The sequence below is a fragment of the Nilaparvata lugens genome, chromosome 7 (genome assembly GCF_014356525.2).
Source record: "Nilaparvata lugens isolate BPH chromosome 7, ASM1435652v1, whole genome shotgun sequence".
NCBI classification, from domain to species: Eukaryota; Metazoa; Arthropoda; class Insecta; order Hemiptera; family Delphacidae; genus Nilaparvata; species Nilaparvata lugens.
In genome coordinates, this window is record NC_052510.1 from 35,002,777 (window position 1) to 35,249,063 (window position 246,287).

A 246,287-nucleotide genomic window follows, 5' to 3' on the forward strand; every position below is an offset into this window, starting at 1 on the left:
TCAATTTATCCAATGAACCAGAGCTACATTATATTATTACAAATCGTATTATAAAATCAATGATTGGGTGAATGTTAGTATTACAAGCTTAGAACTTAATATTCTTTTAATTGGTGTACTTTTGATATATAAATTGACTCATTCTTATTCAATAAAGTATTTCTTATACCCTATTAAGACTTGTGCAAGTTTTTGTATTAATTTCTCAATATTTAAAACCTTTCCGACGAGCTAGCTTTTATTTTTATTTCACTCAAAGCACTGAGGGCGCCCTAATTTTATTTCGACTATTTTTTCACTCACGTGCTGAATTTTTATAAGTTGCTGGCGGCGATCTGAAATTCCTGGCAGTCCTGGATTGTTGGTGGCCGAAGTCGTTTACTCCAAGGGATTAAATAAATATTTGGATGACTTTTGCTTTAATACAGCATCACAAAGTCTTATAGAAAATTAATAATTAGATTAAAACTAATAATTAGATTAAATAATTAGATTAAAGGGTATTGTGCTCTACAAATTTTGGTGACATTCCATGGTAGTGTCTGGCAGGCAAGTGGGCAAGTTCTACTTTTCTTTTCACAATTTTCATTTCCGATTTGCAAATTTACATAAATTTGAATAATTTGCTACTATGCCATTTAAAGGTTCAAATAGTTCGTGCCAATCTATTAAATTATTGCTTATATCATATATCATATATCTGATATTTTATATTTTCTCAGGCCATATCCAATACATAAACTGAACAGTAAAGATTTACAAAACTTATCATTTTTAGAGATATATATAAATACATTTGAATCGGCTCACTATTGCCACCCATCGATTACTACCATTTGATTGGTTCATGCAAATTTATTACAGTATTAATAATTATTAATAATTTAATACATTATTCATTAATTTATTTTTATTTTGGGTTCTAAGTACATTTATTACATGCAATATATTTTTGTAATGTTTATAGGTTGTTTCTCACTTTATAACAATTAGCCATGTGCTTTCTCAGTTCCTCTAGTTGCATACCATTTAGTTACAATAAATTTCTGCCAAGGTGTCTGGCTAGATTTTACATTATGCGACTCAATCGATCATTATGTCACCGATCAATAGATATTTTATGCCTAACCTTGCCGTGCTACCAATTTATCCTAAATAGGTTGGATAGCATTTCTCACCTATTAACCTAAAGAAAGTTATCGGCTCCAAAATAGAAGATTCTTGATAAATTATGAATGGATCTATTGCTTATGAATAAAAAATCCAGTTTTCAGAGCAAATCAACTTATAATCTTCATAAGAATTTTGACAATATACAACACAAATCCACAAAACAATACCTTACACACTTAAACATCTAGCATCATTACAAGCTAAAATACTCATCCATTTATATAGTTGAAAAACAATGGCTCTAGGCTTGTAGACACACAAATCAAACTATACAAACTTAGAACACCATAAAACTGTTCAAAACTCAAATTAAAACATTATAAATTTCAATCAAACAGAAAAATATTCAGAGAGCACAAAACACTTTTCCATAGCCAGCCACCATTTTTTAGAGAGAGGCTAACAAGTACAGAGCAAAGCCACACCTCAAACCAGTGATGACATCATGAACACGTCATTGAAATTAAATTCCAAAAAAATTATAAATTACAAGTTTAGAATTTACATTTTACATTTGTTCTCAATAAAACTTTATTTCAAAACTGTTATTTTAAATTTATATATCCTCTATATTTATAATGATCTGTTAATTCTGTTAACTCTGTTTCGGTGATACCATGGAATGTGCAACACAATTATTTACAATAAATTCTCAGTTAAAAGTTGTCCGCATATCGATTACTCTGATATTTACTATCAAGTTTTATAGATCTCGAATTGAAGATTTGATTTTAATCGAGAAAAAATGTAATATTACAAATACCCCCCTCTTGACATAAAAAAATTTTACTGTTTGAGAGTTCAAAGAAAAAAAATCAAATTGAAACAAATGGAAATTGTTGAAATTAAATTCGAGAACAGTAACAATTTTTTCTATAAAAACATTACATGTCAACTATAAGTGAAAATTATCATAAAAATTCATCAATAGCATTTGTTATATATTTCTAAACAATATTTCAAAATATAGAATATCAAAATTACTTTTGATTTAGCTTTTTAATTTAAGGAAAATATCTCAACAGTTCAATATATATAAAGAATAGTTTTTGAAATTGCACATAAATTTAATAGATAGAAAAATTCAATTTTTTATTGCATGAAAATCTAGTATGATGAACAAGAAAAAATTTTTTTGAATGAATTGATGAATTGTTACATTTAATTTTCACATAAAATTTCAATAAATCAAAAAATGTTCATTTCTTTCACTATTGACGCGGTTGATTCTATCAATGCAAATTTTGGAAAACAGTCTGTTAAGGCACTCAGTATGAATTTCAGTTAAGTGTGACTCCAGTGTGATGACATCAGTGTTGGGCTGATCTGAATACTCGTAGTGTTGGGCTGATCTGGATGCACGTAGTGTTGGGGTGATCTGGATGCACGTAGTGTTGGGCTGATACTTGTAGTCGACTGATGCATACCAAACTCGATACAGGTGACATCTCAGTTAGCATTGCTTCATGCTTGTAGTAGACGGCTGCATACGAAACTCGATACAGGTGACATCTCAGTTAGCATTGCCTCATGCTTGTAGTAGACGGCTGCATACCAAACTTGATACAGTCACATAAATTTTGTATCATATAATTATACAATGTACATTTCAGGCTTGAAATGACAATGTAATTTGTTTTTTGGAGAAGAGATAGATGCTGCATACAGGATTAACATAGGTGAGGATTAATTTAGGTAAGGTTTGGTTTTTTGATATTTTCAGCTTTCAAGGTTTAGAGTTCTGCATACAGGAATAGTTTAGAAGAGGATTTTTTGAATCAATTTCTTTCATGATACTGTGACTGTTATTCTGAATTCAAAGTTGCGAACGTGAACATGGATGGCAATTACCTCCAAGTAATGTGGTAGTGTTGAAGTTTGAGTTACATGATCAGCAATAGGCGTTGGCATTGTCATTGACATATGCATTGGCGCAGGCTTTGTCATCGGCATTGTCATAGGCATTGGCTTCGACATCAACGTAGATCTTGGCGTTGGCATTGGTGTAGACATCAGTGTAGATATTGGTGTAGATATTGGCGTAGATATTGGCATTGGCATCGGCATCAACATTGGCGCAGGCATTGGCATTGGCATTGTTGTAGGCATTGGCTTCGACATTGGCGCAGACATTGGTGTAGACATCAGTGTAGTTATTGGTGTAGATATTGGCGTAGATATTGGTGTAGTTATTGGTGTAGATATTGGCATTGGTGTAGGCATCAGCATAGATATTGGCATAGATATTCAATTAATGAGTCACACTAGTTCGAAAATCACCCAAATGTTCTTAACACTCTTCATGGCATTCACTTGTTGTTGATTTCGAGATTCACGTGATAATTATTTTGATGTTAATGTCCATGCTGTACTTGTTATTTTAAAATGCTTATAAACTAAAAAGAAAATTTTGATTAGGCTACCAATACAAACTAATACACATGAAAACTATTTCTAAGTATATAATCAATATAAAAATGAAATTTGTTAACATCTTATTATACAGTCAGCAATACATAAATTGTGAAATTTCCTCAAACTCTATAGAGATATCAATTACAAAATTTCAATAAAAATAATTTCATTTCCATTTATTCACTGTTCAAATATTTTATAAAAAGCAAATTATTCAATATTATTAATCATTGTTTGTTGGATACTATAGTTTACTTCGACTTTTCAATGTTCTAAACACAAACTACATTTCATGACAAAACTTTACTATCAATCATTAAACAAGAAATCATTCAAAACATCAATAATATTTTGCTTCAAAGGCAATCAATATTCATAAGTAATCATCTGCATCTATGGCAATCAACATAAGTAATCAACACAAAAAATATTATCTCATTACTGCCTATCTAAGTCATAACCTCTGTTATTCCTTCTTTAGGCAATAATGGGTTTCCATATCAAAAAACAATCACATACCAGCAAAATTCTAATCAACAAACCCCACTAAAAATTCTACATACACTCCAGCATCCATTTTAAACGATAATCAATCATATCAAAATTTATAGAACAAACAGTTTTTTAAAATTTATAAAAAGACATCAATTACAAAAAATTTAGAGAAATTTTAACCTTCAACTCATTTCAATTAATAATATGACAAGATGCTTTTATTTAATGAAAACATTATTATTCAAGTTAACTTTCATTTATATTGAACATCTCATTATATGGCGACACAATTCATTAATACTTTCAAATTTTGAAGTTTTATTATTATAACAAAAGAATTTATACATAAGATTAAATTTCAGCATGTTTTAAATTGAACCATTTATTTTTTAAATAATTTCAGAATTTGAAGACTGTATAATAAGTACAAACCATTTCAAGATTACAATACAAAGACGATCAAGATGGATAATGGGTAAATAAGTTCCCTAAAAAAATACAAATAAGAGAAAAAGAAAATTGGGTAAATAAATTTCCTAAATAATACAAGGAAGAGAAAGATTAATTAGATTCTATCCTACATGTCAGTACTAAACTTTCATGAGGAAGTATATTTAATAAAAATATACTACAAATAAAAAAATTGCAAATGGGTTAAAAGCCCAGAAGAAAACTATAACCTAATTACATATTGCTTATGGCACAATATGCAATGAAAGATGAGAAAATGGGACATAATTTACTCTGAAAAACCTAGCTACCTAATATATTATGATACCTGACAAAAAATAGACATAATTAAAATATGTAATACATGATGAAAAAATATACCGCAAGCACACAATTTTATTTACACTACAATAGAAAGATTTTAGAAAAGTTAAGTTTTATCAACAATTTAAAGATTAGGAAAATAAGCTACTATTTTAACTTCCAAAATTATTTCAGAAAAAATACAAATTTAAATGACTATGGACAAGATTGGTTAAGATATGTATCATAGAAGAAATTTACTGAACATTACACAAAGACAGGAAAGAATCGAAATTTGAAACGATTAAGGGCCAAGAAAAATAGGCTACAGGAAAGAAAAAAGACACAATTATGGATTCTTACCATACACTGCCTAGCGATTATGCTATTCTGAATCGCAGCATAACACAGGATTCCTAATCATAACATAGTGCTGGAGAATACCCTTTCATCATGTGATTCACTTTCATCATATCAGTAAACAACTTGAAACAACCTTTGAATACTAACACATCAATGGTGACTTTGTACTTTGTTTTCTTCAAGAACATAATTTTATTCATGGGTTCATTTGTTTCAACAAAGCCATTTTGCTTACAAAAGTCAGTCATGTTCACTAGATAATGCTTTGCATACACCTTTCCAATTTTTAGTTGAAAGTTGAATTCATCAACTTGATACAAGGCAAGATTCATTTTGTTTACATTGTTCCTAACCTCTACAGAAACCTGTCTCATGTAAACATTCACTTTATTTACTGTTTTCCTAACTTTCAATTTGGCAATACCACTTTCTTTACTGTTGACTTTCAATAAAGACAACTCCCTACCTACTACATTACTCAATTCTACTATCTCACTATGATTTACTTTTTCAATAACAGTAACTAGGCCTACATTATCTGAAACTTGAAATAATTGATCTTGTATCTCAACACTACTATCATCCTGCTTCAATTTGCTTTCATCTTCATGATTATCAATCAATGTTTCATGTGTATCTTGTAATATTACATTTTTTTTTCTCACATTGGAATCGAATCTTCAATTCGAGATCTATGAAACTTTATAGTAAATATCAGAGTCATCAATAGACGGACAAACTTTTCGACGGAGAATTTTTTTATCGTAAATGATTGTTGCATTGTTCCATGGTGTCACCAAGGCTTGGTTAGCAGAATTAATAGATAAATAGTTTATTTAAATAGAGAATATATATGAAAGTTTAAAATAACAGTTTCAAAATAAAGTTTTATTGAGAACAGATGTACAATGTGAATTCTAAACTTGTAAGTTATAATTTTTTGGTGACGTGTCTGTAAAATCGACACCGAACCAGGCTTTGTTCTGACTTGTAGTTTTTTCCGGTGGCTTCTTTCTTCTCTAGAAAAATGGCTGGCTACGTGTGTTGTTGTAAAATTTTGCTCTGAATCATTTTCGTTTATTAATGTTTTAAATTGAGTTTTAAACAATTTATAGTGTTCTATTTTGTTCGTATATTGCTATTTGTGTATTCAAGCCAATAGCCACTGTTTTTCAACTGTAAACTAGATAAGTATTTTAGTTCGTAGTAACTCTAATTAATTAGGCTTATAAGATATAGTTCTTTGTGTATTTGTATAAATTAATCTGAAGATTATAAGTTCATTTGCTCTGAAAACTGGATTTCTCATTCATAGGCGATAGATCCATTCATAATTTATCAAGAATCTATTACATTGGAGCCGACAACTATCCTTAGGTTAATAGGTGTTAAATGCTATTCCAACCGATTTAAGGAAAAATTGGTAGCACGGCAATCTTTTAATAGAAGGTTTATACTAACCTGCTCTAGTCTTATGCTAGCAGATTCTTGCTTCATATCATCAAACCTAGCACTTTGATCTTGTTTCAAATTATCAATCTTAGCATTTTGCTCATCAAACTTAGCATTTTGCTCATCAAATCTAGCATTTTGCTCATCAAATCTAGCATTTTGCTCATCAAATCTAGCATTTAGCTCATCAAACTTTTGTGTTAGGAACGCTATAAGATTCAGATCATTTTCAATGTTTGCCATTTTGTAATATGCACTGATATCTATTCATTAAAACTTGATCACTCCAGAACTGACCTCCCATTCAGCAGCATACCATTCATAACCTATCAAGACATCAGCCTACTAATAATTTTTATAACCAGGGATATATTCTGTAGTTTGAGTCCCACACCAGGGCATACCATTTGCCGTGCTACGAATTTATCCTAAATAGGTTGGATAGCATTTCTCTGATATTTACTATCAAGTTTTATAGATCTCAAATTGAAGATTCGATTTTAATCGAGAAAAAATGTAATATTACAACCTCCAATTTTCAATACTTTATATAATATTATATAAGTAGCAAATAACTTTCTATTTCTATTCGGCTGTTCTAATTTTAGCCATGATACCTGATATTATCTAATCTTCTAAAATGTTATCACATTTGGTGATACTAGACTACTATTCCACTTCAGACCCATAGAATTCTTTCAAATAGGGATTTTGTTTACCCATCAGATTTTGATATGTTACAAGGTCTATTTGCTATGAGTACGTAGTTGGAGGGGATTTTAAAAACATCGGAAGTTCCTTGGAATTTTCTTAAATTTGATTCATCAATTAGGCCACTAGTTAACACGGGGAAGAATATTTAACACACCTTCTAACTGTTCTCAACAAAGCTGCAAAGTAAAAAATTGTGTTTAAAACATTCCCTCCAAATCCCATTTTCAATTGGTCTATTGTTGCAAAACTGGAGATTCTACACTCAATATTAAAGGTACTGCAATACTTGTAGGGAAATGCATTAACTTGTGAAATTATGCAATCAAATTGAAGAAACTATATTTAATGAACTCTAAACTCATAATTAGCATGAATATTTTCTATAAATTTTAAAAAGTTTTAAGAACAAAATAACAATAAATTGGAAACTAACCATTTTTTTTCAACATTGACACCTTCAAGAGCGAATATCTCAAAAAGCTATAGAAGATAATGGAAAAAGTTGGGTGATTAATTATTTTGTATGGAATTATGTAGGCTAAGCTTTAATTTTGTACCTATGGAATAGTCAAGTCTGTAAGATACATAGTTTTTGAGTTATATGCGAGAAACCAAAAAATTGTACGTTTGAACCACCCCCTTAGAACAGGAGGTAGGGGTGGAGACTTAAATGATTACTACTCTAACCACACACTACTACCCTCCTTACTAACCTAAACAGAAGTGCGAGGTCAAACATTTTCTTCCAAACTTTTCCCCTCTTTAACCCTTCGTTGACTGGACTTAATTGTGATTTGTAACTTTATTATTTTACTAGATTTTGATGGGGAACCTGCATTCAAATAACCCCAATCTTACATTACGCTGGTTACACACTGGGCGGTTTCTGCCGCAACGGCGAAACTGCCGTCCCTGCCTTGAAAAAAGTCAAGCTTACACATTCAGCGGCAAAAATACCGCCAAACATCGAGCGGCAAAATTACCGCCACGTATGATCAGTAGCCTTAATATTTCTTGTTGTTCTTCTTCGCAAATGTTTTGTGACTTCTCTGTTTCATGAATGTTCAGTTGATTGTATTTTGTACATTTTTTGAAGTATATATTATTAAGTGTTTAATTCAAAATGGAAAGGCAACAACTTTTAGCACTTTTGTTTTACCATCGAAGGAAAAGAATACAGCAGAGAAATGTTTGGATTCGCCTTGTTTGGATTCATCTCATAAACCTGAGAAAAAAAGAAGTTGGAGCATTTTGTACGTTGTTTGAAGACTTGAGAAATGACAGAGGGCAAAATTCTTTAATAATTATTTTCGTATGTCTGTTTCTTCATTTGATGAGTTACATGGCTACATTGAAGACAAAATCCAAAGGAAAAATTCACAACTGAGGAATTGTGTGCAACCTGTAGAAATGCTTGCTAAAGGTGAGTTATAACAGGGTGAGCATAAATTATTGAACACATTTCATAGGTGAATAAAAAAATAACAAATGAGTGTACTTACATGAATATTGATTTATTGAAAAGCCAATTTCAAATAGTTTTATTTAGAACACATGAAAAGTTCAACAAATTTCTACATGAGCACCTTTTGTTGCACATAAAATATCTAGACGATATTCAATTTCACGCCATACATTGTCGATTATTTCTGGAGTGATGTCCTGAATTACGGCTACAATTCTTTGTTTTAATTTGTCAATACTACGTAGCTTTGTTGCATACACCTTATTTTTGACAAATCCCCAAAGGAAGAAATCAAGTGGTGTAATATCAGGGGATTGAGGAGGCCAGGAAATTGGTCCATCGTGGCCAATCCAATGTTCAGGAAATTGTTCATCCAGGTAATTTCGAACATGTAGACCCCAATGTGGAGGTGCCCCATCTTGTTGGTAGTAAACATTTGGCTGTCGATATTCGATTTGTGGTACTGCATACTCTTGTAGCATGTCAAGATACGAAGCACTAGTCATGGTAGGCTCGGCGAAAAAGAATGGGCCGATAACGCCATATGCAGCCAACGCACACCAAACATTAACCTTGGGGCTATCACGTTCAACCTCTTGAACAACATGAGGGTTTTTGCTACCCCAAATCCGACAATTATGACGGTTAACAACACCATTGACATGGAAGGTAGCTTTGTCAAAGAAGATAACCTTTCTTAAAAAATCATTATCTTCTTCAACTTTGTTCAGAATTTTGACAGCAAAATTGTACTGGCGTGGTTTATCGTCTTCTTTAATGTTATGCAACAATTGAATTTTGTATGCATGCAATTTTAGGCGTTTGTGTAGCACTTCCACAATTGTCGACTGCAGTATGCCAAGTTCTAAACTCGCATGACGAGTCGATTTACTTGGGCTTCTCAGAAATGCTTCCCTCACTCGATATGGGCTTCTCATTTCCTCGGATACAGTAGGCCTGCCAGCACCTTTCATGTGCAAAACATTTCCTGTGTCTTTAAATTGTTGATACCAACGTTTAATGGAGTTGTTAGAAGGAGGATCATGGCCATACTCTAAACAAAAACGTCTTTGAACAGTAATAACCAATTTGCTTTCGTGAAACCACAGAACGCACATAGCTTTCTCCTGCACGGTAGCCATTGCTCAACTGAGGCTCTGTCACCCCCACCATTGAGCCAACTGTGTTTCGATGAAGGTCATCACAAATAATTATAGCAGGTACACCAACGTTTGCCACTAAAATAGGCGTACTACTATTATTTGATATTTTTTTATTCACCTATGAAATGTGTTCAATAATTTATGCTCACCCGGTATTTTATGTATTTTAGCAGGGAAAGAAGTTGCATCCTTGTTGCATCTCGATCCTCAAATATGTCGAGGGTTTTGTCCCACAAAACTGGCCTCTGTTCTACAAAATGATATTTACTCATTGTCTATTAACTCACTCATTTTCTCATACTCGTCAACCACAAACACTTGAAACGATAAATACATGTTATAAACAACTCACAAACTTTACAACAAGACACAAATTAAAAGGCTGATTTTCAAATACGGTACCTCTGCGACTTGGAGCAACTGGGAAAGACGGGTCCGTATCACAGAGACAAGTTCTCACAGAGACAAGTAGTGTTTTTGAACGATATTAGTGTCACAGAGACAAGTTTCATAGGAACAAGTATTTTTATAAATGGCAGTCTCACAGGAACAAGTTCCCACAGAGACAAGGTGAGTCTCACAGAGACAAGGTGAGTCTCACAGAGACAAGGTGAGTCTCACATAGACAAGGTCTGTCTCACTGGAACAAGTAGTGTCACTGGAACAAGAAGAGGGGAGGAGTCCCATTCGAACAAGTGGAGTGTCACAGAGACAAGGTCAGTCTCACAGGAACAAGGTTGGTGTGGTGTGTTGCCTACACATGAAGATGAAGACATTCCATTTGCTCTAATAAATTGGATGACATCTGTTTTTTAATATATATATATATATATATTATGGTGACATGAATAGAATAGAATGACTGCCTTTATTTTTCTTAGAGAGCGAAGTTAGGGCGCAGTCGACCCTCTCTTACACTCAACTCTCTATCAAGTATTATAACAATGTAAAAAAATAATACAAATAATATTATTAAAAACAAACAATAGTTAAGTTATCTACTTATTTAAAATAATAACAAATTTTGAATTATTGAAAAGAAAGAGAAAAAATGACATTGAAAATAATACATAACAATGCTGAATAATAGTATTTTCTGATACTTCATCACTTTAGTAAAAAATAAGACACTACAGAGTACAATACAGTAGGCCTACATAGCAACTGAAGTGTTTGCTATATATTTCATTTCCTACTTATTATCACTATGTAAATCTCGAAGTGGATAAGTAAATTACATTATGATTTATTTAAATAGTAAAATGGAATCTTCCTTCAATCAACAAACAACGTGACAAACAACGCTCCTTCAATCCACGTGACATTCATATATAAATATATAATTTACATATGTAAATAATGTGGTGACATCATTTGATGCCAGCTTTAAACGTTTCTCCTGTGAAGAAAAAATGATGAATTTAGTGGACTGTTTAGTGTATCCTAGACATTTAGATTCAAATCTACATAGCAATTGATTCCCCTTTTCATCCAGGATATTTGTGGTATCTTAAAATTTAAATTTGTTGACCGAGCGAAGTGAGTTACTAAGATTCAAGTCGACGGCTTTGCATTTCTCTTTATGTTTATATGTTCCGCAATTATGGCGAAACGCAGCAATAGATTACCATGAAATTTGACAGGAATATTTCTTTTTAAATTGTGCCTCGACGTATATACTAGGTTTTTTGGAAATTTTGCATTTTAAGGTTAATAGAATGGGTAGTCTCCTTCGAACGCCAATATTACAGTAAAAATCAGAATAGAATCATCCATAATAATTCAGCTGTTGAGTGGATTTTTAATTGCATGCAATTAATATATCAATGTAACTTAGTAAAAAATCAGCTGTCGTGTTGACTATTCATTGCATGCAATGACGCATGCAATTAATAACGGGAAGAAAACATAGTATTTTCTCTCGACCTTTATCTGCTTTCAACTCGGGCTGACCTGTTGCCAGTGTGTTGAAGGAGATTAGCTTTTGATGTTAGCATATTTTTGATACACTAACCCCAACAGCCATTAGCCGTTTTCACACCGACATCTTGCCGACACAACATACAAACAGGATTTACTCTTATGGACAGTATGAGACGAGGCTGTGTTTTATAACTGCGCGAGGTCTACTGTTCATAGAACTACTAGTCCAGGATTAAAATGTCGTTTTACAAAAATCATCAAATATTTAATAATTCAATACAATGATACATGTACAAATGTAAAGCTGACTAGCACCGAGGTAGAATCAATTTATTCTTAAATGATTTGAAATATATTTCAAGTTGTTGGGCTTCATTTATTCATTGAACACCTATTCCATCATTATGGGTTATCAGAACCTATTAGAATTATGTAGATCGCCTTTAATGAATAAATTGATTTCCATGTAAATGTATTTCTACCAAACTCCAAAATAGCTATTTAAATGTGACTTTCAATTGTTCAGGTTAAGGCCAAATTTTGATACTGCAGTAACTTATACATAAGTGATATCAATGTAAGAAAGAAAAGATCATATACTTCTAGATGGATGGAACAATATTGGAAAGATGTTATCCAACGGTATTTGAGTACACACCCGTGACTGCTACTGTATGGGAGTACCACCAGTAATTTATAAATTTTCAATTCAAGAAAAGAGTGGTTATAGATAAAATAGTGTACTCAATGGTTATAATCTTCTCCTATCTATATTTTTTCTTATTATTATTTCTCATCTTCTTCCTCTTCTTCCTTCTTCTTCTTCTTTTGTCTCCTTTTTCTATTATCTTCTTCTTCTCGCTTGTTCTTCTTCTCCTCCTGTCGTCGTCGTCTTCTTCTTCCTCTTCTTCTTCTTCTTCTTCTTCTTCTTCTTCTCTTCTTCTTCTCTTCTTCTTCTTCTTCTTCTTCTCTCTTCTTCTTCTTCTTCTTCTTCTTCTTCTTCTTCTTCTTCTTCTTCTTCTTCTTCTTCTTCTTCTTCTTCTTCTCTTCTTCTTCTTCTTCTTCTTCTTCTTCTTCTTCTTCTTCTTCTTCTTCTTCTTCTTCTTCTTCTTTCTCTAGCTTTGTCCGGCAAGGACTGATTTGTTTTTGTATTATGGAGTCCCTTTTGTATAAGGTACCAAGAACAATAACAGGGATATCTCCAGGGCTCTAGAGAATAATAATACTAATTCCCTATGTCGTTTTGCTAAGTTGAAACGTGTAGCAACGTGAGTTGAAATGTATAAGTTGACCTAAATTTTTGAAGGCTGATCTTCGAATTGATAAAATGACGACTTTATAGAAACCTGATCACAAGCAAATCCCTAAGAACATAATGGAGACTATTCCTTTTAACAGAATAGTGTTCCATCATCATTATCATTATCCTCAAATGATACGAGTCGATCTATTCGGCGTATTCACGCCGATCCATTTCATCTAGGAATACCATCATCTAAATATTATGGTAACAATGAAGTGTGCGCAGAAAATCCCACTGGAACTGACTGTACAGCTATGAGATTAAGTCAAGACTAGACAAGGTCTAAGATTCAAGTCAACGGTTTTGCATTTCTCTTTATGTTTAAATATTTTTATGTTCCGCATGTACGGCGAAACGCGGCAATAGATTTCAATGAAATTTAACAGGTGTATGTTACTCTTTAAATTGTGCGACAACGTATCTATTCTAAGTCAAGGACTCTAGGACTCTCTGTTGTGAGGCCGGGTGACATATTCTCGAGTGATGTTTTCATGTGAAAATTTAGATTTTTCTCCCCTCACAGGTTTTCACCTTGGGCTTTATTGGTTTAAAGAAATTGTGTATCATTTTGTTTTTATATGAATGTAAATAATGTGAGTGTATGTTGAACAATAAAACAATTGAATAATCAAGATTAATATCCAGTTCTTCAAACTGAAAATAGATGCAGACGTGGATAACAAAAAATTAGACATACAGTACTCCTCATATGCCACAGTTTCACAATTCTGTAGACAAGGTTAGAATAAATCAATAGAACTGTTAATTTCAAACTGCCATGTACTATGAAAAAAAAAATCAAAATGTACCTCAGTAGAACAAGTAGAATAGCATAGGACTTTCAAAAGAACTCAGATATCCAAAGTTTCATTGACCGAGCGAAGTGAAGTCTAAGATTCAAGTCAACGGTTTTGCATTTAACTTTATGTTTAAATATTTTTATGTTCCGCATTTACAGCGAAACGCGGCGATAGATTTCAATGAAATTTAACAGGTATGTTACTCATTAAATTGCGCGTCAACGTATATATACAAGGTTTTTTTTGAAATTTTGCATTTCAAGGATAAAACAAAAGGAGAAAGAGTCTCTTTCAAACGCCAGTATTATCGTAAAAATCAGACTATAGAATTATTTATCATAAATCACCTGTCGAGTGGATTATTCATTGCATGAAATGACGCATGCAATTAATATCCCAATGTAATTTGGTAAAAAATCAGCTGTCGTGTGAACTGTTGCAAGCGATGAGGCATGCAATATTGATAACTCAAAGTAGGTAGCTTATTATTTTCTCCCGACTTTTCTCTGCTTTCAACTTGGTAAGTAGGTACTTCAACTCGGTATGATTGTAGCTGTTTACAACAAATTATTAGCATTCTAATGATAATAATTTTACTTAATATCAGTAATTATTGACGATACATTTCAAACAGTCATTAGTGGCTTACACACCGATATTTCGCCGACACGTCATAACAGCACATAATTCACCCTGATGGAGGCTGTGGTTTTTAACTGCGCGAGGTCTACTGTTCACAGAACTACTAGTTATTTTTCCAACTGAATAGGTCAACAAATTCTATTGGGAGACATCAAAGGAAAATGCAAGGTGCTGCATTGTGATAAAGTCACGTTCGGCAGACGCCAGTATGTTTTTTCGATTAAAATAGAAAAAGATGCATCAGAAGCTCTGGCATCCAATTATTTAATATTTTACCTGATTTCATGAAGAGTATGATTGAACGCAACTTTAGATCTCAATTAAAGAAGATTTCTCTAAGAGTGCTCTTTACTCAAAGGAAGAGTACATTCAACATTACTCCATATGAATGGTATTATGCTTTCTTTCCCTGTGTCTTGTGTATTTGTTACTGTGGGCTGTGTGTTTTTTGTTCGACCATTTAGATTTTTTTACAAGTTCCAAATCCCCCTGATTTAGGTGGGCAGTCAATGCTATTTAATCTGGTTTATAAATATAATTTATCTGTAACTGGTTCATAAATATGAAACATGAAACACCATTATGTTTGTAATGCACTTACCAAATGCAGTCCCAAAATAAGCACTACCAAATGCACACCCAACTGGACAGTTGGGTTAAGCAAGCTTGAAGCTAGTTGATGACACTCCCCTACACTTATGGAGGCTTATAACATTAATCCATTGTACCTTGTTGTTCAATATTGTTTTTCCTCTCAGTAATTAAACAAAAATAAATAATTTTCTCTCCACAGATGCAAATACAAGAAAAAAGTGGAACAAAACGATCTATGAACTTGAATACAAAAAGAAATCGTTTATACTATATTTATATACCAACACTTTAATAGTGTATACTTCTACAGAAATACTATCTCAAACCAGAACCAGTGGCGGTTCTAGGCCTAGGCTGGGTAGGCGGCCGCCTACCCAGTTTTTATGAGATTTTTTTAAATTTTTCATGTAAACCTAAAAATGTTAAATAAAAAAATAAATTTTGGAAGTATATTTAAATGTTTATAGTCATGAGTTATATTTTAGACGATTCAACAGAAAATTGTTTTTATTCTATTCTATTACCTACTATGCCACATTTGCAGTGCATGAACGCAGGGCTTTCTATGCTTAGAATGGGGAATTTTTGTGGTGTACTCTCTGAGTGACCAGGTCGGCAATACTGCCGAGCCACTCGCCGACTCGCCTAGTAGGCGATGCGTTCCAAACACCTGTATCAGTGTCTTCTGTCACTTGTCAGTATGATCAAACTATTCTGTTCTCAGTGTTCTGTGTGATACACTATCATTATACGTTTCATTTCATTGCTGGCTACATGTTTTTCATTTTATTGTTTTCGTAGTTCATTGTTTTTTTGAGAATCGTGTAGAGATTGACATTAGTCTACTCTCTAATGTTAATGTGACCTGTAACTCTACCAGTGTAATAAATTTAACATGGTTTGTGTTGTGGAATGACATACATTTGACTTTTCAATATGGCCAAACAACTACAACTTTAAAGTTTTTTTAATAGAAAAAATAAGGCTAACGTGAAAGATGTCCCAGACACAGACGAACCTGAACCATCAGCCAAGGTAAATAAAGTGGATATTGGTAAAGATGACCCTAAATTCGGATCTGCTAATGCAACATCAAGCTCAAATGTGAATAGTGATGCTCAATCAAGTGCCTGTATATTAGATAGGCCTATGCCTCTTAAGAATCTTGCACTAAGTACTTCAGCATCTGACGGGCCTACCCAGCCTAATATCAATATCGTATTTAAAAAGACATTATTTGGAAACACTCCTAGATCTTTTAGTACTACATGGTATCAAAAATTTAATTGGATTGAGTACTGTCAAGAGAATGATTCGGTGTTTTGTTTTCCTTGCCAGCATTTTACAAGTTCATCTGGAAACCGGGAGGACACGTTTGTCAAGTTTGGCTGTCATGATTGGAAAAATATAAGTCAAAAATGCCAAAAACATGAACAATCTAATGCTCATAAAGATTCAATTACGAAATATAGTAGCCATTTATCATCACAAAAAAAAGGGACAGTTGTGGCCCAATTAAGCGAACAATCTCAGAAAAGCATTTCTAATAATAGAAAAGCAGTATCTACCTTAAGCCAAGTAGCTCTGTTTTGTGCACGCCAAGAAATTGGTTTGCGAGGTCATAGGGAGTCAGGGAAAGAGGAATTTGATACAAAAAAATAAAGGGAATTTTCTTGAACTTGTAGAGTTACTCAAAGGAGCTTCTAACGATATTAAATTTGTTTTCGACAACCTACCAAAGAATGCTACATACATGTCCAAGGACTCACAGAATGAGTTTTTGAGCATTTCAGCTACACTAGTTCTAAAAGGGATTATTGATGAGATCAATGAAGAAAACAACGGTTTCTTTTCATTAATTGTTGATGAAGCAAGAGATGTTTCAACAAAAGAGCAAATGTCTGTTTGTGTCAGATACACAAACAAAACTAAACTGTTGGAACGATTTTTGGGCTTTGTTGAGTTAACCGAGTTGTCAGCAAAGTCTCTCTTTTTGGAGATATCACAATTTTTGGAAAACAGTGGTTTGAATATTAAAAAGTGCGTCGGCCAGGCTTACAACGGTGCTTCAGTTATGAGTGGCCATTTGAATGGAGTGAATGTTTTGGTGATAGAAGTAGCCGAAAATCCGTGTGTTTATGTTCATTGTTAGGCACATAGGTTAAATTTGATTTTGGTAGACACGGCTAAAAATGTGAAGTTAGTTGATGATACGTTAGGATTACTAGAAGCAATTTATGCTTTCCAGTCAGCTTCTACTCTGAGACACCAGAAATTCAGGGATGCTCAAGAAAGGGAAGATCCAAAGAAACGAATTTTTGAAATGCCACAGCAAAGTGACACTCGGTGGGTGAGCAAGTACAAGGGAGTCATGTACTTCAAAAATAATTTCTTGTCTGTTTTATCAGTTTTAGATAGTTTTACCACCTCTTCTAATAAAATGGAAGTTGCCTCTGCTAAAGGGTTTCTGATGCAACTGAAAGAATTTGACGTTATTTTCGCCCTTCATTTTCTAGGTGAGATTCTCCACTTTTCTAACACAGTGTCAACAACTTTGCAAAAGGAAGATTTGCTGATGGGATCAGCTGTGAAAATAATCGATGGTTTGAAAAAAACACTAGAAAATAAGAGAACAGAATCATTTTTCAATGAATTTTGGGAAAAGTCCAGTTCTTTGGCAAACAAAATGGGAATCACAGTACCATGTAATGAAGAAGCTACGAGTTCTAAACGGTTGCAAAAAATCTCATCAAAGTTCAGTGGCAGCTTAGTAATGTCACCCACAGGCCAGAGAGACCATTTGCAAAAGGCATCTTTCAAGAAGATTATGTTTGAAATGATTGACCATATGAAGTCAGAACTTGAACGACGGTTCATCGACAATTCATGTATGTTTGATGCCTTTGAATGTCTGAACCCCACAAGCACAGAATTTATGTCTTGGGAGTCAATACACACTTTTACCGAGCTATACAGTAAGTTTGTTGACGAAGGGACAGCTATTAAGTACGAGATGGAGTTAGCAAAACAAGTATTTTGTAACTTCAAAGGCAATTTGAAGGAGTTTTGTTTCAAATTGTTTGAACAACGGTCCTTATACCCTAATCTTAAAACAATTGTTCAGATTTTATTCACGCTTCCTGTAACTAGCACTGCCGCCGAGAGAAGTTTTTCCACTATGAAGAGGGTGAAAACATACCTCAGGTCTACAATGACAACACAACGTCTAACTAATCTTTCAATTTTATCTATTGAACGAGAGGAAAGTGAAAGGCTGATTAAGAACCCTGAAAAAATCTTAGAGGCGTTCAGCAATGTTGGGCAAAGAAGACTACAGTTGTAAATATAAAATGTATTACTCTATGTTCTAAATAATGTTAAAGTGTAATAAACCGTTGATTTCATGAATACTAAAATGTGTATTTATTTCAGAAATTTCCTTCGATATTCCAAATAAATAGCCTATCAAATTGAAATATTATTTCAAATAATGATTGAAACAGCAAAATTATGGTTAGGCCTATTTGCAAAATAGTGTCGAATTGAACAATTAAATATGAGTATTAACAATTTTTATATTTATTAATACATCTTCATTTAATACCTATATGCTTTGACGTCTTTTTTACATGAATTACTTAAGTAGCCCTACCCTAGGTCTATGAATAGACCTACAGTATGATAAGTTTTGCCTACCCAGTTTTTTATGTCTAGAACCGCCACTGACCAGAACCACATCTGCAAAGAAAATTAGTTGTAAATAGGCTACGATAGGATATGGTTGACGGGATCAATTCTACTTACTTATTATAATATTTACTATTCACTCTATAGTATTTACTGATTTTCCAAATTTGAATTGAATAAAAAGCTTTTCAAAAATACAGAATATAGGTTTCAAAGTTTCGATCAGTGAATTACTTGTCAAGTGGTCAAATTGACTATATAGATTGTTTTTCATAGAGGGATAAACTGAGATATAATAAATACAAGTTTTATAAAAATTGTTCTGTATTGAAAATTTGCCTGAAAACAATTTTCGGAATTCAGAATTCGGAATTCAGTTCCTCTGGTGAAATACACCAATGCTGAATTGTTTGGGGACTAGTTTCTGAAAAACTTATCCTGGATTCATATGGAAAAATATCTGAAAAATTGAAAAAAACTAGTCTGGAAGCTGTAGTGTGAGTAGTTTTTGAGAAAAAAGTTGAAATATGCAAAAAATCTAAGTTGAAAAACACAGACTTCTACGTTTGATGCCCAATAAATTTCTTCAATGACCAGTAAACAAATAATTTTTTGCAATAAAAATTGTAGAGAATTTAATTCTGAAAAGAATTATGTAAGCTGTGTAAACTAAATTTAAATAAAAGTTGGATAAAATGTATTCTTATGTAGTACATTACACCACAAAAATTTGCTGTTTTATGAGGAGAGAACTAATAACTCAAATTGTAGCTGATTGCAAATAAAATATTCGGTTTTTTATGAAACGTTTTTTTTTATATGAAAGTAGCATATCTAAATTACATTTAACTTATACCAAAAGTAGATTATGCCATTAAGCCTGGGAGGAAGCTCGAACAGAAGTAGATGATCTCCTATGATTCCTGCCAAATGTTGACTGAAAACTGATGTTGTGGAAGATTAGGATTGATGGCATGAGGATTCTCAGCTGCCCGAATATGTTAGTTGTGGACGTTAACGATAGCTGTTCTTGTAAAGTGTGCCTTGTCGGTAAATAAAACGGTTGTTAAAAAGTTTGGGTAAACAAGTTTTACTAAAAACCATCGGCAAATACCAGCACAGGGAATACAGTCTCGTGGCAATAGAGTATGAACTTTCTGGAGGTGGTATGGATGTAATTGTTGCTCTTTTAGTATCCTCCAAATAATAGATTGATTGACATTAAACTGCACTGACAATTCTCTTGTGTTCTTCTCGGGATGTTCAAAAATTTCATTAAGAACTTGTTCTTCTAACTCAACAGTCTTAGTAGATTGGGGTCTGCCTGCATAAATGTGCTCTTTGGATATCAAAGAATCTGTTTCAGACAGACGTTGATGAATAGTGGCAAAAAGCCTTGAACTTGGACATACTCGGTTAGGAAAGTTCTCTTGATAAAAACGTCTTGCTTCAGTAATATTACAGTAGTGTCCCATTCCATACATTAAATGCATGTCAGCTAATTCGGAGTATGAATAATGTCTAAAATTACCTGTCATTTTTAAAAAAGTTAACACTTAACACAACAGCAAAGTGAAATGGTTACAAATAACTGGTTAATAGATTAAACAAAAACACAGCGTGGCTACAGTAGGCCTAACTTACAGTTTGTTTTTTTGTTCAACAGTGAGCTAAAATATTTCTGAAAATAATTTTCAGCTGATAATTTCTTTAAAATATTCTTTTATTTAAAACAAAATAAATCAGCTGTTTTGGAACAGCTGTTATTAAAATCAATGTTCTATTTCCAATCAGCTACAACCTATGAGTTATTAGTTCTCTCCTCATAAAACAGCAAATTTTTGTGGTGTAATGTACTACATAAGAATACATTTTATCCAACTTTTATTTAAATTTAGTTTACACAGCTTACATAATTCTTTTCAGAATTAAATTCTCTACAATTTTTATTACAAAAAATTATTTGTTTACTGGTCATTGAAGAAATTTATTGGGCATCAAACGTAGAAGTCTGTGTTTTTCAACTTGGATTTTTTGCATATTTCAAATTTTTTCTCAAAAACTACTCACACTACAGCTTCCAGACTAGTTTTTTTCAATTTTTCAGATATTTTTCCATATGAATCCAGCATAAGTTTTTCAAAAACTAGTCCCCAAACAATTCAGCACTGGTGTATTTCACCAGAGGAACTGAATTCCGGGCGAAATCTTTCACTCTGTATAGCTCCCTAATGAAGCGTTTATAGATATATGTTTATAGGAACTTTTTTTCTTATTTTTATCTCTACTATCACGTATTAAATTATTTTACCATAATTATGAATCACCCTGTATATTGACCGATAAATACAAACAATTTGGATGTAGATTAGGCGATTAGGCCATGTCTAAAGAATTCAGCTTATAGTCTGTTATACAATAAATTAGCAATTCAATATTCATAACATCTTAGTAGTCATCTTATGAATAGTGTAGTCATTCATCAAATCAGTCTTATCAAGTCATAATTATCATTACTCAGTACAATTGAATAAATTAAGTCATACATTGAAAAAGAAAACTATTTATAAACTCACAGCACTGAATATCACATTTTCAACAATTTGAAAATTAATTTACGGAATAATAAGCATTATCATTCAGAATTAGATTTAGTGCGTTTTTTAATTAATTCAGAGGCCAGTTTCTTCTAATATAAGATAGGGGCAGATTATTGAACATGGAGTACACTAAATAGGGATAAATTTCAAGCTCTTACTCAATCTGACATTAGGAGTTACAATACTCTAGTAGTCCAGATAACAGTAGACCTCACTGAACATCCTTTGCAATGTGGTAACGAGAATATTCAGCCATCTACTAGAAATGCTATCTACTAGGAATAAAGTCATTGTTATAATATCAGGTATTTTTTAAAATGTTTGCCAATTGCCCCACTAAGAAATCTGATCAGGCTGGTTGGAGACTTCCAATCAACCATACGATCACATTTCATTACATTACATTACCAGGGCTACCAGACATTGTTTTGCAGTAGTCTTCAATATACTATATCATATAATGGAAAAAGTAGAACTTTGATATGAAAGTAATGAACTCACTTCGTTACAAATAAAATCTATTGGTGTGCTTATCTAAATGTTGCACTACTTCAATCCTGTAAAAATGAATACCGATATAATACTTATCCTGAATTGATGGAATCCCAAGTCCCATTGCGCTTATGATAATTTTAAATATTAACTCAGTAAGTTCAGAAAGTTATTGCTCAGTTGAATCAGAGCTACGATTAAAAAGATGATTTGGGAATTATCAAGTGGCACTTTTTGTTTTTCACTGGTATTTTCATTTTGTAACATGTAGAGACGCTTGTCGAACAACAATCTGTTGAAATTTCTATGGGAAAGATTTCATGAGGAAAATGAAGTTTTTCATTGACATTATCATCCATAACTCGGAACGCCATGATAAATCTTGGCATCTAAAGCTGCGTTTACACCAAAGTTATTAACAAAATGTTAATAACTTAATCCTCACAGATTATTATAGATTGAACGGCACTTGAAAAACACATATGTTCATCATGTGTATGATAAGTTATGTTCAATCTAATAGAATCTATGGAATCTATTGGTGTTAACGCAGCTTTACTCTGTGACTGTCTGAAGTTAGTCTCTCTCTATACTTATAAAAGGCTAAGCCCCGACAGACAAAATTTTGTACTTTTTAACCGCTCATTGCACAGCAAAGTCATGAGGAACTTTTTTGTTCAGCTACGAAAAAAAATTAGATCAATGCAGATAAATTTCGATCAGGAGCACAGGGGGGTCCAGGAGAGGGCATTTTTCGAAAATTTTGATGTAAAATCACACTACAGCTCAAACTAATTGTTCTACAGACTTGAAACTTTGCACAAATATTCTTCAAACATGCTAGACGCGCACTAAGAACGGATTTTGAGATATTTTGCTTCTAAGGTTTTCAAAGGATGAAAAAGGATCCTATTAAGTAAGGTTATGAACATGGTAAGGTGAGTGCCATATGGAAATGAGATAATTTATTTATTGACATGTGATATTCTAACAATGTTGTAATCATTGGAAATAACAATATAATATGATAGAAATTCAAAAAAGAACATCTGTTCTACTATTGCTTTCTACCTGATTCCACTCAACCTCAATAATATTGTTCTGATAATTGATAGATATGTTTAATAATATTATAATTGCCGTGCTACCAATTTCTCCTAAATAGGTTGGATAGCATTTCACACCTATTAACCTACAGGAAGTTATCGGCTCCAAAATGGTAGATTCTTGATAAACTATGAATGGATCTATCGCCTATGAATGAGAAATCCAGTTTTCAGAGCAAACCAACTCATAATCTTCAGAAGAATTTTGGCAATATACAACACAAATCCACAAAAATAATACCTTACACACTTAAGCATCTAACATCATTACAGGCTAAATACTTATCCATTTATATAGTTGAAAAACAATGGCTATAGGCTTGTAAACACACAAAACAATTTTAGACAAAATTAGAACACCATAAAACTGTTCAAAACTCAATTTAAAACATTAAAAATTCACTTAAACAGAAAAATATTCAGAGAACACAAAACCAGAACACATAGCCAGCCACCATTTTTTTAGAGAGAGGCAGGCCTAACAAGTACAGAGCAAAGCCCCACCTCAAAACCAGTGTCGACGTCATGAACACGTCACCGATATTAAATTCCAAAAAATTATAAATTACAAGTTTAGAATTTACATTTTACATTTGTTCTCAATAAAACTTTCTTTCGAAACTGTTATTTTAAATTTATATATCCTCTATATTTATAATGATCTATTTATCTGTTAATTCTGTTACTCAGTTTCGGTGATACCATGGAATGTGCAACACAATTATTTACGATAAATTCTCAGTTAAAAAGTTGTCCGCATATCGATTACTCTGATATTTACTATCAAGTTTTATAGATCTCGAATTGAAGATTCGATTTTAATCGAGAAAAAATGTAAAATTACAAATACCCCCCTCTTGTAATAAAAAACTTTACTGTTTGAAAATTTAAAGAAAAAAATTACATTGAAACAAATGGAAATTGTTGAAGTTAAATTTGAGAACAGTAACAATTTTTTCTATAAAAACATTAGATGTCATCCTATAATATTGAAAATTATTATAAAAATTCATCAATAGCATTTGTTATACATTTCCAAACAATATTTCAAAGTATAGAATATCAAAATTACTTTTGATTCAGCTTTATAATTTAAAAGAAAATATCTAAACCGAAAGTTTAATATATATAAAGAATAGTTTTTGAAATTGCACATAAATTTAATAGATAGAAAAATTCAATTTCTTATTGCATGAAAATTTAGTATGTTGAACAAAAAAATTTTTTTTCAAATGAATTGATGAATTGTTACATTTAATTTTCACATAAATTTTCAATTAATCCAAAAATGTTCATTTCTTTCTCTATTGACGTGGTTGATTTTATCGATGCAAATTTTGGAAAACAGTCTGTTAAGGCACTCAGTATGAATTTCAGTTTAGTGTGACTCCAGTGTGATGACATCAGTGTTGGGCTGATCCGAATACTCGTAGTGTTGGGCTGATAATTGTAGTCGACTGATGCATACCAAACTCGATACAGGTGACATCTCAGTTAGCATTGCTTCATGCTTGTAGTAGACGGCTGCATACCTAACTCGATACAGGTGACATCTCAGTTAGCATTGCCTCATGCTTGTAGTAGACGGCTGCATACCAAACTCGATACAGAGTCATGTAAATTTTGTATCATATAAATATACAATGTACATTTGAGGCTTCAAATGACAATGTAATTTGTTTTTTGGAAAATAGATAGATGCTGCATACAGGATTAACTTAGGTGAGGATTAATTTAGGTAAGGTTTGTTTTTTTTTTATATTTTCAGCTTTCAAGGTTTAGAGTTCTGCATACAGGAATAATTTAGGAGAGGATTTTTTGAATCAATTCTTTCATGATACTGTGACTGTTATTCTGAATTCAAAGTTGTGAATGTGAACATGGATGGCAATTACCTCCAGGTAATGTGGTAGTGTTGAAGTTTGAGTTACATGGTCAGCAATAGGCGTTGGCATTGTCATTGGCGTATGCATTGGTGTCGGCATTGGCGTTGGCATTGTCATAGGCATTGGCATCAACATTGGTGCAGGCATTGGCATCGGCACAGGCATTGGCATAGACATCAATGTAGATATTGGCATAGATATTGGCATTGGCATTGGCATCGACATTGGCGCAGGCATTGGCGTAGATATTGGTGTAGATATTGGCGTAGTTGTTGGTGTAGATATTGGCATTGATAGTCAATTAATGAGTCACACTAGTTCGAAAATAACCCAAATGTTCTTAACACTCTTCATGGCGTTCACTTGTTGCTGATTTCGAGATTCACGTAATAATTATTTCGATGTTAATCTTAAAATGCTCATAAACTAAAAAGAAAATTTTGATTAGGCTACCAATACAATCTAATACACATGAAAATTATTTACAAGTATATAATCAATATAAAAATGAAATTTGTTAACATCTTATGATACAGTCAGCAATACATAAATTGTGAAATTTGGAGACATCAATTACAAAATTTTAATAAAAAGAATAATTTCATTTCCATTTATTCACTGTTCAAATATTTTATGAAAAACAAATTATTCAATATTATTAATCATCGTTTGTTGGATACTATAGTTTATTTCGACTTTCAAATGTTCTAAACACAAACTACATTTCATGACAAAACTTTACTATCAATCATTAACAAGAAATCATTCAAAACATCAATAATATTTTGCTTCAAAGGCAATCAATATTCATAAGTAATCATCTGCATCTATGGCAATCAACATTATTAATCATTATTTTGCACCTATGGCAATCAACATAAGTAAGCAACACAAAAAATATTATCTCATTACTGCCTCTCTAAGTCATAACCACTGTTATTCCTTCTTTAGGCAATAATGGGTTTCCATCTCAAAAAACAATCACATACCAGCAAAATTCTAATCAACAAACCCCACTAAAAATTCTACATACACTCCAGCATCCATTTTAAACGATAATCAATAATATCAAAATTTATAGAACAAACAGTTTCTCAAAAACTTTAGAGAAATTTTAACCTTTAACTCATTTCAATTAACAATATGACAAGACGTTTTTATTTAATGAAAACATTATTATTCAAGTTAACTTTCATTTATATTGAACATCTCATATATATGGTGACACAATTCATTAATACTTTCAAATTTTGAAGTTTTATTATTATAACAAAAGAATTTATACATAAGATTAAATTTCAGCATGTTCTAAATTGAACCATTTATTTTTTGAATAATTTCAGAATTTGAAGACTGTATAATAAGTACAAACCATTTCAAGATTACAATACAAAGACGATCAAGATGGATAATGGGTAAATAAGTTCCCTAAAAAATACAAATAAGAGAAAAAGAAAATTGGGTAAATAAATTTCCTAAATAATACAGGAAAGAGAAAGATTAATTATAGCCTATCCTACATGTCAGTACTAAACTTTCATAAGGAAGTATATTTAATAAAAATATACTGAAAATGAGAAAATGGGACATAATTTGCTCTGAAAAACTTAATTACCTAATATGATACCTGACAAAAAATAGACATAATTAAAATATGTAATATATGATGGAAAAATATACCGCAAGCAAACAATTATTTACACTACAATAGATAGATTTTAGAAAAGTTAAGTTTCATCAACAATTTAAAGATTAGGAAAATAAGCTACTATTTTAACTTCCAAAATTATTTCAGAAAAAATACAAATTTAAATGACTATGGACAAGATTGGTTAAGATATGCATCATAGAAGAAATTTACTGAACATTACACAAAGACAGGAAAGAATCGAAATTTGAAACGATTAAGGGCCAAGAAAAATAGGCTACAGGAAAGAAAAAAGACACAATTATGGACTCTTACCATACACTGCATAGCGATTATGCTATTCTGAATCCCAGCATAACACAGGATTCCTAATCATAACATAGTTCCAGGGAATACCCTTTCATCATGTGATCCACAGTCATCATCTTGTAAGTAAGCAACTTGAAACAACCTTTGAATACTAACACATCAATGGTGACTTTGTGCTTTGTTTTCTTCAAGAACATAATTTTATTCATGGGTTTATTTGTTTCAACAAAGCCATTTTGCTGGCTAAATACTTATCCATTTTTATAGTTGAAAAACAATGGCTATAGGCTTGTAAACACACAAAACAATTTTAGACAAAATTAGAACACCATAGAACTGTTCAAAACTCAATTTAAAACATTAAAAATTCACTTAAACAGAAAAATATTCAGAGAACACAAAACCAGAACACATAGCCAGCCACCATTTTTTTAGAGAGAGCCAGGCCTAACAAGTACAGAGCAAAGCCCCACCTCAAAACCAGTGTCGACGTCGTGAACAGGTCACCGATATTAAATTCCAAAAAATTATAAATTACAAGTTTAGAATTTACATTTTACATTTGTTCTCAATAAAACTTTCTTTCGAAACTGTTATTTTAAATTTATATATCCTCTATATTTATAATGATCTATTTATCTGTTAATTCTGTTACTCAGTTTTGGTGATACCATGGAATGTGCAACACAATTATTTACGATAAATTCTCAGTTAAAAAGTTGTCCGCATATCGATTACTCTGATATTTACTATCAAGTTTTATAGATCTCAAATTGAAGATTCGATTTTAATCGAGAAAAAATGTAATATTACATTATTATTGATATAATAAAAGTATTGTATCAATAATTAACTATTATCATTAATATAATATTGTATTGTTTTGGTAAACAATAAATATCTTTATTTTCACAAACTCTGTATAATTATAATGGTGAATGTGAAACAGCTGCATCAAAGAAATTATCTCAAAAACATATGTTTAGGAAAACCATAGTTTTGAACTTCGTTTTACTGATGCAATTTATGAGCCTACACGTGGCATGTATTATTAATTTTTCAGCTAGAACAGTTTTTTGAGACTGCTAAAAATAAACGTCGACAGTTTTATCAATGCTGTATTGGCAATATGAGAAAGCATGCAGTTAATATGTCTTTAAATAAAGGTGTTGATATCTACATGATAATTATTCTCTACCATTTTCATTTAATTAACATTTCAAAATTATTCAAGCCTTAATAGAATGATTGACTCACTGTACAGTCAGTCGAAAATTTTAATATTGAAATGAGGGGTATTTTGGCAAAGTGAACAAAAAAGTAAGGTCCTATGCACCTTTTTGATATTATTTCTTCAAATGAAAAATGAGTTTTGTGGGTTGTCAAAACTCCCCCTGAAAGAGAACTATTCATTTTATCCTATCTATTAGTAAAATAACAATGATTTCTGCATTGAATAACATCTATCTTGCCAACAAGAATCAAACTCTTTGTGAATTTAGATATGACCTACACTTTAGATTTATATAATTCTATTAATAAATTCATGGGAATTGAAGTACTTTTTTCAGTTAGTTAATGAAATTGATTATCATTAGAGAAAATGATTATAATTATATCAATACAGAATTAGTTGAATGAATGATTGTCGATGTACTGAGTTCTTGGTCAACAATAATTCAATATTGGTATTTATACAATCATTATTTTTTCAGAAGTTATTTCATTTGAATTAGAAAATATTTATAAGCTCCTATCAATTTATCATTCGTAACAATGAATTCTTCAAAACATGAATTTAATCAAATAAAAAATTGCCCATACTTCTGTATTCATGTTCGCATGTTTTCCACTTGTGATGGATAGCCAAAATATTGTGGAGCGAGCTGCACGGCGAATTGTAATCGAGGGCTCTGATTGGCTAAAAAGTTCAGCGTTCGGAGTGAGGTGAGGCGAGCAGTTAGAATAGAGGCAAGCGGCACGGCGAATGGTTCGGAGTGCGGTACGGCGAATGATTAAAAGCTGATTTTTAACATTATGAAACATTTGCTCATGTTCGTTGAAAGGCAAGATGTTCGGAGGAATGCACGGTTCGAGGCTCGGTTCGGCATGTGTGGACGCACCTTTAGTTGTTACAGGACATTTATACAGATCACAGGCCAAAGCAACATAATAATCTATCTTCTTCTTCTTCTTCTTCTTCTTCTTCTTCTTCTCTTCTCTTCTTCTCTTCTTCTTCTTCTTCTTCTTCTTCTTCTACCTATATCTAAAAGGCTAAGCCTAAAAACTCGAAATTTCGCACAACTGTTTATTGTAGCCTCAAAACATTCACTACAAAAGGATTTTCAGAAATCTGCCCCCCCCCCTGAGGGAGCTGGGCCCCCCAAGATTTTTACTTTTTAACCGTTCATTGCACAGCAAAGAGCAAAGTCATGAACTTTTTCGTTCAGGTACGAAAAAAATCAGATCTATGCAGAAAAATCCCAATCAGGAGCACAGGGGGGCTCAGGAGAGGGCACTTTTCGAAAATGATGATGTAAAATCACACCACAGCTCAGAACTAATTGGTCTACAGACTTAAAACTTTGCACAAATATTCTTCAAACATGCTAGATGCGCACTAAGAACGGATTTTGAGATATTTTGCCTCTAAGGATTTCAAAGGATGAAAAAGGATACTATTAAGTAATCTCGGTAAGGTGAACTCCATATGGAACTGAGTTAATTGACACATGATATTCTAACATATGTTGTAATCACTGGAAAGCTTAAAACAATTTCATCAATTAGCTGATCGAATTGATTTTGCGTTGATTGAGAGCGTGAGCTTACCACGTGTTTGTTCCATCGTTGTATGCTTGGCCAGTTCGGTTTGCGCCTTCTATCAGCTGTATATGGAGTCTCATACACTCCGATTAGAACAGAGCACGAAGGTTTTCTTTGATTAGGAGTTTGTTGATAATTCTTTTTTCAAATTCAAATTCTATTGCAATCAAAAATCACATTGGAAACTTTCTTAATAGACAACAAGATTACAGAAACAAAATGTCAAACATATACCTACATTTATTTGTAGCACGGCCAGAAAAAGACAAACTTGAGTACTAGCCGTGAGTTTATTAAATATAAATTGATATATATTTTTTGTCAATATTTTGTGGATAAAAATTACGAGTTGATGATAGATGCGAGTAATTCCTTATATTTGATCCGAATGGTTATTCATAATACAGTAGTTGGGGTCACTGCAATCAAACATTTTTTATTCTGTACGGTAGCTAATAAATTTCATACTTATTAATTGTCTATAATGTATCCAGTGAATGAATGAATGAATGAATGAATAATGTATCCAGTGTCCATAATGGAAGTAATTGAACTACTCAAAATTAATGGCTTACTGGTCCCCCATAGATTTATAGTATTCCTGGTGATTGAGCCTGTCTTTTTCAGCGTTGTCTATTAATAATAAAACTTAATTTATAACTAGCTTACCCAGCGAACTTCGTACCGCCAATGTATCTCATGTATCACTTGAATTTATTTGGTGAATCATGAAATTTATCTAACAATCAACATGTTCATTTACATCTCAATACGGACTTCCTATGTGCTTAGTCATGCAGCATTCATTATTCCGAAAAGATATTATTCTTCTCAATCAATTGGTAATATCTATCAGTAAATTTTTTAATTAAAAAAAAGGCTATTTCAGTGTTTCATAGAAAAATATTCAATGTTTTCATAGCTGTAGATTGTCGATATATGGTCCAGGAAATATGCGATGTATGATGAATCACACAGAATTCCATACTCTTTCCATTTTAGGATGAATATAAGCTAAGCTAAATTCAAAAAATTGTAAATTATTCTTTCATTCTTCAGTAATTAATGAATGCAATATGAATAGTATACAATAAATATATACTCTCTTTCATTACCGTAGGTGAATAATTTTTTTCAACATTTTCCAGTTTCTCAATGATAGGGGAGGGATAATTATTATTTGTATAGGTCTTCTAAGGAACCATAATCAACAGCTGGTACCAATCAACTACACTTCAACTCCAAACTACCGTTTTAATACCAGTACACAATAATTTATCACAGGGTGATATGTTTATTACAGCTGGTAACTTTAGATGCTAAATCATATTATCACATTATGATATTGAATCATGATCATCTTTTCGTTCTTCAGTAGCCGCTCGGCCGAAAATTTCGAAAACATATGTCTGTAAAATGGATTAATAAATAGTTATTATTAGCCCCCCTATTAAAATTTCTGTTCAGAAACCATCCCCAATATTCACACAACATATTCCCAAAGTTTCATGCCATTATGTCAAGTAGTTTTCAAGTCTACAGGGAACAAACAATAAACATCATACACAAACAGACATTCATTTTTTTTATTTTATAAATAGATTTCCATTCGGCTCAAACAAAAGCCTCTCTAAATGAAGGTAGAATGATAAGGATTCAGTTCTGTTGTTTTAACATTTTTTCAAATCACTTTCAAAAAGTTTATGTAGTACCTACTATTGTGTTTGAGACACTTCTGGCGCTATCATAGTTTCACCACTATTCTGTTCCACAGTCCTATCTCTCTAGTCGTTAACTATATCTATAATAATTATATAAAGTAAAGAGCTGGCTTATGCATGTACGGGATAGGAAAATTATGTTTGACGCATCATCACCTCTGAACTACTGGACTAATTAACTTGAAATTTTGCTTATAGATTCTTAATTAACCAAGGATGGTTATAGGCCTATTCTCAATTCTTCAAAATTTCATAACGTCAAGTTTTCATTTTGTCAAGTTTTAAAATAGATCCTTGCGAAGCACGGGTTCTTGCTTACTTACTTACTTACTCCGTGGCCATACAACCCATTGAGGGTCTTGGCCTTCCGCAATATGCCTCTCCATTCGTCTCGGTCTTGCACCTTTCTCCTCCAACCTCTGATACCCATTTCTTTCAGGTCATTCTCTACGTCATCAATCCAGCGCATTCTCGGTCTTCCCTTTAATCTTCTTCCACCTGGATTCATTCTGTGGACTTTTTTCGCACTCCTGGAGTCACTCATTCGTTCAAGGTGTCCCAGCCAGCTAAGACGCCTAACTTTTATCTCACTCACAATGTCTGGGTTTCCGAAAAGCTCTCGTAACTCCTGATTAGTACGTATCCTCCATTCTCCATTACTGAAGATAGGTCCATATATTTTCCGGAGGATTTTTCTTTCCCAGACATTAAGTAGCGCTTCGTCTTTTTGAGTTAGGACCCAAGTTTCTGCACCATAAAGCACTACTGGTCTAATAACGGTGATATATACTTGTATTTTCACTTTCCTAGTGATGAGCCGGGAATTCAAAAAATGTTTCATGGCATAATAGCATCGATTACCTGCTGACAGCTTTGCTTTGATATCTACCTGCACTTCATTTCTATGTGTTATCATAGCACCTAAGTACTTGAATTCGTCAACTCTTTCAAAGATACTATTGCCCATCACTAGTTGCCTTTCGTTTTCTTGACCATCTATCTGCTGTTGAACATGTATTTTGTCTTGTTTGCATTTATGGTGAGTCCTGTATTCTGAGAGCCAATTTCCAGTTGGTTGAAACCTTCTTCCAGAGCTCTTTTGTTCCTAGCAATCAAAACCACATCATCCGCATATGCCATATATTGCAATGTTCTATCCATGATTGTTCCATTTGGATTGACAGTCAAGTTTCGCATTACTTTCTCCAAACTTATGTTGAACAGCATTGCTGATAAAACATCTCCTTGTCTCAGACCTTTGCTTGCCATGAAACTGCTAGATAGTCTCCCTTGCACCTTTATTTTATATTTAGTCTCTTTGAGTGTCATTCTGACCAATCTCACCAGCTTACAAGGTATAGACCTACCAAATTCTATCATAGCTTTAATGAGACTATCTCTTTTTATGCTATCAAATGCTTGTTTATAGTCTATGTAAAGTTGATGTAGACTTATATTGTACTCATAGCATTTCTCTAAAATTGTGCGTATTGTGAATATATGATCTGTACATGATCTGTTCGGCCTAAATCCACATTGATAGTCTCCTATTATCTCATCCATATATGGTATCAATCTCTTGGCAATTATTTTGGTCAATATCTTATAAGCAACACTTAACAAGGCTATTCCTCTGTAGTTTGTGCAGTCGATTTTGCTTCCTTTTTTGTGGATAGGACATATTAACGCCGTGTGCCAGTCTTCAGGCATTTCTTCTTCTCTCCAGATTTGCACTATCAAACTATGTAATGTGCTGAGGAGCGCAGGGCCACCAGTTTTGATCATTTCTGCCGTGATTGCATCTTCTCCAGGCGCTTTGTTGTTCTTCATCGAACCAATGGCTTCTTCCATTTCATGTAGTTGGGGGTCGTGGCTGAATGGTTCTGGACCTATACGGGTGATTCCTTCCATTCCACCATCCTCTTCTGCAATCTCTCCAAGTAAATCACTGAAATATTCTTTCCATCGTTCAATGACTTCTTCTTCGCCACCAATGAGGTTGCCTTCCTTATCTGTGCAGAAATTTGTTCGTGGTTGGAAACCAGCTTTTCCTTCACGTATCCTCAGGTACATCTTTCTTGCATCCTTTGTTTCAGCATATGCCATGATTTCTTCCAGCTTCCTCTTTTCAAAATCTCTTTTCTTTCTACGGCAGACTTGTCTGGCAGACGATCTCTTCTCTTGGAACAGGTTCATTGTTGCCCTTGTTCTCCTATTCAACATACTTATTCTTGCCTTATTTCTCTCTTCAAGGGCTTGTATGCATTCTTCATCTATCCATGTATTTCTGACTTCCTTTCTCTTGTATCCGATTGTCTCCTGAGCACTCATCACAATACTATGTCTCAGATTTTTCCATTTCTGTTCTGCTGTTGTGTCCCCCGCATGCTGGTATTCTTCTAGCTTATCTTGTAATCTTTGTTGGTAGGCTTCTTTCAGACTTTGGTTTTTGAGTAGCTTTTCACAGTCGAACTTTAGTTGTTTCTTGCCTTTGGAGAACCCAGTGTTATTTATTCTTTGCCTGTATTTCAATCTTATCATGAAGTGATCTGTGTCACAATCAGCTCCACGAAGACTTCTCACATCAAGGATATCTGAGCCGTGACGTCTGTCAATCATAACATGATCAATTTGATTTTTTGTCCGTCCATCTGGGGATAACCACGTCATTTTGTGAACGTCCTTGTGTTTAAAAAGGTACTACTAATGGTCATGTTGTTTCCTCCTGCAAAATCAATCATTCTCAGGCCATTCTCATTGCTTTCATTGTGTAGGCTGTAGGGTCCAATAGTTGGCCTGTAACACTGTTCTCGTCCAAGTTTAGCATTGAAGTCACCAAGGATTATTTTAACATCATACTCAGGGGTATCTTTATAGACATTTTCCAGTTTCTCATAGAATTGATCTTTATTATTTCCATCTGCTTCATTGGTGGGTGCATGAACACATATCAAACTTATATTAAAGAATTTTTCTTTTATTCTCAGCAAACAAATCCTTTCATTTATTGCTTTGAATCCTATAACTTTGTCCTTAAAATTCTTGTGTACAAGAAATCCTGTTCCAAATGTGTTATGGTCGTGTCCACTGTAGAATATGGTATGATTACCTAGGTCCATTATTCCATTCCCTTTCCATCTTATTTCCTGTAGAGCTACAATTCCAATTCTATACTTTTCTAGTTCTTGTCTCAGTCTCATTGTGCTACCGGCTCTATTTAAACTTGTGACATTCCAAGAAGCAATCAACATATCTCTTCTTCTCCTCTTTCGTTTTTCCATCCGTTTCCTAATCAAGTCATTGTCTGTTTCCAAATCAATCCTGTAATTCCTGTCCTGTTCCGAGGCATATTTAGTGGTTTTCGTAACGTAGTTCTTTTTACGGGGTAGGATTGTTAGCCCTACCCCAACCCCCAACCTGGAGGACCAGTCCAGTTTTTCTTTCACGGTGGCTATTTTATTTCACCACTACCCCCCGACGCTGCTGGCTGCAGGGCCGGTGAGCATTCCCCGATTCCAACGGGGACGCGCCCGATGGAGGTAACTGGCAAGTCCCCACACGGGACGGGTTCTTGCTAGTACCTATTATATTAGTTTGAATTTACAATTCGAGACCGCAGCTTGGAAAAAGAAGAGATGATTAGCTCATAATATCGGGGACCGAGCTTCGCTCAGGAGTACAAAAGCATAAACAATTTATTACGAAAGAAGGAATTATAATGAAAAACCATTTTGGCCATGTGGTTTTTAAGAAGCGGTGATGAATAGGTCAGTGGTAGGCTATTTGGCTTTTTTATATTCCATTTCATATTCATATTGATTATTCTTTCGGGTTGAAGGTTTAATATATACTTATTAGATATATTGGAATAGTTATCTTGGCACTATCTTACTCAATCTGACATTAGGAGTTACAATACTCTAGTAGTCCAGATAACAGTAGACCTCACTGAACATCCTTTGCAATGTGGTAACGAGAATATTCATTTTTATTCTTTGTTGTTGTTTTATATTGATAATATATTGATATTGATAATTATATTGATAATGTTTTATATTGATATGTTTTATAATGATAATGTTGTTTTATATTGATATATGATAATTGATAACCACCTATTGAATTAGATATAAAAATTCACAACCATTACTCTCATATCGTCTCTAGACCCAATAATTGTATTTGTGGAACAATCGAAAAAGTCAATTTTCTAAAATATCTTGGAATAATAGTTGACAGTCACTTGAAATGGAACTTTCATGTACAACACACAATATCTAAATTAGAATACCTAATATACATTTTCTATAAAATTAATACTCTAAAGGATATCAAAATCATAAGAACCATATATCATGCATACGCTCACTCCTTGTTCCAATATGGAATAGAATTATGGGGGGGTACCTTTGACACGCACTTTAATAGAATATTTACCCTGCAAAAGCATTTAATTAGAGCCGCTCTAAAACGGCCTAGACTGTATCCAAGCAGGAATTTGTTTGTTGAATTTGGGGTTCCAACGCTACGACAGGTCTTTGTAGGGAAAATCATTACACATGCCAATAGAAATAAGCAGCATCTTACTTTGAATACACATTTACACAACCTTCGTCCGTCTGTACTCAATCCTTATACGGTACTCGAAACTTTACAAGATTAACTATAAATAAACATCAATTCACATACTTCATGGAATACTTTGCTAATATAGTCCCATATCACTTTATAAACAATAGAATAACAAAAAAAACTAAGTAGTGAAATAGAAGAGTGAGTAAAATCTAGAGTTTATTTTAAGATAAGTGTATGAAATGATAATTTTGTAATAACTGTAAGATCATAGTGTATAATACGTCTGTTATAGTACGTTTTTATTGATTCTCTACTATGGATATTATAGTATATATCCACTTTTAGTCTTGATTAATGTTATAATATTTGTAATTTTCAATCGCACTCACTGCTGGCGAACAAGTTCCACTTATGCCGGTAGTGCCTTTTATATAAATTTACTTATTTATAATATTACTTATAGTATCTATCATATTTTTAATATTTGTAATTTTCAATTGCACTCACTGCTGGCGAACAAGTTCCACTTATGCCGGTAGTGCCTTTTATATAAATTTACTTATTTATAATATTACTTATAGTATCTATCATATTTTTAATGTAAGTACTGATTGTAAAATGTTATGGCAAATAAAAATTTCAAATTTCAGTACATAAGATTATTACTTTGTATGTAGAGTGCATTTTTTTGAAATAAATATCTTTTGTCTGTCTGTCTGTCAGTTTGGTAGAAATATATTACATTTACATACAACTCAATTTATTTATTTAAGTTATCTTCATAATTCTATCTATCTTCTATCTGATTCTAATAGGTTACCAACCCATCCCTATCTTATATGATAAACCTTCAATTATAATCATACCTGCATGATTAAAAAACAGCAGACATTCAATTTACTAGAACAAATAATGGAGTGCCTTCAAGTTCAGATGTAGGCAACACGCCTAGCTTCTTCCTACATTCGCTACCTTGTCACTACGACACTGACCTTGCTTCTGTGAAACACCTTGTTTCAGTGAGAACTTGCTTCTGTGAGACTGCCATTTATAGCGCTACTACTTTGGACGGAGACCTTGTCTCTATGAAACTGCTTGTCTCTGTGGGAACTTGTTCCTGTGAGACTGCCATTTATAGAAATACTTGCTCCTGTGAAACTTGTCTCTGTGACACTAATATCGTTCAAAAACACTACTTGTCTCTGTGAAACATCCCCGGAAAGACAACTGTTCAGCGGCGACGGTGGACAACCGCCAAATGTGTAAACGTACGCATTTGGTCACGTACGCCACTGCGTAGATAAGAGCGGCAAAAACACTGCCAGCCGCAGTGGCAGTGGACGGCTGCACAACTGCCGCCAACGGCAATATGACTGCGCGGCGTTTCTGCCGCCCAGTGTGTAAGCTTCCTGATAAATATGCGCCTGATATCTATCAAAATAACTTTTCTGGTAGCAAAATTAATAGAGGACCAGGTAGGCTGAGTCCTGAATACAACTCGTCCTACCAAAACAATAGGTAATGCGAATAATTGCAAAATCAAGTAGTGAATAATTGTTATTTTTATTGTTGAATTAATTGTGATGTAAGTTTCAAAATACATAAGTTGAATGTGATGCCAATTGTAAAGACTTTCAAATTGTGAAGAAACAAATTCAAAAAATAAAATGATTTTGTATTCAAAATTTTGAATATTATTCAATGTCCTGAAATGACAAACTCTTTGATTGCCTTTGTAGGCACAGCTCATAAGTAAGATAAATCTATATAAGTAAATGAACAATAGCAGTATGAATGATAATGAATGAATGAAAATAGACAGATGAATGAATAAGAATGGATGATATTACAAATTTATGATGAATATACAATTACTCAACCTGAGTATCTTGAGGATGTCGAAAGCTGTCGAAGATTGTAGGCATTTGTAAGAAATGCTCAGGCAATGGAAATCATCATCACCATACCGGCCAGAGAGTGGGAGGGTATATGTAACCCCAAAGTGGAATGCTAAATTGCACAGTTGACCAAGTGAGTGGGAGGGTATATGGAACCCCAAAGTGGATGCAATTTCGACTGTCAATAGAGACTGCAGACCTTTATTGGTAGATTCGATCATAGGTAGAATTGTAGAACAGATTCGGTAGCAGATTGATTCGAGAGATGTAGAGAGAGATTGATTGAGTTTCCCAAAATCCAAACTGTGGACAGAGGAAAAGAAAATACCCTACGGTAAGAAAATATGTTGACTGTAGCAACAGCGCTCTGAACTACACAGAGCTCAGAGTACAAAGAGTTTGAAAACAAGAATATGAAATAAAGATTTGTAGAAACATCAAGCAATCTTGATGATCTTGGAATTTTGCAGAAATGCAATGGAATCAAAATGCTAAATTGACATTTTTTAAAAAATATTGAAATAGATGAACAATGTAAAATTGGAAAGAGCTTTAAACTAAATTCTAAAAATTGAGTTCAGAAAAGCGTGTTCAAATGGAAAGTGAGGTTACACCTACCAGAAGTTTGAGATTCAAACACAATCCGTGAAGACATACAAGTTGTTTGATTGAATTAGGCCAATATTTATCGCAAATATGCCAATGAAACATGAAAGTATTGAATATTCAGCTGGAATAAATTCAAATTCGAAAATTGAAAACAAGAGCTGGCCAATTCCCACATTCCGGAATCGAGTTGAAACAAAGAAGCAGCACACCAGCGCCACACAAGCCGAGTGGAGCAAAACCTACCTACAACGATTTCCGCAAGTGAGAAATGCAAGAATAAAAATACAAAACACAAATATTATTCAAAAGCAAGTGAAAAAGGACAAATTTGAAATTAATCAAATAATACTAGACAACAAATTGAAATTATTACAAAGATACAAATATTGAAAACAATGCAGACTAAATCTGCCAAACGTTGGCTATACTGGCAACGCGCTAAGTTCAAAAATCAAGGATGATGCAAATTGAGTTTTAACATAGACTGGGCCCCGTTTTGCAATTGGAAGAATTGTAAAACAAAGAAGAAAGAAAAAATATGTTAAAGAGATTTGCATCATTCGCTATCATCTAATGGCAAAGGTGCAACACTAGCAATAGAACGTTTGAAAACACCAGAATCAGTTAGAACCTGGATGACTCTAACCTTGTCATCGGAGCCAGGGAAAACCTCTGTAATACGTCCAAGCTTCCAGAGTGTTGGTGGTGTCCCAGGATCCTTCAATAGCACAAGAGTGCCAACTTGAAGATTGGGTGATGAAGAAGACCATTTATGTCTTTTCTGAAGAGTAACTAAATATTCTTCAGACCATTGTTGCCAAAATTCCTTTGTGACTTCAGCAAGTCTATTCCAACGTGCAAGAAAATTCACATGTTTGAATTTCTGCTTATGAGAAGGCAAAGCATTGAGTGGGCGCGCAATGAGAAAATGCCCAGGTGACAAAAATTGAAGATCAAGAGGGTCCTCAGACAATGGAACAATAGGTGAAGAATTCAAAATAGCTTCAACTTGTGCAGAAAGAGTACACATTTCTTCAAAATTCCAAATATGTTTGAAAGCAATAATTTTATATACACTCTTGAAATTTCTTATTCCTCTCTCCCACAGACCACCATGATGAGGAGCTCTTGGGGAATGAAATTCCATTGAATGTGCAAAGATGCAGCTGAATTTTGAAGTATTTGTTGATTGCTAGGCAAGTTGAGGAAGTCACCTAACTCTTTGAGATCATTATTTGCACCCACAAAAGTGGTAGCATTGTCTGAATATATATTCCTTGGAATACCTCGTCTTGAGATGAAACGGGTGAGAGCAGCCAGAAAGACTGAAGTGGACAGCTCTGATACTACTTCTATATGTACAGCACGAGTTATCATGCAAATGAAAAATGTAAAATAGGCTTTACCAAATGTCCGTGTCTTTGGACCACCAATACGCAGACTAAAAGGTCCAGCATAGTCTAGACCAACATTCATGAATGGAAAATCAATATTTACATGCACAGAGGGCAATTGACCCATCAATTGTGCAGCTTGAGTATGAGTGAAACGAAAACACTTGATACACTTTTGCAGAACATTCTTAACAGTACGCCTTGTTGATGGTATCCAGAACCGTTGTCTGATTGCAGCCATGGTTGCTTGCACACCAGCATGACACAATTTGTTATGATGATAAAAAATCAGTGCCTTGGTGAATTTGTGATTGGCAGGAAGCAATATCTGATGCTTGAAATCAAAATCAATATTAGCATTAGCTAAACGTCCTCCTACTCTTATGAGGCCATCAGAGTGAATGAACAAAGACAAAGAATGAAACTTACTGGAGGCATTCAACTCATCATTTGCACATAAAATTTCCAACTCCTTGTGGAATGCTTCAGCTTGAATGGCCTTCAATAGATGAATTCCAGCATCTTCAATTTCATCAACTGAAAGGGCGTCAGTATGGCGATCAGCAACTTTCTGACGAATGTTATGTAAAAAACGCAGAACATAAGCAGTGACACGAATAATTTTAAAACTATTGGAAACACGTTCAGAAATAATGGATAAAGGTGAAACAACTGCAGTATTTACAAGAACTGTATTGGGAGCTAGAATAGCTACATGAGAAGAGAATGACCTCCAACTATCAGTTGGATCAGCCAACCATGGGGGACCATGCCACCAGAGTTTGTTGTTTGCTAATTCACTAGGAATCATGCCATGAGAAATTAAATCAGCTGGATTGTGAGATGATTTCACATAGTTCCAGACATACTGTGAGGTAGATTCTTGGATTTCACCTACTCTCAATGAAACAAAAATTTACTTTCTGTCAGGAGGAGACTGCAACCACTTGCAGACAATTTGAGAATCTGACCAGAGAAAAACACCTGGAATAGTCAAATCAAGAGAATTCAAAGCACTTACAACTTTGTTAATGAGTCGTGATAATACTAAGGCACCACAAAGTTCCAAATTTGGAATGGAGACAGGCTTGAGAGGTGCAACACGTGATTTTCCACAAAGAAGATGAGTTTGAACAACATTATTTTGGATGGTGCGTACATACACACAAGCGCCATAAGCAGTAGCGCTAGAATCAGAAAAACCATGAAGTTCAACTATGGAACATTGATCTTTTGATACTACACAATGTAGTATTGAGATGCTTGAAATTTTGGATAGTTCTTGTATGATCTGCAACCACTTCAGTAGCATGTCATTGGGCAGACTATCATCCCAATCAATTTTTGCAAGCCATAAATTTTGAAATAAGATTTTTGGAAGGATTATGATGGAACTAATGATTCCAAGTAGATCAAAAGTTGAAGCAATAACTGACAGAAACTCACGCTTTGTGAATGAAGTCTTTTCAGAAATTTTATCAATGTTAGAACAGATGGATAGACTATCAGAATTGGAATTCCACAGTAAAACTAGAGCTTTGGTTATTCCATTATCAGGATCTGAAATTGGTTTAACAATGGAAGTTTCTAGCAAATTGGATGGTAGTGAATTCAGTAACTCAGGGGAATTGGACATCCACTTCCTTAATTCAAAACATCCTTTATTCAAAGTGGTGAGCAATTGATGTGACAATTCCATGGCTTGTTCCAATGTAGATGCACCAGAGATTAGGTCATCAACATAAAATTCTTGATGAATTGAATGATACAATGGAGAATCAGGTGTTCATTCAAGTTCAGCAAGTAAATTCAAGGTTCTAGTGCTGAGATAAGATGCACAAGCTGTCCCATAAGTAAATGTGGCCAATTGGTATTCTTGAAGAGGTTTTGAAGTATCATCTCTCCAAAAAATACGATGCAAATTACGATCAGAAGGATCTAGAAGAATTTGGCGGTACATTTTAGTTATGTCCGCGATGAAAGCAAATGGTCGCATACAAAATCGTAGGACAATGTCAAAAAGGTCTGACTGAACAACAGGACCCTTGAAGATAACATCATTGAGAGAAATTCCGGTTGATGTTTTGGCGCTAGCATCAAACACAACTCTTGTTTTGGTTGTAGTGGAGTCAGGCTTGAAGACAGCGTGATGTGGAATATAATAGACTTGTTCCTCAGGGGCTGGTGGCGGTACAGGGTGCATGTGACCTAAATCTTCATATTCCTGCATAAATTCAACATATTGAGGTTTGAGCTCAGGTTCTTTAAGAAATCTTTTTTCCAATGAATGGAAACGTTTCATAGCTTGAGTCCTTGAATGACCAAGGGTGGCAAATGAATCCTTGCGAGGTAAGGACACTTGGAAACGACCATCTTCATGCCTGATGGTATTTTCTTTGTAGTGTGCTTCAACCCTAGCACACTCAGGAGAGACAGGAATAACTGAAGAGACTTCTTCCAGCTTCCAGAAGGTTTCCAACTGATTGGAGACTTCAGCTGTGGAGACAAAATTGGTAACAAATTGATTAGATGATTTTTTGAGTGACACTGATTTGGGTAATTGACAAGAGCCAAAAACAATCCAGCCAAGTTTTGTATTTTGTAGGATTGGAACATCAGGTGACACAATAATTTGATTGCCAGTCATGATTGCGGCATAAACGTCAATACCCAATAGGATATCAATTTTCTTAGATTTATGAAAATTTGGATCTGCAAGTCGAATATTGCTTGGAATCTTGTAATAGTTAAGATCAATTGTGACATGAGGAATACATGAGGCAAATTTGTCAACAACAATACATTCTTGTTGCGTTGACCAAGTATGATCAGATGATTTTATTAATACTGAGTGAACAACTGTAGATTTGGCTTGCATACTGGACACTCCATTAATCAGATTAGTTACATGACGAGAAGGAAGAGCTAATCTATCAGCCAACTCTTGAGTGATGAGTGAACAATCACTTCCTGTGTCCATTAAAGCATTACATGCAATTAATTCACCATTTGAACTAACAACCAGAACCTCTGCGGTAGGTAATACTTGAACTGATGACTTATTATTAGAAATGATGGATGAAGCAGCATGTGAAACAACTGTTGTTTCTGAATTATCAGATTGTGAACTAACTGAATTTGATGCTGAAGATGAATGGGCACTAGAAACGGTGCACTCATTCTGAGACTGAATCACATTAGAAACAACATTCTTACCTCCTGAATTGCTAGTAAAGGAATCATGTAGAACAGTGTGATGTCGCTTATCACATTTTTGGTATCTCTTTGAAGAGCAGTTGTGATTGTCAGTGTAAGGATTAAGGCAATTGAAACACAACCCTTTCCTTTTGATTGCATCATAACGTTGATTGATGGGAATCTTTGAAAAATTGACACATTTGAAAATCCCATGAGATCAATCATTGCAAAATTGACAGGATACTGATGGCTGAAAATTATTCAGAGTATCATTTTGAGCAAAGGGACGAGTATTTTGCCTAACATTGGGTGCATTTGAAGTAGCTTGAGTAAAAACCTTTTGATTAGTTGGTGGATTTGAGGGGCTATGATATGAAATAGCATCCATTACCTTACATTGATTTTCAAGAAATTCCCACAGTTTATCCATAGTAGGGATTTCATTTATTTCAATGCGTTTTTCCCATTCGTGCAAGATATTAGAGTCAAGTTGAGATGTGATTTTTTGCATGTAAAGTAAATCTTTAATTTGAACATCCAATTTGAGTGCTTCTAAAGCATTAATGTGACATTTACAGTGATCAATGAAAGCTCTAAGAGATTTGGAACAATTTTTCTTGAGTGCTGGGGGTGATTCAATACCTTGAATGTGGGTACTTGCAATTAATCTGGGGTTATTGTACCTCTGTGTAAGCAGATTCCATGCAAGCTCAAAGTTTCCATTCCCTGGAGGAATATTCTGAATGTGTGCAAGGGCTTCACCACTGAGAGCTTTGCGCAAATAATACAGCTTTGTAGCTGGAGCCAAAGTTTGGTTTTCAATAACCATATTGGAAAAGGTATCACAGAATTCAAGCCATGAATCAAAGGAACCTGAAAATTCTGGTAACGGTACCATTGGTAATTGTAGACCTTGATAAATAGGCATAGTGGGTTGCAAAGGCAGAGAATTGACATTATTAGCAGTCACTGAAGCAGATGGCGATTGATTTGTGTTGATTACACTATTATGATCTACAGTCCCCGGTGATTTGGGAACTGGAGAGGAGTTTGGTGACTGATGTTCCATTGCCGGTGCTTGAAATGTAGCAACTTGCTGCTGTGAATCATAATTTTTCAAAATTGTATTTACATTAGCAATTAACATTAAAAATTTTTCTGTGACAATTTGATGTTCATTGTCATCAATGTCATCTGAATCAAATTCCAGGCTTATCTCTTCATAACGTTGCTCAAAGTTGAGCAATTTAGTTTTGACTGCTAGTAGTTTTTGAAAATCATTTTCATCATTGATTTTAAAATTGAAATATTCAGTATAAAGCCAAGATAGATTTTTAATGATGCCACTTCTCACAGTGAGAAGGCTATTTCGTTTGCCTTTAGGAGGCATATTGAAAATTGGAACGATACCTCAATTGAAAATGTTTGACCTCCTCTTACACTGGATGGCTACTGGTGTTGTATCCAATTGTTGGGAACAATGACATAAGTGCTTGGTTGAATGTATCAGTATGAGCAACTCCATACAAATATTACCCTTGAACATACAGAAATAAACACTATGAATAAAAGTATAAGACAATAATCATTACACAATTGATGTAAAATAATGAATAAGAATAAATGTATTTTCTAAGCATATGTCAATATGAAGTATCTGGACCGGAGATGGCCAAACTTATAATGATAAATATGCGCCTGATATCTATCAAAATAACTTTTCTGGTAGCAAAATTAATAGAGGACCAGGTAGGCTGAGTCCTGAATACAACTCATCCTACCAAAACAAAAGGTAATGCGAATAATTGCAAAATCAAGTAGTGAATAATTGTTATTTTTATTGTTGAATTAATTGTGATGTAAGTTTCAAAATACATAAGTTGAATGTGATGCCAATTGTAAAGACTTTCAAATTGTGAAGAAATAAATTCAAAAAATAAAATGATTTTGTATTCAAAATTTTGAATATTATTCAATGTCCTGAAATGACAAACTCTTTGATTGCCTTTGTAGGCACAGCTCATAAGTAAGATAAATCTATATAAGTAAATGAACAATAGCAGTATGAATGATAATGAATGAATGAAAATAGACAGATGAATGAATAAGAATGGATGATATTACAAATTTATGATGAATATACAATTACTCAACCTGAGTATCTTGAGGATGTCAAAAGCTGTCGAAGATTGTAGGCATTTGTAAGAAATGCTCCGGCAATGGAAATCATCATCACCATACCGGCCAGAGAGTGGGAGGGTATATGTAACCCCAAAGTGGAATGCTAAATTGCACAGTCGACCAAGTGAGTGGGAGGGTATATGGAACCCCAAAGTGGATGCAATTTTGACTGTCAATAGAGACTGCAGACCTTTATCGGTAGATTCGATCGTAGGTAGAATTGTAGAACAGATTTGGTAGCAGATTGATTCGAGAGATGTAGAGAGAGATTGATTGAGTTTCCCAAAATCCAAACTGTGGACAGAGGAAAAGAAAATACCCTACGGTAAGAAAATATGTTGACTGTAGCAACAGCGCTCTGAACTACACAGAGCTCAGAGTACAAAGAGTTTGAAAACAAGAATATGAAATAAAGATTTGTAGAAACATCAAGCAATCTTGATGATCTTGGAATTTTGCAGAAATGCAATGGAATCAAAATGCTAAATTGACATTTTTTAAAAAATATTGAAATAGATGAACAATGTAAAATTGGAAAGAGCTTCAAACTAAATTCTAAAAATTGAGTTCAGAAAAGCGTGTTCAAATGGAAAGTGAGGTTACACCTACCAGAAGTTTGAGATTCAAACACAATCCGTGAAGACATACAAGTTGTTTGATTGAATTAGGCCAATATTTATCGCAAATATGCCAATGAAACATGAAAGTATTGAATATTCAGCTGGAATAAATTCAAATTCGAAAATTGAAAACAAGAGCTGGCCAATTCCCACATTCCGGAATCGAGTTGAAACAAAGAAGCAGCACACCAGTGCCACACAAGCCGAGTGGAGCAAAACCTACCTACAACGATTTCCGCAAGTGAGAAATGCAAGAATAAAAATACAAAACACAAATATTATTCAAAAGCAAGTGAAAAAGGACAAATTTGAAATTAATCAAATAATACTAGACAACAAATTGAAATTATTACAAAGATACAAATATTGAAAACAATGCAGACTAAATCTGCCAAACGTTGGCTATACTGGCAACGCGCTAAGTTCAAAAATCAAGGATGATGCAAATTGAGTTTTAACACTTCCATTCAAGTCTATAGACTACTGCTCGAACGGCGGCGACGGCGAAATTACCGCCGCGACAGAAACCGCCCAATGTGTAACCGGCATTACGATACACAATATAGCCTACATCAATATTACACATATTGTAGGTTCACAATACTCAACAGTGAATTAGGACAGTGAGTGGCGAATCTAGCCATAAAATTACGTCCTACAGGGAGTAACTTGTAAGGTTTTGATTTTATATTTTCTTCTAGAACATTTTTCCGCGAGGTGGAACAAAGTCACTAAATCAATTCAATAGAAACATGCTGTCCTGTCATTTCCAGTGACTTTATAACGTCTCACTAAAAAGTATCTTATCTGCCTTTTCAAAATATTTTACAGCCAAGCTTTTAATCCTGGATTGAGTTGTAGTCTCAGCCAAACCTTCTTTTTCCCATCCTCATATTTTCTACATCTATTGTTTTTTCTTCTACCAACTGCTGCTTTATAAAAACATCAATTTCCACTCGTGCGGCAATCAAAAATTCAGATTTGATTGCGCCACTGCACATTTTCCTGACTCACTCACACTTTGGGTATTTCTATTCTTGACTTGGCCATTTTTGAAAATATTTCTGATTTTGTTGACTAAAAACAAAAATTATAACTTTTAAATGTTATTGTATGTGGTAACCCTGAATATGAAAATAAGAGGGAAAAAATAAACTGCCGAAAAAATCTTTAATAATTTTATTACATCAACTGGTACTATTTTATTTTTTATATAAAAATACACATCACAAAAATAACAAAGACTGTTGAAGATTATTTTACAATTTAGTTAAATTACATTAAAATAATGAACCACTTTTATACTCTTACAAATGAACTTTCATCCCCACAATTTTTTAGTGACTTAATCTTTATTTTTCACAATTATTTTTTTCAATTCAACAATACAGATTGTAGACATAATCAAGTTTCAACAGTTTCATTACATTTTGACAGCGATACAATTATTAAAAGTTATGTAGACTATTCTATTAGTTATACTTTCTTGTTTTTATAACATTTCAACTAATTCAGTAACAATGATTAGATTTATTAATAAGTTAAGAGCCATAAATGTGAAAACCTGGAAATAAATAACGAGTTTTGTCAAAACGTAACCAACTTAAATTGAATCAAAATATTTTGAAATTATATAAACAGTATTAGGTAAAATATTACTTATTAAGTAACTCCTCGCACTACATCTCATAGAAATAACAATTACATATAAAAAGTAATAACATAATCTGTGAACCAAACATGTTTCATACGAATTTAAAACATAACAGTAGATTGTGGCAAACATTTGTCTTTAGAAATAGTATAATAATATCTAATCGTAAATTCTAAATAAACCTAAAATATTAATAGTTCGACCCTTATCAATAGTTCTTGACTATTATAAATAGCCTAAAAGCTTACTAATTTCCATTGGAATATCATTTGTAATTTTCTGTACAAGAGACATTTTGAAGTTAAAAAAACTAGGTGATTATTCTATTCCAAAATTAAGTTTGCATCCAAAATTTGAACAGACTGGATAGATCAGTAAATACAGAGAATGATTATAATGCAATTCACGTTGAGATTAACACGGCGTAGAAAAGATTGCATAGCAATTTACCAAAGAGGAGTAGTGTATACCAATATTATTGTAATTATTATAGATCTCAAGAAGGCTAACTGCCTGTGTAAACTGACTGCTTTTTAGAATGAGATAAAAAGATGCATGGGTTCTTTACATTACCATAAACCATCAAACGTGCTGATTAGTATGTAATATATTTTCATTGAATCTCACGAAAATCTTGATCACTCGGCACACATTTTACAAAATATAATAAATTGGAGAAACAAACAATGCATTTTACAATAATATGTATACCTATTATTAAGTAATATCAGCTAAGGCGGAAAGTCTAGGAATATTTGAAAACTTATTCTACTACAATTTCACACTGTGATAAATTTCATTTTTTAAATTGGAAGATAAGTTCAAGTTTGATACACTATATTCAAGCAATGATATAAGATGAGACGATAACGTGAACAAAATTGTATTATTCTACAATAATTATAATAAAATTGAGAAATAACCAAAATTAAAAGAAAGAACTCAAGAAATAAATATTGTGTTAATTAAATAGGATAACAGAATAATTAAATAAATAATAACAGTATGGAAGAATGTTCAGTCGGTCATCAGTCATCAGTGTTTCCTTGATAATCGCCTTTTCTTTATTTGATATTTCGTTTATTATCGCGTTGCTTGTATGAGATTTTCACAAGAACGTATTTTGATATTAGATTTTATCAATATATTTATTGTGAGTTCAATAATATATTTTAACATATTTTGGAGTACCGGTTATTGAAATTCGGTTCTTTTTATATCGTTCTCGTTCATTAATAATGAGCAACTGTCAATAAGGATCCATATAAGTTGAAAATTAGTTGAGAATTGATTGTCATCATGTTCAAAAAATTATTTATTCAATTTATCTATTTACTTAATAGTAACATATAAGAGTTTATTCTATTAAGCTTGAGAATGATATTAATATATTATTAGTTAAATATATTACCGACATTTCAAAAAGGAAATCTGTTAAAAGAAACTACAATGAAAAAATTATGAATACGAAAATACCAACATTAAAAGAATCTATGTTATAATGAAAGATCTGATAATGTTGTCGAGGCCTCAATTACACCTCACAATTGAATGGAACACAATTATAATAACTATACTAGCAGGGTACCCGTGCTTCGCTACGGGAATTGGTAGATAAGAATATTTTTGTGAAACATTTATAATCTAAATTCTAACAAAATTGTTATAATCGTTTTTGAGATTAGGCCACAACTTGACATGAAAATTATTGAGTCAAATCATTTGAATGATTAATTGATGTGTTGGAACTGCTCTGTAGAATAGTAGTCCAATTGCAGAGAGTTTTGTAGAATATTGGGCGGGGCTTGAGAGTCGACCTCGAATTTAGTCATTGGCAATTTATATTTCTCGTTGACAGTTATCAAATTAGCAGTGATCATGTTATTTTTGCTTTTGCTTGATGCAATTGAAGATTAAATTCCAAATTTAGTTGATTCGGAAGTTGATCTAGTATCCATGGATCTTTTGCTTATTCTGAAATTTTTGGCATAGCATGACGCTTAATTTTCGTTTCACTTATTTAAAAGTGTGGAAGCAGCCAATCTACTGATTCTTTCTTTCATGGAAGTCCATTCATACAAAAGAGTCTATTCATAATAGTTAGTATAAAATTTATTGTGGCTGATTCCTCATGTCCTAAACTTTACTATCATTAAAGTGGGATGAATTTGCATAAATCTGAATAGAGTTTATTTAATCACTTTGATTATTGACTACCATTATATGATTTCTTTCTTTGATCTCAGCTTGAAACCAAAAGCTTAGGGATGAAAATTTGGATGTAAACTAACAAATGACTCAATTTAATTTCTATCTAAAATATCGGGGCACCGAGCTTCGCTTGTTATTTATTGATAAACAGAACACAATTATTCAAAAAGATTGGGGAAGGACTAACAGGCACAGCCCAAAACTGTTTCTTCCCCGAATTTTGATTTATACACTATGAATAGTCCAAAAAGTAGGTTATGTTCCATACACTTGAATTCAGATCCAATTTTAATCCAAACATTTGAAAACAGAAAAGTTCTGATTTAGATTGTTTACAGACCAAATTGAATTTCTGTTATCGACAGACGACGAAATTATCATCTGTTTTTCCAAGAATGAAAAATTATTATCCTTTTCATGTCCTTCAGCGAGTTTCCCAGAGATGAGACCTAGCGCAATCAATTTTTTATATCATAAACCTACTATGTTCCAAATTTCGTGAAAATAGTTAGAGCTGTTTTCCAGATCCGTTGGACATACATAACCATATACAGAAATTGCTCTCTTAATACCGGGTGATTACAAATGAAATAGACAACTTCAATAGCCTGTACAAAATTAAACTGGTGTATTTCAACATAGTAAGTGATATAGGTTTGTAGGGAATTTCTTAAAGCTTATGTTAGTAGAACTGTTGCTGGCTATTGTTGGCTGCTCCGTGTTACAACAGCCAGTTTAGTTTAGCAATATGGCCGCTACTCAAGTGGAGAAAGCTTATTGTGTTCTTGAATTAGCCAAAACAAACTCTGTTACTGTTGTGCAGCGTCATTTCAGAACAAAATACGGTAAACCACCACCAACAAGGCAATCAATTTATGACTGGTATGAACGTTTTGAAAGCAGTGGATGTGTGTGTAAGAAGAAGAGTACTGGAAGACCTTCTGTTACAGAAGAAAAAATTGATAGTGTTCGTGATGTTTTTGTACGAGGTCCAGGAAAATCGACTAGATCAGCGAGTTTAGAATTGCAAATTCCTCAACCTACTGTGTGGAAAATTCTGCGGAAACGTTTGAAAATGACACCTTATAAATTACAGTTAGTACAAAGTTTAAATGACAATGATAAACTTGTACGTAAAAATTTTTGTCAAGAGATGCAACATTGTCTTGAAAATGACGACACATTGTTTAATCGCCTAATTTTCAGTGATGAATGCACTTTTCACATTAGTGGAAAAGTTAACAGACATAATGTACGAGTATGGGGAACAGAAAACCCAAGAGAGACTGTACAGCATATACGCGATTCTCCTAAAGTGAACGTGTTTTGCGCTTTATCTTGTGAAAAGGTTTACGGGCCTTTCTTCTTCCAAGAACCATCAGTAACCGGAAGAATTTATCTGGACATGTTAACCGAATGGTTAATGCCTCAACTCCATGAAGATAGTTGTAACTTCATTTTTGTACAAGATGGAGCTCCGCCTCACTGGTACTCAGACGTCAGAGGGTATCTGGATGAACATCTTCCTAGACGATGGATCGGCCGTGCAAGTGAGGAAAACGTTGTGTTTCAGCCGTGGCCACCTCGTAGTCCGGACCTAACGCCCTCGGACTTTTTCTTGTGGGGCTATGTAAAAGACAGAGTTTTCGTACCACCGCTTCCTGTTGATATCGATGATCTTAAACAACGAATCACAAATGCTCTTGCTACAGTTAACCGTGAGATGCTTAGTCGTGTGTGGTCAGAATTTGACTACCGTGTTGATATCTGTCGTGTTGCAAATGGTGCACACATTGAAAATCTGTAAATTTTCAATAAAAACTTCAAGAGTTCTTCTATGTAATCATGTAAGTAATGATCTAAACTTTTAAATAATGAATTCTCTACAAGCTATTCAAACTGTCTATTTCATTTGTAATCACCCGGTATAATAGGATTGACATCTTTAGTATTGTGATCTATCAATATCAATAGGTTTGTCTTGTGTCATTTAATGACATCATGAAAGGAAATAGGAGCAGTTGATGGAATATTATGTTTTTTCGATTTAGTTTTCAACTGATATTGAAACATGAAAATATCAGGCCCAGTAGCACAAAAGCCTGTTCAATTTCAATCAGGATTGAATTTCATGAGAATTAAAGCAGGTTTTTTTAAATAGAAGGCTTCTCTCATTGGTTCTTGTGGTATTTAGTCCAGATAATGAATTGACAGACAGTGCAACTGGCCAGAGGAGCCAATACAACAAAAGCTGAATAAATTAGTCGAATTTCAATCACCTCACAATAAACATTACATTCAACTACCATATGTTTGGAAAGATCGATTTTAAATTTGTTTTGCTATAATCCGGTCACTTTCTGAATCTATTCTTCCAGATGTTCCATGAATACTGTAATGTTTTAAATTAATTAGGTCGCCAAATTTGTTGACTCAACTACAGCTATTGTAATCTTTTTCATTTGCACATAATCTCTCACGTTTTCAACAGTTTATAGAAGCTTTTTTCTGATAAGCTGCTACTTGAGGGACCAAAATAATGTTTTTTGTCGCAAACCATAGTGGGTTTCTGATTTAATAAGAATCGTTAGAGCTTTTCGAGATCCATCCGACATACCTACATATCTACAAACACACATATTCAAACAGAAATTGCTTTCTTAGTATAATAATTTATTGACTTCAATGATTATGATTTCATTCAATGAGAGCTTATTTCACATAATAACAGCTGGCATCAAAAGCAAAAATGTCAAACATGATTGAAATTGAAAGAGTAGCGATCATCAACATTATTATCTTCATCTGATCTAAAGTAACCAAATTATAGTAAGATTCACATCAATGTGTCAGCATTGCTTGAATGGGGAGCAATGATGCTATTAATGAGGAATACTGACAGTAAAAGAACTATTATGCATATTATCTAATATTTTTAGAACAAACAATCAATGTTTGGGAATAATTGATTCATGGTAAAAGCGCCTTACTTCTATGGAAGATATTTTTACATTAGGAAAAGCAACAACAGCTATTTGGCCGTTCCAATAAATAACCCCTTTCTTTCGCCCAAGTTATATTTTGGCCGAATTTCCTCATTCTTTGCAAATAGTTTCCACAAAGGACACTTCTGAAGTTTTAAAAATACCCTCCATATATCATACTGAATTATTAAAATTTAATCGAAACTGTTTCAGCAGTTTTCGCGATGTCGGATATATAAACAAAGTTAGTCTTGATACAATAGGATGAATTGATTGAAGCAACTCCAGTCATAAAAGTTTGTTTTATGAAAAATAAAAATTATCTAAACTCCAAGGTATAGCTCCGATTGAAGCAGCAGTGCCCAATCAATATTTGTTCTCGATAAATGCATTTTAATTAGTTCTTCAGATTAGTGCCAACCTAATGAAGTCATCTCAACTTAATGCCAACCTGACAAAATTATTAATTTAGTTGCCAGTAGTCAACAACTGTTTTGAAGAGGTACTCTCTCTAGATTATAGTTCTATAGTAACATATGATAAGGACATTTCAATTATAATTAAGAGATTGGGAAAAGAAGAATATACATGCTAAAAGACGAACTTTACACCCTTAAAAACCACCCTTAGAGTTGAAATATCACCAAAAGATTTCTTAGTGAGCACCTAGGACGTATGAGGAAGCTATATTCCAAGTTTTGTTGCAATCCATCCTGTAGTTTTCCAGAAATCGTGATCAGTGAGATAAGAATTTTATAAGTATAGATTTTAATTTATTATTCGATAATTTTAAGACACAAATAATACAATCAGCCCTGCTATATTACGTTTCTATAAAACATTGAACCCACAAACAAAAGCTAGTTATGTTCAATTGAATAAACAATTATATTGATAATGGTAACAATATAATTTCCAATAAGTATGTAATATTATTCATTAATATTGTTCATCATGATAGTTACCCAACAGATCACACCGAATCCCAGCTGTTGACTGACCTGATAGTTTCAGCACAGAACAGCTTTAAATAATTTAAACAAAATTTATAATATGCAACATTTAAAAAAAATATTAATGGCAGCTCAACTGTCATGCAACACATTTCAAAAGTAATAACTTTCAAAGAATAACAAATAATAATAATGTTTAATTTTATAGAGTGATCTTTCAAGTTTGTTCTATTCGAAAAAACTTGACTGCTCGGAATTTTAATACACGACTTTATTATCAAGTAAATAATATTATTGACTGTTAGATGTATTGAATCTAAATTTTAGATTAAAAAGTTTTATTCAGACTTTATTCTATAATTTTTATAAAAACTTGAAAACTATACGAGGCAATACAACCCAAAATTTACCTTATTACCCGACTTTCACCTTCTATCGACTTTATTACCCGATTTTCATAACAATAAGAATATGATATCAATCAGTTTGTATAAATCAAAAAATAACTTTACAAAAATAAAACAATAACATCAAACGGTTCTATTGTCTCAAAAAGAAGTGATTCTCAATTGGTTCTCGAATGTTCAAGCACTTATGGAACTTGTTAAACTTCGATACTTCCATCACAGAACGTTGTGCATACATGAGAAAAACAAGATGATAAATGTTGTATGCACAAGCACTATAAAGTGGTCTTTTAGATATGGACAGTTCGTATCTACATATATCTATGATGAGTGGAGAGTGATTTGGGATTAGCTAACAAGTCACCTTTTTTGACAATTTACATTAATTTTGTTGTTCTGTCATTAGAAAGTAACACAACATCATGAGGTCTTATTTACAGTTTTCTGCTTGTTGCGGCAATCAGATATGGTTGATCATCAACTAAATAGTCACCTTGACAGCCATTAGAAAGTGACTGAGCATCAACTAACGTGCGTTTTTTTCTTGACGTTGCGACGCCATCAGTCGCCCAGAAAAGCGCGCACCCTGGGCGAGATCTTCCTGAGTCGGCCACGACTGCTGATGCTGATCTGCGGCGACTCTCCATCCGACTCGTGTGACTCGCCCGTGGTGACGTCACCATCATCTACAACCGGCCTGTGCGGACGTTTGCTGCGCCTGAGGCGACCTTTGGACGGCGACGCCACTTCACTGACCCGACGCCCGGCGTGCGGGCGACTGCTCGTACCGCCGCCGTGCCACTGCAGATTACTATCAGAGTCTGACTCTGAGCCGACTTTGCGACGCTTACGGCTAGGAGCATTAGAGTCACTGTTTCTAGTTGATGACTTGGACCGCCTCGCTATTTCGCGCACCTTTTTCGCGTGTTGGGCGCGATTCGGAGTGTAGTAATCGTCGTCATCCTCATCATCTTCACTGCTTTCATCGTCGTCTTCCGACTCTTCCTCATCTCGACTTGCTCTCTTCGACTTGCAGCTCGGTTCCGCTCTAGACACTCTCTGATTCGGCTTTGTCACCTTACGCTTGTCATCATCACTATCATTGTCACCATCGTCATCGTCATCATCATTATCTTCATCGTCGTAGTCTTCGTTATAGACTACTTTCGTTTTGGTCCTTGTTGTTCTGGGATTCTCCACACCGTTTGGAACAGCTGGAAAAGGAAAGAGAACAAGTAAGTAAACTACTTATATGACTATTTTAGTTCTAAGCATCTGTCAAAGTTGCAGGAAATCATAGAGGATATATCATCGAAGCATAGAGGAGAAGGTATACCATTTTAACATTTAAACAAGGGTCACTTTTTGTCCAACATGTGTACGGACCATATTACACATTCGTGTCCCTCGAAGATGTTTACACGTTTAATTTTATAATAGGTGCCCATCCATGCAGCGAACTTAAATTTTACACAGTTTACAAAGTAGATTCTAAAAGAATTCTGGGAAAATTTCAGCTCCCTAACCTTTGTAGAAAAAAAATGGCGGCATAATAAAAAACGTGTTTTTGGTTTTATAAACCAATTAAACGTGTAAACCTCTTCGTGGGACACTGTGTATTTTGATAATGCAAGACAGTGCGTGTCATTAGAGGAGCAATAAGTTTCAAGTCACTGCTGAGTGTATACTATGGATATTTTTCCCATTCATGAAGTATAGTATAATTGACTGGGGGAACTCATCTGCAGCTAAAAAGGTATTCAAAGTCCAAAAGAACCTGATACGAGATTTAACTTGATGCCTTCCACTGATGAAATTTCGAAACATAAGCCTAGTGATCCATGGATTTGATTGCTTGGGTTAGAAACGACATCAAACGGAGGCTTTTTAAATTACGCTGCCAACTTGGATTCTGTGCAAAATGATTTATTCACTGGAAGAAATTACCAGTGTCTAAAGTAATAAAAATGTTTTTGATGGAATTTTCACCAATTGAATGAACAGTATTTCTACAAACTTTGTTATTAAATGTGTAAATTTTCAGTTGATTGTAAAAATTGAGGAAGCCTTCTAAAACTGTGCACACTGCCCGGTTCACAGCAAACCACGTCAACAGTCCACAGCTTTCACAACAATGACTTTATTTCCCATATGCATAGTTATTTCGGGTTATTCAGACTGAATATCGGGATCTGCGTGTATGGAATGACCCCAGAATAAACGGGGTCCGGGGGTCCCCCCAGAAATTTTTTTTTGGAATTTAAAGCCTAGAGACATATTTTTTGGAATTCAAAGCCTAGAAACGTATTTTCATATTTATTTGAGCTCCATAATATGTTCAAGATAATAGTATTATGTTAACTAATAAAATAGTTTTTCATTTCTTTATGGCGGGGGTTTATCTTGATATTTAAGAAGGAGGAGATGTATCCCTGTCATCTCATCCCCCCCTGGGACCGCCACTGTATCTACCATGGGCTGAAAAATCAATAACAATGATTGAAATTTGTGTTAATTGAACAGTATAATGTAACAATATCTTGCCACTAGTATGGTAAAATACTAAATTTACTAGATAGGTATGATCTTTTATGTGCAAACCATAGTTGATGATGATACCACCTCACTGATTTATTTTGCGATCCCTATTAAACTTGCTAGGTGGCTCATAATTTTCCAAAAAATGGTCAATTTCTATATTTTGGCCAATTTTTGTGTATTGGAATATGGGCTTAAGTACACTCAACAATAAATTTTCCATTTTCGACCAAATTTGACTTATGATGCATGATTTTGGACCGCCTTGACGAGCCAAGAAGAATGAAGTATAGTACAATGAAATCTGAGCATTGTGTCAAAAGTTATAAGTGTTTGAAATTTTGATCCTTGAGGTGTCTTTATGCGCGCCTCTCCACTAGGAAATACTGAAATGAAGTGCATCTAACAGGTGATTTTCATATAACATAATCTAATGAACTTATGTCATTGTGTGAAATATCAATGTGAGGACAATGTAGTTGGTGATGATGGTTGAAGCTGAAAATTAGGTGTTTTTCACAATACAAGGAGCATTGTTGTCAGGAGTACCTGGAAATCTATATGAGATAGAGCGCTCTACCTGATCTTAGATTGTAAAAATATGCCCAGAGGGATTTTGAATTATACATCTAAATGCTAACAATCTGAAGATATTGTTGATCAAAAACTAAAATTCATCAGAATTGATTTCTTCTTTAAATTTCACTCATTTTTGAAAAATCATAACTCAGTACTCATTGCAGATAGAGTTCAGAATGATCTCATTTTATTCAGAATTCTACAATAATTTAAAAAAAACAGCACTAGCAAATTTTTGTGTCCGATAACTGGATTTGGCAGAAATAGCTGGGAACTGGAAAATGAACCGGAAATACGAGGTTTTTGGGCCAACCTGTATCTAGCAAAAGGAAATTTTGCATAAAGAAATAATTGGTTCTGGACTTCTCTCATGGATCCAAATAATATATTTAAAATTCAGAACTACAATATAAATTGCAAGCACACCCCCTTTTTTATGTCTATATTGACTGGACTGTATTATTATTAAGGAATTTAAAGTACTTGAGAGGAAATTTAACAAGACAATAATTCAAGAAGACATTGAAAAAAATTTCATCACCAACTAAGATTATAATTTACCTACCGTCTTTAGCGTTTTTGTGATGCTTTGTGTCACCTTCTTCTGTGACTTTTGTTTTTACTACTTCAACAGCAATGATCTCTTCTTCTTCTTCGTCACCACCATTTTCTTCTTCTTTGTCACCACTACTTTCTTCTTCTACTCCATTTTCCTGCTTTACTTCTTGCTCTTGATCATCTTCATTCTCATCGTAATCGAAATCATCAGCTACGCCATCATTTTCACTGGAAGATGCTTCACGATTCTCTTCGTAGTTAATATCCTTTTTCAGTGGTCTCATTTGCATTCGTCCTGTGAACAAATGTTACACAAGTCAACATAATATTCGAAATGAAACATTGTTGTCACAGCTTAAAGAAACCATGATTTTATAACTCATAAATTGAAATACTGCAATTCAAGAGCAATCCCATAGTTTTCACTTTTAAATAGATATTCAGCAATAATTTATTAGTTATATATTGAGTTTTGTGTTGGAGTATGTTCGAGGGATTTTAAAACAACATTAAAAGGAAGACAATCGAGAATTCAACATTGAATTTCCATAAACAACTCCTTAAATTGACATATCATGTCTTTGAGAAACTACCTTGGAATTATTTTCATAGAGATTAACGTATGATTGATTCAGTTATATCATCTATAATTCCCAAATTAGTTCATAGTAAAACTGACCTTGACGGATTTTTTGCGACAGTTTGTGTTCATCATCCAGCTCATCATCTGATGAAATGGTTCCATTTTCCTCCACATAGTTGACTCGTTTTTTCGCTGGACGTGTTTTTATTCTTCGGGATTTACTTTCTAAAAAAACAAAAAACATTCTGATCAGTACCAAGTTTGTTTAATAGCTCTTATAGCCTAGAGTGAATGTTGGGAAGAGTGGATGTATGTTTGCGTCTTATTATCCTCAAATTAGCTTCTGAACCTTGAAGATAGGATCGATGTGCCAGAAATTTGTAGCTCCCCAGGCCATATCTTGCTATGGACTCGACTATTGCATAATAAAAATTTTGTATCATGTTTGTTGATAGTAGCTGCCTGAGTTGGATTAATTTGTAAATTTTCTGATTTTAGCCGTTTGATGTAAAATGTGTTTATCCCAGCGAAGTAATTAATCTATTATGACTCCTAAATATTTTATATTGTTTGTGCGCTCTATTGAAGGAAAATTACAATTCATGCTATCCAATTCGCAATGATGTAGTTTGATTGTCTGCTTAGAAGGTTTCTTGGAATCTGTCAGTGAGAAAGTAATAAATTTTGTTTTTGAGGCATTAATCGTCAGAATGTTATTGAAGAGCCAGGAGGTAACGTTTCCCATTACAAGTTCAGCTGACCTGAAGACGTCATCCCAGCTGGTTCCCCGGAATAATACTGCTGTGTCATCGGCGAAGGCGATAATCTTGCCACCGGCATCCATAGAGCACAGCTCGTTGACAAAGATGAGGTAGAGTATAGGTCCAAGAACGGTTCCTTGCGGTACTCCAAAGCTAACTGGGAGGTCATCTCCTGCACTTAGGTTTCTCCCAATCCTGACTCTCTGCCTACGATTTCCCAGATATGACTTGAACCATTCTGAGACAACAGAACATAACCTCTTACACCCACAGTCTGAAGCTTTCTCAGTAAGATGCCATGACATACTGTATCAAACGCCTTTGCTAGATCCAGAAATACTGCAAGGCATTTCCTACCATTATCCAAATCGTTAATTACGTACCTTGTCAACTCAAATAACATCATCTGTACATCTGTTTTGTCGGAACCCATACTGATTGGGTGACAACAGGTGCTTTGATTCAAGATAATTGACCAATCGCTTTTTTACAAGTTTCTCAATGATCTTTGAAATATTACTGACTAATGCTATTGGACTATAGTTGTTGAGTTCAGATCTATCGCCACCTTTATGTAAGGGTCTTATACAAATCTCATTCATTGAATTTGGAAAGACCCCCCTTGAAAGAATCTTATTGAAAACATCCGCTAGTGGTATTGCAATGTGCTCTTTTACTGATTTGAGAGTTCTGTTGTCAATTTCGTCAAGCCCTGGGGAACTATAATTTCGAAGAGTATTGATAGTGTCCAGTACTTCCTGTTCTGTCACTGGTTGAAAATACATTTAAGATGGCGAATTTATAGTAGGTCTATATTCGTTTTTTATAATGTGGAGTGGATTTTCAAGTGTGATTGCAACATTATTGGCTAGATTCGCTGCAATGTTAGCAAAATGCTCATTAGTCTTCTCAAGAATGATTCCGGGATCATTTTCGATTGACAGGATGTTGTTGTTAATAATGATCTTACTTAATGTATCGTCTTTCCTTTTCACTGCATATGTTGCCTCCCTTATCAGTTGCAAGGTTTTTCTTAAATTGTCCTGTACTCCATTTAGTTTTGTTCTATACTCTTCCTTTGTATTTTTAATTAATGTTGCTAGAGTGTTGCGATATTGTCTATAGTATTGTGCCAATTCGAAGTCGTCAGGACGCATCTTCCTCCTTCTGTTGAGCAGATCCCTTCTCCTTATAGCTGAGACTAGTCCTCTAGTGATACATGGTTTGATAGGTTTGAGACGTTTACGTTGATGGTAATAGTTGGTATTATCTTCTTTGTGTTACTTGAGGATGATGATGAAATTTTAGTAGGAAATGTTGGTGTCTTGAGCGTTGATGACGCCTTCCCAGTTCTATGTAGAAAGTTGCAGTTTCAGTCTAATCAAATCTATGGATTTTCGGAGTGTATTGCTGTCGTTGCTGCTAACATCAGTAGAAGTACTTTTTTTCAATCCCAGGATTATGCTGAAGTGGTCTGTAATGCTGGATTCATAAATTATAGGTAATACTTGCTTCTCGACATTGATCATAATATGGTCTATACAGGAAGCTGTCTTTCCAGTAGTCCTTGTAGCTTTTTTATATACAATGTTCAAGACCATATTCACAACAAAAGTTCAGATAATCCTGTAGTTGTTGATGTGGGTAACGAAGTTGTGTGTTTATATTAATAGCTCCAAAACATATGACTTGATTACGTTGCAGGTTATCCAGAACTTGTCTCATATCACATAAAAAATCTGTTATGTCATGATGAGATCTGTAAATTGCAATGATGTTATACAGTTGTTTCTTGTTTCCAAATTCAAATTCAGTACATTTGCCTGTCTAACTATTAATTCGGAACAAGATATATTGAAGCATTTCTTGATGTAGATGATTCCATAATTTTGGAGTGGATTGTTTGCCGAAGAAATTGTATTGTAATTCTCCATGTGTTGTGGGATATTATCATTTTTTATCCAGCATTCAGTAAGAACAATAACATCGAATTCTACAGACATATCTTGCAGTTGTACCACTAATTGATTAAAGTTTTTTCTTACACTTCTTATATTGAGACAGAAAATCTTCAAGTTGTACTCTTCAAGCAATCTTACCAATTTGTTTGCTTGATTAACAGATACATCATATATCTCCTCGAAAACCTCTAGTTTCTTCTCCCAATGATAGAACATCATTGTTCATTGAAAATTTGTAGTTATTTATATATCAATTAATAATATCCTCGTCCTCGATATCTTGTATTTTCCTCGTAAATGACATCATAAAATCTTCTTCCCCTATTGTTAAGTATCGAAAGACCGGGTATGCCTACTCAGTGCAACAATCACATGTTGGATACTGATATTTAACGGCTTTATACTTTTCCTCACCAATACAACATCTTTGAATGTTAGACCATGAGCTTCATGTATTGTGTGTACCTTAAGTGAACCGACAGGAGCCTTATTATTCACTGCTTCCATCACCATTTGCTTCTCAGCCTGTGTAAATGTAAGGATTAATGTCTCTGGTCCTAGTAGTTGATGATAGCCTCCGTTACTGATTGTTGGCATGATTGAGCGTACAATCTTGTTCCTCGTGCAGATATCCTTGCAGTAATTCGACAGTAGGCAGCTTACGTCCATTGGGCATCTGTTAGAGACTGATTGGTAATGATTTAGGTCCGAAACCACAGAAAAATGTTTCCATATTGCCGATAAATCACTTCTCTCAATGTACGAAATTTGTCTCGAATCATCAAACAGAATTATTTCATCAGCGCCCGTCGACGCGGAGACGAATCCTACGAAGCCTGCGAGCATTAGTTCTGTCTCATCGATAAACACACGATTATATTTCTTTTTGTATTGTCCATTTATCAGAAATGACGACACTGTTCAATATTAAAATTGATTATAGAACTATATTTATTCTCGAATTTTTTTATGGATACTCTTATTTCTCTAACTGCTGCCATTGTTTGAGTTGATATGAGTTCTTTCAATGGCTCATGCTTTTCTATTATTAGTTGTGTTTTTCCACTACCGGGAACACCATCTATCCATTTGACCTTTGGTAATTCACATTTTGCTATATTAAATTTCTTGATAGCACCATCAATCCTCATTCAACATCACTTGAGTATCTCTACTAACAATAATATATTTTTCGTTAGTTTTAACCCGGTGAGAGTGTTTATCAAAAGGTACATAAATTCCGCCTCCTTCAAGACTGAACCCCATTCTGTATTTTGAACTAGTTGGTTTAAAAAGCATTTTCAGTTCGTTTTTATACACATTAATACCCCTCAAATGAATATCTCTGAAAACTGCCGAAGAATCATGTATATTTGTGCTTTGGAGTGTCAGTAAAACTTCTTTGAAAATTGTTCCATTGACTATATCGTATTGCTGTAAAAGATTTCTCAGTTCTATCATACAATTGACAAAGCTATTGGTCCTATCATCTTCTGGTAGATAGCCTTTTGGACATTCGTTCTCGTCCGGTCTTTCTGTTTCGGGAATATCAAGAAAATTCATACTACCAGTGCCTCGATGAAAGAATAATATATTTCAAATGACCAGTTGATAAGATGAAGCTGAGCAACTTAACAGATGATATATCATCAAGCTGACTAAATTCATCTATGCCTACGACAAGTGGGTAATTATTTGATGCCCACTCATTTATCTTTGACTAGCCGTCAGGCTCGCTTCGCTCGCCATATCCGTCTAGCCAGGGGGCTCCGCCCCCTGGACCCCCGACTGGATCGTCCAAGAATAAGATCAGCAGGCTCGCTTCGCTCACCTGCATTTTTTCATTTTTATCATATTATAATAGGACAATCCAGTCGGGGATCTGGCTAAACAGATATGGCGAGCGAAGCGAGCCTGACGGCTAGTAATATAATATTCCCAGGATTGAAGTAGCAGTGCCCAATCAATTTTTCCGCGATAAATTCATTTAAATCTTCAACTTGGTGCCAACCTAACAAAATCAACTCAACTTAATGCCAACCTGACAAAATTATTGATTTAGTTGCCAGTTAACAACTGTTTCGAAGAGGTACTCTATCTAGATTATAGTTCTATAGTAACATATGATATGGAAATTTCAATTCTAATTAAGAGATTGGGAGAAGAAGAATATACATGCTAAAAGACGAACTTTAAACCCTTAAAAACAACCCTTAGAGTTGAAATATTGCCAAAAGATTTCTTAGTGCGCCTCTAAAGGGCCAACTGAACATACCTACCAAATTTGAACATTTTTGGCCCGGTAGATTTTTAGTTATGCCAGTGAGTGAGTGAGTGAGTGAGTGAGTGCCATTTCGCTTTTATATATAGATAATATTTTCTTAGTTTTCTCTAGAACATTTTCATTACTCACTGGTAGCAAGAAGTTACGTACAGTTTGTTTGTCAGGTTTGTTTATAGATTGAAATAAAACAGATGTGACTCTATTTTGGCAATAAATAGAATCAAGGTTATTCCATTCTTCGAGCGTCAGCGATTTCGATTGTAGTAAATGTGACAATCCATCTGACACTCGAACTTTCTTTTTACCTTTTTAACTTTCTTTTTATAAAGATAAATTGATGTCTGAGTATTTTCCATAATTATTTATCAATGATACTATAATTTTTCTGTTTGATTATTTACGTTCAATCTATTTAGATCATTCAATGATTTTCAAAGATGATTGATTCACTTTTCCAATATTCACTTTACTTTGTATTTCATGGTTAAAAATTCTATTTTTCAATTTTTCAAACAATCCCATAATTAGTTCTGTCAATTACTTGTTGCGAAGCCTTTTTGTAACATTGGCATTTGGCATCATTTGCTTCATGATTTGCCGGTCTATTGATTTTCTTACAATTGGAACAAGTGAAGGGAACTAGAAAACATCTGAACATCTTAAATTTCATGATATATCGATCTAGATACATCCACATCCTTTAAAGATGCTTTTTTATTTATTTACTCTACTTTACTTATTCTATTGTTTTTTTATTGTAAATCTTCAACTGTCAGTTGTTATAATGCAGTTCACGGTGCTCATTCCCCACACCCAGACTTGTTGTCTTTGTGGGGGATATTCACTATTTATATAATGTTTCTGCTGCTGTATTACCTTTTTTGTGAATAAAGATAAAGATCATTTGATTTGATATCTATATGAACGATAAATCTGTGATTGACAAATTGACAATAATTTTGGTTCATTGGAAATATATATTCCACATGAAAAGAGGCTAGTACAAAATCACTTAAATATCTAAACTTGACAATTTATAGGTATTTAAAACATATAGGGCCGGTTTCCGATATCGGGATTTAGGCCCGCCGCAAAGTACACCCAAGTAGTCCACGACCCACGCTTATCCATGTTCAAGGTCAAGCGAACCCACACGGGCTGGGTCTGTCAATGCAGAGTGAACCCACGGTAGCGTGGAGCATGGCTACCTCGACAAAAGCCGAGTATAGCCGAAAAACTCGACAAAAGCCGAGTATAGCAGAAAAAAGCCGGCAGAGTATAGTTTGTAGGTATAAAATAATTTAGACATATTGTGAGACAATATAAGAATGTCCTCTTACTATTGATGTCTGGATAATTTTTATCCGACCCATAGTTATTATTTAATTAATGATTATGTTCATTGAACATTTCGAGCAGAAAACATGAAATTTTCGACATGCTAGAAACATGTAGTGTCGCCTATCGGTGTACATATGATTTTTATTAGAGATGTAGTTGACGGCGCATGCGCTTGTTGAAGGCATGGGCAGTACAACGAACGAGTGACCCAAGTTCCACGAAACCTGTGAACGAATCACAAACCGATCCACGCGTGTATATTAATTTAGTGGAATGTTCTCGTCTGGGTGCAGTTGCAGCGCACCATTGCTAGCAATGCTTTTATAAAACTTTCCACGGCGTGGGTTGCAGTGGCGGGTCTATCAGCGCGGGTCTACTTTGCGACGGGCCTTAGTCAAGTTCTAGACTTTAATTAGCTGGAGTCAGAAAATTGGCTTTCCGAAACGGGGCGTAGTCGCAGTTTTTATGATAATATTTATTTTCTTATTTCTATAATTGGAAACGTTTTTCCTTGACGAAATAAAACAATCCTTAATAATTCAAAATAGCTGAAACTATTAAGTTATCTCTTCATTTTATTTTGGGTTCAATTTTATAGTTTTTCGAAATTTAATTTAAACGTGTACTACGACTGCGCCCCGTTTCGGAGAGCCAATATTCTGACTCCAGCTGTTCAAGCTCAAAGTCTAGAACTTGGCTAAATCCCGAGCTCGGAAACCGGCCCATAGTTCATTTTATTGAATTGGTCATTGTAATTTACAGAATGAATTATTTAAATCTATTATGCCACCACGCATGACGAATATCACTCCAATATAAACTGTATTGAGCGAAAAAAGAAGCTAAGTTGATATGAAAAAAATAACTAAAGATGAATAAATAGCTAAGTAGACCTGAGTTATATTGCCCAGGAATTTAGTTAAAATTCTGTACAACGGATTGAATGTGAAAATTGAAAACAAAGAATTATACAATAGCATATCACTTAATTGGTAGGTGACAGAAGATGATGAGATAATTATAAGATTTGAATAGTTGAAAAGATTAAAGCTTATGACGATCTGCAATAAGAGGATAAGCCGCAGAAGAGATTTTGGAAGAGAGATATCCAGTTATTATGCTGGAACATACTGAGAAAGGATGATTCGGGAAACAAAGGATTACCATCAACCCAAATAGTAAATTGAACTGTTTGTTTTCTCAGATAGGTTTTCATGAACCTAATACCCAATACCTAGTGAGACCGTTAACAGACTGCTACTTATCAAAATGGATAACACTTATGCCCGGTTTCTCAGTCGTTCAATAAACAACGCTATAGCTATTGATTCAATGGCCCATATGAATAAAACCAGAGCAAATGCTCATGAGCAAGAGCATGGAGCATAAGGTTTTGCTCATGAGCAAAAGGTAGAAGCAAAAGCATTTGCTCATTTTTATATGAATAAGCTTTACCTTTTACTCTTACCTTATGCTCCTGAACTCTGGAGCAAATGCTCACGTATTTTAGAGATTTTTCATCAGCTGATTCGCTTTTGTAGCCTTAGTTTGTTTTTATAGCTCACGGAAGCGCTAAATATGCAAATAGGGTGCACCGCTTGTGTTTGCGTCGTCTGCTCTTGGTTTTCTATTTATGAATAGAGTTTTAGGTTAGTTTAGAATTTTGAAATAATAGCGTGAAAAATGTCATCTCTATAATAATCTTCAGCATATTCTTATAATATCAATAGCCTTCTTATAATCGTCTACACTTTCATCTTCTTAAATACCTATTTCCTATTTTGTGATGCTATCTTTATAACAGGTAGCTATCATTTGTATTTATTTTTTTGTAGGGATAATGGTGATATGTATAATGGTTGAATCTAAAAAGAGTATTATAGTTCTCAACTATTGGTTGTGATCGTATCTGGTATAGTTTCCTCTTCCTCATATGAATTAGTTGAGCCATTTCACTATGAGCAAAAGGTGATAAGCTGCTCTGGACTAGACTCACCTTTTTTTAAGCATTTGCTTCAAAAGTTGAGCAAATGCTCTAGTTTATTCATACAATTTTGAGCAAAAGCTTTTACTTTTGAGCAAATGCTCAAACTATTTTTTTGATGAGCATGAGCAAAAGGTTTTGCTCACGTTTATTCATAGAAAATGAAGCAAATGCTCCATATTTTAGAAGTATAAGCGCTCAACTTTATTCATATGGCACAATAACTTTATACGTATTTAATACATTTTTATTGGTTTCTTAAACATATTTATATAATCCATAGCTAAGGAACGATTTATCTGTTCAATGAATCTGGCAACATGGCATGATCCCAATCCGGCCACTTTCGTAAAGAAACTTGATGCCGGTTGCACAAAAGCCGGTTAAATTTTTATTGTGATTAATCCCACGAGAGCCAATCAGAGAAGCCGACTTATCAAAAAGGCCTTCTCTGATTGGTTCTTGTAACATTAATCACGGTTATAATCTAACCGGCTTTTGTGCAACCGGGCCTTGATGTTATGGTAACCAACCAAATCTTGGTTGTTTATTCCATGCTGCTTGTTGCGAGGTTAATCCCTACGGTACTGACATCTTTTGGCTGATGTCTCCAAAGCAAGATGGCTGACACCAGATAAGGGCTAGCAATGCTAAATATAGTGCAGCTTTGATTATTTTTTATTTTTAAAATACTGGTGACCTACACTAATTTTAGTTTAATTTTGTAACTTAATTTTTCGATTGCAACCAAAAATTTGATCCATTCCGAACGAAATTTGACACATTTATCCATTCCATAAATATTTATAGGCTGGATTTTGGCACTAAAGTTTATCGAGAGATTTATGGATTTAATAAGTTTATGGAGCGTTACAAAAACGCATTTCTCATGTTTATCGATTCAATAAAGTTATTGAATGGATAAACAGTTTATGGACCGACTGAAAAACCGAGCATTACTTCAATTATTTCAAGTGAATATTAGAAATATAATGGATTGTAGCAGTGACACATACGACTAGTTGATTGAGGGTAGACTACCGCTGACGATCTGGGCAGTGAGGCCGTTCTATTGACATCTTTTTTAGGCGATGGTAAACTCCTCTTCTTGATGCTCTTTCCCCTGCTTTTGAGATCAGTAGAGTGCGTTGAAGAGCCTAGAAAGAATTTCAGATAGGCTAGTACGAAGAAATATTTTTCCTTTTAAAAATTATCATTTCATTGACGATAAATTTGTTCAAAGCAGAAGGTTACTGCTCTTTAGAGAAAGTGGTTATACAAAAGAATCCACATTATACAATGGTTTTAATTCACATCGGGGTTATGATTTCTATCGATAAAGTTCAGATTAAACTTGATAGTAATATCGAAATTGGCTGTAAAAAAGCATGCAGCAAAATTCTTAGCAGTGGAAGTTAGATTATATGAGCTTCGTGATATGGCCTAAAAGGTACAATTCAATATGCAATAGACAATGCAACATAGACAACTAGAAGAAACATCAATTTTAGGATAACTGAAACACAGCATTTAAAATCACCACTTTCAATTCAAAGGAGTGCTACTCATTAAAGAAGCAATCAAATGAGAAAAATCTCTATATTTATAAAAGTGCCATTATTACATTTTGTAGTTCATTTATAAAGAAGAATTATAGTACCATTTGAAAATAATAAATAATAGATTAAGAATACAAATTATAACTTATTATTTTATTAATTTCCAAGTGTACTATAATTCTATTTTATAAATAAAAGAAAGCAGCCCTGAATCCATACATTTTGTAGATTTATAGGGGTTATGATTTCTATCGATAAAGTTCAGATACCTGATAAAACTTGATAGTAATATCGAAATTGGCTGTAAAAAAGCATGCAGCAAAATTATTAGCAATGGACTTTAGATTATATGAGCTTCGTGATGTGACCTAAAAGGTGCAATTCATAATATAACTTCGTGACAAGTTATACGTTTCTTACTTTTACCAATTTTTTGAAGATAATTACGATTTATAAGTTGAACAGTTAATTATGATTATGACTAGAATACTAACGTGGCTTGGGTTTGCCATCATCGGCCGAGTCACTAGCACTCGCCACCATGGCTGCATAATTCTTTCGTTTGACAGAGCGCTGCGGCCGGTGCGACGAGCTTTCGGCAAGGCCATTGTCACTATCCGAATTCGGCTTCGGACGTTTCTTACGTAGCTGAGACTTGTGTTCTCTCTCTCCGGCACTTTTGCGCATGTAATTATGGTCGTTGAACATTCCACTTGTGCCTTCTCCGGCATCATCTGATTCCTCCTCCGCGACACCTTCGTCGGCAAATTTCAGCTGCTTTTTCGTTGACCCACTTCGCTTGGGTCTTTGTTTCGCATAGCCATTCACTTCTGAAATAAATCAATTAAACTGAATTTAGAGAGCAGACAGCACTTATTCGCATTTTTACTACACAAAAATCAAACGATATAACAGTTTGCCTCATGAATAATGATTAGCTCCGTGAACTTGTAGTGCGAAAAAATTTTGACAATAAACTACAAATTTTGTGTTGGCAGAATATCCAAAAATTAAATTTTGTACAAGCACCGTTTTTTTACAGGCATTTGAAGTCGCGGTCAAGGTCATATTCCAAAGCTAATTTCCCTATGCTGGAAGTGTGAACTTGTAGTGCACATGTCAGAGAAAATCCGAAAAAAATTGACAATAAACTACGAATTTTGTGTCGTCTGAATATGCAAAAATTGAATTTTGTACAAGCACCGTTTTTTTAGACGCTTTTGAAGATGGAGTCAAGGTCATACATATAATTGATTATTTCCCTATGCTGGCTACCTGCCAGCTACGCTACCGCTCATGCAGGCAGTATATGCAGGCGTGATAATACGGTTTGTATTACTTCGAATGACTAAAATATTGTATCCAAGTCGAAAACATGATCTATTGAATCATCTTCAACCACAAATAAATTATGTACAAGCACAGTTTTCACGGAAAAATTCCAAAGTTCAATATTAGTGATAGTAGTTCTCTTGAACATCAAGTCACATCGCATTTCTCATGTTATTTCAGACTGAATGCAATGTTTGATACATATCGAATCATTTCTGACCTAGAATGAATTTTTAATAAGCACAGAATTCATGAAATAAAGTTTGAAAGCTCAATACTAGATTTGAAGTCCACTAGGAATTCTTGAATAATCACCCACAAAGGTCAAGTGGATAACATTTCTTCTGTTATTCTGGACTGAATGCAATTTGTGATACATATCGAATCATTTTAGATCAAGAATGAGTTTTGTACAAGCACAGTTTTCACGAAAAAAATCTTCAAAGTTCAATATTAGTACTCTATAGAATTCTTGAATAATCAACCACAAAGGTCAAGTGCATTGCATTCTCATGTTATTTTAGACTGAATGCAATGTTGAACATAAATAGCATCATTCGTGATAACGGTTGAATTTTGCACAAGCACAGTATTCATGAGAAGAAATTTCAAAGTTCAATATTCGTAGTAGTGATACTATGGGGAATTCTTGAATAATCAACCATAAAAGTCTAGTGCATGGCATTTCTTCTGTTATTCTGGACTGAATGCAATGGTGAAAATATATTGAATCATTTCTGATCTTGGATGAAATTTGTACAAGCACAGTTTTCACGAATAAAAATTCCAAAGTTTAATACCAGTTATAGGTATCCTCTTGGGAATTCTTGAATAATCAACTACAAAAGTCAAGTGCATGGCATTTCTTATGTTATTCTGGACTGAATGCAATGTTTAACATATATAGAATCATTCCTGATCACGAATGAATTTTGTACAAGCACAGTTTTCACGAAAAAAATATCAAAGTTCAATATTTGTAGTAGTCATCCTATGGGTAATTCTTCAATAATCAACCACAAAAGTCAAGTGCATGGCATTTCTTCTGTTATTCTGGACTGAAAGCAATGTTGAACATAATATATAGAATCATTTCCGATCTTGAATGAATCTTGTACAAGCACAGTTCTCACAAAAAAAGATTTCAAAGTTCAATACCAGTTATAGATGTGCTCTTGGGAATTCTTGAATAATCAATTCAATTCAATTCTTTATTGCCAGTATTTAACAATGCAACAAATCAAGGTTAATAAATCAACACTTATTACAAGAAAATAAAATAAAATTAACTACCAAGAAAAAAACATTTTCAGGCACCACCAGCAAAAAGAAAAGTCTTTGACCGCTGGTGGGAGTCGCAAAAAGTCCGATTTAAAATAAAAGTTAAAAACAGAATATAATTTACAATAAGAAATCGAGTTGATGGCAAGAAAAAAAATACTTCACTGCAAAAAAACAAAAGAGTGATAACTAATTTTGAGAGAGAGAGAAAAAAAAAGATTTTCCAATAGGGAAAACAAAAATAAAACAGAGATAAAAAAAAAATTACCATTCAGGTCTCAGGAATTACAAAAAATAAAATAGAGATTGCTTTATATAAATATAGGCTATTATCACCATTCAGGTCCCAGGGAAAAGGAATACTTTTCCTTAATCCAATCCTCTATTCCCTTCAAATCTACTCTTTGATGAATATCAAATGGAATTATATTAATAAATCTAGAGCTCATATACATCAACTGTCTTCTCAACATGCTCAACTTAGAATCTTGAACAACATACCTCAGCGAACTGTCTGGTCTTAAGTTGTAAAATGTTTTATCAATTCTACAGAATTTATCATTATTTTTGACTATATATTTGAAGAGTCTCTTGAAATAAAGTTGCCTTACTGTCAAAACTTTGGAATCAAAAAATAGAGATCCACTTGGATGGAGCCTAGGTTTATTTAATATTGTTTTCATTATGCACTTTTGAATTATGAATAAATCACTAATGTGGTTATCATAGGCCCCACCCCAAACGACTATACCATACTGTACAAACGTATGTGTACTATAACGATTGTACAAATGCAAAATATATCATTTTAAGGTACTATAGATTTAAGATTTTATTTATTTTATAGAATTTATAGGAAATGTATTTGAGTTTTTTACAAATAAAGCTTATGTGGGAGTTCCACTTCAAGTATTGGTCAATCATTAAACCCATATATTTTATTTCATCAACTTCTTCAATATAGGGACAGTTGCATGTAAGTGTGTCTCCACAGTTTGTGTGTGACCTTATTCTTGTTCCATCATTGGGCTTTCCAGCTGCACTCGCGGCAAATCTAATAAATTTGGTTTCAGTTATATTTAAACTAAGTGTATTTGATTCCAAACATAGTTTTATCGTATTCATATCCTCTTCAGCAACCCTATACACATTATTCCAGCTATCTTCGGAAAAAATAATAGCCGTGTCATCAGCAAAAGACACTATTTTTCCATGTTTGATAGTTTTAGGAGATCATTAACATATAAAAGGAAAAGAAGAGGGGATGAAACTGTTCCTTGAGGCAATCCAAAGGCAGATAAACTAACTGTACTAGTATTTGAATTATTTAAATTGAAAGAAGAATTGTTTTTCAAAGAATTATTGTTTAAAGAAAGAATTTGGGATCTGTCATTCAAGTAGCTTTTCAGCAAATCAAGTGCAACGCCTCTTATTCCCAATTTTTCCAATTTGTGGAATAGGTTAAAGTGTGGAACTGTATCAAATGCTTTTGATAAATCAAGGAAAATAGCCATTGTCTTTTTATTTTTATTCATATTTCCGATCACTAAATTTATAAAATGACTCAGTGCATCCTCTGTGCTTTTGTTTTTCTGAAAGCCGAATTGATTTGATTCTAATATATTATATTACTTTGTTAAATAATCCAGTAGGTGGTTTTTATAAAAGTTTTTCTGTTATTTTGGCTAAGTTTCTTAATAGACTGATATGCCTATAATTTGACGGATCATTCTTATCACCCTTCTTAAATATTGGTTTGATTCTAGCAATCTTAAAATGTTTTTGGAAATTCAGCAGTCAAGGAAATTGTGTTTATTATAAGTGAAATCTGCAAAGATTTGTACAGCTATTTGTTTTAGAGTAATGTTGCTAATTTCATCAATCCCGGGGTTAGAATTTTTTTTTGGACATTTTATTACGCCCTCAACTTTTAGCGGAGAGACCGGAGCCTTGAATATGATGTTCAATTTACAAAATGATGTTCAGATTTTGAATATTTTAGTTCAACTAGTCTATTAGATTTTAGAATTCCCCTACACAAGCAAAGAAAATGTTCAATGTTTGGGCATCAATATTAATTTTCTCATTTTTTACAAACTTTCCATTGATAATTTCATTTATTCCTTTCCAACGTTATTTTGGGTTTCCTTTGCAATTATTTATTTGGTTTCTATAATATATTTCTTTCGCCTTTTTGATTGATTCGACCAATATTTTCCTATAATCTTTCAGATCCTGCTTGAGTTTTGAGTTAAAAGGTTCACTTTTTAGTTTCTTATACATTTTATCTTTTGTATTTATTGATTTTATCAGTCCTGGTATAATCCATGGATTCAAAGGTCTATTTATGTGGGATATAGAAATATCATAGCTTGACAATTGAATGTGGTTGTTAAGAGTATTAACGAAATGTTCAATCATATTATCTATATTATCAAAGTTATTATTTAAAATCTGGGACCAAGTTTCTATGCTCAGGCTCTCTCTCAGCTTGATATAATCGATTTTTCTAACTTTCCTCGGCACTATCTCTTCTCTGATAATGTTAATCTGATAGCCAATGTGAAGAGAAATCGAAAAGTGATCTGTGATATTAGTCTTCAAAACATTGGCCTTCATATCCACCACCAATCTGACATTAGTTCTTAGAAAAATGTGATCGATACAAGATGCTGTGAACTCCGTGATCCTCGTATTACTATTGATAAGGGACTTCAAACCATTTTTACTTAAAATATAGATATACTCAGCAATAAATTTGTCTAAGTGATTTAAGTTCAAGTTGATGTCACCTGCCAGACAGACATCAGTATTATTTGGAATGCTACTTATGTAGTCATCTAAGCTTGCCAAGAATTCAGAAACCTGACTATTTGGTGAACGATAAACTCCCAACAATCTTAGAAACTTCCCACTCATAGTTTTAACATCGAGACAAACAGAATTACATTCATCGATATCACAATTTACCACATTAAAATTAATATTTTCCTATATTTAACATATTTAATATGTTTCCTATATTTTAATATTTAAAATACAGTATATACATAGGCTATCCCATTTATTCAGTTTAGAGCATTTATTTATCGATTTGTATCCCGGAATATTGGAAGAAAAGAGTGCATCCTCACTAATCCATGTTTCTGTAAGTACAATTATGTCATACATAGTTTTGCTGTCTTGAAGGCAGCATACCAATTCATCAAAATTTTTATTTAGACTACGTATGTTCATAACAAATATATTATAGAAAGTTACATCAGCAATATTGCAAGAGGGTACATAGTTAAGATAGTCATCTATTTCTTCAGTTGAATGGTTATCGGTATCATACAATTCAAAAAGTTCCTCTATTTCCATAATTAGTATGAAACTGATACAATGCATTCTCTCCAAGATCAGAGATCTCTTTAAGAATGACATTTAGCCTTATATGGGCCTTGAAACAATTGTAATTACTATTGTAATTTTTAAAATAGCCACCACAATGATTAATTCGGTGTTTATCGAAATCCAAAATATTATTACAAACGTTATAATAATCAAGGTAGAGATAGTGAAATTGTTCGAAATAGCTGAAAGAGAGAAAGTATTTCTGAAAAAGCATCGACCAACGGTGCTCTTCTTATCTTCCAAGTGATTACACCTATCTATCATAATCGTATTTACAAACAGTCCACTACCGACAGCGTCTGCAGAAAGTTCAGGAATATCAGTGAAAAAAGTAATTGCATGCGCGATAGGAGAAAATCCGTCAAAAACCAGTACATTATTGTCCATATTACCAAATAACAAGTGATAAAATATATCATTGATCCTATTTGGACTGCCTGGCAAGACTTTGAAGCTGAGAAATTCTGTTAATCTTGATTGCTCTAACCTGCTCGTTCTTCCTGATAAGAATTTTATTGTTTGATACCCACACGAACTTGTAATCATGAATTTTACAAAACTGTTTGGCCTCAAACAAAAGTTTTCGGTATGTTGGAGAAAGATTATCCACAATATAAACAGGTCCGTCCGGTAGATTCTAATTGATTCGTTGAGTCCGAAAGCCTCCTTGTGCCTTTGTTTTCGCATGCATCTCTTTGTATTTCTTCATCCATGTCTGCTTTGTAATTCTCGAGTTGAAAGAAACTATAATTGATGGTATTTTCTCTTTTGATGACGGCAAACGGTGAGCGACATTTATCTCAGATATATTGTAATCTATATTCAAAACATTTAAAGTCTGTTTTATCATTTCGTACACATCCTCATTAGCAGTAGATTGTATACCCTGTATTTCGATATTATTAGCTCTTGAATATTGTTGCAGTTCATTCAGCTGAATCTCCAAGTCACTGATATTTGATTTTAAAATCGTATTTTCCTTTTGAAGTGCACTTTTATCCCTCATCTCCTCCACCGTCTTAGAAAAATCTTCAATCTTGGCTGAGAAGAATTCTATGGACTTACGTGGCTCCGATACACTTTCATTGATTTTCTTAAGCTCCGAAGTTATTATCGGCTGGCTGATAGTTTGCCGCACTTCATTTAATAATTCTTTTTTGAAGTCGTTCGAAATTAGAGGAAATTCATTGTCGGGCATTTTTGATTCACTGAATTTACAATTTAGACACTTCCAACGTTTCAAAGACTCCTTGGACAGTTTTTTGAAGTTCACCCACTTCAATTTATCACACGCGAAGTGGTAGACTAGCTCACAAGTTGAACACTTGAGCAAATTCTTAAGATCATAAAATTTATCACATGAACACTCGCATCTTTGCACTCCGAATACAATACTACAGCAATTAACAGTATTTCACAGAAAACTGTGCTTGTACAAAATTCATTAGTAATTATTGGGAATGATTCAATATATGTTGACCATTGCATTCAGTCCATTATTAATTTATTTATTTATTCATATACAAATACAATAGGTATTGTATATAGGTAAAGACAACAGGCATTCGCTCAAAACTGTTCTAAACCTTAATTTGGAATACACAGTCCAAAGGTTAACGGAAGAAATGACATGCTCTTAGCTTTTGTGATTGATTTCTCAAAAATTCCCCATAGTAGCCTATCACTATTACAAATATTGAACTTTGATATTTTTTTCGTGAAAACTGTGCTTGTACAAAATTCATTCGAGATCAATGATGATTGTATATTTGTTTAACATTGCATTCAGTCCAGAATAACAGAAGAAATGCCATGCACTTGACTTTTGTGGTTGATTTTTCAAGAATTCCCCATAGTATCACTATTACAAATATTGAACTTTGATATTATTTTCGGGAAAACTGTGCTTGTACAAAACTCATTCTTGTTCTAAAATGATTCGATATGTATAACAAATTGCATTCAGTCCAGAATAACAGAAGAAATGTCATCCACTTGCCTTTGTGGGAGATTATTCAAGAATTCCGAAGAGGACACCTATAACTGGTATTGAACTTTGAAATCTTTTTTCGTGAAAAGTGTGCTTGTACAAAATTCATTCGTGATCAGGAATGATTCCATATATGTTTATCATTGCATTCAGTCCAGAATAACAGAAGAAATGCCATGCACTTGACCTTTGTGGTTGATTATTCAAGAATGCCCCATAGTATCACTATTACAAATATTTGTTTTTTGAATATATTTGAATTTTGTTTTTTAATTTAATTATATGAAACAAAATATAAGGTATGACTTCAACAAAAGTGATATAAATTGAAGGAATCCACTTCTGTATTACTTAAAGTTCATTTGGACAGGTTTAATACCAAAAGTCCCATGCAGGCAGTGAGTTAGAAATTCCGAAAACAAAAGTGTGGCGATTTCTTCGTAAACGTTTATAATTCAAACCATACCATATTCAATTACTGCAGCTTCTATCTGATGGAGATAAAACACGTAGGCTTCATTTTGGTTTAGAGTTACATCAAAAGGTGCATTTGGATGAAGGTTTTCTAGAGAAGATAATTTTAAGCGATGAAGCAACGATTCATATCAGCGGCAAAGTAAATTGTCATAAAGTGCGAGTTTGGGGAAGTGAAAACCCACATCCTTATGAGGAACACGTTCGGGATTCTCCGAAAGTAAAAAAACATTTTTTGCGCGATCTCTCGTGAGGCAGTGTATGGGCCGTTCTTTTTTGCAGAAACGACAGTAAACGGCATGACGTAACTGGACATGTTGCAATTATGGCTTATGCCTCAGCTATAATTGACTTCATTTTCCAGCAAGACGGGTTTTCTGTCAATTTTCATAACGAGGTTCGTCGGTACCTTAACACTGGATGTACCTTAACAGCGGTCTTGACGCTGGATAGGATGGATAGGACGCGCGTCTGAGGAACACCAACAAATTTTGCTATGGCCACCAAGATTACCAGACCTTACGCCATGTGACTTCTTACTCTGGGGCTATGTGAAAGACAAGGTCTTCACCCTACCAATGCCGAACGATGTCGCTGAGATGGAGGATCGCATAATCAATGAGGTCACCTCTATCGAAAAGGACATGTTAGGGCGTGTTTGGCAAGAGCTAGACTTTCGTTTGACGTATGCCGTGTCACCAAAGGAGCACACATTGAACATTTATAGATGTTGAAAAAACTGATTGAATCCCTGCATCTGCACATACAACTTTCATTTAGGTAAGTGGAATAGCCTTCCTGTAGTGAATTTTCGTAACGCCGAAGAACATTTTGAAACTCCCGTATTTATTAAATACATAATTATATTATACCTGTATCAAGAAATAATTTACTTACTGTGATTCATCTTGTGAGGTGTCTCTTCATTGTTAGTGTCCTCATCTTGGTCACTCGCTGAAGAGGACATTGTGTATTTCACTTCTTTCTTAACAACTCTCGTTTGCATTCCTGTTTGGAAAGTAAACATAAAAAAAATCTATTCACTGGAAAAGGGGACAATTTAATGTCTTATGTGGATTACATAAATTACTGTCATGTCACTAGTAAACATTAAATACATTTTATTCCCGACCTGAATGAATTGTAATGAAACTGCACTCGAATGCACGATGGATATAATTATGCTGCCATAATTTTAATATGTTATTTAGGAGTGATCCGTGGTCTAGTGGATAGAGTGCTTGCCTAGCAGCCTACAAATACCCGGTTCAAACCTGCTCATTACCAACAGTTTTTGAACAGGTCACTCCCGTGTTATCGGATGGGCACGTTAAACTGTCGGTCCCGGTTGAAGTATGACAGTCGTGAAGCTCATTGCCGGCTCAAATGATATATCCAGGCGAGATGGAACTTCCGTTAGCAACTCCCCAACAATAAAAGCCATACGAATATTATTACCGTATTATTGTTATATAATAATTATATTCAATATTGCGTAATAAGAACTGATTTCATGGTGGAATGTACGATTAGTAATGCTGAATAAGATGAAACGATCACAAGTTTGATTAATCCAGTGGTTCCTATGAATACTAGTGGGTTCACTGGGCTCATGAACTATCATTCTAATTTTGAAATCTATAGCTTTTGTAAGCTCTTCTGAAAGATTTGAAAAACCCAGAAACAATGTTTTGAAGAAATTTTGCTACCTACTGGAAAACCTTGCTTTGAACTGAATTCAAACTCCATTATCACTTCATCACATTTTTTACTGTGATGATTGCACGAGATTAGCCTTATCCTATATCTCGCCTCAAAAGACGAAAATTGCCGCCTTCAATCAGCTGTTGTCCATTTATGAGAATATTGGTGGAGTTCAAAGCCACTGATCGGTGAGTGAACGATGAGATCGGTGAGTGAACGTGGCTCTGAACGAACCACTGTTTGGTCGTTGAACGATGCATAGACTCACATGCAGCGCTACTGTACTTGCAATTGAAATCGGCCATTGAGGGGACAACCAGGAAGATTATTACATACTAAAGATCTTGAAGATTTTTGTGATCTATAATATTACAAAAAAATGTTTATTATACATCTCGCGCTAAAATACCTCAATGGAACCTTTAATTTCAAGTAAGAGCTAGCATTGGGATGGCATAGGCATTGTGCGTTTATAGGTACCTCTTCAAGGTCTTTGGTCTAACTGATGAAAAAAAAGCATCATATCCGGTTCGTTCACTGATCAGTTAATCGTACTTTCCACCGATGGAAAAGAACGTAAATAGAGTAGCTGAACGTAAACAGACATGGCTGAATACGTGGTTGTTTACAAATAATGAACTCCATTATAATGTATTTGGGAGCAGAGAAACGCATTCACAAACATAAATTCAATAACATTTAAAATATTGTTCACCACACTGCACAGAAAGCAGCTGTTTTCCAGTCCCTACGTAGATCTGAAAGACATTGTTTGCAGACGACTCTTGTCTGACGTCAGAACAGGTTTCTTTCCGGCCTAGGCCAGAAAGAGTACCCTTTCCAGCCGCTAACATGGAACTAAGAAAGGTGATCAAAAAACTTGCTAGAGCTATCACCTTCCACTCCTGCTTTCGGAAGTGCTTAGTAAACAACCATTCTCATATATATTGTTTATTTTTGTGTGTGGCGAAAAATAGCGTTCGCACCACGGGCAAAAATGTTTTTCCGGCTCTCAATCTTTTCTCAAAAAAAATCTCATTTTCTGCTCTAGGTGCGAAAATACTATTACAAAGCATTTAAAACAACTCCAATCACCTGATGGTTTTCCATTTTAATTGATTACAATAAGATAGGTTAAGTTCTAGTTTTGTTTGAAAAATATGATCAACAGGGGAAACATCTGTCAGTCATGACTCATGAGCAACCGTTCAGCCACAGAATACACACAAAATGGTATCAATCTAACCAAGATTTGAGTGCACCAAGACCACGACACATAACTGCATCATCTTGTTAGAAATTAAAACTACTGCTGTATAAAGTTACGCGCACACAGATCGTCATCGGACGGACGGCACGCATCGGACGGATCGTACTTTTTTGAGGTGCTGCGCACACTAGTCGTCATCGGATCATTGACATTTTAGTTCATTGCGACGTATGTCAAGTCGAGTGTGAATTAGGAATTAAATGAACAAATATTACAGTATATACGTAAAGGATAGCAGGAGCGAAGAAGAAGTTATAATTGTTATTTGCTTGTTAGACGAAGATGAAGAAGAGGTACAGCGACGTAGGAAGAGAAAACGAAAAATGTGGATCCATACAATTAATCAGAAAAGGATAGAATACGGCGAATTTAATCATCTGCTTCCTGATTTAATTGAAGACGAAGTTAAATTTTTTAGATACTTCCGCATGTCGCAAGTAATGTTTTTTGAGGTTTTGAATATCCTCAGACAACATATATAGTTAAACTGAACACCACTTATGCGATTGAGCCTGAACAGAGATTAGCAATCTGCTTAAGGTACGTATTTTAAAACTTTCAAGTTAACCATTTCATTTCTGGTTTTCTATATTTCGATTAAAAACTTCTGAAGACGTATAAATTAGCATTGACATAAGGCAAAATTAGTCCCTCTCTTAAGTGACATTATGCATAATATCGTATGTTCTTTTTTGGTGAGATTATGAAATTCTATTTATTCTAATATTATAATACACTAAATATACATTACAAACCAATTATAGTACATTTATGTAATACAGTATATTAATAGCTGATATTTTACTCTACTGTATTTTGGTACATTGTTATGTTAAGGACATAGTTAGTTTTGATACTGATTTAGGACATATTTTATAATAATTAAAACTCTAGTATATATTTGAATAAAAAATTAAAACCCTATAAAATATTTATTTCTACATTCTACAGAATATACAAGGGAATAAATAAATGCCGGTGAGTCATTCAATCCGATCGGAGCCGTCGGCTTCAATGCTCTTCTCGGAATTCCTGACGGCATTTCCGATCTACGATGCGTACGATGCGGATAGGTATGCGCACTCCAATTGAAAACAATGCATCAAATCTAATCTTCCGATGCGTGCCGTCCGTCCGAAGACGATCTGTGTGCGCCTACCTTTACAATGCTACACTTTCTTTCAAGATGGCTGATTATGACGTCAAGATATTAGCCGACTTTCCATTCTGTGGTTCATCTATGATCACTAATCTGTGATCAGGTTTTTTACTGAACGTAAAAAAACCCGATGGAATTGATCAGTGGCTTTGAACTCAACCATTATTGTAATTTCTTCACTGAGAGAATCCGCATAATAATTTGCAAAAATACCGCCGATATTCTTTCAGCTGTTCTATTGGAATCCCTGGTTGGAATCAATTTACGATATTCCATATGACTTTTGTATGATTTTTTCTCTCAAAATTGTTGAATAATCATCGTATATCTATAGCATATACAATACATAGTTATATTGATGGAATATTCTCATTTCTCGTCTGAAAAAGGACGATGGAGTCGGTAAATTTTGCTGTCCAACGAACTTAATATTTAAAAAGGTTCGAAGAATATATTAAAAATTTGAACTTGATTGATCAAAGCGTTCAAAACTTACTGTGAAACATAAAAATAGACGGAGAACGATATTGGTCTACAGTTAAAAGTAGAAACTCGTTCAATTAAAATCTCAAATCATATATAATAATTGATAATAAGTCTTTCAATGTGAATAATCAAGACAAATTCGCTAGCTTATTGTCAGTACAACTCCATCATAATCACTGTTTTACTATATATTTATATTGGAATTATGTTTGCAGTAAATTATTAAACTAATAATTCAATAGTACTAAAAATTAATTTTTTTCATAAATCGAATAAAATAATATTATTAAAACTTGAAAAAATTTCAATAATTTCTACTAAATAATATAACTTCTACGATTTGATACACTGACTAAGGTTGAATGATAATGATAATCACACAGTTTACTGTGGAAATTGAAGAATTTCTACAAATAATAAGCTATATGAGAGATTTAATTCAAAAGTATGCGTAGCACACATCCTCATATTTTATGATGATGTGGACAAATAATATAGTTGTTACGTTGAGAAATAAAAAAACATAAACGAATTGATATAAATATTAATAATAATAATATTTATTAATGGAGACATATTTATGATTGGAGTCAATAATATGTATTAATTACGGCTAAAATTCAGAAAATAATTGGAAAAGAGTGTTTGAGAGACATATATCAAAGCAAAATGAACTTAGTTGAATAATAATCAACAAAATAATTTTAATAATGATGTGTCATAAGAAGTAAGTTCATGCACCTAGGCTATAATAGATGAGCGGAAATAGAAATTTAAAGCTTAGGATAAGTGAGTTTCAAGCCACCATATTCCAGTTAAAAAAAAGTTATCATAAATATAAGGATTTTTTTGGAACTAATACATCAATCTATTGTTAGCATTAGCGTTAAAGGTTCAAGAATTGATTGAAATCAGTAACAATACACATTTTAATGAATCTGAGTTTCCAAAAGCAATTAAATGGTTATTTAAAGATTCATTTCATGTCAATTATATGATTCTTAAAACCAGATTAATGCCAGAGTAATGTCCAGTGCCTTTAACAAAATTAGTTCAAAAGCAGATAAAATAGAACATTTTGAACCAAAGATACGAGGCTGAGAGAGGATTGCCTTTCACATAAGAATAGAAAATAGTGAATTAGATGAAGGGATTATAGCTAAGTGAATGAGTAAAAAACCTTCAAGCCATTAAAATGAATCAATTGATTTGTTGGTTCTTAGTTGCGAGCTAAGTGCGTTGTCTGCAAGCATGCTTAATTATCGAATGATAATTACCACTCGGCTTATTAAATGAATGTGGCTGATTTTCATTATTGGGCCAGTCTTTGGAAACTTTCTTTTGAACAAATCGCCTTGGTAAACCACCTGATGCATAAATATGTATGTAATAAAGTAACTTCATGTAATAAAAAAACGTTTTATAAAATCGAAGAATAATAATTATTATAAATACAATAAGTTTTCTAGAATGCATTGGATCACAGTTTTATCTGTAAAACATCTAAGAAGATATAACATAAATAATGCATAATAATGATAATGCATGGTTATGAACAAATTTAGATTCATAGAAACGGAACTTACAGTATGAACAATAAAATATTACTTTGAATGTTGGATATTTTCAAGTTACATTTGAATGTTACACTAAAAATGTTGAGATTACTACTTCTACTTGTAAGTGAAGGGGTCAGAACCGAAATTATGTACACTATTTATACGTCTAATAGCAATTATTTTAAATAATCACCAAAATTTACTTCACCAAAATTCAGCACTATTATTTATTTAGTCCAAATGATCAATTTGTGAGTACTCTGACTCTTGTAATTTTTATTTTTTGCTATCGATATGTATGAAATGTTAATAACTATAGCAAAGATGTTCAATAAATAATTTAATTTTATTCTAACCCGATAGGGAGAGAGTCCCAGGAATATTTACTTGCTTGGTAATTATCTGTTGTACTGATTTTGGTATCACAAACTTACTGTATTCCGAAATTTCCAAATTGAAACTTGTTTCTTGTTTGAAAATTGTTTAAAAATTTGAATGAAAGTAGTACTCACGGTCATTTTTGGAAGGTTTAGATGAACTAGTTTTGGGTGATTGAAGCTCCTCATCACTGTCGGATGCCACACCGTTGTCAGTTTGGGCGACCGCCTTCTTCCTTGGCGGCTTTGTTTTCCTCATTTTTCGCCCTCAACAGGAAAACATAATTATTGTCAATTTCTAGATGTTACAAATTACGACTCAACAATAATAGCCAGAATGCTCATTTATAAGACACAATCCTATTATATTGAGCGAGCAATTTCTGTATATTTTTTATATTTGATTATTTATATTTATGGTTATTTATGTCCTACGGATTTCAAAAACGGCTCTAACGATTTTCACGAGATTTGAAACGTAGTAGGTTTATGATAAAAAAATCGATTGGACTAGGTCTTATCCCTGGGAAAACTTGCTGAAGGACGTAAAAATGATAATAATTATTCATCCTTGGAAAAACAGATGATAATTTCGTCGTATGTCGATAACAGAAGATGCGAGTGCCTGTGTGGGAGAGAGACAGAATCATGTTCAGCTGTTAAATCAATCATCTTATTTCACGAGAAATATTATCTAGAAATTTTAATAGACTTGATCAAAATAATCTGATTTGTTGACATGGCATGGTATATCATTCTAAATTAGAGTATATCATAATTTTCAAAGTTAATAATTATTTTACAGTTTTAAGTGGTTAGTGAGTATTATTTTGTTATTCAATTTGGTTTGTAAACAATCTAAATTAGAACTTCTGTTTTCAAATGTTTGGACTGAAAATTGGACCTGAATTCAAGTGTATGGAACATGACCTACTTTTAGGACTATTTATAGTGTATAAATCAAAATTCGGGAAAGAAACAGTTTTGGCTGTGCCTGTTAGTCCTTTCCCAATTATTTTTAAGAATTGTGATCTGTTTATCAATAAATAAATAACGAGCGAAGCTCGGTGTCCCGATATTAAGTAATTATTAGAGAAGTAAGAAATATATAACATGCCAATTTGATGAGCCAGCAGAATAATTATTTTATCAAACCAGATTGATATAATGATGGCCTCATCAACTTTTAATTGTAGAGATACTATTCACTACAGTATTTTACAATTATTCGCATTTGTATTATTCAGCAATTTGTTTGCATTTGATAATTTAAGGATCATTCCTTTTTATCAATGGTATGTAGTATAGAATTGGAAATGAAGGCTCATTGTAGCAGAGGGTCTGCAGCGTTATAATGTCGCCCAGTCGAGAATCAAATGAACTAAGCCATTATATTGCATTTTATTCTCCAAATTGCACATTAAAATTTCAATTGCTATAAAATACTTCTCTGATCATTAGAACACAACACAAATACAACTCTGTCTTGATGCAACACTGGGACTCAGATGTAACCAAATAAATAACAATGATCATCTCATTGTATCACTAATTTATAGTGACCTGAAACATATAAATTAGTTAAAAACAATATCGGAATAGAAAGTTTCCATAAGTTTCTGAATGCAACAATCAACAAATGCAATGAGATATTAATTTGCACAATACAAAATTATGCATACCACAGCAACACATCATTGTTAGATCCCAGGATTCGTGACATTCATTCCATCCTCATCGTTTCCGTTTTTTGTGTTTATTATCCAAATATTACGTACGAATAATACCAACATAATGCAATTCAAAAGAAAAACCTAACCTTCCTAACCTATCCTTTTACTTTTGAAACATAATCAAACTTAACCTTTTAGTGCAAGTTCATCTAACCTTATGGACAGGATGACCTGAAATCCAGAAGAACTGAACCCTTCCCCCCAGGATGTATGTAAAGTATACATTTCCTTACCTCTATTTTGCCTTCTTGAAGACCTCCACTTCTGGAGTAGATCGTCCATTAATTTTTCAGCTAGATTCGCCATTCTAGAGGTCATTCCGTAAATCTGAAATTTAATGCCAACAAAGAGCTTAGTTAATACAGTACGTTAATACAGAGTGCAGATAAATAAACATAGTAAATTAATGATATTGCCAAACTATAATGAGCTGATGAGTTTCAAGACATTCAGTGGAAATAATAATCTTACATTTGACAAAGTTGAACGTGTTTTGCTGGTTGTTATAATGCAAACATAGTATGAAAATATTGAAAATAGAAATACTATTACACTGTTACACAGAATGATTGATTATATGATTATTTCTCCAGTAACTCACCCTAGATCTAGGGTCGGGCGAATACTTTTTAGAGTTGATGAATATGAGCTGTACATCCTTGTAGAATTCTTTGTGGTTTTCGTAGTTGTTGCCTCTCAACTCCTCGCGTACGGTCCACAAATCCATTGGTGTGCTCACGATTTTGTCGTAGTCGGGATGTTCCAGCCGATCAACAGGTTCCCTATAGAACAACAAACAAATAAACCAAACTTGTCGAGTAAAGTCAACAACTCTGTTAATTCTCAAGAAATTAATCACAGATTTGTATAAAAAAAATATTCTGACAACCAGTCTGAAAAAATCAGTAATTCGGCACATATGATGGATTATTTTATAAGAATGATTGATTTGAAGAATATAAAAAAACTATTTCAAGATTGAGTAATGAAAAGTGAACTTGTTTTGGGGCGTATCTTGTCTTCTTCTATAAATTTAGTATTCTGCCTAATTGCTTCATCCAATAGATTTAATTGTCTAAACATTCATCAACCAGAACTTACTGATGAGGTGATTAGGGCCCAATTTCAAAGATATTTATTTATTATAATTGACTTTGAATCTATAGGTTTCATTAGATTTAATTTGTGTCCTAGAAACCGAGCCTACATAATATAATTAGAGAAAAAACATGAATATAAATATATATATATATATAAGTTTGTATTACTAGTTATTCTAATAGTTTCAGTGGAAAAAATATTGGAGTCTTTTCATTTATATATATATATATATATAAATTAAAACAGGAGACACGATATAAATATATTGAAAACACTTGAAAACTTACATTAGAAATGGGGGAAATTTTCGGAGACTGTGTCTCCTTTCTCAACCAAGAAGACTGCAGTTTTCTTGGTTGAGAAAGGAGACACAGTCTCCGAAAATTTCCCCCATTTCTAATGTAAGTTTTTAAGTGTTTTCAATCTATTTATATCGTGTCTCCTGTTTTAATTTATATTACAAACTTTAAAGTGTCTTCTGTTATGTGCTATATATATATATATATATATATATATATATATATATATATATACGTATACAGACGCGCCAATTCTGACCCTTTTCGTATGAAAACACTACAATTCTGGCCTCGACCATACAATTCAGACCCGTCCTTTACAATTCTGACCCTATGCATTTTATACATTGTGTATTATTTAATTTGATGATTTTTGCACCTACACTAACTCATTTTCTCTCTCTCTTGTTGTCCTCTCTCTTTCTCTCTCTTTATCACTCTCCCTCAGTCTCTCTTTCCCTCTCTCTCACTCTCTCTCTCTCTCTCTCTCTCTCTCTCTCTCTCTCTCTCTCTCTCTCTCTCTCTCTCTCTCTCTCTTTGTTTCTTATTCCAACTCTTCCTCGAGTGGATCTTAGCATCCTTATTCTATATCCCTTCCCCTCTCTTTTGAATCATTATTTCCTCTTCATAATTCCCTTATTAGAATTATTATTATTTCTTCATGAACTTTCATAATCATATTATCTTGTTATTTACATTGACTAATCTCTTTTGTACAATAATTTCCCTTTGTTATTAACATTATTTTTGGATTTAAATCTACAAATCTTTTTCCTAATAATTACTTTCACCCCCTCATTATTCCAATTATTATATCTTATCGATTCTCTAATTAATGGGAATTAACTTTTTCTTTATTTTTTCCTTATTACTATTTACTCTTTTCTGTTAATTGATTCAACTCTGAATGATTTATCGTTTCTATGATTTGGTTTTTACTCATTGATATTTTCAGTCTTAATTTTTTTCGCTTAGACATAATATTTCGTTTGAATTTTCGACTTTCTTTTTTTTACGGTTAAGTGATGAAGGGGAGGGTATGCTTGATACCCTCTCCGAGAATGGACTTCTTAAGGTCCAAACTTCACCGTTTCATGTGAAAACATTACAGTAGTACCTTAACTTTTGCATTTTTCATCATTTTTCTTGCTCAATATTATTGTAGATCTCATTAGTTTAATATGATTCACCATGTCATTTTAACGCTAGTGGTATTTATTTTTAACGCTAGAACGTAAGTTGAATTATGTTTTGTTAAACACATGAATAAAGGAATCTGAATCTCTCTCCCCCCCCCTCACTCTCTCTCTCTCACTCAAAGAGACTACTGTTAAGAATATACGAAATTTAATTTTGATGTTTTATTTCTTTTCTTAGTTATCAAGAGAACTGTCAAATTTTCTTAAACTTTCGCTAAGAACACTGACTCTTCTTGAATCTTTCAAGTCTTATCTTATGTTATCTTATCTCTCTCTCTCTCTCTCTCTCTCTCTCTCTCTCTCTCTCTCTCTCTCTCTCTCTCTCTGCTAAAGGCAGCTAATCAATCAATCGATCTATCTGTTGTACAACTTGCTCACCAATGCTGCAATGCAGGTTGTTGAAATGTTATAGTTATCGCGGATTTTTGATATTTCAGTTACAGGTAAATACATTTTTTTTTTTTTTTGAAAAAAAATCCAGATAATCTTGCAAGTGAAGAAGATACAAATCAATTATATGCTATACATTTTTTTGATTAGGGCTATGGTTTTCAAGTAATGTATCTTTTTTTGAAAATTCTCCCTGATGGGGTTTGTTAATTTTGGTATCATGTATCATATTTTGAAAGATCTATGTAATTCATGGAAGGAAACTTTCAGAATGGAAGTTTTTTGAACGAAAGGTTTTGTAGCAGTAAAATACTGCGTGATTATGAAGAAAATTCAAACGGCTGTCAGTCAAGAAACAAAAATATCACTGGAATTCAAAGAATTTCAGTCATGAAAATAAATCTTATGATTTTTGAGTACTTTCTCATGGAATTATATTATTTGGGATGAGTTTGATCAACTTTGTGTAGTGGAATTTTGATAAGGGCAATTGGCGCGCGCTGTCTGGTAATGTTCGTTGGCGATTTCCAGAGTCCTGATGGAAAAACTGTTCCTGTTCCCCGGTTATTTCTAGAGGGTTTCTTTTCTCAAGTTTTTCATTGAGTTTTCAATGCATTTTTCTACATTTCTCAAGAAAATTCATACTTGAGAGGGTTAGATAAATGGATGTTTGTCAAGTTTTTCATTCCTGTTTCACATTTTTAAGAACTATTTGGGTAGACTGGAATACAATAATCCTCATAATATCCCAAACAAGTCTCTAATTAATTGAGAAATAACTGAATATTATTTATTAATTCAATTATCGAGTTGATTCACCATTCCGTTAGCTCTAGCTCCGGCTAACAGCCGTTATGCTGGATAGATTGTGAGATAATTTCAAGACTATTATTATTAATATTAGATCGTTGTACAAATGATTATTTTGCAGTGTTTCCAATAATCATGAATAATTTATTATAGATAATCTTTTATAAATAGGTTTGAAATTCGAGTATTGTGTTTCGAGATCAGATTTTTTTCTACTAATTTCATCAATCAATGCCAATTTCAAGCATTTCTCTCTTTCATGTGATTTACATTACTTTTTTTATTAACTATTTATATAATATGATTGTAAAAATTTTTATAGAATTATTCCATTGACTAGAAATAATTATTACTCCGAACTCAAACTCTATTCTAGAGTTAGGTACTTATATTTGAAATATTACTTTTTAATGGTATGGATGAATTGAGTTTCATTTAAATAATATTTTTATATTAGAATACTTAAATGTATAATTATTATTATATATGTATTGTTATTCAACTTTATATTCATGTATATGAATACAAGAGAAACGTCAATTACTGCGGAATCGTTAAGTATAGTTTCGTATAAAATTAAAACATACTGGTAGCAGGCTATAAAAAATATATAGGTATGAAGAAATTTGTTTACTATAATTCTCAGATTAAAAATGCTAGATTATCAATAAATTATATTTTTGTCATAAATAAGAATGACACTTTGAATAATGAATATTCAATATTCAGGTATGCATATTTTTGCCTTTTGATGGTAAACTGCCATAAAGTTACAAAAATGTGTCGTAAGTTTGCTAAATTTTGGACTGATCTATTTGAAAATCCATAAACTCGTTTATATTATGAAGAGGTGGGTTCATGATTTTTTGTAGAATTTTCACAAGGTTCCTTCTCCCTCCTGATGTGAAAAAACAGATGAGAAGCGAGTGTAAGATTCAAATTTCGCGCGGTTCCTGCCTACCGAGTACTGAAGCACGTCATGAGAATGGAATTTCGCCATTCTATTGGCCGGTTTCGGAAGGGACTCATGTATACAGACTCTATCAAAACTCAATTCATAGTTTCATACAACGCAGCTCCTACACATCAGTTTGAATTCATTATAGCGTTCGGAATCACGGCGCCTGGAATCTATTATTTACTTAACAAATTCCTTTTAGGCTAGACTGGCAGTGATTAACTGGCGGGTTGGCGGGTTCCAATATTTATAGTTGGCTAGTTTGCAGTTAGTACTTGAACTGTAATGTTAGTGCACGGAGCTTTTCCTTTGTTTTCCCTTTCTTTGAATAGTTTTAGTTTTAATCTTTCTTTCGTTCTTTCTTTCTTTCGTTCTTTCTCTCTTACGTTCTAGCTTTATAATACGTTATAGGTACATACATAAAGACCTACATTTTTATTATAAAACTCAATTATAATTATTGCAAGACGAACATCACCAGCATGTTTCAATTTTCAATGCGAGAACTGTGATGCCATAATGGCAGAAGCCACTTTCTTGTCTACATCTCAAAAAATAGAAATTGCACGGGCGTGAAATCTACGTACAGCAGTGATGAGGTGAGTGTATTGAGATAAATTCACTTTTTACATATGGAATAAATTGATTTTTTAGTGCGGATATTCTTAAAATTATAATTTGTAAGATAGGATGAACAAAATGTGATAGATACTGCAATGTAAGTTGCAACCACACATTTGAACATTTTTAATCAAGACTAATAAAGTAGTATGACCATTCCATGAAAATAAAAGTTCATTTGCGAACAAATGGACAATCTTTTTCATATTTATCTCTTCTTATTTTTTTTAAAATTCATACTATTGTCGAATGTAGTCATGCAAACACAATGCAGATTGTTCGCCAAGCCTTTGAAACACCTTTTAATCGAGTAAGTTTTTAATGAATTACTTGATCACATGATGGAGAATTCTAATGTTTTGGTAGAAGTCATATTGACGATTCAAAAGTGAATTGAGTTATCAATAATTTATCATAAATTTGCAGAGCGTTCAATATATCAGTCTAGTAAGAAAGTTCTATTATCTCCACATGTGGCTATCAATCCATCAACTCTCATATAAATTGAATTGTTGATGATACAAGATTAGTCTAGGAAGAATGGCCAATCACTTTCCATAGAAAGGAGCAATGGCGCTTTGTGAGGGGCTGAGGCAAAACATAGGGCTCTAGAAGATCCTTTACCGTATAGGAAAATTCAGGTACAGAAAAGTGCTCCATTCATTTTGCCGTACAGTATGTGCATTGTACCTTGTAATTTCAGGCACAGTGAAGTCAATATTTGTACTGATATATATTTACATTAGCCTATTGGAGATCAAGAGTGAATAAAATAAGAATTCTATAAATGATTTATGCTGTCTTTTGTGTGTTACAGATTCTGGAATTCCATTGTCTGCAATGTCTACTCCTATAATTGAAGAGCAGATGGAAGAAGCTGTAGTTTTGCAAAATTTCATGATCGATGATGATGCTGATGATTATGTGAGTCAAATTGTTTATCAAAATTATTTATGTTTGTAAACTTTTGTTGCTTACAACTTTTTAATGAACTCACTTTCGTTCTTGTCTGTCTGTAACAGAGATATTCAGTAAAAGCAATTTTCGACACTTTCCTGACTAGCCAGAGACTTGAAACTTCCAGGATAGGTCAGAATCCGATAATAATACATTCTTTTATCAACATTACTATTGATATAGAATATTTGCAAGAAGTAAAAACAAATCAGAAAAATGTACCTATTGTGTTAACACACTCAGTCGAATTCAAACGACAAGTTGAGATCGGCTAACTTGTTATTATTATAGGCCTATATTTTACTGAATGTCAACATTGCAGAGGCACCTTCATAGACGAGTTAATAGATGGTTAACACTTTTCAATTGTCATTCATTTTTGCATGGATCATGCATCAGCTTGAATGAGATAAGAATCAGTGAGTATAGAATGTAATATAGGTAATATACATTCTATACTCACTGATAAGAATATCCACTCAAGAGGTGGTATTTTTCATGCAGCACAACCTAATGCTATTTTGTTTGTCTGTCATATTCCACCATGTCCTTCCATCTACTCGTAAGACTCTGACTACTGTTTCTAGATTAGTCACGACCAAATTTAACATTTTTTTCTGTTCTAAGTTTTGATTTTTGGAATCTTCAAATGGATCAAATTTTGTACTTGAATGTCCGCAGCAATATTTTGAATCTTTTTACCATGATGGAATCGTAGCTTAGGAGTTATATTCCCTTTTTGAGCAGGCAATCTCCATGCTTGAGCCGGGCACTAGAGTCGTGCAAACAGAATATTATTGTTTCTAATAGATTAGAACAATCTTTCATGGCTCAAGAGTGAAGAGAGTCTTTTATTAGTATTATTTATTGACAAAAAAATACTATCAAAGTACTATTTATTGACTATATACTGATTTTCTTTCCAGGAGAATTCTCAATTTCAACAACTTCCGGCCACTTCCTCCTTCAACGATAAACTGTCGGTTCCTGCTGCCTAGAACCATAGATGAAGGATAATATTTATATTTCTTGTCTCTGCTAGAACGTAGTGGTCATTTTATAATCACTTCTTCCATTACCAACACACAAGCCAAGGGCTCATGTGGGTATCACACTCCAAAAATAATACTTCGACACTGCAGTATTTCAGCACTTGTTTATAATAAACAATGACGATTTTCTAAGAGAAGAATAGTTTGGAAAAATCCTAGTATAGCAAAAATAACACGAAACTTATTTTTTGCAGGCTTCAAATAGATTGAATTAAGTTATTTTCAATGAGAGCATTTATTCAAAGGAGAGGAGCACAGAGGTGCGTGAAGCTACCTCGTTGTGAAGAACAGACCGTTGGGTGTGTACTTCAGCGACTCGAGTGACAGTTTGTATTGTAGCTCACAGGACTCTAATATTTTGTTATTGACCAAGGAGCTCAGCAAATCTGACAATGAGTGTACTGAGGCTACAGACCGTTAGGTGTGTGTCATAACCCCCCATGGGCAATTCTCCTGTCGAATAATGTTGTAGAAATTCACTTAGACCGCGGGACTATATTTTATTATAGAACTATTGGACTATTGTGAATTTCAACATTTCTACATGAAGATAATCTTTCTTCACTTTGAGCCTACAAATTAAAATGAATTACATATTTAAATTCAAGTGCAATTATATTCTCTTTTCCATAGTTATTGTCTTGTTTAGAATTCACAATAATTTTATTCCACCGAAATATATATATATATATTTATATTAATTCTAAACATAAATAAATTTTAATATTCATATATAATATTACTCATAATAACCAATATGAGAGAAATGTAGATTCAATTATATATTTTCAATTCTAAACATCCAAAATCAAAACGGAGTTTTCATCAGTCAAAAGCTTGTCAGTTTTATTTTTATAATAATAGTTTACAGCATACAATATAATTATGGTAATATTTCAGTCAAAATTCTGAATATTAATGTGAATCTTGTTGCTTCGTTTTTCAATAGAAGAATACTATTAATTATTATTATTTATAATATTAGAATTATGAATAATAATAATCATTTTTGATAAAATCTTAAACATTTTATTGAATAAATTGAAATTAATGGGGTTTATTAAAATTTATTTTCATTGGTGTCAACGTTCTAAAAATAAAGGTGGACCAATAACGGTATTGTCAGTTCCACATAATTTATTTTAGCCAAACTTGAAGTTTCAATGCACTAGGGCATCATCTTCAGTGGTATTTTTCTCAATAATAATAATCATTTTTGATAAAATCTTAAACATTTTATTGAATAAATTGAAATTAATGGGGTTTATTAAAATTTATTTTCATTGGTGTCAACGTTCTAAAAATAAAGGTGGACCAATAACGGTATTGTCAGTTCCACATAATTTATTTTAGCCAAACTTGAAGTTTCAATGCACTAGGGCATCATCTTCAGTGGTATTTTTCTCAAAGAAATATCTAAAAGACCACTCACTGAAGATGATGCCTTGAAACTCAAGTTTGGCTCAAATAAATTATGTGAAACGGACAATATCGTTTTTATTCCACCTCAATATGGAGAAATTCCACAATATCTCTGTTCATAGTGTATAAGAGATTTCTCAATGTTTACATGAGTATAATTAATTGTAGATTTAAGTGAAATTTTTATTATTTTTGGCGATTGTGAAGGAAGATTTTTGTTTTGATTTGTATTTTGAAATTAATTATTCTGATAAATTCAAAATTGTAGTAGATACATTTTTTTGGACTCGAAATAGTGTGTGAATTAAGTTATAATTTTTACAAAACCTCTAGACTATGTATTCCAAATTGAGGTTTAGAGCAGTTTTAGGCGAATGCCTGTTGTTTTTACCTGGATTGTATTTGTATATGAATAGATAAATAAGTTCTAAAAATAGGTTAAGAATTTTATTTTTATAGTTGCATACTGTATTTTTCATACACATTCATGGCATGGCACACTAAATTATTGATTTGTACTTGTGTATTTTACCTAGTCAGAAATATTATATTGACTTCAATCTAATTTGCCAAAGGAAAAATTTATAATGTAATTTTGTCTATTGTCAATCTATTTTGAAAAGATTATTAGACTAGTTGACTACTAAATCAAGTCTTTGTTGCAAAGAGTTTTTCTAAAGTTTGTAAATCATTACTGACGTTACTGAAACTTTCTTTCTAAATTCAGACTGGCAAAATTGTCCAAATATATTTTGAATACAAGCTAACATTAGACGGGAATATGAGCTACCGTACCTAATTTCTTATACCAATAATTGATATGCCTGTCCGTAACTACCACTAGCATACCGGTACTTAAACTCACATGAAGTGTTTTATCTATAAGATAGTTTTCAAATACCGTATCCGTAGCAGTTTGCTACCAATGCCTATATTTTCGAAATTTATAATTCACTGAGATGAGTTGTCATGAGAAATTTTTGTAAAAGGCAAATTTATTGATGTCAAATCAAATGTATTGTTTTTTATTTTATATTTTATTCATCTTTTTTAATTCCAATATTCGATATTTCATTTTAGGCCAGAATCTACCATCATTATTATCTATAGGGCTTCGAATCTGCAATAAAAAATGCGCAATTCTTGAGAGGTAAAAAATCGTATAAGATTGTGCATTTCGAAAAAAATGACTAAGGTTGTTGGATAAACTTTTATCATACAACTTGTTTTTTGGCTGATTCATGTGACTTTCTTAATATTGCCTTTGTTGTTTGATGACAATAAAATCCATCCACTTATTATTTATCACTTATTGATTGATTTCGTTCCAGTGGTAAGACAAAAATGTGCACATTAATACCCTCTATTCCCTAATTTCACTTCTGTTTTGATTTTAACTGTTAGTTTTGCATTTGATTTTCCAACAGTTAGTAACTGGATTCTACATATTATTTTTGTCTTTTTCAAACCCCTGCCATTTGCTTATCATGTTTGAAATCTAGTTGTTTGATTTATCATCGGAGATGTCTATGATTATTTTCTGCATTTATGTGATCCAGTTTTCACTATCTCTCCATTAAGATAAATCACTTTTTTGTATTGATGAATAATATTTTTCTGATTGTTCTATGTATTGAGCTAAGATAGGTTCTCAACCAGAAAAAAGATGTTTCCTTTTTAGCTCTATGTATCTAAGTTAGTATTTTTCAATCTATAATTCATTTCTACTGTTGGATTAGGCATACTCCTGCATGTTTTATATCATTGAAAAAATGTTCTTTACAAGTCCCATTCAATGCTTTAGAGAGTCTGAAGGCGGATGCCGTTATCCTGTTTTATAAAAAATAATAACGTGTGCATTGTAACAATTCTAGGTATTGGATGAAAAAATTCTTCCTTTTTCTGAATTGAATGGTCTTCGTGAAAATAATTTTTCCTATAATATAACCTATATACTCCCATATAAGTAAGATTACTTCACAGAAACATTTCCAACAAACAAATGAAAATGAAAAACTTGCTTTTCACTATTTCAATGATTGTGATTTGATCTAAAATATCACTATAAAATGATTATATACTTTATGATTTTGTTTTCTTAGTAGAATAATAAAAAATCTGTTATGATTTGTCTTTTTTTCATTGTTGATGCTTATTGAATAGTCTAATATTTTCATTGCAGATTTAATTGAACATTGATATCAGAGGTGCTGAAGAACTGTTCCATAATGCAATAGAAACACGAAAGGATATATGTGTTGTCTTTGAGAATACAAAACTTGAGAATGATGATAAACTAAAGAACAAAAGTTTTGAATCGATGAAACTATTCAAGTATAAAAGGCAACATTATATTTATTGTGTTTCTATTAAACTATTGAATATTAAAATGGCAGGCAACCTAACAGTCAGCCAGTTCTGTTAATTTTTGTAAGCTTTGTAATTTTGGTAAGTTTCGATTTCTTACAATATGTCATGAAATAAGGTATGGTGTGAGAAAGGGCTGAGGGGAAAAACGGTAGAAGTATATCAGCAGCTTTTTTACAGGAGAGCAGTTTAAAACTTCTAATTTATTTAATCATTTTTATTTATTTTTTTATTCTATTAGAATTGAGGAAATTATACTGGAATTATGTAAATTCAATCCTGAGAAATGTGAATTCATGTACTTCTCTTATAGTCTGAATAAAATAAGTTGAGACTTGGGCCTCCTCCAGACAAAATAACGGCGTTGCCAAATTGCGTGAAATTGCGATTTTATTGAGTTTCTAATTATTCAACTACAGAATTATATGTAAAATATCATCTCCGATATCACAGCAGGGCTGGAAAGGGTTTAGGGTTGTTGAAGGGTTGAAATCAAATTTAATTTTTCTGTTGTAATTGAAAAAATATCACTTCTCCCAAAACTATGGGATGTCGTATTAATTGATAACTTTTTTCTAGTTCATTTTAGGATAATAATTATCTTGATATATCTAATATATATTTTTATAATTATTATCAATTGATAATAAATAATCTTTGCAGTATCCTATAATAAGATTTTCGAGAAGAATAGTTGAATAACTGAGAGAATGTTCCTCTTTTTGAGGTCTGAATCATTCCTATATCTGACCTCGCTTTAGCTATTTTTTAATTAATGATTATACTAGTTAATTACGAACATAGAACATGCTTTTTTGACATGTTAGGGAAAATAAGTGGGTGGTGGAGGTGAGAGAGTTGCTCAGAAATAATTTTTCCAACTATCAACAGTAGTCTAAAGAACGGCTTTTGAACTCTATTTGGACTAAAGCCTCTATTTTGGACTTAATTTTAACTGGTGTATGGTCTGTTTAGCATTGTATTTTGGCCTATGTATGATGAAGGATACGGTAACCATATGTTCGCAAAAACGGCAATATAGTCATAATAGGCAAAAAATAGTTGTATTTGAAAAAATATTGAATAATTCTCTTTGTCATGTTTTTATCAATTATGTATAAACTTTTTTGATGTATGCCAAATAAATAAAAATATTTTTAAGAGAATAACTTTCACTTATAGAATAATATTATTGCTAAAACTTATTGTGTCTGAAAAATGGTAAATTGGTACTTGCAATTTAATAAGAACAGATGAAAAACTTTATTGTATGAGAACATGCCATTTCTGGCCAGGGTCAGAATTGTATTGTTCAATGAAATATATACAGGGTCAGAATTGTAGTGTGGCCGGGTCAGAATTGTAGTGAGGGTCAGAATTGGCATGTTTCCATAACTATATATATATATATATATATATATATATAATATATATATATATATATATATATATATATATATATATATATATATATATATTAGCAGTTTTGATCAATGAGTCTTTTCATAAATATACTTTTGCAATAATGGAGCAATGAATTTGACACTCATTGATTGACAACACAAATCGCCTGACTTATTTCAGTTTAGGTTTTGTGGATATTTCGTTTTTCAAACAATAATTTTCATTAATTGATTAATTAATTCATCGTATCGTCAATATTCAAAATATCAATATCAACATTTTATCACCACCAATAAAAAATTATAAGTATATGAGATCAGAGAAAAATGATCGAACACTTTTCCTAATGATGATCATGCATTTTTACGTGAAAATCAATCCAGATTAATATTTTGTTTTATGATACCGTAAAAATGAATATAACGTTGATAATATTAGAAAAGTAGAAGTTTCATCTCTCTCCAAGGAAAGCTGGTGTTGATGTATGATGGAGATAATATTCATTGAATTGTTTATTCGTTCTAATTAAATTTCGGTTGCTTGTTTACCTGAACGGCTCGGAATCTTTGTTGGCCCACAGACAGTCGAGCATTTCCTTGCAGGCTCGCCGCCAGTCGAACATCGTCTGGGTGTCCGGTGACGTCACAGCCGCCGTCGCTGGCTTGGATCGTCTGAGCATGCGCGCTGATCGCCGCGAAGTGGACGGCACCGGATCAAACGCCTCGTCACTCGACTCCGACCGATATGCTTCCAGCAATTGCCGGTACAGTACAGGCACATCTATGTCGGACACTTCCCTAAAATTGCACACAAATTTGGCGATAAAGTACAACTTATATCAATCGGGTTTTAATAATTTCAAAACTGAATAGTGATTTATTGGTAATAAATGGAAATTAAATAGATCTGCAAAGATTACATAAATCAAGAATCCAAGATATTTTAATAGGAGATTAAATAAAGAATACTATGATAGTGAATAATGGGTTATGAAATTGTTATTGGAAAGCATTCTGTTATAAAGTTGCGACGAAATTTAGTTGTAGTAATATTTACTCATTTATTAGAGCATCACCATAATATGAGAAACAGCACAGGAAGTCTTGCTTGTCCAATAAATTGTCACAGAAGAAGTATAAAATAAGCATAAATATATGAAAATAGGTATATATAGACCTAGGAATATAAGTGGAAATGAGTGGTTATAGATAGAAGTATATATGTAACAATTTTTGTATGGTTTTTATTATTGTATTGGCATTTTTCCATTCATCAGACAGGTAGTTCAATATCGTGTGGGGCTGGAATTTCCAGTAAGATGAGAACTAAGGTCAAAATTGTAGGAAAAATGAGAAACTCACTTGATAACTCTAAGGCAGAGGTCGGTAACGATTCGAGCATGTCGAAGTATTGGACTGTGGTCCTCGTTGAACTTCTCAGCATTTGTGGCCAAGTACCTGACATCGAACTGAGCTGCTGTTACACGCCGATAAAACCTGTTTTCAAATCGGCCCTGAAACAACAATAACACGTTTGGGTCCATTGCACAAAAGTGTTTAAATTTCAGTCATGATTTAATGCCTCGAGTGCCAATCAGAGAGGGCTTTTTTAAAAGACTGCTTCTTTGATTGGTTCTAAAGACATTCAATCACGATTAAACTTTAAGGCTGTGCAACAAGCTAGAAAAACAAACTTTTTAGTGGTGATATTTTTCAAAGTTCTTCGATTTGAATACTATCAAAATGAAAAAGTAAAATCATGAAATTTTGAGGTTAAAAAATTCTTCATGGTATTGTTGATTGAATACAAAAAAATTTCCTGGTAATATCAACTTTTGAGAAAGTAATTTAACTTCAATATTTATTTTTTGATGGATTAGCTTATTTCTCAAAAATTGATATTGTCAGGAATTTTTAGTTATATTCAATTAACAATATCATGAAGAATTCATCCTCAAAATTTCATGAATTTATCTGTTACCAAATTTGGAATGATCTGTCCCAAAAATTTAAACTTTAGGCGCTCATAGAAAGAAATTATCGGGAAAGCGTTTTTTCCTGAGAAAACTTTTTAAATTTGATAGCTTGAGTATACAAATCGAAAAACTTAAAAAAACACGAAAATAAACAATAGTAATAATATTTCTAAACATATTATATATATAATCAAGACATGTGATATGTAATATGATAAATTAAAACAGGAGACACAAGATATAAATAGATTGAAAACACTTAGAAACTTACATTAGAAATGGGGGAAATTTTCGGAGACTGAGTATCATTCCTCAACGGAGCAGACTGCAGTTTTGAATCCAATGGTCGACCACAGAGTACGCGGTGCAGACAATGATATTTAAGGGATATTTAAGATTTGAGTGAGGTTTGAAGATGAATATTATGATATATATTATAATACAGTGATGGGCACCTGGATGGCACCATCCTATGCGAACCTGTTCATGGGCCTCATGGACATGATACCCTCTCCAACTTCCTCAATCAACTCAACTCCAACTACTCTGTCTCCTTCACCTGGAATATTTCTGAATCCTCCATCAACTTCCTAGATGTCAATGTAATCCTTTCCAACTCCAATACCTTATCTACCAATACTTTCACCAAATCCACCCACACTCAACAGTTCCTACACTTTGAGAGTTGCCATCCCTCCTACGTTCCCTCTCAATCCGAGGCCAAAAAATATGCAGTGATCCCCACCACCTTGACCAGTACCTCAAAAAACTCCACCAATCTCTCCTGGAATGTAACTATCCTGAAAGGTTGTTACAGAAACAAATCTCCTCCAAAACTGGCACTAATCAAACCACAAAAAAATCCCAAATCCCACAAACTCCAAAGCTCTGTACCACCTAGTTCCCTGGAATTGAAAACCTCAAACCTGTCCTTAAAGATCTGTTCCATGTCGTCTCCTCCAATCCCTCTACCAAACACCTTTTCCAGCAACCACCCACCCTCATTTATAAGCAGCCTCCCAACCTCAAGAAAATTCTCAGTAAAAACAAATCACTCACCTCTGATGAAATCCCAACTATTTATAAGCAACCTCCCAACCTCAAGAAAATTCTCAGTAAAAACAAATCACTCACCTCTGATGAAATCCCAACTATTTATAAGCAACCTCCCAACCTCAAGAAAATTCTCAGTAAAAACAAATCACTCACCTCTGATGAAATCCCAACTATTTATAAGCAACCTCCCAACCTCAAGAAAATGCTCAGTAAAAACAAATCACTCACCTCTGATGAAATCCCAACTCCACCTGGTACCCAACCTTGCAAACACCCCCGCTGTAAAACCTGTCCTATCACTGATTCTTCCATCTCCTTTACCAGTCCTATCACCAACAGCACCCACCAAATCCGTCAATCCAGTAATTGCATCTACCTCCTTTCCTGCAATTTCTGTCCTGCCTTCTACATAGGTAAACCACCACTGCCCTAAACCTCCGGATCAACAATCACAGGGCTTCCTTTAAAAATAATACTTCCCTACCCATCCCTACCCATGGCTCTGAGCACAACAAGAACTTTGACCAATTCTTCAAAGTCAAAGTCCTTGCCACCCTCCCTCCCACAGCCCCCTCCATAGATGTCAAGACGAGAGAATTGGCTTTTATTTGGGTGCTTGGAGCTGCTTCCAGTCCTGGTCTCAACAGACAGCAATAGTACCATAGCTACCAACTGTTTAATCAAATTGAAATAAATTTCATCATATCATAATAAATTTCACAGCTATCAAATATATATATTAAATGTTCAATAAAAATGAAAAATAAATTTCATTCAAGTTCAATTCTACAATTCATTTCTCCAATTTTAGTCTAATTCTTTTTTGATTTCTAATTTAAAATCTCCTCTTTTCTATCAATTCATAAGCTACACCTTTCCTTATTCATAACTCACTCAAATTGAAAACTAACACCTTATATATATTGAAGTCTTAGTCGAACAGTCGATGAGTGAACATATGTCATAGCGTAGAGTAGTTTTAAAAACAGTAGTAAAAAGTAGGTCAATAGCAAGGTGTTAGTTTTCAATAGCGAATATAGTGTAGTTATCTAACTTTCAAATATCAGATTAATCCGATTTAAATCAGCAAATGTTTCATTCACCAACAAAGCCACCATATGGATTAATTTCGGAATACAAAGAGGAGGAGGGAGAAGAAGAGGACGCTAACCCGCAGGACAAGGAACAGGACCAGGAAATGAAGGATCAGCCAACAGATGGTTAAATACATAGAAACATAGCTTCAGTTATGAAATCGGAATTTGATAAGGACATTCAAGATATTGATAAAATTATTCTGGAGCTCAAAGAATGGGCTGAAGAAGAATTTGAGAGGAGTAAAATCTTGCGTGCAGATTATTACAGGTTTTTAAATATAATAAGTCGAGCTACGGAATCTGTGATTGAAATTGATACCCGTGCAACTACAATAAGCCAGTTAACATCCACATTGAGCTCAGGCGGCCCAAAAATGGAGCAATCAATTATTAACTTGAGTAAATCTGTTCAAGAAATTAAGAAGCCCACTAGTTTTGCTGATGTTATTAAACTGCCAAAAAAATAGCTTCAGTCTACCAAACTACAAATAACGTCAGGAAGTTACAAGCAAAAGAGCATGTTGTTCTGCTGAAACCTTCCGAGTTGAAAGGGGACGAGAAGCAAAGCAACGAAAACTTAAAAAAAGCTTTAAAAGAGAACATCCCAAAAAGACAATATTAGGGTCAAGAAAACAGTGAACGTGCGAGGAGGTGGACTTCTTTTAGTATTAGACACATTAGAGGATAAGAAAAACATACTTCAAAACAAAGGCTTGCATACTTCAGGAACCATTAAAATGACGGAACCCACCAACAAGAAGCCGAAAGTAATTAGTAATTATTCTGTACGATGACTTCACCAAACAAGAGCTATCTGAAATTGTCTATAGTAGAAACTTTAGTAATACTGATATTTCAAAATCAGATTTCAGGAAAGGTTGTATCCCAGCTTTCAAGCTAGGCCCTAAAAAAAAGAAACGCTGTATTGGGTATTAGAGTGTAACCCTGAAATCAGGAAGCCCATCATAGATTTCACTAGTTGTAAGGCAAGTGATTACATCGCAGCTCAACGTTGCTTTAAATGTCGATCTTTCAGACATATAATGAAGCACTGTAGGAGGTAGCAGGAGGTTTGCGGTCATAGTGCTGTTTCAGGTCATAATGCCAAAAACTGTCCTTCTTCCAAGGAAAATCCAACTTGTTCAAATTGTAAGAAAATCAATAAACCGGCAAATCGTGAAGCAAATAATGACAAATGCCCATGTTACAAGAAGGCTTTGCAACAAGTAATTGACATAACTAATTATGGGATTGTTTGAAAAATTGAAAAATAGAATTTTGAACCACGAAATACAAAGTAAAGTGAATATTAACAAAAGAGAGTCGACCACCCTTGAAAAATCATTGAATAATATAAATAGATTGAAAGTAAATAATCAAAATGCAAAAAGTAGAGTATCATTGATAAATAATTATGGAAAATACTCAGACATCAATTTATCTTTTGCCTACGTAGGTAAAAAGAAAGTTCGAGTGTCAGAAGGATTGTCACATTTACTACAATCTAAATCGCTGACGCTCGAAGAATGGAATAACCTTGATTCTATTTATTGCCAAAATAGAGTCACATCTGTTTTATTTCAAACTATAAACAAACCTGACAAACTGTGAGTTACTTCTTGCTGCCAGTGAGTAATGAAAATGTTCTTGACGAAACTAAGAAAATATTATCACAGATAAATGAGTGGGCATCAAGTAATTACCAACTTGTCGTAGGCATAGATGAATTTAGTCAGCTTGCTGATATATCATCTGTTGAGTTGCTCAGCTTCATCTTATCAACTGGTCATTTGAAATATATATTCTTTTATCGAAGCACTGGTAGTATGAATTTTCTTGATATTCCCGAAGCAGATCGACCGGACGAGAACGAATGTCCAAGAGGCTATCTACCGGAAGATGATAGGAACAATAGATTTGTCAATTGTATGATAGAACTTAGAAATCTTTTACAGCAATACGATATAGTCAATGGAACAATTTTCAAAGAAGTTTTGCTGACACTCCAAAGCACAAATATACATGATTCTTCGGCAGTTTTCAGAGATATTCATTTCAGGGGTATGAATGTGTATAACAACGAACTGAAAATGTTTTTAAAACCAACAAGTTCAACACTGTCATATATCAATGCCAATGTTATTTTGGTGTCTGGTATTGTAAATGTGGTTTGATAAAATGAAAATTGTATTTTTATTATGCCAGATGAAAATTACTAAAACTTTAATATAAACCTGTCTGATATCCATTACATGGAATTCCTGATGAACTAACTCCTTTGGGTAGCGACTATTCCTGTTCAGGCAGTTTTTAATAATTGCACGCTGTGCTACTGCCAGGAGCTCCAAGGTAGCCGATGAGGCCCCTCCCGAGATATTACACCCGAGACATTCGTAGATGAAGAATAAAAGAATTTGTTGATGTAAAGTTACCTTGATTGTTGACAGATCGATGGGATACTCGACAATGAAGGCGTAGGTGGGATACTGGTTGATGTCGACGGGCGCTATGAAAGGCTCAGCCACCGACAGACCCATGATGTCATCAAGGCCCCTGAGGATGCGCTCGCAGGCCATGTCGCGGTTCCCTCCCGGCCACTCGTCCGGCCGCGGGTGGTACAGGATGGCAGCTATCTCTTCCGCCACAACTGCCACACTGCCACCTTCCACCACTGGTTCTCCTGCACAAACAACCAACTTCTATTAGCTTACAAGTGCAATCGACACAATACAATCTTCTTTCACAATAGTCAGAATAAGTCAAGACCTCAATATTCCATTTCTAAATTTTAATGTGTTAGTTGGTTCTTGTCATGTGATTCTTCATGCCAACATTTGAGTTTCAATCCACTGTTCTAACAGATTTGTCATTAAAAATGAAAAAGCCATGTTTTTTGCATTCTGGAGCAAGACAGCATTTTAAGAGGTGGTTTTTAAGTGTTGCTCTGGCTTGAAATTTTCTACTGATTTCATAGTCACGTTTTATGTATTATTGAGTACAATATATCATTCAATTTTGTATCTGATTTAGCTGAATTCGAAATTCAGATCTATTTCGGAAATGAAATAGGATAGAATTCGGACATGAATTTATAGTGAAAATCGGAGACATATCCTTATTGAAGTTGAAAAACTGGAGATTTCACACTCAACGCTAAAGCTGCTGCAACAGTTTTAGGGAAATGCGTAAAAGTGTGAAATTATAATCAAATTGAAGAGAATTTAACGCTCTACGAGCTCATAATCAGTGTGAATTTTTCCCATCGATTTTTGAAAAGTTATAAGAGCAAAAATAAAAAAAATTGGAGGCAAACGTGTTTTTTTTTCAAAAAAGTCAAACCTTCAAGAGCGGATATCTCAAAAACTAGGAGAGATATAGAAAAAGTTGTGAGATAGATATTGTAGGAAATCATGTAAGCTTTAATTTTGTATGTAACAGTTATATCCGTAAGATACATAGTTTTTGAGTTATAAGTGAGAAACCAAAAAATGGCATCTTTGAACCACCCCACCCCCTTATCACATGGGGAAGGGGTGGGAACTTTTGAGATGTTTACCTCCTTATAACCTAAACAGAGCTGCGGGGTCAAAAATTGTCTTCCAAACTTTTCCTTCTTTACCCTCTTTTGAGCATTCATTGCCTGGACTATAGGATAGCTTGTAGTTTAAGCAGCAATTAATCTAGCCATTGACATGTCAAATTTTGTCATCAATAACAAACAACAAAGCACGAGGCTATTCAAGAAAAACTTACTCTTACAGTGTTTTAGTTCAAATATCACAATTCGTTCATGATAACTAAATTTTGTGAGACTAATTAAATTTGTGATGGCAAAATAAAAAATCTGGTGTGGTACACTCACACAACTTTCCTTGCTCATATTTGAAAACTAGGATCAGACTTCTGTATATGTGTATGAATATAATTGTTTTCAGAGTACTTTTACTTTCCTTGCCCTATTACCATAGGTAAGGAAAGTATTGCTTTCCGAAAAAAATTAAGGTACCCCAATTTCTAAATTTCTATACGTTTCAAGGTCCCCTGAGTCCAAAAAACTGGTTTTTGGGTATTGGTCTGTATGTGTGTGTGTGTGTGTGTGTGTGTGTGTGTGTGTGTGTGTGTGTGTGTGTGTGGTGTGTGTGTGTGTGTGTGTGTGTGTGTGTGTGTGTGTGGTGTGTGTGTGTGTGTGTGTGTGGTGTGTGTGTGTGTGTGTGTGTGTATGAGTGTATGTGCGTCTGTGTACACGATATCTCATCTCCCAATTAACGGAATGACTTGAAATTTGGAACTTAAGGTCCTTTCACTATAAGGATCCGACACGAACAATTTCGATCAAATGCAATTCAAGATGGCGGCTAAAATAGCGAAAATGTTGTCAAAAACAGGGTTTTTCGTGATTTTCTCGGAAACGGCTCTAACGATTTTGATCAAATTCATACCTAAAATAGTCATCGATAAGCTCTATCAACTGCCACAAGTCCCATATCTGTAAAAATTTCAGGAGCTCCGCCCCTTCAATGCAGATAGATTCCCAATTGTCAGGCTTCAGATACAATTGAAACAAAAAAAATCAAGTGGAGTAGATTGAGCATGAAAATCTCTTCAATTAATGTTCAGTAACATTTTCACCTAAAATTGAAAATAAGCTTTAAATTCGAGAAAATGTGATTATTCAATTGCAAATTATTGTTGATTCTATTAAATCATTCACTATGAAGAGATAGCAGACCTCATGTGTGTCTCCAGCGTTATTGCCCTGTCACCAGCTGGCTCAAATATTTGAATAGTAGACTTGAGATGCACGGGAACACTAGCGTCAGTGATCAATTTTCATAACGGCAAGGAAAGTTGTGTGAGTGCGCCACACCAGATTTTTTCCTTTGTGTAAATATTGTAAAATTCAATGATTTTTCTTAGTCTTCATTTTTTTAAAGTCGTCAAAACAGCTGTTCTACAGATGAAATATCTCGACCATGTGTTCTTTTTATGAACTGCGCTACCTACCTACCTCATGCACGAGAAGGAGGTTACTAAGTCTATTTCTCAAGGATGGGTGGACCTCCCATTAGTTTCCCAGTAAGGAAACTCATGCCAGTTGATAGACCTGATAAATAACTATACAGGATAATGAATTTGAAAAAAATCGATCAAGTTATTTTCGAAAAAATCGTGAAAACCATGGTATTTTTAGTAATTATCCGCCATTTTTCTCAAGAATATTACGGAGCTCCTGCAATTTTCCCAGAAATGAGACTCATGTCAGTTGATAGGGGTTATAAATAGCTAGCTATCCATGGTATGAATCTGAAGAAAATCGTTAGAGCCGTTTTCGATAAAACCGTGAATAACATGGTTTTTTAGTGATTTTCCGCCATTTTTCTCAAGAATATTACGGAGCTCCTACAATTTTCCCAGAAATGAGACTCATGTCAGTTGATAGGGCTTATAAATAGCTATCCATGGTATAAATTTGAAGAAAATCGTTAAAGCCGTTTTCGAGAAAACCGTGAAAAACATGTTTTTTTTTAGTAATTATCCGCCATTTTGAATTCAATTTTATTGAATTTCTTATTGTCGGATCCTCAAGGTATAAGGACTTTCAGTTTAAAATTTCAAGTCAATCGGTTGATTAGGAATGGAGTTATCGTGTTCACAGACATACACATACACACACACACACACACACACACACACACACACACACACACACACACACACACACACACACACACACACACACACAGACCAACACCCAAAAATCATGTTTTTGGACTAAGGGGACCTTGAAACGTATAGAAAACTTGAAATTAGGGTACCTTAATTTTTTTTGGAAAGCAATACTTTCCTTTCCTATGGTAATAGAGCAAGGGAAGTAAAAATGAGTCAATATCCAGCAGATGCAGTTTCAGTGACAATTTTTCTCAGAACAAGTATCAAATTTTAGAGAGCAGTTAGCAGCTTATGAGCTTACTTGTAGGATCTACCGGTTCCATGTCCCAAGGACTCATATTCTCCTGCTCACAGTTGTCCCACTGGGTAAAGTAGGACAGGAATTCCGATTGGGCGTCTGATCGCCTCGACAAAATTTTTCCCCACCACCATTTGTCGTCAATCATACTCCTGAACCTGTCACCTGCAAAATATAATTATTGAAAATCTAAATATAAATTCCACGGTTCATTTCGAATCTACTTTCAAACCAAATAAAACGATCATGTTTTTCAATTTATCAAGTACTAGCCGTCAGGCTCGCTTCGCTCGCCATATCCGTCTAGCCAAGGGGCTCCGCCCCCTGGGATCCCCGAATGGATCGTCTAAAAATGAGATCAGCGGGCTCGCTCCGCTCGCCTGCATTTTTCATTTGAGCATGCCTCATTCCATCAGAAGTAAAATAAAGATAAATAAAATAAAATAGGAAACAAGAAACCAATATAACTATTATAGCCCAGTCAATAAAGGTTTTTTCGATCCGAAAATTAAATAAAAGCTGAATCTTTTACCATCGATAGAACCCTCCCAGAGGGTCATTCTCCCAAAAGTCCCAAGAAATCCTCTTGGAGCTTTCCCCCCTAGACCCCCTGAAAGTTGAAAAATGCAGGTAATCACGGAAAATCAATTATCTCTGTACCCATTGATTGGAAACAGTTCTATCATATGCCATTCGATTCGTTACATTATGGACTACAATATTAGTTATATTCATTTTTTCAATAAAAATTACAGTTTTCTTGATAAAATAATATATATGTAAAAATTTAGGGGGTTTACGATTTGATTTTTTTGTTTTCTTCGATTAACTTCAAAGCAAGTGGTTTTAAAGAAAAATGAGCAAAATAATTAATGTAGCCAGTCTCATTGCAAATCCATTGATGTATATTGTTATGTATTTGCGATTCGATTTGACGCCGTGGAAGGGGAAACAGTCGACGCGGAACGGCGTGACTGACTCTCTTAGCCATAGTAAACAGCAAACTGGAAATCAATTATCTCTGTAACCATCAATCGGAAAAAATCTATCATATTCCATTCGATTCGTTAAATCAAGAACTACAATATTAGTCGGATTCATTTCCTCAATAAATCGAACAGTTTCCTTGATAAAATAATATAATGTAAAAATTTAGGGGTTTTTCGATTTGATTTTTTTGTTTTCTCCGATTAACTCCAAAGCAAGTAATTTTAAAGAACAATGTGACGAATAATTATTGTAGCCACATTCATTGCGAATCCATCGATGTATATTGTTATGTATTTGCGATTCAAGTTAACGCTGTGGAAGGGGAAACAGCCGACGCGGCTGACTCCCTTCAGCATAGTAAACAGAATAATACTGCTATCTACATTGCATCTCATTTACACTATGGCGCTCGAAACAATTAATTTTGTCTATTGTTTTGACATGCGCTGTATATAGATTTTCACTTTTCAATACTCTAAAAAATATTACAATTTTCTTGATTAAAAAATAATAATAATGTCGAGTGACCTGGCTGGCTCAGGTCTGGTGTCAGAGTTTTCAGGTCGCAACTGATCAATTTCAGGGCCTCTGACATGACCTTACGACTGCTTTTTAGGCAGCCGGGAATTTTCTTGATTTAACCGTGCTCATGATAGAAATCAGGATTTCGTTGTTTGCCCACAGAATCTATTATATTAATTTGAAGTGTGCCTTCTCCATACGAGTCAGAGGTAACACAATTTGATAACTCTAGTTTCAGATATTGATGTTTTTCAACGAAGTTTCATGATATATTATGTGTCCGACTCCTTCATTTTATCCTTATTTTGTGAAAAATGAAGATTCAAAATTTCTTTTCATAGCTTTTCTTGTGTTTCATATTGTTTCATCACTCTTTATAATTTAAACACTTGATAATGGAATGAATATCATCAGATCACGTGAACAAAAAAAAAGGGTGGGCCTACCTGAGATACTATATGATAACACTGTACTCCTGATAAGTTGAAAATTTTCAAGCTGGAAGTAGATTAATTTGTTGCACATTCGGTTCAAATATTAACAAATGTTACCAAATATTACCAATATTATCACATATAGTGAGAACGAATTACTCTGAAGCTTTCTATTCTCACTGAACATGAAGAGGCAATACCAACCCAGAATCGCAGTTCCGTTCAAATCATTATAATCAGAGCTTTCAAATTCATCTCACAATTTCCCTATTTATCCTTATCCTGATTCAGAATAAAGTAGTTGATCTCTATAATCACAAAAATCAATGTACAGGACCAATAATAAATAGTAAAAATAAAAAAAATCTAGTAATAATGCAACTTTTTCTAGTTACGAATTTCAAGGCTCATAAAATGACTTTTTCTCAATCACAGGCAGAAATCCCAATGATCATCATAATAGTAATTCAATGAAAATTGTTTGTATTGTACATTGTTCGACGTAAGATAAGCTACATCTTTAAGGTAATCAACGTATTTAGGATTATCATGTTTATGAATGAAAGCGAGACTGTGATAGAAGATTAGTCAAACTGAAATATAAACATTATAAATACAATGCATATTTCTGATCAACTATAATTACAAATGATAGTATCAAGCCGAATGAAATTGAGCAACTGAATTTCAAAGTTACTATCCACTGTTCAAATCGCACTGTGATTTCCTTTTACTTCCAAGTGGATTGAATTGCCTCACTCTTCAACGTAACAATTATTGTAAAAAAACCAGTGGAATGAATGTGAACGTCATCCAAATTAATAGCATTTGAATTTCAATTTTCAGATCATGAAATTCATAGAAAACTAATTCTTGAGAGAATAGTGATGAATTGCAAACAGTGCAAGTAACATTGATACGAAGCGATACAATGAAAATCAACATCGATTAATTTAATACTGGACTTATCAAATTTATATTACTGTTAATTTATATTATTTATGAAGCTTATAAAATGGAAAACCAACATTTTAAATTTTCTCTACTGGAGCAAAACATCGATAGAAAATAAAGAAGAGCCCATTATAAGCACAATATACTTGTGTACTAGAATTCACTTGAACTAACTCATCACTTCAACCCTTCAATGATCACAATGAACTAGAATGGTATAAAAACCATGAAATTGATAATGAGGTACATTTTTCAAATAGCTCCACCCAACTAAATCTGTGACTGCTAAGTCATAAGAAATCATGTTCAATAGATTTAATTTGAATGCTTCAAATAGAAAATGTTCTATTCTTTTGGTGCCCTAATCAAAATTAATCGACATAAAGAAAAGCTTCTGCCAACCTTGTGTAATGAATGACAAGATGCGAGTGGAGGTGAAAAATCGATATGTTAACAAAAATAATAGAAGATGATGAATCATCTTTCAATGAATCTTATACGGTAGGGTACTTTGTGGTTAAATGTGAAACACTTTCATGATCTTCCTACCTTTTATGCATGCTTACTCTTCTTTAATTTGTATATTTGCATGGCTTTCATCTTTAGAATCTACTCAATTTTCATATTGGACTGTCTAAAATAATGTAGATTCAACTAGTAAGAACGGAAGATAAGCTACTTTACAGAGAGAATCATAGAGAGTTTCAACTCAACAAGCACAATGTATACATTTTTTTATCCCTCAGCCGTCATATATATTTGGCTCAAGTGAAGGTATATTATCAACCTGGCTTGGAGAATATTAACTGTAGAAAACAGCAAACACTGCACGCTATGATTTTTCAGGAAATTGCCACTGTTAACACTATTGTAATCTATGATTTATCTCAGTTTTTGACATTCATAACTTATGATAAGTTTTAGCATAGAATTATGATCATACACACATATTTTAAATATGTATTATATTATGATTGTAATAGTATGAATATTTTATCGGTTACAAACATCTTTCGGTTACAAAGATATTCTTTGTCTGTCACAGAATGCATGATTTAGCACCTATATAACAACAAAATGATTTTAGAGAATTTAGAGAATTAAAATGTGAAAAATTAGTTTCATCGCATGTCAAAACAATAGACAAAATTGATTGTTTCGAGCGCCATAGTGTGAATAAGATGCAACTTAGAAAGCAGTAGGCCTACTACTGTATTTTACTGTTTACTATGGTGAAGAGAGTCAGCCATGCCGTACCGCGTCGACTGTTTCCCCTTCCACAGCGTCAAATCGAATCGCAAATAAATATCAATATACATCAATGGATTCGCAATGAATGTGGCTACATTAATTATTTGTCTAATTTTCTTTAGATTATTTGCTTCGAAGTTAATCAGAGAAAACAAAAATCAAATCAAAAAACCCCTAAATTTTTACATATATATTATTTTATCAAGGAAACTGTTCGATTTATTGAGGAAATGAATACGACTAATATTTTAGTCCATAATGTAACGAATCGAATGACATATGATAGATTTTTTTCCGATTAATGGTTACAGAGATAATTGATTTCCAGTTTGCTGTTAACTATGGCTACGCGCCGTTCCGCGTCGACTGTTTCCCCTTCCACAGCGCCAAATCGAATCGCAAATACATAACAATATACATCACTGGATTTGCAATGACAGTGGCTACATTAATTATTTGGCTTATTTTCCTTTAAAACTACTTGTTTCGAAGTTAATCGAAGAAAACAAAAAAATCAAGTCACAAACCCCCTAGATTTTTACATATATATTATTTTATCAAGAAAACTGCTAATTTTATTGAAAAAATGTATAGAACTAATATTGTAGTCCATAATGTAACGAATCATATGGTATATAATAGAACTGTTTCCGATCAATGGTTACAGAGATAATTGATTTCCCGTGTTTACCTGCAATTTTCATGTTTTAGGGGGCTGGGGCGGAAAGCTCCAAGGGGATTTCTTGGGACTTTTGGGAGAATGACCCTCTGGGAGGGTTCTATCGATGGTGGGAAATTCAGCTTTTATTTAATTTTCGGATCGAAACTGCTTTTTTGGACCTTCATTGACTGGGCTATTAATAATATTCGAAAATCCTGCAAGAAATATCAATAGAAAAGTCGGATAAAAAATAAATCACCTTGAAACATTCCTTGATAAAGGAATGTTGAGCATGATTTCGTGACCAAATTTGATAGAAAGTTCAATATATTGCATTACTAGCAATTATCTTGATGAATACAAATAATCCTTTGAGTAGGTAAAACTAGACTTATTAATGTTGTGCATTCAGTAATATGTGTAAGATATGATCAATCTATTACGTTTTTAGGAGTATTTTATTTTCTTCTACGAATCGGTTTGAAGTTTATATAATGTAATGTTATGCGAATTGACAAGTACCGGAAAATTCTAAGGAAGTAAAAATATGAAATACAGTTTTACTAACCCACATCCCAGTTGCGGGCAACAGCCGTTTCATAAGTTTGTCGTAGAACAAGAAAGTCAATGACATCAGGCACATCGTGGTATTTTATAGTAAATCTATCACCAGTCAGTCTGCCGTTCTGCTTCATAGCTGCCAAGCGTAAACAACACAATCTTGGAGGTCGAAGCTCATACTTAATACCAATGATCTTCACCAATTCAGGCTCCTGTCCGTACAACAAGCACAAACATCATTCAATCAAACACTCAAAACAAAGATATGTACGTACAACAAATAATTTATAGCAGTCATTTTATTCTGTCAGAATCAACAGTGGGAAGTACAAAATTAGATATGAATGGATCATTAATTAAAGTCAAACACTGGAAACACACTTGTGAATAATGATAACTGAGGGTCAACTCACACTTACGCGACTCAGGTCGAGAAGAGACTCTACTCTAGTCGAGAGTATGTGTTTTCAAATGGTGACGTCGCGGAGACTAGAATCGACTGGTCTGATTGTCACCATTTGGAAACACACGCTCTCGACTAGAGTCGAGTCTCTTCTCGACCTGAGTCGCGTAAGTGTGAGTTGAGCCTTATTGTGAATCTATTATAATTATTGAGAAATATTTTTTAAAAGTTGAACTTTACCTTGATATTAATTTTTCCCCACGGCGTTATCTGAGAGGGTTGTAAATCGTATACTCCCCTGTTTTTTACAGCATCCAAATACATTTGATAGCCTTCTCTAAAAAATAAAACCTCATCACCCATCTGAGGATAATAGGGGAACTTCTTTGGTATAACTTCGGAGAGCCATTCCGATGGACGGTAGAGTTCAGGTACTTCCTGTTGAATATGAAACAGAAAATAATTACTATGATAACAGAATAAAGAATTACCTGAAAACATATTATAAATTGTGAAAATTCATGTTGAATGGGCAATTATTTCAGTTGTGCCTAACGTACTACTTGAAAATATTAGGCTATTGTTTAATATTAATATGTACACTAATTGACTGCACTATAGAAGCTAGATCCACTCAATCGCCGTTTTTCTGTTGCAATATTGATATTACTGTCTACTGATGTATAGTCTACAAATGTTGCTGTATTATTCTAATCAAAGCTGGGAATATCGCTAGTATAGAATAGGAAAAGAACTGGTCCAAAAACATATTAATTGAGGAATGAGGATGAATGAACGTACCACCACATTGGGCTTCTTGGCGTTGGCGGTGGAAGTGCTGGGTTCGGGGGCAGAGGAGGCGGCGGCGGCCACCGCAGGTGCCTTGGGCAGCTTGGCCTTGTTGCAGGTGCGCTTGTTGCGCTTGGGCGGCTCCAGGGCGGCGCCGTGGTCGGCAATCCAGTCTGAGTAGTCTGAGCTCGACGAATCTGAACTAGAACTGTCCATGTCCTCCGAGCGAGCCGTCGAGTCCTTGTGACTTGACGAGTCTTCGCTCGCACTCGGGCTCAGTGCTTCGCCATCCTAAACAATAATCAAATCATTCAATTGATTTAATTTAATACTTGATAGTTTTTTTATAGAATCACTATTTGAATTTCCAATATATATAGTAAAATGTTCATCTTCATTAATTATATAATATGATGTTGTATATTATTTTTATGGAAATGGGAAAATAAATTTGATTTTTTGAATAGACTAGGTACCCTTTATATTTAGGTACTCTTAGATATATTCGATTATCAAGAGTTCAGTTTACTTCATCTGCAAAGTATACAATAACCAACACAAACGTCATCGTAATTATGCATCACCAAATTGATAACCAAACTATCTTATCAGGAAAATTTTGGATAGGATATTAGAATTGGACATTTTGTAAGATTACAAACATAATGTATGATGTGCGTATGTGTAGCCCAAGTACATATTACAGTAGTATTGATAAAATACGTATACCTATTGTTTAGTTGGATTGATAGTGATATAGAGATATTATTTTCGTTCAGAAGTAACCTATTCAACGTTTTTTACAATGTTTTTGAGACAACTGAGTCTCAGTTGTACTTAGATCTCTGTTTAAATCAAAAGGCTTTTCTAACCAAGAAATAATAAATGATGACTATAGATCTAATATGAAATGTATTGGCTCTCTTATTTGGAAGGTTTTGAATAGGATATTAGAAGATCATTGCATTTTGTATCACAAATCATGTATGATTTACACATGAGTAACTGAAGTACATTACACTAGTGGAAACATTTCACATGTTCAACTCAAAATAGTAGTCGTTTATATTCGTCGGATCCAGTAAGATTCTTCAAGAGTTAATCAGAATGTATGGTAAGAATTGAATAATTTCAAGAATGACCTCATTCTCATTTTGTAGCATATGTTCGACTCTTGATGCCCTTGTGCGATATGAATGTGTGTTGCGTTTGCGAGGTCTTTTCACGAATTCGGCTGACGTCATTGGAGCAGGTTTCAGTTCGATAGGTCGCTGCATCTCCCTGTTGTACTCTTCTATCTCAAAGTCAGCCGCCGCTTTCCTACAACAAAATCACCAATAATGGAATACCAATAATGAAAGAGGACGATGATTTCTTTTTTTAAATCATTATACAAATGAATAATCTCATTCATTCTGCAATGAAATGTTTTTAAACAGTTACAAACAAAAACTTTGCGTTGGTGCAGCAAATTCAATCTATTTGATTCAATCTATGTTTGTTTAGTAGCCTACTCTTCTCTAATTTGGACATTGTTTTCCGAACTGAGATTATATAACTGGAATTAATAATCTCTTGTGTAATATCAAACCTTCGAAAACGAATCTTTTCCAAATTATTCAAGAACTTTTTCCATTTATCTATCCAAGCAGTTTTTACATTCAATTCTTTATAATGATAAATTTAATGTAAAAGTATCTAGCGGATATATTTGTGGTCGAATCTGAATTGCAAATATAATGTGTTGAATAAAGTGATCTACTTACACTTTTTGTTTAGATATTTCTAACCGGCCCTTCTCCAGGAAAGGTATCAGTCTTCGTCTGGTCCATGTGAACTCGTCTTTTTGCCAGTTACCGCTTGACTGCCTTACTCCTTCAACATCGCCTCTGCCTCTGATGCCTGAAAAGAGATTGATAAATCATTCATCTATTTTAAAACTATAGCATTGATTCTAATACATACTTTGTATTGGATGAAATCGCTTCATCACTAAATTACCAAAGCACCATGCTTAACAGTAACGATAATATTCAATGGATAGTGATAATTATAACTTGATGGAAAAAATCTATTTATGAAAAACAAGTAGTGTAAACATTTTATTCTCAATATATTAAAATGAAAAATTTCAAGAGAAATATTTTAGTAGGAACATTTTCAGATTTCATTACAGAATGACAAAAAATAATATTCTATAAGATAATATTGAATAGAGAAATCAATTTAAGAGAACTTACGGAATTCAAAATAGAGACTCAATTTATGAATGTAAAGCTTCAAAACCGAATTTGTAATATAATTTTAAAACCATATTTACAACTAGAAGAAAAATATATTTTCAGAATTTCAACCTAATCATCAGCCATACCAGAATCACAAAGATAATATCTGATTTCATGGTACGATATTCGCCTCCACTTATGCATTGGTCCTTTCAGTCTCCAATACTAATGCTCCGAAAGCAATTCGAATAAAATACATGAGAATTACTTTGAAGTAACTTATTCGCTTTAAAAATGTAATGAAAAGCATCTTTTAATACATAACACTCTCAAAACAATTATAACCACCAACTGAAAGAATAGAGAATTAATCAATTCATGACGGAATTACCTTGAACAATAATTCAACTTAACAGAAGTGCAGCGTGACGCTTTCAGCTTAGCTATCATTCATTGATACCGAATTTTAATAATAGTCCAGGCAATGAATGCTCAAAAAAGGGTACAGAGAGAAATGTTTGGAAGACAATTTTTGACCCCGGAGTTATGTTTAGGGTAGTAAGGAGGTAAACATTTCAAAATTCCCCACCCCTACCCCCTGTGCTAAGGGGGTGGGGGTGGTTCAAAGGTACCATTTTTTTGGTTTCTCGCATATAACTCCAAAAATATGTATCTTAAAGACATAACATTTTTATACAAAATTGAAGCTTACATAATTTTCTATACTATTCACCCCACAACTTTTTCTATATCTTATCTAGTTTTCGAGATATCCGCTCTTGAAGGTGTGACATTTTTGAAAAAACACATTTGCCTCCTATTTTTTTCAATTTTTGCTCTTATAACTTTTTGAAACTCGATGGGAAAAATCCATGCTGATTATTTATTTATTTAATCATTCAGAATTATACAACTTACAGAATAGTACGACAGGCTTACGCCCAAAACGGTCCCAATTCTAATTTATACAACAGTCCAAATAATGTAGATAGGTTATGTATCACTTAACATTATTCAATTACACACTCGATTCATATTCAAAACACACAAAAATCATTTTTAAATTAAAAAATCACTTCTAAATTGAATTAAATCAATCACATTTAATTAGAAAATTCCAATCTTTGAAAAACCTATAAAATTTTGAGACCGAAAAGACAAACACACTATTTAGAACTTATTATGAGCTTATAGAGCATTGAATTCTATTCAATTTGATGTATAATTTCACACTTTTACGAATTTCCCTACACCTTTTGCTGCAGCTTTAGTCTTGAGTGTGAAATCTCCATTTTTGCAACAATAGACCAATTGACAAAGGTATTTGGAGGGAATGTTTTAAACACAATTTTTTACTTTGCAGCTTTGTTTAGACTAGTCAGGAGAAGATCGTATCAAAAGTCACCATTCCTAACTCATGTTCTAAGGGGATGAGGGTGGTTTAAAATTTGCATTTTTCAGCGTTCTGCTCCCACTCTAATATATTGAGAACAATGCGTTCAACCGACATAACTAACCATTCAAAAATGAAGCTTGATAAATTCTCTACACTTCTCGTTCATTGGGATTTTGTGATATTCCAAACAGTTACCGAGAAATTCGCTCTTGAAGGTGTGTAATTGTTTAAATAACAGTTTTTTATCCAATGTTTTGCTCTTTCAGGGCTTATAATTCTCCAACAATGCGACGTAAAAACTGATGCTCATTGTAGGTTTGTAGAGCATTGAATTCTCTTTGAAATGATGTAATATTTTACTATTCCATGGTTTCCTTTCATTGTTTTAGCAGCTACAATCTAGGGGGTGAAATTTTCATTGCTGCAACAATTGATCGTTTGACAATGACATTTGAAGAGGGTGTACGTGACACAATTTTTGACTCTGCAGCTTAATTTGAACTAGTTAGCAGGTGAACATAGCAAAAGTGCGCATCTTCATCCCCTCTATTGAAGGTGTGGAACCGTTGAGTTGACACTTGTTGCAGCAATGAAAATTTCACCCCCTACATTGAAGATGCTATAACAATGAAAGGAAAACTTGAAATAGTAAAATAATAAATCATTTCAAACAGAATTCAATGCCCTACAAACCTACGATAAGCTTCAGTTTCTACGTCGCATTGTTGGAGAGTTATAAGCCCTGAAAGAGCAAAACATTGGATAAAAAACTGTTATTTAAACAATTACACACCTTCAAGAGCGAATTTCTCGGTAACTGTTTGGAATATCACAAAATCCCAATGAACGAGAAGTGTAGAGAATTTATCAAGCTTCATTTTTGAATGGTTAGTTATGTCGGTTGAACGCATTGTTCTCAATATATTAGAGTGGGAGCAGAACGCTGAAAAATGCAAATTTTAAACCACCCTCATCCCCTTAGAGCATGAGTTAGGAATGGTGACTTTTGATACGATCTTCTCCTGACTAGTCTAAACAAAGCTGCAAAGTAAAAAATTGTGTTTAAAACATTTCCCTCTATAACCTTTCTTTGACTGGACTATAAGTAAGTAACTGTTATTCTGATCGAATATCGTGTCCAGATTAATTTTTATAAAATAATGTATTTTCTAAATATAATTTTTGCATTAATAATATTAATATTTTATTTTCCGCAATATTTCATTTCAACATATGACAAACACAGTAATACACAGAATGAAATTTATATAAGAAAAATAATACATAACTAATTTTCAGTACATTACGAAAAATAATTAGGTTGCATTAGAGATTTCTTTTGAATGTGAAAATATGAATTATTCATAAATTATAGAGAAGTGGTTGACCTAGCAGCCGGAAATGTATAACTAATCGCTGAGATGGGATAGGTATCGTTCCTATAGTGAGGTCCACGTTATAATGGCAGAGTACGATTGACAATAGTGTTACTATCCTTGTCTAACATGCAACAAAGCAGATAGCACAATCTCTCTAGCTTTGCAATGTTGACAGTTTGCCAGAAATATTTCATTTTTACTTTTGACAGTGACTGTACAGATGTAAACATACAATTCTCAGCCGCCATTTTTTCTTCACTCTACCAAAATACTTCAGTACACAAGACGTCCAATAATTGATTGAAAATTATTTTTTGAATGAATCAAATAATTTTTAGATATTACCGTATGAGAACACACATTATATATGAAATGACAATTTAAAAGATGATAATTTTGACCATCCTAGACTTCATCCATGCTTCAGTTGACCCACCCTATAGGTTATGGTACTGGTATCGGTATAAATGATATTGAAAGGATATATCGGAATTTTATTAATCATTTAAATTATTTTATTAAAAATAGGATTTCTATTTTGCTATTATTTAAAAAAAAATTGTTATAGAATACCCACCAAGCAACTTTATTTCTGTTGTTTTGAAGTTCAAATTGGTGTATCACAGCTTTTTAAATTAGCCGCAATTTCAGGCTTGTATGAAAATAAAAATCTGATCTCAAAGTAAAGTTTCGAATCAAATTATGGAAAAATATATTTTATTGAAGAATTCAATTAATTTGACATTAAATTGATTATTTTATCAAGGAAATGGAAATTAATATTAGATCAAATTTAATAAGATGAATTGAGTAACATCTGTGTACACTCAGTGGCAAAATGGAGTTAATCAAAAACCTTAAAGAGATATAGACCCACAATGCCTATGCCTTCCCAATGATAGCTCTTATTTAAAAATGAAGGCCGCCATTGGGGTATTTTAGCACGAGATATTATATACATATATTTGATATACTATAGATTAAAACGGCATTGGTATGTAAAAATCTTATGGGTTGCCTCCTCAATGGCCGATTTCAATTCCAAGTACGACACTAGCGCTGCATGTGAGTATATGCATCTTTAAGGTCTTTGGAGTTAATTCAAGAGACTCGGCCACGTTTTTCTCCTATCTTTTTTCATTGTCATTATAACGTGGACCTCACTATAGGTAGATTGGTTGGATTGGATTAGATTAGATTAAGTAGGTAGGTTGGTAGGTAGGATGTATTCTCTTGTTGGTTGCTATTCAATTGACAGTTATGAGCTTTAACATGACTGACGTGCTGAACGCGGAGAGGTGACTGGCCTTGTGGCCGGTTGTGATGACTGGTCGGACCTCTGCACCAGCTGCTGAATCATGTGGTCTATGTGCGAGCGAGGCTCCTCCCCATCAACGCCCTCTATCACCTCTTGCAGTCCTGTAACAATCATTGCAATGTTAGCATTCTCAAACATTATGATGATTATCATGATACTATCATTATGATCATGATTTTATTCGAAATAAATGTGTGTGCAAGAAAGTCTGTAAAACATTGTAATGTCAAATTTTGCTTTCTATGGTCTAGTGTCATCATTTTATCTAGTTATACTTGCACTATTATCTCATTTATTAAAATAAGACATAAATTTATATTCTAATATTTTGGGATAAAATATTCGACAATTAATATATTAAGACTGTATAATACAAGATCATTGTTAAAAGATTTAGATATTCAACATTCATGAAAGACATGAGATGAATATTTGAGATGAATAGGTCATTAGAGATGAATATTTGTTCATGATTTTGTACTCCTACAGAGAAATACTGGGAAAATAGAATAACAGGAGAAAGTGATACTAGCGACAGAAGTATGCAAAGAGAAGGTAGAATATGGGAAAAAAGATGAGAATACTGGAAAAGATAATATTCCTTGAACATTGAAAAATTGTAGATTGTTGCATGAAATATTATTATTATCATAGAATTCAAGGGAAATTCAAATATTTTCAGAAATTGATAAATTTGTTTTGCGCTGATCGTATATTACAAATCTGAGGAGTTCAAAATATTGTAGTTTCTAGTTATTTATCCAGGCGGATGGACATCAATTTCAAAGGAGTGTGGAGGAGAAGGTCAAAGTCGCAGAGAATGCGCTGGGTTGGTCATGCCAGGATGGAGGGTAAATAGATAAAAAAATAAATATCTTTATTTGCAATCGAGGCCGAGCCCCATACAAAGTCACAATCATCATAATACAAACAGACAAAATACACAAACAATATGAAAACAAACAATTGATTATAATTACAAACAGGATGACACCATTCATTCAATTGAGAGAAACGTCATGATTAAATTACTGCGATTATTAAAAACTGCCGGCTCAACCTGTTACGCTTAGTATATCTGATCTTATTTTGAGCGCCTCTGCTGTAAAACTGTACACGGAATTTATTTTTTCTACACTCAAGTTGAATAGTAGTACCATTACTTTATCTGCGTCATTTACAATATTCTGAGTGAATTTGACATTGAATTGCCTCCTGATGTGGCAATACATTGGACCTACTAATGAAAAACGTTCTATCGTATCATCAGTTTTAAATTGCAGATTGGACAGTGCTCATTGCAATTTATCCAAATACCCTTCCCTTCAACATACAGGTAAATACTCAGGTCGCTAGCCAATCGTAGTTGGGATAAACAACTAATCTTCGAAAAGGCCAATCTAAATCTGAACTTACTTGCTTACTCCTCAGCTCTACAGGTCTTTACAACCCTTGGCCTCCCTCACATAGCCTCTCCATCTGTCTCAATCCTTGGCCTGCCTCCACCAGTTACGAACTCCAAGCGTCCTTAGATCGCGTTCCACATCATCCGTCCATCTATTTCTTGGTCGACTTTTTCTTCTTCTGTTATATATTTTCTCCTTCCATATACATTTCACCACTCTTCCATCTCCCATTCTCAACATATGCCCCATCCATCTTATTCTGTCAGCTTTTATCGACCGCACGATGTCTTCATTGTTTAAGAATTCCTCTATTTCAAAATTGTTTCTTCCTCTCCAGAGACCATTCTCAAAAACAGGGCCCAAGATTCTTCTCACCACCTTTCTTTCAAAAATTCTCAGTCTTTGCATATCTCCAGCAGTAAGCACTCATGTTTCCGATCTAAACTAAAGTTTCCTTTTCCAGTAGCTCGAAAAGCTCTACGGAGACTCTTTTTAAATGTGATACATTCATAGTCAAACCATGGTTCATTTTTATTTATTCTGTAATGGGTATTCTTAACAAGAGTCAGTTGTTTAGCAGCTTTTTTATAACGGACAACAGATAAGAATAGCCACAGTCAATTTCGGCTTCATCAATGTTTATTCGGTATCAAAAGACATCAAGCTATGAAAAGCTGACTCCTTGTCTGATGACCAGATTATTTTTTTGAAGCCTACCCTGTCGGTACAGATTAGTTGTTTATTTTCAATAATAAAGCTAGTTTCAATTGTAATTGGCAAGTGCTCAGATGAGAGAATAATCTCTTCAACCTTCATATCAGTTACAGTGATTGTATTTATTTATTTCAGTGAAAATACTGTTGACCCATATCATATCAATCGTAGGTACTTTTTCCTTGCACACTAACGAATGTGAATTCACCACATGAGTCACTTTCCATCATTTTCACTAACAATTTTCATTGTCGATTGTAACTTTATCCTTAGCCTGTCTAGTTGATAAGATATTACGTGTTTCAAATACAGTTGAAGACGCCTCCAATATCAGGTGATGATTGAATAACGTGTATATTACTGGAAAAAGTTTCAAGAGATCCAATGCCTTTTTGAACTTTATTAGGACTGAAATATACTAGTCCAATTATTAAAGTAATTTTATCGAAAGCAGTTAATTTCACAAAAACAAAATAGTCGTTACTCTTGATCACCGTGTACTCAAAGAGATTCCTTACTAACAAAAGATATCCCCCACTAGCTCTACCGGATAAATTGTTTCGTGTTGCTTTTCTCTGTATAATATTAAATTATTCATATCCTGTAATTCAATTCAATTTATTCACAACACACAAAAATACAATGAGAAAATGCAATATACAACAAAACAATAGCAGTAACAATGATATTAACACATTAAAGACAATACTGCTAAAATGATGTGTGCTGGAAGAAAGACGGGGAAGATACCTTGGCAACTATGGTTTCCCATGTAATAGGCAGGTAAGGTAAAACTGAAAGGGAAGGGTAGTTAGATAGGCAGGGCTGAGGGAAGGGAAGATAGGATGTGAAATAATAACAATAAAGATAACGGTTACAATAATTTTAAGATTAAAAAATAATTGCTTTTTATCCAATAAATGATTTCCTGCTTCATTTTCTCTGTAATTTTAGCATTGTTGAGATGATGATCCGGAATTTTATTGATTATTATAGTACTTAGATAAATAAGTTGCCGTCTAATTGTTGTCTCAAGCTGTAATGTCTATTTAATGCGTTATTGATGCATGGGAAATTGGTTCTATTTTTTATTAAATATTTAATTACATTTTTAACATATAACTGTCTAACTGTCAAAACCTTGAACTCATCAAAAATATAAGGTCAGTCGGAAAAAAATATGGGTTTCTTTAAAATAGATTTAATTATTAATTTGTGCATTATGAACAGTTCTTCCTAATGGGAGTTGTAACACCCCCCCCCCATACTGCTACTCCGTATTGCATTATCGACTGTACTATTAATAGCAAAACAAAGCATTTTAAGATGAGTTGGATTCAGAATTTTTCTAGTTGCATAACATTATTTTGTAAGAGGGGTATTTCATCCTTCTGCAAATGAATTTAATATTTTTAACTTTACTAATGATAGGACAAGTGCAGGAGTTGGGGTCAAGGTTGCAATATGAATGGAGTTTCAAGTTTAATTCTCTGTCTGACTGTCCTAATTTATTGAAAGAAAAGGTAATATAGTTGTTTTTTTTTGTATGTTTAAGCTCAAAGTATTTTTAGCTAGCTACTTTTTTATGCTCAAGCAGATTTGCTCTGCAATTTCATGAACCTCAGCCCACGTTCTTCCTGAGACAATAGCTGCTGTATCATCAGCAAAGGATATTATAATTGAGTTTTTAAGTTTTAAATTTAATAGATCATTTACATAAATTATGAAAAGTAATGGCGATATAAAACAGTGCCCTGGGGAGGCCATAAGGGGTGAGTTCGGTGGTATTAGTTTCATTATTTACAGATAGGGATTGGGTTCTATCAGACAAGTAGCTCTTAATAAGGTCAAGGAAGACTCCCCTAAATCCATATATTTGGAGTTTATCAAAAAGGGAATCATGAGGGATGGTATCAAAAGCTTTTTTATATCTAATAGAACAGCAATGGTTTTTAGATTAGAATTAAGGTTCTGGGAGACAGAATTAGTAAATGTAATTAAAGCATATTCGGTATTTTTACATATTTGAAAGCCATATTGATTCTTATTTATAATATTATGTTTTTTTTTTGTTATTTCTATTAAAACTAGTCACTAGGACTAACCATTAATTTTGTTGTTATTTCTTATCCTAAATTAATTTTTATTGCTAAAGTCTTCCAGTGAAGCCTACAGTTCCAATCTATAATTTCACTACTTTAAATTATTTCATCATCATCATCAGTGGCGCTACAACCAGCTACAGGTCTTGGCCTCCTCCAGTGTTCGCCTCCATTCGTCTCTGTCTTCCGCCCTCGCTTTCCAACCTCTGGCTCCAATCACTTGTGCGTCCTTGTCAACACCGTCCTTCCAGCGCAGTCTCGGCCTTCCTGGTCTTCGCCTCCCTTCCATCCTGTACAGCATGAGTCTCCTTGGTGGGTATGTCTCATCTGCCCGAATAAGGTGGCCAGCCCATCGCAGTCTACCAATTTTGATCATTTTGACCACATCAGGTTCACGATATACTTGGTAGAGTTCCTCATTCTTCCTCCTCCGCCAGGTCTCATCCACTTTTATTCCACCACAGATGCTTCGCAGTACCCTCCTCTCAAAAACTTTGAGTTGGCTCTCGTCTTTTTTGGACAGTGTCCATGTTTCACTGCCATACATGAGTACTGGCAGGATTAGCGAGCGATATATTTTAAACTTTGTGGCTCTGCTCAGCACTTTGTTTTTTATATACTTGGAGAGACCATAGAAGCATCTGCTGGACAGGAGAATTTTCCTTTCCACCTCCTTTGTTGTTTCATTACTTTAAATTATTTCACTACACTTTTATTCAATATACTTTATTCACTCCACTAGCACTACACCAACTCGAAGGGCTTTGTTCTCTTCAACCTCCTAGTGAGTTCAGTGTTGTCTAGTAGTTGGATGACTTCGGTGTTGTCGTGTTGATGAAGACGTGACTCATGATGGGCTGCCAATCGTCTTATCTCACAGGTCACATAGGGGATGTGCAGATCTCGGTGCAAATCGCTGTTCCTTATGTACCAGGGCGCATTCACCATGTTCCGCAATACTTTGTTTTGGAATGTTTGAATCTGACTGATGTTAGATGTTCTAGAGCAGCCCCAAAGCTGAATTCCATACGTCCAGACAGGTTTTAGAATTTGTTTGTAAATCAATAACTTGTTGTCCAATGAGAGTTGTGATTGACGGCCCAACAGCCAATAGATTTTACTGTATTTGAGTCCTAGCTCGCTCCTTTTCATCTTGATATGCTCTTTCCATTTCAACTTGGCGTCAAGAGTCATTCCAAGGTATTTTGCTGTGTTGCTGTGTGGTACTACATTCCCGTTCAGATTTATTCGAATCGGGTCATTGATAATTTTGTTTGTGAAGTTGATATGAATAGACTTCATCTCATTTAATCGAATTCTCCATTTTTTTGTCCAGTCACTGAATCTGTTGCTAGCATTCTGTAGTTTTGTGGCTGCTTCTTGTACTGTTTCCCCTTCTGCCAGTATTGCAGTATCATCAGCAAAAGTAGCTATTGTCACTGCATCCAATTCAGGAAGATCGCTTGTGTACAGCACATGAAGAACTGGTCCAAGAACACTACCCTGTGGAACTCCAGCCCTTATTTCCTTCAATTCAGAGACGTCGTCACCTTGTTTTACTCTGAATAATCTGTTGTTGATGTATGATTTTAAAAGTTTTACAAGTTGAGTGGGGAGAATTTTATGAAGTTTAATGATCAGTCCTTCATGCCACACTTTGTCAAATGCCTGTGCCACATCAAGGAAGATTGCTGAACATATCGATTTTTTCTCTAATGACTTCTCTATTACATTGGTGATTCTATGTACTTGGTCCAAGGTTGAGTGCTTCTGCCTGAAACCAAATTGATAGGCTGGTATCAGATTCCTGCTACTTATGATGGGAGTCAATCTCTTCATTAGCAATTTCTCAAAAAGCTTTGAAATTACAGGTAGAAGAGATATTGGGCGATATGATTTTGCTTCTTGAGGACATTTCCCAGGCTTTTGCAACATAATGACTTCTGCCACCTTCCAAATTGTAGGAAAATGCTGTAATCGGAGTGATGCATTGAATAAGTATGTTAGCATGACAATACCTTTCCTTGGAAGTTTCTTCAAGATTTCACCTGAAATCAGATCAAACCCAGGTGCTTTTTTGGTATTCATATTATATTTTATTTCTTCTTGAACCTCATTTATAGAAACTGGATCAATCTCTGTATCTAAATTATCCATTATATCTTCTTCAGGATCAAATTCAGATTGAATGTTGTTTGGCTGGAAGATTTCTTCTAGATGATTAGCAAATAAATCTGCCTTTTCTCTGTTATTTCTTGCCCTAGTACCATCTGGTTTTCTAATTGGAGGGGATTGTAATATTGGCCGCTTAATTCTTTTTGTTGCTTTCCATAATGAATAATCTGTACTGGCATCAGCTGTCAAATTTTGAAGGTAGTTATTAATGGATTCCTCAGTTAGTTTCCTTATCTCTCTTCTCAATTGTTGTGTTTTGTTATTCAAGATATTTTTGTCAGCAGGATCACGAGTTTGTTGCCATCTTCTTCTTGCCCTTCTTTTTTCTAAAACAAGTTGTCGAATCTCCAGAGGGTAATTGCATCCTTTTGTTTTCCTGGTATATTGTCTGGTGTTTTTCCAGGCTGATTTCTGGATTTGCCACATGAAATTTTCTGCGGCTTCATCTAGCTGCTCAGTTGTTCTAAGTGGAATATTCAAGTTGATTTCATTCTCCAAATCCACTTTAAAAGCTTCCCAGTCTGTTGTTCTGTTGACTAACATTGGTCTGTCTTCTTTCTTTATTATTCGTTCACTAAGTGTGAGAATTACAGCTGAATGATCAGAATCCAGGTCAAAGCTCTCTTCAATGTCGATGAAATTACTGGATATTCTCTTTGTTATGAAGAAATCTAGAAGATCTGGAGTTTTATTCAAATCTGTTGGCCAATACGTAGGTGTCCCTGTTGAATGGAATTCGCAGCCCAGCTCCTGGATAGCCTCTCTGAGTTCTTTTCCTTTGGTAGTCGTGAGTCTTGAACCCCAATCCTTATGCTTGGCATTAAAATCTCCACCCACTATGAATCTATCTCCAAGGTGATGAAGAATATTTGTATAATCATTTTTCTTTAAATTGTAACGTGGTGGAAAATATGCAGCTCCAACAAGTATTTTCTGGTTGTTGGACTCTATTCCAACTACAGTTAGCTGTATTTCATTACTTTGAATACTGAAGTCTTCATATTGTTTAATACTCTCCTTCACTATTACAGCACTTCCACCTCTTGCTTGATTTTGAGGATGAATAGTTTCGTAAACATTATATCCATTGATTTTGAAGTGAGTCTGCTCAGTTGAATGGGTTTCAGAGATGAGGCAAACATCTATATTTCGTGTCTTTAGAAATATTTCTATTTCTTGTTTTCTATTATTATTGATATTATTTATTCCATTGACATTCCAGGTAGCAATCCTTATATCTTGTTGGCTCGCAATATTCATTTTCTAGTTTTCTTCTCGATACTCTTACTCTTCCCTTCCAAGCTGTCAAGTCGTCCAGAAAGAATATTTAAACTGTTCAAAATTTCCTGCAAAACCTTATTGACTTCAACTGGTTGTTGTTGTTGTTGTTGCTTTGGTTGGCTCTCCTGTTGTAGGCTTGGAGTGGGTTTCGTTACTTGGGAATAGGATATTTCTCCAGTGTACTTTTTTGAAGTGAAGTTTCTCTGTTTAGTTGAATGTTGTACTTCGCTACTTCTTTTAACTAGGTTTTCTTTTTCAGTTCTTCTTCTCTGAAGTTCTTTAGCGATGAGACAGCTTCTGTAGTTAGCAGGGTGAGCCTCAGCACAATTGAAACATTTGGCTGGGGTTTCTTTAGCCTTAGTACACGAAATGTCCAGTGTTTTCCAGCACACTTCACACACACAGGTTCATGTTGACAGTATGTCTGTGTATGACCAAACCGTTGACAACGCTTACACTGTGGAATCATTTTATTACTTCTAATTGATTCAATTTTCACTTTCATGTAGCAAATATGTTTAATTTCAAATATTCTTTTTGTATCTTCTGTATTCTTGAATGTCTGCTTAGAAGATCGTTCTTTATATCCTCTGGATCGCATGATGGATGAAACTCTTTAGCCATGACACGGATTGGACGAGTTTGTTTATTTTCGTACGTGTGCCATTCATATTTAGCTTCATTCAACATCTTAGTTAAATCTCTGTATTCATGTTCAGTTTCAACATTCAATTTTAGCTGGTTGTTGTTCATCATGTTGGCACTGAAATTGAGATTTTTCGATTTCAATGCCTCTTTAATTTTCGAATACTCTTGTATATTGCTTAATATGACTGGCGGTGGATTGTTTCTCTTTTCTGTCGGTTTCATACTGTCTTGTAGAATCAGTTGCAGGCCTTATTTTTTTCTGGTGAGTCACGGATTTTTCTCCAATATTATGTTTGTTCAAGAACATCACAAGTCTTTTCTTAATGATTTTTTTCAAATTTTTTTTCAAAATTACTGATAAGACTAATTGGTCTATAGTTACTTGGGTCTGAGGGATCACCTTGTTTGAAAAGTTTATTTTAGCTTTTTTGAAATGTTTAGGAAAGTAGCCTTGCTCAAAACATTTATTAAAAGTAATAGTTAGTGGTTTAGAAATTATGTGGGCTATTTTTTTTAAGGATTGAATCACTAATATTATCAAATCCTGGGCTTGAATTAATTTTTAGTTCCTTAATTGTAGATTCAACCTCATTAAAATATGTGGGCTTTATGAAAAAAGAGTTCGAAACAGGTGTGATATCATTGTTCAGTCATCGTTTAGACGTCGTAGCGGTAGCATGTCGAGAGCATTGTAGTGTTAATAGAATAGTGTAGTATAGTGGTAGTTTAAATAGTTATATTTCGATAGTTCCGTATCTGCGCCTTAGTAATTAGGCCTACGCGAAATTGTCGAAAAGTGCGAAATTGCAGTACGCGAGTGCTCGTTCGAGCGTCCCGGTTAGGCAGGCCGGTCAATGTTCGCGACAATCGTTTTGCTGAATAATGAATAAACATTTTAAATTCAACATAAATGTCGTTCGTCAGACCGTCGAAATTTTTGATTCCCGAGTTTGAAGAAGAGGCAACAGAAGAAGAAGAAGTCAAAGCGAATGGAGAAAAAATGGAAACCGGTAGTGTAGACGAAGGTATCCCTACAAAGGAGTCAACGCCGGAAAAGGTCATCGACCCAAATAATTTAAGAACAGCGACCGAACAAATATTGTATAATAGTTGGAAGGAAGCTGAAAATAAATGCGTATTGATGCAAATCAATAATGAAGAGCTTGATACGAAGATAGAGCAACTGATTAAAAGAATCTCTCTTCTTGAGAAAAATATAGAGAGTAAGAACCAGCCTCAGTCATTTACTGTAGGAGGAAATTTGAAAACAGATAAACTAACTGCCGAAAAGGAAGAAAACAAGAAGCTACAATTATTTTCTCTACGGATGAAGAAGAGTTAGCAAAGGAGACTGAATGGATTCGAGTGAAATCAAGAAATTCAAAAAAAAGGAAGATGGATACCTCGCTTTCGCCCCCCCCCCCCAGCCATCAACAAGCAGTGCATCAACTGACAGCCAGCACACCAAGGAAAAGAAGAATAAAGTAATGCCCCCGCCTCCTATCATTGTGAACGATATAAAAAAATTCAATACGTTTTTGAAAACTTTGAACAGTGTCTCTCCAGATGACAAGTTCAGAATAAAGCTAGTCAGTGATGAAACATTCAAAATCAACGTTCTAGATGTAGATACTTATAGAAACGTGACGAAAAAATTGGTCTATAATGGCTATAAGTGGCATTCGTACGAAAATAAACAGTCTCGACCCATCAGAGTGATGGTAAAGAAACTACATCATTCATGTAGTCCAGATACCATACTTGATGATTTGAAGAATCAAGGCTATAAAGTCCTGGAAGTGGTGAATAAACTCAAATGGAAGACTAAGGAACCATTGGACATGTCCCTGGTACCCTTTAGCTGCGAGGAAGATATCAAAAAAAAAAATTGAATTGAAAACGGTTCTTGGATGTAAGGTGGAAATTGAAAATATAAGGAAGACAAAGATGATAGCCTAATGCAAGCGTTGCCAGGCTTACGGTCACACCCAACGTCACTGTAACATGGAACCAAGATGCGTGAAATGTGGTTCAAAGCATCTAAGTAGGGACTGCCAAAAATCCAATGATGTCCTACCAAAATGTGTCCATTGCGGAGAAGCTCACCCTGCAAGTTACAGAGGGTGTACTGTAGCTATTGAACTGCAGAAAATCAGAAATGCGGCTCAAAAAAGGAAGACAAACACTCCCAAGAGCTCAACCAGTCAGACAAACACTCCCAAGAGCTCAATCAGTCAAAATCAAACTACAAAGCTTGGAGATAAAAATACTAAGCAGGTAGAAATTCGTGTGCCTACTCTGTGAGTAGAAGAAAATTTGCAGAGACTGTTGTAGGAAACAAAGGCTCTAATTCGAATAGCAGTCAGTTCGATAATATGGAGGGAGATATTAATCAGGTGCTGAAGCTCATTTTACATAAGTTAAACAAGCAAGAAAAAAGTATCTTCTATCTTCAAAGCCGTTTTGAGAAGTTGGATAAAAATTGTTCTTCTGAATTGTAATGCTGAATACACTTAGAATAGTTGAATGGAATGCTAATGGACTAAAATGCTAATCGGCAACAAGAATTAGAAGCAGTTTTAAATTTAGATAAGATAGATATTTGTTTAGTTTCAGAAACTCATTTCACTAAACAATCTTACATTAGAATCAGAGGATATAAGACTTATCATGCTATACATCCCAGTAATTCGGCGCGAGGTGGAAGTGCTGTTATCACCAAGGATAGTATTCAACATCATGAAGAAATTAAATATGAGTCAGAAAGAGTGCAATTAAGTAGTGTGGCTGTTCAAACAAGAACTTATAAGTTAGTTGTGGCTGCTATCTACTGCCCACCCAGACATTCCATACGAAAAGGAGAATACATAGCTTTATTTGAGATGTTGGGTACAAAATTTATTCTTGGAGGTGATTTTAATGCAAAACACGTTTTTTGGGGGTCACGTTTAACAACCACGAAAGGCAGAGAGCTCTATAAGGCTATTATGGTGTACAGTTGTGAGGCCATTTCTACCGGAAAACCAACCTACCTCAGATATGCAAAAATTCGAGACCTAATAGATTTCTTCTTAATTAAAAATGTGAGTTTCAACTACTTGAGTATTGAGGAAAGTTTCGACCTTGATTCTGACCATTCTCCAATTCTTCTACAGCTGAGTGAAACTATAATACAAAAACAAAATGAACGGCCAGGGCTTGTTAATACCCGTACAGACTGGGAAGGATTTCAACAGATGCTGGAAGAAAAAATAATCCTTGATGTACCATTGAGAAGCATGGAACAGCTTGATGGAGAACTGGAAAAATTTGTCATTGACGTGCAACAGGCAGCCTGGTGGAACACCCCACAACTAAGAAGAAGAACTGTAGGAAATAGCTACCCAACAGATGTGAGGGAAATGATAGCTGAAAAAAGGAGAGCTAGGAAAAAATGGCAACAAACAAGAACTTCACAAGATAAAAGGCAACTTAATCATTTAACTCAACAGCTCAGAAGAGAAATCCAACAAATTAAGAATGAATCAATGAATCATTATCTGAGAAATCCAACAGGAGATGAAAGCACCGACTACTCTCTCTGAAAGGCAGCCAGGAAATTGAAAAGACCCATTCAGCATGCACCACCAATTAGGAAACAGGATGGCTCATGGGCTAGAAGCAATACAGAAAAAGTTCAAGCATTTGCTGATCATCTGGTAAACACATTTCAACCACACAATCATGATGAGCTAGAAATTGAAGAGGATTTTATTCAGGAGAGCGAAGAGTTTAGACATGTTACACTGGATGAAGTAGAGAAAGAAATAAAAAAATCAAATACAAAAAAGCACCAGGATTTGATTTAATAACAGGAGTAGTATTGAAGAATTTACCAAGGAAAGCTTTAGTGAAATTAACTAATATTATAAATGCCGTTTTTAGACTAAAATAATATGTTCCTTGCATGTAGAAGGTAGCTGAGGTGGTAATGATCCCAAAACCTGGAAAAGAGCCTCACATCTCATCATACTTTGCTTTGCTTCCAGTAATGTCAAAACTTTTTGAAAGAATATTGTTGAAAAGGCTGACTCTGATTATTGAAAGGAAAAAATTGATACCAGATCATCAATTTGGCTTCAGGAAAAAACATTCAACAATTGATTAGGTACACAGGATTGTAAATATAATAGAAAGGTCGTTGGAAGAGAAAAAAGTTTGTTCTGCAGCATTTCTGGATGTGAGTCAAGCTTTTGATAGAGTCTGGCATGAAGGACTAATCAATAAGTTGAACAAGTTACTTCCAAATCAATTCACAGACATCTTACATTCATATTTAACTCATATTTGATACTTCAGAGTGAACCATGAAGATGCTTATTCTTGACTAGGAGAAATAAAAGCAGGAGTACCACAAGGTAGTGTTTTGGGGCCGATTCTCTATCTTCTGTTTACAAGTGATCTACCATGTCTCGAGAATAATACAATAGCAACATTTGCCGACGACACAGCAATATTAGCTATAGATGACAAGATTGAAAGTGTCACAGCAAAACTTCAAAGATCTCTCGGAAAAATTGAAGACTGGACAACAAAATGGAAGATTAAACTCAATGAAGCAAAATCAGTTCATATCAATTTCACCAACAAGAGGGCTCAACCCATACCAATAATCATTAACAATCAAATAGTACCATTTACCAATGATGCCAGGTACCTAGGTATGACTTTGGATGCAAAGCTTCGCTGGAAGGTCCATGTTAAGAAGAAGAGAGAAGAGCTGGGAATAAAATACAAGAGACTCTGGTGGCTGATTGGAAGGAGCTCCATCCTGTCAATTCCAAACAAAGTAGTCCTGTATAAGCAGATTCTAAAGCCAGTATGGACGTATGGTATACAACTTTGGGGGTGTACCAAAGACAGTAATATCAAAGTCATACAATGCTTCCAAAACAAGGTGCTGAGAAACATTGCTGATGCTCCTTGGTACGTCAGAAACAGCAACCTTCACAGAGACCTGCAAGTCGACCTGGTATGCATCGAAATCCAGAGGCATGCAGAGAAACACGAGGCTCGACTCCACCAACACGACAACATCGAAGCAATCCAGCTGCTGGAAAATGAAGGATTGGTGAGGAGGCTGAAAAGAAAGAAGCCATTTGAACTGGTCTAGTGCTGATTCAAGTGTCTTGTGTCCAGTGAAAAGCAGAGCAGTGGGAATGAGTGAAACCCATTTGTGTAGTACAGTCATAAGCAGTGTACTAATAATATTAGAGTTTGAATTGGAGACCCTATGGAGGATTCTCTTGTATGAAGTATTCATTAGTATTATAGGACAGAAAAAATTTGCTCATTAGTCCATAGACTAGATAGCAATGTATCGTTGAATAAAAAAAATTATTATTGAAGCTTGTGAGATTATTCCTAACCTTTTGGGCTTGCCTTGATCCCACATTTGTGAATAAATCATTTAAAGTAGCGGCGTCAACTCCAATTTTGCAACTATCCTTTTTATCTTCACCGATGGCTTCATTTATATATCTCCAAATTTTTGAACTATTATTATTTATCACAAAACCAAAATTGAAGCGTGAAATAATCATAATTATTATTATTAGTTTGATTAAGCAAACTAATTAGTACTATGTACATAAGTACATACCTTGAAGCCTCTTTCTTTCATTTTCAACAGATCAATGCAATGCAATGGTTACGTTCCATCAAAGTTGAAATTGTCAAAAGTAGTTCCTATCTATAAGAAAGGACGACATGAACTTCAGAGAATCATCGACCAATAGCTAATCCACCAATATTTCTTAAAATTGTTGAATATGTCATTCTTCAAAGGTTGAGAAAGTATTTGAGCCAGTTGCGTTTATTGTCTTCTAGACAGTTTGGATTTAGGCCAAGTATTTCAACAGGAGACGCTCTCTTCTCATTCATGGATGAAGTTCTCAAATCAGTGGATGGTGGAGCTAAGGCATGTGGGTTGGTGGCAGACCTCTCAGAGGCGTTTGATCTTGTCAACGGGGAAATCTTGTCTCGTAAGCTGCAGCTGTATGGATTCAGGGGAGCGGTTCTCAGATGGTTTGACTCATACCTAACTGACAGATATCAGCGGGTGGAGATTCAGTCATCTCCATTCGTTTATAATTCTGAATGGATGAGGACAAGGAGTGGGGTACCTCAAGGCTCGGTTCTTGGGCCATTGCTGTTTCTCTTGTACATCAATGATTTACCTCCATACCTGGAACCAGCGCATTCTGTATTGTATGCTGATGATGTGAACATCAAGTGTAACAGTCAACAAAAATTGGAGTCTGAGTTCGAAAACGTTTTTGTTAAACTGGATAAATGGTTAACCGCTAATATGCTCAAACTGAATCGCGAAAAAACAAAGCAAATACCTTTCAGAACAGCTAGAGGAACAACTTTGGAAGTAGAAGACGACAGAAATGTAGACTCTTTAGTCAATATAAAAGTTCTAGGAGTGATATTGGATTCAGAAATTTCTTGGAGACCTCATTTGGAATATTTAAAGAGTAAGTTGAGCTCTGTAATATTCATACTTAGAAACTTGAAAGAATTGTTGGACACAAAAACTTTGAAAGACGAGTATTTCGCAATTTTTCATTCTCTTCTGCCCTACGGTATCATATTTTGGGGGAACTCGAGTCAAGTGATAGACATATTTCGTATGCAGAAGTGGGCGATACGAGTGATTGTTGGAGAATCCATACGTTCAAGCTGCAGACCATACTTTAAAGAGATGAACATTCTCCCTCTTCCGAGCTTGTACATCCTAGAGACCGTATGTTTCATAGATAGGAACAAGAATAAATTCAGAACTGGCGCACATTTCCACAATAATTATAGAACAAGACGTAGGGAAGAGTTGCGAGATGATGCACACAGGACCACCATGTATGAGAGAGGAGTAAATAGTGCTGGGATTCGACTGTACAATAGATTACCAGCTAACATAAGAGAAAATACAGGACGTAAATTCAGAGTATCAATACTCTGAAGGAGCAGCTTTTGAGCATTTGTGCATACTCAATTGATGAATTTGAAGCACATTACAAGATGAGTTAGGCTGCCCAGTATTTTGCCCAGTATTAGTGTACGTATTTTTTATGTAATTTTGCTATCTAAAATCATTGAAATATGACTTGATTTGAATACTTATTATCGACATATCCAAATAACCCTTCTGTGGGTGGTAAATTGGACGAATAATAATAATTATTATTACACGCTTTAATTTTGGTTTTGTGATATATTTCTTTTGTTCTATTTCTTAAACTATTTAATGTGTTTCTATAAGTTTTGTATTTGTTTATCAAATTTACATTATAAGGGTCTTTTTTAACTTTATCATGCATTTTATCACGAACGATTATTGATTTAACTATACCTTTAGTTATCCAAGGTTTAAGGAGATGATTTTTACGAGGAATTTTTACAGTTTTACTATGATTTATAGCATTTACCAAACTGTTTACCAATTTCTCAACAAGTGTGTCAATGCTCTCATGATTTCCAAAAACAGCATTCCAATTTTCGTTTTTTTGTCCATATTCGGTTTTATCAGTTAACGTTTGAATTGCTCTATCAGGGCAGGTTGGGCAGGTTGTATCATTGACTCTATGATTATATTCTTTTTTTCAAATTTTTGCAATTTGCACAGGTAGGGAGCTTGTGCTTTGTTGGGACAGGACTTAAATTCATGTCCTTCCAAAGCTCGGTGACCACTAATTGTGGATTTAGCCCTGCAAAACTTAGAAACATGCCCTACAGCCATACATTTGAAACAACGTTATACTAATACATAATCTTTTACTCTACAAGAGGTCCAATCTACATAGATTCGCTCTTTATTTATTATTTCTCTCCGGATATCGGGAGAACATTCAATTACCCAATGGGTGTGCTCTTTCCCCTTTTGTCCTACTTTGAACAATGGAATAAAGTCCTTTTCAAATTTATCTTTTTCAAGTGTGTTGCAAAAATTCCTATTATAAATATCCAAAAACAAATCACTCTGAGTTAATTCACTAGGAATGTTATATACTATTACTCTAGGCTTTTTCATTTGTGGAGTGCTGATTTTGAAGTCCTTACTGTTCACTATTTTATTTCCTAAAACTCTTTCCTTATCTTTTGTTGGGTCCATAACAAGTAAAACTCCGCCACCACGTACTTTCACGGCTTTTTTAATTTTCAACTATTTTTCTTTTGGTATGCATTTTTTTTAGTTTTTCGCACTGCTCTCTTGATCACTTCCAGTTACTGTTACTACACTCGGCTTCACTATAACAATGTTTTTCTCCTCCGCAATATTGCGCACTAATTTCAGTCCCGCCACTTGATTATGCTGCTGCTGTTGCGGTTTCTGTTGCTGCTGCTGCTGCTGCTGCTGCTGATGTTGTTGCTTCTTCTTCAGTATCCCTGGTGGCAACTGAACTACCTCGGCAAACTATCTGGCAGGCTTAGATTGACCCCTGATTATTTTTGATTTTAGTTCAATTAGGTTTTTCTCCAATCTGTCCAGTTAATCATTCACTCTTATTTGGGTATTTCACCTAGTTTCTACTCTGCTTATGATTATAGCAAGCTTGTTGCAGAGCGAGTTGTAGGAGTCGAAGTCCACTCTCAAAAGTTTTTCTTCTCGAAAGTCTCACTACCCCACTTTATGAAGTCGCTGTAAAGGTCAGTAAGACTTCCGACGTCCTCCAAAAGGCTTTCATCGTGTATGCTGGTCGCTTGATTCAAGCTTATTTGGCTGAAATTTGGCAAATTTATTGATGTATTCCCAGCTTCATCGTCCTCTTCAAACTCTAAGGCCAGAAGTGATGGAAGTTTCGCCGGATTCATTATCACGAAACACACAAAACTTGAGCCTCAATAGTTTTCATAATATAAACTAATATTCACTCGGAAACACGAAAAAAATACACAACGATATTACATGCACAGATTGCTGATTCCTCAATACTGTAACTAATACTAAGAAAACTACAGAGGCTAGCACTACGGTGTTTACTCTAACGCTGTCGAATCAACACTGGGTTTTTTACTAACATCATTTTATATATTAATATGTAATTTTACTAACATCATTGCTTGACCAAGTTTCGCTAAATCCTAGTACACTAAACTTATTGAAAAAGTTCAATTATTGTGCTTCATCAATGCTATATATATTAGAAATTCCATGACAGTTCCAAAAACTTATACAAATATTACTATTACCTTCTGTGGTAGAAGGTAATACTCCACTACTCTCGGCCCCTGCACAGTCCCTGCACAGTTATGCTACGCTATATCACTCAGTGCTCGTTTTTCGTTCGCCTTGATTCCGCTCGCTATCCAATAGCGTTGTCGCCACTCTTCGTTGGGTGCTTCCCTCTTGCTCTTCTGCTTGGTGTTGCTAGCGTCTTCTGAGAGGTGTTATCGTCGACGTTGCCATCGCTCGTCCTCTCTCGGAGCCGCCACATGTTTACCAACCGTTCGATGCTCTGCTGTCGCTTGGATTGCTGCTGCTGTTGTGGCTGCGCAGCTGGACTCTCCAATTGTTGAACAGGGCTCTCAAGTTGCGGCTCTATATTGTCCAGTTGTTGTTTTGGACTCTCCAATTGCACCACAGCTCTCTCATCTCTGATAAATGAGGGGTATCCACAATTCAGTGTCTGAATATAAGAGACACCATGCTGTTCAGCTTGCATGCCAGAATATCCAGTTTTATTGTGAGCAGTTTTATGATTTTCTAGAATGTGATTTTTTATACTTTTATTAGTTTTGGTTTACCTTGATGTCTATTAAAATGTAAGTCGTGTCGAGTATAGTCTGTAATATCAAGGTGAATCAAATCAAGAAGTTGTGTGTTGGGCATTTTTCTAATTTCTTCATGCATCCATGAGTTGAGCTTATCCACATTCACATTCATTAACGGTATCTGTATGGGATTGATGACATGACTACTTTGGTGCGTCTAGCAGTTTCACTTATTTTGCTCAAATCAAGCTCGTAGGCTGAACTGTTCTATTAACCACTTCATTTGTACCAGCTAAAATTACCACCATGTCATTCAGGTTGAAGTCCTTTGCGTGAACGTCAATGTCACGTGTCATTTCGTTGAAAATGAATCCTGGCTTGGAGATTGCGGTTGCTTCAAACCCACTTCCCTTCACCTGCTCGTTCAAGTCCCATCCAATGTCTCTCCCATGACTATCAGACTCAATCAGTACTCTTTTTACATTCTTTTCCCAAATTTCTACCGTTGATTTCTTCTTATATTCGTTTATTAAATTTTTGTATCGTTTTTCTTCAACTTTATTTGCTGAGTGTTGTGATTTACTTTCAAGGTCCCAAAAATATCGAAATAGTTATTAATTGAAACGGTATTACTATTTAATGGTGCCCTACTGTGTTGAATGTCGCCTGGAGAGTAAAAGTTCCTAAAATCGGCAATGTCAGCCTCTAACGTGTCATTTTTACACCTTAAAAAACTATTGTCTGTGCCAACAACCTCTATTGATGTTTTCAAGTTGTCAATAGTGAAAATCAGCTCTAATCTTTCATGCTCCCAGTGCTCTCGTCCCTCCTGTAGTTTCCTCCCAAGTTCATCAATTCTAGATTAAAGCACAATTATCTCTGATATTGGATCATAAGCAATTCACTCATGCAACCAGCAGGGCAGCTCAGTGGGGTGGGTAGAAAACATCAGGGGAGGGCAAGTGGAGGATGGCAATTATGACATGAAAGGCATGTAAATGTAACTGTGTTGTGCGGAGAAGCTAAAGCTCACATCATAGAGCTGTAATACCACAAGATGAAATTATTTTCTGTGAATCGGAATATGAATATATATATATATATATATATATATATATATATATATATATATATATATATATATATATATAATACACGTGGTAGGTCCAGAAAGTAAGTTCCGTTTGGTAATAAAATTAAATTGTGTACAGATACAGAAAAGTTATTTATTGCACAAAATTCTACAATTCTCAAACTACTTTTCCACATAACTACCGAAATTTTGCAGACATTTGTCATAGCGTGGCACAAGTTTTTGTATGCCTTCTTCATAGAAATTTGCCGCCTGTGTCTTCAACCAGTTGGGAACAGTTTCTTCCAGCTTGTCGAAATTTCAGTTTTCCGGTAACAATTTCATGCATTTGTGATCGCGAAATTTGGGGAAATTCCATAGCGAGAGCACTAATTGTAAACCTTCGGTTTTCATGGATCTTGTCATCAATCGCGTGATCCAGTTCTTCTGTAACCAAAGATGGACGCCCACTTCGTTCTTCATCAAGCACATCACTACGTCCGTCATTGAACTGACGGACCCATCTTCTCACCATTAAATCACTCATCGCACTTTGTCCATAAACATCGCAAATTTGCCGATAAATTTCACTGGGGTTCACTTTCCTTGCATTCGGAAAACGAATCACAGACCTGATTTCACAAGCGGCGGGATTTTCAATCAACACTGACATTGTAAACAAGCACAACTAAACGTATGTGGCTGACAGCGATCTCCAAATGGCGCACGTTTCTTCTCCTTGATAAAGAGCGTCTACCACACATGTGCGGAACTGCGATCGCAGCGCCGTAGCGGATATAAATTGAAACGGAACTTACTTTCTGGACATGCTATCGTATATATATATATATATATATATATATATATATATATATATATATATATATATAAGCAGTTTTGGCCAACGCCGGTTGATTTATCAGGTATTTATTTACTGTTGACAAATTGATTACTTTTTTTAATAAATGACTAGATATTTGCTAGTTTGCTAACTGACCGTCGCTGCTCATGATGATGTTAGGCACGAGCTGTTCGGTGTGGCAGTTCTCTCGACCGGGTACGAGGCGCTGCAGGTAGGGGGGGTAGGGGTTGCCGTCAACGTCCACCAGGAAGGGAGGAGGCATGAGGTGGGGCGCCACCTGCGTCTGCTCGTCCACCACACTGTGGCTCGCCTCGTCCCGCGACAGCGGCCGGTAGTCCGTGTGGAAGAACAACTCTTTCGGCAGCTGCCAACCACACAAATCATCTATGATATTATAAATGAACGAATTGGCTTATACATGTATGGGCTACGAAATACATGTTTGAGACATCATCGCAACTGAACTACTGAAATGATTAACTTTACTGTATTACTGTATTACTGAATTACTGAATATCAGCATGGAACCATAAAAATACATTTAATCGATTTGTGCATTAAACACACCCTTGCGAAGCACGGATCACCTGCTAGTACTCAATAGATTGGATGGAGAGTTAGAAGTTGCACGAAATACTTGAAAAATGTAAAGATGACCTGTGCGTTGCAGAGAGCGATCGAATAATTCTCCTATACAGTAGTGAGATTCACGTTTTTAAGGCAGTGGAAATGATAGGTTGCAGTTGGTGACACGTTTACCAACGCCTTGTATTATAGTTATTAATTATTCAATCATAGGATAGCTGTGATTTAAATTATCCAGATTTATCTGATCTGATATTAATTGTTGAGTTCTACCGATAGTGGCCAGAATTTTAGAATGAAGAAAATATAAGTTTACTGAGATCAACTTCCACTTGTAAAATGTTATCTAACTGGAAATTTTTGTTGAAACAATTGAAAAATGGCATGTGAGTGGTGCAATTGAATACCTTTTTGATGCGATCGCTGACGAATCCAAGACCGAAGAGCAGTATGTGCCCGTGGGAGTCGGTGGCGGCGACCATGGTGCCATCGGGCGACCACTTGGCATCGAACACAGCGCCGGTGTTCTGCGTGTCGACCGAGTTCAGGAACGACGCCAGCTGAGCGCCGCTGTGCAAGTCCCACACTAGAATCAGGCCGTCGTGTCCGGCACTCAGCAACACCTGCCAACAATCATAAAATCACTCTAGTGTACATTAACTAGTGTACTCAACAGTTTAGTTGTAATAACCTAATTAACCCAACCTAACCACCTAACCTAAAACTCAAAAGACGAACCATTCCTCGACGCAGGCCTAGCCTAATGAGGAGAGCACTTAACTATTTTATTTTGTTGTTTGCGAAAATGAACAATTAAGTGAATAAAGTGATTTGATTTTGAATTTAATGAATTAAATTATATCCCTCAGTTGACACCAATTAGTAACTTAGCATCTTCTAGTACAATGGCCAAATTCAACACTGCTCTATTTTTCAATCGATTCATCTCTAATCAAGTATTCCAAAAACTGAGTATTCGATTTCTCAATCGATTCATCTTTAATCAAGTATTCCAATAACTGAGTATTCGATTTCTCAATCGATTCATTTTAAATCTTGCAGCTGAGTATTCCATTAAGTACGGTACAGAAGTTATTCTAAAGGTGCGTACAGATATACGCGCCGCGAACATGAGCAATTCACTTTTAATCAGCTGACTATATCTGTATTTTTACAGAAACGGTAAGATACAGATATAAAAAGCTTGGCATCAGCTGATTGAAAGTGAATTGCTCATGATCGCGGCGCGTAAATCTGTACGCACCTTTATACAAAATATTTTTTCTATTGATTGACAATAAGTATTACAATAGAAGAGGAAAGTCTCTTTAAAGGGGAATAAGAAATTGTCAAAACCCAAATTTACACAGAAGTATAAGACCAGTGAATAAAACAAATTGTTGGACTGGGGATCTCTAAGACTGGCTACTGACTACAGAACAAGCATGATAAACATAGACAATCAGCTGCCACCAAAGTTCTCGTTTGAGTTTTGTGTGATGAGTCGTATATTTAGTGAGTCGTTTCTAGAGTGAATGAGACCAATGAAACAATTTATAATACAACCTCTGTCGTAAGTTACATTGTTGAAACAGTTTGGATATCATAAAATTTACAAATTCATTATACATAGTGTTTCAGAAGTAGTGTCGAACATTCTAGGGTATTGTTCCTGGATGATAAGAGACTACAGATGTATTGAAGTGTCCGAAACTAAGCGGTTATCCTTATGGCTGCCATATTGTTTTTTTCACGTAGGAATTTTTATCTCAAGAACGAAATGTATTGATTTGAAATTTGTCATCGATATTCATGCTATAAAGACTCAACTTTAGAAATAAAGTAAAAAATGTTTGATGTAAATTTTCAAAATGGCGGCCATTTTAAATTTTTGATGGCAAATTTCACGAAAACCGTTCACTTTGCAGAAAATTTACAAGAGACAAAAAAGTTAGCAAATTTTATCAAGATTTCAAGGATATCTTATTTATTAAGATTGGTAGAAGAATAACAGAGAAATAAATTTTTTTCATACTGCATGCATGACCACATTTCACCATTTAAACATCAATATAAAATTTTTTATTCCAATTGTATCTAAGATGAAACTTTGAAACTTGGTATGGTTCCATATGGCCATACAGCTGATTTTACAATGTTTTTCAGATTATCTTGTGTATGCATGCAGTACAAAAATATTCAATTTTTCTGTTATTATTCAACCAATTCCAATACACAAGGTATCCTTGAAATCTTGATAAAATTTGCTATCAAAAATTTGAAATGGCTGCCATTTTGAAAACTTACATCGAAAATGTTTTATTTTTTAAAGTTGAATCTTTATAGCATAAATAAATAAATATTCATGACAAATTTCAGATCAATACAACATTTCGTTCTTAAGATAAAAAATTCTCAAGTGAAAAAAACAATATGGAAGCTTGCCGTGCTACCAATTTCTCCTAAATAGGTTGGATAGCATTCACACCTATTAACCAAAGAAAGTTATCGGCTCCAAAATGGTGGATTCTTGATAAACTATGAATGGATCTATCGCCTATGAATGAGAAATCCAGTTTTCAGAGCAAACCAACTTATAATCTTCAGAAGAATTTTGGCAATATACAACACAAATCCATAAAACAATACCTTACACACTTAAGCATCTAACATCATTACAAGCTAAATACTTATCCATTTATATAGTTGAAAAACAATGGCTATAGGCTTGTAGACACACCAAACAATTTTATACAAAATTAGAACACCATAAAACTTTTCAAAACTCAATTTAAAACATTAAAAATTCACTTAAACAGAAAAATATTCAGAGAACACAAACCAGAGCACATAGCCAGCCACCATTTTTTAGAGAGAGCCTAACAAGTACAAAGCAAAGCCCCACCTCAAAACCAGTGTTAACGTCATGAACACGTCACCGATATTAAATTCCAAAAAAATTATAAATAACAAGTTTAGAATTTATATTTTATATTTGTTCTCAATAAAACTTTATTTCGAAACTGTTATTTCAAATTTATATATATCCTCTATATTTATAATGATCTATTTATCTGTTAATTCTGTTACTCAGTTTCAGTGATACCATGGAATGTGCAACACAATTATTTACGATAAATTCTCAGTTAAAAAGTTGTCCGCATATCGATTACTCTGATATTTACTATCAAGTTTTATAGATCTCGAATTGAAGATTCGATTTTAATCGAGAAAAAATGTAATATTACAAATACCCCCCTCTTGACATAAAAAATTTTACTGTTTGAAAATTTAAAGAAAAAATTACATTGAAACAAATGGAAATTGTTGAAATTAAATTCGAGAACAGTAACAATTTTTTCTATAAAAACATTACATGTCATCCTATAATATTGAAAATTATTATAAAAATTCATCAATATCATTTGTTATATGTTTCCAAACAATATTTCAAAGTATAGAATATCAAAATTACTTTTGATTTAGCTTTATAATTTGAAGGAAAATATCTCAACGGAAAGTTTAATAAATATAAAGAATACGGCTGCATACCAAACTCAATACAGGTGACATCTCAGTTAGCTTTGCCTCATGCTTGTAGTAGACGGCTGCATACCAAACTCGATACAGAGTCACGTAAATTTTGTATCATATAATTATACAATGTACATTTCAGGTTTGAAATGACAATGTAATTTGTTTTTTGGAAAAGAGATAGATGCTGCATACAGGATTAACTTAGGTGAGGATTAATTTAGGTAAGGTTTGGTTTTTTGATATTTTCAGCTTTCAAGGTTTAGAGTTCTGCATACAGGAATAATTTAGGAGAGGATTTTTTGAATCAATTCTTTCATGATACTGTAACTGTTATTCTGAATTCAAAGTTGTGAATGTGAACATGGATGGCAATTACCTCCAGGTAATGTGGTATTGGTGTTGGCACATTACCTCCAGGTAATGTGGCATTGGTGTCGGCATTGGCGTTGGCATTGTCGTAGGCATTGGCATCAACATTGGCACAGGCATTGGCATCGGCGCAGGCATCGGCGTAGACATCAATGTAGATATTGGCATTGGCCTCGGCACAGGCATCGGCGTAGACATCAACGTAGATATTGGCGTTGTCATTGGTGTAAACATCAGAGCAGATATTGGCGTTGATATTGGCATAGGCATCAGCGTAGTTATTGGTGTAGATATTGGCATAGATATTGGCGTTGGCATTGGCATCGACATTGGCACAGGCATTGGCGTAGACATCGGTGTAGTTATTGGCGTTGACATTGGTGTAGATATTGGCGTAGTTATTGGTGTAGATATTGGCGTGGATATTGGCGTAGATATTGGCGTAGTTATTGGTGTAGATATTGGCGTAGTTATTGGTGTAGATATTGGCGTAGTTATTGGTGTAGATATTGGCGTTGATAGTCAATTAATGAGTCACACTAGTTCAAAAATCACCCAAATGTTCTTAACACTCTTCATGGCGTTCACTTGTTGCTGATTTTGAGATTCACGTGATAATTATTTCGATGTAAATGTCCACGCTGTACCTGTTATTTTAAAAAGCTTATAAACTAAAAAGAAAATTTTGATTAGGCTACCAATACAATCTAATACACATGAAAATTATTTACAAGTATATAATCAATATAAAAATAAAATTTGTTAACATCTTATTATACAGTCAGCAATACATAAATTGTGAAATTTGGAGACATCAATTACAAAATTTTAATAAAAAAATAATTTCATTTCCATTTATTCACTGTTCAAATATTTTATGAAAAGCAAATTATTCAATATTATTAATCATCGTTTGTTGGATACTATAGTTTATTTCGACTTTTCAATGTTCTAAACACAAACTACATTTCATGACAAAACTTTACTATCAATCATTAAACAAGAAATCATTCAAAACATCAATAATATTTTGCTTCAAAGGCAATCAATATTCATAAGTAATCATCTGCATCTATGGCAATCAACATTATTAATCATTATTTTGCATCTAAGGCAATCAACATAAGTAATCAACACAAAAAATATTATCTCATTACTGCCTCTCCAAGTCATAACCTCTGTTATTCCTTCTTTAGGCAATAATGGGTTTCCATCTCAAAAAACAATCACATACCAGCAAAATTCTGATCAACCATCCCCACTAAAAATTCTACATACACTCCAGCATCCATTTCAAACGATAATCAATCATATCAAAATTTATAGAACAAACAGTTTTTAAAATTTAGAAAAAGTCATCAATTACAAAAAATTTAGAGAAATTTTTTTAACCTTTAACTCATTCCAATTAATAATATGACAAGACGTTTTTATTTAATGAAAACATTATTCAAGTTAACTTTCATTTATATTGAACATCTCATATATATGGTGACACAATTCATTAATACTTTCAAATTTTAAAGTTTTATTATTATAACAAAAGATTTTATACATAAGATTAGATTTCAGCATGTTCTAAATTGAACCATTTATTTTTTAAATAATTTCTGAATTTGAAGACTGTATAATAAGTACAAACCATTTCAAGATTACAATACAAAGATGAACAAGATGGATAATGGGTAAATAAGTTCCCTAAAAAATACAAATAAGAGAAAAAGAAAAATTGAGTAAATAAATTTCCTAAATAATACAAGGAAAAGAAAGATTAATTAGAGCCTATCCTACATGTCAGTACTAAACTTTCATAAGGAAGTATATTTAATAAAAATATACTGAAAATGAGAAAATGGGACATAATTTGCTCTGAAAAACCTAGTTACCTAATATGATACCTGACAAAAAATAGACATAATTAAAATATGTAATACATGATGAAAAAATATACCGCAAGCAAACAATTATTTACACTACAATAGATAGATTTTAGAAAAGTTAAGTTTTATCAACAATTTAAAGATTAGGAAAATAAGCTACTATTTTAACTTCCAAAATTATTTCAGAAAAAAATACAAATTTAAATGACTATGGACAAGATTGGTTAAGATATGCATCATAGAAGAAATTTACTGAACATTACACAAAGACAGGAAAAAATCGAAATTTGAAACGATTAAGGGCCAAGAAAAATAGGCTACAGGAAAGAAAAAAGACACAATTATGGACTCTTACCATACACTGTGTAGCGATTATGCTATTCTGAATCCCGGCATAACACAGGATTCCTAATCATAACATAGTGCCGGGGAATACCCTTTCATCATGTGATTCACAGTCATCATCTTGTAAGTAAGCAACTTGAAACAACCTTTGAATACTAACACATCAATGGTGACTTTGTGCTTTGTTTTCTTCAAGAACATGATTTTATTCATGGGTTCATTTGTTTCAACAAAGCCATTTTGCTTACAAAAGTCAGTCATGTTCACTAGATAATGCTTTGCATACACTTTTTCAATTTTTAGTTGAAAGTTGAATTCATCAACTTGATACAAAGCAAGATTTATTTTGTTTACATTGTTCCTAACCTCTACAGAAACCTGTCTCATGTAAACATTCACTTTATTTACTGTTTTCCTAACTTTCAATTTGGCAATACTACTTTCTTTACTGTTGATTTTCAATAAAGACAACTCCCTACCTACTACATTACTCAATTCTACTATCTCACTAGGATTTACTTTTTCAATAACAGTAACTAGGCCTACATTATCTGAAACTTGAAATAATTGATCTTGTATCTTAACACTACTATCATCCTGCTTCAATTTGCTTTCATCTTCATGATTATCTATCAATGTTTCATGTGTATCTTTTAATAGAAGGTTTATACTAACCTGCTCTAGTCTTATGCTAGCAGATTCTTGCTTCATATCATCAAACCTAGCACATTGATCTTGTTTCAAATTATCAATCTTAGCATTTTGCTTATCAAACCTAGCATTTAGCTCATCAAACCTAGCATTTTGCTCATCAAACTTTTGTGTTAAGAACGCTATAAGATTCAGATCATTTTTAATGTTTGCCATTTTGTAATATGCACTGATATCTATTCATTGAAACTTGACCACTCCAGAACTGACCTCCCATTCAGCAGCATACCATTCATAACCTATCAAGACATCAGCCTACTAATAATTTTTCATAACCAGGGATATATTTTGTAGTTTGAGTCCCACACCAGGGCGTACCATTTGCCGTGCTACCAATTTCTCCTAAATAGGTTGGATAGCATTTCACACCTATTAACCTACAGAAAATTATTGGCTCCAAAATGGTAGATTCTTGATAAACTATGAATGGATCTATCGCCTATGAATGAGAAATCCAGTTTTCAGAGCAAACCAACTTATAATCTTCAGAAGAATTTTGGCAATATACAACGCAAATCCACAAAAATAATACCTTACACACTTAAGCATCTAACATCATTACAGGCTAAATACTTATCCATTTATATAGTTGAAAAACAATGGCTAAAGGCTTGTAAACACACAAAACAATTTTAGACAAAATTAGAACACCATAAAACTGTTCAAAACTCAATTTAAAACATTAAAAATTCACTTAAACAGAAAAATATTCAGAGAACACAAAACCAGAACACATAGCCAGCCACCATTTTTTAGAGAGAGCCTAACAAGTACAAAGCAAAGCCCCACCTCAAAATCAGTGTTAACGTCATGAACACGTCACCGATATTAAATTCCAAAAAAATTATAAATTACAAGTTTAGAATTTACATTTTACATTTGTTCTCAATAAAACTTTATTTCGAAACTGTTATTTTAAATTTATATATATCCTCTATATTTATAATGATCTATTTATCTGTTAATTCTGTTACTCAGTTTCGGTGATACCATGGAATGTGCAACACAATTATTTACGATAAATTCTCAGTTAAAAAGTTGTCCGCATATCGATTACTCTGATATTTAGTATCAAGTTTTATAGATCTCGAATTGAAGATTCGAGTTTAATCGAGAAAAAATGTAATATTACAAGCTATAAGGATAACCGCTGAGTTTTGGTCACTTCAAATACATTTGTAGTCTCCTATCATCCAGGAACAATACCCTACAATGTTCGACACTACATCTGAAACATCCTGTATTAGGCTAATAGGGGTAGTTGAAATCATACTTAAGGCTGGTCACTCACGGTAGTACAAGCATGATAAACATTGTGTGTCACACATGTCAATCCTTGTTGTCATCACTGCAAAAGGCTTCGAACAAAAATTTTTATCCTCGATTTTTTGTTGTTAATTTTTTCTTCACTACTCTATTAGAGCTAAAATAATTTTTTATCATTATAATTTGTAATTTTCTAATGGTTTAATTTATTGTTATTGGTTGTTTATTTCATGTTAGAAGCTGCTGTGAAATTCTTGTGTTTTCGTTTGTGCGTGAATGCCGTCGTCGACCACGACAGAGTGAGGATCTCAGATTGGGTGGATTTCAATTTGTCTAAATAATCTAGAATATCATGTTCAATTATCTTTTAATGAGGGAGGTTGAGTTTATACTTTTAAATGGCAATATATTGGTATTATTAAAAATATTTCGATTCTTGAATAATAAACACAAATCATGAAAAGTTATTTGATCAGCTGTTTTAGCACACTTGAAATTTGGAAAATATGAATGTCAACAATGCTTGTCGTCGTCGATTGCGGAAGTTTACGCACAAACGAAAATGCACCTTAAGGGTTAATCATATACAGTGAAAACTGAAGACAGAAACCAAAGTGTAAACAGAAGTATAAAAACCGTAGATGGTTGTGAATAGACTGACATCGGAATCGTAGGGATGGCTTTCGAGCACGAACACTTCCTGGTTGTGACCTTTGAGCAGCTGGCAGAGTTTGGCCGTCTCACTGTCCCACACTCTGATGGCGAAGTCATTGCTAGCCGTCACAACACAGCTGTCGTTCGCATTCCAGCACACCATCGTCACCTTCAGCTTCTGCTTCATGTCCGGCTCGCTGCATTTCCTGCAACCACATCAATTAGCCTATTTCCGCCATCACTTCAAAGTACAATCGCCACATATTTCAATATTTCATGACAAAACAGATATTAACAACAATAAATAAAAATATTAACTATAAAATAATACACAACTATTATAAACACACAAAATAATAAGATTCAGCTCTATAATAATAATAATAATGAAACACTGGAATGTTGTCTAGAAATATCACAAATTTATTGAAAATTAAATACATGTTTCATCACCTATGGTGTCATTGTCAGTGTGAAAATTAAATAAATATCACTACATCTCACCAACAACAGTATCTGAATTCAATAATAGACTCTGACACCAGAACTGAGCCAGCCAGGTTACTCGATATTATTAAAATTATTACTTCAAGTAGCCCTATTAAAATACTTGATTGGTAAACTTCAAATCTTTTCATTTATCGAAATGAAAAACAAACAATATCCTATAGACAACTCAAACATAAGTCTTAGGTCAATACAAACAAACCATTCAAGTGAGATACAATAATGAGTCGAAGGAAGAGAGTAGTTTGAGTATGAAGTGGATGAAGTATAAAGCAGCCGGCGAATAAATGTTTGAACACAAGCAGTGAGCTATATTGAATAAGAAGTAACAAGTTATAATGATGGAATAGCTAAAAGTAGGGTTTTAACGATGATGATGATGATGAGGGATGGGAGTAACTACAGCTAAAGGTATGTTTCGATTCATATTTCAGCTACTATAATCGAAAAATTAGCATTGGATTTACCCAGACAGCGTTGTTGCCATACTGAGCACTTGGGTCTTCCATCGCTGATGAGCGAAACGCCAGATGATGGCGGTGCCGTCCTTGCTGCCCGAAATAAATCTGAGGCCAGAGTGCGCCCACTGGATCGAGTCGACTCGGTCAGCGTGTGGCTCAGTCTCGAGGATGCGATGCGGCCCCGCTTCGCCCGCCATCTTGTACACTCTGACATGGTGGTCGGCGCTGCCTGCCGCCAGGAACATGCCTCCCGGCGAGAACGATGCGCAGATCATCTGCGCCTGCCCCGGCCGCAGTCTCTCGTTGTACTGCAGCGCTCGCGTTCTACAATTCACAAACCCACTTTATTTTAATGTATATTCTTATCCATATTGATTATCAACTTTTATCTATGATGAAGGAGAGAATCGTCTTACACAAGTACGGGATAGGAAAAACACGAATGACGCATCATCACGTCTGAACTACTGAACTAATCAATTTCAAATCTTGTGTAAACATTCTTAATTTACCGAGGATGGACATGAGCTTATTTTTATTGATATTAATCAATTATTTCTAATTGATTAATTAGAAAAAAAATCGAATTGATATTCAAAGTTTACGTAACTATAAAAGCCTAACTAAATAGGCCTTACTCCAAGTGACTCCGTAGCTCGCGCGGATCATAAATCAAAGGTTTGGTATTCAAGACCTTACTTCTCAAACTCATTTTCAACTCTTATAAGAATTATCCACGTAATTTTGAACAAAATAATAAGTATTATTCTTTTTCATGTTTCCTGGACGTAAGGAGATTGCATATTACAACACCAAATTTTCCCCAGTGCAAAGCACGGGTTACCTGCTAGTTTATCATATTTATATGACCTTCAATTCGAATATAGATCTGAGGTTTTTATTCATTTATTTTTTATATTTTTCCCTAGATTAATATTTTCAGTTGTAAATATGGTAACCACCACATGATTCCTTCGATAGTATCAAATTTCTCACAAATCTTATATGATATGGTTTGTTTGACATTTTGCTGAAACTTTAGAGCATGAGTCGTTTGTGCCTTTATTCAAGTTGAATAATTGTACGCAATGTAATAAATAAATGGATAAATAAATAATGTATTGTATATAATATTGTTCTTTTGGATTTTATTTAGTTTTGTGAGAGATAAAAGATAATAGTTATAAAATATTATCAAATGTTAACTATGTTCAATTATGTTTTATTTGTATGAATATTTATATTATTTATTTTTTTTTTGTTTTTGTTTCTACAAAAATAATTAAAGTTTCTAAAATGACAATAAGGTGTCAGATAAAAAAAATATAGCGTAAGGTGAGAAAAGCTGGAGGAGTATTTTGAAATGAGAATAATTATTATGGACGGATTGAAAGGAAGACATTTTGCACTATTAAAACGCTAGATATAAACTAACAACTAAATTACAAATAATGTACTTTTTCAATTTTGCACTATTAAAAGACCAGATATTCACTAGCAACTTATGTGTAATCTTAAAAACTGAATCTTAATAATGAACAATAAAAAGCCATTGAAATTGAATAATTCAAGTCAACAATGTACTTACTGAAAATTGACAGTTTGGTTTGGTGACACCGTATAACTCCAAAACGCGACAGAGCCATCAGTGCTGGTTGAAGCGAGATAATGAATGCCATTGACATCCGTAGGGCAAAAGTTGACTCCTGTTATCATACCAGAATGGGCGACCAGTGTAGCCACCTGCAAAACAACATCAATGTTTATGACTAATACAAAGTTAACAGGTCAACAATAGCCAGAGAAGCTCATAATACTTCTTCGTTGAGAGTAATATCGTTTAATCTTGTTTTCCAAATAGCATTATTTGATTGTAAATTTATATTTCTATACTTTTTGATTCATTGATGTATTTTATGTTTCAAATAGTGTCTTATATGAAACTTTTGCAACTTTTTAATTTCCAGAATTGTAGATGTTTTATCTTTCATTACATTTTTTTTCAAATTATTCTATCATTTATCACTGCCATTTAATTATGGAGGCTTTTCTGATTTGGGATTTTCCCGTATCTCATTATTGAAATATTTTTATAATCCTGTTCTTAGAAGGCTATTCATTTGTCTAGTCACATTAGCTTTTAAAAGAAGGAAGAGACTACCAATTAAATATTTACTATTCTACAGGTGAATAGAAACAATAGTTAAACCGAAAAATAAAGAAATATCAAGTTATATGAATAGAATCAACTACTATACGAACCGGATAACCAGTTTGAAGACACCAAACTCTGATGACGCGGTCAACATTGCCAGCTGCTAGCAATGTGTTGTCGACATTGATTGCTATATCGGTTACTTCGGAGAGCACACCGCGCAGCGTTGCCAATAATCTCCCATCAACGGCACTCCAAACCTTCACTAACATGTCATCGGCTCCCTGTGATAATTCATGTTATTAATTCTACTAATTTTAGAAAGAAAATTGAGGATTCTGACAAAAAATATACAAAATAAACATAGAAGTAGACATCCCAAAATTAATATAAATTACTTCCAATGTTTGTAGCAATAACATAGCAAACTTGCAATTGAAATCTAGTCAAGTACAAAGTAATCAATGAGCTTTGATGTGAATTAATAATAATTTATTCAATTATACTTTCATTTGAAGTTTCTAGTAATACATCGAAAGCAATGGTAAAATAATTATGATAATGAAGAATGTCATCATAAAATAGCTACGTATTTTCCATCTATGAAAATATTAAATTTCCAATATGCAATAGTTTTAAAAAATACTCACAAGTTGTACTTGATATATAAATTGAACAACTCTTCATTCAAAGTAGGTTTTTAATATAGGCTTAATAAATTGAATTTTTATCAAAATTCTGTTTTAATGATATTAATTGATAATTTTGCAGCATAATAATGTGAATATTATAATAATATATTTATTGATTGGGCAAGTTTTTCATCAATTAGAGGATGTTTTACCAACTAAATATAGATGGTTCAGTCACGAGAATAGGGTGCTTTGTTTCTTTCACAATTTGATTTGCACTAACCAATAGGATAGATAACCGTACGTCCTCTTTACTAGGCCAATCCATTTTTGAGACTGAACGTTCAGAAGAAAATTCTATTGTTTTTTTTTCTTGATGAATTATCAACTGACTTTAATCGAGTAGAATATTTACTCACTGACTGAAGCATGCTTCCACATCACTTGACATCTTGTGGCAAAATTATCCCAAACAATTCGTAAACATATGTTACACCAGTCAGTGAGTGAAAAGAATAGACTACATTTTTCACAATAGTCGCCAATCAAGGGCTAGAATTTGGAATTAAATTTATCAATGATCATCATTATTATTACTCACAGTGATAACATAATTTCCAGAACCATCGAAGAGAACACAATAAACACATGATAGATGGCCTAGGTTGCGACAAAGCAACTGCATTCGAGAATACAGAGTCGGTGGAAAGGCTTGACTCCGAGAAAAAGGCCCGGAGAGCTCCCTGCCATGCAGCACATTCACTGAAATTCAAGCAAAATACAGTGACTAGTCAGTTCTAGACCTGGTAAACAAAAATGTGCGTGAGAAAGTGGAACAACGAGACCGATTAACATTAATCAGAGAGTAGATAATGAAACTGAATTGAGTGATCACAGTATGTCAATGTCAATGAGAGCAGTGTTAACTGCAATTGACGAGTCCAGTAATTAATAGTGGATATGAGTCATCACTTTTATACGCACATGAACGCAAACTTTGTGTTATTGTTGGTTATCGTTTCGATGAGCTCGCCTTCATTGGCCTTCGCTTGCCATCGTTCTAATTTTTGTCGAGCTAAAGCAAGCCAAATGAAGGTGAGTGACCAGCCGAGTCAATGGGCCATATGAATAAAGTTGAGCATTTGCTTATACTTCTAAAATATGGAGAATTTGCTTCATTTTCTATGAATAAACGTGAGCAAACCCTTTTGCTCATGCTCATCAAAAAAAAGTTTGAGCATTTGTTCAAAAGTAAAAGCTTTTGCTTAAAATTGTATGAATAAACTAGAGCATTTGCTCAACTTTTGAAGCAAATGCTTCAAAAAAGGTGAGTCTAGTCTAGAGCAGCTTATCACCTTTTGCTCATAGTAAAATGGCTCAACTAATCCGTATGAGGAAGAGGAAACTATACCAGATACGATCACAACCAATAGTTGAGAACTATAAAACTCTTATTAGATTCAACCATGATATATATCATCATTATCTCTACAAAAGAATAAATTAATACAAAAGATAGTCATCACAAAATAGGAGGTAGGTATTTAAGAAGATGAGAGTGTGGACGATTATAAGAAGGCTATTGATATTATAAGAATATGCTGAAGATTATTATAGAGATTACATTTTTTCACGCTATTATTTCAAAATTCTAAACTCAACTAACCTAAAACTCTATTCATAAATAGAAAACAGAGCAGACGACGCAAACACAAGCGGTGCTCCCTATTTGCATATTTAGCGCTTCCGTGAGCTATAAAAACAAACTAAGTCTACAAAAGCGAATCAGCTGATGAAAAATCTCTAAAATACGTGAGCATATGCTCCAAAGTTCAGGAGCATAAGGTAAGAGTATAAGATAAAGCTTATTCATATAAAAATGAGCAAATGCTTTTGCTTCTACCTTTTGCTCATGAGCAAAACCTTATGCTCCATGCTCTTGCTCATGAGCATTTGCTCTGGTTTTATTCATATGGGCCATTGTGACCACAAATGGTCACATTGCAGTGTGGATGGCAAGACTACGTGGTCAAGCTCACTTAGCCAGCGACTGGGCGATAGTATGGACTGGGCTAACAGCTAGTCTTATTTCTATTTGTGCTTTCACAGTATTCAAGTTATGTTTCAATATGTTTCCCTACCAATATATACATTTTTGTGTTACTATCACTACTTTTTCACCACTATTTGGTTGGGTTTCACAGTACGTTTTCGTGTACAATCAATGCTAACGTCTCGATTGGTCCAATCGTTTCGATTGCTTTATAATATGAATCTTCCCTTCCCTCAGCCATGCCTATCTACCTACCTTCTTCCACTTCCCTATCACACACCCTTCCCTTTCAGTTATACCTTACCTGCCTATTACATGGAAAACCATAGTTGGCAAGGTATTTTTCCCCCTCTTTCTTCCAGCACACATCATTTTAGCAATATTGTCTTTTAATGTGTTAATATCATTGTTACTGTTATTGTAATTGTTTTGTTGTATATTGCTTTTACTCATTGTATTTTTGAGTGTTGTGAATAAATTGAAATTGAAATCAGCCCTAATATTACAATGAACAATCTCTGACATTGTTACATAGGGTACAATAAAAGTGTAGAGTGAACTTCACGGAAAATAGTAACATTTTTACAGTAGGTAAATAACACATTAGGAATTTCGATAAACAAGAAAATATGAATTGAGTAAAGTTTAGGCAGTGATTACTATTATTATTAAATCATCAATTGACCGCCTATAAAACGGGTTTGCAGATTCGTTGAAAATTCAAGTCTATATAGAAATACCATAATTATCCACTAATCAGTCAGCTGCTCACAACGATCAGTAAATTCCGCAGTTTAATATGCAGAGATATTTAATAGCTAATTTTTCAATAAAATTCTCACCGTTTATTTCCTTCAAATGCGTTGGTAGAGCATAGTGCAATCTTAAACCTGCACTTTTCAAACGCTAGGGAAGAGTAGGTACATAGCTGAGAAGCATTTAGTAAATTATTATAAACAAGATAAAATAGAGTTAACTTGAAATACGGATAGAGCTTAACATATGGGAAGCTTATGAAAATGGAGCAAGCATAAAATACAATCAACTATGAAGATAGAAAAGTAGTATAAAATAAAATTAGCATTGAGGAGTGAGTAAACAATGAATTACCTATGTGATGGTTCCTACAAGTGATAGATCTCGGCAAAGGACTTTGGTGTCTTCTGATGGAACACTCAACCAGCGTCCTCCAAGTTGGCAGGGATCCTGTTAAGTGGGCAAATTATATATTTTTTCAAAAATTGGCATAATAAAAATAGGTTGACTATAATCACCATCTGTTATTTATTGCATTGAAAATAGTCATACATATTTATATTATCATTATATATATATATATATATAATATATATATATATATATATATATAATATTTGGATTTGACGTAGCAACGTTCACAACCATTACACTAGAAATTCTGAATTTCTTAAGTACAGACTTTTGCTCTGCTCCGCAACCGAACGTCACTCGAGCAAAGCGATTGATGATCGACCGGGGAGCAAGAGTGGAACGCGAGAAGAGCTAACATCTCCCGTAACGTTCATGATCGGTTCGAATGCAGAGCGGGGGCGGAGCGATTGCGGTGCGATGGCGGAACGAGGGCGGAGCGGGTTGGAGGCGCGTATATCTGTACGCAGCTTAAGACTAAACCAGTGAAATTATGCAAATACATTGATCTGCTTTAAGAAGTTTGGTATAAGAGCTTATAATAAGCTTCCTGTACATTTTAAGGAGTTAGAAGTGAGTAATTTTAAGAGAGCCATAAAAAAGGTTTCAATAGAAATATGTCCATATAGTAAAGAGGAGTTTCTAATATTTAAGGGTATATTGTTTGCTGTTTATATGCATGTGTTTGTATTTTTATTTATTTGAATCTAAATACTTTGTATTTATCATGCTTGATTTATGACGATTCTATGCATTTGTACAAATGTTTTCTGCAATAAAGAAATCTTAAATAATCTAAATGTTTATTGGAATTCGTTTAAATTACATATATATGGAGCAGTCATACGTGATCATTTTTGGTTACCTAATTCTATTGAAGTAGGCTTGTTTCAATATGAGCGTATAGTCTTTTTTTAACCTATTATTGCCTATCATAAGACAAACACAAGTGGATTGGGGGGGGGGGTGGCAAGGTTCACAGAGCTCATATATCTATCTATAGAGCTAGAAAATTCTAATTATCAAACTATTTTGATTTTTTTTTTTAAATGACTTTGCTTTGACTTTGAGGGCAGAACTTCTAAACTATCGAGGAACTCAGTTCTTTTTGAGGTTGGTAGTACTGCGCTACACTGTTGGTTGAGCGAGTGGAGTGTTCCTCAAGTTTTTGTATAATTATATATGTAGAGTTGTAAATTGATTCATTGAGTGTGTTCGAGTGAAGTATGTAATGGTTGTGGTACCTTTCATGAACTTCATTCGAATAAGATTCGTAGTTAGCATACTAATGTTGAAAGCCTAACAGTCTACATTACATAAGCCTTTTGCACTAAGACGCCATTTTTCCAACGCCTGCATTCTATTGCACTCGTTTAACAGCAGTCATAGTCACAGAAAAGAAGTGGTGGTAATTTTCAAAAGAGAAAAACTTCTGGCAGTAGTATAAAAATGGGGAGTTTGGCACAACTGTCCCAGACTTCCCATATGTTCTGGCGCACCTGTCCCAGACTTCCCATATGTTCTGGCGCACCAGTCCCAGACTTCCCATAGGGTCCAAGGTCAAGGTCAAGGTCAGGTATAGGCCAAGGTCAAGGTCAAAACTTTGTAACTTCAAAAAAAAGAAATTGAAGAATAAACATGAAAAAATAGAAATAAAAATAAGAAAAAAATTTTTAAAAAATAATAAATTTATAAAAATAAATAGAATTAATTCAAAAATAAATCAGAAGACTCCCCACTCACTCTGGAGTGTATATATAGTGTGCACAACAGTGAGGGACCATCAGTGTTCAGTTAAGAGCCATTGGCGTATTATCAATCAAGGAGTCCCACAAAGCTTGGTGTTAGGTCCTCTTCTATTTTCAATTTATATTAATAATGCTCCAATGATTCTCAACAATACCTCTTATCATCTATTTGCTGACGACCTGATAATTTATTTACATTTTTAAAATCTGGTGTGGCGCACTCACACAACTTTCCTTGCTGTTATGAAAATCGATCACCTGACGCTAGTGTACTCGCGCATCTCAAGTCTACTATTAAAGATATGAGACAGCTGGTGATAGGTCAATAATGCTGGAAACACACGAGGTCTGCTATCTCTTCCTAGTGAATGATTTAATAGAACCAACAGTTGCCAACAGTTTGCAATCTAATAATCACATTTTCTGGGATTTCAAGCTTATTTTCAATTTTAGGTGGAAATGTTATTGGACATTAATTGCAGAGATTTTCATGCTCAATCTTCTCTACCTGATTTTTTTTTTCGTTTAAATTGTCTACGAAGGATGATAATTGAGAATTTAAAATCAAACTTTGCATAGATGGGGCAAAGCTCCTGAAATTTTTACAGATATAGGACTTGTTGCAGTTGATAGAGCTTATCAATGACTATTTCAGGTATGAATTTGATCAAAATCGTTGGAGCCGTTTTCGAGAAAATCGCGAAAAGACCTGTTTTTGACAACATTTTCGCCATTTTAGCCACCATCTTGGATTGCATTTGATCGAAATTGTTCATGTCGGATCCTTATAGTGTAAGGACCTTACGTTCCAAATTTCAAGTCATTCCGTTAACTGGGAGATGAGATATCGTGTACACATACACTCATACACACACACACACACACATACACTCATATACACACACACACACACACACACACACTCACACACACACACACACACAACACACACACACACACACACACACACACACACACACACACACCAATACCCAAAAACCACTTTTTCGGACTCAGGGGACCTTGAAATGTATAGAAATTTAGAAATTGGGGTACCTTAATTTTTTCGGAAAGCAATACTTTCCTTACCTATGGTAATAGGGCAAGGAAAGTAAAAATCGCAGTTCACACATGTCATTGATCACTGAACAATGGTATAGCATTGCTTGTTGAGTGGACTTCAGCTCATAGGTTGACGCTTAACCCTTCAAAAACCTGAAGTATTGTCATTGGACATCCTGGGCTGTTGAACCAATTGGACGTCCCTAGTGCACCCCCAGTGACCATAAATGATACTAATATTCCTTACTGTTCCAGTGTCAGAGTACTTGGGTTATTAATTGATTGCTCATTGAGCTGGTGAGAACAAGTAACTCATGTTTGTAATAAGGTTTTTGGAGGAATGCATCAACTTAAAAGGATAAGAAGATTTCTGCCCAGAGCTGTTCGCACTACCCTTGTCATGTCCTTGATAATGCCATTCTTTGATTATTGCTGCATCCCTTATAACGACATAAGAAATGAGTTGAATGGTCGGCTCCAATGCTCATTGAACTATGTAGTCAGGTTCATATTTGATGCTAGGCTTTTCTCACGAATCACTCCATTCTTCATGGAGTTGGGTTGGCTCAAATTGGATAAGCGTAGACAGTATTTTCTTCTTTGTCAAGTATATAAAATTCTGGTCATGAGGGAGGGCCCTACTCATCTAGCAGATGATTTCATCCGTCTTGTTGATGTCAATCCAGATCGCAACACGAGATCTCATTTGTATACCTTGCAGATTCCTATTCATTGCACTGCAAGATACAATTATTCGTTTGTGATCTCTGCTGCAAGACTTTGGAATGCTATTCCTGAGCATGTCACTTTTTCTGTTTCACTAAGCATTTTCAAGAGGAGTCTTTTCAAATTACTTTTGGAGGGCAACGAGTAGTTTTTTTTTTCTCTACAGTATTTTATTTCAATTTTTTTTTTTTGAGTTGGGTTTTCTTTGAGCACGAACACGTGCGCGCATGTGTGTGTGTATGTATATCTGTTAAGAAAATGTGAGTTATTTTATTTACTTAGTATTGATAGAATTTCATGTGTATTCTCATTTCTATTCTGTAAACAAATAGGTTCTACTCTTTGTTTCTAAAAGTTATACACTCATCTACATATATATATTTTTTTGTTCTGAATATGTTGATTGTTCATTTGTTTCCATTATAATGTAGTGCTAGTATGCAATGGGTCTTGCAAGACCTGGCAATACATTGTCATTTATGATAAAGAATCAATAAAGAATCATACAAGACAGTTGAATTTGTGCGTGTGAATGGTGGCTTGAGGCTTGCGCAAGCCAAAAAATCTGGCTTGAGCAAATTCTGTTCTGACAGAAAATCGGCTTGCGGTTGGAGTATTGGAATGAGCGTTTAAACACTGCTCAAGCCATTTGCGCAAACTGGCAGGCCAAAAGTACGTTTTCGCGCATGTGCACGCGAATCCTAACCACAACTGAACCTCTAGTTTGTCTGTCTCATAATTTTTATTAATTATTACCTATTCAAGTTTTCATGCTGAATATATTAGTGTTTAGTTCTCAAGTGTTTCATAATTATTAATAGTGTCTATAATATTAGTATATCATTATAATGAATAAATATGGCAAATTAAAAAGATTTCCTGAGTGATTTAATAGAAGTTTATAAATCTTTTCCTTGTCTATGGCAAATTTAATCCAAAGAATTCAGTGATCACTAGGCTAAATCTCATGCTTATGATGCCCTAATAGAAAAAATGTGATCAGTTGACAAAGAAGCTGACAGGGAGACTGTGGAGTGATATATGGATACTATGAGTGATCTGGATAACAATCTGATATAGATCAAAACTGATTTGATCTATATCAGCAGATAACTGCTACTGATAGCAGTTTAGCTGGTTTTTAGGTTAGTATCAGTGAAATTCACAAGCCAAATTGCACAAACTGAACTGAGCGTGTGAACAGAAGAATTTTATTTCGCTCGGTTGCACTAATTTGTGCAAATGGCTTGAGCGTGTAAACCCAGCTTTACAGATAAACAAAGCTACCAGATGCCAGCAGACCAGCAGCTCATCAGGAGAGTTTTGTGAGGAGGCGTTAAACAACAACTTTCTGACACTCTTGTACAACAACAACTCTCCACCCAACCTGCTAAATAGCCTGCAGACAAAGATTGTTAATGTTATAGGTCAGGAGTTCCAGAGACAATCGAGCAATCAAGAATAGTGATCAAAAATGCTTCAAGTGGGCAATCCTTGCCAAACATGTGCAAGGAGCAAATCCTCAACGAATCAATGATAGGTATCATCAGCTCATTGAAAAATATAATTTCAATGGAATATTTTTCCCCACCACCATCAATCAAATTGACCGTTTTGAGAGGGATAATCCATCTGATTTTACTATATGTCAATTACTCAGTAATTAGTGAATGGAAAAATGCAAAACTATACACAGCACATCTTTGGTATGTCAATACAAACATCAATTGAAAAGATTTTCATAGTTATATTTATTTTTCCAGAAATATGCATTTGAAACTTCAACTCTGTTTTTCTCAAAATAAGGTTGATGTCAGATGGAACCCTCTCATTCTAAGGTCACGAACTGTCAATATATATGGGATGGATCCCAAGTGTATTATCCATCCGAGATGTGTTGCAAAAGAAATGAAGGAGGATCATTTCGATCTACTACTCCTCCATGACAATGATGGTAGTGAAGCCATCACCACCACTCAGGACATCAGTGAAGCTACCACCAGCACTCATGAAGAAGAAGAGGAAGATATCAATAGTCACTACTGTTTCATAAAAAACTTCAAAAGACTTGTGAGATCTCAGATCACAAAACATAAAAGTGGGATAATCATTTGTTGTAGATGCTTTACACACTACACCATCAACAATAATGGGGAGCAGAGGATGAAAGATCACAAGGAGTACTGTGCCAACAACCAGACTGCTAGAATCATCATGCCTCAACTCAAGGAAGATGGAAGCCCACCAACAATGGAATTTAAGAAACATTTGAATAAATTTAGACTACTATTGGTGGCCTATGCAGATTTTGAATGTCTACTGGAGAAGCCAGAGGAAGAGCAGCAATGGCTTGGGAAGGCAACCAGAGTGATCCAACGTCACACAGCAATGAGTTATTGCCTCTACTTTGTTAGAGATAAGAACTTATTTCCATCATGGCTTTCAATCACTAACTTCATCCCTCAGGAACCAATCATTTATAGAGGACCTGATGCAGCTGAACACTTCATCAAAACTTTGACCATGCATGCAAGTGATCTAGACGAGGCAATCAATCATCATCAAATAAAGATGCTTCCACTTATTGAGAGGGAGAAAGCCAGACACAATGCTGCCACCAACTGAGAAGCCTGCAAGAAACCATTCAATGGTGACAAGGTGTATGACCATTGTCATATAACAGGGGTCTTTCGGAATGCTCTGTGCAACAAGAGTAACCTTCAAAGATGTCATACAACATTCATTCACGTTTTTCTCCACAACTCTTCCAATTATGACACTCACTTGATTATACCGCACCTTGGAACCAATAAAGAGCAGCTGTTTGTCATCCCAAACACAACAGAAAAGTACATATCATTCACCAAACGCTGTGCCCTAGGGAGATGGGAGGTCAGGGACGGCAGACAACGGTCCGCTGTGCCCTGGGGAAATGGGAGGACAGGGACGGCAGACAACGGTCCGCTGTGCCCTAGGGAGATGGGAGGACAGGGACGGCAGACAACGGTCCGCTGTGCCCTGGGGAAATGGAAGTTCAGGGACGGCAGACAACGGTCCGCTGTGCCCTGGGGAAATGAAAGGTCAGGGACGGCAGACAACGGTCCGCTGTGCCCTGGGGAAATGGGAGGACAGGGACGGCAGACAACGGTCCGCTGTGCCTAGGGTGATGGGAGGTCAGGGACAGCAGACAACGGTCCGCTGTGCCCTGGGGAAATGGGAGGACAGGGACGGCAGACAACGGTCCGCTGTGCCCTAGGGTGATGGGAGGTCAGGGACGGCAGACAACGGTCCGCTGTGCCCTGGGGAAATGGGAGGACAGGGACGGCAGACAACGGTCCGCTGTGCCTAGGGAGATGGGAGGACAGGGACGGCAGACAACGGTCCGCTGTGCCCTAGGTATATGGGAGGACAGGGACGGCAGACAACGGTCCGCTGTGCCCTAGGTAGATGGGAGGACAGGGACGGCAGACAACGGTCCGCTGTGCCCTAGGGAGATGGAAGGTTAGGGACGTACGGCAGCCAACGGGCCGCTGTACCAGGGCAGGAGGTCGGGGACGTACGGCAGCCAACGGGCCGCTGTACCAGGAGCAGGAAGGTTGTGAGCGGAATGCTGTGGTCTGGGGCTCGTCCGGCCTTTAAATACTCCCCCAAAGTGGAGGGGATGGAGTTGAGCCGCCGCCAGAGGCGGTGGAAATCGTCTTGATGCGCGGAAGATGGTGCGCCATCAGTACCTCCCTTATCTCCGCGGTCGGCTAGCGTTGCTGATAGCCGAGCGTCTTTCTTCAATATTATTAATTATTTAACAATATTTTCCGTCACAATTTTACTTTGTGACACCCCACTCCTACTTGGGGGGGGGGGCGGGGAGCCCTCTATGGCACCACCTTTAAAGGCGTGAGCCATCTAGGCATCACCTTAAGAGGTGTACACCTCTCAGGCATCACCTTTAGAGGTGTATGCCACTCACTATGAGCATCATCTACACCCGGTCCTCCAGGTACATATTTACGTCGTCCATCTGGAAATTGGACTTTTATGCGTGGCTTGCCAGCCCGTTTACGCTTACCAGGTGTTGAGACTCGGTGACACAACACTGGATCCTTATTCCTTGAGAGTCCTGGTTTGGGATCCTGGGACTGTGAGATCACCTCTTTGACAGTTGAAGACTGTGTTTGCTCTTCTACATCCGTATCAGTTGAGGAGGGTATTGACTCCTCCACATCCATGACAGTAGGGGGTGGTGTTGTCTCGTTCACATCCATGACCGTGGGGGGTGATATTAACTTTTCCACATCACTCTTGGAGTTACCACTTGTGTTGGTGGCTGGGGCATGAATTGTGGCCCGCCGTTCAGAGTCATTCATCTCATTCCTGTGATCCATCACTATGTTGCCGAAGATGCTTGTTCTGGAATATATGACAATTCCGCCCTGGCATCAATCAAAGCATTGAGTTCAACTCCATTCAAACCAACCTGCATGAATATCCTTTTGTCGTGATCCTTGTTGTCCTGAGATTCAGATTGTACAGCTGATATTGTTGGGACTTTTGTTGTCCTACTCGCCGATAAGGGTGATCGCAACATAATTGGCTGTCTTGAAGAATTCAATTGGGGAGGATCCCACTCCACCTCTCTTGTGAATGTGTGAATATTCACTCTGTTTTTACGCATAAATTCCATGCCTAATAGCAGATCTTGTTCAAGTCCTTCCATTATAGATGCCACTAGTGGAACTGTGATTTGTTCTATGGTCACATTAGTAGTCACTTTCCCATTTAACGGGGTTGACCGTCCATCAGCTAATATCGCGCAGTGACGTGCTGGTTCTTTCCGTATCATCCCTATTTTCCGGATGACTTCATAGACCTCGTTGCTCATATAATTAGCTTCAGCACCTGTATCTAGCAAGGCCTGACACTTTTTACCGCCGATTATTACGGCAATGAATAGTCTGTTGTCCCTTGATGACTCTTCAATCACAGGAATCCTGTGTGCTGTTCGCATCACTGCTGTCTTATTTGGAGTTTTATTCTCCTTCTGCATATCACAGACACATTTCAGTGCTCTCTTTCCCCGCCTTTCACTTGGTGGGATATCGGGACAGCATGATCTCCAGTGCCCCGGTTTCTTGTATTGCCCACACATGGGTTCAGACTCACTAAGAGATGGTCTGTTACTAGTAGGGGTTATAACTGTCTCAACCTTGAGCCTTGTAATCTTTTTCGTGTCCTCAATCATGTGAACTCTCGAATTCTGTCTATTCTGTTTCTCCTCTGCTTTTATTTGTTCATACTCCCTCGCGAATTTTTCCAATTCGTTGATACTATGAACATCTGATTGCCGAATATACAATTTGTACCGTGGGAGGAGATTCTTATACACTCTCTGTAATTATTTTCGTCTGTAAAACCTCCTCGACGTCTCATGAGTGTCAGTACATCTTCGAGAAATTCGTCAAACGATTCACCTTCCTTTTGCTTCCTTGCCTGAATTAGATTCTCGAGGTCCTCCTCATAGGTAAGTGGGTAGTAGCGTGATCTGAAATCTGTCACAAAATTGTCCCATGATTTCCACTTGTCACGACGATTACGCATCCATAGAGTAGCTTTACCAACCAGTAATTCAGGCAGCGCGACTAGTAGCTGGTTGCCAGTGAGCCCATAGGCTTGTTGTAGCTCATCTAGCCTTTCCAAGAAGCTGGGAGCATCTGATTGGCCGTCGAATGACAGTCTCCAGCTTCTTACCTTGTCACATACCGCCCCTGGATCCATGAGGGGGATTGTGTGAATGTTGGTTCCAACTTCAGCATGAGTACCTGTTGCTGAGTGTCCAGATCCCCCACTGCTTCCACTCACTATTCCGGGTCTTAGGCTGGATAACGTACAGCCATCTTCTTATGTTGTTCTACTAACAACCTTCTCAACTCAGCAAGTGTTCCAGATGACACTATGCCCCAATCTTGTAGAAGATTGAATGCTTCTTCCTTTTTCAATTATAAATCCAGGAAACTCTGGGGTCGGTTATCACCTCGGGGTTTACGTCATCAACCGACTGATCCTCTGTCAGCTCCAGGTGTTGAGCATCTGAATCAGACTCTCCCTGTTCACTCATGATTCTTACTTCGTTGCCTCGTGCCCCACGTTGGGCGCCAATCTATCACGTACACCCTGAGTAGCTTCAGAGGTGGGTGATTGATACCCAGGTGTTGCTCCTGGATGACTTCGCTCAGTCGTAATGTGGGCGGGGAAAGGAGGCAAGTCGAAGTTCCTCTTCCTTCTTCTTTGTTCCTTAGCTGGCGTGAACAGCACCTCCTGGTGCTTCTGACGGCGTGAAGGTCGCTCTCTTCTCTGATGACACCACTTTGTTGTAATTTTGTATCGGCCTTACGGCCTCGGTTCCGCTCCAGTGAAGTAGGAAAAGGAAGGACAGACAGGATAGGGACGGCAGACAACGGTCCGCTGTGCCCTGGGGAGAAGGAAGAATAGGGACGGCAGACAACGGTCCGCTGTGCCCTGGGGAGAAGGAAGAATAGGGACGGCAGACAACGGTCCGCTGTGCCCTGGGGAGAAGGAAGAATAGGGACGGCAGACAACGGTCCGCTGTGCCCTGGGGAGAAGGAAGAATAGGGACGGCAGACAACGGTCCGCTGTGCCCTGAGGGGATGGAAAGAATAGGGACGGCAGACAACGGTCCGCTGTGCCCTAGGGAGATGGGAGGTCAGGGACGGCAGACAACGGTCCGCTGTGCCCTGGGGAAATGGGAGGACAGGGACGGCAGACAACGGTCCGCTGTGCCCTAGGGAGATGGGAGGACAGGGACGTACGGCAGCCAACGGGCCGCTGTACCAGGGCAGGAGGTCGGGGACGTACGGCAGCCAACGGGCCGCTGTACCAGGAGCAGGAAGGTTGTGAGCGGAATGCTGTGGTCTGGGGCTCGTCCGGCCTTTAAATACTCCCCCAAAGTGGAGGGGATGGAGTTGAGCCGCCGCCAGAGGCGGTGGAAATCGTCTTGATGCGCGGAAGATGGTGCGCCATCAGTACCTCCCTTATCTCCGCGGTCGGCTAGCGTTGCTGATAGCCGAGCGTCTTTCTTCAATATTATTAATTATTTAACAATATTTTCCGTCACAATTTTACTTTGTGACAATGCAAGTGATCTAGACGAGGCAATCAATCATCATCAAATAAAGATGCTTCCACTTATTGAGAGGGAGAAAGCCAGACACAATGCTGCCACCAACTGAGAAGCCTGCAAGAAACCATTCAATGGTGACAAGGTGTATGACCATTGTCATATAACAGGGGTCTTTCGGAATGCTCTGTGCAACAAGAGTAACCTTCAAAGATGTCATACAACATTCATTCACGTTTTTCTCCACAACTCTTCCAATTATGACACTCACTTGATTATACCGCACCTTGGAACCAATAAAGAGCAGCTGTTTGTCATCCCAAACACAACAGAAAAGAACATATCATTCACCAAACAAATTTCCCAGCAACTGCACCAACAATTCATTGATACCTTCAGATTCACACCGGACAGCCTGGACAACCTAGTCACCAACCTTGTCAAGTCTACTGAAGAAGTGTCAAAAGTGCTACCACATACTGCTAGAGAATTTGGAGACAAACTGGAATTGGTTCCCAGAAAGGGTGTAATCCCCTACAAATATTGTGACTCATGGGAGAAACTGAAGAAGACCTCACTACCACCAAAGGAAACGTTATTCAGCAAGCTAACTGACAGCCACATCAGTGATGAGGCATATGAACATGCCCAACAAGTGTGGGAGAAATTTGACTGCAAGACCTTGGGAGAGTACAGTGACCTATACCTCAAAACAGATGTTCTCCTTCTGGCTGATGTGTTTGAAAGTTTTCAAGATGTTTGTTTGAGGACTTATGATCTGGATTGTGCTCACTACTTCACATCACCAGGCTTCTCCTTTGATGTTATGCTGAAGTATACAAAAGTTGAACTAGAACTCCTAACTTTCTTTATTCTTTATTCTTTATTCAAAAAAAAAATAATTAAACAATCAAATGCATTCCAAAAATCAAATACAATATTGTTTCCTAATTTCTAATATGTGTTCCCTATAGGCTACCCTGTGTGGGGACACTTGAATATATATAATAAAATATTTATATACAAATTTAAATATTATATCATGAAGAACATAATAATTGAATATGGTATTATATTGAAATAAATCAATATGTCAATATTTATAATCATTCTTGCACACATTCATACGCACACACATTCACATATGCCCATATGCGCACACATTCATACGCACACACATTCACACATGCGCACAAACACACACACACACACACACACAACACACACACACACACACACACACACACACACACACACCACACACACACACACACACACACACAACACACACACACACACACACCACACACACACACCACACACACACACACACACACACACACACACACACACACACACACACACACACACACACTTACACAAAACTTAAAACTATGTACGGAGTGGTTGCTGTTTTTTTTCATATTTAGTTCAATTTTATTCATAGATAACGTTTCGTTTTTTTTTTCAAAGTGCTGATGTAATTAGACCATAAATGAATGCGTTTTGAAGAAAGAGACAGTGATTGAAATTTGATACTGTCTTACTGTTTACGCATACCGGACGGGATTTGTGAGTTCAATGATCTTTGATTGTTGCAGTGTTCATGTCGTGTAATGTGTAAATTATACTAAATTTAGACCTATATTAATTTAGTAAAAAAATCATTCGGGTTGTCTAGTTGTAAAATGAATTTCTTGATTTCTTTTCTAAATAACTGACGTGACATTATTTTCCTTGTTGTTACTGGAAGTGAATTGAATATTTTTATAGCTATGTATTTGAAGTGTCGTCTGGAATGTTCTAATCTTGGTATTCCATAACTGACTATGATATGCATATGTTCATTGAATGAGGCATCAGAGGTGGAATCACAACATGTGTTCATCAACATGCCAATGCCAACAATGTTACACAGGAGCACCTGTCGACCCCAAGAAGCCCACATCATATCTCCTGTACACAGAGGCAAACAACCTGTACAGCTGGGCGATGTGTCAACCACTCCTATGCCAGAAATTCCAGTGGATGGAGGAAGATGAGTTGGAGGGGGTGAGCAGAGGTATTGATGGTGTTCGAGATGTTCAAAAGATTGGCTACATCTTGGAGGTGGACATTGAGTAAGCTGCTGAGCTACACGACTCCCACAATGATTTTCCATTCCTAGCTGAGAACAAAAACAAAATCAGGATCTTGGAAACCAGAAAATTTGTGCCATGACACTGCACAAGGAGAAAGTTGAGCTGAACAAACCTATCTACATTGGTTTGACAGTGTTAGACATTAGCAAGACCCTTATGTATCAAGCATTGTTGATTGCTATTCTTCGGATTGATGATAGCTTTTCTTGCTGCTATTTTGGCTGGCAGTTCGATATAGGAAGATCCTTGAAGTGGTTTGTGCTTGCTTATGCGTATGAGGAGACCATTGATGATGAGAAGGCTCCATCCACTAGAGTTGCCCTTGAACTTGGCCTCTTCTTCCAACAGCTTCTTGCACACCTCCCTGATAATTCCAGCAAGATCGTTGACATTGACTATGGAATAGTTCAGAGTCTTGGAGGCTACATTCTGGAATTCCTCCTGATCAATGTTCTTCTAATCAAGGCTGCTGCAATGATATGTAGCCTACAACACTAGGTTGACCTTGATTGGCCCATGTGTCTGGAACTCCTGACCTATAACATCAACGATCTTTGTCTGCAGGCTGTTTAGCAGAGAGTGGAAGTCCTTTGCTGGGTTGGGTGAAGAGTTGTTGTTGTAGAAGAGTGTCAGAAGGTTGTTGTTAACATGTCCTCCAATGTACTAAACTCTCCTGATGAGCTGCTAGTCTGCTGGCATCTGGTAGCTTTGTTCATCTGTAACATACATACAAGAAGATTAATAATAGGGTGCATTGTAGGCGGAAATCATGTAGAGTGACACAGTCATCTTGAATGACATATCTTGTACTCAATCTAGATGTTCAGCATACAATTATTACTACTATATATGCTACTGAAAACCAATCATAGGATGATAGTATGCTCAGAAAGAACAATGTTTGAGATCAATATTTTGAGGTTAGGTTAGGTTAGGTTGGAAGAAGTTACTAGTAACTTCTGCAGACCTAACCTAACCACAGTTCATTGTCTACAATCATATGGATCTGCTTACATATTGATCACAGAGCTCAAAAGGCATAAACACACTTATTCACAAAATATGCTATGCAATACATCAAAGTGGCACTAAAGAAAATAAGTAAATTAGCCATATAAATCAATACAGCTTCATCTTTAAAAGAAATTTCTCTATCTCTTTTCAAAACATACAATAAAAAACACTTGTGTACTAACCTTTTTTATAAAATTGAAGATCAAAATGGTGCCATGTGTCCTAGGATACTTCTTCACAGAGAGAAGTGTGTGGCTGTGCTGCAATGTGCTGAAACATCTGGTTCTAGAACTGAACAGGAGATGTCTTGTATGGCTCTTGACTGAACACTGATGGTCCCCCATTGTTGTGCACACTATATATACACTCCAGAGTAAGTGGGGAGTCTTCTGATTTATTTTTATTAATTTTTATTTATTTTCAATTAAATTCCATTTATTTAAAAAAAAATCAATTTATTTTTTTCTTATTTTTATTTCTATTTTTCATGTTTTTTTCAATTTCTTTTCTTTGAAGTTTCAAAGTTTTGACCTTGGCCTTGACCTGACCTTGACCTTGGACCCTATGGGAAGTCTGAGACTGGTGTGCCAGAACATATGGGAAGTCTCAGACAGGTGCACCAGAACATATGGGAAGTCTAGGACAGGTGTGCCAAACTCCCCATTTTTATACTACTTCTGGCATTGGAATAAGAACTCTTAAATTAAGTGTCAGATATAAATGTACACCTTGGATCCGACTGTGCAGCTTATTGCACATTGTCTCTGGTTATTGATTCAGATTAGTTATTTTATTGAAGTGATTTACTTTCATGAGGAATTTTGCTGTGAACAAGATAATACAAGCAACTAATTTAATGATATATAATGTTGGATATGAACCTTTATCGTTGCGCATGATGGATTGCTTGCCGGTGCCGAGTAGAGACGTGAGTCCTGCCACAGCCGAAGGAAACTCTTTGTCCAGCAACGGAATGATTCTTCTGCAAATTTCTGGCAGATGCTCGGCACCAATATGTGGATATTGCCTTTCCTGTTATCAAATGTATAAATTTTAATACCAACCAACAAAAAACAAAATAGTTTCCAGCATGTCGAAAATTTCATGTTTTTTGTTCAAAATGTCTCGACATTAACGAGCATAATCATTAATTAAAAAATAACTATGAGTCGGAAAAAAATGATCAAGACACCAATAGTAAGGCAACATTTTCTCCGTTAATTTGATATAAACTTATTACACATTATGACGCCCCATGATTCTGAGAGAAGTGGTATTCAAAAGAAAAACAAATCTTTGTGATGTTACCAATTTAATCATGAAAGCTAAATTTCTTTTTAATCCTTCAACCCTGTTTTTTAGCACTACTAGGATATCGGGGATGATATTCTACATTCAATTCTGACGTTGAATTGGAAATTTGAGAAAGTTGCAATTTTACACGAATTGGCAACCTTGTAATTTCTTCAGATGGAGGGCCAAGTCTCAACTTATTTTACACAGACTATAGAATAGTAATTGATAAGCTTCTATCAACTGTCACAAGTCCCATATCTGTAAAAATTTCAGTAGCTCTGCTCCATCTATGCAAAGTTTGATTTTAGATTCCCAATTATCAGGCTTCACATACAATTCAAACGAAAATTTCAAGTGGAAAAGATTGAGCATGAAAATCTCTGCAATTAATGCTCAGTAACATATTCACCTAAAATTTAAAATAAGCTTAAAATTCAAGAAAATGTGGTTATTCAATTGCAAACTGTGGGCAACTGTTGATTCTATTAAATCATTCACTGTTAAGAGATAGCAGACCTCTTTTGTCTGACGCGCGTGAACACTAGCGTCAGGTGATTAATTTTCATAATGGCAAGGAAAATTGTGTGAGTGCGCCACACCAGATTTTTTTCTTTAATGAATTAGAAATTATCTTATTTCTACAGGACAAATCTCTCGGTGGAATATAAATTGAAATATCCTTCAATTTACTTATTCAACCTCAATTAAGAAGTAATCCTGTTATCAGAAAACAAGCATTTCAAATTTATTAGATGGCCGTCTTTACACTTACCGATTTCTCGATGGCATAACACGACATGACAGGAATCTGATTCTTGATTTGTCAACCTGATCATCCAATCGGAGAGGTTTCTGCCCTGTCGTGTTGTGTTGTCAAGGAATCGGTAGGTGTATAAACGGCCAAGGAAATAGGAAAGTTATGTTTCATTTTTACTTACGAGTTCATTGTAAGACTGTTTATGGGCTTCTCCCTCCCAGTCATACCTTTTTGGGATAATCTGGAAATAAATATTGAAGTTTTAGTGGGAGAATTCATGTATAGATTATTCAGTTGTAAGAATTTCAAAAAAATCAATTTCAGAGAAAAGAGAGAAATATTAAATGTTTCGACTAACAAGAAACAAAGATCTTTTCAATTTCAAGATACAGTACCTGAATGTTAAACATCTGCAGCTATCAGACTAACTTCAGAGGTAAAATAACTACCATGAGTTTTACTATAGAATTTTCCAATTGATTCAAAGTTTGAAAATCCGTTAATTCTTGAAGATTAATCAATCAAGAATATTCTTTATTCCAAAAATACAGTAAGTACAAAAATGATGAATAATATAAAATATAAAATACGAATAATTATGTACTTAGATTAAGTTTCCATATTATAGGTTACGGAATGAGCCTACATGGGCACTGTGGCCTGTGCGTGGACTCGAGTTGGAATTTCAAGTAGGTATAGTGAATCTTTATGATGGGGGAGAAGAAAGAGAGCCAAAATTAATTCAATTTATGGTAATTCCATTCAAATGATTGCCATAGTTTTGTATTGTAGAGAGTCATTCTGTATTGTAAAGTCCATCTGTGTTGTATATAGCCAGTCTGTATCAGATAGAGTCAGTCAGTATTGGTATAGAGTCAGTAAAAGTCATGTTAATTTTGCAGTCAGGTGAGTCCGCCGCCCGCCAAGACCATAGCCACAGCCTCCTCCTCACTTATTTCAAACAACCAATAGTTCAATCTTTTTTTGAAAATTGGAAGACTTACGCAATGTTATTTTGCGGAAATAATCTCTTATAATTACAATATATTACTTGATATAAGAAGAAGCAATTTGTTGTTGAGAAGGATCTCGTCAGCTGGATAGTTCTGATCCCAACTGTGGCTGCATATCTCGTGTTGTGAGAATGTAGAGACGGTATGAAAATTGAACCAAGATGTTTATTAACATGAGTGAATAAATCCTTTATGTATAATTTTTCAAGGGTAAAACGCTAATTTCCTGAAATAATAAAGATGAGGGATATATTCGACATCAATGAAAGCCAGCTTTAAGGATTGCTTTTTGAATAATCTCTAGTCTAGATGGGTGCGGTAGGCTGCTCCCCATGCTAAGATGCCATATGAGAGGCGAGACTGTACAAAGGCGAAATAAGCTATTTTAAGTTCGTTAAAATTGAGAATTTCTCCAAGTTTCCTGAATGCAAATTTATATTTCTGTAAGGATTTCAATTGGAAATCTATATGTTCTATGGCCACTTGAGTCTGGAAACAAAAATTATGCCCAGATACATATATGTAAAAACCCATTCAATACTTTGACATCTGCACGATTTATTTAAAGTCATTACAATTATGAATTTTAAGATCCTCTAGATTGTAATGCGTTGAATGAGTAAATGCAATTGGCAGTGACTTGGTTTTAGATAAATTTAGTGATAATATATTAAAATGATCATGATAGGCTAATAGTTCAATTTTCCCGGGCTTTACTAATTTCATCAAGTTTTATGTTTTATAATTAAACAGTCAGCCTTTCCAACGATGAACAAGAATAAACATTAGTAACTTAAATAATATTACAAAAATCATGAGGTGTTTAAAAACATTAGTTAAGTAAGTAGGCTCATCCTAGAAATTTAACTGAGTTAATTGAAGTGAAGAGAAAAGTCTTGTGTTATGAACTTTTAATTGAGCAATTTATTACAAATATTAAAAAAAGAGAGACTTATTTGATCTCAAACTCTGTTTGAAAGCTATGAATTTATTAATGTACTAGCAGGTAACCCGTGCTTCGCAAGGGTCTTAATGAAATCTAGAAGAATTCAAAATAGGCCTATAAGAATCCTTGGTTGATTATAGTTATTTGTGCAACTAGTGCGCAAAGTGACAGTTTGCTGCACCGAAAGAAACGTTTACGCCCGAGCCGTAGGCGAGTGGCCTCTTGAGTGCAGCAGAGGAACTTTGCGCACGTATTTCACATTTAATTTTTCCTACAGTTACCATTGAATCACAGAATAAGTACAGAATGGAAGCTTGTAATAAATCGCCAATCTAACCAATGCTTTTTACATGACCCCAATACTAAACACGTCACGTGACCTTGGGAAGTTCCAATCCTGGTCTTCTGATTGGCTCGTAGCAGTGAACAAGATCAATTAATCCGGATCATTAAAGTGATCCGAACCTACCATCAATACTAATACAATGCGGCGCTTCCTAACAAGATGGCGGATTTTAGCGTCAGGGTACTAGCCAAGTTTCCGTACTGTATGTATACTGTGATTGAATATGAGAAGTGGTTGATTGAATGATTATGGGTAAAATGATGGCTGAAATCCATCAAATGTTTGTGTGTGTGTGTGATGCTGTCATTAATAGCAACTTTAATTCATTTAAAAATTAATAATCCAATTGAAGTTGAAAATTCTCAGCCAAAGTTCTCATTTTTATTCATTCAAGAATCAGGAAAAGTACAGATGGAACAAAAACTTCACATTCAAAATACACGCCAACAAGCTGGCTGAACCGAGATGCAAGATGGCTGAACCGACAAGCGCGCGACCTAGCGGGAAGAATCGTACCTAAGTTTGTTTCATCCAGCTAAAAATTACTGAAACAAGATTCAGAAATTTAGACTTTTGCTCAAATTAACGAGAAAAATGCTCAAAGTAAACTGAAAAATATTTATAAAAATAACATAGACAACAGAGAATATTTATTGTAGTATTGTTATGTTTTTTATTATTTTTATTTATATGAATATCGAACGGTAATCATTTAACCTCAAAATTCGAATTTTATAATGTATATTTGCTACTTTTCTCATTTCTTGGAGTTGAAATAATAATTATCAATAGAAAAGAACTATTATTTATTATTTCATGATGAGAATTCGTAAATGATGATTATTTAATTATGATTTGGATGAACATTATTCTTGTTTTGGATTTCTAGATTGGGATTTTATCATAAATGTAGAGTAGCCATTGTAATGATTCTTATCTAAATCTAACCAGTCATTTTTACCAACTTAATTTTTGTTTTCGTGCACTAATCCTCCATATAACCCACCAACTATTTTGTGTTGCCATGTTGCAAATCTGGAGTGCAGAAAAATTTTTTTCCTACAGATACCCTGAAAAGTGACCATTTGTGCACTGATTGCAGGCTGCAAAGAATCACTTTTCCGCACTAGTGCGCAAAGTGAGTACTTTGCGTACTCCAGATTTGCAGCATGACAATGCAAATTAGTTAGTAGGTTAAATGGAGCACCAGTGCAGCAAAATCAAAATTAAGTTGGTAACAGTGAGTGGGCTGCTATAGTGAGTAGAGGTGCAACGAAGCACAACGCGCTAATTATTAAGTATATATTATAATGGAGGACAACGACAGCACAGTGCCACCACAGCACACACCACACAGCCGCCTCGCCATTCAAACACTACTACATTATTCAGGCGATTTTACCCATAATTACCCACTTTTCATATTCAATGGTAACTGTAGGAAAAATTTAATGTGAAATACGTGCGCAAAGTTCGTTTGCTGCACTCAAGAAACCATTCCGCCCTCGCCTTTTCTTTCGATGCAGCAAACTGTCACTTTGCGCACTAGTTGCACAAATAACTATTCCCGCACTAGAGCGGAAAAGTGAATCTTTGCGTTCTGTAATCAGTGCAGGAATCGTCACTTTTCAAGGTAACTGTGAGAAAAGAATTTATATGCTGCATTTTAAGTAAATCAGTATGACCACCTTTCAATTAAAAAAAGAAGTTTGATTCAAAATGGAAAAATTTGGGTGTGACGGAAAACCTGTTTTTATCATTCGAAAAGGATCCCCAATCATACCTATATTCTAATTTTCCTTTTAAGAGAAATCTTCTGCTGCTTCCATACAAACTGGAAGCATTACAAATAATTGAAAACTTGACAAACTGAAAACTTGATGTAATCAAATCTTTCAAGAATTTAAAATTGGTCTTTAGGTCTATTGGCCACAAGTGGACATGTTTTGATGCGAACAAACACAACCCTACTCTCTCTTATTATATAGAATTTTCTATTCCAGCATCATTAAAATATGTTTAAATTAAACCAGATAATTGTAATGATTTACAGCTTAATAGATAATATTATTGAAATAACTATCATGCAGAAATTTGAGAAGGTTTAGTAAGATTTCTTAAAACTCACCTCATTTTTTAAAAGTTCTTCCTTCAGCACCTGTAAAATAAATAACCAAAGTTATTGGATTAGAACTGAATTATTAATTTAAAAAGTACAATAATGAAAAGTGATAAATTGAGATTTACCTGAGCTGATTTAGAGCAAGGGCCATTTTCCAAGAACTTCGTTATCAAGAAGTACAACTCTGCAACAATGAATTATCACATTAGTGTCAGTTATTTGTAAAAACTCTATTGAGTTTAGAAAATGACCTTATCTATATATATTTTTTTCATCTTACCAAAGTTAGTTGCGTTCACTTCCTTCTTGCTCATGGCTTTTATTTAACTTCTAAGACAATAACAGTCTTTTCTGTATATTCATGTACACCTTTCCTAACCTAGACATGAAGTCTGTTTACAACCAATCATTAACGAACACAGTAATAGCATAAACACGTATTTCCCTGTTAAACAAAATTTGTTCAAGATGCTTCATTACTTTTTTATGGGATAAATTTTAATAACTCCAAAGAATAATGGAAAAGTTATTGATAATTCAATTGAAAACAATACAGACTTAAAAATATAACCATATCGTATCATAATTCCGGGGCCAACCAATACTCCAATAGACTCAATTTATTTTTCACCCAATCTACAATTTCACCCAATATTATGGAATCGTGAAAAAGCCGTGAAACCACTTCACCCAAACAACACTTCATAGCCTTTATACCCAAACACCAACTCACCCTATACAAAGTAGAAAGAATCTTTCTTCTCTGTGCCCTATACGATCAATTCATCGACCAAACTGTGCTGCACTCTATAGTGAGGTCCACGTTATAGAGGCAGTGGATGAGGATAGAAGAATAGCGATGCCGATTCTCTTCATTAATTAATTATATTTCTACACTGTCAGAAACATAATTGGCATCGTTGTGAACCTAGAAAAGGATAGTACCACCGGCTTTGTCGAATGATAGACAAGGATAGCAAAACCAAAGTTGATCGAATACTGTCATTATAACGTGGACTATTATGTAGATCCAGAGAAAACTTCTATAATTATTAATTCTGTGGTAAATCACAGAAAGTAGAAGGAAACTCTTCTTCTCTGTGTGTAGATGTACTCTGTACAGTTCAACTGGTCTAAAGCAATAATGTATAAAAAGCAATTTAAGTCAGCTGATAAAATAAACTTCAAAATGGTCTGAACACCAGTTCACAGTGATGTTTGAAGCTTTAGCGATGGGGAAAATAGGAGGAAAAATTTACCTTTACCACCTGTTGCAATATGTTGCAGTTGTTACTCTGTTATTTTTTACTTGTTGCAATAGTATATTTCGCACCTAGGGCCGAAAATGAGATATTTCCGGCTCGAAATCGGTTTTTAAGTCCGAGGCCGTAGGCCGAGGACTAGAAAAGATTGAGAGCCGGAAAATAAAGTTTCATCGAGTTTCCTGCTTTCATCATAGTTGATGCTTCGTTGTTTAGTAGTTTTCCTTTTATTATTGATAATTAGTTTTATTAATTCATCATAAATTTATTATAAGTGTTGTATATATAAATTTTAATTTCATATTAGTTTTATTCCAGTAAGGTAAGTTCTCAATATAATTATATATAATCTATTATTCTCTATAAGCCGTCGGTCCTATAAATTTGTCACAAGAATAGAACTTCCACAATTTATATTCTCATTTGTATCTTTTAGAAATTAATGAATTCTCATTCTCTGTTATTTGAAAAAACCACTATGTCTTCAAATTTAAAGTATGGATTTCAATAAAAATAATTAAAGTTAGTGAATGAAATAGTATATTTTGCTCCTAGGACCGAAAATTGTTTTCAAGTCCTAGGCCGTAGTAGGCCTCGGACTAGAAAAGATTAAGAACTGGAAACACATTTTTGCCCCTGGTGCGAACGCTATTTTTCGCCACACAAAAAATAAAGTAGGTAATAAGTTATATTTAATATATATGAGAATAATAATTGTGTATTAGGCTTTTCAAAATGGGCGCCTATTAACCTCGGGGTGACCCTGATGTTATTGGGGTACGTGACACGGACGATTTCCCTATCTGTACCTACATATACATGCTCTTCATTTTTCTCGTGTCATCCGCACATTAAAGAAATGCTGGTCTGGCCCTACCTTAAGTTAGGGTTTGAATTAGAGCTTGGCTACAGTCAGCTCATAATAATTATTTTCTCGATTATTTAGTTAGTTAACATCTTATTATATGTTTTACTACTCGTGACTTGTGAGCTGAAAAAATACCTTAAAAATACTTGTGTGATCTATGACCTTAAAACAGTTTTAAGTTGCATCTATCCTATCCTATCGTAAATCGTTTTTTAATTTTACTGTACTATTTATTGTATGGGTTGAATTAGTTTTAAATAATATTATTCAACCGGAACGGCAGTTTCTTATTAACCGATCGTGAGTGAGATTTTTATTTGACTCGGATTTACTTTCTCCTGTCTTTCTGTCTTCTGTGTGACACGATTACGGCCAAACGCTTTGATATAATCGTATGAGATTTGGCAGGAATATCCCTTTTTTAACTACGCGTCAATGCATATGTAAGGTTTTTTTTTAATTTTCAATTTAAGGACAAATAAATATAATTAAAAAAAATCAAAAAACGAATGTTTTAGACTTGACACATTGGGCGCATTTATGTACATGATGGACCTTCTAGCTTATCAGCAATTAGCACAAATTTTAGAAGTTCTACCAACATATTTATTTTTATCTCTTTAGTATCACATGTAGCCCATGCATGATTTTCAGAAAGTTCATTTGGCAAGTAATGACTTTGACTTCACATTTTGCTAATTTGTTACCTGTTCATAATGGTGGTATTTCTTTACGCAGATGTTACAATTCATATCACAGAAGGTATTATTTATCAAATACTTCTGCAACAAATTCAATATTAAGCTGCGTTCACACCAAAGTTATTAACAAAATGTTTAATTTTCCGTTCTTGAAGATTTTATTAGATTGACATAACTTATATCATATAAATGATGTGCATAAGTTTGTCAAGCTCCGTTTAATCTAATATCTCTGGTGTAAACGCAGCTTAACACTCTTAACGTATCGTTGGGACAGACAGGGAATATATGGACTATGAACAGACATTATATTATAATCTTTTAAATCAAAATGCAGGTATGGCTGAAGGAGTCCCTCCTCTGCAAGAGGAGGAAGATGCCGATGTTTTGGACCAACAACCTGGTCCTGCCAATGCAGATGGTCCAAGACCATCGGAAACGATCCCTGGGCAGAGACCCGGAAGCCATATTTATGCAGACGGGAACGGGTATTATTACAGGACTCGAAGAGTCGTCGAAGACAAGAGGTAATTAAAATTGGTGAATCATATAATCAATCAATCAATGTAAATTTGGTATTTATTGTGAATTGAAAAGCAACTTATAAGCCATCCTGGGGTCGCATAGATGTACGTGGCTACTTTATTGAACTTGTGGGTATCTTGGTGGAGCAATTTCCAAAGGACCAAATTCCAATTGGACCAAATTCCAATTATCTTGCGATTTATTTTCATTTTAAACTAGAAAAGAATTATGAAAGCCAGAGTTATACTTACAGAAATTGTAATATATTTGTTAATCTATACTATAATAAAGGAAAGAACTAGCTTATACACGTACGGGATAGGAAAATCATGTTTGACGCAACATCAAGTCTCAACGACTGGACTGATTAAATTGAAATATTCCATATAGATTTTTAATTAGCCGGGGATGGTTATAGGTCTATTTTCAACCACTCAAGATTTCATTACGTCAAGTTTTCAGTTTGTCAAGTTTTAAAATGGACCCTTATTGTGGAGCAAGGGTTACCCGCTAGTATCACATTCTGACTTATTTATTATAGGCTGAACGTTAGGTCTATGATTTGACTGATTTTCTTACGCCTTTCATCTGTCTGTAAAATTTATTCATTTATTTGTGGATACAATCACATATAGCCTATCATATAAATATGATTGGGAAGGAACAACAGGCTTGGCCAAAAACTATTCATAATCCATATTATGAATAAGTTTCGGACTTATCAGCCGTTGGTGAGCGAGTTCTCCAGCCGGAGGTGCTCACTAATTTAAAGTACTTCAACAAGAAGTTGAATTTGACAAGAGAGAAAAGAGAAATGTGATTTGTTTTTATCCTCTGATAATTTGCAGGTACTTAGGATGCAATAATGGGCAGTGCCGTGCATTTTGGGTGGATGCGGGTCGCTGACAGGTCGCCAATCATACCGAGCCGCAACACAACTGGCGACCAGATCCGCCCGGCAGGCGGGCAAAAAAAGAAATTTCTGTCTACCGTGAAGAGGCGGGCGAGAGAGGAAACAGATGTTTCCATCCCCACCATTTTCGCCGGTGAAGCAATCAGGTTAATATTGAAAACAAATACTTTTTTAAAGTATAAGTGTTTGCTATGTCTTTTCCATGTTGACTGTAGGACGGCAGGAGAATGATTTGTGCTTTCCGAATTTGTTGAATTCTAACATTTGAAAATAGCAATTTTTGATTATATATTTATATATACACAACGAATAACTTTCTTTCTACTAGTTGTAACGTATGATAAATTTGAACTTTGTTCGAATAAATCTAAAACGTTACCTTTTCGTAAGTTATGAAATTCGGCTTGCCTCACCGTTTGTGATGTATGGTTGTTGAAGTAATTATAAATGCAAAAGTTTCGATAGAGGATAGGCACTAGAGAAATTAAGCAGTATTTATATAAAAAATAATAGAATATAACGTTTGAATTATAAATATTGATGAATAATGTACTTCTGCTTTTTTTGTAGCTCACGATTTTTTGACTTGCGGACGCATTCCGAACATCGATGTTCATCCTTGGAGAAGAATGTTCAATATTGATATCTCTGCAAGGAGCGTTGAGTATCAATGTTCAAAACGCGTCCGCATATAACAAATTCATAAGTGAGCTGCAAAGCAAGCCAATGTATATTATTTATTAATATTTAGTACGGCAGTTTCAAGAAGTAAGGATTACCTCAACAATCATGTATTCATTATCCTCTATCATTTAAACAGAAAATTTTTGAATATTTTAGGAAGAATTTAGAGAAGCGATCATCTGCTATAAACATTTTTGATTTATGAATCTTTGAATTTGGCAAATGAGAGATACTCGTGAAGTATAAGTGTGGAGGGTCAGGACGGGTAGGTCTACATTGGAAATTACCTTCAATAATTTGCATAGCAAGATTGTGAGTGTGTAATCTTGTAAAACTTAAGAATATAATAGAAATAGTTCAATATTGAGGGTTGCCTTGATCGCATGAGACGCGTGGAGAAAACAAGGTGTGACATTTTTGAAAAAAGTTTGTCTTCATTTCTTTTCTATTTTTTGCTAAAATAGCAAAAACTGAATTGTAATATTGTAATAACTGTATTGTAAATTAGTGCTCTCTCATGCTATTGGATCTTCTGAAACAGATACTGCTCACTATAACATTTATTTTTCTTCTAATATTGACTGTATTATTACAGATGACATTGTAAACCGGGAGGAGTTTATGGGGCAAGGCGTTGCACTTGTGGAAGAAGTGCCACTTGCCGCTCCACCAGCTCCATTGGCTCCACCAGCACCATTGGCTCCACCAGCTCCATTGGCAGTACGGGATCTGCCTGGTTAGTTGATCTTCATAATAGCTATTTTAAACAAGTTTAAATTTTATTAGGAAAGTTCAAGTGTTCTTGTTCAAGCGAGCAGATAGTTTTTGTATGAAATCAATTGATCTTAAAATTGTTTTGGCTCTTACAAGCTAACCCATTACTTGACTAGTAAAGTTAAAACAGTGAATAATTGTTTCAATACTCTCGACTTTCACTTCAGAACTTGTTGTTTCAGTGATTGTAACTATTTAGCCCAGTCAATGAAGGTCTAAAAAAGCAGTTTCGATCCGAAAATTAAATAAAAGCTCAATTCCCCACCATCGATAGAACCCTCTTAGAGGGTCATTCTCCCAAAAGTCCCAAGAAATCCCCTTGGAGCTTTCTGCCCCAACCCCCCAAAACATGAAAAATGCAGGTAAACACGGGAAATCAATTATCTCTGTAACCATTGATCAGAAACAGTTCTATTATATGCCATTCGATTTGTTACATTATGGGTTACAATATTGGTTATATTCATTTTTTCAATAAAATCAACAGTTTTCTTGATAAAATAATATATATGTAAAAATTCAGGGGGTTTGTGATTTGATGTTTTTGTTTTCTTCGATTAACTTCGAAACAAGTAGTTTTGAAGGAAAATGAGACAAATAATTGATGTAGCCACTGTCATTGCAAATCCATTGATGTATATTGTTATGTATTTGCGATTCGATTTGACGCTGTGGAGGGGGAAACAGTCGATGCGGAACGGCGCGGCTGACTCTCTTAGCCATAGTAAACAGCAAACTGGAAATCAAATATCTCTGTAACCATTAATCGGAAAAAAATCTGTCATATGTCATTCGATTCGTTACATTATGGACTAAAATATTAGTTGTATCCATTTCCTCAATGAATCAAACAATTTCCTTGATAGAATAATATATATGTAAAAATTGAGGGGTTTTCGATTTGATTTTTGTTTTCTCCGATGAACTTCAAAGCAAATAATCTAAAGAAAATTAGACAATTAATTAATGTAGCCACATTCATTGCGAATCCATTGATGTATATTGTTATGTATTTGCGATTCAAGTTGACGCTGTGGAAGGGGAAACAGTCGACGCGGTACGGCGTGGCTGACTCTCTTCACCATAGTAAACAGTAAAATACAGTAGTAGGCCTACTGCTTTCTAAGTTGCATCTTATTCACACTATGGCGCTCGAAACAATCAATTTTGTCTATTGTTTTGACATGCAATGAAACTAATTTTTCACATTTTAATTCTCTAAATTCTCTAAAATCATTTTGTTGTTATATATGTGCTAAATCATGCATTCTATGACAGACAAAGATATTGTTTGCAACCGATAAAATATTCATACTATTACATGATATAATACATATTTAAAATATGTGTGTATGATCATAATTCTATGCTAAAATTTATCATAAGTTATGAATGTCAAAAACTGAGATAAATCATAGATTAGTCTACAATAGTGTTAACAGTGGCAATTTCCTGAAAAATCATAGCGTGCAGTGTTTGCTGTTTCTCTACAGTAGTTGATATTCTCCAAGCCAGATTGATAATATACCTTCAGTTTAGCCAAATATATATGATGGCTGAGGCATAAAAAAATTAATACATTGGGCTTATTGAGTTGAAACTTTCTATGATTCTCTCTGTAAAGTAGCTTATCTTCCGTTCTTACTATTTGAATCTACATTATTTAGACAGTCCAATATGAAAATTCAGTAGATTCTAAAGATGAAAGCCATGCAAACATACAAATTAAGGAAGAGTAAGCATGCATAAAAGTTAGGAAAATCATGAAAGTGTTTCACATTTAACCACAAAGTACCCTACTGTATAAGATTAATTGAAAGATGATTCATCATCTTCTATTATTTTTGTTAACATATCGGTTTTTCACCTCCACTCGCATCTTGTCATTCATTACACAAGGTTGGCAGAAGCTTTTCTTTATGTCGATTAATTTTGATTGAAATTGATCTCGATTAGGGCACCAAAAGAATAAATCATTTTCTATTTGAAGCATCCAAATTAAATCAATTGAACATGATTTCTTATGACTTAGCATTCACAGATTTAGTTGGGTGAAGCTATTTGAAAAATGTACCTGATTATCAATTTCATGGTTTTATACCATTCTAGTTCATTGTGATCATTGAAGGGTTGAAATGATGAGTTAGTTCAAGTGAATTCTAGTACACAAGTATATTGTGCTTATAATGGGCTCTTCTTTATTTTCTATCGATGTTTTGCTCCAGTAGGTAGAGAAAATTTGAAATGTTGGTTTTACATTTTATAAGCTTTATAAATAATATAAATTAACGGTGATATTTAGTAACATTTGTTAATATTTGAACCGAATGTGCAACAAATTAATCTACTTTCAGCTTGAAAATTTACAACTTATTAGGAGTACAGTGTTATCATATAGTATCTCAGGTAGGCCCACCCATTTATTTTTTTTGTTCACGTGATCTGATGATATTCATTCCATTATTAAGTGTTTAAATTATAAAGAGTGATGAAACAAGATAAAACACAAGAAAAGCTATGAAAAGAAATTTTGAATCTTCATTTTTCACAAAATAAGGATAAGTTGAAGGAGTCGGACACATATATATCATGAAACTTCGTTGAAAAACATCAATATCTGAAACTAGAGTTATCAAATTGTGTTACCTTGACTGGTATGGAGAAGGCACACTTCAAATTAATATAATAAATTCTGTGAGCTAACAACGAAATCCTGATTTTTATCATGAGCATGGTTAAATCAAGAAAATTGTAATATTTTTTTAGAGTATTGAAAAGTGAAAATCTATATACAGCGCATGACAAGACAATAGACAAAATTAATTGTTTCGAGCGCCATAGTGTAAATGAGATGCAATGTAGACAGCAGTATTATACTGTTTACTATGGTGAAGGGAGTCAGCCGCGTCGGCTGTTTCCCCTTCCACAGCGTCAACTTGAATCGCAAATACATATAACAATATACATCAATGGATTCGCAATGAATGTGGCTACATTAATTATTCGTCACATTGTTCTTTAAAATTACTTCCTTCGAAGTTAAATGGAGAAAACAAAAAAATCAAATCGAAAAACCCCTAAATTTTTACATTATATTATTTTATCAAGGAAACTGTTCGATTTATTGAGGAAATGAATCCGACTAATATTGTAGTCCTTAATTTAACGAATCGAATGACATATGATAGATTTTTTTCCGATTAATGGTTACAGAGATAATTGATTTCCAGTTTGCTGTTTACTATGGCTAAGCCAGTCAGCCGCGCCGTTCCGCGTCGACTGTTTCCCCTTCCACGGCGTCAAATCGAATCGCAAATACATAACAATATACATCAAAGGATTTGCAATGAGAGTGGCTACATTAATTATTTGGCTCATTTTCCTTTAAAACTACTTGCTTTGAAGTTAATCGAAGAAAACAAAAAAATCAAATCGAAAAACCCCTAAATTTTTACATTATATTATTTTATCAAGAAAACTGTTAATTTTATTGAAAAAATGTATGACTAATATTGTAGTCCATAATATAACGAATCGAATGGCATATAATAGAACTGTTTCCGATCAATGGGTACAGAGATAATTGATTTTCCGTGATTACCTGCATTTTTCAACTTTGAGGGGGGCTAGGGGGGAAAGCTCCAAGGGGATTTCTTGGGACTTTTGGGAGAATGACCCTCTGGGAGGGTTCTATCGATGGTAAAAGATTCAGCTTTTATTTAATTTTCGGATCGAAAAAACCTTTATTGACTGGGCTAATTATTGATATGTAACGTTTCACTTCTCAAGAAGCCGGTTCAACATGATGTTATTCTATTCAAACTTACTTATATTGTAAATTTTGTTCTTGTAAATGGTTTATTCCCTGCCTGCTTGAAAGTAACCAAGGTAATGCAAATATTTAAAGGTGATCCAAATGAGTCTGAGAATTATAGACCAACAGCAATTGTGCCCATATTGAGTAAAATTATTGAATCATGCTTTCTAATTCAACTTAATAAATATTTTGTTTGTATTAATTTACTTTATTCACTACAGTTTGGCTTTCGGCTCAACCACTCCACAATAGATGCAGTTGAGAAAGTTGTTGATTTGGTATTGGATGGTTTCGAACAAAAGCTTACTATGGGATCTGTCATGATAGATCTGGGTAAAACCTTTGAGTGTGTTTCGCACTCCATTCTACGTACTAAGTTAGAAAAGTATGGAGATGTTGACAAGGAGCTCAGGCTTATTCGAACATATTTGAATGGTAGAAAACAGATGGTCAGCTGTGACTATAAGAATTCGACATTTCTGGAAGTGAAAGTAGAAGTCCCATGGGGATCCGTACTTGGACCTTTTCTATTTTTAGTATTTATAAATAATTTCAGCTTCAATAATTCTGTATTCTCTGTATTGTATGCAGACGACACAACCATGGTTCACTCAGATGTTGACTTGAAAAGTGTTGGAAATAAACTTGATAGGGCCTTAGAAGAATCAAAATTGTGGTTTGATGCTAATATGATGACTATTAATGGAAATAAAACAGAACAATTAATTTTCTCACTTACTAACAAATGTAATCTAAATGTGGCAGATGATTTATTTCAGCCTGTTAGACTACTGGGAATATTCATGGATAGTAAACTCACTTGGAATCATCATGTTGAAAGTGTATGTAAAAAGCTTGCTCGTATTAATTTTCTCTTGAGAAAATTGAAGGCTTGTGTGAGCTTGAATGTCATTGTAATGATCTATTATAGACTGTTCCATTCACATCTCATTTACGGTGTAAAATTATGGGGTAACTCACCTTCAGCTAAAAATTCCTTCATATGGCAGAAAACGGCAATGAGAATAATATTTCATCTGAGTTATAATGAAACTTGTAGGAATATTTCTCCGGAAAACAAAATAATGACTTTGCCATGTCTGTACATTTTTTATAATTTAGTTTTTGTTAAGAACAATATTCATTTATATAATGAAATCTCGGAAACTCACTCTTACAATACGATACAAAAGGACCTCGTTGTGAGACCTAGGGTTGAACTGCACAAATCCATTGAAAGTCATAGGTATCAGCAGATTCTTCTCTATAATAAATTACCAAGCAGTGTGAAAAAACTACCATCAAAGCAATTCAGTAGAGTCTTAGGTAACTGGCTGAAAGCAAAAGTATTCAGTATAATGAATTTGTAAATTGTATGATAACCAAATGTAAACTGTTTCAACTATATAACTTACGACAGAGGTTGTATTATAAATTGTTTCATTGTTTGACAATGTTGCTTTCTTGTAAAGTTTCAAGGCAAATAAAATTCTTGATTCTTGGCTCCACCAGAAGAAGCTCGACCAGCAGCTGGAGGTGCTCCGAGAGTTAGGAGAGGCCGTGGACGAGGACCCAGGAGAGGGAGAGTGGGACGCGGATTCGCTGGTCGTGGCCGGGGGGAAATTCCCATTCCTCCACAGAATGACGATGTTGGTCGGGTACGGCCTTGCGTGATCTGTCTGGACCATCCTTCAACACATATATGTTCGCCGTGTTTACATCTTTGTATGTGTGAAGGATGTGCCCAGCAGAATCCCGCACACCAAATCAACCTGCGGTGTCCCTTGTGCAATGATCCTCGTGGCTCGTGTATTTTATTAAATAATTCAATAGAATACACGACTATACTGGTTGCAATTTACAATGTGTTGCGGCACACCTCTCCTACTTTCTTCAAGAGTTGAAGAGGAATGCGCTCTTCCGAACCTAGTTCTTTCACAATACCGGGTGCTATTGACCCAAACACCATTTAGGTACTTCTGAAACGTTCCATTTAGTTCGGAAAAATGATTCTTATTTATTTAATGTAATAAAAATGATGTTGGAGGTTCGGTAAGACAAACAACTATTGATTCCAATAATAGTCTTTATTCTACTGGCGTCTTTAGCCCTAAGTACAAGAATGATTTTGCATTGAAATTGTATATATCCCATCATTTAAGGTCTTATTACTACATTTACAAAGGAGAAGTGACTCATAAAAAACTAACTGGGCCCTTATAACTACTAAATGAATACAAAGACCTTAAAGAGATATCTTTAAGGTCTTTGAATGAATATAATATAAAATAGGTTTCATATCCAGATTTCACACCCCAAACAATTGATGTTTCCTTTACCAGCTCTCAAACAAAACAAGAAGGATGAGCAATCAAAAACCCTCCAAAAAGACATTCTAACCTCAAAATTGAATAAAATATATTATGACATCATTAATTCTTATCATTTTAATTAAGATAAAGTATATTATAATACATTGTAAATATTTTTATATTAGTTTTTAGGTTTAAGTTTGTAATAAAGAATAAATCAATTCAGTTACATTTCATATAGGTACTCAATATTTGTGCAGTTGCAGTTTATACTTAATGTTTTTGGTTATGTTATATTATAAATAATATTATTTAGACCTATTTTGATTAGTTTTAATAAATATTCAATTATAATAACATTGATTACATTATTTCAATTCATTGCACTTAACTTGTAAAGTTATTGAGTGGCGCGCGGTTTGAATGTTCACATTATAGTGTGAACAAATTTTTGCAAAGTAAAACAATAGAAGTTCAGTATGTTACTCAATTGCAAAATAGCGAATCTTCAAAATAAGTACTTCTTCATTCCCAACGTTGTAAATATATCAATTATTTGTTAGTTATATATACTGAATTGTAAACTTTATTCTTATTGTATATATTTTATTATTTTAAAATTTACTGTGACTATTGAATAATTGATTTAGTGCATTGTTTATAGTAATGATAATATCATTTTAAATTATATACTACAATGTTTCTGTATATAGACTTTCATTTATTTATTCAATAAACTTGTTCTAATGAAAGTAATTTACCGAGTTTAATGATAATTTATTACTATACCTTTTTACAAATTCTCTGTCCTTTGTCTAGAGTCCTAGTGTAATAAGCGATATGCTGCTACTAATCTATCAGAAATCAATATATTTCCTCACTCTGATCAATAATTTGAAGAAGGCTCACCAGTTAAAATACTCAATTCATTTTTAAAATTCACTGTCAAAAAACATGATAATAAGTAGGCCTATGATGCAAATGCATCTATTTGATGTATGGTAACGATAATTCAATTGGAAAAAAATATTATAATTAAATTTATGGTAACGAATTCAAATAGGCCTTTTTGACATTTATTAGGCTATAGTGTTATGAATGGGCCTTTCAATAAGTGGCTCTAGGGCCTTTAGCAATCAGTGACTAGGATGGGACCTGGAAACATCTACCGCGCTGCAGATTGCACAAACCTGACTTTGGCTATCCCTACTGGATGAGAGTGTTACTGCATTTTGATAATCGGTAGCGACGAGTAGCTAATACTATTTTATATTTGTTTTTAGGGTAACTCTTTTCAATGGTTTCCAGTTTATATTCGAAATGCATCAATTTATACAACTAGTTGGATTATTATAAATTAACCTCCCAATCTATTTCATGAGATAAACAGTGATTCCACTATTTACTAATTATCTCGCCTTAATTCTTATTAACATTTATAAATAATTATTCTTGGTTGAAGGGACGGGTCAAAAGTTTGTTTCAAAAGCAATTTTCACTTCAACACTAAGTAGGTGACAGATTATCATTATAAAAACTCAAATAATGACAATCAACTTATATTTGATTCAATAAAGTATGCTTTATTAATCATTGGCTATTAAAAGTAAACACAAAGAGGCCTATTATTTTCCAGTTAAAATCGTCTATTTCTTCAAATGTTGGATTTTCTTTCGTACAATCAGCTTATTGAGCTTGATGAGAATAATTTTGTAGTGGAATAATTTTATAACTAGATATTGAGAACGTCCGTCCACACTTGATGAAGGTAAGGTAAATGTATATAAAGTTCTGAAGGTGGTGTAGTTATTCGTATTGAATAAAAATACACAGTGTTGTTTAACCAAATATTTATTAAAAAATCGAGATACCGCTTGTTGCACCATTATCAATCCCTGGTAAACTATGGAGATCGATAATGGTGTAACCCTCGAAACCGGTAACTCAATAAATAAATCTTTGTTTTGATAATAATAATATCGAGTGATCTGGCTGGATCAGGTCCGCTGTCAGAGTTTTCAGGTCGCAACTGATCAATTTCAGGGCCTCTGACATGACCTAACGACTGCTATTTAGGCAGCCGGGACCGACGGCTTAACGTGTCCATCTGAAACATGGGAGTGTTTTGATAACATATTGTCTTTTTAATCCGTGTAAGAATGTATCACATTCATTAAAAACACCAAATTTTCCAATACATTTTAATGCGTTGGATTTCTCATAAACAATGTATACATCATGAAAGTATGTGGTCATACATAATTGCTGTGTTATCACAATACATATATTGCATGAAAGATTATCAAAATGCTTGTATTGCCATGTCACATTTGGCAAAGCTGAGTAATCTCAAGTTGGTGTTAATACTCAGTTCCTTTATATTGTATTCTCTTTAATTCTTATGTTACACTCAGCGCAAATAGATTCAAGCCTATCTAATTGAAATTATATTGTAGGTACGCCTACCAGATTATCTAATGACAGTACAATGTGGGGTCTAGAACAAGATAACAAATAATTTTACATATCTCATAATAATACAACAATTTAATTAATATAGCCTCCATTACGTTTTTGAAAATATTATAAAATAGGAATTGGGTGAAACACACTATAGCTGAGCTTATTTCAAAAAATCATTTCACTTATATGGGCCACTTTAATCAAATTAATAAAATCAATTTGAAAACTTGTAGTACCATTTTATTAAAACTTTTATAGTTTATTTAAAGCTTTTATTGTTTTAATAGAAGAATACTACAAATTTTTATATTGTTTTTTATTAATCTGATTATATTAGATTATATTCTATTTTCAAGGACAGTAAAGTACTGAGTGTAAGACAACTCTACATCCAGGCTATCATCACGCGAATGAGGAGAAACAACGAACACATAAGACTGGCACATCATAACCATCAAACAAGGCAGAGAAACACGTATTCAATAGTACCAAGGATGAACACTACATTTGGGCAAAGAAACTACACATATTTGGGACCAAAAATTTATAATTCAATACCAAGTTACATTAGGGAAGAATTCAATAGACACAGGTTCAAGAAAAGTTTATTTTCCTGGTTGGTTGATATTGGAGTGGAAAATTGTGAAAATTTAGTTAGACTGTAAATATTGAAACTATTTATTCTTCATTCCACTCTTTACTGTTTTTCATTTTTCTAAAAATAACCTTTCTTATTATTATCCTTAATAGAACATTAATATTTTTTTACTAATTCCATAATTTTGTTTGTTTGTATTATACATTTTTACTAATTTTATTATAAAAAACTTTAATCCCATATCAGTGAATGAAGTTTGTAAATAGTAATTATTACACGCAATAAGCAACTAATTACTTATACCCCAACACATATAATATATAGTGGGGTGTATATTTATTCATTGAAATTATCATTTATTCATTGTTGAAACACCGCTGATTTATATAGTTATATTACAATACTATATTATCAATATTCTAATGTTGCATTCAATCTTCATTGTAATTAATAAGTTTTCATAATATGTGAAATTTGTTGCATAATTGGCTGTTGTACTGTAATTTATTATAGATTCGTGTATGAACCAGAATGTATTGTAACTTACTTGAATAAAAAATAAATTTGAATTTTGAACTTTTTGAAATTTGAATTAGAAACTGATGAAATTAGTAAGTAAATTATTAGAAACTAATAAAATTAGTAAGTAAATTTAAATTTTAAAAGAAATGTAAAGTAATAATTTATGGGATTTGAATTTTGGTACAAGCAAGATGGCGTCACCATGCTAATGCCTTTCCGATCTGTAAACTTTTTCTTTCTTGCAATTCATTAAGAAAATGAAGTTGACTTTACTTTACTTTACTTCTTATGTCTTCTCCGCAGTCTGCTTGACCGGGGAATCGTCTTTTTTGTCCCATCGTGGGGGTGTCGGTGTTCACTTTTATTTAAGGTGTGAGAAGGTGTGGTCATCAATGAATTCTGCAATGCTATAGTATGGTCTGTCCATCAGATATTGTTTTAGTCTTCTTGTGAAGGTGTTGTCATTCACTAGGGATTTTATGTTGCCAGGAAGCAGGTTAAACAGGTATGCCCCCGAATAGGCCGGAGATCTACGGTACTATACTTCTTAAGTCGATGCTGGGGGAGGCTTATGTCATCCACGTTGCGTGTTCTATAACTGTGCTTATCTCGTCTTAAAGCCGGACTTTGGTTTACCACTAGGATGATGGATTCCAGGATGTATATTGAGATCACTGTGAGGATACCTGTCTGCTTGAAGAGTGGTTTACAGTGTTCTATGTAGTTTTCTCTTAGTAGGATTCGCACTGCCCTTTTTTGTATCCTTAATATTCTCTCGAGATTTCCCTGTGCTGATGATCCCCATGCGACGATGCCATATCTCAGGTGTGACATAAATAATGAGTGATATGCGATTAGTGCTGTCCTCTCATCAGCAATATTTCTGATTCTGCGGATGACATATGTAGCAGAGGAGAGTTTTTTACACAAATAGTCCATGTGTTGCCTCCAGGTCAGATGGTTGTCGATAATTACACCAAGGAACTTTGTGCTTTCCACTGTTTTTATATTACTGTTTTGTGGTTCATCCTGGGTTTGTTTCATGTGTACTGTTTTTTCATTATTTATGGCCAGTTTCATTCTATTGCAGATTGAGGTAGCTTCAGTAAGAGTTGATTCAACTATATTGTTTCGATTTTCCTTTCTGTTTGTGGGAAGTAGTATACTTGTGTCGTCTGCAAATAGGATACACTTTTTGTTTTCTTGTAATTCATCCGGAAGATCATTTATGTATATAAGAAAGAGCAGCGGTCCCAGGATTGACCCTTGTGGTACTCCTCTTTTGACTGATCGTGCTGTTGATTTGAAAGTGATTATCTGATTTTGTCTTTGGAAATCCAGCTCTACATATTGTTTTCTATGTTGGAGGTAGTCTTCAATCCACTTGAGTGCTCTGCCTTGAATTCTCATTTTTATTAGTTTTGTTTTGAGTATGTTCCAATCGAGTACATCAAAAGCCTTCCGGAGATCGACAAACAGTCCTGATGCATATTTTCTATCCTCCCATATCTTACACACCTCATCACAGAGTTTGGAAATCGCTGTGGCTGTACTATGATTTTTTCGGAATCCATGCTGGCTCGTAGACAACAGCCCGTTCGTCTCCAGATATGAAATCAATTGATTGTATGCTGCCCGCTCTATAATCTTGGATACAATGGGAAGGTTTGCTATGGGTCTGTAGTTTTTTGGATCAGTATGGTCACCTGTTTTGAATTTGGGGTAGATCTTGGCTATTTTTAAGCTATGTGGAAATACTGCTTGTTCAAATGATGAGTTTACTATGTGCAACAGTGGGTTTCTAATTTCGTCCTCACAGTACCTTAGAATTTTCCCTGTAATTTCGTCATGACCTGAAGAGTTGTTTGGTTTTAGTCTCATAAGAATCTTGGTTAATTCTGTGTGAGTAACTGCATCAAAGTGGTCGAATATTTGAGCATTCTCTGTCAATTCCAGATTATTGGGAGTATTATTATGTCCATTCAGTTCTTTTATTGGCTGCATGAAGCCAGCGTTCAAGATGTTGCAAATTTGATAGGGATCTGTAATTTTTTGATCTCGCACAGTTAGGTAGAGGTTCTCATTTCTGACATTTTTGGATTTTTTTCTTTCCTCATTTATCGTTCTCCACAAGACTTTGGTTTTATTTTCTGCCTGTTGTATTTTCATTTTCAATTCGAGTTGCTTTTTGTTTTTTACATCCAGGTCATAAGCTTTTTTCATTGTCAAATGTTGTTCCTTGTCTTCCATACGGCCTGTGAGCATATACTTTGTAACATCTTAAATCTGGGTAGATGAAAAGCCCTAACAGAAATAGTAATAGGTCTAAAAATAAAGTAATTGGCTAATATCGCCAAGCAGATAATAATCAAGATAAGATAGCATCAGCTTGTTCTGGCTAAATGGTACAAGAACTTAAAAAGGATTTGAAGAAAGTTTACTACTCATAATATATTATTTATAAAATATTTGAAGATTGAGGTTAGATAGATGTATTCACAGATCGGTGACCTAGAGATCGATCAACCGAAGAACGTAGAATCTGACCAAAACCCCTTGGCAGAGCTTTATTGCATTCGGATGGTGTGCAATGTGAGAAAACACCCGTCCACGTGGCTAATTATTAGTTAGCATGGAATTAATATTAATATATATAATATTAACTAGCATGCAAAGAGCATAAATAAAAAACCAAATAAAAATAATTTAATGTATTCAGGAAATAAGAGTTACCAGGCGCATGAATACCTAATAAAATTTGCATGCACCAATAGTAAAACGGCAGTTAATAGGCGGCAACTGTAGGCCGATTCAAAAATATTTATATATATTTATATAATTGTAGTAGATTTCGTGTAAAAATTTGTGTAATCTATGTTATCAATATGGCTCGAATGCAAAGAAATTATTAATCATATAATCTAAGCAATATTTTGGCATTTTTTGTAAGATCTATTTGAATTTAATGGCGGAGGATTGGGATATTTAAATTTTATGCTAATTTGAAAGTCGGAAAGAGAATCTGTAAAACTTGAGAAGGAAGAACCAGCACTCGCCAGCCAGATGCCACCATAAGAGGACCCCAAATATTTTAGAGCGAAGTACCTTATTAATAATTTTGTAAAAGTTAAAGTTAAAGTAAATTATTAAATTTCTTAAAAGACTTCGTGATGCTATTGTGAAGCAGAAGTCATTTTTCATTTTTATTAAATTTATAACCCCTGGAGGAGACGATTCCGGCTACCATATTCCCGGACCACATGGAGTTGGATCGACATCGGCGGCTTACAAGAAGATTTTCGACACGTGAGTGATTTAAATTTGAATTTAGTGATGGGCGCCCTAGTGCTTCGAAATAATCTGATGATCAAAGCTAGCTCGCCGAAAGGGTTATTATAAATTAAGAAATTAATAAGATTAATACTTGCGCAAGTAAAAATTAGTATTAAAGGTATTTAATTGAAAGAAAAATATATAGATCAATATTTTAGAAATTTCTATTTAATCAAAGAAGTACGAAATCTAGGCTATTAAAACATATGTATCAATATTCAATTTTTGCAATACAATTTGCGATAATTTATCATAGTTCTAATTCACTAGATGAATGGCTCTACCTATTCCGTCAGGTGCCGAATCTTGCACCCTGAGATAAAAATATATATTCGATACAAATAAATCTACTAAATACTAGAGATTTTAATATATAGATATATTTGGATTATTAGTGGCTAATTTATCAAGCTGATCTTAGAGCACATATTTATGATTGAATTATCCAAGCCGACAAGTATTAGCAAGTACATGTCACAGCTACATGCCAAAGATTGCATATGATTTCAAGATAAAGGCACATGGTAATGATTCGTGCCATAAATCTAGAATATAAAGTTAGCCTGTGATATTTTTATTGATTTCAAATATTGTTCTATTTTTATATTATATTTTTTATCGCTCTATATATATTTTTTGCCTCGACTGATCTTTGCATTATTTATGTAATATATGTGTAAAATTTTCATGGTGTGCAATTTATTTTATATTCCTCATCTCTATAGTATAAGTATCATTTATATATATATTTATTATTATTGAATTACAAGAGTTATTGGAGAAGCCCATATCTAGGCCTATCAAGATTTTTTAAGACTGAATACTATTAGAAAACCACGCCCTAATTATATTAAATCTCATGCTTTACCGACTGATGCCAAGCAGGAGGCTAATCGTTATTTTATATAAAGAATAACGTGACATAAATACATGTCGTGCCAACGTGGGACTGATGATGAGAGCCAAGCTCATTGAATAATTACTTGAAATTAGGTCAATAACCATAGTGAAAATTATAGATAACTTATACGAGTTGTGAGGAAAACTGGCGAAGGAATATTTGTATTACTTTTTGGGGAAACAAGAGCTTTAAATAGAGAGAAATTATATGTTTTAAAGAAAATTTTATATTATTAGTACTGTGAAAAATTACATGTTTATAGAGAGAGATTATATTTTATAAGCCTAAACTGCTATTACTTTCTAGTCAAAAATATATTAGGTGTTTAAGCCGGTTGGAAAATAAGTCGCAGCCTGTAAACTAGCCAAGAATAAATCAACAAAACATTGAGGGCGCTAGAGCATTGTAAAAAACTTAAGTATAAATACCTGGTTGTAAGAGTATCCAAACACTTTACACATCACTGTTCACTGTAAGTCCCGGTTGTGTCTCTTTTTTAAGCATTTTCGCTTATCATTTTTATCACTGTTTAATTAGCATTTATCACATTTGACATAATGAATCACACTCCCGCAAACTCTGAAGTTTCATATATGTACGGCGGTTGCACAGATCCCACTTTGTCGACTCCGAGCACATCAAACCCCACCACGGTAGATGCCAATACGCCACGAGAAAGGGAACCAGGAAGCGTCGGGTCGATAATTTTCGATCCACCAGGTCTGCAACCTCTATCCTCCACTCGAATCGACGCCGCTGACACACCATTGAATCAACGGATAGTAGAGATCAATTTTGAAGGGGGCGAGGAGCAGTCTGCAGAACCCGCATCGCCGGAGGCCGAGTCACACCTGGGCAAACAGAGTATGTTTTCAACCACAGAACTAGATCCGCTTCAAAAGGTAATAATGGAACAAACGAGTAGCACTTTCAACATTATGTTACAAAAAACAATGGATAGTATGATGCAGGAAATTAAAAAGGAGATTGCTACAGTAAAAGAGGAAAATAAACAGACAGTGGAACAGGGCATGAAAGAGACCACAGGCGCTATAAAATCAGTAGAACAACGGTTGGATAATATTGAAACTAAAGTAGAGAGTCATAGGGAAGAGTTAAAAGCAATGATAACCCTACAAAAAGAAAGTCAAGATAAAGTTACGGCAGGATTATCGGAAAGGTTAGATACGGTTACATGTGAACTCAATGAAAGGATAGACAACTTAAATACACAAATCACTACACCTATTCAGGATATAACAAATAACATTAAGGCCGATTGCCACCAAGAAATCCACAAACAAATTACCGTTGCCAATCAAAACTTAACAACTACAGTTGACAAAAATATTAACAATATTAAAGAAATACAAAACAAACAGATTAATATGTCCACAAAAATGAACCAACTGCAAGGTAGCATCAATCAAAACACTGAAACCTGTAAAGCTTTAAATGGAACTCTACTAATTCAGAAATCCACTCTGACTCAACTAAATCAAGAAATAAACGCAAATAAAATTACACATAATAGTCAATGGCAGATAACACAGGAAAAAATAATAGCATTGGAAAATCATATTCAACAACAACCTCAAGGAATTCAAACAGACAACCTCAACGTACATAGTATATTACAAGGACTAGGAAAATTTGATAACACTGATCGCCATTTGCAACCTCAACCATTCATTGATCAGATAAAATTAGTACAAACTCTTGCACCTACCTCTTGGAATTTTTGGCGTCTCCGTTTGACTAATTTATTGATTGGCGAACCCCTGATGTTTTTTCGGAGTAGAGCCCATGAGTTTACATCATTGGATGAGTTTGTCGCTGTCTTCCTGGAACAGTATTGGAGCAGAAGTAAACAGTTGGACGTGCTAGCGGACATCATATCATGCGATTTCAACCCTAAATTAGACGGTGCATGTACCACTTTCGTCACTGCCCTACAGTTTAAAAATTCTCAATTGAGCGAGCCCATTAATGAATCGGCGTTAGCAAGCATTATTTTAAAGAAGCTACCGTATCAAGTTAGAATGGCACTCGCCACACAACCCATTACTGATTGCAAGCAGCTAATTAATCATTTATATGGCATACAGTCTGCAATGGCAATATCAACCCACCGCTCAGACCAGAGATACGCATCAAATCAGCATAATTCAAAATTTAATCCGCATAACAGCCAAAATTATGAACCGGTATCATATGATCGCTACCGATCTGCTCCCCAATTTGAACGCCGCTATGAGCACAGGCAAAATGGTAATTGGAATAATGAAAAATTTCAAAATCGTACAACCAACCACTATGCCCAGCAGAGCAATCGTAGGAATCACTATGATGGCCGTGATCGATTAAACTCACATAATAATAATACACAAAACAGTTACAACAGAAATTATAAACCACCACCTCAACAAGTAAGTACAAACTATACACTAGCACATGCAATAGGTTTGAATCAACAAAAAACCCGGAACCCAACACCCAACGACCCGCCACCAGACATACAGAAAACTACAGCTAATAAACCATGACTATATGATACCCCCGATACAGCAAGCACAAACTCAAGTGAAACAAACCAAGAAAAACAAGACATCTCAACATCATACACCACATTCAGAAATGATCTACCGGAGACTTTGTTAGAAGAAACGGAAAAAGAAAGCAGGCTACCGGATATACAAATGCAAGCGTATATCGATATAGAAATATATGGAATGAAGGTTCAAGCATTAGTAGATAGTGGTTCACAATGTAGCCTCATACAAACAGACTTATTCCAACGTCTGAAAGAAAAAACAAAATTAGCTACTCTACCGTTAACCAACGTATATGTATCAGGTATCAGTCCAGGACGGCGAATACATATAACTACTCAATGTTTACTGGAAATAAATCTTCAACAACAACGATTCGCATATACATTTCTTGTATTACCTGTTTCCGGTCCGCATATAATAATAGGTACAGATTTTCTACAACACTTCCAGGCCTGTTTAAATTTCCAAACCTCGAAATTTCATGCATTTACCGAAACCGAAGCATACGAAGTCATAGTACCCCTTGATCTGAAGAAACGTACTGAAGGAATCGCTGAGGTACATTTCGCTCACTACATGGAAGGCGTGCCGAGGGAGTGGGGTATCCACGAATGGAAAATGCTATGGAGTGTATGGAGGTATTAAGCCTAACAACGAAGGACCGAGCACCGTCAAGAGCCGACTCTAGTACCGAAGAATTGTTAGAGATACTGATAAACAGAATTCATCAACGTACCGATTGGCACCCTGACACTAGACAGGAAATAATTCAAGTATTCCGCAAAAATGCAGACGTTTTTTCCGAACAACCTGGCCTAGCTACTCACTTCAAATGTTCACTCAACGTTAAACCACACGACACGTATTACCGCAAATCATACCCCATACCCTTCACCTATCGATCCGCCGCCATAGCAGAAATATCTCGCATGGAACAACTAGGAATTATAGAAGAATCCACAGCACCCTATAGTTTGCCGATTGTGTGTGTAGCCAAAAAGGATGGAACCGTGAGACTCTGTCTGGACGCTCGCGCCTTGAACCGCATATTGGATGATGACCGAGAAGGACCAGACCAAATTGAGCAAGTTATGCAAACCTTCCATGGCAAGACCATATATTCAACGGTAGATCTGAGCGCAGGATATTGGCAAGTCCAAGTAGCACCGGAATCGCGCGATTATTTATCTTTCCTGTTTAATGGACGCAATTATAGGTTCACTCGTTTAGCGTTTGGATTAAGAAATGCTATGGCTATATTCATACGATGTTTGAGACAGGCGCTAGGAGACGATATCAGTGACTACTGTACATTATACGTGGACGATGGGTTAATAGCCTCACAGAATATACGTGAACATTGCAAACATTTAGATATAGTATTTGATAGATTGATAAATTGCGGATTGAAACTCAAATTATCTAAGTGTGAATTTTTTGCGAGAGAGGTGAAATATCTAGGACACATAATTACACCCACTGGCATATCACAGGACCCGGACAAATTATTAGCCATCAGACAATTTCCATCACCAACCAACCGTAAACAATTGCAAAAGTTTATTGGATTTTTACAATTCTACCGCCGTTTTAATAAACAAATGTCACACTACACTGCTCAACTCAGTCATATACTGTCTAGTACCAAGCCTTGGATTTGGACTAACAAAGAAGAGATTATATTCCAACAACTAAAAGAAGCCTTCCTAAATTCCGTCGTGTTGAAACACCCTAACCTAAAGAAACCTTTTTTCTTGAATGTCGATGCATCAGATTATGCGATAGGCGCAGAGATTTTCCAAGAAGATGAGCAAGGAGAGAAAGGAGTGTTAGCATTTTTTAGTAAGACACTTAATCCAGCCCAGCGTCGTTATTCTGTGACCGAAAAAGAGTTGTTGAGTATTGTGGAAGTATGTATTAAGTACCGGACATTGTTACTCGGCAATAAGATATTTATCAATACCGACCACAAAGCCTTAACATTTTTCAAGACAGCCAAATTGAATCACAACCGCTTATCTAGATGGTTTCTTGCGCTTCAAGAATACGACATCGAATTGACCCATCTGCCAGGAAAGAGAAATCAGACCGCCGACTTTCTATCCAGAGAAATAGACGCTACATATTGTCAAGATACCAACCTAAGATGTTTTGCCGTAAAAAGTGGAGAAAGCATACCGTATCCTCCCAATATCCAACCACGAATTCATACCGCCATGTTAACACCTGAAAGAATCCGTATCGCCCAATATGAAGACCCAAGACTGTCCCGGATCCGTGAACTGATGGAAGAAGGAGCTGCCGAACCGCCCGACTACCTGCGACAGTATACCCGCTACAAAGGATTTATGTTCCACCGACCGGCTAAAAATACTTACGACTGGCGCCTAATTATCCCCGCTAATATGGAAACAGATTTGATAAAAGAAGCTCACGAACGCATTGGACATTTTGGAACTACGAAGACCCTCCACCTACTAAAAGAAAGCTGTTATTTTAAAAGCATGCATAAAAAAGTGGCCAAAATAGTGAAAGCTTGCGATATATGCCAGAAAGCCAAATACCCGCGATACCATATCAGAGGTGAAATGAATCCCATTCTCCCCAGCGCACCATTGGAATTGATATCAGCGGATATATATGGTCCATTGCCCATGGCGCAATACGGAAAAAAATACATATTCGTTCTTACATGTGTTTTTTCAAAATATACCATGCTATTTCCCATAGGCAAATTGACCGGAGAAGTTTTGGCCCGATGCATAACGGAAAGATGGACAAGTGAAGTAGGAAAGCCCAAACGAGTACTATCAGACAACGCAACCTATTTTTGTAGCAAGCAGTGGAAAGAAATACTTCACCTGGCTAATATTAAATGGTCGAGGACATCTCTTTACAGCCCCAGCGCTAACCCAGTGGAGCGACGTATGGCAGAAATCTCTCGTTTTATGCGGACGTACTGTAATGAAAAACATCAACAATGGGTTAGGTATATACCATTTTTAGAAGAATGCTATAATAATAGCCTAAATGAAAGCACCGGTCGTACGCCTTATGAGATCATATTCGGTAAAAGGAATAATACATTTATCGAAAAATTAATTGATTTTCCAAGATCAGAAGGGAGTAAGTTAACAAACCCCAATATCCATCATCTGGTAAGGTTAAAGCTAGAGCAGAAGGCAGATAGCAGAAAGAGATTCCACGACCGAGCCTATAAAATATTTTCATATAACATTGGAGATGAAGTTTTAGTAAAGAGCCACAGGTTATCAAATGCTTTAGAGAAAGTAACTCGCAAATTCTTTTTAATTTATTCAGGGCCATTCACTATAGTAGCCATATCGCAGCATAACACAGTTCAGTTACAAGAGAGTGAGAACACGCACATTGTTTGGTGGGAAAATGTAGCCAATATTAAGCCATATCACAGAATTTGAAATAAATATGATAAGAAGTCAAAGGAAAACAACACTATCAAGCCAATTACTAACCTTCCTTAATAAATTTAAAATTGGTATAGGACCTCGTGGCAACAATCCAATGTTTTAATTCCTTCCAGCCGTTAGAAGCCTGTAATAAGGAAAAGAACAATTTTTAAATATGTAATTAATTATATACATCAGATAAAAAAGGACACAAGCGGGGATAATAAAATTAAAATTTGTTAATTACCTTTTTAAGAGAAAAAATCGAGCAGTTAGGTTAGTTATGAAAGTCGATAGCAAATTCTGATGTAACATGAAACACTATGAATTGTAGAACAGCGAACAGCTGACCAAAGCCACCCAAATCAAATGAATGTAATATCTGTTGAACATATGTTTATAAAAAGAATTACTGTACCCAAAGAGTTATTTATTATTGTTATTTATTATATTTATTAATGTCGATATTTATTTATATGTTTTTATATTTATTACTTTTAATTATGCCACGTTTGTTACCTGAAAAGATTTAAAGTGAATACCAATTACCAAAACCAAAGAGCCATTAGCAAAAGAAAGTATTGTACCTGATGTATAGAAAATTATTTATATTAAGACCTAAGAAATACTATAAGATATAAGCCCAGAAGTTTATGAATCGAAATTATTGTCTAAAAGGAATCATTTATGAGAATTATGAAATGTGTGTAGTTAAGTTGGCAGCCCTGCAAGCGGCGAATTCAAAAATTACTGTGTTGTAAATGGTGTCAGGAGGAGTGCGTTTAGAAGTTTATATTTATGATATTTTTATGTGTGTTGAGGAGGAGAATTTGTTATTGTTTTTGATAAAGGTATAAAGGAGATGCAGCAAATATGACTGCGAAATGTGATAGAAGTAGGAGAGTATAATTTATAAATAAAGTATAGTGTATATCAATGTATTTGAAGGGTGGGTTTTCATTAAAAACATTGTGATTCTCAAATATTTTGAATTCAAACCCAGGGGCGTGTGTAACATCTTAAATCTGGGTAGATGAAAAGCCCTAACAGAAATAGTAATAGGTCTAAAAATAAAGTAATTGGCTAATATCGCCAAGCAGATAATAATCAAGATAAGATAGCATCAGCTTGTTCTGGCTAAATGGTACAAGAACTTAAAAAGGATTTGAAGAAAGTTTACTACTCATAAATATATTATTTATAAAATATTTGAAGATTGAGGTTAGATAGATGTATTCACAGATCGGTGACCTAGAGATCGATCAAACCGAAGAACGTAGAATCTGACCAAAACCCCTTGGCAGAGCTTTATTGCATTCGGATGGTGTGCAATGTGAGAAAACACCCGTCCACGTGGCTAATTATTAGTTAGCATGGAATTAATATTAATATATATAATATTAACTAGCATGCAAAGAGCATAAATAAAAAACCAAATAAAAATAATTTAATGTATTCAGGAAATAAGAGTTACCAGGCGCATGAATACCTAATAAAATTTGCATGCACCAATAGTAAAACGGCAGTTAATAGGCGGCAACTGTAGGCCGATTCAAAAATATTTATATATATTTATATAATTGTAGTAGATTTCGTGTAAAAATTTGTGTAATCTATGTTATCAATATGGCTCGAATGCAAAGAAATTATTAATCATATAATCTAAGCAATATTTTGGCATTTTTTGTAAGATCTATTTGAATTTAATGGCGGAGGATTGGGATATTTAAATTTTATGCTAATTTGAAAGTCGGAAAGAGGATCTGTAAAACTTGAAAAGGAAGAACCAGACTCGCCAGCCAGATGCCACCATAAGAGGACCCCAAATATTTTAGAGCGAAGTACCTTACTAATGATTTTGTAAAAGTTAAAGTTAAAGTAAATTATTAGATTTCTTAAAAGACTTCGTGATGCTATTGTGAAGCAGAAGTCATTTTTCATTTTTATTAAATTTATAACCCCTGGAGGAGACGATTCCGGCTACCATATTCCCGGACCACATGGAGTTGGATCGACATCGGCGGCTTACAAGAAGATTTTCGACACGTGAGTGATTTAAATTTGAATTTAGTGATGGGCGCCCTAGTGCTTCGAAATAATCTGATGATCAAAGCTAGCTCGCCGAAAGGGTTATTATAAATTAAGAAATTAATAAGATTAATACTTGCGCAAGTAAAAAATTAGTATTAAAGGTATTTAATTGAAAGAAAAAAATATAGATCAATATTTTAGAAATTTCTATTTAATCAAAGAAGTACGAAATCTAGGCTATTAAAACATATGTATCAATATTCAATTTTTGCAATACAATTTGCGATAATTTATCATAGTTCTAATTCACTAGATGAATGGCTCTATCTATTCCGTCAGGTGCCGAATCTTACACCCTGAGATAAAAATATATATTCGATACAAATAAATCTACTAAATACTAGAGATTTTAATATATAGATATATTTGGATTATTAGTGGCTAATTTATCAAGCTGATCTTAGAGCACATATTTATGATTGAATTATCCAAGCCGACAAGTATTAGCAAGTACATGTCACAGCTACATGCCAAAGATTGCATATGATTTCAAGATAAAGGCACATGGTAATGATTCGTGCCATAAATCTAGAATATAAAGTTAGCCTGTGATATTTTTATTGATTTCAAATATTGTTCTATTTTTATATTATATTTTTTATCGCTCTATATATATTTTTTGCCTCGACTGATCTTTGCATTATTTATGTAATATATGTGTAAAATTTTCATGGTGTGCAATTTATTTTATATTCCTCATCTCTATAGTATAAGTATCATTTATATATATATATTTATTATTATTGAATTACAAGAGTTATTGGAGAAGCCCACATCTAGGCCTATCAAGATTTTTTAAGACTGAATACTATTAGAAAACCACGCCCTAATTATATTAAATCTCATGCTTTACCGACTGATGCCAAGCAGGAGGCTAATCGTTATTTTTATATAAAGAATAACGTGACAACTTATCATATGCTTGCATTGTAGCATCTTTTAGTTTTGTGGTTTCTTCATCCCAAAAAATTTTGTTTTTTGGTATGTTAATCTTCTTGGATTCTCTTGGCATGGTTTCATCTATGCTTAATCGCATTATTCTTTGAAATTTTTTGTATTTGTCTTCCACTGAATGAGTCGTAGTTACTGGTTTCCAGTTTAATAATTCACAAATATTATAATATAATGAAATAATTTGATATAGTAATAGTTCAATAATTGAATGTGATAAGAATTCTACTTGATTCTCAAGTTTTGGAATGAATTGGAAGCTGAAAGCTGTAAATGAACTGTGAACTAAAATTTGAAAAGGAATTGCTATTAAACATATTTTTCATATCGAATAGATTTTTATTTTTTTAGATTTTAAAGTTATTATGTACAATTACTCAATTTTTGGTAATTATATGAGAATGGGAATATTTATGAGAATGGGAATTTGTGGAGATTGTGTATTCAAGCCACATTGTGACACTTCCTTTGTGGCAGCCATTTTGAACCAGTCGCCTTTAGACCAGATTGCTGCACGCCAGACCAAACACCATAACATAACCTATAAGTTTTAAGCTTGAAACTCTGTATATTTTTTAGAGGTTACTACCTATTATCAAATATTTAATAATACAAAACTAAAATAACCATTTAACTTTCTCTTTACTATGGTGATTTTCTTCGGTACTTGAAATTATGTGAGTAGCAGAGCAGTATTATTGTTTTTTCAATTGTTTCAGAGAGAAGTAGAGCATAAATCGTCAGGTGTTTAAGCTGTGTCTGTGTTACATATTTATCAAGCATAAGGAATTTTATTTCCAACAAACTTTAATTTTAAAGCATAGTAGAGATATTTTAAAATAGAATTTTTGAAACCAGGTCTAATATATGTATTTGCTTATCTAGCATAATCATGTTTTAATATCGACATTCCTTGTCTTGGCCAACTAAATCCTAGACCTACATTGAATTTGATACTGTAATTAAAATAATTAATTAGGTTTCACTTTACAATTTAATAAATATAATGAGAATAGCTCTGACACCTGGCCCTCAAACACTGCTATAGTGAGCATCAAGTGGAATCAGCCTACCTCACTCTCATCATTTTAAATGAGACTCATCATTTTTATTACTCATCACTCATCATTTTTATTCTTACTCTCATCATTATTAAATTTTAAATGTAATAAAGTGTCTTGAAAGCCATTGAAAAGACTTCCGGATACTGGACATTCCACAATTTTATAATCAGAGTTCCAGCAACCTATATGGTGTAACAAACACTCAATTTTCACTCCAATATAATAATGCCTATTCATAATACTAGACATCACAATAACCTTGGTATTATACAGAGAGCTTTTTCTGTTAAAACTCTGTTCTATGATAAATATAGTCACTACCTCTGCCATATTCTTTGTAGGAATATACCAAACTACCTGAAGCACTTGGAGGACACTAGCACTATTTGTACCTATTTTTATGGTACATTCCTACATTCCATTTATATTTATGAAAATTGATCACCTTACGCTAGTGTTCCCGCGCATCTCAAGTAAGTCTACTATTCAATGATCTGTGCCAGCTGGTGACAGAACAATAATGCTGGAAACAGAAGAGGTCTGCTATCTCTTCATAGTGAATGATTCAGTAGAATCAACTATTGCCAACAGTTTGCAATTGAATAATCACATTTTCTCAAATTTCAAGCTTATTTTCAATTTTAGGTGAAAATGTTACTGGAAATTAATTGTAGAGATTTTCATGTTCAATCTTTTCCACTCGAAATTTTTTGTTTAAATTATATCTGAGACCTGATAATTGGGAATCTAAAATCAAACTTGGCATAGATGGGGCGGAGCTCCTGGAGTTTTTACAGATATGAGACTTGTGGCAGTTGATAGAGCTTATCGATGACCATTTCAGGTATAACTTTAAACAAAATCGTTGAAGCCGTTTTCGAGAAAATCGCGATAAACCCTGTTTTTGACAACATTTTTTCCATTTTAGCCGCCATCTTGAATTGCATTTGATCGAAATTGTTTGTGTCCGATCCTTATAGTGTGAGGACCTCAAGTTCGAAATTTGAAGACATTCCATTAATTGGCAGATGAGATATCATGTACACAGACGCACATACACTCATACACACACTCACACATACAGACCAATACCCAAAAACCACTTTTTTGGACTCAGGGGACCTTGAAACGTATAGAAATTTAGAAATTGGGGTACCTTAATTTTTTTTGGAAAGCAATACTTTCCTTTCCTTAAGGTACCCCAACCTTAATTTTTACTTTCCTTGCCCTATTACCATAGGTAAGGAAAGTATTGCTTTCCGAAAAAAATTCTGTATGTATGTGTCGAGTGGAATAGATTGAGCATGAGAATCTCTACAATTAATGTTCTGTAACATTTTCACCTAAAATTTAAAATAAGCTCGAAATTCGAGAAAATGTTATTATTTCAATTGCAAACTGTTGGCAACTGTTGATTCTATTAAATCATTCACTATGAAGAGATAGCAGACCTTGTGTGTCTCCAGCGTTATAGTCGTGTCACAAGCTGGCTTAAATCTTTGAATAGTAGACTTGAGTTGCGCAGTAACACTAGCGTCGTCAGGTGATAAATTCTCATAACGGCAAGGAAAGTTTTGTGAGTGCGAATTGTGATTGATTTTTTAAACCTTTCCGTTTCAAATAAATAATCGTTCAATTTACAATATTATAATAATTATTTAGCATATTTTACTGTTTGCTTATCATATGGTCATAATAATAATATCAAGTGACCTGGCTGGCTCAGGTCTGGTGTCAGAGTTTTCAGGTCGCAACTGATCAATTTCAGGGCCTCTGACATGACCTAACGACTGCTTTTTAGGCAGCCGGGACCAACGACTTAACGTGTCCATCCGAAACACGGGAGTGGCCCGAGATATGGTCATAATTATAATACAATTGATATGTTTCTTCATAGATTTCTTTGTATCATTTCTGAAACTCCCACACTTACATGATTTGAAATGTTATCAGAATACCTATTGCTATCATTACATATTCAATAATCCTGTGTTATTGAATCATCAAGAGTCCACATAATTCATTTTATTTACCTACTTTTATTGTAAAAAATATGATATTGTTATCAGCTGAATTATAATTTATTAATTTTTGGAACCTTTTAATCTCAAATTGTTCATTTTACTCTGGTAATTATGTAGCATATTTTACTGTTTGCTTATCATAGTCATATAATATAATAAAATGTTTCTTTGTTATTTGCTTCATTTCTGAAACTCCCACTCTTACATGATTTGAAATTACACCAATGCACACCTACATAATTCTACATTCATAGCCTGCTGTAAGTAGGCTATATAGTAGGCCTATATTATTAAATTTATTTCATTTAACAATAAATCATAAATCTTTCCTTTAACAATAACAATAAATCATATAATCCAAAAAACAATAGTATATCCTATCAAAATAAACATCAGACTGTGATAGTTTCAATTAAACACAGCCCTCCTTTGGACTGTATACAAACAAAATTCGGGATTGGAATAATAAGGACTATGAGCCTGTTTTTTCATTGCCAATCATTTCTTGACAGTTTATATTTGTCCTTGTTAAATAAATAAAAATTAATAAATGATACGCTTCTCTTAAATCTGGCCCAAAGTTATTCCCTTGTTTGTGAAAAGTTGACATTACTAAAACTACTGCAGTCACAAATGAAAAAAATCTTTTCTTTATTCATATTCAACCTATTTCATTATTTTTGCTCTCAAAAAGTTAACAATAAACTCCTTAATGAAGGAAAAGTAACGCTTCCATGGAATAAGACATACAATATAGAAATAAAATAGAAATTGCAACTGTGCAATGCATTTTCCCATAAGAGCCAATGTGTTACAAAATGACGAATCCCACAGCAATGCGGGTTGCCTATCTTCACCAGCTGCCTCACTTTCTTTGTGCTACTAGTCCATTCCAGTTAGTATAGAGTTCACTGGGAAGGAGATTAGGTTATGTTTTATCAACATTATGAACTGTAACAAAGTACAGTAGATACAAAATTATTCATAACTTGGTAGGTTTATTCTTATAAATAAGTCCTTCTTTAGCAGAAGACTAATCAAACACAAATACATAATATTGATAAATTCGTTTAAAACAGAAAGTTGAAACGGTTAATAGTAGGCTATGATTAGGCTATTCATCACTGTACCAGGTAAGATTAAAATAATATTGCCTTGGCCCTATTTGAAATAATTTTTAGATTTTAAAATCTAAAATGTACCTTCAAAACAAGTATTGCTAATTATACAGAACAGTCACTTTTAATTTTAATAAAACCAAACGATTCCCCGATCTATGAACCGTGGCGAATAACTTACACTGGATAAGTAATAACGTAAATGCTTGTCACTTATAAATTTTGCCTATCCATACTCAGGTAGGCTACAACAAATCGGGACCTAATTAGGAAACTTAGATTAGATATTGTAATCTTGAATATTGAATAGGCTACCTACCCACTAAAAAATGTTATTGATAAAACATGTAAATAATAAAATTAGGATTATTAGAATCTGCTGTACTTTTCATCCTACAGAAAGAAAGGTGGAGTTAGGAATACAATAGTTATTAGTCTATCTAAAGATAAACAAAATTGATACAAACATATTTAATAGCCATTGAACAAGATGAAAATGTAATCTATATGCATCTTCTATTATCTCAATAGAGTTTATTGAAGTAGGGCAAGTAGCCAATTGCATTTAAGGAGTTGATGGAGGAGTAGAATTTGGTCAGAATATTGAATAATACACGTTACCTATTATCTTGTAGTGAACAACTACAAGACTTAACCTATTTTGGACTATGTATCTAACCTTAACTAAATCTGGGAGAGGAATATAGCACAAGGTTAACTTATTTTTCTTCTCCTATCATTTTGATGATGTACTTAGTATATCAATCTATAAAGAATCAATCTTTCCTTTTTTCCTCGTTATAAGTTTTGCATTGTATAGCATGCTTTAAGTTGCATAAAAAGCTTCACGATATAACACCTGACTCCTGTCTCACTCAGGATTGAACACCTCAAATCGAATCCAAAAAATAGGTTTTGAGAACGGATTTTTAAAAGAATTATTGGAATATGTATGATACATGTAGCCTACTGTATTGTCATATAAACTCTTAGCAGGTCTAGAAACAGTTATTTTTCTTTTTTCAGAGAATAACAGGCTGATTGAGCTATGGTTGAAACTTTCTGCTGGGTCTATCTTGCTAGTTTATGGCTGGAGATCACCGTATCAAGTATCAGGTGAGCTTTCTTGTAATTATCAACCTATCAAATCATGTTTGTTTTCCTGTCGATGCTGTATAAAAATTACAAATTGCTTTCAATACCAATAATAATAGAGTTTCGCATTATCGTGTTATCAGATGGGCACGCTAAACTGTCGGTCTTGGCTGAAGTATGGCAGTCGTAAGGCCCATTGACGGCTTAAATATATTCAGGCGGTGAGACCTTCCCGCAAGAGCCGCCGGGAACATTCATAATTATTGTTGGTGTTTCCAAAACAAATTTTTGAAACAGGACCGTTCTTCATTGGTTGGTTCTGTAGATGTTCCCTACTGATTTTGTTTATTAGCCTGGGTACACACGGGCCGGTAGGCCATTAATTTCGATTAGTTGAACGACTTCCATTCCGTGGAGTCAGTATTAGAAACCACACTTAACAACTAAGAAGTCATTAATCAGACTCAAAAAACGTTCATTGTAGAACTACTAACAAAACTGGTCGCGCTCAAATTCAAATTTTAGGCCTATTTATTGCCCAAGACACATTATATAAAAGGATATTGTACAGGCACGGTGAATTTACATAAAAATCACAACTTAACACTTAACATAAAAAACTATCACATCATTCAATTCTGTTCAACCTAATGCTAAAATACTGTTCAAGACTATAAAAACATTTCTTCAATAGGAACTTTTTAATTTTTCTCTTGTATTCTTTCTCAGGTAATTCCCTGACGGTAGGTGATTATAAAATATGCTTGCTCAGGCCTTAAAACTAGTATGACTAGATCTATAATAGTAAAATTCATTTCAGATCTGTAATCAATTCAGTGTATAATGAGAGTAGACATTATTATAACTGGAAAATACATTTAAATTACACTTCACAAACAACAAGCATGCGTTTATAAAAATACATGGTAAATTCATAATTCCCAGTCTTATTAATAAAAGCTTGCAATGAGTGAGAGGTGGTTCATTTCAAATTGTTCTATCTGCTCTTTTTTGCAATAAAAGATAGAAATAAAATATAGAAATTGGCAATTTTTGTGTATTGGAATATGGGCTAAGTACACTCAACAGCAATTTTTCCATTTCTTAACCGAATTTGACTTATGATGCATGTTTTTGGACCGCCTTAACGAGTCGAGAAGAATGAAGTAAGATGTAGTAAGATGAAATCTGAGCATTGTGTCAAAAGATATAAGAGTTTGAAATTTTGATCCTTGAGGTGTCCTTATGCGCGCCTCTCCACTAGGAAATGATGAAATGAAGTGCATCCAACGGATGATTCTCATAGAACATAATCTCATGAACTTCTGTCATTGTGCAGGACAATGTAGTTTGTGATGATGGATGAAGCTGAAAATTAGGTGTTTTTCACAATTCAAGGAGCATTGTTGTCAGGTTTACCTGGAAATCTATATGAGATGAAGCGCTCTACCTGATCTAAGATTATAAAGCACAAAAATGCTCCTAGAGGGATTTTGAATTATACATGTAAATGGTAACAATCGGAAGATATTGTTGATCAAAAACTGAAATTTATCAGAATTGATTTTTCTTTCAATTTTACTCATTTTTGAAAAAATAATAACTCAGTACTCATTGGAGATAGAGAGTTCCGAATGATCTCATTTTATCTATAAAAAGGCGAGAGCCAATTTTTCTGTCTGATTACTGGATTTGGCAGAAATAGCTGAAAACAGAAAAATGAACCAAAAATACGAGGTTCTTGGGCCATTCTGTATCTAGCACAAGGAAATTTTGCATGAAGAAATTGGTTCTGGTCTTCTCTCATGTATCCAAATGATATATTAAAAAATCAGAACTACAATATTAATTGCAAGCACCAATGTATATAGTGACTGGACTATTGTGTGACAACATTTCTGTATAACTCATTACTTTTGTTATTAAGTGGTATTCCTTTTATTCCAATCGATTGCAGATTTTGAAAATAATTCATTTTATTTTCCATTTCAGGCACCAAAATATATCACAAAGGCCGCAAAAACAGTTCATCGTGTGTGTTGTTTCTCATTCTGCCAAGACAGTGAACATGTAATCCTTTAGTTTGACACTGTACACATCGTTTTACCATTACCATAGTATATCCCACTTCCATTGTATAATTTTGTACATTACAAAACATGTGTTCTGTCATGAATAATAATGTGTTTATGTAAATTAACAATTTATAGTTACTTTTGCAATGTTTCATATGTTTTGAAAAAAATTAAAAGGTATTATGTACTTCATTGGATAATTATTTTATACTAGCTGGCCCGGCGAACTTCGTACCGCCAAATAGTTGATGCATCTCATGACAAACTTTAGCTGGATGCACACCTTAGCAGGCGCTATGCGGCATCTTGCATCCGGGTGCTTCTTGCTTATATTGGTTTGAATGGAAGAACTCACACACACTGAATCGGACATGGCCTGGAACGGTGTGATAAGGCAATCTCCATAAGATCAACACTTTGTATCACCAAGCCGCGCCTCTTCAGGTGTGCTTAGTCTTAAGCTGCGTTACACCAAAGTTATTAACAAAATGTTGATAACTTTATCCTAATAGATTCTATTAGATTGAACAAAACTTTCATACACATTGCCGTGCTACCAATTTCTCCTAAATCGGTTGGATAGCATTTTTCACCTATTAACCTAAGGAAAGTTATCGGCTCCAACGTAATAGATTCTTGATAAACTATGAATGGATCTATTGCCTATGAATGAGAAATCCAGTTTTCAGAGCAAACCAACTTATAATCTTCAGAGGAATTTTGGCAATATATAACACAAATCCACAAAGAACAATACCTTACACATTGGCAGAAAGTTGAGCAGAAAAAAAGAACTGTTCAAATCAGAAACGAACTGTCGTTCATTTTGCCGTTCATTTTAAGGCCTATCAACACAATGCTATTTTGCTTTGACCGATCACTGCTCGTGAACCGTTTTGTCGAAAAAGAACTAATTTCGGGATTCTGTCGATGGGAACAGACAGCTTGGAAATATTTTTCTGCTCTGATCACGTGACACCGGCAGAATAATCTTTCTCTGCATCAGACGCCATGTTCTTTTTAACCTCAATCTTTAATATTGTTGGATGATTTGTTTTGATATTATTTTGCTGTTGGTTGTCAGATTTCGGATTGCTACTATTATACTGTGAAATTAATTTGCAGTAGAAAATTGAGGTATAAAATATTTCTATTGGTTTCTTTATTCTTAATTTTTACAAGAGAAATTGAAAATGGATTTACTACAGAAAGGCGTGAAATTCGTTATAAATTTGATGCGACAGTTCAAAGTTTTGTACTTTCCAGACCTGCACAACGAATTACCTATTCGAAAAATAGAATATGGTTAAAAATTGCTGATGTGATAGAGGATTCAAGTAAGTAGACTTAAATTTCTCATAATAAAGTAGGCTAGATCTACCGTACACAATTTGATAATATAATTTTTATAAGTAGCCTACCAGCATGTTTACAATTTTTATTCAGGTAGCCTTCTGTAGTAGGCCTTTAATAACCTAGTCTCTAGTTTTAAATTGCTATCTTTTTCATTTTCCAAGAAGTTAGAAGTTGACGAAAGTTTATTTATTTATTTAAAGTATAATTTCTAGTGTTTAATAATAATGTAAAGCCTAGACTAGCCAGTTTGTGTATGGTAGAGAATTATCACAAGAAAGAGAGAAATCTAATCAACTATTTAGATTTAAACTCATTCAAAGTTGATTGATTAGATTAACATTAAATGATCAGTTTGTAAACATTATTCAACCAAGATAACATTTTTCATTACATGATAAGATAAGATAGCATTTCATGCTAACAATCTTTTACACTTCCATTGAGTTGGCCTAATCACAAAATACATTTTTTATAATGCAGCTAGTAGTTTTTACAAACAGATTTATTGAAAATAACATCATCATTTGACTTTGAAGTATTCCATTACATTCCAAGTCCTAAACTTCCATTATCCTTGTTGCACCTCAAAATATTGTAAACCCATAGTTTATCAATACAATAAAAAAACTAACCTGACTATTAGAACATTTACTTTGTCTTTGGTACCTATCTATGAATTAAGATTATTTTAATTAATTCAAATTCACTTGGAAACAAAATTAGTACATAGATTGTTATAGAAATAACTTGATCAGAGTCAGTGTAATTGAATATTGAAAGACTGCCATTGAAAAAAGATAAAATAGGTATTTTTCTGGTTGACCATTGCTACCAATAAAACTTGAATAGTAATGTATTTGAAAAACTTATTCATGCTCTATTGATCGAAATTTTGCTTGAGGCCATTACTTACATTATAATCGGAAATTTTTGAGGAACTGTGTCCCTTTTCTCGACCAAGCAAAGAGTGTAATGTAAGTTTTTCAGTGTTTTCAATCTATCTATGTCGTGTGTCTCCTGTTTTACTTTATATTATAAAACTTTAAAGTGTTTTCTGTTATGTGCTACGAATGTAATAGGCTATATACTTATAGTATCTATAGTCTATCTAATGTAAATAGTTTATTGAGGCCCAGTTCACTTCTAATTTATTCAAAGTCCAAACTAGGCCTATGTATTATCATTGATGATTAACTTCACTTTATCTCCAAAATATATTTTGAAAGATTAAATATGTTTCTTTTTTCAGTTACCATTTACAAACAAAATATTGAAGAGAATGTGCTCAAAGGAACTGCATATGAATTCATTTTTGTTGACCAGGATGGAAAAATTCTTTGGAACCCATAGATAGAATAAGTTAGTTAGGTAAGATCAAATTCCACACATTTTTTAAACTATATGTGGGCGATGTCATTTTATACAGTTTCCCATTTTTTCAAAAAGTTTATCCACAATGTTTTATTATTGATTTGATGTTAGATATTCAAATAGTAAGACATAAATATGGTATGTGACTAAAATAATTGAAAAACTGACTGAATTACAAAATCATTAGGCTAATAGCTTACAGGAAATTTTAATATTTCGAAACTACGTGAAACCACATGAGATCAAGATGGACAGTTGAGGCGAGTGTTTAAAAAACAATGTATTCACTTATCATTCAGTGAATAGAGCTGTTCATAATATTTGAGATTCCTTCCATAAAGAAATAATTTAACAAAATCTAATAATGTGATATCATTTTAACATCAGATTATTGATTCAATTTTATCACATTATTAGATTTTGTTACATAAATTATTTCATTATGGAGGAAATCCCAAATATTATGAACAGCTCTATTCCCTGAATGATGAGTGAATACATTGTTTTTAAACACTCTTCTCAACTGTTCATCTTGATCTTGAGTGAATGTTGAACTTTATAAATGACCATACATTAGAACTATGAATAGATGACTTCAAAAATTCAACCAGCAAGTGCTGGTAAAAAACACTGAATAATAGCTTAAATGACAGTGATTGCACCTTTTAAAATTTATAATTGAATTCATGGATGAAATACCTGCATTGTTTTTAGAGGGATTTATGTATTTACAGTTTGGTATTCATTTTCAAATCACTTGTTCTACTTATAATGTTGTAGATAATCATCATTTCGGATCAAGCAATTAATTGATTATATTCCCATTTGTTTCATTAAACTTGTTTCTCTAAATATAGAACCAATAATTACTTTATGCAGTACATTTTTGAAGAGTCAAATAAACCAAACGGTCGAGAGTAGGCCTACTGACCACAGAAATGAATGAATTGTTCATGGTATCCAAAAATATGTTGTTCACCAACAAGTTATTTTGACCTTGGGACACACTGATTATTTACCAAATCCTAAATGGAGATTGATGCTAATAATAATTCAACTGATTGTTGGAATTTCTCATATAATATTACTTTTCATTATTGGGGGTTCCTTGCCAAGAAATATAATTGAAAACTTATACAGATTACAAACAATCAATTTCAGAATTCACTTTGCAAAGTTTTTTTATAATGAATAATAAATTATAACTTTTTGATTCCAGGCCTAGTGGTGTACCAGCCAGAAGTAGAGGATGACAAAGAAAATCAACTATGAATAATACTCCATGGATATAATTCATGTATGATGTAGTAGCCTACAGAAGAAAGAGATGGACTAATCTAAGAAATATATTAATTTTTTCAGTAAATCTTGATGTGTTTATTTCATGTTATTCATAATAATATCCTCTTTGGGGGGGGGGGGTTGGGCGATCTCTCCTACTAACTGCTTCAATTCAGGTAGTTTAAGAAAACAGCAAGTGACATGAAGCTAATAAAATAAGTTTTGATGGTTTATACTTGAGGGATTTTTAAAACCATATTCAACATAACAGCATCGAACTCTTATCAACAACTTTATTGGTTCTGTATGGCTTCTGCTTCTTTTGGAAATAATAAAATTATTTAACATTGCTGACTGGCAAATGCTATAGGTAACATGTAAAATAATAGACTCGAATTTTATATAAAATAAGGTACCGTAAGCTATCACAATTATGTATTGCATTAGGAATTGAATAATAGTACTCATGTACTGCATTGAACGGGTAATAATTCTTTGAATATGAAAAATAACTCAAGCAAAAGTTGAAAATATTATGTTCCAAGCCATATCAAATATAATTACTTTTAATTCAACCTTCTAGACTATATTTCCAAGGTTTTGATTAAAATTGATAAGCTTTTAGAACATTATAGTAAATAAGAAGTTTGAATGGCTACTCTAATTCTAATGAATATCTAATAAAGTATTCATTTTAATAGGGCAACTTTAATGTTTAATTATGAAAAATAACTAGTAGGCCTACCCTAATATATTCAAAATAAGCATGACCAGTTTCTAATTATGTCATTGTCAAGAGAGTCCTTATTGAAAATGTCGAAACTAATCATGTTTTATTTTGGAATATCACTAGGGTACTAGTTACCTTCAAAATTATTGATAGATATTTATCCATTTTAAAATAGGCTATGTGTTTTTTAAGAATATATCTTTAAGAAATCACAACCCACCAAAATATCTACATTTAAATCTTGAACTATAATAATAATAATAATTTATTATTCTCAATAAGCTCAATACAAGAAAATGTAAAATACATGCATATAAAAAAACAAATAAACAAGTTTATAATATACATAACTGCATAGTAACGAATCAAACCAAATTTAATATTACTTATTGAGAAAAATACAATCCAGCACGTAAGATGCAACTTACGGACCGCTGGAGGGAGTCTAACACACTATTTTACTAAAGCAATAGAATGGACTGAAAAAAAAGAAAAAAGAGAGATAAAAAAAACATTTATGGGCTGTAATCAAAATAGGATATTAGTATTTAATTATTAAAGAGATGATGCTAATTAGAGAAAGCAAAAGAAAATCATTAAAAATAGAGATTCAAATTGTGTGAAAAGATTAATTTATTGATTTATGTTGCAAAAAAAACGGTAAGAAGAGCAGGGAAAAATACAAAAAAAAATAAAGAGGAGAAAAAATAAAAAGAAAAGCAAGATAACAGAATGCAAAGTTAACAGAATGGAAAGAAAAATAGACGGATTAAACAATAATTATGAACAAAAACTCTAGAGCTTCGGGAGTGAGTGACAAAAGCCAAATTTTAATTAATCTCTTAATCTTATTTCCACAATTTCATGCAGCAATGGCATTCTTGACCTCAAGCGGCAAAGCATTATAAAATCTAGGTGCCAGGAAAATGAACGTTTTACGAAAAAGAGTGCAATTGGGTTTAGGACATCTGACTTGGGAAGCCGCAGTCCGCCTGGTCTGTCGAAGTGCGGTAACAGGCTGACAGTAATCAATTGTCACACCTCTATTTCCACTTATATTGAAAAACAATGACAAAACCTTGAATACATATAGGAACCTAACAGGCAAAATTCTAAGATGACAGAACAGTGGAAATGTATGATCATCAAACCTACTGCCCGTTATCAATCTTATAAAAGCTTTTTGAAGTTTAATAATTGGATCCTGGTTAGTGTAATAGGAGCTTCCCCAACATGTGATTCCATATTCAATTTTGGAATGTACAAATGAAAAATAAAGTTCCTTCATTACATTAAAATCGCACAAATATTTAATGCGATGGAAAATCATCAAATAGAACCTTAAAGACTTCTTTAGAGTTTCAATTTGTTGCCTCCAATTCAGATTTTCATCCAGTGAAAGACCCAAATATTTGATAGTCTTTGCTGGACTGATACTGGGACAGTCACAGCTAGAATAGGAACAAACGCAGAGTGAAAGCGCAGTGGAGCAGGCAAGTCAGCACTTCCAGAGAGACTGAACATCATATAATTAGTTTTGGCTACATTAATTTTAAGTTTGTTACATGTAAACCATAGAGATATTTTGTTCAAGTCAGACTGCATTTTCTGATGTAAATCTTGAAGGTTATTACTTTTATATGAAAGAGCAGTGTCGTCCGCAAAAGCAGTTATCCGTCCATTCAATTCACCATTATACAAATCATTTACAAAAATTAAGAAGAGAATAGGGCCAAGAACCGAACCTTGCGGCACACCACAAGTTATGGGTAATACTTCACTTGCAACGTTTCTGATCCTTACATACTGTTTCCTACCCTGTAGGAAGGACTTAAACCAATCTAGTGGAATTCCCCTTACACCAGCACTCTCCAGCTTGCGGAATAGCAGACTATGATTAACTGTATCGAATGCTTTACTAATATCCAGGAAGATTCCCGCTGTTTTGCCACTACAGCCACTGTTTAATCCTGAATAGACATATTCCAAAAGATGCTGTAAGGCAATTTCTGTACAAAGATTTTCCCTGAAACCGAACTGGCAGGCCGAAAAAAAGTTGCAGCTATTGAGGAATGAAAGTAATCTAGTTTTTATAATTTTTTCAAATAGTTTTGACATGACTGGTAATAATGAGATGGGTCTGTAGTTTTCTTTACTGAGTTTATTTCCTTTTTTGAAGATGGGAACAACAGTAGCCGACTTCAGTATTTCAGGAAAACAACCAGATACCAACGACAAGTTAAACAAATATAAAAGAACTGAAGAAATAGAAGAAAAGTTATCTTTAAGGATTCTAGCAGTCACAACATCGTCACCCGAACTTTTACGAGTAGAAAGAGAGTCAACAAATGTTTTGAGTTCAACAAGTGTAACAGGGCTGAAAAAAATAGATTTATGGCTAGTTTTAATTCTGAAGGACTCTGAAGATTGTGCCTGAATATGGGTGGGTAAAGCAGGAAAAGAATCAGAAAGATTCTTAGGCATTTCAATAAAGTATTTATTCATTACGTCAGAAACTAGGCGGTTGTCATCAATTAAAATACCATTCTCCTGCAACACAATATCCGTATCTTTATTATTGTCTTTTACTGGCAAAAGTGTTTTTATTGTTTTCCATTTTTCTCGGGGGTTATGTTTTTGAATGAATAACTGTGAAGAGTAAAATAGAAGTTTGGCCTCTTTCACCCATACTTTTATTTTATCTTTCATATTTACGAATTTTCTTTTGAGGATCAAATTGTTTGGATCATTTTTATGCATCTTATGCAATTTGTCTCTTACATAAATGGCATTGGACAAACCAGGAGTCATCCAGGGCTTTAACATTTTTATGTTCTGTTTGTATTTAATATTTTTTTGTGATTCTACAATACAGTTATTTAAGATTTGATAAAAAATATCAAATGCTTTGTTAGTTTCGGGTTCTTCAAAGACAGGTTCCCAATTTTCATATTTTAATAAGGTACTCAAACGCTTGTGGTCCAATTTTTTAAATTCAGACTGCTGAATCCTTCTCTTTTCAATAACTATGGGCAAAATACAAGCCACCGCCCGGTGATCCGTGATTAGGGTTTCAATGACAGCAACTTTGTCAATGACAAAAAGATTTGAACGATATGATAAGTGGTCAATACAGGTTGAAGATGACCCCACTACCCTCGTCCCTATATCTATTAACTGCTGCATACCATTTCCATTGAGACAATTTAGATACGAATCACTATAAACATCCGAAACACTAACATTTAGGTTAACATCCCCTAGACAATATAAATCTGAGCTCCTGGTGGTAGCCAAGAATCTATCAAAACTGGCAATAAATGTATGCCGATCACCTAGGTGAAATCTGTACAAACCTAACACATTAAATAAATAATTCTTGTATTTACAAAAAAGTAACAGTGAGTCACAGTCAGCAATGCAACAATCCTTTTTAGTGGCAGTAATAGAAGAATGAACAAAGATCACAACACCGCCCGCCCTCGTCACAGAACCAGCAGCAGCAAAGCTTTCATATCCGACAATATTATATAAATTTAATTCATTCATATCCTGCAACCAGGCTTCACTTAAAATTATTATATGTGGCTTGGTTATTAAATTATTAATGTATGAAAGGAAGTTATCAAAATTAGTATTTAGGCTTCGGATGTTTTGATGGAAGAACAAAATACCAGAATCCGAATCAAAAAACTCATTCACTTCATCAATTGAGCTTAAAAGAGTCGTTTCAGAATTATTCATTCGCTAACTTTGAAGTTTAAATTAACTAGCATCAATCAACAATTGCACTCTTTTCCATAAATTTGATATAAGTGGGGGAAAAATAAATGAATCCTTTGAACAAATGAAAATCAATTTGGCAAAAGCAGCTCCACCAGAACATAATATGAATAGAAGAAAACAGTTTAAACTAACATGATTGATAATAAACAACGATAGACCGCTACAAAAATCTGTTATCAATTCGACTGGGATAGCCATCACAATCATAACGGAGCTTGATAAAGCTCTGAACTGAGTGATAAAATTTGTGTCACCAGTACTATGCTTTCCAATGCTGAAAATGTTATCATTACACAAAAATTGAGATAAACCAACTAGAGCACATCGCTTGACCCAATGTGCACAATTGGATTCATAACCTCTACGATATACTATTATCAAATAATATAAGTAATATAAAACGTTTGACCAACTAGAGAAATCAATTTTATATAGGAGAGAAAACAAACAATGAAAAATTAAACATTCCTTATTTCTACCCGAATAGCCAAAGCGAAATTTTTGCAATAAACGAAAGTCATTGATATTTTCCTCTAGTATTGAAACATTAAGAAAAAACAATTTACAGTCTATCAAGATCACTCAACGACGTTATTTTCACAATCGGTTTACCCTGCTCCTTCCTCATTAGTATCTTCCCGTTCTGCACCCACAGATAAGCGTAGTCATATTTCTTCTTAGCCTCCCTGGCAGCTGCAAAAATTCTTCTCCGCGCCGGACTTAGACTCTCGTTGATGTAGACTACTGCCTGCTGCTGGAATCCAAGGTCCTGCGTCGATAAATTACGCTTAACCTTTCTCCTCGCCACCACCGAGAACTTGTCCTCTCTCCTGACAAATTTCACAATAATACCAGCAGGCCGATTGTCTCCCTTAGGTTTTCCCAGTCGATGGCAGACGTCAATTTTTTCTATTGTTATATTAACATCAAGAGCATTACACACTCTCTTTACAGTTTCATACACATCCTCGTTTTTCGTCTCTGGTACTCCATAGATTTCAAGTGTATTGGAGCGTGTGTAGGCCTACTGTTCAGCATCTTCGAGCCGTGTCTCCAAGTCACAAACTTTCCTCTTAAGGCTTGCATTCTCTTTTTTCAAGTCCTCAATTAATCTAAGGCACTCATTTATTTTCAAAGTTTGATTAGTAATTGTATTAGTCTGGTCGTCAATCTTACTGTTTGCAAACTCGAAAGAAGCATTAAATTCCCTCTCCATTTGCTTCCTATCCTCTCTGGCCTCCTCTAGCATAAATATCACTTGTGATATGCTGGCATTGCCATCCTCAGCAGAAGACACAGCACTCATACTCTGCCTCCTCAACTTGGAACAAGGTGGGCATCTCCAAATCTTACCCTCGTTGACAATACATTCAACGTCTGCCTTGGTCATGTTAACACATTGAGGATGACTTAGTTTTTTACAATCACTACATGCAAGTTTGCTTCTAGTCGCCGGAATTGCAGCCTGGCATATTGTGCATGCAGATTTATCAGCCATATCAAACAATAAATTTTATGAAAGAACACGGTTTAATAGATAACAAATTAAAATATTATATGCGCCGAGTAAGCGAATAACTATGGAAAATAAATTTGAAATGAAATATACGGAAATCAGGGTAAATATGACAATAGAAGGTAGTTGAAAGGAAAATTGCGTCAAGAGGGCTATCGTGACGTCTTTATACGGATATTGAATGGGAAGCCCCTGAAACTGGAAGAGGAATACGACAGACAAAAAAAAGAAGGAAAGTGGATGCAAAGAATAGAAAAATTACGTGAATTATTGCGAAATAGAGAGTAAATAATAGAAAAAAGCTTGAATAACTTTACGTGTAGAAGCTATCTCTTGTCGACCTGTAGAGTAGCGCAGCAACAGATAACAGAGCACTTGAAAAACAACGTCCTATCGCTTCAGAATCCAGAACTCGACTGAGTTCTAGATAAACTATTTATCTAGATAAACTATTTTTAAGAGAAACTATTGGCAATTCTAACTTATCAAAAAATACCTCTAACATAATCTGTTTATTTACCTTCTTATGTCTCATACCAGTAGCTACAACTATACTTACATTAGGAGCTGGTACTAAGTTCAACTTGAGATTGTTTTTCTTCATTTCATCAACAAGTTTCTCATTAATTACATTTACCTCAGAGCCAGTGTCAATAATCATTTGATATTTCTTATTGAAAATTTGTACTTCTATTTCTGCTAAATCATATCCATTAGGTGGAGTATTCTCTTGTTCCTCCAATAGTTCATTAAAAATACAACCTATCATGTATGGTTCTTCTTGACAAACAGTTTCATATTTACTCATAGCTTCATCTACCTGTATTTCTGGAGTATGTACCATATTAACACTTGATGCTTTAATATGACTTTCTTGATAACTAGGCATTACTTCATTACTTAAATTCTTACAACTATTTTCTTGCACATGAATTTGACTGATTAATTCTGGCTTTCTTATTTCAAACCTGTTTGAAGTTTCAGATTCAAAATTTATTTTATTCATGTCTACAGCTATATCAAAATTTGACCTTTCCTTAACTGGGAGAGCAGGGCTGTCGTTTCGTCGTCCCATTGTTAGTTTAAAGGAACATTATGTCTTGGACGATTTGCATTCATCTGATTTGAAGTTTGAGCAGGCATATAACCTGGCGGTGGGAAGCTGAAATCTAACTGGTAGTTGTTAGCTGGTCGATTTGAATTTGATTGATTTGAATTCACAAGTTGATGATTTCTATTATCTCTGAAATTATACTGAAAATTTTGATCTCTATGACCATTATTGTTTGGTCCATTTTGGTACCTTCGATTTTGGAAATAATTCCTACCTCCTTGATACTGCTTATTATTATCATGAAACATCACACCATTTGAATTCTGAGACCTATTTCTATCATCCCTATGTTCACTCTGATGAAAACTTATTGTTTTATTTTGACCTCCAGCTTGAGCATTGTTATGATCACGGGGCATTTGTCTGTTTACTTTGTAAGTGTCAGTATTGTCAAACTCATTCAACAAACAAATAAACTCATCACTAGTCTTAATGTTACGAATAATAGCAGCTGTAGATATGGTTTCATCAAAATGACCTTTCAAAAACTTGAAAATAGTATCTTTATCTAAGGCTGGAATTAGATTCTTAGCAATGTTGAAACGAGAAATATAATACTCAGTAAGATTCTTAGATAAGTTTGGCTTATATTTTCCAAATCTCAAATCATTTCTAGCAGATGACTGAATGTCGTCTGACCACATTCTAGCAATGAATTTCTCTTTAAATTCTTCAAAGTTATTTACATCAAAACGGATGAAAATCCACCAATCACGATGAGCAAAATTTGAATTAAAATTGTTTTCCAAAATACCCTTAATTTTATCCAGTTTGTGATTTCATTTCTCTCAAGATAGGTACTCGGTCAAGTTTACTAAGAAATGCATTGGATTCTTTTTGTCAATTTGCATTTGGAATCAAACCTATCGAAATTACTATTGTTACCAGTATGATTACACATCGGTTTTGTTGATATGTTAATTTTATTTATGTTTTCCTAACCTCAGTTATAGCAGCTGTATTTTCTTGACAATCTATTTTCAAAGAGCATAATAGGCCTACCTTGATTTCCTTGTCTACTTTTTTGTTTAATTCTACAACCTCTTTTTCAACATGCTTAATACTTTCATTATTTTCTGCATTGATAGCATTTTGTGTCATATTTTGTTGCTCAACTATGATCTTATTTTTATTTACTCTTTCATTAACCTCATTGACCCTATCAGAAATTTGAATGATTTTGTTTTGCATTGATTTTTCTACATCTAACATTGATGTTTCAAGATCATTAGTTTTCTGCTGTAGATTTCTGCTGTATTTCTTTGTGATTTTTACTTAATGTATCATTTATCTCTTTTATTTCCCGTTTTGTACTAACCTGATCTAGTCTTATGCTAGCAAATTCTTGCTTCATATCACCAAACCTAGCATTTTGATCTTGTTTCAAATTATCAAACCTTTGTGTTAGGAATGCTATAAGATTTATATCATTTTTAGCTCCTACCATACTTGTTTCATTTGATATTTCTACTACTTTCTCATGAATTGTTACATTTGAAACGTTTTCACTTACAGCTACACTATCATTTGAGTCATTGTTTAAGGTTAGGTCTAAATCTTGTGATTCTTCATCTAAGTTTTGAATGTTTTCACTGGATAAAACTTCATTATTTTTATTGTTCTCCATCTTGCTACTGCGTAAAAAATATTTACTCATTAGAACCTGAACTTTCTCGAACCGATTTCCCACTCAGCAGCATCTCCCATTCACAATCTATCAATATATCTATCCTACCAATAATTTTTTATAACCAGGGATATATTTTGTAGTTTGAGTCCCACACCAGGGCGTACCATTTGCCGTGCTACCAATTTCTCCTAAATCGGTTCAATAGCATTTTTCACCTATTAACCTAAGGAAAGTTATCGGCTCCAATGTAATAGATTCTTGATAAACTATGAATGAATCTATTGCCTATGAATGAGAAATCCAGTTTTCAGAGCAAACCAACTTATAATCTTCAGAGGAATTTTGGCAATATATAACACAAATCCACAAAGAACAATACCTTACACACTTAAGCATCTAAAATCATTACGAGCTAAATACTTATCCACTTATGTAGTTGAAAAAACAATGGCTATAGGCTTGTAAACACAAGAAATAATTATAGACAAAAATTAGAACACTATAAACTGTTCAAAACTCAATTTAAAACATTAAAATTTCAATTAAATAGAAAAATATTCAGAGAGCACAAAACACCTTCAATAGCCAGCCATCATTTTTTTAGAGAAAAAGGAAGCCTACCAGTAAAGAGCAAAGACAACTCAAACCAGTGACGACTTCACGGACACGTCACCAAAAAATTATAAATTACAAGTTTAGAATTCACATTTTACATTTGTTCTCAATTAAACTTTATTTCAAAATTGTTATTTTAAATTTATATATCATCTATATGATCTGTTAATTCTGTTAACTCTGTTTACAGAGTTTGTTTTTTTCAGTGATACCATGGAACAAGCAACACAATTATATATGATAAATTCTTAGTCAAAAAGTTGTCCGTATATCGATTACTCTGATATTTACTATAAAGTTTTATAGATCTCGAATTGAAGATTCGATTCCAATCGAGAAAAAATGTAATATTACAAATACCCCCCTCTTGACATAAAAAATTTTACTGTTTGAAAATTTAAAGAAAAAATTACATTGACACGAATGGAAATTGTTGAAATTTAAATTTGAGAACAGTAACAATTTTTTCTAGAAAAACATTACATGTCATCCTATAATATTGAAAATTATTATAAAAATTCATCAATATCATTTGTTATATGTTTCCAAACAATATTTCAAAGTATAGAATATCAAAATTACTTTTGATTTAGCTTTATAATTTAAAGGAAAATATCTCAACAGAAAGTTTAATATATAAAGAATAGTTTTTTGAAATTGCACATGAATTTAATAGATAAAAATTCAATTTTTATTGCATAAAAAAAATTTAGTATGTTGAATAAAAAAATTTATTACCTATTTTTTTTTTTTTTAATGAATTGATGAATTGTTACATTTAATTTTCACATAAAATTTCAATAAATCAAAAAATGTTCATTTCTTTCACTATTGACGCAGTTGATTTTATCGATGCAAATTTTGGAAAACAGTCTGTTAAGGCTCTCAGTATGATTTTCAGTTAAGTGCGACTCCAGTGTGATGACGTCAGTGTGATCCAAATACTCGTAGTGTTGGGCTGATACTTGTAGTCGACTGATGCATATCAAACTCGATACAGGTGACATCTCAGTTAGCATTGCCTCATGCTTGTAGTAGACGGCTGCATACCAAACTTGATACAGGTAACATCTCAGTTAGCATTGCCTCATGCTTGTAGTAGACGGCTGCATACCAAACTCGATACAGAGTCACGTAAATTTTGTATCATATTTGTAATTATACAATGTACATTTCAGGCTTGAAATGACAATGTAATTTGTTTTTCGGAAAAGAGATAGACGCTGCATACAGGATTAATTTAGGTGAGGATTAATTTAGGTAAGGTTTGGTTTTTTGATATTTTCAGCTTTCAAGGTTTAGAGTTCTGCATACAGGAATAATTTAGGAGAGGATTTTTTTTGAATCAATTCTATCATGATACTGTGACTGTTATTCTGAATTCAAAGTTGCAAACGTGAACATGGATGGCAATTACCTCCAGGTAATGTGGTAGTGTTGAAGTTTGAGTTACATGGTCAGCAATAAGCATTGGCATTGTCATTGGTGTATGCTTTGCTGTCGGCATTGGCGTTGGCATTGGCATCAACATTGGCACAGGCATTGGCATCGGCGCAGGCATCGGCGTAGACATCAACGTAGATATTGGCGTTGGCATTGGTGTAGACATCAGAGCAGATATTGGCGTTGATATTGGCGTTAACATTGACATCAGAGCAGATATTGGCGTTGATATTGGCATAGGCATCAGTGTAGATATTGGCGTAGTTATTGGTGTAGGCATCAGCGTAGATATTGGTGTAGATATTGACATCAGAGCAGATATTGGCGTAGTTATTGGTGTAGGCATCAGCGTAGATATTGGTGTAGATATTCAATTGATGAGTCACACTAGTTCGAAAATCACCCAAATGTTCTTAACACTCTTCATGGCGTTCACTTGTTGCTGATTTCAAGATTCACGTAATAATTATTTCAATGTTAATTTCCATGCTGTACCTGTTATCTTAAAATGCTTATAAACTGAAAAGAAAATTTTGATTAGGCTACCAATACAATCTAATACACATGAAAATTATTTCTAAGTATATAATCAATATAAAAATGAAATTTGTTAACATCTTATTATACAGTCAGCAATACATATATTGTGAAATTTGGAGACATCAATTAGGCCTACAAAATTTTAATAGAAAAAATAATTTCATTTCCATTTATTCGCTGTTCAAATATTTTATGAAAAGCAAATTATTCAATATTATTAATCATCGTTTGTTGGATACTATAGTTTATTTCGACTTTTCAATGTTCTAAACACAAACTACATTTCATGACAAAACTCTACTATCAATCATTAAACAAGAAATCATTCAAAACATCAATAATATTTTGCTTCAAAGGCAATCAATATTCATAAGTAATCTGCATGTATGGCAATCAACATTATTAATCATTATTTTGCATCTATGGCAATCAACATAAGTAATCAACACAAAAAAATATTATCTCATTACTGCCTCTCCAAGTCATAACCTCTGTTATTCCTTCTTTAGGCAGTAATGGGTTTCCATCTAAAAAAACAATCACATACCAGCAAAATTCTAATCAACAAACCCCTACATACACTCCAGCATCCATTTCAAACAATAATCAATCATATCAAAATTTATAGAACAAACAGTTTTAAAATTTAGAAAAAGACATCAATTACAAAAACTTTAGAGAAATTTTAACCTTCAACTCATTTCAATTAATAATATAACAAGACGTTTTTATTTAATGAAAACATTATTATTCAAGTTAACTTTCATTAATACATCTCATATATATGGCTACAAAATTCATTAATACTTTCAAATTTTAAAGTTTATTTATTATAACAAAAGAATTTATACATAAGATTAAATTTCAGCATGTTCTAAATTGAACCATTTATTTTTTAAATAATTTCATTATTTGAAGACTGTATAATAAGTACAAACATTTCAAGGTTACAATACAAAGATGATCAAGATGGATAATGGGTAAATAAGTTCCCTACAAAATACAAACAAGAGAAAAAGAAAATTGGGTAAATAAATTTCCTAAAACAATATACACAAAATTGATACACTTCACATAAGTGATACATGATGAAAAAATATATCACAAGCACATAATTATTTACACTACAATGGATAGATTTTAGAAAAGTTAAGTTTTATCAACAATTCAAAGATTAGGAAAATAAGCTACTATTTTAACTTCCAAAATTATTTCAGAAAAATACAAATTTGAATGACTATGGACAAGATTGGTTAAGATATGCATCATAGAAGAATTTTACTGAACATTACACAGAGACAGGAAAGAATCGAAATTTGAAAAGATTAAGGACCAAGAAAAATAGGCTACAGGAAAGGAAAAAGACACAATTATGGACTCTCACCATACACTGCGTAGCGATTATGCTATTCTGAATCCCGGCATAAGACAGGATTCCTAATCATTGTGTGCTGGGGAATACCCTTTCATCATGTGATTCACAGTCATCATCTTGTAAATAAGCAACTTGAAACAACCTTTGAATACTCACACATCAATGGTGACTTTGTGCTTTGTTTTCTTCAAGAACAAGATTCTATTCATGGGTTCATTTGTTTCAACAAAGCCATTTTGCTTACAAAAGTTAGTCATGTTCACTTGAGAATGCATTGCATACACCTTTTCAATTCTCAGTTGAAAGTTGAACTCATCAACTTGACTCAAAGCAACATTCATTTTGTTTACATTGTTCCTAACCTCTACAGAAACCTGTCTCATGTAAACATTCACTTTGTTTATAGTTTTCCTAACCTTCAATGTAGCAATATTACTTTCATGATAGTTGACATTCAGTAAGACAACTCCCTACCTACTTCTTTACTCAATTCTACTATCTCATTAGGGTTGACTTTTTCAACAACATTAACTAGGCCTACATTGTCAGAAACTTGAATGAGTTGATCGTGTATCTTAACACTACTATTATCATGCTTCGATTTGTTTTCATCTTTATGATTATCATTCAATGTTTCATGTGCTTCTTTCAATAGAAGGTTTATACTAACCTGCTCTAGTCTAATGCTAGCAAATTCTTGCTTCATATCATCAAACCTAGCATTTTGCTCTTGTTTAAAATTATCAAATCTTTGTGTTAGGAATGCTATAAGATTTATATAATTTTTAGCTCCTACCATACTTGTTTCATTTGATATTTCTCCTACTTTCTCATGAATTGTTACATTTGAACCGTTTTCACTTACAGCTACACTATCGTTTGAGTAATTGTTTAAGGTTAGGTCTAAATATTGTGATTCTTCATCTAAGTTTTGAATGTTTTCACTGGATAAAACTTCATTATTTTTATTGTTCTCCATCTTGCTACTGCGTAAAAAATATTTACTCATTAGAAACTGAACTTTCTCGAACCGATTTCCCACTCAGCAGCATCTCCCATTCATAATTCATCAAGATATCTATCCTACCAATAATTTTTTATAACCAGGGATTTCATGGTGTACCATTTGGGACATATTTATTTTGTAATTCGGTCCCACCACAGGGGTAACATTTGCCGTGCTACCAATTTCTCCTAAATCGGTTGGATAGCATTTCACACCTATTAACCTAAGGATAGTTATCGGCTCCAATGTAATAGATTCTTGATAAACTATGAATGGATCTATCGCCTATGAATGAGAAATCCAGTTTTTAGAGCAAATGAACTTATAATCTTCAGAAGAATTTTGGCAATATACTTCACAAATACACAAAGAACAATATCTTACACACTCAAGCATCTAAAGTCACTACAAGCTAAATACTTATCCAGTTTATATAGTTGAAAAATAATGGCTATAGGCTTGTATACACACAAATCAATTATAGACAAAAAAGAACACTATAAACTGTTCAAAAATTCAATTTAAAACATTAATAAATTCACTTAAACAGAAAATTATTCAGAGAGCACAAAATTACAACACACGCAGCCAGCCATATTTTTTAGAGAAAAAGGAAGCCTCGTCGTCAGAACAAAAACCACATCTCAAAATCATTGTCTACGTCATGGACACGTCACCAAAATTTATAAATTACAAGTTTAGAATTCACATTTTATATTTGTTCTCAATAAAACTTTATTTTGAAACTATTATTTTAAATCTTTATATATCATCTCTATTTAAATAAACCATTTATCTGTTAATTCTGTCAACCCAGCCTCGGTGACACCATGGAATATGCAACACAATCATTTACGATAATAAATTCTCAGTCAAAAAGTTGTCCGTAATCGATTACTCTGATATTTACTATAAAGTTTTATAGATCTCGAATTGAAGATTCAATTCCAATCGAGAAAAAATGTAATATTACAGACTATAGCTTCAGTCGAAACACGTGACAAAGTTATTAACTTTTGTTGATAACAAGACTAGAAGCCAAAAGAAAATGTTATTAACTTATGTTGAAAACTTTTGTTTTAAACTCTGGTGTAAACGCATTATAATTTATTTACATTAGATCAGATGAAGATCATTATGTTAATGATCACACATGTTTCAATTTAAAGTATTTTGAAGACAATTTTTTGCTTTTTATTCCGGCTGTTATATCATATGAATACTCTCGTTAAATGAAATCATATAGAAGTCAATTATATTGATAACAAGATCTTGTTAATAACAAGGAATTTTCTGTTAGAAACATGAGTTATTAACTTTTGTCAAGAGAAATGTTTGACGATTCAGTCAAGTTAATAACTTTTTGTTAATAACTCGTGTTATTAACTCCGGTGTGAACGCAGCTTCAGTTGTACAGCAGTTTGTATTTGTAGATATAGTTGAATGCATCTTGCTGGGAATTGAATGGTATATCTCCTTGCTGCTTTTCCCGAGCATATTCTAAATTGACCAAGTTTGGGCGTCGTTCGCACCGCGGCATTATTACTTTACTTGTTGTGTAGTTGAGAAGTTGATATTGTGGTAATTATTCATATTGAATGAAAAAAGAAAAAAGACTAAGAAATTGTCAAAAAACCACTGATTTATTGATAATTAGAAAGACCGGTTTCGGTTATTACACCATTGTCAATCTCTGATAAACTAAAAAGGTTTAGTTTGAAGGCTAAAAGGCTTTTTAGTTTATCAGAGATTGACAATGGTGTAATAACCGAAACCGGTCTTTCTAATTATCAATAAATCAGTGGTTTTTTGACAATTTCCTAGTCTTTTTTCATTCAATTACTTTACTTGCCCTAAAACCATAGGTAAGGAAAGTATTGCTTTCCGAAAAAAATTTAAGGTAGCCTACCCCAATTTCTAAATTTCTATACGTTTCGAGGTCCCCTGAGTCCAAAAAAGTGGTTTTTAGGTATTGGTCTGTATGTGTTTGTGTATGAGTGTATGTGCGTCTGTGTACACGATATCTCATCTCCCAATTAACAGAATGACTTGAAATTTGGAACTTAAGGTCCTTACACTATAAGGATCCGACACGAACATTTTCGATCAAATGCAATTCAAGATGGCGGCTAAAATGGCGAAAATGTTGTCAAAAACAGGGTTTTTCGCGATTTTCTCGAAAACGGCTCCAACGACTCTGATCAAATCATACCTATAAAAGTCATTGATAAGCTCTATCAACTGCCACAAGTCTCATATCTGTAAAAATTTCAGGAGCACTGCACCATCTATGCAATGTTTGATTTTAGATTCTCAATTATCAGGCTTCAGATACAATTTAAACAAAAAATTTCAAGTGGAAAAGATTGATCATAAAAATCTCTACAATTAATGTTCAGTAGCATTTTCACCTAAAATTGGAAATAAGCTCGAAATTCGAGAAAATAAGATTATTCAATTATGGCAAACTGTTGGCAACTGTTGATTCTATTAAATCATTCATTATGAAGATATAGCAGACTTCGTGTGTCTGCAGCGCTATTGCCCTGTCACCAGCTGGCTCAAATCTTAGAAAAGTAGACTTGGGATGCGCGGGAACACTAGCGTCAGTTGATCAATTTTCATAACGGCAAGGAAAGTTGTGTGAGTGCACCACACCAGATTTTTTTAGAATTAAAATTTTGTGAATCAGTAGAAAAAAAAATAGAAAAACAGATCCACCGACGGCAGTATGTTGGATGACGCAAAGATTATAATAGCTGATTTTTATTTCTGTGTGTGGCCATCTCACAAATCTTCTTCCATAAGGACTACATGTAAACTTTGAAGGACCGTATAGTCCAGTCATATGGTCGTTTTTCAGGAAACAGCCCCGAAAGAATTTTTCTCAAAGGATCTATATGTATTTTGGGGCGCTAAATTCGAATCTGAAATTTGCTAACACGCCAGAGGGCGTTTCACCCCCAAAATTTCTGACTTTTTTCAATTTTCCCCATTTTATCTCGTAAACGTTGAGTTTCTCAAGAAAAATCATTCTTGACAAAATCAAAGAGAATAAAATCCTCAATAAATTGAGTGGTCGCGCAGGAATCTACCATTTTTGGTTCCGGAGCTACGAATTTTCAAAAAAGGGGTATTTTTGAGGGGTTTTCAAAATTATGCAAACCTATCACTTCCACCCTATACAACTCGGATATTTTTCTAGTATAGATAAAAAACCACACATCACGTGAAAGAACAATTCATTATGAACAGGATTCCTTAGGAATTTTCGAATTTAGTAGTGGGGGGAGGGTGAATATACCCAAAAATATAAAATCATGTCCTTCAGCAAAAATACAAATTTTTCATTATAATACCATTTCAAGGCCTTCTTAACAAAAGAGTACATATTTCGGCTGAAATCATCTCACGAGGGTTATTTTCTATGAGAATCACCCGTTAGAAACATTTGATTTCAGTATTTCCTAGTGGGGGGTACGTCATAAGAATACGTCAAGGATCAAAACTTTAAACACTTATAACTTTTGACAGAATGATCAGATCTCCTCGTACTACATCTCATTCTTCTCAGCTCGTTAAGGCGGTTCAAAATCATGTATCATAACTAAAAAAATCCTCTTCTAGTGTATTTTAGCCCCTATTCAAATACACAGAAAAATGACCAATTTCTATATTCAAAACTGTGTATTTCGGTAATCCGGAATGTTAAAAAATGATACTTGGTCTTGATTTGAAGAACAGAATCTCCTCTTTCGTGTGAGTTAAATGAATTTTGTAAAAATATAATCGTGAGGTAGGATACGTTTGATTAAAAAAAAAATCGAGAAATTTGCGATATTTTCCTCATTTCCACAACCTTGACTGTTTTTCGATAATAAACAGTCATGCAAGACGACGTTTAAGGCAACGTAGCTTATAGAGCATGTAATTCTCTTCCATTTGAGACCAATCGCAAGTACTATCATGTATCTTACTCGTTTTAGAGACTCTTGAATAACAGTAAAATCGCAGAAAAATGAGAAAATGAAAATAATCATTTTTTCAATTAGCTGTAACTTTTGAACGGTATTGAAATTAGAAAGATTTATGGCAGCGGAAAGAGGAGAAAATTCTCTACAACCTTGACTACTTTTTCGATTTTTTAACTGAAGTGTTTCACAAGATACGCAACTTTGAATCACCCTCCCCCCACTACTAAATTCGAAAATTCCTAAGGAATCCTGTTCATAATGAACTGTTCTTTATTCACGTGATGTGTGGAATTTTATCTATACTAGAAAAATATCCAAGTTGTATAGGGTGGAAGTGATAGGTTTGCATAATTTTGAAAACCCCTCAAAAATACCCCTTTTTTGAAAATTCGTAGCTCCGGAACCAAAAATGGTAGAATCCTGCGCGACCACTCAATTTATTGGGGATTTTATTCTCTTTAATTTTGTCAGGAATGATTTTTCTTGAGAAACTCAACGTTTACGAGATAAAATGGGAAAATTGAAAAAAGTCAGAAATTTTGGGGGTGAAACCGCTCTCTGGCGTGTCAGCAAATTTTAGATTCGAATCCAGCGCCCCAAAATACATATAGAGCCGTCGAGAAAAATTCTTCCGGGGCTGTTTCCTGAAAAACGACCATTTGACTGGACTAGTAGGAAAGAGTCCTGAAGTCTGATCATAAATTTGATAGGCCATAAACCTGCTACTGAACATAACAAACACAACTAAACAAAAATCATCAAATTCGGTGCACACATAAAAAAGTTATTGAATGTCAAAATTTGAGGCTCGATTTCTATTTATATAGATAGATTTTGTCATTCTATCAATATTTTGCAGTTGCAGAAATTTCACAACCATTCATTTTTAACTTATTTGAAATAAGTGGTTGTGATAATTTCTAGTCTTTTTATTTGATATGAATATCATCTACCACAATACTACCTCCACTACTACACACAAAATTTCATCTGTCTCTGTCTATTATTTTATGTAAAAATATAAAAAAAACTTCTCAAAGAAAGGGTAACTATAATGTCATTTTATAAAATGAGCTTTTATATTTGTTTTTTAATAAACAAGATATACTTACCAATGTGATAATTGATAAAGTGAGCTTCATTTCTAAATGAATATAATTTTTTTTTTTTTTTTTTTAAGATTACGTCCTAAAGACTCCAGTCATGGAGTATAAGACAAGTCTTGTTATTACATAATAATTCTAACACTAAAGTAGTTCAACCTAGTTTAGGTTTGAAAGGAATTCTTGAACACTATAAAAAGCTCTATCAACTAAATATTTTTTAATTTGTTTTTTGAAAATCTTCAAATCATCATTACTTTTCAAGATTTGAGGTAGCTTGTTATAAAATTTCCTACCAATATAATCTGGTTTTTGTTCAAATAACCTACTATTGTGACCCATTATATGATAATCTGCTCTGTTTCGCGTATTATACTCATGAACATCTGAATTCTGGATCACACCACTCGTTTTCACATGCATTACAACTTCATATACATACAAAGATGGCACAGTTAATAGACCAAGCTTTTTAAATAAAGGCCTACAAGAGTCTAACCTATTCACTTTCTCTATACATCTGAGTGCCTTCTTTTGAATCTTAAACACCCTGTCCATATTTTGTTGAGATGAATTACCCCATACTAAAATAGCATACTGGGACATATTTATTTTGTAATTCGGTCCCACCACAGGGGTAACATTTGCCGTGCTACCAATTTCTCCTTAATCGGTTGGAATAGCATTTAACACCTATTAACCTAAGGATATTGGTCGGCTCCAATGTAATAGATTCTTGATAAATTATGAATGGATCTATCGCCTATGAATGAGAAATCCAGTTTTCAGAGCAAATGAACTTATAATCTTCATGGATAAAATTATACAAATACAAAGAACAATAACTTACAAGTCTAAGCATCTTAAATTAGGTACTACAAACTAAAGTACTTATCTAGTTTATAGTTGAAAAACAGTGGCTATTGGCTTGTATACACACAAACAAATTTTATGGACAAAATAGAACACTATAAATTGTTTAAAACTCAATTTAAAACATTAATAAACGAAAATGATTCAGAGCAAAATTTTACAACAACACATAGCCAGCCATTCGTTTCAGAGAAAAAAGAAGCCACCGGAAAAAACTACAAGTCAGAACAAAGCCTGGTTCGGTGTCGATTTTACAGACACGTCACCAAAAAAATTATAAATTACACGTTTAGAATTCACATTTTATATCTGTTCTCAATAAAACTTTATTTTGAAACTGTTATTTTAATTTTTTATATATATTCTCTCTATTTAAATAAACTATTTATCTATTAATTCTGCTAACCAAGCCTCGGTGACACCATGGAACAATGCAACAATCATTTACGATAAAAAATTCTCCGTCAAAAAATTTGTCCATCTATCGATGACTCTGATATTTACTATAAAGTTCCATAGATCTCGAATTGAAGATTCGATTCTAATGTGAGAAAAAAATGTAATATTACAAATACCCCCCTCTTGACATAAAAAATTTTACTGTTTGAAAATTTAAAGAAAAAAAAATTAGATTGACCCTAATGAAAATTTTGAATTGTAATTTTGAGAACAGTAACAATTTTTTTTTTTATAAAAACATTACATGTCAACTATAATTGAAAATTATTATAAAAATTCATCAATAGCATTTGTTATATGTTTCCAAACAATATTTCAAAATATAGAATATCAATATTACTTTTGATTTAGCTTTATAATTTAAAGGAAAATATCTCAACAGAAAGTTTAATATGTAAAGAAAGTTTTTTGAAATTGCACATAAATTAATAGATAGAAAAATTCAATTTTTTTTTTTTGCATAGAAAAATTAGTATTTGAATGAAAAAATTTATTATTATTTTAATATATATTTTTTTAAATGAATTGATGAATTGTTACATTTATTTTCACATAAAATTTCAATAAATCAAAAAATGTTCATTTCTTTCACTATTGACGCGGTTGATTTTATTGATGCACATTTTGGAAAACAGTCTGTTAAGGCACTCAGTATGATTTTCAGTTAAGTGTGACTCCAATGTGATGACGTTAGTGTTGGGCTGATACGAATACTCATAGTGTTGGGCTGATACTTGTAGTCGACTGATGCATATCAAACTCGATACAGGTGACATCTCAGTTAGCATTGCATCATGCTTGTAGTAGACGGCTGCATACCAAACTCGATACAGGTGACATCTCAGTTAGCATTGCTTCATGCTTGTAGTAGACGGCTGCATTCCAAATTCAATACAGAGTCACGTAAATTTTGTATCATATTTGTATTATACAATGTACATTTCAGGCTTGAAATGACAATGTAATTCGTTTTTGGAAAAGAGATAGACGCTGCATACAGGATTAATTTAGGTGAGGATTAATTTAGGTAAGGTTTGGTTTTTTGATATTTTCAGCTTTCAAGGTTTAGAGTTCTGCATACAGGAATAATTTAGGAGAGGATTTTTTGAATCAATTCTTTCATGATACTGTGACTTGTTATTCTGAATTCAAAGTTGCGAATGTGAACATGGATGGCAATTACCTCCAGGTAATGTAGTAGTGTTGAAGTTTGAGATACAAAGTCAGCAATAAGTGTTGGCATTGCTATTGGCGTATGCTTTGGTGTCGGCATTGGCATCGGCGTTGATATTGGCATTGGCATTGGCGCAGGCATTGGCATTGGCGCAGGCATTGGCATTGGTGCAGGCATCGGCGTAGATATTGGCGGTGGCATCAGCATTGGCGCAGGCATTGGCGTAGCTATTGGCATTGGCGTAGTTATTGGCTTTGGTTTTGGCATTGGCATCAGCATTGGTGCAGGCTTTGGCGTAGCTATTGGTGTAGTTATTAGTGTAGTTATTGGTGTTGACATTGGCATAGTTATTGGCTTTGGCATCAGCATTGGCGCAGATTTTGGCATTGGCGCAGGCATCGGCGTTGGCGCAGGCATCGGCGTAGATTTTGGCATTGGCATTGGCGCAGGCATCGGCGTAGATTTTGGCATTGATATCAGCATTGGCGCAGGCATCGGCGTAGATTTTGGCATTGGTATCAGCATTGGCGCAGGCATCAGCGTAGATTTTGGCATTGGTATCAGCATTGGCGCAGGCATGGGCATTGGCGTAGATATTGGCGTTGGCATCAGCACAGGCATTGGCGTAGATTTTGGCGTAGTTATTGGTGTTGATATTGGTGTTGATATTGGTGTTGACATTGGCGTAGTTATTGGTGTTGATATTGGTGTTGACATTGGCGTAGTTATTGGCGTAGGCCTCAGCGTAGATTTTGGCATTGGTATCAGCATTGGTGCAGGCATTGGCGTAGCTATTGGCATTGGTGCAGGCATCGGCGTAGATTTTGGCATTGGCATTGGCGCAGGCATTGGCATTGGCGCAGGCATTGGCGTAGATTTTGGCGTAGTTATTGGTGTAGGCATCAGCGTAGATATTGGCGTAGTTATGTCACACTAGTTCGAAAATCACCCAAATGTTCTTAACACTCTTCATGGCGTTCACTTGTTGCTGATTTCGAGATTCACATGATAACTATTTCATGTTATGTCTGTGCTGTACCTGTTATCTTAAAATGCTTATAAACTAAGAAGAAAAACTTGATTAGGCTATCAATACAATCTAATACACATGAAAATTATTTTTAAATATATATGAAATTGAAATTTGTTAACATCCTATTATACAGTCAGCAATACATAAATTGTGAAATATGGAGATATCAATTACAAATTTTCACTAAAAAAAAAAAATTTCATTTCCATCTATTCATTGTTCAAATATCAAAATTTAATCCTTCTTCAAAATAGAAATAGAATTTCATAACACCCTGTATCATTATCAAAATTGTAAAAAACATCAGATCATCACAACAAAAATTAATTTCAATATATATTTCGATAATTTCAGACGATTGATCTTCTATTCACAATCATTTCATAATATATCTGCATTTCATTATTATTTAATATAACATTTCATTTATAGCATTTATAGCAAGTTCATTCACATTTATGATTTATCATTCAGGGTTTCAAAATTATTAGTTTTAATTTTGTGTTCAAAAATTGTATAAAAAGCAAATTATTTAATATTATTAATCATCGTTTGTCGGATACTATAGTTTATTTCGACTTTTCAATGTTCTGAACACAAGCTACATTTCATGACAAAACTTTACTATCAATCATTAAACAAGAAATCATTCAAAACATCAATAATATTTTGCTTCAAAGGCAAACAATATTCATAAGTAATCTGCATCTATGGCAATCAACATTATTAATCATTATTTTGCATCTATGGCAATCAACATAAGTAATCAACACAAAAAATATTATCTCATTACTGCCTCTCTAAGTCATAACCTCTGTTATTCCTTCTTTAGGCAATAATGGGTTTCTATCTCAAAAAACAATCACATACCAGCAAAATTCTAATCAACAAACCCCACTAAAAATTCTACATACACTCCAGCATCCATTTCAAACGATAATCAATCATATCAAAATTTATAGAACAAACAATTTTAAAAATTTTGAAAAAGATATCAATCACAAAAAACTTATTTCAATTAATAATATAACAAAACGTTTTAAATTGAATCATTTATTTTTAAAATAATTTAAAACTTAAAGACTGTATAATAAGTACAAACATTTCAAGATTATAATACAAAGATGATCAAGATGAATAATGGCTAAATAAGTTCCCTAAAAAATACAAACAAGAGAAAAAGAAAACTGGGTAAATAAATTTCCTAAAACAACACACATTTCAAAATAAGTGATACATGATGAAAAAATATGTCACAAGCAAACAATTCTTTACACTACAATGGATAGATTTTAGAAAAGTTAAGTTTTATCAACAATTTAAAGATTAGGAAAATAAGCTACTATTTTAACTTCTAATATTATTTCAGAAGAATACAAATTTAAATGACTATGGACAAGATTGGTTAAGATATGCATCATAGAAGAATTTACTGAACATTACACAAAGACAGGAAAGAATGAAATTTGAAAAGATTAAGGGCCAAGAAAATAGGCTACAGGAAAGAAAAAAGACACAATTATGGACTCTTACCATACACTGTGTAGCGATTATGCTATTCTGAATCCCGGCATAACACAGGATTCCTAATCATTGTGTGCTTTCTGATGGTATTTCTTCATCATATATTGATTGACTCTCACAATTTTACCTGTACTTATCTCTTCCAGTTTGAAACACCCTTTATTGAGATCATCTCTTATTATGTAAGGTCCACGATATTTAGGACACAGCTTGGCAGAAAACTTCTTCAGCTTGCTCGACAAAATGTAATTTCGAATTACAACTAGATCATCAACCTTGAATTTATACTTGGGTTTATTATGCATATTCTGTTTGAATCTTCTGATGACACCTCTATTCTTTATTCTGTACAGTATTCGTTTGTTTCTGATACCTTCTTCTTCAAGTTCAAACTTATTTTCTACAGGATATTTGATATACTTGAAAACAAGATGTGCCAATTTATGATTCATCATAAGCTCCATGGGTATGTGACCAGTCGATTCATGAAAATTGTTGTTGATGACAAATTCAACCTTATCAATATACTTGTACCAAATATTATGCTTATTTACAGGAACGTAAGTTCTCAATATGCGATTGACCTCTTTCAATGGTCTTTCACTAAGATTTGCCTGGGGATGATAAACTGAAATGTAGTAATATTTTATACCTAATCTTTCCATAGATTCTTTCCACAATCTGCTTTGAAAACAAGTACCATTATCACTGATTATATATTCAAATTTACCAAATTCATTTACATATTTCTCAACAACTTTTACTAAATTATGAGCGTTAGCCTTAACTATAGGATACAACTTTGTAAACTTAGTAAAGCCATCATGAATAATGCACATCCATTTGTACTTGCCACCTGGTAATTCTCCATAAACATCAATGAACACTTTGTGATGTTTTTTCTCAGAAATTATGGTATGCATTTCTAATAATTTCTTTTCATTTGATGTCTTTACAAGTTGACAATACTTACAGTATCTTATAGTTTTGGTAACAAGTCTGTAACAATCTTTTATGTAAAAAGTTTCTTCAATAAATTTGCATGTTTTTGATATACCTACATGACCTAATCTTTCATGAAATTCAACTATCAATTCTTCATACAGTGCTGAAGGCACACAAACTTTCCAAAAACTATTCTTTCCAGATTTTCTAGTGAACAAAAGATCATCATTTACTTTAAAAAAATTTTTGATATTCAAATTACCTGTCTTCAACTTTTCTCTTACATTTTTTAACCAAACATCATCTTTTTGAATTTCTTTGATCTTCTTACTATCTCGTTAACTTGTTATCACTCTTAATGATATTCAATACCTTGAATTCATTTGAATTTCGATTTTCTAAATTACCTTCATAATCAGTTCTAGAAATGATATCTGGCACAATGTTATCCTTTCCTGCTACAAATTCCCACTCAATATTAAAATTCTGTAATGCAAGAATCCTTCTTCCCAAACGACCATGTCCTATCTTACATTTTTTTAAAAAGGTCAAGGCTTTATGATCTGTACGGACAACTATTTTTTGATTACCAAAATAATTTGAAGTTTCATCAAGCCAAATAATACAGCTAAACATTCTTTCTCACATATTGTGTAATTTAATTCAGATTTCGTTAAGCTTCTGCTAGCATATGCAATGACACAGTGTTCCTTATCTTCACCTTCCTGAATAACTCAGCTGCAATTCCTACATCACTGGCATCATGGCCAAAATGAAATTTTTGTTATAATCAGGATGTTTCAAGATCACACAGTCGATGAACCTATCTTTAATTTCTTGAAAGGTATCATTATCTTTTTCAGTCCAAATGAATTATTTTTCTTGCATAGAAGATGCTTAAAACGATTTGTCAAGTATGAATAATTTTCTGAAACTTTCTGTAAAAATTACAGAGACCTATGAATGACTGCAATTGTTTCAAATTTTGAGGAATGGGAAATTTCTGAATAGCATTTAGCTTAGAGTCATCTGCTTCAATACCATTTTTACTTATAATATAACCCAAATACTTTATCTTATCTGCAATAAATTCGATTTATTCAGTTTCAACTTCAAATACTTTCCCTCAACTTATTGAATAATAGTTCAATTCGACTGATATGTTGTTCAAGAGATATACTAGAAATGGCAAGATCATCAATATAAGCAATAGTAAACTCACAAACCTCTTCACCTAGCATTTTGTACAAGCACTTGATAAATTCAGAACCTCTAATATTCAATCCAAATGGTAGATGTGTATATTGATAAGTCTGTCCAAAAACATTGAAAGCTACATACTTTTTACTATCTTCAGTTAATTTTACCTGATTGAAACCTTGAGTGAGATCAAAACTGCTAATGTAGTTGCACTTATTGAAACGAATGATCAGTTATCTATTGGTTCAGTTTCTGTAAATCCCTTATTATGTACTTATTTATTTCTCTTCCATCTATACATAATCGAATTTCATTATTTGGCTTTTCACTACTACCGTACCATAGGGCTTGTATATTCAGAGCTACCTGGTTCAATGATTTTCTGATCTAACATTTTCTTCAATTCTTTCTTGACTTGATCTCTATACTGATATGGAATCGGATAACTCTTCTTATCTAATTTCACATCATCTTTCATTTTAAGTTGACATAAATAGTCTTTTGCAGATCCAGGACTATCAGAGAAAATATCTTTGTTATTTTCAAATACGTCAATTATTTGTTTACCAATTCAGGAGATTCATCACTTAGCTGTAATCTTAAATTATCAATCTGCTGATTCCATAAAGTATCAAACGTTTCTTAGTCTCTTACTATGTTAACATGAAAAAGTCTATTGTACTTCAAGGTATCCTTTTTTATAAATGGAAAACAACAATCTTTCAATGATATCATATTTTGATTATAATCAATAATTGCTCCAGCATCTTTTAAGAAATCACAACCCACCAAAATATCTACATTTAAATCTTGAACTATAAGAAAAACTACTGGCAATTCTAACTTACCAAAAAATACCTCTAACATAATCTGTTATTTACCTTCTTATGTTCATACCAGTAGCTACAACTATACTTACATTAGGAGCTGGTACTAAGTTCAACTTGAGATTGTTTTTCTTCATTTCATCAACAAGTTTCTCATTAATTACATTTACCTCAGAGCCAGTGTCAATAATCATTTGATATTTCTTATTGAAAATTTGTACTTCTATTTCTGCTAAATCATATCCAGTAGGTGGAGTATTCTCTTGTTCCTCCAATAGTTCATTAAAAATACAACCTATCATGTATGGTTCTTCTTGACAAACAGTTTCAGATTTACTCATAGCTTCATCTACCTGAATTTCTGGAGTATGTACCATATTAACACTTGATGCTTTTGTGTGATCTGTGTCACTGGATGAAATAATAGTGGACTGTAAGAAATGCTTTTGTAAATAAAAAATGTAAAGATGTATGAATTGTATATTTATTGTACTACTGCACAAATCCAACATGCTAAAAAATGAATGATAATTTATAATGAAACTGGTAGCTGGGAAAGACGCCAAATAAAAGTAAGGTTTAAGTAAAACAGTTCAATAGATTTATTGTATACTTTGAGAAACGTGACATATTGTCTTAGATTTAGAAAATGCCACACAGGGCAGTTGACTGACGAGATACGAATAATTGACTCAATAGTCAGGAGTACAAAACAATAAAAATGACATAATAAAAAAATTGAGACAATCAGTTGAAATATGATAAATTGACTCAATAATCATGAGTACAAAACAATAAAAAATACATAGTAAAAAATTGAGATTGTCAGTTGATAAATGTTGAATTGCTAAAAGGAAAATTTAATTTAGGTACTAGACCAAATTCCTAGTAAACAAAACAATTTGTGACTAATGAACAAGTACAAAACTGCTATATGTAATGCTCCTTAATGAGTTAGTGAATAAATTCAAAGAGAAAATAAACTTTCAAATGGCAATAAGTAAAAGAGAAAAGTCAGGTCAATGAGTAATCGCAAAAAGTACAAAAGGTAAATGTAGTTTGACAATAAAGAACAATTAATATAAATACTAAGTATTGAGTAATAAACAAACGTTTTCAGGACATATTAAAACCTTTGTAGTTCTGGATAGGTTTTATTAGATACACTAAATAATCATGAGTCGAACGTCAATTGAAAAGCATATATTCAATGTAATTAATAATTTTAAAGACAATATAAAATAGGTAATACAGTGAAATGAAACAGACACTGTATTCAAGAACGTAAATGACAATGGCCTAGACTAACTTTAAATGATCGCGACTTTAGAATAAATAATTCCAAGTAAACCCTGAAAAGGTCAAATAATAATTAAACAGACAAGGCAATTGAACAAATAATGAAAAATGCTGATAATGATTCAAAATTGATACAGAATACTTATCAAATGCATGAAGAGCATGAGATCCATCTTGAATTGGATGGGCAGTACATCGAGACCCCCTCGATGATACCGGACGATGGTGGAGACCTGGATGGACCCACGAAGTGGAGCGGACCAGAGCGAGCTACCGGAGCTGGACTGGACGGCGAACCATGAAGAGCGGCGACTAGGATGACCCGCAGGCAGGACAAGAATCAATCCGAGCGACAGACTCCAGACTGGAATGGTGACAAATCAGGATAGCCAACAGCGATGGCTCAGTGGTGACGACACAGGAACGGCGGCGACACAGCGATGAGTGGGTAATGTCAGGTTAACTATTGTCAGTGCAATACGGGCAAGACTGACACAATGACGGTGTGACACAGTTGAGATATGCAACACATAAACTTGAAAGTAACGTAGCTGAAGATTCACTGAATTTGAATTGAATGACCGTCCAAAAGTTAGGCACGGTGGATGAAATGCAAAGTTAATTGAATTGGCGACGGCCAAAATTCACAACACTGATGCTATAGTGAATGTCTGAATAGACAACCATCCAAATGCTTGGCATGGTGAATGAAATGT

The 246,287-nt window shown here is 34.1% G+C and overlaps 4 protein-coding genes and 2 long non-coding RNA genes across 9 annotated transcripts; 3 read left to right on the forward strand and 3 right to left on the reverse strand.

The window, feature by feature from the left end:
- Positions 1 to 38,503: 38,503 nt before the first annotated feature.
- On the reverse strand, positions 38,504 to 43,278 carry LOC120352385. The gene is made up of 3 exons (XM_039432621.1): positions 43,223 to 43,278; positions 42,084 to 42,502; positions 38,504 to 39,531 (listed from the first exon to the last, which is right to left on the reverse strand). The coding sequence occupies exons 2-3, from the start codon at positions 42,306 to 42,308 to the stop codon at positions 39,169 to 39,171; spliced, it is 588 nt and encodes a 195-aa protein (XP_039288555.1). The 5' UTR covers positions 42,309 to 42,502; positions 43,223 to 43,278; the 3' UTR covers positions 38,504 to 39,168.
- Positions 43,279 to 53,599: 10,321 nt separating this feature from the next.
- Positions 53,600 to 177,935, reverse strand: LOC111051052 (bromodomain and WD repeat-containing protein 3). 3 transcript variants are annotated; one of them, XM_039432622.1, is made up of 33 exons: positions 177,604 to 177,935; positions 177,449 to 177,507; positions 177,330 to 177,359; positions 173,078 to 173,137; positions 171,725 to 171,875; positions 156,964 to 157,059; positions 154,402 to 154,562; positions 153,276 to 153,452; positions 152,602 to 152,756; positions 151,020 to 151,337; positions 150,053 to 150,251; positions 141,691 to 141,906; positions 140,834 to 141,062; positions 120,646 to 120,783; positions 116,131 to 116,266; positions 115,507 to 115,684; positions 114,377 to 114,655; positions 113,816 to 114,013; positions 113,180 to 113,384; positions 107,803 to 107,964; positions 104,264 to 104,511; positions 99,065 to 99,216; positions 98,252 to 98,500; positions 85,725 to 85,905; positions 85,357 to 85,450; positions 83,526 to 83,657; positions 82,732 to 82,821; positions 77,733 to 77,843; positions 68,857 to 69,192; positions 67,820 to 67,960; positions 58,569 to 58,697; positions 57,897 to 58,184; positions 53,600 to 55,428 (listed from the first exon to the last, which is right to left on the reverse strand). In XM_039432622.1, exons 1-33 carry the CDS (start codon positions 177,635 to 177,637, stop codon positions 54,776 to 54,778), a joined length of 5,985 nt encoding a protein of 1,994 aa, XP_039288556.1. In that variant the 5' UTR covers positions 177,638 to 177,935; the 3' UTR covers positions 53,600 to 54,775. The 3 variants fall into 3 exon arrangements, with proteins under 3 accessions (XP_039288556.1, XP_039288557.1, XP_039288558.1); XM_039432623.1 differs by lacking the exon at positions 82,732 to 82,821; XM_039432624.1 differs by lacking the exons at positions 77,733 to 77,843; positions 82,732 to 82,821.
- On the forward strand, positions 90,268 to 92,657 carry LOC120352386. The gene is made up of 3 exons (XR_005571815.1): positions 90,268 to 90,479; positions 91,319 to 91,425; positions 92,385 to 92,657. It is a non-coding gene; the product is annotated as an uncharacterized LOC120352386 (long non-coding RNA).
- Positions 177,936 to 182,747: 4,812 nt separating the features above from the next.
- Positions 182,748 to 190,952, forward strand: LOC120352387 (E3 ubiquitin-protein ligase RNF26-like). Its single transcript, XM_039432625.1, has 2 exons — positions 182,748 to 183,012; positions 188,380 to 190,952. The coding sequence occupies exons 1-2, from the start codon at positions 182,898 to 182,900 to the stop codon at positions 188,769 to 188,771; spliced, it is 507 nt and encodes a 168-aa protein (XP_039288559.1). The 5' UTR covers positions 182,748 to 182,897; the 3' UTR covers positions 188,772 to 190,952.
- A 23,718-nt stretch (positions 190,953 to 214,670) lies between these two features.
- On the forward strand, positions 214,671 to 217,490 carry LOC120352388. Of its 2 annotated transcripts, XR_005571817.1 has the most exons (3): positions 214,671 to 214,734; positions 216,003 to 216,121; positions 217,344 to 217,490. It is a non-coding gene; the product is annotated as an uncharacterized LOC120352388 (long non-coding RNA). The 2 variants fall into 2 exon arrangements; XR_005571816.1 differs by lacking the exon at positions 214,671 to 214,734 and having other exon boundaries at positions 215,985 to 216,121.
- Positions 217,491 to 222,483: 4,993 nt separating this feature from the next.
- Positions 222,484 to 223,311, reverse strand: LOC120352197. The gene is made up of 2 exons (XM_039431919.1): positions 222,950 to 223,311; positions 222,484 to 222,751 (listed from the first exon to the last, which is right to left on the reverse strand). Exons 1-2 carry the CDS (start codon positions 223,309 to 223,311, stop codon positions 222,484 to 222,486), a joined length of 630 nt encoding a protein of 209 aa, XP_039287853.1.
- Between the last annotated feature and the right edge of the window lie 22,976 nt (positions 223,312 to 246,287).

Coding starts and splice junctions, on each gene's coding strand:
- LOC111051052 (XM_039432622.1), bottom strand. CDS start 177,637: ATGAGCAAGAAGGAAGTGAACGCAACTAACTTTG. Junction 85,906..98,251: donor AAAGATTCCGAGCCGTTCAG/GTAAACAAGCAA, acceptor GTTGTTCTATAG/GGAACCTGTTGATCGGCTGG. Junction 55,429..57,896: donor TCACAAAAACGCTAAAGACG/GTAGGTAAATTA, acceptor TTCCTTTTCCAG/CTGTTCCAAACGGTGTGGAG.
- LOC120352197 (XM_039431919.1), bottom strand. CDS start 223,311: ATGACCAAGGCAGACGTTGAATGTATTGTCAACGAGGGTAAGATTTGG. Junction 222,752..222,949: donor CGGCTCGAAGATGCTGAACA/GTAGGCCTACAC, acceptor GAAATTTGTCAG/GAGAGAGGACAAGTTCTCGG.
- LOC120352387 (XM_039432625.1), top strand. CDS start 182,898: ATGGGGCAAGGCGTTGCACTTGTGGAAGAAGTGCCACTTGCCGCTCCA. Junction 183,013..188,379: donor GGCAGTACGGGATCTGCCTG/GTTAGTTGATCT, acceptor TGGCTCCACCAG/AAGAAGCTCGACCAGCAGCT.
- LOC120352385 (XM_039432621.1), bottom strand. CDS start 42,308: ATGAAACGTTTCCATTCATTGGAAAAAAGATTTCTTAAAGAACCTGAG. Junction 39,532..42,083: donor ATGCTAGCGCCAAAACATCA/ACCGGAATTTCT, acceptor CATTTTCTCATT/GCGCGCCCACTCAATGCTTT.